Source organism: Scomber japonicus, chromosome 14 (genome assembly GCF_027409825.1).
Source record: "Scomber japonicus isolate fScoJap1 chromosome 14, fScoJap1.pri, whole genome shotgun sequence".
Classification (NCBI taxonomy): domain Eukaryota; kingdom Metazoa; phylum Chordata; class Actinopteri; order Scombriformes; family Scombridae; genus Scomber; species Scomber japonicus.
The window spans coordinates 17,487,266-17,731,753 of NC_070591.1; the positions used below are offsets into that span (position 1 = coordinate 17,487,266).

The 244,488-nt window shown below is 40.0% G+C and overlaps 12 protein-coding genes across 18 annotated transcripts; 7 read left to right on the forward strand and 5 right to left on the reverse strand.

The window, feature by feature from the left end:
* The first annotated feature begins 1,773 nt into the window (after positions 1-1,773).
* Positions 1,774-3,399, forward strand: slc18a3a (solute carrier family 18 member 3a). Its single transcript, XM_053333170.1, has one exon. It carries the CDS (start codon positions 1,774-1,776, stop codon positions 3,337-3,339), a length of 1,566 nt encoding a protein of 521 aa, XP_053189145.1. The 3' UTR covers positions 3,340-3,399.
* Positions 3,400-5,151: 1,752 nt separating this feature from the next.
* On the forward strand, positions 5,152-12,136 carry chata (choline O-acetyltransferase a). The gene is made up of 14 exons (XM_053332617.1): positions 5,152-5,199; positions 5,586-5,777; positions 6,278-6,396; positions 6,997-7,050; positions 7,197-7,377; positions 8,636-8,813; positions 8,924-9,093; positions 9,741-9,841; positions 9,988-10,116; positions 10,202-10,324; positions 10,417-10,558; positions 10,748-10,810; positions 10,903-11,040; positions 11,705-12,136. Exons 1-14 carry the CDS (start codon positions 5,152-5,154, stop codon positions 12,134-12,136), a joined length of 2,070 nt encoding a protein of 689 aa, XP_053188592.1.
* A 1,264-nt stretch (positions 12,137-13,400) lies between these two features.
* Positions 13,401-14,454, forward strand: c14h10orf53 (chromosome 14 C10orf53 homolog). Its single transcript, XM_053333323.1, has 3 exons — positions 13,401-13,494; positions 13,578-13,697; positions 14,362-14,454. The coding sequence occupies exons 1-3, from the start codon at positions 13,401-13,403 to the stop codon at positions 14,424-14,426; spliced, it is 279 nt and encodes a 92-aa protein (XP_053189298.1). The 3' UTR covers positions 14,427-14,454.
* Positions 14,455-16,709: 2,255 nt separating this feature from the next.
* On the reverse strand, positions 16,710-30,108 carry ogdhl (oxoglutarate dehydrogenase L). The gene is made up of 22 exons (XM_053332495.1): positions 29,935-30,108; positions 29,326-29,496; positions 28,437-28,539; positions 26,336-26,451; positions 26,084-26,238; positions 25,427-25,573; positions 25,253-25,343; positions 24,972-25,151; positions 24,747-24,875; positions 24,148-24,327; positions 23,898-24,050; positions 23,131-23,233; positions 22,771-22,899; positions 22,225-22,375; positions 19,560-19,687; positions 19,294-19,472; positions 19,073-19,144; positions 18,437-18,562; positions 17,582-17,654; positions 17,326-17,489; positions 17,090-17,244; positions 16,710-16,949 (listed from the first exon to the last, which is right to left on the reverse strand). Exons 1-22 carry the CDS (start codon positions 29,974-29,976, stop codon positions 16,826-16,828), a joined length of 2,871 nt encoding a protein of 956 aa, XP_053188470.1. The 5' UTR covers positions 29,977-30,108; the 3' UTR covers positions 16,710-16,825.
* Positions 30,109-32,839: 2,731 nt separating this feature from the next.
* Positions 32,840-59,896, reverse strand: parga (poly (ADP-ribose) glycohydrolase a). The gene is made up of 18 exons (XM_053333143.1): positions 59,750-59,896; positions 59,142-59,204; positions 58,305-58,964; positions 58,039-58,141; positions 57,174-57,296; positions 55,808-55,888; positions 54,759-54,833; positions 49,687-49,779; positions 48,365-48,519; positions 43,832-43,911; positions 43,677-43,737; positions 43,093-43,168; positions 41,432-41,579; positions 37,255-37,333; positions 36,986-37,094; positions 36,184-36,289; positions 34,756-34,884; positions 32,840-34,041 (listed from the first exon to the last, which is right to left on the reverse strand). Exons 2-18 carry the CDS (start codon positions 59,168-59,170, stop codon positions 33,860-33,862), a joined length of 2,289 nt encoding a protein of 762 aa, XP_053189118.1. The 5' UTR covers positions 59,171-59,204; positions 59,750-59,896; the 3' UTR covers positions 32,840-33,859.
* Positions 59,897-60,854: 958 nt separating this feature from the next.
* On the reverse strand, positions 60,855-83,665 carry myofl (myoferlin like). The gene is given in 54 exon segments (XM_053332591.1): positions 60,855-61,178; positions 61,314-61,461; positions 61,553-61,662; positions 61,741-61,934; positions 62,087-62,186; positions 62,275-62,416; positions 62,498-62,593; positions 62,672-62,760; positions 62,887-63,026; positions 63,161-63,309; positions 63,403-63,573; positions 63,746-63,837; positions 63,954-64,109; positions 64,997-65,125; positions 66,400-66,498; positions 66,584-66,598; positions 66,698-66,768; positions 66,858-67,023; positions 67,137-67,298; positions 67,508-67,609; positions 67,694-67,852; positions 67,984-68,165; positions 68,333-68,410; positions 68,609-68,696; positions 68,839-69,003; positions 69,102-69,241; positions 69,325-69,427; positions 69,923-70,037; positions 70,448-70,611; positions 70,709-70,840; positions 71,004-71,159; positions 71,295-71,487; positions 71,656-71,765; positions 71,886-72,010; positions 72,372-72,549; positions 72,818-72,931; positions 73,054-73,178; positions 73,845-73,877; positions 73,980-74,062; positions 74,150-74,193; positions 74,276-74,344; positions 74,451-74,554; positions 74,634-74,760; positions 74,998-75,113; positions 75,196-75,226; positions 75,347-75,397; positions 75,493-75,555; positions 75,934-76,062; positions 76,819-76,988; positions 77,596-77,692; positions 77,899-78,007; positions 81,176-81,267; positions 81,394-81,449; positions 83,520-83,665. Coding segments are annotated over 54 exon segments (6,363 nt in total). The 5' UTR covers positions 83,608-83,665; the 3' UTR covers positions 60,855-60,935.
* Positions 83,666-87,204: 3,539 nt separating this feature from the next.
* On the forward strand, positions 87,205-99,474 carry washc2c (WASH complex subunit 2C). Of its 4 annotated transcripts, none has more exons than XM_053332864.1 (31): positions 87,205-87,326; positions 88,365-88,508; positions 88,695-88,859; positions 88,981-89,049; positions 89,199-89,372; positions 89,560-89,653; positions 89,738-89,799; positions 89,904-89,960; positions 90,045-90,143; positions 90,318-90,402; positions 90,614-90,673; positions 90,799-90,926; positions 91,037-91,124; positions 91,263-91,316; positions 91,467-91,646; positions 91,736-91,890; positions 92,108-92,218; positions 92,697-92,783; positions 92,937-93,038; positions 93,136-93,243; positions 93,338-93,507; positions 93,655-93,781; positions 94,282-94,713; positions 94,798-94,926; positions 95,044-95,145; positions 96,270-96,344; positions 96,574-96,633; positions 97,119-97,346; positions 97,452-98,174; positions 98,278-98,449; positions 98,560-99,474. In XM_053332864.1, exons 2-31 carry the CDS (start codon positions 88,365-88,367, stop codon positions 98,703-98,705), a joined length of 4,386 nt encoding a protein of 1,461 aa, XP_053188839.1. In that variant the 5' UTR covers positions 87,205-87,326; the 3' UTR covers positions 98,706-99,474. The 4 variants fall into 4 exon arrangements, with proteins under 4 accessions (XP_053188839.1, XP_053188840.1, XP_053188842.1 ...); XM_053332865.1 differs by having other exon boundaries at positions 90,802-90,926; XM_053332867.1 differs by lacking the exon at positions 96,574-96,633.
* Positions 99,475-100,446: 972 nt separating this feature from the next.
* Positions 100,447-113,775, forward strand: zfand4 (zinc finger, AN1-type domain 4). 2 transcript variants are annotated; one of them, XM_053333384.1, is made up of 10 exons: positions 100,447-100,740; positions 102,652-102,967; positions 104,656-104,731; positions 105,437-105,504; positions 105,671-105,857; positions 106,552-106,708; positions 107,366-108,601; positions 109,467-109,521; positions 112,201-112,318; positions 112,862-113,775. In XM_053333384.1, exons 2-10 carry the CDS (start codon positions 102,784-102,786, stop codon positions 112,995-112,997), a joined length of 2,217 nt encoding a protein of 738 aa, XP_053189359.1. In that variant the 5' UTR covers positions 100,447-100,740; positions 102,652-102,783; the 3' UTR covers positions 112,998-113,775. The 2 variants fall into 2 exon arrangements, with proteins under 2 accessions (XP_053189359.1, XP_053189360.1); XM_053333385.1 differs by having other exon boundaries at positions 100,447-100,631.
* Positions 113,776-119,436: 5,661 nt separating this feature from the next.
* marchf8 (membrane-associated ring finger (C3HC4) 8) lies at positions 119,437-192,922 on the forward strand. Of its 2 annotated transcripts, XM_053333097.1 has the most exons (8): positions 119,437-119,528; positions 138,201-138,398; positions 169,086-169,136; positions 178,075-178,154; positions 178,530-179,471; positions 184,466-184,646; positions 185,693-185,828; positions 189,747-192,922. In XM_053333097.1, exons 2-8 carry the CDS (start codon positions 138,303-138,305, stop codon positions 190,049-190,051), a joined length of 1,791 nt encoding a protein of 596 aa, XP_053189072.1. In that variant the 5' UTR covers positions 119,437-119,528; positions 138,201-138,302; the 3' UTR covers positions 190,052-192,922. The 2 variants fall into 2 exon arrangements, with proteins under 2 accessions (XP_053189072.1, XP_053189073.1); XM_053333098.1 differs by lacking the exon at positions 178,530-179,471.
* A 978-nt stretch (positions 192,923-193,900) lies between these two features.
* alox5a (arachidonate 5-lipoxygenase a) lies at positions 193,901-201,559 on the reverse strand. The gene is made up of 14 exons (XM_053332821.1): positions 201,240-201,559; positions 199,783-199,981; positions 199,566-199,647; positions 199,366-199,488; positions 198,706-198,812; positions 198,426-198,598; positions 198,122-198,268; positions 197,809-198,012; positions 197,648-197,734; positions 196,116-196,294; positions 195,836-195,957; positions 195,378-195,478; positions 194,350-194,520; positions 193,901-194,151 (listed from the first exon to the last, which is right to left on the reverse strand). The coding sequence occupies exons 1-14, from the start codon at positions 201,387-201,389 to the stop codon at positions 193,972-193,974; spliced, it is 2,025 nt and encodes a 674-aa protein (XP_053188796.1). The 5' UTR covers positions 201,390-201,559; the 3' UTR covers positions 193,901-193,971.
* A 733-nt stretch (positions 201,560-202,292) lies between these two features.
* On the reverse strand, positions 202,293-210,086 carry slc25a16 (solute carrier family 25 member 16). Its single transcript, XM_053332830.1, has 10 exons — positions 209,837-210,086; positions 209,211-209,336; positions 208,066-208,158; positions 207,839-207,972; positions 207,549-207,612; positions 207,087-207,208; positions 206,917-206,983; positions 206,629-206,791; positions 206,416-206,484; positions 202,293-205,295 (listed from the first exon to the last, which is right to left on the reverse strand). Exons 2-10 carry the CDS (start codon positions 209,302-209,304, stop codon positions 205,139-205,141), a joined length of 963 nt encoding a protein of 320 aa, XP_053188805.1. The 5' UTR covers positions 209,305-209,336; positions 209,837-210,086; the 3' UTR covers positions 202,293-205,138.
* Positions 210,087-211,647: 1,561 nt separating this feature from the next.
* Positions 211,648-243,209, forward strand: tet1 (tet methylcytosine dioxygenase 1). Of its 2 annotated transcripts, none has more exons than XM_053332818.1 (12): positions 211,648-211,937; positions 212,559-214,932; positions 233,102-235,358; positions 235,829-235,919; positions 236,559-236,652; positions 237,017-237,225; positions 237,318-237,468; positions 237,781-237,870; positions 238,381-238,518; positions 238,698-238,874; positions 239,008-239,152; positions 239,266-243,209. In XM_053332818.1, exons 2-12 carry the CDS (start codon positions 212,728-212,730, stop codon positions 240,333-240,335), a joined length of 6,627 nt encoding a protein of 2,208 aa, XP_053188793.1. In that variant the 5' UTR covers positions 211,648-211,937; positions 212,559-212,727; the 3' UTR covers positions 240,336-243,209. The 2 variants fall into 2 exon arrangements, with proteins under 2 accessions (XP_053188793.1, XP_053188794.1); XM_053332819.1 differs by lacking the exon at positions 211,648-211,937 and adding an exon at positions 212,355-212,400.
* Positions 243,210-244,488: the final 1,279 nt, after the last annotated feature.

Genomic DNA, 244,488 nt, shown 5'->3' on the forward strand with positions numbered 1-244,488 from the left:
TTTCATTTTCCTGTTTTAAAAATATCAATGCAACAAGTGTCAATATCTTTAAAAAGAAAAGCCATGATGAGACAGTTGATTGCGATGAGGAAATTCATTAAGGAAAGTTCTTTCAATGGGCTGATCTGCATTTTTTAACTGAGTTATTTGTCTCCATTAGTAAATTGCTCTGACGCTGATCAGTAAATGCTGTTGTTGCTGGCAGCTGCTGTAGCTGCTCTGCGCCGGTAGATGGCAGGATAGACCTAACTTTCAACTCCCAGTTAACTCTAATCCTTCATGGCGACTGCGAAACAGATGAGATTTCTTTTAAATTTATTTAAACATGAGTCTCTTTATCATACTGAAACCATTTGTGTTCAGTGGAGTCTTTGTGAGATTGTTTTAAAAGCTAAAACAGTTTAAAATCCTAAATAAAAGTAAAAAAAAGGAAATGTTCAAAAGAAGACGTTTTAAGTTATGTGCCGTTTCTTCTGATTACGTTTCGATAATGCGTTCAAATGTAGGATGAAATCAAGTCAGTTGTGCGAATATAACATTTTTTCTCGGATATTTTGAAAGGCTACTGATCGTGAAAAAACAGCTCTGACATTGTTCAGACACAAAGTGATAAGATATTTCGTATCAACCACATATCACACACTGAAGGATGTGAGAGCGCAACATAAACCTTGCTTGATCCTAAACTCACGTCAGCTGTCCAAAAACACAAACAACGCGCTTCAAACAAATGAAGAAGAGGGAGTATAAGAGAGAAATACAGTCAGGGAAAGATTTTGTAGTTGTCATCACTTCCTTTCAAGGACGTCTTATGTGGAACTGTCCACTCCACTGTGGTGCTTAAATCAATGCGTTTTGTTATTTAATAAATGCAGAAATCAGTGTATTTTTTTCTTCTTCTTCGAAGCAGTGTTGTTGCAGAGATCTAGTTTAATAACTACAGATGTTTTTCTTTCTTATAGAGTCCAACTCAAACGCTAAACGTTGCCAGATTTAGCGATTTTATAAAAAGAAAAGAAAAAACAATCTACTTTTAAATTTAAATCAAATTGAGATCATTGTAATTGGAAATTGAGATCGTTCAATAAAACTGAAGGAAAGCATATTCAGTTCCGTGTTGAAGCAACTGGCTGGACAACAGTGTGCACTTGGGATTCTGTTTTTAATTAGCATAAAAGATCTGCTAGAGAGCAGCAGGACTGTGCGTCACAGCCAGTGGCGAAGATGGGAGGGGGGAGAGGGGACACCTATGGGAATCAACAAACTGCAGTGTGTGTGTTCCTTCCACGGCCGACAAAAACCAGTTCGTTTGATGTGAAATGATGACTTAGCTCACAGCGTTACAGGTGACTGGAGACAGCTGGGAGCGTCTTGGAACCGCAGGGGCGCATCAGACGGAACTAAAACAGCGAGTGCGGCTGATGGAGCCGACATTGAATCCCTAACCTGTGAGTGCTGCCCGGGACCAGCACGTCACCTGAATGACGGAATATGAGACAATGAAGCAACTAGGGAAGACAGGAATAAAACGAGTCCAAGTCAGTTTTCCAAGAGTGGAAAAGCGCGTGCGATGACGGACGGCGCAAGGGACAGAGAAGAGGTAAAGCAGGGGAAAGTTATCTAGTTCAAGAAAGGCTCCCGGTGCTAGTTTAGAAAACTCAATTTAAAAAAACTGAACAGATGTGCAAAGCGTGCGTAATACTGTAAACAAATCAACTGGGGGAAGCGATTCTTTTTGGAAAAGACAAGACTTGTGTCGAAAGAAAGAAAATCATGGAGCCGGAGGAAACCACACAGGGACACGCCACTAATTTGGCACAATCTGCCGCCTCCAAACTGTCCCAAATGGGCGAAAGAACTAAACAGCTGGGCAATGTTGTAATCCAAGACCCAGTTCGGAAGAACCGGATTATTCTAGTAATAGTGTGTACAGCACTTTTGTTAGACAACATGCTTTACATGGTTATTGTACCAATTATACCCGATTACCTTGAAGAGCTACAGAAAGCAGCGGATCAAGCTGCCCAAGCCCTTGCACCGCACACCAACTCCACTAACAGCACCGGCCACATAGTACCCAAAGGGAACTTCGACCTACAGATAGGTGTTCTTTTTGCGTCAAAGGCCATCCTACAGCTTCTGGTGAACCCGCTAAGTGGCACGTTTATCGACAGGGTCGGCTATGATATCCCACTCTTCATCGGACTCAATGTCATGTTTCTCTCCACCCTTATATTTGCCTTCGCTGAAAACTACGCGACTTTGTTCCTGGCGCGCAGCATGCAGGGCCTCGGCTCAGCTTTCGCGGACACTTCAGGGATCGCTCTGATCGCAGATACGTACACAGAGGAGGCAGAGAGAAGCAAATCACTGGGTATTGCCTTGGCTTTCATCTCATTTGGAAGTCTTGTGGCGCCCCCCTTTGGAGGGGTTCTATATCAGTTCGCTGGGAAGCGGGTGCCTTTCCTGATTCTGGCCTGTATCTGTCTTATTGATGGCATATTGTGCCTAATTGTGCTAAAGCCCTACGCCAACCGAGAGAGAGAAAACATGCCAGTGGGCACCCCAATATATAAACTGATGATTGATCCCTATATAGCTGTAGTGGCTGGTGCTCTGACAGTTTGTAACATCCCTCTAGCCTTCCTTGAGCCCACTATCGCCAACTGGATGGAGGAAAACATGCACTCCAGTCAGTGGGAGATCGGCATGACGTGGTTCCCTGCCTTTTTTCCTCATGTGTTAGGTGTATTTCTCACTGTCAAGTTAGCAGCCAAATACCCCCACCTCCAGTGGTTTTATGGTGCTATAGGTATGGTATTTATAGGCGCAAGCTCCTGCACAGTGCCAGCCTGTAAAACCTTTGGACAGCTTATGATCCCGCTGTGTGGAATCTGTTTTGGCATCGCCTTCGTGGACACGGCGTTGCTGCCAACACTGGCTTTTCTGGTGGATGTGCGGCACGTGTCAGTGTATGGCAGTGTGTACGCCATCGCAGACATCTCTTACTGCTTGGCCTATGCACTGGGGCCCATAGCGGCTGGACAAATAGTGCACGACCTGGGCTTTGTCCAGCTCAATTTAGGCATGGGCCTCGCCAATGTACTTTACGCACCGGCTCTTCTTCTGCTGAAGAACGTAACGCAGATGAAGCCGTCTTTCTCCGAGAGAAATATGCTCCTGGAGGATGGCCCAACGGGACTGTATGACACAATTAAGATGGAGCAACGAGAGAAGAAGAGAAAGGGTTTGTGTACTACGATAGACGAGAATGGCATTGAGACATTTGCGCAGCGCTCCCATTCAGAGGAGGAATCCTCAGGGGGAGAGTATGCGTAAAAGACGTTTAACTGAGTGTAAAACTATCAAAGTGCCCATGTAGAGTTGTGTGCATCCCGTCTGATCCAATCAATTGCATAACACGATCAGGATTGTGTAGCTACATCAATTATTTACTGCTTCTGGTGACAGTTCCTCCGGGTATTGTCAAATCAAGTAGCTTCAAGCTTGTGCAGTAGAAAGGCGCGCGCTGGCGCTCATTCATTTTAGTGAAAGTATTGTGAACGATTTGTTGAGATAGATGTCTAATCACTAACAGTATTTATCACTGTATCAGAAAATGGATCCATATCGTATTCAGGGATTACGTGTAAATGTATTTTAACAAAAGAACAATTATAATGTAAGAGTGTAATCTGTATTCATTTTTGCCAGAGTTGTGCTGCTATAAACTCAATATGCAATACTGTGTGTCACACAACAGATTGAGAGAGATAAAACAGAAGGAATGGAGCTGATATCTGCGTCTTGTTGTCTGTGTATTTTGGATGATGTACTAATGGAATGCATACTGTATGATCTGCGCCTGTACATACATGTATATTCATGTACATAATAAATCAATATTATGTGAAAGACATTATTAGTCTTAATTATTTCTTTAGACATTTCGTGGAATTATTTTATGCGTTATAATTTTCTGCCAATAAAAATGCTCATGATGCTTTACAAATGCAACAACAATTTTAAGAGTACATTCTTCACTTATATCAAACCTATACCTACATTTCCTTATGAAGGCAATTTCATTAAACTGATTAAGGCCTACAATGAAGTAATTTTGTGATCCTTGAATGAGAAATACAAAACAACTGAAAGTGAATCTGGTCCATTACAAAATAAAAAACTTCTCTGAATAAAAAAAAAGTAGTTTTGCAGGGATCTATAGCGCTGATTTGATGCAGAATCGTGTGGCTTAATGTTATATGTAAAATGAACAAATTTTCAAAAATGCTAACATTTGCATATAATATTAAATACACGATGCCTATTAAATCAGTCACTGAAATTGAAGCAACGTCTGCGCTCAAATGCATCGATGGAAAATGCAAAAAAAAAAAAACATTCAGAGAGCCAAAGCAAGAAGTCCATGCAAAAAGCATCCTAATTGTTCTTCTGCACGGCGTCTGAGCATCTGAGCTGTTCAGTCTGTGTCTAAATAAGGTGGGGTGAAGATATAAAGTGCCAAATAAACTTCTCGGCGAATAGCAGGACTTCAGGGAGGAGCTTGGCTGCCAGGAGAGTGAGGTACCCTCTCAGCATCTCTCCTAAACCAGCGAGGGAGTTGTGCTCTTGCCATGATGGGGGGTTGAAAGATGTTCAAAATGATGAAGATGGTGAAATTCATTAGATATTCTGCCAGAAACGGATTCCGGATAAGATGAACAAACTGAAACTAATTGTTTGAGCCTGAATGGAGAGTTGGATTGCTTGTTTGCTTTTTGCTTTCTGGTGAGTAAACATTTCATTTTTATGTGATAGTTATTCCAAATTCGTAGATGGATTAGTATGATTTATGACAGCATATTAACATCAAACACGCAAGTTTGCGAAAATATTTAATGCTGCATGTGAAATCTTACCAAGTGCGCATTCTTGTATTTTTGTACGGTAATCCATTTGTTAATTGATCAGTATTCAACATTTGTCTCAAATATTCCCACAGGACATTTAAAGATAACTTTTCTCAGTTGTCTGTCAGTGATGGTCTGTTATTTTAAAGAACTTAATACTTGATATCATTTTATTTGTGGACATAGAGTCTGTCTCTTAGGAATCCAACCTGCTTGACTGCCCCTCTGCACCGCCAACATGCCAGTTCTGGAACGGGAGCCCTCCAAAGATTTAGGAGGCGGGGATGTAAATATCTTCTGACTAATATGGATATGGAATATATTTCACTTGAGTGCATTAGAGATGGTTATTAAATAAAACTAAAGAACATTACGACATAAAAATGAATTTAAAAATTGAGCTTTTATGAATAGTTGTGGTTTGTTACAGCATACCTTTTAATTAAATCTTTCATTTGATCAGAATGAGTCCAGTAAGCTGAATCATTTACAGTTTTTAAAAGTTAAGTTAAAAACGTATTGTATTATCTATTTAAAGTATTTTCTTGAAAATGTGATACATGTGTTAGAGCTGGAGACTGAAGATTTGTGTGCTGATGTGTAGACACAAATGTAGTTAAAAAAAAAAAAAAAAGGGGGATGGAAGAGTTTTTCATCCCTCACTCTGTCCAGGGTCTGCCGAAGCTGCCACTCCCCGCCCTGAAAGACACCCTGGACATTTACCTGAAGTGCATGAAGCACCTGCTCACAGATGAGCAGTTCAATAAAACCCAAAACATAGTGAAGCAATTTGGAGCCCCTGGAGGAGTGGGGGAGCAACTGCAGAGCAAGCTGGAGGAGAGGAGGGAGAGCAAGGCCAACTGGGTAAATATGCTCATCTGGTTTAAAACACACAAAAATCCCCAAAATATGCTTTACAATGAGCAGCAATAAAGCATTAGGTTATACTGTGATTTTGCATACTATATTACAAACCAGCATTAATATGACACAAAAGAAGTAAAGTAGTGAGCAAAGTTATTTTCCCCCTCATCATTTTAGATTTTTGTCATAGTTTTTTAGATTGTTTTTGTTGTTGATTGAGCAAAAATATAATGGTACAAATACAACATGATGAAGCTTAAAAGACCCGACTAGTAGTTTTTTTGACCCTGCAGACTTTGAGTACTGTCTTTCTGTACTTACTGTACTTTCATCCAGGCCAGTTTTAACATTTCCAAAATATTAACAATGTAAAAAATGAAACCCCTAAATGTGTCCAAAACATTTCAGATTTAGTGTTTTCTAGTGTTTGGGTATTGAAACACTGGCATTTAGCTCACAGATGGTGCCTATTATGTCTATCCTTCCTTTTCATTTTGCAGGTGTATGACTACTGGCTGAATGACATGTACCTCAACAACAGACTGGCTCTGCCCGTCAACTCCAGTCCTGCGATGGTGTTCCCACAGCAACACTTCAGAGCTCCCATTGACTCATTAAGGTACGAGACACTGAAGACAAAAACAAGTCATGAGAAACCTCAGAGTGATTCAATATAACAGAATATCATTTTGTCTGATGTAGACTTCCTTGTGACCCTTTTACTACAACTAACACTGCAAAAGAAAAACATACATTGTGTGTCACATTGTAAAATGAAAAAAAAACACTTTATCATCACTTTACAGGCAATTTATGATTATTAAGGCATGACAACTTGAGAAATGATAGTCAAACTGTATGAATTACTCCAAGACCAGCTTTGATCAAATAAACCAAATTGAACACTTCCTTGCAACACATTGACAGATGGGGTCATTACCTAGGACGTGTTTAGGGCTGAGAGGCCAGGCCAGGCTACTGGTGTCAAGGACAGTAGACAATGAAGGCTGCTGTTTAGTTAAATGGTATTGATCTAGGGCCAACTCATTAAGCAGAGTATTTACATAAAGCATTTATTTATTTATTAGTTAACTGTAACACGGCTACACAATAAATGAGGACCATTCCCCAACATTGAAGGACTATGTTTAAGGATTGACCAATACAAAATGGGTGTGTTTTGAGAAGTATCTTACAGAGCATGGTGTTTCTTTCCTAGGTTTGCTGCACACCTCATTTCTGGAGTTTTGGAGTACAAGACTCTTCTTGATGCGTAAGTGAATGTATGAGAGCACAAATGAGTCAAAACATTTGAGATTCAATCAAATCAGAAAAAAATCACTTGTGGTTTATGTGTTAGGAAAAAAAGAAGAAGAAGAAAAAAAGGCCTGATAAAGTCACATGTGTGTGTTTGTGTAGACATGCTCTGCCGACAGACTACGCCCGGGGCCAGCTGGCTGGAACCCCTCTGTGTATGGAGCAGTACTATCGCCTGTTCACCTCCTACCGCCTACCAGGGTGTGAGAGGGATACACTCGTGGCTCAAGAGAGTAGCGTGATGCCAGAACCTGAACACATCATTGTGGCTTGTAAAAACCAGGTCAGACACAGCCTAATTCAACTCCACAGTTGTCACAGACTAGTTTGACAAAACAATCCCAACTCAAGGTCCACTTACCAGTTTTTATCATATCATATCATGGTCCTCATCGGTGGATGGGGATTGCTCAGTTGTCATGGAGATGGATCTGTTGAGATAAGACTGCAGCACTTTAAAGACCTCTTGTCTGTGTTACTTTATAAATTAGGCATACAAATTATTCTTGACCTTAAAAAGAGCACTTTGATAATAAAAAAATCCCAACTAAAGGTCCACTTACTAGCTATTTCCAGAGCCTTCAGTAATATCAAGCAGTCTTCATCAGCAGTCAGAGAAGAACTTCGTTCTTATTATCTGATGAGCCAGCATGCATAAAAAGTCCTGCATGAGTGATGGATGAAATCAGAATAGCTACTGAGCTCACATATCAGCAGATCAATCTCCATGACAATCTATAAAGACTATGTGACCAGTTTGTCCCCCCATTTTAAAAACACCATATTATAATTAAAATAATAATTTGAAGCTAGTATTACTCATTAATGATAAGATGTCTGAACACCAAATGGTCCACAGTTGTTTAGTATCACTTCACAGTAAACAAATAAGAGTAAACAAAAAAATACACAAATAAGAATAAGACTGTCACAGTCCATTAACAAGTTATCTCTGTTAATTTAATTAGGCATAGCATGTGTGACATTTGCTAATCAGCACAACCACTGTATTACAATTACAACTTACCACCACCATTAAGTCTTTTAAAGAGAGATAATGGACCAAAAAACTGTGAAATGGTGCCACAGGAAACTTTGGAGTGGAATTTTGATTTATTTAAAGGATAATTGTAATTCTGGGACTTCGAAACACGTAACTTGGCTACAACCAATCCAAACAGGGCAAGCAGTAAGAGTAGTTAGACAATTATACAGCTTTTAAACAAATGGCCAGGTTAGAGGTAACGAAGGCAAACATTAATCCACCTCAAACTGTCTATTGCAAACACCCATCACAGTTTACTGACTGACATCCTGGTTCAACTTTGGCCTATTGTATACCAGCATACACTGATTATCTGTTGAATGAGGGACAGAGATGTTTTCAGATGTTTTCAGCATGAATACTAATCACTAAACTAACCTTTCTGTGTCACTGGCCACACAGCCACTCAGAGGCAGCATTCCCAACTACTAATAAAGTGATACCTGAGAAACAAGTGCATTAAAACAGCTTGTGTCCAATCTGAACCTCTGTCTAGTTTTTTGTGCTGGATGTGGTGATCAATTTCCGCCGACTGAATGAAAGAGACCTGCTGACTCAGCTGGGGAAGATTGTCAAAATGGCTGACAGTGAAGAAGAGCGACTCCCACCTATTGGTCTTCTCACTTCAGATGGAAGGACAGAGTGGGCTGAGTCTCGCAGTGTGCTCATGAGAGGTACATTTCTAATATTAGCCCTATTCTTTCAAATAAAAACTCTCTGGGGTCAGGAGGATACTTTCCAAGTCTGTTTGTCTCACTAAATGGATTTTTTTCCCTTTCTGCAGAGTCAACTAACAGGGACTCCCTGGACATGATCGAGCGCTGTCTGTGTTTGGTCTGCCTGGATGACGGCAATGGGCCTGACCTAAGTGACACCACACGGGCCATGTTGATGCTGCACGGAGGAGGAGGGGCCAAGAATGGGGGCAACCGCTGGTACGACAAGCCCATGCAGGTTAGTGAGCAACCTTAACAAGTAAAGCTACTTTAGTGTTTGCCTCACTTCACTTGTTGCACACTGTGAGCTAGACTCTTAATTATGTTTGAGAATTAATTCTTTGAGAAAAATTCATTACAAGAGGAATGAAATAAGGACGAAAGTGTTAATGAATGATGGATGCTATAGAATAACATGATCATTTGACTGCTTTAATTACTGAGGAAAATGACAGACATGACAGTGAGAAAATTCATGTTCTTCTCTTTCAGTGCCAGAGGATGTAATTAGCCAATCCCTTGCCAAATTAAGAATTTACTTGCGATGGAGAGAGGAATTTACCATTGAATAATAAGCCCCCAGCCTAGGAAATATCATTTGCATGAACTTTGATATATGTGTTTTGATAAAGAATTCAAATTACTTGAATGTATTGCATGAATCAAACTCACTACATAGAGTTCTCTGAATAATTCCTGCACTGTGAAGTAACGTGTGGATGAAATGTATGCTGTATGAGGGAACAAGTAGTTTCAGTGTGTAGCAGAATGCACAAGTACTTTAATGAGATTGCAACGATACATGTATTAAATCTCAGTTAATCTGAGCACTGAAGTTCGGCTACTTTCAAGGAAAACCCACTGAAAGTAGTGTGACTGTTTCAGTTTGTCATAGGAGCTGGCGGCTGCTGCGGAGTAGTGTGCGAACACTCTGCATTTGAAGGAATTGTCCTTGTGCAGTGCACCGAGTATCTGCTCAAATACATGTAAGACTAAATACAATTTTGATTTTAAAAATGCAATATGTTCATATGACATCATTGCTGATATACATTTTGTTTAAAAACCAAAAGTTATTAAAAGGAAAAAAAGGGAAATGCCAAATGATAATGTATTCCCTATGTGACACCAGGATTGGCAGTCCATCAAAGCTGGTGAGAGCTGCGAGTGTGAGCGAGCTGCCTGCACCTCGCAGACTCCGCTGGAAATGTACTCCGGAGATTCACAAGCTCCTCGCTTCATCTGCTGACAAACTCCAGAGGTCTGCATTTACTCTGGTTTCTATTAAATCAAACAAATGAGTAAATGCTTTCTGCTGATAACAAAATGTATTTTTATTCATCCAGGCTAGTGAGAAATCTTGACATGAATGTCCACAAGTTCTACGATTATGGAAAAGAGTTCATCAAAAAACAGAAAATGAGTCCAGATGCCTACATTCAAGTTGCTCTTCAGTTAACCTACTACAGGTAAGAAAAGCGGGAGTTCACAGGACTGATTCTCATATATCACATTAAAACATGACTCAGAGCTACAATACTTTTTCTCTTTGTTACTGAAGATGCCACGGCAGAGTTGTGTCGACCTATGAGAGTGCTTCAATTCGGCGTTTTCAGGAAGGCAGGGTTGACAACATCCGTTCAGCCACGCCAGAAGCCCTGGCCTTTCTCAAAGCAATGACTGATGGGAAACTGAGCACAAGTGTAAGATGCTGAGTGAATGCTGCAGCAGAGTAAAAACTCAGCTTGAATAAAGTAGTGAGACTGTCAGTTGTCTCCGCTTCTAATAGTGTCATTCAATCTTCACCTGCACTCCACTATGAAAGACTATGCTTACTGTAAATAAAGGGCTTTTATAGCCTCATATTGATTCTCAGTTGTTTACTTCTCCAGGATGCAGAAAAGATGGAGTTGTTACGAGGTGCCATAACTGCACAGACAAAGTATACTATTCTGGTAAATATTGATTTAGGCAATATTTGATTTTACATTACAATGTTCATTGCTGTAAAATACAACAATTGTGCATTTTCTTTTTTCCTTTTCAGGCAATTACTGGGATGGGAATAGACAACCATTTACTAGGATTACGTGAAATCGCACATGAACTGAACATGGAGAAGCCAGAGATATTCAAAGATGAGGCCTTTCTCATCAGTAATCAGTTCATTCTCTCTACAAGTCAGGTAAACTCATATGATCCTAATACATCAAATTTAAAACTACACTTAATGAGCACTACAAGCAAATATGTACCTTTCTTGTTTCTATTGTGGAATATAAAACTGGAGAGATGCTTTTTAACCAAATTCCCAAACTGCAGTTTAGGTTGGCTGGGAGTTGATTGTGTGAGGGAATTTTTGTGTCATGAGGGACTCATTGTGTCAGGTGGACTGTAAAAACTGTTAATACCTAAGCCACAGGCCTTTTGTTATACTAGATAAGACATCAACAGCAAACTGACCATCTTTTGACCTAGTAGGGGGTCAGCACATGATATCAGCAGTCTTTGAAGGGTTTCTGTCTTTTGTTACTTTACGACTTCCTTTGTTGTACTTTATTATTTTGTCACCCTGTCTTATTCAAATTCCACTGGGAGGTACTGTATAAAAGCTGAAACTAGTTGTTGCTTGGCAGAACGACTGTGTGTCCTTCTCCATGCTGGCATGTACTGAGTAAAAGAGAAAGATTCATCACTCCATCGTATGTGCTTTTCTTCAGAGAAACTTCTATTACAAAAATTCTATTACAATTGTCGTACTTGTCTTAATCTCTCTACCTACAGTAGTATTTATGCAGATGAGTAATACTGTCAGTAGCTCCGCATTGAAGCATTCACTCTTCTCTCAGGTCCCGACTACTGTTGAGATGTTCTGCTGCTACGGACCTGTGGTTCCAAATGGATATGGCGCGTGTTACAACCCTCAGTCAGACCACATCATCTTCTGCGTATCCAGTTTCCGTGAGAGCTCGCAGACGTGTTCAGCAGAATTTGTCAAGTGTCTGGTGCAGGGACTCTTGGACATGAGGGATTTGTGCAATAACTGCAACTCCAGCTCCAGCCTGACCGAGCAAAGACAGGGTCAAACTCCGGAGACACACAAGCAAACGGAAACAAACTTGCAAAGCAAAACGCAGCAGAGGCCAGCTGACCTGAGCAAGAATCCACAAAGCCTGCCACAGGTTCTGGTGAAGACACCCGACCAGACTAAAGTGGAGGCTCAAACGCAGACCTCAACACAGGGAGAGCCACAAGTTTTGAAGAACGGAAGTAAATCATAGAAAACTGTGATTTTAGGTGTATTCCTCTTAAATCATTCACAAGATATACACACTGATATAAAATGATACAAAATGTTACGTAACAGTTGTAATGTTATATATTGTATTGTAAAAGTGTTGTTGAGAATGTAATTTGCTCATTCTTGGAAAATATTAGTTTTTTGGCTATTATAGAGGACCTTTCTGCTGTTGTCACAAAAACACAGGTTATTAAAATGTGGATTCTGTATGGGGGTAAAAATAAAACATAATCATGTGATTGTTGATTTGCACTAAATTGAGATGAATCAGCCAAAGAAGTAGGATTTATTGTTAAGGGATGATTGGTGGTGCAATTGCAGTTGGTTGTGAGCAAACACTAAAAAAGAAGAACAGAGGTTCAATCTCTCTTTTACACATCTGCATCATTTCCTCCGTGACACCTGTCAGTCAGTGTGATGGACCAAACGTAGTCTGTGAGTTATGATAAATGGCCAACTGTCTCTCTATGTGTCAACCTGCAAATCGCATGATGCTCTATGATGATTTTATGAAGTTATGGTAGGCTATATTGTAAAACTAGAATTTTCTATGCAAATGTCATTTGTGTTGTCATAAATTGTCTATTGTACTGATAGTACACGTGGTATTGCTAAAATGTTTGTTTAAAAATGTATTCTTTTATAAAATCAATAATTATATCTTTAGAAAATTAGTTGTAGGCTACAGTTTCCCATGGTGTAAAAAGGGAAAAAAAACTGACTAGAATTGAAAAGGATACTTTTCAGTATATCAAAGAATGTTACGTGTGATTAAAACTGTGCATTTGTAAATATATGAACAAATTATATCAATTAAGTTATTTATTTTTGTATTATATAGTGTTGCAGGGTATAAATGTATGTTGAAAAGTAAGTATATGAAACTTACTCACCAGAGGTGATCACTGTGACTGTCAGAGTATTGTATTTAAATAAAGAACTGTTAAAGATTAAAATTAAAATAAACCAAATTAAACTGACGACGTTTGTTAATTCTGATGTTTGGATATAGATGCATGTTTTAGATATTTGGACAGTGCTAGTAATACGCTCATGTAGTACTTGGAAACATTTGACTGTATAATTATAAGTTTGACATAATTATGACAATGTGTCACAATTATCAAAACATATCGAAAAAATATATTTAATGATTCTCATTTTTTGGACCCTTCATTTGAACGGAAGTCAAACTAGCAACAGGAGTCGGTGTGTGGTGGTTACCATGGAAACTGCAACAAACAATGCCAGCAAACGCACGGGTGACAGTTTGCTACGGACCTTATGAATCAAATGGAGTCGTAAAGCACAGGACGTCCCGCCTGCAGGGTCTCCAGGGTATGTCCAGTTAAGGTGCGCGTAGGCTGCTTGACGTGTTGTTTCAGGTGAGGTCAAACATTGTCCGTCCATTATGTCTGCAGCAGCGCTCAGAGCGCGCGGGCACCAGTGTGTCTGGGAAGAAACGCGCCAGCGGAACATGGTGGAGCTCGTGGTCAACGGGGAGACCGTCTTCACCTGTAATATCAAGCAGCTGGAGTTCGGTGAGCTTTGTTTGCTTTGACATTTCCACAAAGTAACACGTAGTCACTGCTTGTCTCATGTCTTTCTTCCACCAGTTTTACACTTTAAAGTCGTTGTGAAACAGCTCTGTAAAAAAATGTTTTCCTCTAGAGGGAGTTTCATTAATTGCCTCAAGTGATGTCATTTGAGGCAGTGTCGGTTAAGATGAGATCAGATGCATCTTTATTGGTCCCCTTTGGGAGAAATTCAAAATTGATAGAGCAGTGCAGTGGGGAAAAAGTAGCAGCATAAGAGTGAAAGTGATCAAATAAAAGGAAATAAAATACTAGGCTATATAGGCTACAATCTCTGTGTATAGTTCCTGAGATTATATAACTTGTATGCAATGTCACTTTGATTTACATAGTTCACGATTAAATACTACAAATGTTAAGATAACAAACCCACATCTGTACAGTCCAGTGAATTGAGCAGATAGCATTGTGGGTATTGTAGGTACCAGGATTTGACAAGTAAGAAAAAGGAATGGAATAAAATGTGGGATAGCTCACTGTGTTGCATCAGTGTTAATCCCGTTATTTTCCATTGTGAGTCTGAGAGTGCTATAGAGGAACACTGCTACATCAGTACTGTTTTAAACAGAATCAGACTGACAACCTGTTGTGTTGTGTTTTTCCCCCAAAGGTGGAGATGGTAAACTGGACCCTGTTTGCAAAGAAGCTGTTGCTGCTGTGGAGAATGCCCACTGAAGATAACAGAAAGCCACTCAGCTTTTAAATAAAATATAATACACACAGTACCAGTAAAAGTTTGGATACATCGAATGAGAAAGTGTGTCCAAACGTGACTGGTACTGTATGTGCATTGAAATTGTTTTTTTTCTTATTCATCAAAACAATCTTTACAAGCTACATTAACTTTATTGCAATTTTATTTGTATTGTTAAATTAATTCACAGGTGTACTGGTGAAGGGCTGGAGTTATAGCTAGCTCCTGTGGGCCACTGCCCCGGGGCCCCATACCCACCGGGCCCTCAAGACTTCCCACATTCGCTGTATGGCAGTTGGTGTTGGTAATTTAGTGCAGATTTGTTAGGTTATTTACACCATAAAAGTACAACATCAACATCGTCCTTTAAGATGATTTTGTGGGTCAGTCTTATAGAAATAGCCTGTGTGAAAATGTAATTTGACATTTTTTTAATTTTATTTTGGGCACACATAGTGCATATTCTTAAGTTTTATTCATGTAAAGCGCAATCATATGGGCACCCAGGAAACATAGCACACAGATTAATGAATGAATCTGCAGCATCCAGTCCACTGAAGGATTAATTACAATAACGTTGGTGATCCCTTAACTTTTACAATTTTAATTTATCCAATTCTTTGGTTTATGACCAAACAGAGAAAACAACCCTATCGGCCATCACTGTACTTTGTTAATTAACAAATGTTAGCATGCTAACATGTTGAACTGAGATGGTGAACAGTGGCTAAAACACAGCATGTTCATATTCAGCTCAAAGAGCTGCTCGCATGACTGTAGATTCTTTATAAGGTTTTTTACCACAAATAAACCGTAAATCATCTACAACTAAACATCATGACCAAACCTCATTGTTAAACTTAAACATATTTTATTGCATAATTTATAATTTCCAAGTTAAGTGCAACTCCAACAAGTTGTGCATGTTCCAGTACTTTATTTTCATTAATAAACTAAAATGTAAAAACCTCAAATATGCAAATTTAGGTTTGTGTATGGCTTATAGTTAAATCTCCCAGCTACAAGGTAAGCTACAGTACAGCTGAACAACATACATAATTTAAAACACAATTTCAAAGCACGAAGGTAACTAAAATCAATCCTGTTAAATACCTAGGGATTTAAATGTGACAACCAAGCATCAGTATTGCTCTCAAAGCGTCCAAGATTTTGCTGTGTTTTTGTGTGTGCATCCCTCAGCCTCCAAAGAGGAAGCTAAGCCTTATGTCCTAAGTAGAAAACATGGCTGCAAGTCTCTGTGCCAGCTGGCTCATGTCTCCTGATGAAGTGAAGTGTGACAATAAATACAGACTCCTCCACTAACAGCTAAGGTAGGCCAATCAAAAACAGTCATTAAACCTACTGATGTGTTCAATTTCAGGAAGAGTCTTCATACCTGTGATATGTAATTCCCATTCATTATAAGTGGTGTTTAGTGTGCGTCTTGTAGCTTCAGCTATTCATCTACAAAATCAATACAATACAAATCGATTCTACTAAATCTATTCAGCATAGCAGCAATGGAGGTATCTACTGTGCTAAAGCTACAACAACAGTGATTGTCAGGAATCTGAATTTTAGTATGTAAGTGTTATTAGGGCTACAAAGAGTACACTGTTGCTACTTCATCACTCATCTACAGTACAGTAGGTGTTAAAGAGACAGTTCTGTGACTGAGTGATTGTATTTACTGTCTGTAATGTGTTGTAAGCAACATTTATTTAGAAACAGGTGTTGGAGGTGTAGCAGTCTTTCAAGGATAAAAACTTTGTGGTGACTGTGTTTATTCCCTAAAATACCTCATAAAGGCCCTGTGCTGGGCAGTGTTGTCTGAATAAATGAAGATTATTCTTGTAAAACCAAGATCAAATGGAAAAAGGACAATTCACCAACTGTAACTGCTTATTTTTTGTGGAGGTTTTCCTTATCTGACTCCAGGGTTTAAGGGCTGGTAAAGCCATTTGAGGTAAACTTGTGATTTTTTGTTATATAAATAAAAGTGACTTGACTTCACTTGACACAGGGTATGGCCAGGGAATGAAAATCAGTGCAGGGAACAATAATTTGTCATTCTATCCTGTAAAGTGCGTCACAGTGTAAGATAAATGGTTCTGCATTTAGGAGACCTTGTAAAGCCCTGACAGAGTGAGTGTGAGTTCAACATTTTTTTGTCTTCTCTCATCTAATTTGATAACGTAAATGTAGTGTAGTGTGATCCAGGCAAAATTCAGTTATCTTTCACATGTAAAATAAGCACTAAAAACACTAGACTATACTCCAGATTGTCAAAAATTTGAAAGAGCTGTTCATCTTAATAAATAGCCCATGGTGGTCGGAGATGAAAATGCACCTCCAGTTTGCCTCATGTTCCAGGGATCCATCACATGTCCCTCCCCTGGAAGGCATCCAGGTTGAAAGCTGTGTCCATGAACCTCTTCAGCTCATTGAGGTGGGTGGACTTGTTCCCTGTTGCAGGAGCGGCTGCAGGGTCTCGTCCCACATACCTTAAAGAAACATTAAAGGTTTGTGCCATTGAGATGTTTGAGCTGTCATCACTGACACATGATTTCACCTGATTCTCTCAGTGAATTGTTCCAAAGTGTGTTGTGAAGAAATACGATGACAAGTGAACAAAAACACTTACCAAACTGGTTTCTTGTTGGCCACCACTGTGAGGAAACGTGGCCTGACGTAATCATAGTAACCCATGTTCTTGTGCTCTTCCTGACACCAGATCAGCTCAGCATTGGCATATTTTTCGACCTCTGCTCTGACCAGGTCAAATGGGAATGGAGAGATCTGAGGGGGAAGCTGCAGGTTAAGTGGAGGAGGAAATAATGGAGTGGAATATGAAACAAACTGGAGAAGAATAAAATTCACCTGTTCAAGTCTGATGATGGCAATGTCTTTCTCCAGGTTTTGCAGTTTCCTCTCTTTAGCCAGTTCATAGTAGACTTTACCAGTGCAGAAGATCACCCTTTTCACTTGGCCAGGGCTTTGACTGGCAGCTCCCATGTCTGGAATCAACCTCTTGAATTTAGTACCTGCAAACATTAAATATGATTTCCCATAACTGTAGACCAACATTTGTGGTACATTTTTATGTCAAATTTTGCAAGTGCAAGTAAATCTCTACCATTGGCGAGGTCATCAAAACTGGACCTTGCATCGGGGTGCCTCAGCAGAGATTTGGGAGTGAAAATAATCAACTGTGAACAAAGGGAGAAAGTTTCTGTCAACGACAAACAACAGATTGACTCTGTCATCCATATCTTCATTGTGGGCTTTAAAAAAACTCAAGAGATAAAGTTTTAATCTCTTCACGCTAATTTGTTGCCACCATATAACACGCAACATCAGCACTGGGAAAACAAAACATTTCTTTAACAATCAAATAAATAAAACCTTTCGTGCTCAACCGACCAAGTCCAAAATTTCAGTCCTTTTCATACAACACAAACAATATTATTCCCTATTGGCCTCCTCACAAATTTGCTAAGGAAGTCATTTTTTCATGCTCCGCAAAGCACTGCATTTACGTGCGACAGGGGATCAGTTAAGACAGTCACTGTGGCTGAAAATGGTAAGAAACTGAAAAAAGAGCTCTGCATATACAAATGAGAAAAAGAGTTATTTACAACCAAAAACTTTACTACTTCACCTTTGTACTTCAGAGTACTAATTAAGAACATTCAGTTCCACATTTGTATATAAGGTGGGTAGATTACGAACCCAGTATTGCATTAAAACAGTTCTTTTTAACAGTATGTCAGTCATAATGAACAAAATAAAGATATAACTCCAGTTTGTACCTCTCACATATTCATATTTGAGACTTTGACACTGACACTGTTTACCTCAAAGAAGCACAAAATACTTCTAAATAAGAGGGTTTTAGAAAATGTCTTCCAAACAACGGTTACATGAGAAGCACAAACTGAATCTAAGCACAACAGAGATAAAATATAATGAAGACAATGTTACGCTTTACCGGTTTTCTGAATGGCAGCATAATCTGGCGTCTGAGAACATGACAGTAGTTGGCAGGCGTGGAGCAGTTGACCACGATCCAGTTGCAGTCGTTCAGCTGCTGGACTTCAAAATCTCCAATGAACTCCTTCGTAAAAGAAAAGTCAATTACAAAATACATTTTAAAAGGGTTAGGGTTAAAGGGTTATTGACTCTGAAAAAATAAATGTAGCTTTATGTAGATGCAATTTTAGAATTATAATCTTAGCAATGTTTTTTCTCATAATTCTGCTAGAGATGTACCGTACGACAACCCTCACACACAAACACACACACACACGTTACAGAGCATGTTAATTCCTTACTATGCTCCCAGTAATAGTTTGATCAATATCCCATTTGTAAATGAATCTGCGGGGGCTTGGCTTCTGCTGATATAGCCTCCCTCCCTTAATGTTCCCTCACACCAGCTCACCCTTGGGACCTGAGTTACTGCTGAATACCGAGGCTCTGAAGGCCATAATGAAGATACTTTTCATCACTTGAGCCATCACTGCAGTGGTCATGACATTACAGTATAGCCAATCAAACAGGAAGGTATTGCAGCACACAGTGGAATAAAGCTGTTGATGAAGGTGAATTGTACATGTGAACATACAGGGAAGTGATCAGGGTCATCTTTGCTCATTTGCAGGAAGCGCTCAGGTCTGGCTGATGAATGTTCAGGACCCTGATGACAGAAGAGAACAAGACCAGGACACATAATGACAAAATGGATTCCCATGTAATATATTGCAACAAAATCCAAATTCATCTACAGAATTACAGAATTATTCAACTTTCTAAAGCAGAACAGCCTGGCTGATTTTCACTTCTCACCATTCCTTCCATCCCATGTGGCAGCAGTAGGACAATGCCATTGTTGCGGACCCACTTGGCCTGGCCTGAACTGATGAACTGGTCAATGATACACTGGGCTGTGTTGTGAAAGTCTCCAAACTGGGCCTCCCAGAGGATCAGAGCATTAGGGCTGGCCATGGCAAAGCCAAGTTCAAAACCTGAAGTCACAGTCATCATTACACAGAGCCACAAAATGACTTATTAGAGTACAGCACACTGTACAGCCAGAGAGACCTCAGCCTTACCTAGAACTCCGTACTCTGATAAAGAGCTGTTGCAGACAGTGTAAGGAGCCTGGTTGGGCCACAGATGGTTCATGGGAACACAGATACGTTTGTCCACCTCTTGGTCATGCAGAACGTGATGACGGTGACTATAAACATAAGTGAGGCAAAGACTGAAACAGGCACTTACATTTTTTTTTAAAAATAACGACTGTTGTCCCATGTCATCCATTGTGGTGACACTCCGTGTTGAGAACTTAAAAAGACTGTGGGGCATAACAAAATCAATCAGTGTAATGACATCATCTGTACATTTAGCTGACATTAATGGATGAAGTGGGATCTAACCAAAAACAACCATTTAAGAGGCTGTGACACAACTAATGCAACTGCTATTATGCTAATATTCATTATTGACCTGATTTTTTTTTTTACCATAAACCGATACATTGTTTAGTCTATAAAAGGTCAACAAATATAAATTGCTTGTTTTGTTTGACCCACAGTCCAAAACCCAAAGATATTCCATTTATCATTATGTAAAATTGAGAAAAGCAGTATATTTACACAGTTTTGCTAAATGGTTAATCAATTAATCTACCTTTCACCACAAGTATTTAGAGGACTAAAAGAAAAGGTCTGTATTTACTGAGACAAAAGGATATTGACACAGAAATAAAGATTGTCAGGACTCTAGGCTGATGGAAAACAACAGATTCGCTAATAATTTATGTAAACAATCTTAACCGAGTAGAAGATGCAGGCTAAACACACACATTATAGCCTGTGGTACAGGCACTTCATTAAAAGTACCGCGCTCTCTCCTCATCTTCCATCAGTATGAGGCCCAACCAGGGATGATGGGTGCGAAGAGCCAAACGTTAACATGCTCTGACCGTCCACTCACTACCAGTGTAGGAATCAGCCTTCAAAACCAGCACGATCAGACAATCACTTAAACCCCTTTAACATCACTTTAATGACGTCTACACACACGCAGACACACGCGCGGCGCTGGAGATTATGTAATGTCAGGCAGAAGAACTGCAGGAAATAACCTAAATCTATTTATTATTATCTTGAATGTGATATATTATCCCCTAGAAGACTAGATTATCTTGAGTTGAGTCCTTTGAATAATATCATCCATAATTAGTTTAATGAGGGCACATAATGCATAATTGTTTTGTTTGATCCTTGCTCTACATTTGCAGGATATACACTTTCTCCTCAAGATAACCTTTGATGAAAGAATGAAATGGAGAGAATCCATCATTAACTGAGGTAAACCACATGATTTCCTGTTTAATTTTCTCAATTCGGAGACCGAAAAACCTCATGAGAACGAGGTATTTCTCTGGGATTGCTTCATAAACTGTGTACCCACCTCTTTTGTCTTTCTTTCTTTTAGGTGTACATGCGTGCATACACGTACACACACACACACACACACACACACACACACACACACACTCTGCCTGGGGGCCCCATTAGTCAGAGAAAGGGGTGCGCAGCGCATGCAACCCACCCAAACACGACGACTGAATCCATTAGTCCGCACTGTTACGTACGTCGCAGATACACAAGCAGGCTCACTCGACTGTAACATGCCAATATGCTCAGCTGCTAAGAACTATGGAGGGAAACAGAGTAGTGGGGAATGAGAAAAGTGAAGGTGGGAGGAGGATAGAAGCAATCAAGGGTGGTAGGAGGTAAAGTATAGATGAAGTACAATAAGAATAAAAGGTAACACAAAGGCTAAAACCTGGATTCTTAGATGAAATGGTAAAAGGATTCAAATAAACAACAGGTGATGCAGAGATGAAGTGCTTGACTGATGTCTTTTTTTTAGCCAGGCAAATTAACCTGCTGGAGGGGACGGCAGATGGGTAGAAGTATGTCAGTGGTAAATGCAAGGCAAAAAGAAGAAGCCCCATAGCCTCTGGTTAGTTAGTGTGATGTATGCCGCTGCAAGCTGAGGGGGGTGGGGGGCTGTGTCAGTGAAGATGGGCTGGTAGAGAAATGATAGGGGACAGACCAGACAGGCACAGTGGAAGGGGGAGCTGGTTTTTGTTCATGTGTCACTTGTTCCTTCCATACCATGACAACAGCATGTGGGTTTCTCAGTTCCCAGGAGACTGTGCTGACGTCTTCTGCCTGTCAGACTCCCTGTGCCACCAACCTCACCCTACCAATTACTTAATTCACCATCTTTAGGAGAGTGTTCTTTGGTCAGGCATGCTGACCCTGACATAAAAAACAAATGTGCCAGTTTGATTACAAAATAGTAGATTTAGGGCAATATCAATTTAAGAATCATAGCAGGGTTAGGTGACATGGTGTAAATCACTGTCACAATATCAGATATTTTCCTAAATGATGTAATTCCACAGAAAGTTATTAAATATCACCCAGCCCTTCATCATTGTAAGGAGAGATAAAGCTGTGTGTGAGCTCACTCAGTAAGTGGAGGGTATGACTCTTCAAGGACTCCAAAGCTATAAAAACCTAGATGGGAAAAATCAATATATTTAAAACACTTTATTTCTTCAGTAACTACACTTGAAGATCCTTTAGTACAGCAGCTCATACTGGTGCAGAAGAGACAATGAATGCAACAGGGAAAGAGATAAAAAAATAAAATAAAAAGTCCTTTTAGTTTTGAGTTGTGATGACACAGACTCACCTAAAGGTGCCCCGCTCTACATCCTGCCCACTGAGTCGCACATGGATTCCATCTTTGAGAAGTGTGCCGAAGGCCATGTACTCTCCCAGAGCCCAGTCCATCTGCCGATTCTTCACCAGGTCAGCCCGACCACGCAAGATCCGAGACACACCTGAAGAACACACAGCAAAAGAAAAACCTAAACAGCTGATATTTGAGGAGAGCACTGGGAAAGGGGGGGGTGTAAAATGCAATGGACTGACATACTGTGTTGTAAATAACATTAAAAACCCTCATGGCACTCTGAAAGGCTACAGTGTGAGTCCAATCAGCTGTGCAGGCAAAACACCTGCTGTTAGGAAATGATGTGGTTAATGGTGAACTGCTCTAAAAAAAAGCCTCAATATTATGAGGTAATTGTGGCATTATTCAGGAGCATGAATCCCATACTGTTCCATAGAGACATTTTCTCTGCGTTGATTGCTAGCACAGCTCATCAGTATCATTGATGTTGTGCTTGCCTGTTTCTTTGCTGAATATTCTTCCTCACAGAGCGACTACACTCACCAGGGTGGATCTTAAAATCTTCCAGAGGCACTGAGCTGGCTGTCTGGCCAATGTGCTGCAGGACCTCCTCGTCCAATCCTGTAGGGAGGCAGCTCATGCTCTTGGGTTCTCCCTCAGCTGTGAAGAAATCTGCAGAAAGACACAACGTCACTCCAACAGGAATAGAAAATATTTGCAGAGAAAGTCAAACCAAAAGAAAAAAAAATCTTCCACAAAAAGGTGAACATTATAAGCTTCACAAAGGTAGTATTTGTTTTAGAGTTATTGGAATGCATTACATTGTACAGGTGTTCACGTCACTTCATCTACCGACTTTGTAATCAGGTGTCCCCAAAATGCAGGGATAATAGTTGTTTTTACCTGGCCAGGGGGAGTCTAGCCAGTGTCGGTTGTTTAAGATCTTTTCATCCTTGGAGCTGGTGTATGCTTCCTCACATATCTTGTCATATTTGGCAACTTCTTCCTGCAACCACATTTGATAATGTGTGTTGGGAACTAAGAGAAATAGTGCATATGATCTGATACAAAGTTAGTCTAATTTAATCACAATTTTCTGTAATACAGCCGACCAACCAACACTGTACATAGCTGACACAGACAGCAGGAAACAGAAAATGAGACAGAAAGATGTATTAGAGAAAGAGAAAAAAAAGTCTCCAGCAGCGGTAATGGTTCTGCCTTGCTATATTACAAATGGGCTTTTTGCAAGGGTCCAAATAGCAGGCCACACAACAGAAAACAATGTCCATCAAATGCCAGGAAGTAGTCGAGGTGCAGCAGTATTTCTCTGACATCTGGTATGAAAAAATGTTCAGAATGGATTATACGATCAAAGTTTCTGTTTTGGATGAAGAACCTCAGCGAATGGGGCCAAAATCTGAGGTATACTTTAACTTCATTGAGCAATATATACTCTATGTGAGGGATTGTGAGGCTGGGTGATTGAACTGAGGCAGTAAATTGAAACTCAGTGCTGGCACAACATATTTACTTGGAGGCACTGCAATATCTAAGTGTGATTTAATGCACATAGTCCAGCATATAGTGATACAAAATAAAACAGTATACAGTAACGACTACCAATATACAGTATATTTAACAAGAGCAAACAGCATTAGATCACAAACCTCAAATTCCTGCAGTGTCACCACTCCTTCTGCAATGAGCTTGTCAGAGTACTTTTTCAGCACATGCTCCTGTCGACGGATTTGTTTGTACATCAGTGGCTGGGTGAACATGGGCTCGTCCATTTCATTATGGCCAAACCGTCTGTAAGAAACCTGTAAAAACACACACGCATCTTAAAAACAATATCTCTGTGTGTGTGCTTATAATTGTGTTTTCCTGTTAATCCATTAAGGCTTGGCTGTGACTGACAAGGTCAATGACAACATCCTTGTTGAAGGTGGTCTTCCACTCTGCAGCCACCCGACACACGTACATGACAGCCTCGGGGTCATCGGCATTTACATGGAAGATGGGTGCATTCACAACCCGAGCCACATCAGTGGGGTAAGGAGAGGAGCGGGCCACACGAGGGTCAGTAGTGAAGCCAATCTGAGGGCAACAATCACACTTCAAAATTGATAGCTTGACATTTAAAGCCTAAAATCACAGACAAAATGATCAAAATGACATTCAGTACAATAAAATGTGCTCTACTGTAGATGAATAATGCCAGAGAATCTCTGTACATGTGTAAACTAAAGGTTAACAGCTCATTTTGTTACTACAGAATATGCAAAACAATAAAACAATATAATCATATCATCCAGTCAACAATCGCCAGACAATAGAATACTGATCAATCCCAGTTGTTATTATTTAATGATAGTAGAAGTAACAGTAGCAGTAGTAAAAAATAAAATCAGTAAAATTAGGATTAGCTATAGTATTATTATTACTGCCGCATATAATATTTATTATTCTGGTAAATGTGTGGGATTGTGTTATATTGACAGTAAAACTTCCTATACCTGATTGTTGACCACCACGTGGATCGTACCATGTGTGGTGTAAGAAGGGAGCTCGCTTAGGTGGAAGGTCTCATACACAACTCCTTGTCCAGCAAAAGCAGCGTCACCATGCATCAGGATAGACATTACCTAAAAAAATCACATAACTGACTCAACATCACAAGGTAACACAGTATATAACACCAATGTATCCTCCCACCGTGTACATGTTAGAGTAACTGTTACCTTTTTCCCCTGAGTGTCCCCTCTGTAGAACTGCTCAGCTTTGGCCTTGCCCTGAACCACTGGATCTACTGCCTCCAGGTGGGAGGGGTTCGCCATGAGTGACAGCGTGATGTTCTTGTCTGTCCCACGGTTAATCCTCTCATGGTACATCCCAAGGTGGTATTTGACATCCCCTGAGCCCTACAGGTATAGAAATGGTTATGAAATAAAGCAGCTGAATGCTCTAGACCTATTTTACTCTGATAGTTTTCCATACAATCATGTATCAATAGTTTCCTCACCTCATCAGCAGCCTCCAATTTAGGGTCAAACTGGCAAAAGATCTGATCCAGCTCCTTACGGATAACATTGGCCAAGACATTCAGTCGACCACTGGAAGCAGAGTTTACAAAGTCTTTATCAGATGGAGGGAAAAGAATTACCTGTATGCATACAGAGATTGTAATGCACATTACCGATGTGGCATCCCCATGATCACACTGTCGATGCCTGCAGCGCTCGACGTGTCAATGATAGTTTTAAGAGCAGGGATGAGAACTTCACAGCCCTCCAGACCAAAACGTTTCTCTGATGACCACTTCCTGGCCAGGAAGTCCTCAAACCTAGACATAAAATAGTTCTGTTTATAAAAGTTTGAGGACGTCTGTCTGTACCACCAACCACTAGCTTTACAGAACTGTTGATACTGCTACTGACTGATAATGATGATACTGGAGCTGGAATACAGTAAAGATTTTCTGTAACAATGCTATGGTGGTTTGGAGGATTTATACTCAAGATTTTAGTAAATTCATTTCAGCAAGACTGTGTGTGTGAATAAGAACTCTGAAGTTAAAGATAACACTGCAGCAACATGGAACAAACAAGAATACAGCAAATGAGTATGCATGCTAGCAATAAGATCACCTCCAGGAACCTACTGTGAGTCCTGAGATTGTTCATCAAAGATGAAAATGAGCTCAAATGAAGAATGGGGTGTTTATCTTTCTAAATATATGGGCAACCCAGAGTTTTGTTTATGTAATGTGAGTCCCTGATGTGAGCTATAACTAAACGTGAGTTATCGTCCTGTCAACAAAATGCTAGTCATTAGATCTTTAATCATTGCTGACCGTGTGGATCTGATCAGGCGGGCTAGCAAAGTTCTCTTCTCAGCATTAGTGAACTGCATGATTCCTGGAGTCTCAAATTTCTGACGGATCCATTGACACTGGTCCACATTGTTAATGAACATGAATTCAACTCCTATGTGACCACAGTAGGATATCTGAAAAAAAGAAGGGATTAAAAAGCAAATTGTACAGTGTTAAAGCCTTCTCTCTCCATTACACACATTTGTAGACACAAGCACATAAAGAAAATACCTCTAGTCTGCGTATGATCTCTCTTAGAGGAAGAGTGGTCTCTCCTCCTCCGATGAAGGTGGTGGAGGGCAGCTGAAAGCTCCTGTCCAAGTCAGACTCATCAAGACCGTAGAAACCTTTAATGACATCATGTGGAACAAGTTTGATGAAGAGTTTTAAGGCCAGTCTACTGACATGTATTAACAAAAATACACTAATTTCAAAAATGATCATTAAACCTTTTATTTTTTAAATTCACAAAAAAATCTAGTACTTCACTGTAGAGGGAACAAGCTATTAAATTGCATGGAGCACATTTCTAATGCACTCTAACTGGATTACAGAAAATCACAAATTGTCAGACCAAAGAACACCCAAAACAAATAATTTTCAACACAATAACATTCATAACGCCAAAGATATGCCTTCATCAAAGTTTAATGCAAATGTTTGAGTTATTCCACTTTTTCTGGTGATCATTTGAACAAAACTGAACACACCTGTTAACCGAAATTACTGACCAAACCATTATGATAATAGGTTTATCATTATATCAACGCCAAACATTCATTGGCTCCAGCTTCTCAAAAGTGAGGATTTTCAGATTTTTTTTAATACTGTTAATTTAAGATCTAAACTGTTGATCAGACAGAACAGGTAAGTATTGGAGATATCATTTTGGGCTCTGGGACATTGAAATGGGCAATTTTTTTAGTACACTTTATAGACTAAATGCTTTATACCTTAAGAGACAAAGCACGTATAATTTGCCTCACATTCACTCACTCATACATGCACTCACACAACATTGGCAATGGCGCCATGCAAGGTAGTTTAGAGTTCAGTGTCCTGCTTGAGGACAGTTCAACACATGGATGGGAGGAACTGGGGATCAAACAACCAACCTACATTGCAATTAATGGTCAACCTACAAGGTAAAAAAAAAATTATCCAGGATGTACAGTATTTTTTAGACAGTCCAAAAGCAGGACCTGTAGAGACACAGCATCAGTATCAGTGGCCCCACATAAATTTCCGTGCTGACAAAGCCCACCTGAGGGAGCTGGTCAAGCTCAAGATCACAGACAACATAAGAGGAGACAGGTGCAAATCATATTAGGAACGCAGCAAAGACAAAGGGGGCCAAGAATAGACTCATGTACTATCAGCTGACCAAATAAGGGACCACGGAGGCTGTCATTAGCGTTCATTAGGGAACTATACGCCTGGTGACAATGCATAATGCGACGCTATGTCCTGACACACACTGATCACTGATAACAGCAGCCAGCAGAAACAATGTCTCTTTCTCTCTCTCTCTCTCTCTCTCTTTCCTCTTTACTAGCTATTACTGTAGACTTCGATTGCTTTCTGCGGCCGTCCCACATCCTCCGACCCTCAGTCCACTAAATTAAATGGAGAATGACAAGAGCTATGCCTGAGATTAATGACAGCATTAGGCTGACCAACTCGGACTTGGCAGAGAACGTGATGGGGCTTTTTAGACTGAAATACCACTTACACTCTTGGGTCTGATGAGTTATGCAAACCCAGATCATAAATGTGTGTATAATGCACATGTGTGTACTGTGCAAACCCTCAGAGGGATGCATATTATTGAAATAAAATGCAGGAAAAATCTGATATTTTCATTGTAGGGCGAATTACAGTTTTGAAGTAATTAGAATAAGCTTAAAACAGAAATCCTTCCGCAAGTATCATGAGTTAATTAGAAGCAAGGACTTCTATAGTGGGAATCTCATCAGCATAGAGTAGATATACCGCCTGTGGGTTAACTCCATATGCCTTTAGGTAGGAGAGAGGAATATAAAACAAGAACTCTTTACCTCCACTGTACAAAGTCTGAACCAGAAAAATGTATAATTAGACTTGCAGTATCAACCTTTTACTGTACCTCTCTATCAGCATTTCAAGAATACATGTGGAAAACACCTCCATGTATTTTTGAAACAATATGGCCCGTTTTAAATGGATTTCACAGTTAAGACAATCAACTCAAGACAACAACTTGACAAACATCATCCTCTTGTCTGCATTTAGTCATCATTTGTTTGTAATGTGGGACATGACCAAGCTGAGTGCACGGGGTTGTGAGTCTCACCTAATTTATCGATGGTGGTGATCAAGTCAGAGGGAATAAAGGAGTCGAGGTCAGCATCCAGGATTCCCAAAGGGTCTAACTGGGCAACATGGTGACCACGAATCTACACAGGGAGACAGGCAGAGATGTGGAGATATGGAAAGGCAAGAGTAGAAAAGGTAAAAAGAAAAAGAAAAAAGAAAAGTGACAGGCAAGAGAGATTAAGAAATCTTCATGATGCTGAGTATAAACAGCTTGAGATGCCAACACTCTGTAATAGGTCAACCTCTTTAAGGAAAGAGCCCCGTGGGAGTGCTTTTATGTCTATGTACACACATACTCCCATTCCCACCAGGATTGCAACAAACTGGGAATAAAAGCGGCGTCTTTGCCAAAAGACAGAATTTAATAAATCCCTCGGATAGTTCCTCGAATTAATTTGAGGGCAAGGGGAAATGTTACCACCTGTTTTGTTTAAGTAGTCTCTTTGATATTTCCATTTTCAAAAAGCAGCCAGGGTAAGTAGGTTACAGTTAATCTTGCAATTTGCATAACCTCGTGCAGTGACAAACAAATTGTATATTCCTTTTAATAAAAGGACACCCAGTATAAACATCGCTCATTGCCAGTTGCATCTGTTTTGGCAAGTCAAGTGGATTTTGTCTGATGCATTTTTCAAAACACATCAGAGATACAAATAGTCAGTTGTGGCTCGTGGCAGATGATATCTTAATTCTGTACACAGACACTGCATTAAGATTTAAATGGATGCTCATGAGATGTGTAATCAATCTTTTCATTTGTAAATATCATAAATCCACATTATAAGCTGTGTGTGTGTGTGTATGTGTGTGTGTGTGTGTGTTTGTTTGTTTCTCACAGCTGGGCAGGGTGAGTGAGAAGTAGCTACCTGATAGGCTCTAATGAGAGTGTGCACAGCCAGGTGGTCCTCCACCACTTTCTGTGCCATGTCTGGTGAGTGGGACAGCACTCGGCCCTGGAGCAGAGCAGAGGGGTGTCTCTCTCCCGCCTCGCCAGACGGACTGGAGGCCTGCATGTTACGGAAGAACGTGTCCCAGGACTGGAACACAGATAGTGACAGATCAAAAAGAGGCAAACAGATCCATCAAAAACATGGAACAAAATATCCCTGCTGCTCTTTGATTAAAAATAAATAAATAAATAGTGGAGTGTGTCAATTTTAATATTTTTCTAGCCTTTTAGTTACAATGTAAGCTAGAGAAGAAGGGGAGAGGTCAGGGTAGGGTGAAATGATGGTGAAAGGCTGGACAGAAATCGAGGACGTTGCCGTAAGCATGTCATACATGCCCCAGTGAACATTTATTAAGTGCCCTAAGGTTGGACATAATATGCTGAACTGTATGTAATTTGGCTGCAAAACTAACCCTGGTGCCAGAAGTACTGCACATTTCCCCTTCTACAAATGTACATTCATGGGCAAATAAAAAAATTGATTCAATATTCCCAAATAATATTTTTTTCAGTTTCACACTATTACCTCGTGGACGTTTTTATGATCCTCCAGCCAGGCGAAGTACATCTCCTCCACATAGCTGGAACTACTGGCCACCGCCGAGGGAACAGGCACAGCTGCCCCAGAGGAGCAGCCTCTTTTGGGATCAACCCAGCGCCTGGCCGGGCCTCCTCCACGCCCTCGCAGCCACTGACTCCCTCCAACACGCCCGCCCCTCAGCACACCCACTATCGCCCGAAACTGACTCATGGCTGAGAAAGCAGGGGGACACAGAGAGGAAGTTCAGGGTCAGAAAGAGTTCACACACAGCATCTATTTAAAACTGTGCATATGTGGGGTTTGACGTCATATTTATAAGAAACCATCATATCTGAAAGTGAATATTTTGAATTCCACACTTAGAAACACTGAGGATGCACTTAGAAACAATAATTGTGCTACAATGATTGTAGATTATGCATTTTAGACACGCACTTAAAGAGGACACAATTGCGCACAGGCTGGTTTATGGATGAGATGACCTTTACAAACGGACGCTTTCGATGGTATTTCTGAAGTGGCATCGATTTTACAAAACCTCCGCAGAAGTAAACACGGCTGCGTAACGGCCTATGCCTTTCTGCGCAGCGTCTTTACAGCTGCAAAAAGCGCGTAACCGCGAACAGTCCAAGTATGATGGTCTCCTACTGCAGCATCTACCCCCCCATTACAACTTCCTCACCTTCTCCTGTAGGACGCGTTTACTGGCTCCTTCAAGCTACAGCACCGACATCAATGCCAAAACATTGCCTAGGCTATTTCATTCTGGCTCTGTCCCCTAATCCCTCAACGTCAACATAAATCCTTATAATCTGTCCTCGCCTCTGCCAGTGGACATTTAACGCGTGATATAACGAGAATAAAAGGACAGTACTCTCAAATGTAACCTCTACGATTTATTGTAGGAATTGCATTTACCTTAAAGACTGCACCGCTCTTTGGCTTTATTGTCATCGCCGATGGGTGCATGTGGGACAGGTATCACTGAAGGTGACACAGATCCGAGTGCAGTTTGACACGCCTCCCAGCGGGTCAGGTGGTGCCTCATCTGCACCCATAGGTGCCAAGGTAACAGCCATAAACACCAGCTCAGTAACAACGAAAGGAAAACTATAAAGTTCCGTTATATTTTTAGTGGTGTTTTTTTTTCTTGTTTGAAACCAAATGAATGATTAATAATTATTTATTTATAACAGCAATAAGATCACTTACTTTCATCCTGTCGGCTATGCACACTTCTCATCCAGACAGGTCTTTTTTTTCTTTTCTCCAAGTCACACCACAGATATGTCTTTCCCCTCACTGTTAATTATACAAGCCAATTAAACTTTTATAAAGGCTAAACATGAGTCATTTGAGTAAGTGCTTTCAGATTGATGGGCCTCCACCTTGAGTGGGTTAAACAATAAGATAATTGGCCCTCCCTCCAGCTTCTTTCTTTCTCCTCCCCTACCCCTGCTCTCCTCCTCATCTATGGTTTTCATCATTCATACTCCCTGGCACAGAAGCAACCAGTATTATCAATCATAACAAGCACACCACTGAAAAGGTGAAAATGGAGTGGGCACAAGTTGCTAGAGGCTCTACCAGACAGAACAGTGTAGGTCTAAATATCAGAACATCACATTAATCACAGCATCATTGTGATTAATGTGATGTGACGGGTTATCTTTGTCCAAACTAGTATGTAGTGCAGCATTTCCTTTAAAGAGCACCCCAATGCTAAGACACTGCACACCATGCTGTAGATCACAAAATGTTTTCTCCAATTCCAACATTAAGTTAATAATGTTTTTTTAACTCTAAAACAGTACAATCCATTATAATACTCCATGTTCCCTGAAAAGAGTTCTACCTTTTTCATTATTTGCATCTGTACTGCATTTGTGTTTGCTGCTGCTCTCCAGGTGACCTGGAGAATGTAGGGTCAGGCAATTATGAACTGAAATGCCATTTTGTTGTAGTGACTCTGCTGCCTGACAAAGATGGAGTGAAGACCAGTTGCTTTCTGGCGTTTTATTAATAGTGTTCATCGATGAAAAAGACCTGTGCCGCCGGGGTAACATTACTAGCATAATGTTAAATTACATCCTGTTTAGAATAATTACATCACTGAACGGGACGAAACTGAAGCAGCTGTTCAGTGTTATAAACATTTCTTGTCTGTGTGGAAATGAAACAAGTGACTATTTCACAAGTACTTCTATTTCTGGTGACATGAATTGTTGCTGAAATGTGAAAAACAGTAAAGCATCATTGTTGTTGATTAAAGTTGTTAATTTGTACTGTTCAGTATCCAAATAAACGTTAGATTTAATTCAGGAAGTGCCAGTAACCTAAATAACGTTCATGCCCAGGTGACCCAGTATGACCCCAGCTCACTGCAGCCATCAACAGTTACTGTACTGTAGGTCTGCCAAACCAAATTGACTTTGCACAGGAGTCCACAGCTCATTTGGGCAATGCCAGGTTCAGTGCAGAGGGCGGCGAAGCAGATAATCCACTTACCCTAGCCAAGCCTACAAACCCATTTATGGAAGTCCACGTCATGAGGTTATTTAGAAACCCTAATTCATCTAATAAAGCATGTTTGGAGGCAGAATTGAATTTGTCTTCGAGCCCAAGGTCCGGGAGCTATCACAAAAATCACATTTCAAATAATTAAATAATGTATGATTTCATAAAATTAAGTCACAAATCTGTGGTGCAAAGACACAATTAGAGGAGCCTGCAATAAAATCAGTTATTTCTATATAATCTAAGAATAATTCAATTACCCTGATGTGAAGAAAAAAACTAGTGAGGGTACTGCAGAATGGTCCCTTGACATTATTTTAGTCATTCAGCAATAAAGCACATTTCACTGACTTGAGCAGAGATATACAATTTTAACAGTATATATTTTAATTAAGAAATTATAATAAAAAGAGTACAACTTAAAAACCTAAAGTACATTACTATTCAATACATTTACAGCCTTTAATCTATTTATGAAACCATCCTTAAATAGTACCCATACCATCAATCAAAAATACAGAAAATAATAAAAAACAAAACTGCATCCCCAAAGTAAATATTGTGTAAAAAAAAATTAACAAAAATAATATTTTGCGTGCAATTCTTTCTGTATCTGCTCCCCCTTTATTTGTACATACAGTTTGAATACTGTGCTTAACTTTGAAATTATTCAAAGATGAATAAAGTAAATTATTTATTTTTCATCTGTTATGGACCATTTTATTGATTGTTTTGACTCAAATTAAAATAAACAATAAGGACAATATGAGTGTTTAACCTAGACATCCTAGAGATATAAAAGAGCAGCATATATTTGTAGAGTATTTGATAAATAAATGTTACCCATGCATAGACTACAGTATAGCATCTCAACATCTCTCTGCATACAGGATCCTCTCCACTGCCTGGGTATAAGGTAAATAGAGAACACAACTCATCCAAAAAAAAAAAAAGCAAACACAATAAAAGACAAGATAACCAGGAAGGATTATCATATCCTGGATTATCAAGAGTGAAAAGTGTCCACAACCATGCATATGAAGAATATTTGGCCATATTTGGGTTTCATTAAACATAATTGTGTATGAACAAAAAGAAATCCACATCACATTTAGACTAAAAGAAGGCCTAACACCAACCAGTATTTACTATTGCTATAAGTCTGAAACATTTTACCACGTGTGGTGACATACTACAAGGCTCCTATAATACCACCAGTGAGAAAGGCAAAACTGTGTTTTGGTAGTTTGTGTGTTGGGATCACAAACTTAAAGGGAGTGTGTATAAGAGAAAAAGTGATTGTAAGCACAAGACCAAGGTTTCTAAACCTGGAGTCTCTTTTACACAGAGAGACAGAGAAGGGGAGGGAGGGTAGGTTGCAGCTCTCCCCTTGTTAATGAGAGTCTAGTGTTACAGGGGACATCCCAGGATCCATGGTGGAGTTCGAGGCATCAGCGGTAACGGTGGAGGAGATGTTCTCGAAGATGAAACTGTAGAGACTGATGTCAGGTCGACTCGTGCGGCAGTTCCTGCAAACCAAACTGGAGTACTGGTTCAAAAGGCTGTACAACCTCCCTGGGATGGGAAAGAAGAGTGGGGAGAGAGTGGGATATAGAGAGAGGAAGACAGACAGTGGGAGGGTATGATGTAGGGGTCAAGACAGGGAAGAAATATGGAGGGAGATAAAACAGGATTTGAGAGAAATAGACAAAATGGACAAACAGGTTGAGAGTCAGAGAACAAGCAAGAGAGAACGAAATTGCAACAGAAAAAAGTAAGAAAAATGAAAGCCCGCTCAGGCTCATTTATAAATCAAGCGCACATACACACGCACACAAGCCGTGAGCTTTTTCTCTGTAGCTCCACTTTAGGAAATGGATGGCTGGAGGGGAATTTCTCTGAAAGGCTTCAATAAATGTCAGCGGAAGAAAAATGAAAAGAGGGGGAGGGGAGAAACTGGGGTCAGTCCAGGCAGTAATCCACTCTGCGGCTGAGGCTGAATGGATGAGCTAAGGAACAGAGATGGTCCATAAGGTGGAATAACTTAACATACAGATGGACTGTGTTCTGTTATTTATACGTACTGTCCCCGTAATGACGCCAACAAGGACAACCTCCACCTGCTGTACGAGCCTCAAGAGCCCAGCAATCTCAATCCTATTCATTATGTAATCTACTGTAAGAGCTCAACATATGCAGGCCTGATTTTAACAAGATGATAGCTGCAGCTCAGGCACTCTCCAAAAAAGGAAAAACGAAAAAATGTTTGCTTTTGTGTGTTAGTCTTACCTACGGTGACTTGTCTCTCTGTGAGGAAAGTGTACATGCTATGAACATCTCTCATAAGCTGCGCATCTCCAAAGGTGAAGTATGCCACGTCTCTCCCAGCCTCTGCGGCGGCCATCAACTGAATGAGCGCTAATAAAGAAAGAAAGAGAAAGCTTTTGTGAAAATTCAGGCAACATTAAAACACAGTATAAGCATCATTAGTACCCTTTAATTTCAGAATGAAATAACAAACATGTAATTGACCAAATAAAACTAAGTGGAAACTAAGTAATTGGTCAATAAGCTAAATAAGGTACGGCCTCTGACGGAAAAGAACACGAGTGACGGAGTCGATGTGTATCAGAACAGTAAATAATCCACCACGAGTAGCATTGCCTCATCAACAGCATTCAATCTTTTAGCCCTTGCAAATGAGGTCTTAAGACTTTTAAATATTTAACAGAATGCATATTGATTCCAGATTAATGAACACACACAGCAAACCATCATTTGTAAAAGGTCTATAATCTTCACAACAAAACAGCTCGGCCTTATGTAACTACCGCGTCTCATGTCAGCTCCGGGGACTTTAATGTAACATACAGTTATTGCCTTCTAAAAATACCCGCTATGCTAATTCCAGGGCTAATGGGCGGGGGTCCCCGGAAGCTAATATCATCCTCAGGGACTTTGACGAGTCCAGTGGGTCTATTCATAGAGAGCTGCAGAGGAAAATTAACACCTTCAATTCTAAATGAAACTATACGCACAGATATAACACAGAAATGTAACTCCCATATGAAAACATTCATTTGCATTCGTTATACAGGACATTTATGGGAGAGGTGTTTTTAGCAGTCTCCATGAATTTGCACATAAGAGAGTAGTAACTTGTAGCATTAGTATAAAATAACTTTAAGTTTATGAAAATGTGTCCACAACTGGCTAAAATGTGTAACGTGTGTAGCACTCAAGGGGACAGTAAGGGGGCCCCTGCTTATGAAGAGTGATGTTATGTAAGCCCACAGAGACCTGCATCAGCCTGGATTTATGGTGTCCCTTCCCTGTAATCAATCGCCCTTTTAATGGAAAACATAAATGTGTGTCTGCTGATCAATAAATGCAGGGAAGCAACGGATGAGTGACACCCTGGGAGAGCTACTAATTGACCATACGGGCCTTTGAGATAAACTGGAGTCTGTGACTGTGCTGTGCAGTAGATAAAAAGGAAAGCTGAATGTCTTTCGGCAGGGGCTTACATAAAGTACGGAGAGCCAGACAGTGCAAAAAAAAATGGGTGAATTCTGCCTGACCTACTGCTATTAACCTCCTGCTTGAGAATCCAGAGTCTAAATTCTACATTAATTTTACATACAACAGTTTAGCATGCACAGCCTTTTTCTTCCCTCCTTTATTTTGGAAGCTTATTTTTAATTCAGTCAGTGATACCTTTTAGTCGTGTGTCTCCCCCGAACGCTCCACAGCCCCAGTTGCCTGTGGCTACTGCAGAGAGGTGCTTGCTGTTAGCATTATTTCGGGAGAATCCACAGTACGCCTGGGAGAGCAGGAGGAAGTGAAGGTGAGGAGGAAAAAGACACAAGATAAACTTTAGCAATATTTTTTCATGATGGATTGGAATTTAAAATGAGATAAAGACTGTGCTGTACTACTAAGAACAATAGGGTAGTAATGTTTTCACTTCAGTGGGTTTCATGTGAGCTGGGCATCAAAAAAGCACAAGTGGGTATAGGCACAAGGCTGAACTATTATCTTCTTTTTTTTTTAAAAGGCAAAAAAGGCATGTTTTAAATTAAACAAAGAGTACAGGTGTATAATATACAGCTTTAATGACAGTAATACAACTGTATGTAGTCGTTGTGTAGCACAGTCAGATAAGCTGTTGATAGCCCTGAGCTAAATTTAATGATCTTACAGATCACTGAGCCCTTAATTAACATTGTTGCAGGTGGTATCTGACGATAAGTCAAAGTTCAACACCATGAGCTTAAATTTAAAAAAAAACAGTATAAAATCAAGAATATCTGTCATGTACGGCATTATCTATCATCTACTGACAATAACATCTTTGGGAAGGTACCAAGAATTACAGCTGTATTTTATAGGTTAATTGTGCACTTTCACTAGGGCACATCTGTTTGGAGAATAAGTAACATTGTATGTGAGCGTAAGCACATATTTACTGGATTTTCTCGATCATGGTTTCAAACACGGACTGGGACATCTCTCTCACCTTGTTGAGTTCTCTGCTCATCTTCTCAGGGAGAAACTGTTCTAAGAAGTGCCTGTATTTAAGAGCATCAATAGCCACAATCTCTGTACATCGTCTCTGCCAATCATCCCTGGAAATGAAAGAAAATAAATGAGGGGCAGGATTGACAATGACTTAAAAATCGGTCTCTCCTACAACTTTTTCATATTGGATTCAAGATTTTGGCTTCAAATGATCAGAGAAAAAAAAAAAAAAAAAAAAGATGACATAGTACAATATAAGAAAAATACCTGGGAGTCTCATCGTTGTGGTTGTCTTTCCATTTGTAACTCTCAGCATAGCCAGAATACTTACTGTACTGTTCAGTACCTGCAGAACAAGACAGACAAAAGAAGCCAAAGAAAAAAATGACATTATTAAGTATTCAGCAGTCAGAGCACACAGTGGGCCTAAATCGGTTTCAGCGCCTTATGTCTTAAATCAAATTTAGTGCTTTCTGTGCTCCACATGTGAGTACACAGTATCAGCGTGTATTGGATTGTCATAAGTAAAGACCACTGATTTAATAAGTAATCTGCTTTGGAGTTGGAAATGAAAAGCTTTCAGCCATAACAAGAAGAAATGGTTAGAAGAAAAGGAGCCAACATTGGCTTGCAAAACATGAAACGCCTCAAGATCGTATTCTGCATTCACTGACGAGGTAACACACATCTGTTATAAAAATGATACCTTTAAAAAGCTCCATACATTATATTTTTGTTATGAGGTAGTTACACCATTCTTTAATGAACAGCAGGAGTTAAACATGTGAGTAACACACTGTAGGAGGTTAATGTGTAGAGTTTTATAGTCCATAGTCCATAACTAGAAAAGCTAAAAACATTTCAAGAGTAAAGCTGAATATCATTTTTTGCAAGTAGCACTTGAAATCCAGAAATAAAAAGCGGGTTTTTACTTTCTTTACTTGATTTAATTTCAAGCATGTATCGTCAACCTCCACTTCAACTGTAAAAACAAACTTAAAGTCCAAGTGCTGAACAATGATTTTTTCATTCCTTTTTATGATCAAGCAGGACTCAAGTAAATGGCCTGTACTGGAGCCAGGGTATAAAACACCATAGACAGTACAATTGGGTAAATGAGAAATATGTTTCTATGCAGAGAAAAGCCTTAGCTGAGTTTAATTTTTAATCATAACAATGACATCTCAAGTCCAGCCAGTAAAATGAAGTAATTTCTACAACATGAGCGGCTCCTAACGTCAAAGAACAGGCTGCTCATATCGCTCCCCTCATCAGCAGAGCTGTCCTCTTCTTCCTTCCTCCTTCACCGTGATCCTATTTATCCTGGCAACCGCCCATGACAGCATCCTGGCATACAGGCGTCCATCACTAGATTACATTGGAGCACTCTACCTTCAGATCTGAAAACGCCTATGGACAAAAAACTGATATGACGTTTCAGTTCCAAATGTCTTGAAAGACGTGTCAGGACACCTCTGAAGACAATGAAATGTGATTACGTAAACAGAAGAGGAAAAAGGAAAAGATAGAGTCTAGAAACATTCTTAAAGAGGAAAGACAACGTGCGTCCAAGGAATATTGTGAAAGATTTTAATGAATCTATGCCGTAACTGGCCCATTCCATTAGTGGAGCGATGACCTTAGTTGGGTTATAAATTCCTTTCTGTCCAAATGTAATAAAGTTAAGTGGAGAGGAGGAGGAGGGAAAGAGGGAGGGAGGCAGGATGATGGGAAACAGGGAGGGGGACGCTGAAGGTGACTTAGGCGAGACGACATCAAGACAACATGGCGCCATTGCATGACTTGCTAAGAGGAAGTCGATTTTTTAGTTACTGAACAAAACTGGTTGTGTTTGTTTGTTTGGTGACATTACTGGAGTCAGGGGCTCTTCCTTTGGCTACTCTGCTGTTCACAACAAGCCTAGAAGAAGCAAGAAATGTGCAGTAGTAGACAGCCCTGTCAGCCCGTTATTTGTCCGTGTGCACTCCACAGGTTAAAAGAGGAATCAAGCAAAAAGAATCAATCAAGTGCAGACATCTGGGAACGCTGATGTCTAATGTACATACTATACAGCCAAGTTATAATACATGCCCTTATGTCACGAGGATGGGTTCATCGAACAGGATAATGATGCTTCTTGTGTCATCAAAGGCAAAACAGAAGGCTCATTTTATGTCCCAGTGTTGAATATTAGTTTTAATACAGTATGATAACTAGATAAAGTGGCAATAAAACAAATATGATGTGGTCATAAATCAAAGTGATTAATTCATCAGGACTGTGTCAAGGTACGGTGAGGGCGCAATGAGGTAAAACCCCTCCATGTAATAAAAAAAAACAAAAAAACACTGAAGGTAAATGTGGTCTATGTTTTGTATTTGATTGATTTAAATGATACCAGCCTTTCTATTATGTAAACCCCAACAAAAATGTCCAATTTTGACTGTAAAAATGCACAAAGGCTACCAGTATTTAGTATGCGCCTCCACGATCTTAATCTGTGTTGGTCCTCTCCTGTGACCAATAGTGGGCGGGGTACAGCTAAGAGGAAAGAAAAACGGTAAGCTGGTCAGAGGAAGAGGAGGGAGGGAGGCAGGTGAGAGGGCAGAACATTTAGACAGGTTGACCGAAGCAGAGTGAGTTGGAGGTTGAAAAATAGAGCAATTCTGCTGGAGAGAAATGAAGGATAACTGGACAGTCCCAAGTGAATCAATGCGATGGATTTACCTTCGGACCTGATGGAAGGGGAGGGGGGTTCAATGAGCCCTGTGTGTTTAGCCCGCTGTACTAAGGACCACAGATATAGTCTGTGGAGACTCTAGTTCTACTTGAGCAGACATGTGATACACAGATGTGTAAGGAAGGAGGAAAATACTAAAATATCAAGCAATGCACAGTCCACGGCATACACGGCATGGCAAGAAAATGCATTACATTCAGTGCATTCAAAGTGTGATGGGACTATATATACAGAGTTACTGACTGATTTAGATTAGATTAATAGTTGCTTCTTGCTTGTAATTATATACAATATACTAGTGTGTATAAAGGAACTAACCTATCCTAACAACACAGCACTACTAAAACTAGAAACCCTCTCTCTGATCTTATATGACCAAAATATATACCATATAAGCAATGTGTCTGCTCTACAATGGCTTTACTCCTTGCATCCTGTGGCCAACAAGCACTGTGTCTTAACCAGGTGGAAACACTGCCTGTCTTAATATCTTGTTTTTCATATGTGTGTCTGTGTGTGTTAGTGAGTGGGAGACACCACAAAGATGTTTCTAAGAGTGCCATTTTCTTCTGTGAGCGTGTTACGAGAACTTTAGAACCAAGAACAGAAACAAAGAATTATTGTAAATAATCGTGTATCCATTTTGTGATGCTGATATAAGTCCTAGCTGTAGTGGTGGGGCAAAATACGGAGTTTCCCAGACACTGGTCCCCATCATGTTCTCCAGCAGCTGTTGGATGCCTTAGCACTCTTGGGTCAGGTAAGAAATCTTGTGTGAAATCTGGGTCTGCCCAAACTCTATGAAGGAAAGCCATTTTGTGCATGCAGTGTCTGTTCTTTTAACATTGCCCTGATAGATGAAAGTTGAAATATAGATCTATTGGCTTTTAGACTCTACTACCTCTTCACCACTCCAGTCCAGTAAATGTCTCTACCATTGCAGATCTATCGGTCCATCTTGTACAGCATCAGACTTTAAGTTGATGACTCTCATCCCATGTGTTTCTAAGTCGCAAACAGCTGTGTGTGCAGTGGAAATCCTGGGAGGTAACCAAATCAGACAATTGGTCTAGGAAATCACAAAAAGAATTGGTGACTAAGCTCACTGCACAACTTATTCTCCAAGTCCACAAAATAAAAGCAAAAAAGAAATAGGCTCTCCTGGGTAGCTCACACACAAATGTGACCAGTTCTTCCACACTCATGTATTTTCTTCTGTTACAAAATACCTGCACTCTAGTCCGGCTACCTGATAGCTGTATGCTATTACTATTCCAACCATCTATGCCAATCAAACCTCAAAGAAGTCAGAGCCACCAATTTTTATTTTCTTTTTTTATTTCATATACCATTATATGATTGATCTCATGAATGGTTTTTAATTCCAGACTCACCTTTCATCTGAAGTTATCGATAATGTTTATTTATTGTTCTTAACTGTTTGACTTTTTTATATTGATATTAGACTACTTTAAAATCCAAAGGCAGAACTCCACCTATATAGGCGATACATTTCTGTTAAATCCCATTTTTCAATGTATGATGAAGTGTAGATAGATAGACAGCAAGTGAAGAAGGAACATGTTTACTCAAATGAAAGATTATTGAAACCTCTGAGCTCACAGCAAAACAAAGTAAATGTCTGTTCATGAAGCACAAGAATTAATGGCTGGTAGCCCAACATGTGTGTGTGTGACAACCTACCTGTGATGATTAGGCATTCGTTGTATTCCAAGGCTTCAGTGAAGAGGCGGGAGACAATGAGTTCAGGATTGATAACGAACCTGATTTCTTCCTGTACCAGTCCATGTCCTGTGACTCCACCACCGACAAACCTGTTAGCAAAATCCACCTAGTAAAAAAAATAAAAATAATTATAATAATTAATGGCACGATTCCTCCGTTCTCTACAATTATGTCTTGTCTTTTACGTTCTCCTTTTTAATTTAAGTCTCATTTATTGAAATAAATTTGCACCTGTTGTGCAGTTCATAATGAGACAGACAAAACAAACTCTGATTCCCTGATGTTAATAAATTGCCCTTTGTCCTATACATTAAATGCAGTTGAGATGAACTGTGAGGTTTGACTACTGTCACTTCTATTATTATTCTACTTAACAAATTACTCTATTAGTGTCTCCTCATTATCTTTCACCCACTGTGGTCATTTAATAGAGATAAATGTATAAGGATCATAAAGCTGCTTCCTGCTTGGAAATAATCAAATCAGGAAATCGTAGCAAAGGAAATGAATTCTATAAAAACTAAAGAGATAGTTCAAATACCAATAAAATGTACAACTCAAGGTGAGGAGAGCAGTTATACTAAATCACCCCCAATGGTTACAGACTTCCAGTATTTTAAATAGTGGCTGTCAATGAGTTGGCATTTCTTATAAGGGGTTACTACTAATACAAAGCCAAAATTACTGTTCAGATCACTGGAGATCTATAGCTGCTTGTGGGGACTCTTGTTTAAATGTAGGGAATATTTTGAAGGGATACTGGGGCTTCACTTCTTGTTTTTGTGGCATGGATAAGAGGACAGCCTATTCAATCAGTCAGTGTTGCTATTTAAACAGTCTGTCAGGGGGTGAGGGTTCTGCTCACTGGCCCACAGCAACGTCAATCTGTGACAGCAAGCGTGTTTGTGTGTGCATGTGTGTATGTTTTCTTCATCTCCTTCACTCGTTCACCCCAAACCTCACCCCCTCACCCTTCAATCTCACCTCCTGACAGAATGACAGCCCACTCTGCCCTATCGAAACTCAACACATAACCAGTGCCCGGCCAGCTAAGGGTAGCCATCAATCCGCCTGCAGGACTCCTGGCACACCAGGTCACCCCAGTGAATTGGCTCACCCTCGTCATCTTTCCCTCCATGTGCCTCCTTCTCCCTCATCTCCCACCCTCGGGTCCTCTCCTTCGAACCTTGCCTCTCTGAGCTACTCATGTGTGTACATAAGCTGACAGCCACAGTAAAAAAAATGCACCCTGATACACTGAGGTGCACGAGGAGAGGGTTGAATCAGAGGAGACAGATAGAGAGCCAACAACCTACACAGATACGCACAAAAATCATACACCCAGTTCTGAGCTGAAGGTGTTAGACTCAGACGATCAGTAGAGTCTGTTTGACTTTTGAAAGCTGGACAGAAGGCATGTTTTGGTTCATGTTTGTTAGGTTTGATAATGGGAACAGTTGCCAAACAGGCATGCTACATCAAGTCTGACCAGAAATCCTAACACTGAGTTTGTTGTTCTCACCATGAGTGAGAGACAGACACTAGCAGGGGATCTGATTTTTATTATGCTGCCAAGGTAATAACTAATGTACTTGGGTAAACTGTACAGAAATTCCTACCTGCAGCATCCCATATCCATCATCCTCAATCGTCCCCTCACAAGTGATATGTAGGCGTGTCAGCTGAGTCTGGGATCTAAAAAAAAAAAAAAAGATGGTAAAACTTAAAGTTATGCCCCTTCACCAAAGATTAATTACAAAAATATATGCATTTATTGGTAAAGGGACTACTAAAAGACCTAACCCTTAATTCCCTATGTTGATTTGGTTGTACACAATGGCACATTTCTGCCATCATTTTGTTCTTCAGGCAAGATCTCTCAAGGCAGCAAAACAACTCTAATGTTGGTTGAGGTTGCCAGATTGTACTTTAGTCTGCTTAGAGAACACCAACGCAATTCAAAGTTGTTCAGTCAAGGTTTATGGGGCATCATAGAGGATATTTAGATACAACCTAACTACATTTGGAGTGTCAATAAATATAAAAAGAATATTTTCTGGACCAAAACGTGAGTAAATATTAATATTTGACTAATTTGGACAACATATCTCCCTTAATATGAATAGTTATCTAAGGATTATGACAGAAATAGTAGTAATACATTACATTAAGTAAATCGTTAAATTAAAGCAGAGAGTAATACCTTTCCCAGTTTGGTGGATTGTTCAATACTTGTCTTGTAAATGTCACAAGACCTTTGGGCCCTTAAAAAAAAAACATTCAAAAATGTTCATACACTGAAAAACATATGAGAGAAGCAATAATTGCAACATTTGCAACACATTTTTAAATGCTTACTGGTCTGTGTAATTTTCCTGAAGTAACAGAAAAGGGTTTTCAATTTCTCGATTTTTCTTGTTGAGGAGCCTTCAAACAACCTGAAAAAGAAAGCAAAAAAGAGTTTTGTAGGTTACCGACTTTCTAAAGTAGTACATCTGAAACTCTCTGAGCCAAGAAAATGCCAACTTTTGTCTTAAAAATTATTTTTTATATATTGAATGAAATTATGTGTTACATTTTAGCAGATGAGAGGCTTTCATGTTCCACTCAGGGTCATTATATGTAGCTCGCTGCACAAGCATGCTACAGCAAGTCATGAGTGAGGTCAAGCTTTCAAACTGGCACGATGTCTCTCCCATCTACCTCCATCCTTCATACAATGGCACTGCCTGAGGCACTGTTTCAGTTCTTCAGTTACCATAAAAACTAGGGTGGAGGGAGGAGGGAAAGATAGAGCATTGGGTGGACAGCTTAAATCACCCCATACTGGTGTTCTCTCTCCATTAAAAGCGACCTAATCTGATGACTAATCACAGTTGTGCATTCATCTTTCCCTCCTACCACTTTCTACCCAGAGCAGTGGAGAAATAAAAACATAGGGGGAAAATGAATTTAACAATGTAATGCACTAAAAGCCCTTCTGTTAGACATTATTTAAGGCCACTCTTGCATATCAAACATGTTTTTCCCCATTTTAATTCCTTACTAATGCTCTAAGAAACCCGCCAAGTCCCTTAGTCATTGTGATTTTGTTATAATTTAACCTGGAGGACAACCCACCTGTGAGTGAGTGTAAGTAAAAACACTGCTAGATCTGTCTGAGATTTTCACTATATACCTTGTTGAGAGGAGCAACTAATTAAGAAAGATATACCGGTAGTTACAAAATATAATGAAGCAATACTTATGTTCAATTTATTTTCTTATGCGCTGTAACCTTATCTACCATATAAGGTGAACCAGAAAACAAGGTTTCTAATTACCAACTGGGCTGTTTTCTTGCAAATGAGCTAGGCCACCTAATGGTCACTCTGTTCACAATCAAAAACAAAGGATTTATTTCTTAATAATGGGTTTTCACTGTTGATCAAATTGTTAAAACATTTTTTCCTATGTAATTTTCCTCTCAAGCAGAGGAAAACACAAGCTGAAGAGATAAGTCTCTGCCTTCTTTCCTCCCCCTCGAACCTATCCATCACTTAACGCAGGACAAACCTTGACAGTTCTGCCAAAACAGCAATCAGCAAATTGCTTGCTGCTCTGTCCAAGACAGAGCGCTACTGTAGCCGATAAGCAAAGTGACGGACACTCCCTCAATTACAGGGGAAAAGGGAGGGCCAGTAACGATCCATGGCCCATTTTAGACTGCACTGGTTGTCTTGTCTCATCTTCTCAGAGACACCAAGACTTCCTCTTGCTCCTTCCTGTATTTCACTGCAGGCAGAAATGCTGAAAGTGAAGGCAGACCAGAGCGCCTGCAACCACGTGCTGGCGTGGGTCAGAAAAAGCCAGCCCTACAACTGGAATCAATGCTTACATTATTACAAGGGCCTCTTTACTTAGCCCGCCACTAACATTTGATATGGAGACAGATATCATGCACTCATACAGATGACTGATTGCGAGAGACGAGAGTACGATTAAGGTTCAGATAAAAAAAAGGGAGATAACGACGGGAACGTGAAGCAAATCAGAGATGATCAATATTACCATCACTAGGACTCATAAAATAATACAGCATAACCCCCAAGGGAGAGCAGGTGGCTAATTAGACTGCAAGATAGCAGTTAGGACCGATGCAGATTGCAGGGAATATCAAAATTATACCCTTCATGTCCTGCAAAAGGCATAAGCACTATCATAATGAGGTAAAACTTAACTGACATATCCGAGTATGTTAGGCAACAAGAACAGAAGTTATTTTGCGTCACTAATGAGGAGAAAGTGCCTCACGGAAATGCAGGAAAATTGAGTTGAGTCAAAATCTGGATTATGTCTAGTTTGAGGTGACTACAAGTACAGTAATAGAGCTGGTAACAAAATCTCATTTATTACCAACTCTATTACCAACCTCCACCTCACAAGCAGACATCATCTCCACTTTCTAACCATTATCATCTGTGAGATGACAAAAAAAATCCCACCAGAAGACAGCAGATGTTGTGTACAAAAAGTAAAGACTGTGAGAAGCCAGAGATTCAGTGAGTAGACAGTATACCTTAACACAGTCTCTCAAAACATTAATTTGTTTCAATTAACCATCCAAGACTCTCTCAACAGACCACTGGTTCTGAGTAGGTAGAAACAGAGAACTCCAATTTAATAATCCTACACTCTGTAACTCCCACACAAATAACACAACAAAAACACAGTGTTCATGACTTTCTGCCTGGTCTATAAGGTGACACGGGCACTTACAGTATGCAATATTACCTCACAACTAAAAAAAAAACAAACAAACGTGTGTGCTCTTTGACAAAAACAAAAAGTTTTCAAACATCTCTTAATAACAATAATAATAATTATTATTATAATAATTATAATAATAACTTTATTTGTGTATCTCTTTCCAAGCTAGGAGAAAGACTATAAAAAAACTTTACAAATTTTTTTTTGAAAAGGTAAAGCAAATCAAGCTATTAAACTTGCAATCAGTTAGTTACACAACAAATATGTATTATGTAAACAAATAAGACTACTTAGGTGAAAAGGCAAGTCTGTAAAAATGTCTTAAGACAGGATTTAAAAGCAGAAGTCAGCAGACGGAATACTGACTAGAAGACTGTCGCAAAGCTGAGGTGCCAGATCACTCTTTGACCTTATCCTGACTCTAGAACAGCTGACAGGCCTAACCCAGCAGATCTAAGATGCATATTTAGACAGTAAGGAGTAAAAGTTAACTAATGTACTCCAGCACCTGGCCATGTAAAGCCTTTTAAGTCATGAGTAAGATTTAAAACAGATTCTAAAATAAATTGGTAATCAGTGCAAAGATCTTGTGACTGGAATAATTTGAGCACTGAGGGCAGGTAAACAAGGCATACAATTCCAAGTAAGAGGAAGTAAACCATGAATACGTTTCTCAGTATTGCTATGCTCTTGGAAATATTCCTGAATTGGTAGAAACTTAACTGTACCAATTTTTTGTGTATTGCCCAAAGCTTAGCTCACTGTCCAAGATAGCACCCAGGTTCTTAGCAGTGCCCTTAATATTTGGGATAAGGGGACCAAGCAGTGGCTGGATGCCCCTGGCTGATGATAAGCACTGCACAAGATTTGGTGACATCCAGTCTTTCACATGAACTAAGCACCTCTGTAGTATGGGCAGCTTGTTGCATTTGGAGGGTTAATGGATAGATTTAACTGTGTATCATCTGCATAACAGTGAAAGTAGATGTTTTGGTGACAAATCATATCACCTACTGGCATCATATACAGAGAGAATTGATCCTTGAGGTATGACGCATGTTGTCTGTGCAGTTGAATATATGAATGAATATCAACTGAGATATAACATTTTTCTGAATGACAGATAGGAGGAGAGCGACTCCACGGCCGGCCCACCCAATCCTAAAATTAATTAGCATAGTGTGATCAGTGGTATTAAATGCTGTGCCAAGGTCAAGCAGCATCAGTACAGAGCAGTGTCCAGAGTCCGCAGCCAATAATATGTCGCTGGTAACTCTTGGAAGAGTTGTTTCAGTGCTATGTAGCTTGCAAGATCCAGACTGAAAGTTCTCAAAAATGAGAGCTTGCAGAAGATGTTTTAGAACCAGTTTCTCTACAAACAATAGAATGTCAAAAGTATGGAAATGTGAATAGATCTTGAAAATGTCTGTTAAACCTGCAGTCATTAAAACATTTTTTTTTTAAAACAATATTGTGACTGTGTTGAACAGCCAGATAGACATTAGGTTAACTCCTATGGTCCAACTACATGCAACAGCTAAAGACACTTTAAAGTCCAGTGCTGTATTGGACAGAGCACTTATTAGCTGAGTAAAAACATCAAATGCATCTGTTAGGGGTTTTCAAGGCAGTAGTGCCCCCTTATGGAAATAAGTTTAGTTTCTTCTGAAAGGTAGAATCACTGAAAACAGAGAGGCTGTAACACATAGTTTTAATTAATTGTGAAAATGATAATATACATCCTTAATAGTGTTCAATACTAAAATTACAAAATTAAGAACATTAAGAAAAACACCAATGAAAACTAACCCTGGTAATAATGCCAATAAAGGCTTGGAAACATGTTGTTCCACTGTCACTAAGGACTACAAAAAGTATGAGTCCAATCTGGCTCCTGTCTGACAGCATAGTAAACTTCACTTATTCTTCTTAAAGCATGGAGATTTGGGCTACACCATTAAGTCTATATCAGGAGTCTGCAAAGATCTACTCAGACTCCTGCTTAAGGTAATGTCTTGCAAAGGGACTCAGCAAAGGACTCGAGGGGCAAATCTCACTAACGACTGCAGCCCACTCAATTACTCTAGAGAGCTTACTGATCATTGTTTTGTGTCTATCTGCAAGGGGATAGTGTGCCTTTACCTGTAGAAGTTGATCTCAGGATAATTGCAGTACTCTGACTTGCGTGAGTTGCGTCGGGGGAATGTGCAGAAGAAGGCATTGGCCAGAAGACAGCCTATTTGCTCCTGAGACAGAGTCAGGGAATGGTTAATCCGCGACTTCAGCAGGGGGATTGGCTAGAAGGAGAACAAGAGAGAAAATTGAAAATTAAATCCCAATATAAACATAGGAGAGAGTATAGGTGTGGTGTCAAAGCAGAGAGACAAACACTGAGGGACTGGAGATCAGAATAGGAAATGAGGAGAGATGCTGAAGAAACATGTATGGTTACGTGGGTGCAATACTGTAGGTCTGAGGGCTAATGGGGGTAGATGATTAGCCTCGCAATCTAGCAAGCAGAAGAGACAAAGGGAGTTCCATTAAGTAAATGGGTGGTAGTAATTAAGGTTGTGGTTTTCCTTCTCTCCCCTAGGTTCGCTCAGTCAGACACACAGGCCCCATCTATCTTCACTGATTAGGGCTGAAGAGCCTCCCAAGGCTGCCCAGTTAGCAGATCAATACCAGCGCTAATAACACACACTTAACCGTTAGCCGTGACGCTTAATACAGCAAAAACAAAGCGGAGAGAGACCAGAAGCTTATCCAACTGCTACAAATGATGCTTTTCTGAGAGGAAAACTGTACCAGAAACACCCCACCACCACCTGAGCATCCATGACATTCTGACTGTGGTCTCCTGTTCAGAGAGAGAGCTGAGTCACCTTTATTGAATTGAACTGAGAGCTCTGAAATAGATAACTGAATTAGAAAAATAGCAATCTTGGAATTTGTACATCACGACGAATAGATGCCAGAGAAGGAAAATGAAGACAAATAGAGATGACATTTAAAAGATTTGTGATATGGATGAGCTCCATTTAATGTGAATAAAAAAAAAAGAGGGTCTCTGAGGTTTGATGGGAGTGATATCAAACTCTAGATTCCCAAAATACATTGCTCTCTTTATTTTATCACACTAGAAGTGACTAGATTTTAAATTTCATAACAAGCTTTGGTTTGGTGGAGCACTGAATGCAAAAAGTAAGTTCCTCAAGTGCACAAGCATAACACATCAGATGGATGACAGGATATGAGACAGACTTCTCCTCTCTCTGCCCTCTTTTCTAATGAAGCAGCTCTTGGTATGGATCCAAAAAGGGCCATTTATTATCTGAAAGTTGTAAGTCATGAGCTGCTCCTGCACAAACCTTTTTCTCTCCTCCCTGCTGACTGAACACACGTACATCCACAAACCCCCCCTAAACAGACAGAGTGCATATTAAAAAAGGCAAAACTGCACTTACCATCGTGCAGAGGCTGGGAGCAGTGAGTGCTAGCTCAACCATGGCTGGCAAAACGGCCTCAAAAAGATGCTGAACTTCAGAATGCTCAAGAAACTGGAGAGAAGGAAAAAAAGAGGCAGAAATATTGTTAAATGGGATATACTTTCAGCAGCCAGAGTGACTGATTAGATCTGAATTGACATTGGTGTGTGACACAACTGTTTTTTCCAACACATATGTTAAGTAAAATCAATTCAAGTTGCAACCCAATGACACAGTTATTCATTTTTACCTTGCTAATGGTTTATATCACAACATACATTTAATTAAAACATTTAAAAAGGTGCTTTTATTTTCTAAATAATCTGGTGAGTTCATTCATACGTTATTTTATATACAGTGGATAGTTATGACAAAGCTACAACTATGAACATTTTTAAACAGTCCTATCAACAGTTCATCCCCACATTTACTTTAATAATAATAATGAGAAGAAATGTCAGCACTGATTGAGCCATTTTTGTTTTTTTGTTTTTCCATTAACTGTGTATTTATTTTTTTACGGTTTGGTATATAAAGAAATACATGAGGAGCTGCCAACGACTTCATGAAAACTTGAAATGATATAATAAAGGTTTGGCAGTGAGTCCAAGGTTGTAACCCAATAACAGTAACCAATATCTGAGGAAAAACACTCATTTGTCTCATATCCAACAAGAAGAATCAGTGTCGGTAAAGATAACAGAGGGTTATTGTTGTTATGTGGTTCTCCTCAGATATCAATAATTCCAACCCTGCGCTTCACTTCAGAAGTGAAAGAAGAAGAAGAAGAAATGCTGCAGAGAAATGCTGCTACTCGCTACACAGAACCTGTTTCAGAAGAAACTACCATCAATCTGGCACTGAGCCTGCCACAGCCAGGGCACCCATACTTCAGCCTATAGCTTACCTCAGCATCCATCTGCAGTTCCCTCTAAAATAAACACCCAGTTATTCCATCATAGACCCAGATTTACAACGCAATCACTTATGAGTGTATTGGCTTCGAATGTCACTGTCATCAATCACTTGCCTTATTCTATCAAGGTAAGCAGGGGACCTTGCACTGATTAAATGGACCTTCTGGACCAAATGCAAATGACCAATTGTGGAGAGAGATTGGCAGAGTGGTTTGATTTCCAACAGGAAGTCTTTGCTGGGTGATTTGGTCGGGGGGCATTTATATGGCTGCAGAGCAGGTCTGACTAAATGCTGTCAGAAGTAATGAGCTGGCAGACATCATAAAGCGCTCCTGTGGGACTAATAGATGGTAGTTGGTGATGCGGCAGGATGAGGGTAGAGAGATGATCCCCCCAGCCTTTCCACAGCTACAGCAGCCGGCCGCAAAGGTAACACACAACTTAACCTTCCACATCGATATACTGTGTATGAGTTTGAGCAGGACAGTCCAGATTTACTGCTGCATAAGCTAATGATCGATTACACTCTGATCTTCCATCCATACTGCTCCTAACAAGTTATATTCATTTCCTGGCAGTTCCATCTAAACTACTCTTGGTTTTTACATTTTAATTTAGGGGATCAAGAAAATGTTTTTCAATGCATTAAGTGAACCTTTTTTCATATTTATTATAAGAGCAAGATTAGGATGGATTAGGATTAGGATGAAAAACTGACATTTTAAGATTTTTTTTTAAATTTTAACATAAGGAAAAAAGTGACAAAGCACAGACGTGAAAAGAAGAGTGAAAAGTGTGTTGTTGTCTTGATGCTGAATGTTCATGAACTCCATTGGAACATTAGCCGTACTTTCTCCTGGACGGGATTCCGACTCAGCCCTCAGACATTCATCAGAAAGTGACACAGTGACAGTTTCATTTGGCAGGGGAGAAACACTAAGACAATTTACAGACAAGCCCTAATTTGGATATCTCTTTTTTTCCCCCCCTATGGCTATTACATGTTGAACGGAGTGTCAATCACTGGCCCACGGGCAATGTACCTCTTGACAATTACCACAGTGATGCACAAATGTTGTTCCAGATTTAATTAGGTGTTCTTGATTCAAGAGTAGAACGGTTAGGATTAAACTCACCAAAAGCTACACCAAATTATGAGTTCTTTTTTAAAAGCAGCACAGTGTATTCTGACAATTATTAATAGATTGTGTGGCCCAGCATCAGAGAATAGCTGTAACTTCAGTCCATATGATTCTTCCCTACATTAGACTGTGCGTGACAGATAAATCACTTAGGATGGTGCATGTCTGCTGTGGAATGACAGCTGTTAATCATTCCTGCTCAAGAGTTTGCACGATGGTCTGAATCTTCATCCTGCATCCATCAACTTGTTGCAACCAGTAGGTATTCTGCGTCTATTCATATTATTCAATACATGTATGTGTTGATTAGAAATGTAAATTCACTGATTATGTTTCAAATAAAAACACCCTGTTTCACTTTTATCAATTTGCAATTAGAGCTGCAACTAACAACTTACATTATTTTCATTGTTGATTATTTTCTCAATTAATCAATTTGTTTGAACCATGAAATGTCAGAAAAATGTTGATTATTGCTTCACAATAAAACAATGAAACCGAGGCCCTACTCATCGGCTCCAAAGCCACCCTCACAAAATCACAACACACCCATCATCATCGACGGATTCCCTGTACCATCCTCCCCCCAAGCCAAGAGCCTTGGCGTCACTCTGGACAGCACCCTCTCATTTGCACCTCACATTCAAAGCATCACCCGGACCGCCTTCTTCTCCAGACTCCGCCCATCACTGTCCCAATCCAGCACCAAAATCCTGGTTCACTTATGTGTCACTTAATCGCCTTGACTACTGCAATGCCCCTCCTCACCGGACTCCCCGCCAAACTCATCAACAGACTACAAATTATTCAGAACTCGGCTGCCCGGATCATCACCCCTACTCTCATACAACTTCACTGGCTCCCGATACAATACCGCAACTACTACAAAAATCTCCTCCTCACATACAAAGCCCTCCACCCTTTAGCCCCTCCTGCACCCTCTGCTCAACCTCCGCTGGTCTATTAACCATCCCCACATCACGCCTCAGCACCACTCCCTCCCCCCACACATAAGACAGTCAGACTCCATCACAACATTCAAATCCAAACTCAAAACACACCTGTTCAGACTGGCTTATTCACTCTGACACTGTGCACTACACTTGTTTTTAGGTTTTTAGGCTGATGTCTGGTTTTAATAATGTTTGTAGTTTTTAATTCTCTGTAAGGTGACCTTGGGTGACTTGAAAGGCGCCATCAAATAAAATGTATTATTATTATTACAAAGCCCAAGGTGGTCTCTAATGTCTTCTTTTGTCCTGCCCGACAGTTCACAACTTAAAAGTGTTCAGTTGAGTCTTAAAAGACTAAAGAAATCAGAAAATATTTACATTTCAGAGCTTGAATCAGAGAACTTAAAGATTTTTTTTTAAAGAATGACTCCAAATGATTAATAGATTATCAAAATAGCTGGCAATTAATGTAATAATTGGCAACTAATCAATTAATTGAATAATCCTTGCAGCTCAACATTGACTTTTGTTCACTTTTGATATTCAAACCTTCAGTTGTCCTTCTCTTGTTAGCACAGCCCCTCTTTAAAAAATGCTTTGGCAGCAAATGCGTGAACAATAGGGGGGAATACCTCACTCTGGGCATTGAGTGGACAGCTGGAGCTGCTGACGCACTAGACTCTTGGAAGGGCAACTTTCTTGCTGGCCTTACTTAGCATCCTTACAGATTTAATGGGTCCTTTTAATTAAATTGGATTAAGCTATAAAATGGCTCAGGCAGCTATTGATCTACCAAGTGCACTGCTTTACTCTTAAAAATGATTTCAGAGAGGAGAAGAAAAATAAGCCCATTTTGGAATGGTCTGTGTTTAGCTGAGTAATCAGTGATGAAGAAGGGACAGGCATCAGATATCTGACTGAGCTGTAATATGTATCAAATGCGTCCACTTAATTGTAAGAGCTCCATTAGAATAATTGTCTTGTTCGTGGTAGCTCTAAATAAGACATGAACTTACCCACAAAGAATGACAACAAACTGAGTGCTTTGATTAAATGTAGTTAACTAAAGGCTTCAGACTGAGTTTGATTTGCTATCTATTCAAAGACTCTAGCTTCTCTTTTCTTTGGCCACTTCGGATGGTAATAGAGTAGGGCTGCAACCAACTATTATTTTCCTTACCGATTAATCAACCAGTTATTGTCTTGATTAATTGTTTGGTAAATAAGAGTATGAACAAATAGCAAAAAATGCCCATCACAAGTTCCTATATACAATACATATAATGCATTGTTTTTAATTGAGCAACAGTCCAAAACCCAAATATATACATTTAATCATCATATACCTTTAGGAAGACCAGACAACATTTACATTAATAAGCTTCTTAAAAATTACTTTGACGATTTATAGATTATCAAAGGTGTACAGGCAGAACGAAAACTGCATCTGTGGGTTCTGTGATAAAAAACTGTAGCTGGAAATCCTTAATATAATAAACCATTTATAAAACAAGTTTGGTAACAATGAAAAACAGGTAAATATTCACAAATATTCCCACAGGGGGAAAAAGTTTCTCTAACAACACATATGTAATTATAGTCCCAATTTGTCTGAGCGAGTGTTAAAGAGAGAGGAGATAAAAAGAGAGACATTCCCCTGGTTCACCTGCAACAGCTGCTGCCGCCATGCTCTGCGCTCATCTGTCCTAACTGTATGATATATATTTGTTCCTGTGAGACTTTCAGGTGCTGGGAAGGGACGCTGCACTGTTTACAGGCAAACAGAGAAAAAGCAGGCTACGCTTGCTATAACAACTCTAAATTGGTATCAACTGCTTTATTCTTTATTGTGTTAAATTTGCTCTCCCATTCAAACGATTATATATTCAAAATGAAGATCAACACTAAGGAAATGTTTTGGGAACACATGTTCAGTTGACTTTCAGAAGCCATTTTTGTCTTCCTGCTGTGTTTTGTTTACCAGCCCACCCTTAAAAAAACAAAAAAAAGGTAACAGTCATATGGTTTATGCAGCTTACCTCTGTGCAAAGAAGGTTCAGGGCAGTGAAGTCCCATTTCTTTGCATGGGCTATGTTGTATCTCAGTATTGCATCCTGAAGAGGAGAATTAGGAATTATTTATTCATAGCAATTTTATGAATTTATATAATGTATGATACTGTATGGCAGCAGATTAACAGCAGGTTTAATCCAGAAAAACATGTAGGATCACAAATTCTAAGTCTTCTTGTAATACCTGTTGTAACAAACTATGCAAACTCTGCCATCCTGTGGTTGTTCATGGAATTACTTTGTCTCTTTGAAACTGCTGTGATAGTTCAATTAGAATAATTTATGAGCAGAATTTCTCCAATAAAGAAATGCTGACCAAATGAGCAACATACTAGTTGAGAGGGACATTCTTATTTAATTAGCCACAACCATTAGTTTAATTTGAATAACTTGAAAAGGCATCTTGTCCTCACTGTTTTGGCCTTCCATCCACACTAAGCTGATTAATTTCACATCCAAAAACGATGCTTTCATGAAAACATCTCACAGTTTAGTGTGCATGTGAAAATCAAAGCTTTTGCCAAAATTATGATGTATGCCTACCCAGACATGCACAGTAATGTTAAGAAACTAACTTTATGTCATTAATTCACTGTCTGCTGTCCCTCATTTACAAACTTAATGATGTGTAAAGATCAACTGAAACACAATATAGGTTATCATGGAGAGGGGGAGGAGCCAGAATAGAGGTTTTCAACTACTGAGGGCAAGCAGAGGAAAGTCTCTGTTCTGTCCTCACCAGATGATGCGCAATTTTGTTGTTTGTTAATAAAAAAAAGAAGGGAGAAGTTGACAGTTAGCAGTTTTCTTAGGTCTTGGCATTTTACTGGGGACAGAAAGCGCATGCCATATATGCAGCTGACCCCAGTCCGAATCCCGGTTGGAGGTCCTTTGCTGCATGTCACACCCCCCTCTCTCTCCCATGTTTCCTGTCGGTCTACTGCTAAATAAAGGCGTCTGTGGCAACAAAATCTTCAAAAAAAGAAAACTTCGGCATCCCAGCAAAGCTGTCTTACCCTCACATCCAGAGAACTCTTGAACCCTCCCTGCAGAGCAGTTTCGATTAACTCCCACCGACTTTGGACACCACCTCCATCCTACAAGACAAAACACAATAATAATAATAACTTTATTTGTATAGCACCTTTCATATAAGAAATGCAGCTCAGAGTGCTTTACACCAAAACAAATTAGATGCACCAAGTGTTTCACATGAGAAAGACATAAAAAAGACATAAAAGTAAATGTGAAAAAAGTAAAAACCTTAATGTAAGATAAGTGAATGTGTACTTCCATAGTGCTAATTTGTGATGTAATAAGTAAGAACTCAGAAAGTACTTCACCCTCTGTACACAATCCATAAATCGGCACCTTAGTCTCGGAAGCCAGAAGCAAACAGAACCTCCCTTTTCCAAACAGACTCACCACCGGTTTTGATGAACCGAAATAAGCCTCTTTCAGCTTATACCATGGCGTTTTCCCTCAGGCTTAAACTTACGGTGGGTCTTATCTGTGTCGGGACCCAAGGCTGTCCCAGAAAAAAACACCCTTAAAACACACACCGCAGTCTTTTGCTCAAATGTACCAACTGCTGACCCCACTACCCTTGTAACATGAGATGAGAAAACAAAACTTCATAATAATGATAAAATAAAGTGAGAGAAAACCTCATTTAATAATATTAATGAGAATAAAACATAATATAAAGTATAAGACCCAGTGACACATACAATAGAGTACATCTTGAATAGTAATAATAGTAAAATAAAAACATAGGAGCAGTACTGCGTGAAGCAGACTGAGAGAAAAGCTAGTTAAAAGGCTAAAATGCAGAGTTACAAGTTTTTTTCTTTTAAGAATATTTAGCGAACTGGCTTCACTGATATCTAAAAGGTAGTGTGTTTCATAGTTTGGTGACAAAAAGCTACATTCCCAATTTTCTTTCAGCTGTTGCTGGGAACCTCCAATAAACCAGCAGCAGATTACTTGTTACTTGGTTCTAGCACAGTAAGGGCTTTGAATGTAAGGAGAAGGACCTCAAAGTCCATTCTAAATGTTAGAGGAGGCCAGTGCAGAGCAGCTAAGACTGGACTAATGTGTTGAGCTGCAGAGTTTAGGATGAACTGAACAGTAATCAAGTTTGTTTTGGGGCCCACTAGAAGGATCTCGGTTTTACTCATTTATCTTTAAGGAATTATTGCTCATTTATTTGTTTACTGTCAAAAGACATGTAGCAATAGAGATTATGGTCGCAGCATCATTTGAACTCACAACAAAATTACTTTAAAACAATGTTCCTGCAGTAATTAACCTTGTTGTTAATCAGTATGTTCGGATCGCATGATATCATGCAGTACTAGAACAGGACTACAACTCATATACCTCTGTCTCCATAGGAAACAGATTCTTTTCAGAGCAGGGCATCTTCACAGACACATCATCCCAGGCGTCTTTGAACTTGGTGGGGTATGGGACAGGGACTTCTCCCTCTCTGAGGAGATCTGTCTGTAACAGGGAAAAAATTATGTCTTTACAAATAACTGCTGTTTATGTAGCAGCAATAAATTAAATAAACACTAAACACAAAGTATGGTACTAATGTTATGGAATTCACAATGGCAGCCAGGCTTTAACACCACATACTCCTTTCCTTTTAAAACAATTAATGAGATTGCTTAATTGGCGTGACGCCTTTTGTAAAAGCTGAATACATGGATAAGGGGCATACAAGCTTGTACTTGTCTTACAAAAAGTCAGATAACAAATATATTCTGTCTTTGCTGGCTGACTGAAAAACTTAAAAAAAAGGTTTTTGTGTAAAGGCATGACTGATCAAAAGCAGTAATTAAAAATATCACTCTTGATTTAAGGGGCTGGTTGGGAGAGTCTACTTTGGGTCATATTTATTAAAAAAAAGTGGTGGCTACACAGCAGCACTGACAGTTTCCCTGTGAGACTAGCAGAGGAGGACACAGTCTGATAGGAGCATTACTGACAAGAGGCCTGAAGGGACTCATGGAGGGGGACTTTGATCCGCCCAGCAATGTCTCCCTTTTCCTAATTCCCACTGTCAGTGTCTAAACCAACCCTTTTACATTCTCTCTTCCACTTGTCTTCATCATTGAAATACCATTAAAATGTAATCCCACCATTCAAGGCCCACTCCCATCTGCATGCTCTTTTTTTCAAACTGCAACAATCACATAAAAATAAAGAACACAAACAGATGTAGTGTTTGCTAACTCACCCTGACTGTGACAGTGTGGTTAGGCACTACTTTCAGGTGAGACAGAGGGGGGGCACACTGGGGAATTCTGTTCAGCTCTTCTATGGGTGTCCCGAGCCATCCACTGTCCATGTTATGCAAAGCAAATGACACATTGTACAGAACAAAAACAGAACAGTGTACTACAATATTAAAGGAAGACACTGTGAGCATAGCGAAGCTAACACACAATTTGAAATGTCATTCAACAATCCTAAATGAGAAAAGTGGTGAAAATGTTGCGGTACCTTTCAAAAGTTGTACCTGACTGGCCTCCAATTAAGTCCTGGCTCATATCAGATGAGCCACTGCATTCTGCCATCTCAGCATCTTCAGCTCCCATGGCAAGCTGATTGACTCTTTCTTTGTCCGAACCTCCAGAATCAGAGTCTTTGACAAACTGCTGAGCTTCCTTTACCTGAGCCTTTGTAAAGCCAGAGTCCTCCGCACAAGCACTGCCATCACGATCCCTGTCTGCAGAGTTGTTAACAGGCAGCGTTTTACAGACAGGGCTGTCAGGACTCAGCATCTCCACATCACTGGGTGTGCTTACACCCTTCCCCGGACTGATACTAAGACATAGGGTGAGTTTTGGATTGGGGGAGTGTGCAGCAACACAGGTTGTTTTTACAGGGTGAGGACCAGGTGAACTGGATCTCTTAGATTTCTGCCCATTAGAACAGTGTGTTTGAGCTGTGTGAGCTGTGTTCGAGCCAGATTCATCCAGCCCACCTGCAGACCCACCGTCCACTGAATTCTCAGATACTTTGTCATCATGTGAATCCCCTGTTTTTACACTGTCTTTGTCATGCTTTTGTGGTCCACAAAAGAGTTCGTCCTTTTCATTTGTAAGGTTTGTTTTTGAAACATCGTTCTTCGCACCATCTGGCTTGACATCAGCAGTCACGCTGCAGCAGAACATGAAGAGAACAAAGTTTCATAGTCAAATATTATCCTTTACAAGCTCTTTACATCTGCCCTTTTGCCAAAGTGCACTTTGTAACCCCTCATTATCAAAGTACATTTACATTACTTATTTAAACACTTGAGCACACCATATCCTAATGTTCACTGGTCTGATTTACCTTCTTTGAGAGGCCATTCCTTCATCCATCTTTGACAGGTTAGACAAGATGAATCAACAACAGCTGTTTGAGAAAGGGGAAAAAACATATTTGAAACATATTTTTATACATGCCTGCCAAGATGTTGTTAGCTTCCTATTACTAGAGCCAAATACAACCCTATAATGTGTTTCTGTGCTCGGAGAGAAGCTACATTGAGACCATGGAAAGAACAGCCAGTAAAACTTAAAGAGGTGTCTTTGGGACTTTAAGGGGTCCACTTTCTCGGGTCATGAAGCTGGGCTGCTCGTCAGGAGGATCGTGTACAGAACAAAGTAGTACCAGCTTTCATTTCAGCCTCTTGCCTTCAGTCATTTTGTGTACGCTCAGCAGCCCACGAAGAGAAACTAACCCACAGACGCTACAACGAGCTAGCTAACTAACCGTAACCTATGAAGCTAGGTTACTTTTAACATTACTCTCACATTAACATTAGGTCATCAGCTTTGCGTGGCACTGTACTTTGTCCCGAGTGACATGGTGAGCAGCTCACTGCCATAACGCAGATAACAGCAACGTAATTCAAGCTAGCAGCGCTGACTCAATTAAAACAAAACGACACAACTTACAAGCATGCCCCCTCTTTGTGTGAGGCTTCTGAGTCGGGTGCATTAAATAATTATTTATTTATCTAATTAAACACACAACTATTTCTCTCTCCACACCTAGTATCACTCCAAATGTTATTGTCCGGGTAGTGGTTTACTGCCGCTTCGTTGTTGTTGCAGCTGTTGCTGCGCCTTGACGGCAGGAACACTGGGACCAATCAGAAGCGTTCTTCACTGGAAAAGAGGCGGGATCATGAGATGGTATCGTAGCAACTCAGTCGAAAAAGGAGTTTAGTGTCGTGCACCCGTCGGAGTTTATAATAGACTAAAGTAAAATTACAATATCCATCTTTCTAAAAATTGTAAAAAAAATCATTAAAACTACTTAATTCTTTAATGATATGAGACCCACTGTATAAAAAAATAAATAAATATACTAAACATAATAATAATAAAAATGTTGGAGCTATTTGTTGTTCTTGTTTAATTGAATAATTAAACGTTAATTTATGTATGTTTGTTTGTTTTTGCTGTTTGTTTTGAAGAATATAGCTGAATTAGTTTGATGGTATGATGGTAGCATTGTTTTGGTTAATTTGAGTACTGGTTAATGCTTTTGTTTTGAATTAAGGACAGACTGTCACTAAAAATAATAATAGGCCTACTACTACTGATAAAAATAATAAAATAGTACATTAAAAATAACAATGTATAATCATTTTCCACAAAAAAAATCCTTCTTTATCATTCAAAATTCCATAATCATAAATAAATATATTTCATCTCAAAAGTTTTTTCCTACTTCCCAGTAAAGATCATTTGCAGTGTATGTACGTTTCCACACATCACACTAGTGTAAATTCAATATTATACCATACTATTAGTGATGCCACAAAAAAAAATCATTTTACACAATGAAGGTCAAACATTCAACAAGAACAATTTAGACTTTAAATTATTATCTCTTTTTCAATGTATATATGCACGCAAGTATATGTGTAATTAACGACAAACTTCTCATAGCACTTACTTGTTTTGGCAGCTAAAATGGACATGAAAATTACTTTTTGTTTTGTTACAGCTAACATAATGTTGGTGAAGCACAGAAATTCACACATGCTGAACATAACAATAACAAACTTTATTAAAATATCTTAACATTCTTGATTTTTGCTTTAATTCAAAGATATGAGAAATACATTGATATTCAAGAGATACAAATAATACTGGCAGTGCAAAAAAGAATAAAACTAATAATAAAAGCAGCTCTGATTATGTGAGAGGAAAATGCTGAGTCCCAGTCTGATCTGGTATCAGTAGAGAAATTATTGTATATTTCTGAGGGACAGTAACAGTTAAGAGGACTGTAGATTCTGCAGTAGGAGGACAGACAGCTTCCCTGTAATACTTCTTAGGAGAAAGGCTTCACAATCTTCATTGAGATGTAGTTCTGTGGATATGGAATAGACATTACACATTACATTTCACTCAGACTATGAAATACTGAGAAAATAAATACGAGATTAAAAAAATTTAGTTTAATAATTTTTTAAATCAAGAAATTGAGAAAAGTGAGTGATCTTACGGGTAGAGAGTAGAGCAGGATCCCCAAGAACAACAGAACCAGCAGAAGAACAATCGACAAGATGAAAATCCATTTGAATCTGCGCCAAACTATGAACTTCATGGTCTTGCAAGGGTTTGTAAACCAGAAGAATGATGTGTCTGGGCGGCTGTTGAACAAGAGACAGACAGAAATTTTCACACAATGTAAATTCATGCAAAACAATTCACAATTTAGTTTTTGGAGCCAAATCTTTTTACTTTGGTGGGTCCAGTTTGGGATTCATGTTGGGCTCATCTCTGCCTTTCCCAGCTGGTCTCTCTTCCATCTCCTTCTCCTCCACTATTTCCAGGGTCATCTCCACTTTCCCCTGTGAAATATTGAAATACAGTCACAAACAGGGACTAGGAAAATATAACTAGGATCTGTGCTGTGGATATTAACATACACCAAGCACGTGTTTCCCATCCTGCTCGATGGCACATGGCCACCAGCCTCGTACAGACTTCTGGGAGAAGAGTGAGTTGGGCTGTGGTTTCTTGGAGGAGATTGAGCCCCCCATTCCTGGCAACATCTTCAAGTTGCACTTTTCTGGGGACTTAGCAGGAGGGATCAGATTGAGTAAGTCCAGCTCAACTGAGCCTGCGACAGAGATATGGATAGAAAATAAGTATGTGACTTTCTGGTGCATGTTGTAGATACAATACACACATTATTGTAGTTCTCAGTCTCTGAAAATGTCCCCTTTGCATGCTCAAGGCATAAATTGAGGGAAAATAATGATGATATTTCACCTAAGTAGTCATCCAGAGAGAATTTGTCATTGTCCCATATCTGGACAATCAACTTGGGAGGAATTCGAAATTCAGTTTTGTCCAGATTCCAAAAGTGTTCCTATAAACAGACAGAAAACAAACCAAATGACTATGGTTATAAACAACAACCACTCAGTGTTTTGTTCCTGCTCCATGATTTCACTCACTTTTCTTGAGACAACACACAGCTGTTCTGCAGGCAGGTACTCAAACCCAAAGATGAACCTCCAGTTGAAATTTCCATCACCATCCAGGGACCTGTAATGAACATCAGTTTTCTGCTTGTCCTCCTCCATTCCTGGCATCCACCTAGGACACACGGCACAAATAAGTTTGTTTTAAAAACCCATACCACTTAGAGTTACAGCATATTGATGAATGTAACTGTACCCTTTGACATAGATGTCACTCATGTTTTCTCCAGTGATGCTTGTTTCGTCCAGAATGACGTCAGTTGTGTTCCAAATGATGCCCCTCAAGAAATACCTGTTTAAAAGATTTCATTATATTTCATCCTTCAATGCGTTAAGTTAAAAGCATATTATTTTGTCAAACGTTTCCTACTTCTTGGCTTTGCGTGGAGTGATATCACATGGAGGCCCTGGCAAACCAAGGTTCTTGGGGAAGATGTCCACCCACATTTGAATTTGTCCCTGCATTTGCAGAAAAAAGGATGCCTCATTTAAACAAAACTTATCATGCAGTAACATATGATTGTTTTACAAAGCTTTATATTTGTGTCTTTGCTACAAATAAACTTTTAGTGCTGTTGTTTTAACCTGGGACAAGTTGGGTTGGTGGGAACTGTGCAAAGTTCTGGTCTCAACATGCTCAGATACCAAGCCTTGGTCTCTGAGAACATGCAGGGCCAGTCTCTCTCTCGCTGGTCCCAAGTGTGGGTGGATCACAGTGTTTGCCTCTGCAAATGACACAGCAGTCCATAAAAGACAATGATGAAAGGATATTATGTCACTTTAAGTTAATATAAAAGACACAGCAAACGTGATAATAGAAGTAATAAATTCACAAATAATAAATAGTGACAAGCAGTACCAAAATCTTGCAGGTTGTATAGTTTTCCTGAGAAAGACAGTGAGCTGCCATCTCCTTCTATGTTTGGAGGAGGGATGCCTTTCACCCTGGCCACATTCTGGAGGATCTGAGAGGGCTTCAGCTGGTCTCTCCATTGATTAATTCCTGAGCTGTAAGAAAATGGTACCAATAGAGTCTTGTACATCTCATTTGACTTTAATCAAAGAAAACAGGCATGGTAGGATGTATCAGTTCATGCTTACACGCAGTATGTTTGAGGCAGGCCGCAGCAGGACCTGAAACGGGACAGAAGTCTGTTCTCCAAATCGATGATTGTCTCACCCACTTTTTCATCCCTGCTCAGTAAGTCGTAGTCATACACAGAAATCTTCAGATCCTTGTCATGAGGCAGGAAGCAGGACAGCTCAAACATCCTGGACAAAATTGGAGGACATTACATAATGAGTGTGTTGCTCTTTTATCTCTCTTTTATCTCTCTTTACACATAATAACATCATAAACTCCAAACTGGCTTCAATAATTTGAATGATCAAAAAATTCTAAATCAACAAAAAGTTTTGTGAGCAGGACATATTAGTGTCTCACCTCCCAAACTCTGGATGGAGGGTGTTTGGTTTGTAATTATCTCTGTCATCCACTGTTTTCCTGCCCAGTGTAATCTTGATGTATGGGTCACACTGAAATGATAATGCAAAAAAATATGACATTAGCTTCAATGGTTTCAAGCATCCTTTTAACTGTACATACACATATACAAAGGTGGTTGTTAAGTTGAGCTTAGTGTAAAACTCACCATGCCATTTGTATCCTTAGGCTGCAGGTCAAAACAGCGCACCACATAAAGTCTGACCAGACATTCCTGAGGTCCACTCTCAGGAAGCTCTCTGAACTGGCGTGGTGGAGTCGACACCCCTGGGTCATCAGACAGTGGGTAAATCTTGAACGAGCCCTGTATACCACCAAAGAGGACGACACCATTAGTTATAACATTAGCTATAACACCTCATCTTTTTGGTTGTAGAATGATTACAAGCTTTAAGCCTTAAAACTCTCACAGACACTTATCCACATTCCTTCCCAGGTAAAAGTAGATTGTGGAGTTAGAGAGGATATATGGGCAACTTTAACCACCACCCAAGGAATAATGTGCCAAAATGAAAGATGCTGCTTGGCTGTACAATACAATAAAAAGTACTGGATCATTTTATTCCAGAATTAAATATTCTTTCATTCTCCTATGTCCATTAAGTATGTATCCTAAAATCAGTTTATTGATATTGTGCCTACATATACACATTAAAATGCAACATTATTGCCCATTCAAAGTGGAAATGTCTTTAATATACCAATGATACATAAAACATATACAGTGTTTGATTGGAGTAAACCCTAAAAATAAAAAAAATCTATCCTATCCTGAAAATACAAATCAGCTGGGCAGAAATAATCTTGCTGCCTTTAATTACATGAAATATGCTTTTTACAATACAACAAATAATCCATATTTTTCAAAGTGAACTACACTGCAGTGCAAGATATAACTAGACTGAATAAAAGAAGGATTTCAATTTCAGAATTATCTTAAACTGTAGCAAACTATGCCTTCACAGATGTATCAATCCCAATCTGCAGGTTTTATACATTTTGCCAGTGTCTCAAAGTTTACAGAAAATTCTGTACACCTGCCAAAACTATTCATTGAGTTTAGTTGAAATTGTCCACCAGGGGGCGGGAAAAGGCTATGAAAAGTAGCTGTGCAAGTAGAGACAGCTCACATTGCCATAGTTCAGTAATAGAGGAAGGCTGTAATATTTTCTCAGTGTTCAGCTTCTTTACCTTGAACTCTCCCACCACCGAAGGATCATCTTCTCCATCATCAGTCTTTCCTCGCTGTAGTTTGAAAGTGCTGCAGAAGTCAGTGAGTCCTTTGAATTGGCCAACCTCTTCTAGTTCGCTGTTAAAAACCTGAAAACCACAAAACACAGTAATGCACAAAAAAGGTCAGCAAGCCACAAGCCACATTACAGTTTCCGATGCAACCAACCACAGACCTAAAAACACAGATTAGATCTACGTATACCAGTGTGTTATATTGCACAAAACACAGTCAAACTTTATTTTGAGCTATACCTTATCCTCAAGGTTTCAGATGGCTCCTAATTTTAGAACCAAATTCTATGTTTGGCTAACGTCTGACCGTTTATGTCAGTATCTGAGGATATACAATTGTATGCAAAAGTTTGGGCACCCCTTGACAAAAAACATCAAAACAACTGAAAAAATGTAAACTCAGCCTCTCTAGGAATTGGGAAAAAAACATGCATAGATATTTTTTAAAGTACATTTTAAACAGCCTTTAATGACAAGAAATTAATTTCTCCCTTTTATGGAAATCAATCTCTTGTAACTCTGTTAATGCTAATAGAACTAGAGAGCCATGGGTAAAGGACTTGGAAATGCAGAGTTGTGGTCAGATGCTTTTGTGGCTGCTAAGAAAATATTTACATGCAAATTTACATCCAGGAGAGTCAATATCAATTCTTCTGAGTATACCTACAGGTCAGCTCTCTTTATCCACTGGACAATTGACTTTAATGTGTAAACTTTTGCTTCTAGTAAGGCGATGTATTCTATTCCAGTGGATTCAGGAGAAGTCTCCCTCGATTACACAATGGTACAGGGAAACATTTAAGGTTTTTACTATGGAAAATCTCAGCACTGTTTTAAAAGGTAACAACATTGTCTTTTATAATTTATAGCAGTGCACCACCACTCCTGTGATCTGCTAAATCATCCTGCAGGTTCTATGGACCTCCACAGTTGCCCTAAACTGCTAACTGTATTCATTCCACATTGAAGAGTCAAGAGGTTGAAGAGAGTTTAAAACTGGCACCTGCTGACATTTCTTGTATTACAGTTGTCAACATGCCTCAGGCTTAACAGGCTCGTTAAGAGTCTGAGACATTGTAAAAAGAATGAAATATTGTGGGTGTTGGTTTCAATATCCTAAAGAGACTGTGTTTAAATCTTTTCAATTAAAAACTCACCAAAATATATTATTTGTCAAGGGTGCCCAAACTTGTGCATACAACTTTAAACAACTGCAAAGTGCTGTTGACAAAACAAACTAAAATCCCAGTCCACCACAGTTCACAGGCTCTATCCTTTAACCACCACAAACACAACCACAGATTGAATCATTTTTTGTGTTTTCAAAATGTGTGATGACAAGTTCTCACTTGTAATGTGTCATATCCCTTTTTCAGGTACGGCCCACACTTCTCTTGCTCTCCCACAGAGGCATAGAACTTACTCCACCAGTCTACTGTATCCTCTTCCTACATGATGGAAAGTAACAATTAAATTAGTATTTTTAGAGATGCTATTTATCAGTTGCATATCTTTGAAAAGATAAAGTCTCACCTTTTCAGCTTGAGCCTGCAAAGTGGGATGCAAACAAGACAAAAAATAACATCAATAAAAAGAAGCAGATGGGAAATATTGTCTCCCTACTTTTGTGTGTGCAATACTATTTACCTCAGTTGTCACGATTGGACTCTTCTCAATGTCTATGACAACATCTCCCTGTGCAGCTGTTATCATTGCCACTAGAAAGTTATTGGAAACAGGATGTGATTAATTTCTAGTGCAATGTATGTAGCTGTATGTATGTGTGAAAATCCATGCATGTGTGTACCTCTAGCAGACATGCAGGATTCATCATTAATGCGATACGGGTCACAGCGGAACTCCTCCAGGCAATCGATTGTACATTGACCCACTACAGGTTTCCTACCGAAGGGTCGGTGGTCGATTACTTTCAGAACAATAGGAGGGGTGTACATCTCCTCTTTAGGAAGAAGCTAGGTGAAATAAGTATAAAAAGGACATGCAAAAAGTGTTTAAAATCGACAAATTAACTAGTTATAAGTGTATGAATATTTGGAGTAGGACTAGAAGGTTTGTGGGTTAGTACCACTTTGAGTAGCAGCACAGATCCGGGGAAGTTGGGGTTCTTTTTGAAGTTCTTGATAATGGCAGTTTGAACAATCTCACCACCACATTCCACTATCAAACTGGGAGAGGAAACTGTGGCCAACTGGTAAGTCTTCATGTTCCTCAATCCCCAAGTCAAGACCTGAGATCAAATACAAAGACATCAACACACAAAACAAGACTGGGCAGATTAAAATACTAGGATGGTAGGAGATAAGTTAAAGGAAGGAAGGGAGTTACAGATGAGAAATGCAACAGAAAGGGTTGGGCTGGTCTTGTCTGATCATGTCATGTGTGAGATGGGAATTTATAGTGGCTGGCACAGATAAACTGGATGAGTTGATGATGTACCTCAATCGCAGTAAGCTGCACTACAGGCCTGATTCCCTGGGGAACCATGTAGAGGTTCTCCCCCCGCCGAGGAGGGACCAGGGGCAAATCTCCCTCATTCACCTGGAGAGCAAAGCATCATCTTCTAAGTGTAATGTCATAAACTTATGTTGCAGTACAATTGAAATTCTTTAATGTCTTCTTTACCTTGTCCTTCAGTAGAAGCTCAGCAGCCAGCAGTACTTCTCCTGCATTGCGACCTTTTTTGGTGACTGGGAACCACAGCAGCTTTGGGCTGACAGCCACACTGGGGTTCAGTTTCACTACTGGGGGGCATGTACAGCAACCCATGGGCTCATCTTTACCCTAATGAATAAAGTCCAGCAGCACACAAAAACATCCAAATCCATCATGAACTTCAGTTGTATTTCTAGATTAAAATGTTTGTATGTATCTAATAATTAATAGAAATATGTCACTTAAAGAATATCACGCACCACTTGATCGCTGTCATACAGCTCCAAGACTACATCAGGAGGACTGCGGGCAATGGTCTGTGGGTCTCCATGGATCTCAATGTCCTCAAAGATGAGTGTCTGATCCCATGTAGGGTTCAGAGTCATCCTTATGACTTCTGTGGTCTTACTCATGTACAGGAATGACACGTGGGCATAAGGATCTGGAGAAGACAAAGGTATTATCGTGATTGAAATATGAGATCATTTGTATGAAATTTGGTTATTTTTACTCGCAAAATTGTACATCACCAGTAGATTTGGTTTATTCCTCTTGATCAGGGTTTTGCTTTCTCTGGTTATTCTGAGATACAAGTTTTATTTTTTTTACCTGAGAAACTGTCTTTGTCCATGGCACAGAGATTTCTCGCCTGATACACGTACACTCTCAGATGGTAAATGTAAGACCCTGAAGGGAGATCATGTTTATCAGTGTTTAGAAATTCATCACCACCTAACCTGATTAGGCATGTGCACATATTGGTTCAGATTTTACTAGCTTCTTGATTCAAAGTTGTATTTCATTAGGACCAGTCAGGAAGTAGCAATTAAGGATAGATGAAAGCTTTAATCAGCATTAGTGACTTTATGTAACCCATATACTTACGGTTAAAGTGGCAGGAAACAGTGGGTGTGTTGGCACCAAATCGCTTGGCTGCACCAGTTTTACTGGCCTTTTCGTCAACATCAACCCCCTGTTAAGAAAACACAGAGTAGGGTACTTATCAAGGAGTGCTTCACGACAAAAAATAAACTTCCTGCGTTATATGTCCACATCTAACAGGAACTGGCACATGCAGGAGAATAATGAGAGGATATGACTCAGATGACACTCACTAATGCTCCTTCCAGTCTGAAAATGGCAGAGGCCCCGATGCAGTCAGATGGGACCATCTTTCTTCTCCAACGGCGACGGCGGAATGTGTCAGAGGTGCGTTCCTTCCTGTGGAACTTCCAGCCAATCAGGGAAGAGAATTCCCAGCCTTCCCCTGCATCTCGCCTCTGTTGAAGAGATGAGGACAAGAAAAGATTGAGTAACTTCACTCACAACAATCTTTCAAATAAACATCTTCTCAAATTCTCATCTATTTCGTCCTCACCTCAACAGCAACCATTTTATCAGATGTCTTCTTCCTCGGTCTTATGAGCCTCCTCCTGCGGTGGACATGGTACATCTTTTCTGCTGCAACCCAGGATTTGGGCTTATCATCCGGAGGAATGGTAACCCCATATTCCCAACCTATTCCCAGGAGACACATAGACCTGGTTAGACGTGCAGTATTTCAACCGTCATACTTTTTATTTAAATAAAGTGTTCATTACCATTCTCATCTACAGCTCTGTTGCTGTCAAAACTCCATTCATCCTCCCAGGCCCATCCTGATGGAGTCTCAAAGTCTCCTGGGCTTTGTGCCTGTTCTCCATTCTAAACAACATAGACACTCATTTATTTATTTGATATAGTATAGCTGTAGTATTTGGTGCTTAAAAATTCTTAATTTTGTTTGCCTCAACGATAATTATGAACACTAATACAAACAATACTGATTAGGATTTAATTGTTCAGATATATGGATAAATATATACAAATGCAGACCACAGCTTTACAAATGCAAAGAGTTTCTTACTTTTCATTTTACTTTAAATAATTATAATCCTTAAAGCTGCTTGAACTCATTTTTGGGGGGCCTGATGACATCCAGTACTCACTCTCTTTTGTTTTGCTCTCGACCAGTTCCTGAGGGTAACATCTGGCTTTTACACAACTAAATGTTCCACTATGCTCTCCAACTAGTTGGTAACGTTCCCCTAATAAAATCTACACATCAAAACCAAAACACACTTCGTCACATCCATGAAGAGCCATGCGTGTGTGCGTGTGTGTGTGTGTGTGTGTGTGGGCAAGAATATTATGTCGTACCACATCCGTGTATTGCTCTTCAGCAGGCTTCCAATCCCCACCAGGGAAACGTGTTTCATTCTGAAAAACTTCATCTGTGAACTCGGTGTGGCCCGCATCTGCTTCTGTCAACAGGCTGTAGAAAACACCAGAACATCACACAGGTTAATGGCTGGGTTCTGTGACTCAGACAGTAGCTATGCAGTACTATGATAAACAGAGAGGAACAGGTCAGGAAGACATGCTTCAGAGAGCTAAAATTATTTACATGAACCTTGGTGGGTAAGCACTTAAGAAGTAGGAGGCCCTCAGAGAGGGAGATCTCCTTATGCCGAAACGCTGACGGGCTCCAAAAATTTCCTGTGATTGTGTTCGTAATAAGATATTTTATTGTGGCTGGTACAAGCAGAAATGATTACTGTGATTACTGCCACTTAATAGAAGATAAAGCTGAACTATGAACAGGGCTGTTAAAATAACAGCAGGATGTTTATCCTTGAAACTGTGCAAGCCATTAATCACAGTAGACAATGTTTGTTAACATACCATCGCTCAGGGTCCACAAACCAGTCTTCCTCCCACTCCCATCCACGGGGTGGCAGAAAGCGTTCTCGTTTGAGTTTCACTTTCCCAGTCACATCTGAGAACTTGTGGCGGCCAACCAGACCAGTGGTTCCCCACTTCCCAAAAACCTGGGCCTGGTTCTCGTACTGCATAGAGAAAGCAAGAGATGAGTTTTTTTCACAACAGAAATGTTACAGAAACCATAAGAAAAAAATAAAAATGCATTCTAAAAAGCTACTGCACCATTTCAGCATATACACTGAAGTTTCCCTCTGAGAAGCTGTTGAACTTCTTCTCATAGGTAGAGAGACCAAGCCACATGCTGACCCGCAGCTGAACAGGAATCTTCAGACCTTTGTTTTTGTCCATTGGGTACTGAAAAAGCAAAATGTATGAGAGTGTAAGGCTCTTTCTGAAATGTAATAATGAAACACATTAAATGAAATTGGGTTTGTAAGACCTGCTGAACAATAACAATAATAAATAAAACATCTATCACCTTAGAGTGAAAGTGTTATTGTGTCAGCTAGTCTTGTACCTGCATGAAGATGGTTTGAGTCTTTCCACAGTGTTTACCACAGGCTTGTTCACTGAAGTTGGAATACAGAATCTGGTTTGCTGGGACTCGGGCAAAAGCCACACGCTTCTCTCCCCTCAGCATCCAGATGATCACATCTGGCATGCTGTTCTGAGGCTGACAGAGACACAACATTTCATAATGAAGTTTTGTTTATATCTCTTTTATCAATATCATATTTTTGCTTAAGTCAGCAACCTGGACCCCATGCAGTGTAAAGCAACCTTTGCATTGTTTTGTTTTTTTGCTGACCTCCATTGCTAGCTGCTTGATTCTGTCCAACCAGTCTTCAATGTCACTGATGGTATCTCTGACATCTGTAGCCTCTTCTCTCATGCGACTGGCCATCTGGCTGAGACTCTCCAAAGCGGCATCACGCAGGCTTTTTATTTGGAGATCCAGTGCAGTCACGTTGGGCTGCCCCTCCAGCAATGGAAGCTGGAAACTGTCAAAATGTTGTTATTGAAAGTAACAATAGCTGAACTTTATCCACAGCCACCTGCAATTGTATTTGACCTAACACTTCAGATTCCAAATCACATGTTATATTACAGTATTACATAATACAAACAACTCATAGGTCGAGTGACGGATCTGTGTGGTTCTGTCTTACTTGTTAATGTCCTCAATCATGTGGTTGATGAGTTTGAGCCAAATCTCTGCCAGACGTGTGTGAGACAACTTGGCTAAGATGGCTGTTTTTAAAGAGGTGAGATGGGACTCCTAAAATAAATGACAAAGATTAAAGGATATTGTTGAGCCCTGTACTACCTGCAAAGACATGCAATCTTTAAACACACACAAAACATATTGTACAGATGTGTCACTGTGACTCATTCTCACCAGTCTCTCAGTGATACAGAGGAGAACATTGACAGAGTCCAGACGGTAGCTGATGTCTTCCCAGTATGAAGTCAGGATAACTACAGGCTTCGTGTCAGCCCAGGGCAGGTAATAGTAGTGATTACCTATAGGATACAAAATAAATACACCCAATCATGTTAAACACAAGTTGTGGAACTGACCACATATTAAAATTGGCTGTCCATGTGGTTGTTGATCTTGAGGAACTTTTTAATTTGACTGATTTATAGTTTTATAAATATTTATAGTTTGAATATTTTAATCAGAACAGATTTAACTTTTTGAAAAATGACAGTTTATATATAATTCATTTGGAGCTCCCAACATGATCTTACCATTAAGTCAGATAATAAAGATGTTCCATACTCAAAACAGATTTACAAGCCAAAAAAAAGAGAAACCTTTGACTATTACATGTAACAGACATGTAATGAAGACTTTGTCAATGTTTTGTCAGTTTCATACCATCAAACACAGCAAAGCTGTATTGGGTTGTAGATGCCAGTGGCTTGCAGGTGGAGTCCAACTTGTTACCATAGTTACCAATGCTGACCTCGAACTGGATTGGCTCGCCTGGCTCTTGGAGCATGCACGCACTATGGAACACAGTGCAGAGAGAGTACTTCCTCCTCCGCTGGTATTTCTGTACACAATTATAAATGGACATGACGTGACAGTGTTAGAGGTTGTGGCACGAATATTTATTCCTACACTTCCTTTCTCACTTTCAGTTAAAAGTATCCTCTCTGACCAGCTCAGGCCACCTTCACAAGTACAGAGTACAAGACAAACACTGTTATCACAATGTCAAGGAAAAGTTTCATTAAGCAATACGTCAACTTTCAAAATTCCAAACCATTGGTAAAGGTTAAAAAGAAGTCAAAATAACGAGCAGCACACAGGGAATATACCTGTGCCACCAGGATGTCATCACTGGAGATCTCATCTACGTTCTTATCAACCTTCCCATCCAGCTCAGTGGACAGTTCAACAAGGACCCTCCCCCTGTAAGCCACCCCTTCCGCCTGCAATGTATCAAAGTGCAACAATATCATGTACACATGAAATATGATGTGAATAGCACAAATAATAACATAGCAAGCCAAAATTGCTGAACCCTCCATACTGAGGTGATGGGGTCGTATACCTTGCCAAAGTTGAGTTCCTCATATGGATCAAGGAGGCCAGTAAATTCTCTTGGGCTGCCATACAGGTTGACATAGCAAGGCCCAAAAGCTGGGAGAAAACCAACCTGAGACGCTGCACTGCTCGCTGTAACACACAGACACTCCCTTTAAAACCCACCAGCGCATTCTCAAGGCTAAAATAATCAGGAGTTATTTTTAAAATAAATGTATATCAATGTATATCATCATACTATGTAGCTTGCAATGAGAAAAAACATATTTGGGGTTTAAGGGCCCCACTGCTTTCCACCTGAGGAGTCTCTCAGCTACAGAACTACAGTCCCCTCCAAAAGTATTGGGACAGTGAGGCCAATTCCTTTATTTTGGCTTTTATTTCCAGGTAATCACACCTGGATCTGATACACAACTTAGAAGATAGCATTATTTGTAACGGAACACCACATTTTTAGGTAAGCAAAAGTAATGTGTGAGTAATATGAACATGTGACTGACAGGTGTGTTTTGTTGTCCAGTTGTGTCCTATTACATTGATTATTCAAACAATAAATAGCGCTGAATGTATACGCTCAGTTTTAGATTTGGGTTTTGCCTGTGCGGACTTAGTTAGTTATAGTTTGAGTTTCATATTCATATTTTGATATCAAACCCAAATGTTTTCAGTCTACAGCAAAAATAAAGGAATTGGCCTCACTGTTCCAATACTTTTGGAGGGGACTGTATCTGTTAGAGGTTATCTATTTTTGATGTAAAACAATAAAACTGTGATAGCAAGCCATCATTTCTTACGTACTTTCAGACATGTTGCCATTTTCACCCTGTGTGTCTGTTTCAAATGAAAAAAACAAAATATACATATTGAACATTATATTGTAACATCCAAATTTAAAACACTAAGTGACAACAATCCCAAAAATTGCACCATTACCATCAATCTCTCCTCCAGGAGAGGATATTTTGCTCAGATCTAAAAAAGTTGTTCCTATGGCATCATTCTTGGTTAGACGATCCCTGCCAAGAGGAAATTCACATGTCAACTGTGGCTTGTGATATTATTGTCAATTATGCAGATGACTATGAATGAATTTTAGCCCTTACCAGTCATACATAGTCAACTTGATGCGGTCACACATTGAAGGGAACTACAGAGGCAGACAGTGTGTTAATTAGTGCTGATGGTCAAAGTGTAAATTTGAAATTTGAAACAAGCCTGTAAGATTGTACCTTGACTTGGAGATTGACGACTTGATTCCACTCTGGATTTGCATTTCTCTCAATGATTTTGGTGCACAGCTAAAAGAAACAAACCAAAAATACGTATCAACAATATGCATAAATCAAGAACATACAAAAACATAAAAAATAAAAGATTTTGTCCTTTTACTCAATCATGAAATACCTTTTTCCCAGCAAAACTGATTTCCAAATATGGATCCACCAAGTTTTTCCTGTCTCCATCCCCTCCAAAGACCTGTTTTACTGTCTGAACAAAGGCATCGTCCACTGCAATAGAAGATACTTTCTCAGTCGAGGTTCCTCAGTGGGGTTAATGCAAGCTTTACAGGAATTTACAGGAACTTACTTTGTGGCATATCCTCAGCACGGTAGACTTTGATGCTGAGTGTGGCCCCCCGCATTGTGATACCAGCTGGCACCAAAAGGTTACTCTCTATGTCGTCCTGCTCCTCACTTATCTCTCTCCTTTCACTCTGCATCCAGGAGAGGAGAGGAGAGGAGAGGAGAGGAGAGGAGAGGAGAGGAGAGGAGAGGAGAGGAGAGGAGAGGAAAGGAGAGGAGAGGAGAGGAGAGGAGAGGAGAGGAGAGGAGAGGAGAGGAGAGGAGAGGAGAGGAGAGGAGAGGAGAGGAGATCATGCTGCTATTTAATACTGATCTATACTTGGATTTGAGAATGTTACGATTTTGATTATAAGTAAAGGCACTCGCACCGGTGGGTCATCCCCAGTTGCCACAACAATTATGGTGACTTTAAGGTAACCTCGGGCTCCTGAGGTAGAGTCATCGGGATCACTCAGGAGGAGCCACTTCCTCATTATGGCGTGACCTGTACACAGTATAATATTTAACACATTCAGATATTGACATACATTATCTATATAGTATGTATTTCAAATGCAAATACTGACCAGGTTCATCATAGATATAGCCAACATCCAACTGGGTAAGCAAGAAAAAAATATGAGGTTAATGCAACAATTCTGAAATCTGTCAGCCTGCTGGTGATAAAAGTGAGTGAGTGATAAATCTTCTATTGGTCAAAAACAAAGCAGTACATACCTTGAACTCGCCTATCAGACTGTCTGCTCTGAGGGAGAAGGAGTCATAAACCTGTCAAGAAAAACAAAGCAGCTAATCTTCACATATGCAGAAAGCACATAATGTCCTTTTATATTAAAAACTGCATTACAGGTATCAGTACTCACCCTAAGACTAATGCTCTCATCAAACAGCTCTGATGGGAGCATGTTAACGTTGTAGAAAAACATCTGAGGGACAGAAAAAAGTCATGCTGTATATGAAGGAGTATAAGCTACATTTTGTTATCTTTGATTATGACAAATACTACTCACTTAAAATTTAATAGCCGATATTTCTATGCTTTGGCAAAAACTGAGACAAAGGAAAGTGCATAGAAGAAGAATCAGACATAAGAGAAAGCTGAAGATGTTGCGTTCAAGATCCAAGCTGTCATATCACCACTGCCGATAAAGAGAGGAATACCTCAGCAGGTTATTAAAACTGGCAGAGATTATAAAGCAAAAAGAAGATCAGACGATGTTAAAATAGACAAGCAAGGTAAAAGCAAGACTTCTTTTATGTATTTGTATTTTTTATGTATTTTTGTGTGATAATGAACTCATTACCTCATCAAAGAATGGGTTATTTCCTCTTCTGATTCTAGTCCTGTGGGTCTGTCCACAAACATTCACTTTCACCACTGGTTTGATGTTGTTGCCAGGCAGCTGTCGACCCTCGATAACACGAACACGAATCTGGAACAGTGAGGCAGTTTATCTAGATTGTTTATGAAAAGCCACCACTGACTATTTAAACATGACTCACTAAGACCAAGAAAGTACATCATATCACTCCAGTTCTAAGATCTTTAAACTATTTCCTGTTTGTCAAATAATAGACTTTAAAACTGCAGTTGGTTTAATAAGTCACGGAATGGAAAAATACACTTCTTATCAGTTTTCTTCAGTTTTTATGCTCTTCATATCTGGAATAAACTGCAGGTCCTCTGCAAATCTCAGTTGTTTTAAACAGTTTTTTGTTAAATCCAAATTTTAGGGTTAATACCCCACTGTACTTTAGATGGTAATTTCCTGTTTTATCTTTCTTATTCTATTTTAGCTTAATTTATTTCATTTTTGATGCATTTTATGTTTTATGTAAACTTTGAATTGCCTTGTTGTTGAAATGTGCTGTACAAATAAAATTGTTGTGCCTTGCCAAATGAGAACTACCTAATCAGACACATATCTGGGCTTTTCATGGGAGCATAAACAAGCTCCCAAAGAAAATCATTTATGAATGATTTTGGCCTGATGCAAGACCAAAAGGACGATCACATGTCTGAAATGAAAGATAATTGTTATAATTCTCTTCCTATTGGCTGGTCCAGTCGCCAATGTATATTTACACTGGTGACGCCTGCTGTCATTCACAACTAGCATTAAGACTTCCATCCTAAATTGACATTTGTGATTATCCAGTAATTAGAGTGATCGAAACTTAAACAATACCTGGAAGTCCTGGGGCTTATTAGCCAGGGCTCTATGCCTCTTACGGCTAAGACGGATTGGCTTGTGGCTGGGTTTCCCAGGGTGGTTTGGTGAGGCAGCTGCTCCTGGACTTCCATCCTGACCCCCTGCATCCACTTCTGCCTCCCCCTCCTCACCCTCCTCATTGTCTCCTGTAATCACAAACATTCTTGAATCAATATTCTGTATACACTTAATACTGTTTTTTTACAGCTTGATTTACTACCATCATAAAATAGACAGCAAAATGTGATTGAAAGCAACAATAATCAATGAGCCATCTTTTCCCCTGTAGGAGAATGTCCCAAAACCAATAATATTAAAACAGTTAAATGAATAGCAGCACTTAATCAGTGTATTGTACTTCGTTGGCAAGATAATAATCCGCCATTTGTATACATTATTTTTTTATCCAGTCTTCCATATTAAAAAGTTGTGTATAATCTGATGAAAACTCTGAATGAGTTTTTAATGTTTGGGCTAGGCAAGTTGCTAAAATGGCATGGATTTTTAGTAAACTAATTGTTTTTTAAATTCCTTTTCAGTATGTGCATTAATTAATACATTGCATTAATGTTCATCCTTGTGTCTTGCTGATCATTGTGAATCTCAGGAAAAAATTATATATGGATTATTGTAGGGGGGTGTTTTTCATTTAGTTTTGTTCTTTTGAGAGGGAAATCCAACATCACCATCTGTTTTCATTATGAGGGAAAGAGGATTTTATCATGTGTCTTAAGTGAATTGGTGCATACTTACCAGCGTCCACCTGAGTCATGTCTCCATTAGGCTGATTATTTAAGTTTGGAGTGCTGCTGGCTGGTGGCTCATACCCAATGATCAAATTAATGGTTGCCTGAAAAAAGTATGTTTTCTCTATTAATATTATTAGCTCTAATGTATTATTAGGTTTAATAGCAAATGATATGTCATGAACATTCATCATATTCAGCAACGTGTTGTCTTTACAGATCCCAGTGATTCAAGGTTAAATCTGATAATCAAAAAGTGAAATGTGCATGTAACCTGTCAGGAATCATGTTATTAACTTAAGATATTTACCCCAATGGCCTGTTGTTTCTCATTAATCAAGGGCACATTCTTGAATGGGAGGGACCTCGCGTTACCACTGGCCAGGTCTCTCAGAAAGATTTTTGCTGAGCCTATGAACCTGAAAAGCAATTGCAGAATTATTAATTTTCGTGAAAAACATCTGAGACTTTATTTAGACTTATGTCAAGGACGATAAATTTGCAGCTGGAGAGAAACAATTGCTTTTGTTTAAAGAGGAAGCCAGGATGAATAGCTAAAACAACTTCTGTATAAGGAAATGGTAAATGGACTGTACTTATATAGCGCTTTTCTAGTCATTATGACCACTCAAAGCGCTTTTACATTACGTCTCATTCACCCATTTACACACTGATGGCAGAGGATACCACGGCTGCTCATCAGACGGAAACTAATCATTCATACACATTCATACACCGTTGGCACAGCGACAGCAGCAATTTGGGGTTAAGTGTCTTGCCCAAGGACACATTGACATATGGACTAGAGGAGCTAGGAATCGAATCACCAATCTTCCAATTGGTGGACAACTGCTCTACCTCCTGATCCACAGCCGCTTCAGTACCACAAACTTCATGAGGGAATTATACATAATATCTATGACTCTAATTACTTTTTAAAGAACAATGACAGTTTCCACTTCCCAATTTCACTTCTCTTCACTACTCTTTGTCTACCAAACAGATATGTGGAAACAGTGATTAATACCACCCATGACAGAATGTGCGCTGATAGAATGCTCCTGTGTACTACCGCATTCAGCCTGTTGCTAAATAGGCCTGTTCCATAGGCAACCATACATGCCCAAGCCATAACAAAAGCACCACCATATTTAACAGATCAGGTGCCGTGTTTTAGTTATGAGTCTTTTTTTCTCCAAATGTTCCTCTTTCCATCATTTTGTTTCAGACTTTCTGTTTTTGCGTCATGTGGTGAGTCTTCTGAGGTTATGGTCACGTAGTCTTCTCTTTAACAAGAAAACATATACGCCCACATCCTAAAGAGAATTTTTTGCTTACTATGCAGCCATAAGGGTTTTTTTGTTGTCACTATGAAAATTATTTTCCAGTCATCCACATGTTGTTTGTCATTTTCTAGTTTTTCTGTGCAACAGCTTTTTAGAACATACTCAGTTATTGATTTTGGCAAACCAACTCTCTTTGATATCTCTGTTTTTTTTTCAGCCTCACTATTATCTTCATCGCTTGCATAGCAACCATTTTATTCATATTGACAGACAACTCCACCTCAGTCTCAACTTTCAACTCTCAATCTGCACGTGAGCTTTTTATGCATGAACATTGAAACAACACACAGCTGCCCAATAAATGTTTTAACCAAGTGTCCAATTATTTTAGAACCCTTAAACTTTGGGCGATATATGTTAAAAGAGCTATATTTGTATATATATTGCTGTAACACAGAGCCTGGAGAAACAAAATATTCGCAGCCATTCAAATACTCTCTGACTGAACTGCATATAAGAAGTCCTCCCTGTGACAAACATCCTGGCTAACCCTTGCAACAGTCATTTGGGAGTTGCAGTAGTGTCTTTCTAGAGAACGAATGGGATACTTTGCTCAATGACAAGGACCATCTGGTTACACAGGCAAGACCGTAGGATGAAGAAAAAGTGCACGAAAAAAACAAAAAAGACAGAAACAATTCACATGCACCACAGGCATGTGCTGGGAGTTCTGTGCCCAGTTTAAGGCTGGGCAAATTTAGAGGCAGGGAGGTTGGTCTTAAGCAGACAGAACAGGCACACTCACAATATTCAGGATTATGTCGCTCAGGCTCTCTTTTTCTTCTCACTTGTTCTCAGCTCTAATTTTTCATCCAATCTTTAAAAAACTGTCCTTGAAAAGCAGGGTCAGTGGTGGAGGATTAGACTGAGAGATAATCTAATATAAGACTTTTCACTATTCCTGCCGTTGTAGAAGCCACACACAGTGATTGGTTTATACATATTTATGTTTGTATATACAACTCTACTCCTACTAGAAACCAAAACTTTGACCTCTAGTCTAAAGTGTTTGGAACTTCCCCATTGAATACAAAGAAACAGATTTTTTAACCACAGTGGAAGAGCCAGGTGATGACTTTTATGGAATATTGATATATTTTCTTCAACTACTTGCCACTGCCTTTTAGCAAAGCAACAAAAAAATCTTTGCCATACAAACTGAGCAGTCAAAAGTGACTGGCTGGAGATGGCTTATGTTGATGGTACAACAGATTAGACAGAAGGCTTTCTGAGTCACATTGCTCTTCTAGATTTTCTGAGATTGTAGGCATAGTGGAGAATGCATTACCAATCTGGTGTGTTTCCCTACTGAATCAGCTGTGTATAAAGTTCATTTTGCAAATCATACAGGCAGAGCTAGTCATCACAGATGTGCCAATGACAAGCCAGCGCAAGCTTTCTTGCTCAGCACCCCACCACTCCCACTGCATGAGTGTCAGGCAGTGATCATGGAAAAATATCCAAGTGCATTCGTGGCTTCGTGGCTGAGGCAGACAACACTCCACCACTACCCCCACCTCTTGAGCCTGCCTCCCAAAATAATTTATATTCTACACAATCAGTCACCAGAGTGACTCAGAGGAATTGTTGTTACTTGGATCTACCAGACAAAATGCCATATCTTGAAGAAACATAATTTCCTTTTAAGGCAAGGTTCCCAGAAAGAGCTTGAGTGCTATTGTGAGGAAGACAAAGCACCTTCTTATTAAAACTGCAAGTCTAAACATGGTTGAAGCACATCTTGTGTTTATACAGCTAAGTAAAGTAATAACATGCTACTCTGCACTATAGGAAAGGATCACAATAACTATATATATAATATATAAAAAATATATATATATAATATTCAGCCATACTGTTGGAATAAGCAGGTTGTAATATTGGGAATCTAGATATAAATGCTAAAATGTGAATACTTTCACAGATTATAATCACACGCCTACATTCTCAAAAGGTAAACCTTTGAGGAGGGGTGTGGTTTTCCCTTTCAGTCAAAACATAACATGGGTGTTCGTTTTTTGAGGGAGGGGGGTTTCTTTGTTAACTGTCTGCAGTCACTCATGAGGAGAAGTGGTTTTCACTCAGAAGCAGAAGGATGTTTCTGTAAGCGGTACTTTGTCACACATTATGTAAGTTTGAGGTTGATTCACTCCAAAAGGCAAAAATGTGGTTGGCATTCCTGTTTGGTTTAGGACAACACAGGTATGAATTAAGCTTTAATTTGGTGAAAAGTCCACATACTTGTGTTTGCCAATTGTTTCATAGTCTTTCACCACAACATCGATGAATGAGGATGCATCCAAGGGAGAGCCTTTCAGGTCAAATTCAAGCACCTGTAATTGGAAAGAAGTGACTGTTACAAACCATTTTAACCCTGGCAATAGCAGCTCTCAGAAGATTTATCATGTCCCAGTTAACAAGTTCACATACTGTAACTCACACATTCCAGTCAAACTTACTTCATTCCATACAGGATTCAGTTCATTGTCAATTGTTTTGGTTTTCTTCTTTTCACCTGTAAGCACAATCAATCATTACATGTATTGGCAAAAACTCAAATACACAAAAAAGAGATTTCTGATGTTACAATATTATGTCAACAGCTGTGTAGAAACACTGTGTACACAAACAAGCTTCAAATGAGATTCTTCCATGAAATAAATGACAGAAATGACATTTTAATGTAGGATGGGTGATCTAGTTTTGCATAAAAATGAAGAAATTTAGAGGAATTGTCCGAAACGGAATTGAATACAAATTATCAGTATATGCTGATGATTTGTTATTGTATGTAACTGATCCTACAATTTCTATCCCTGCTGTTTTAAGTATTCTGGAGAACTTCAGTTCCTTTTCAGGTTACAAATCAAATCTGGAGAAAAGTGCATGTTTTCCCGTTAACACTGCAGCATATTGTCTCCAACAGTCAGAATTGCACATTTGCGCAACAATCAGTTATTGTTGTGCAAATGTGCAATTCTGTTATGTATTATTGTTGCGCAAATGTGCAACTTTACTTTTACTTTTATTTTATTTCTTTGTTCTTTTAACTATGGCGGCAGTGGTCTCAGCACTTAGAGCCCAAGACAAATCAGTCAGACGTACCTTTTCAATTTAGTATATAACTATATCTAACCTTGCCTCAGCTAATTTCACTCCCCTTATCTCAAGGAGTACATCAGATATTCAAAGGTGGGGTAACCTCCCCCTTTCATTAATCGGCAGGATCAATGTTGTCAAAATTAATATTTTACCAAAATTTATTTCTATCAAGTTCTACACAGGGTCCATTTTTCTAAGTCAAGACTTTCTGAAATATATCCGGAAGTGGAAGACAAATATGATAAATGTCATGGCTCTCCCTGTCACCTTAGCCACATGTCTTTTCTTTGCACTGATCTGAATGGTTTTTGGACTGGCTACTTCACCATTATGTCCACTGTTCTTGGAGTAAATCTGCAGGCTTGCCCATTGATTGATATATTTGGCATTCCTGACGCTTCACTTGCACTAAATTCTATACAAAAGAATATTATAGCTTAGACATCCTTACTAGCAAGACATTCTTTATTATTGCATTGGAAGTCTGCTAAATATCCTTCCAGCTCCTGGTGGCTTAAAGACACCCTGTTTTTTCTAAAACTTGGGAAAATTAAATAATAATAATAATAATAATAATAATAATAATAACAGGTGTGATTTATATAGCGCCTTTCACAAACCCAAGGACGCTTCAATACATGTTGAGAGGATGTACTGACAAGTTTTTTCACAAATGGCAACCCTTTATTTCTTATTTCACAAAGAGGTACTTCCCAATTGAATGTGTGCCTGTTGTTGTTGTTGTTGTTGTTGTTGTACTTAATAATGCATAAGTAACCAATATTATGTATTGGTCAGGATGAGCCGAGTCAGGGTGGGGGGGAGTTTGTTCATTTCATCATCATTGAATTATTTCCATTCCTGCCACACTCTAATCAGTGTTCTTCTATTTGAAGTTTTCATATTTATGTATACTATACTATGTATATGTGTAGACTGTATGTATGTATGCATATTTGTATATATTGAACAAAAAAAACTAAATGTAAATTATAATTCTGTGACTGGAAGTATCTTATGTTCTTTTTCAATAAAAATATTTTGGGAAAAAAAGAAGAAGAAAAATCCAGTAGTGGCCAAAACTGTTTATATTCTCTGAGTACAGAGGGTTACTCTTAACCTTATAAGGATGTTCTCCGTTTTGTATGTGAGTCACTGCCAAAATATTCTTTATACTGAAAGTGGAGCCTGGGAACCCAGGTCCTACAGGGAGTTCCAGGGGGTCCCCAGCAATAACGGGATTTATTTTCACTATAATTTCATCCATAAGTAACACAATCACACAATATATAAATATTTTGCTTATGGGTTTCATACTACACACTGTAGCATCTAAAAGTAAAAATTATTTCTATTTGGAAGTAAATGTGGAGTCAGAAAATGTTACACTTTTATAAGCGGCTTGATGAAGCTGTCTGAGCAACAAACAAAAAACAGTTACCCGAGCACGCAGACAAAGTTAGAATAATAATCACTGACTCACCTCTGAAGATAATAGAAGTTATTGGATCAGGGTTTCCAAGTTTCTTTTTGGGGATCCCACTGGCGGACTCAACATTGACCCGCAGCATCTTGATGAAAACCAAATTTATTTATTGAAGTGAACCATAATCCTTGGGGAATGAGACAGACCCTGCATAGGGAACTGAAATGAACAGATGTGAGCACGATAGGGGAGTGGATATGGGGCCGTTACGCATGACTCATACAGAGGCATGAAAAAACACCAGCCAGCCCGAGCCCGGGCACACCGACTTACCTGAAGAGGATAGTCTACTTCATTACTTCTTCAAAATATCTTATAGCTTTAACTCAAAGTTGTGTTACTCATCACTGTGCAGTACTGTAGGTTCATTCAAAATCTTTGCACACAAGCCACAAGCGGAGTTTATCCACTTGTCTTCTCTTGTACTGCAGCGCCCCCCAGTGGATCATAGTAATAGTTTGTATTAAAATTCAAAAACTCTAGCTACTTGTCATGAGCATGAAGACATAAAGGTTAAGCTGCTTTATAACTACTTAGTATGATATGTAGGCCTATCACTATACCTGATAAGGCACACACACACACACACACACACACACACACAAAGAAAGACAGAAATCACGCTAGAAGAGAGCATCCGTACCAAGCAAGAGATCAGATAGAGGGTATGGTGTGTGCACCTCTCCACACACCAGCAGCGGACCATTTCATACGGAAACGTATTGTTGCTGCCACACCAGAAAAAGAAAAAAGCATTGTATCACATTAACTTATAACGTGTATCACATTGTAACGTTATAATAGATCAGTCATAGGGTTTGTCTGTATTTATTTATTTTACCATTTTTGATTCATGCCAGTTCATTATGCATCTTCCTGGTGGTTTGAGCATGTTTTGTGTTTGTTTGTTGTTGATTTTTTTTACTGAATATGTTCTTAACTTTTGTATTTAAACGAGCATGGTGCAGTGCAGGGGAAGACTAATACAACATGTTCTCCTTAACTGTTAAAAATATATTCAGAACTCTTTCACACAATAATATGTTACAAACTTAATCTGCATTTAAATAGATATCACTGAAAATGTTAATGTTAGGAACAAACAGCCGCCATGCCCAAAATAACAAATAGACAAATGTTCAACAAACTTATTTGGACTCGAACAGACTACTTTAGTTTCAGATTTAGTTAGGCTTTGGATGAAAATATTTTCAAATACAATGATGCATAGCTCTGCGTAATGATCTCTCCTTTCATCCAGCTGTTCTGCACTGTCCTTTCATTATTAGGATTATTCTTCTAAGTGTACTGTGAGAGATGGTTTTACATGGTTCTTTTAAGTCTTGGAGCAAAACTCGCCTTCTGAGTTGTGCATTAAGATAGTCCTTGGTTTGAGATAATACGGGTTGAAATATGCTTTTGCACATTTTCTTGCATTCATCTGAGTATTTTGTCAAAAGAAACAACTGCCTCTAAATAAATAGTAGAGTTGTATAGGTGAATAGTGAAATATAATTCTGACAGGCCATAAATCATTTGTATGAAATCATTATTGAGTAATTGTACTCCTTATAACCACCTTATGGTTTAAGTTGATATAAAAATTCTCCAGGTCAGTGTTCAGACACAAGAACATGAATCCAAGGAAATGTAAAATATTATTTTTGGACTTGGGTTTGTATCAAGTGCATGTCAGTTACTTATAAGTTACCTGTCATTTTGACCTACGGCATGTGTATGTGGTTCTCCAGCTGCAGAGCTGCAGAGAGGATAGCGCTCCAGAGGGTCATCACCACAGCCCAGAAGATTATTGACTGCCCCTTCCCCTCCCTGAAAGATCTGTACAGTTCCCGCTGTTTCAGGAAAGCTCACCATATCCTCAGGGACCCATCTCACCCAGGACACTCACTCTTTGAGCTGGTGGCTTCAGGCATTAAGAGTACAAACAAATAGATTACACAACAGCTTTTACACTAAAGCCATAAATGCACTTAACTGCATTAAATAATGGTAATTATTTATTTACTTTTGTTTCTGCACTTTAAAGATGGCATCTCAATTTTGTTGTGCTTTGTACAATGACAATAAAGACTTTCTATTCTATATTCTATTCTATTCTACTAACAAGCCTTAAAAATGACATTTGAGTTTTGAGTTAAATGACTAAAGTTTAAGGATCTGGTTGACTTCAAAACTATTCAAATTCAACAACAGACTGTATTCAGGGGCTGTTCCAATTGAGGGAAGGTAAATACAACCTGAGAGGAATATCTATGTTCAAAAAACAATTAATGAGGACAAATGTCAAATATCATTGCATCACAACAAAATGAGTTAATCTGTGGAACAACTGTACTGAAGAAATGAAAACATGCAGAACATTACACAATTTTAAACAGATATTTAAAATAACACTTTTGACCAATATAAACAGGATGAACAAAGAGGTGGACTGGGATAATGTGACTTGTGCTTTTGTTTGTTTGTCTGCTTGTTTGTTTTGTTATTATTGTTATTCACTCGTATTGGTTTGAATGATTGGATGGTTTTGTGTTGTTGTTTAGCTTGGAAGTGACTGAGTCTAAAAATTAAAAAAAAATAAATAAAATAAAATAAAATAAAAGGGTAAAAAAGGGGTAGGACTAGAAAAGCTCATTGCTTCATCCTACACCCATTCGAACAGATATGTATTGTTTATTGTTTGTTGTATGTCTGAAAGAGGAAAGTAAGAAATGGGAAGAAGAGGAGAAAGGGAAAAGAAGAGGGAAAAGGAGGAAGGAAGGAAAAGAATGGAATGAAAATATATGTTTATGTATGTGTATGTATGTATGTATGTATATGTGTGTGTGTATATATGTGAATGTGTTTATATGTATATATATATGTATATATGTATGTGTAGGCTATATATGTTGTTTTTTCTCCTATAATTTCTATTTTGCCGCAAACCACTGCCTATTTGTTTGGTTTCGCTATTTTAACATGTTCGAAATAAAGTAAAATTTAAAAAAAATTAAATTCTTATTCATTTAAGACTTTATTGTGTCAGAGGGATAGGCCTATTTGGACACAATCCTAAAACCTCCTCTAGAGATTGCACTCACAATATTCAGAAGTCTTAAATCTAACAGGCCTACTGTACATACTCTGAGCACTCTTGTGTGATACAACCCACATCAGTGTAATAAAGTAGGCTAACTAATTAAGGGCAAAAGTGTGATGATAAAAATGAGCTTATGATGAAAATGTGGTTGATAGAATGAGAACCTACGGCATTACTAAACAAACAAAACTCGTACATTTTGAAGAAGTCAGAGATGTAACAAGAGAAGAAGAAGGAGTGAATGGGTCATGAAAACCCATAATGTTGGGACGTCCAATATGAACGTCCAATGTTGCTGAATAGTCTACGTTAGTAACACATTTGGTTTTAAATGAATCAAATATATAAAAATGGATGTTAAATTGCCTATATGAGTATGTGGGATAGTTACAGGTAATCACTGATCAAATCTGAGATGAACTCGACTGTTTTCACGGCAGCGGCAGTTTATAGTGAGCGTAATAGAGGAAAAGAGTCGTTTCGCCTCTTTGCATTAATTGTTGGTTTGTTCCACTCCGCCCCACTTTCCCCGGGGTTGCTAGGCAACGGTAGTCAGGTGACTGTCTGCAGACAGAACATGGCTGACCTGTCAGAAGACCAATGAGGGAAAGGCCAAAATTTAGCATAATTGATCTTATTTTTTTACGTCGTTTCTGACCACAGTTGTCCGTCGCGGACTGCAATTGACGGAGGTGTTCAAGGTAAGCACGAGGGCGCTTAAATTTGGGTGGCTGTATGTGACTTGCGTCGCTTGGCACTACTGTAGCTGACGTTGATGTTGGCTAGCTAACTTGAGCTAGCTGCTAGCCAAACAGTCCCCGATTTCTCCTCCAGCAGCAAGTCTGATTGAATGTGAAAGCTAGTAAGAGGAAATTTAGGCAACTTTGTGTGGACTCAACAAGTTGTCTTCCGCAAATGCGTAACGTTATTGCCATAGTCCAAACTAGCTTGTTGTAACGCGAGTATAGCAGTAACTCTACACTAGTTAAAATAAAGATACACCAGTTAACATGGATTTGATTATGTGGTAATTGTTTTAATCACTCTGGAAAGCTAGATAATTAGTTTTTAGCAGTAATAATGTGTTCATCTGTGCATCATTTTAGTCAGAGGCAATCAAATTCACAAACATCACACCGACATCACATGAGCTCCTCAAACAAGCGTTTGGATAAATGATCAGTGATCACATCGCTTGGGTTTGTTTTTACAGGGGAGTGTTTTAAACCTTTGACCAGAGGGCAGCAGTTCATTCAGCCTGTTCAGTTGGTGGAAGTCATCAAGTATGATTTATTTGGCCCTGATTCTGTGTAGGTTTACCACAGTCCTGCTGCCACTCATCTTATGTTTCCAGTTTCTACTTGTATTAGATTTGGATGCAAGTTGTTGTTTTTTTAAAGTTTTTGGAGGAGATAAATGTAGAGCATCAAGCAGATATTGCAACTATATCCTAGTAATATCTCTTTAAATACAGGCACAACATCTAGAGAGTTGCTGCATTACCTTTTAATGAAAAAGCATGTCCTAACTTTTGATTGTCACTGTATGCATGAAGCAGCTCCAGGATTTGTCATCATCAAATACAACTTAAAACAGATATGTGGGCTATATTGTTACAAAAGCATAATAATTATTATTTTTTAGGTTGAAATATTTTCCCCTCTTGATTAATGTCAGGTGATCAGAAGCCTGTCTGAATTAATAAATTGCATAAATGACAACAAGCTATCCGATTGCAGATGAGTGGGTTGCCGGATGGAATGGCAAATGGCCCAAGCAGGAGTGAACACTTGGAGAAAGATGCTCAGATTTGGGAGAGACCATGGAGTCTTGAAGAGATGCGGCAGAGCAGTGCCAGTTGGTCTTTGGCAGCTGACTCAGGGGTAAGTCAGAAACAAAAACAGTAACTCATCATCACCTTTACTCAAATAGTTAGACAAATGTTGCAGAAATGATTTAGAAGTCAGAGGTGAAGACAGTGATTGTGAAACACGTTCTGCTTTGTAATGAACATGACCTTGCTACTGTAGCTGTGTTCCTGACTGTGTTTTTTTTTGCTTACTTCACAGCTCTTTCTGTTCCTCCAAGACTTTTCTCAGAAGATGCTGTCAAAGACACATGAGATTGAAAAGCAGCTGGACAGTCTAATTCGTGACACCAAAGCCACAGACAGCTGCTTGCACACTGTCTTTAATGACTTCCTCATGCTTTCCAATACACAGTTTATAGAAAATGTAATGAATATCAATTCAACTTTCATGTGGCTTTACTTGTTTCCTATAACTGTTGCATTTCAGTCTACTTGTTTGTGTACTTTGGAGGTAAAAATATTGTTTACTTTGTGTCCTGTCACAGAGAGTGTATGATGAAGAGGTAGAAGACACTGTTCCTAAGGCTGACGCCTTGGAGAAGCAGCCTGAGCAGGTGACTGTTGCTCCCAACATACAGGATAATGCTTTTTGTTATTATTAAATCAAGGATCGTGTGGCCACAGTACTTGACAAACATCTCTTTCTCTTGTTGTATTGCCTATGTGACATACAACCTATGTGTCATCAATGTTTTCCCTCAAGGAGAAGACTCGTGAGCAGAAAGAGGCAGAGTTGATCCCTAAGATGCAGGAAGCAGTGAATTATGGTTTGAGAGTACTGGAGTCGGCCTTTGAGCAACTGGACATCAAAGCAGGAAACTCTGACTCAGAGGACGAGGAGGTCACAGACAGAGTGGAGGCAATCCTGGAGCCTAAGGTGTGCTCTTAATCTTAAGACACTCACTGAGATATGCTTATGTGTATTTATTTATATATTATCAACATTTTTATCTATTTTAATGTACTTGCTTAATAAAGCAATTGTTTTAGAAATGCATGTCTATGACATGCAGCATCTGTCATCAGAAATAGTGTGCGTTAACCATTCTGTCTTTGGCTTTTAGGATCTTTATGTGGACAGGCCTCTTCCGTATCTGATTGGTTCCCAGGCCTTCATGGAACAAGATGATGTTGGACTTGGTGACCTCTCTAGTGATGGTAATATACTCATGGTAGTCTCTTAAGGCACCATACATGCCTCATTAGTGCTCTTATTTTACAGCTTTTTAATTCTTCTTGCAGAAATGTCAGTCGACAGTGACCGAGACAGTGTCATCGAGAGTGAAGACGACCAAGACGCAGTTGTAAGACTTTTTTTTTTCTTAAAGTGTATTTTTCCTGCTTTTTAATTGTGCGTGTTGCACACGAAAAATTGAAACCTCATTCTATTAAATTATTCACATAACAGCATTCAGATGACGACTTCAACCAGGAGGATGATGAAGGGCACAACAATATCAAGAAGGTTAGCTGACTGCCAGACATATCAAAGATTACATTTAAACTGAATAACTTTATAATTTTGGATCCTCCTCCCCTCCTCTCCTAGAAATCATCAATGTTGAGTTATGACGAAGATGAAGAAGAGGAAGATGAGGATTCTGACATATTCGGAGATTCAGACAAGGACGATGATGATGACACACAGGTACGCTTGTAGAAAAGGAATAGATAAGTAGTTTCGAGATAACTTTTGTCAGTGGCTTATATGTGATTTGAGTCTTACATCATTCAGATCTGGTTCTCGGCTACCTCGGGGAAAACTGATGTAATGTGTGTGTATGACGTATGTCCTCTCTGGTTGTTTTCATGTCACATTCAGAACACAGGGCCATCGTCCTTTGCTGATGAGCTTGCAGCCCGAATCAAAGGTGAACCTGTTAACAAACCAGAGGGAGATCGAGCATGTAAGTCACTTTCATCACCAGCCAGCTATCATCATCACTTTGAATTTTCGTACAATCTTTTGTGCCTGCCACTCTTCATATTTAATTTTAATAAAAGTCAGCATCAAAGTCTATACTTGACTTTTACATTGAAAGCATTTCAGCGATGAGTGCCATCACCGCATGTGCATGCTTATGCATATTTTCTTTCTACTGTGTCATGTCTTGAAAGCATTGGCATCTAAGAAGAAAAGTAAAGGCAGAAAAGAATCAAAGCCTGCAAAGCCAGAGGGTATGACATTCATTCATCATCACTACAATGGTTTTGTTTTTGTTTGCATTTTGCATTTGTGATTTTTTCCATAGCACAGCCATTATTTCCACAATGTTGCTTGATTCTGTTTATGTTTATTGTAGCAGCAGCTGAAGATGACAGCGATGACATGTTTAAGCCACCACCTATGGATGATGACGAGTTCTCCCCGTTTGGAAGAAAAAGTGGCCTCTTCAGTGGAGGGAAAGGCCTGTTTGACGACGACGAGGAGGTATATTAAACTAAATGATTTTCCTTCTGAATCCAGTCCAGTGTCACATGAGAGAAACTGTGGACTGTAGCCAGAATTTGATTTGTGCTGTATGATGTTTTGCCTTTCAGGGGGATCTTTTCTCTGAGGCACCAAAACCCCCTGTGTCTGAAGAGAAGTCTGTGAATGAAAGCGTGAAAAGCACAGCTCAAACTGCAGGTAAGACTCTCTTTGGAGACAAATAGGATAGGTACAGGTAGGTACATATTAAAATAATTTGGATTTGTTTTCTAATTTGCCTCTAGTAGTATTTTAATGTATGGGGTTGTTGTTTTTTTCTTTTCTTTTCCTTCAAAGAACCTGGCAAGCCTGGAAAGAAAATTCCACCGGGTGCCGTTTCAATATTCCCAGGTAGTAGCAGTTTACTTGTTGTTGTTGTTATTGTTATTATTAGTATTAGTATTAGTATTATTATTATTATTATTATTATTATGCCACTTTGTATCACTTCTTTTTGTGCTACATCATCCTCAATCAAACCAAGTCACTGTCTTCCAACAGATAACAGCCTGTTCAGTTCAGGGAATGAGTCCGACTCAGTGGAGAGCAAAGAAAACGGAGCTCCGGCTACCAAAACCCCTGCCTCCTCCAAACAGGTCGCAATAGGAGGTGGGCTGTTTGATGATGAGGAAGATGAGGATGACTTCTTCAGTGGTAAAAGCCTGAAGAAATCAGATTCTGGTAAGGGTATGGGAATGGGTGTTTCTGTGCTTCAGTTCAAGTTCAGATGGGGATGATCACCTTTAAACCATGTTGGGGTTTTTTTGCAGCTGGACAGGAGAAACCCAAACCCAAGAATGCTATTGACCTTTTCGATGATGACGATGATGATGGTGACATATTCAGTGAAAAGTACAGTGCACCAACTCCAGCTCAGAGCAAGAAGGAGGTGGTGGAAGAGCAGGTCAAACCACCTGAGAAAAAGGTAAAGATCAACATACAAGTTTCTGACTGTGTTTAAACATAGATGGCTTCACAAACACTTCCCCTCAAAAAAAGTTTGAATAAGCTCTTCTGATTTGGTTGTGTGAATCAAATTATGTTGTTATGGCTGCATTGTGCTTTGTAGTTGTCTGAGAGTTCCTATGCTAATGATCATTCATTCATTCATTCATTCATTCATTCATTCATTCGTTGCTTAGATGCCAGCTGGGGCCATCTCCATGTTTGGTCCTGGGACTAAAAGCTTACTCACTGAGGGCCTGAAAAAACGTCAACCATCAACCAGCGAGGAATCAGAGAAATCTGAGGAGGTCTGAATAGATCATTGTCTAACAATATACTCCAACCACTGACCAAATTAAATTTGGTTTGTTTTCGCAAGCAAAATGGCATATTTTCAACAAAACAGGGCTGTATTGAGCTTCAGTCACCACAATGTTTGCTGCCTAAATTGTCAAAAGATATTCACATTTCGCAGCATCCTATTAATTTTTTGTTTTGAGGTCATGCTTGTTCTTACCATGACTCCCAACAGCATTTATCTGGCATGGATGCCATTTAATTAACAGAACTGGAGTCCTTCATTAAATGAATGTATGCTCAGAGTGCCATATTTCAGTGTAGCTTGTGAAAAAGTCTAACTTCACTGCTTTCATTCACTCTGTTCAGTTCTCTTTCCTTCGCTTTACCAGTATTTTCTTTCAGGACAAAAATATCACTCATTCAAAAAGGAAGTTACAGTTTTAAAATATATTTATATTAATTTATTATCTTTTTTGTGCATTTTAGAATGGACCTGCTGTAGATGTGGGGAAAGTCAAACAGGCTCCAAAGCCACAGACCAGAGGCCTCTTCTCAGATGATGAAGACACACAAGTAAGGATCTCGAGGTTCACTGGAAATAAAGTAAACAATAATAATACAGTCCAAGTCAAACGTTGGACGCACTGTCTCATTCAAGTGAATGGGAAGTTTTGACTGGTCCTGTAGATATTTCTATTACACTATATATGTATTTACCTTCTACAGGTATTCCCAACTATCCCTAAGAGCCAGTCTAAGCCTGAACCCACAAGCCAAGGCAAAATGGGCGGGGCTTCTTCAATATTATTTGATGATGAGGAAGAAGAGGTGAAAAAAAATCTTTTCACATGCATGGCAAAAAAGATTCAGCTTAAGCCTACTTTACTGTGAGTACATTTCAATAATCTTGTCCATCGTCTTGCAGGACCTGTTTGCATCTGCAGCTAAATCAAAACCAAAACCTAATCAAGCTCAAGTCTCCACCCCGAAGCCCAGTAAGACTGTGTCCAGCTCCCTCTTCAGCGATGATGAGGTATGTGAAAAGAAAAACAAATATTTTACTTGTGCTTGTCAGTACTAATGAAAGTACAATATGATGCATTATTTTTGTGACTGTGTGAAAACAGGACCAGTGGTTAAGTTCCAAAAGTAGTACAGCAAAGCAGGAGACCAAGACAGGGGGGATGAAGCCCAGTGCCAGCGCCCCCTCCAGTCTCCCAAGTGCCAAAACATCTCAAAAAAGCAGCCTTTTTGATGATGACGGTGATGACCTGTTTGCTCCAACAAAAGAGTCAAGGTATTAAAAGTGTTTGGCATTTGTTCCTATTAATACATTAGGAATTATTTTACTCATACTTAAATTGTTAAACATACTTTTTAGGTTTAAAACACTTTAAAAGTGCCAAGGATTCTTATCTAACACTACCATTCTGTCTTCACACAGTAATAAGAAGCCTCAGAGAGTTGCTCTTCTGTTTGAAGATGAAGGTGATGATGATGATGAAGATAGAGGATCCCTCTTTGCCATCAAACCTGCTGTCAGCACAAACACTGCAGCCCCAGCTGCTAAAGTGAGTGTGCTAACTTATTTTTTAAGTTAAAAATAGATATTGCTCCTGGGTAAAAAGCTTTTGCCAAGAAAAACAATCTTGTTTTAAACTTCTTTTCAGTGGCCTTATTGAAAGGCTTAAGGGATAAGAAAGTGCTCTCAGCTTTGGAGCGTCCTTTTAGCCTACTAAAGACGCATGCCACATGGTCACAATGTAGTTAAATTCCAGCAGCAGATATTTGTTGCATGTCATTCCCTGTGTCTATCTCCCGTCACTTCCGGTCACCTCTCAGATATTGTTATCTAATACTGTAAAATGCCCAAAAAATATACTTACAAAAAAAGGACAATGTTCTCAGCCCTTAGAGAGCCGCTCTCAAGTAGAGAGAAAGCAAACTGTAAAATCAAGTTGGCCCTATGAGTTTGTGACATAACTGATATTTTGTTATGAGATTCTGTTATAATTAATTTATTGCACTATTTGCTCACTGGGATTAAATTCAAATGCCCTTTTTTCTTCAGACACCTGCTGTGGATTCTCAACCCTCCTTGCTCTCAGAGAAATCAGAAGCGGTTGCAGATACTAAGAGAGCAGCAGAGGATAAGCTTTCAGAGGTGGAGAAACCAGCAGTAAAGACCCCCGAGACACTCCCGTCATCGCCAGAGAACAGTGAGAGTAAAAAGAAGCCTGCCGGAGCTGTCAGTCTTTTTGGAGGCATTGACATTCTTGCCAGCAAGCAGACCAAGAGCCCATTGGATGAAGATGACAGCGACGACGATGGCTTCCTCTCTAAAGACAGCCCACCACCAAATGTTAATAAGGAGGAGAAGAAGAAGGAAGAGAAAGTCAAAACAAACACAGTGAGTCTGTTTGATGACGAGGAGGAAGACGAGTCAGATTGGAATGATCCAATATTCACGCCCAGTAAACCCACGGCCAAAAACACACTAAAGGTTTGTATGATTTTATTTTCAATTTGACAACATTTCTCCTGCAGTCAAAATATTAAAATATGCGTTTCTGTGTTGTGTTTACAGCCCACAGAGGAGCGGCCACAGGCAAAGAGCACAGGTGTGTTCCAGGATGAGGAGTTGTTGTTCAGTCAGACACAGCAGAAGGACAATGACCCAGACGTTGACCTCTTTGCCACCTCAGGGAAAGCTACAGTCAGTATAAAAGATGCTTTTATCTGTTTGTATATTTATCTCTTATAAACAATGTACTTTGTCCAATGCAGATGTCTCTCACTAGATGATAATGATACATGACCGTTTACTTTCTAGAGCTCCAAGCTCAGCTCAGCGAAACCAGCAGCACCTAGTCTGTTTGCAGATGACGATGAGGATGACCTCTTCAGCTCCACCAAACCCAAAACGCTTCCTCCGGTAATAATTATTGTGTTAATGATCAGAATAAAAACCTGGTTCACCCTAAACTTCCTTAAATTAAACGGTAACAAAACCGAGGTTCTCCTCATTGGCACCAAATCCACTCTATCCAAAACCAACAGCTTTTCTCTCACCATTGATAATTTGTCCGTTTCACCCTCCCCCCAGGTTAAGAGTGTGGGTGTCATCCTTGATAGCACACTGTCCTTTCAATCTCACATCAATAACATTACCCAGTTTGCCTACTTCCACCTACGAAACATCAATCGCCTTTGCCCCTCCCTTACCCCCCACACTGCCGCCATCCTTGTCCACAGCCTCATCACTTCCCATCTGGATTACTGCAACTCTCTCCTCTTCTGCCTCCCTCACAAATCCCTCCATAGACTTCAACTGGTCCAGAACTCAGCTGCCCGTATAATACTTGAACCCTCTCCATCCACCACATCACACCTGTCCTCCCAACAGCTCCACTGGCTCCCGGTTCACTTCCGTACTCAATTCAAAGTCCTTCTGTTAACATTCAAGGCCACCCACAACCTCGCCCCCCATATCTGTCCGATCTTCTCCATATTCCTACTCCCTCCCGCTCCCTCAGATCCTCTTCCTCCATACACCTGTCTGTCCCATCGATTCATTTCCCCACTTCAAATCACAACTCAAAACACATCTGTTTAAAACCTCCCATACCATTTCATGTCAATTGCTCTGTCACTTTTATATTGTCTTTATTTTTATATTTTATTTGTATTGTTGCTTCTTTTTAATGTGTTTTTTAATTTCACAAATTCTGTACGGTGTCCTTGAGTGCCAAGAAAGGTGCCTTTTTAAATAAAAATGAAAAAGAATCAAATTTATTATAGAATTAGGCTGTAATGTAATCTGTTGCCATCGGATATATTAGGGATTTCACGGGGCGGGCGTATAGGGCTTCCGGGTTACAGGCTGGGGGTTGTCATGTATACCCTGCCAGTTGTAAAGTTTTTAGTACAACAGATTATTTTTTCCTAAGCATTGTATATTTAGTTGTGTGTAAATAAGAATTTAAAATTAGTCTTGCATTTTTCTAACAGTGGGAGATGTTTGATCTTGTTTTATTCTCTGTTGATTTACATTCACAGAAAGTAGCAGAGAAGCCTAGTATACCTAATGACAAGGCACCACTAGCAAGTCCAGAGTCTGTATCAGAGATTCAGGTGAGTCTGCTGTAAACTATACTGCAGCTGCAGTAATACCATGAAGTGCTTTTTTCTTTGAGACATGAAAACACATACCTATGTGGCCTTGTGGTTATAATTCAGGAATAAGTTTTGTTAGTTTGAGCTGCCTTTATACTGCAAATCATTTACAGTCCGTAGTACAGTAAAGTATATAGATGGTTTTTATTGAATTAAATATTAAACCTGCTGTAATCTGACCACACAGAAACCTGCACCAAGCCCTGTAAAACCTAAAGATCCCTCATCAAGGATTGGGAAACTTCAAGTAATTTTTTTTTTGCTTTTATTTAATCAAAAGCCTTCATTCCTGATATTTCATTCTTTTTACTACTGGAAAGACTTTCCTATTCTAACTTACATGTTTTCTCTTTCAAAATTTCTTCTGTCTGGACATTTTACATTCCAGGTTAAAAGCTTGGCTACGATACAGTAGCATGACTATCAAAATGAGGAACTGTCTGTTTTGATTTCGGAAGAATTCTCTGACTCTTTATTTCAGTTTCACAAGACATGCATCTTGTTCTTGCTTCATTCCCATCCACAGAGCTGGTTTCTCATTTTCCTCTAAATGATCTGCTGCTTGAAATGCTGAGAAACTTCATGAATAGTTTATTCTACAGCTGTAAATGTGTAGCTGAAGCATGGAAACAAATGTAATATGTTATAAATAGTCTCTGGTCTTAGCATCCGTGATATCTTTCCACTTCGATAAGTGTCTCTTATGGTGCATCTCTTCTTTCTCATATTCAGGCCAATCTGATGATCAACCCTGCTGCATTGCTCCCTGGCGCTGCCCCCAGTATGCCAGGGGCTATAAGTGTACTGCCTGGTATGGCTCCCAGTTCTTCTTCTGGGGTGTCCAGCTCCAGCCTGAGCCCAAGCCCTGCCACAACTCCTGTAGGAGCCCAGACAGACAGTGAAGCTGGAGTGAGCTTCGACACCCCGGTCCAGGTCTTAACATTGCAGAGTGCACACAAGGTGGGGTTTAATTTCTGGAGTATTATGTCAGTTATCCTTTTATGTGCTTTTTTATAGGTTGGATTTCTGGAACATTATTGTGAGTGAACGTTTTCTATCTTTCAGGGTCGTGCTAAAGGTTCTGCACAACGAAGACCCCAGTCCAGAGCGGCAAGGCAGCAATCAGCCCAAAGATCTGTGGAGAATAAAGAAGTAACTCCGGGTGTTGATGTCCCTGTGTCCAAGCCCAGTGTTTCTGGTTTAGTCTTACCTCCATCAGACATGTCTAGCCAGAAACAGGCCAGTCCGACACCACCGAACTCAAGTGCAACCACCGCCTCGCCCACCTCATCTGCCTCGTCGGCCTCGTCACCTTCTCAACCGTCACTTACTGAAATCTCTACCAGACCATCTGTACTGACACTGCCGGTATCCACAAACGCTGGAAAGAAAGACTCAAATAAGGACAGCAGCAGTACCAAAGTGCTGCCATCTTCTGATGAGGATGACCTTTTTGGCTCTGACTCTCTGTTTGGGGCTGCCTCAGTCACAAATACACCCTCCACCAAGAAAACTACGAAGACTTCACAACATCAAGATGGTAGCGGGGCGACATTAAAGAAAGACAAAGATAAAAGCACACTCCCATCCATTTTTGATGACAACAGCGTTGACCTTTTCCAAAAGGTCAAGCCAAAGTCAACCACAAAGAAAGCCAAGGCCTCGTCCTTTTTGGAAGACGATGATGATGAGGACATCTTTGGCGTGAGCAACACTTCGACCCCCACATCCACAAGTAGTCAAGAAATCAAGAGTAGCAGTAATTTTTCAAAGCAGGACATCTTCAAGGTAACTGAATTTTACATCAATGGTAATACTGTCATGTTTTAACTGTGCCATTATAATAACTTTCTATAACTAATTTCTTCCCTTATTGGCTGACTCTCCCCAGGATGAAGTAGCCACTGTGCCTAAAGTTCAGAAGAAGAACAAAGAAAAGCCCATTGATGCCAGCTTGTTTGATGACAACATAGACATTTTTGCTGATCTGACAGACACTTTTAAACCAAAACAGAAGTCCAAGGCAAAGGGAGAGACCAAGTCAATATTCGACGATGACATGGGTAAGTAACAATAAAACGGCAGCTCTTTTAATAACATCTGTCCTGTGGTCAATCCTGTTGTAAGATTGTCATATTTAATTAAATACTGTGTCACCTCTCTTCTTTTAAAGATGACATCTTCTCACCAAGCACAGTAAAACCAGTGACTAAGCCTCCCTCAAAATCAAAGAAAACAACACCATCCCAGGAGACCAGTGCAACAACAGATTCAGGCGACATATTTGATGATCCACTTAATGCTCTTGGTGGGAACTGAACTGTTTTTTAGTAGCCAGATTTGTACAATTCTTTTGTCATTTGGATTGCTGAAAGACTGGAGATCGGATACACTGTTGATAGAGTATTTATTCATATAAATTCATATAAATACTGTGGCTTATTTTTTTCCATATAAAGATTCCAGTCATCATTCAAAAGCATTTCCGAAAATCATCTCGGCATCAGATTATATTATGTAACACTTAAATACTGTTAATCGTTATTATACATGATAGCACTTTATAAGCATACCATATGCTTAGCCTCAAAGCCTGCAGAAATTAGCAGTAAATTGTTTTGTTTGTTTTGACTATGTTTATCATTTGGCTTTGCCATATTGAGATTTCATGTCTTTGGGTTTGTGCCATATCATGGTTATGAGAAATCAATGTGTTTACTTACTGTCTTAGGCATTTTGACAATGTTTTTATTAATAAGAAATTCATCCATTTCTTAACTTTGGCTGTGATGAAAATGAAATTCATTTTTAATAACTAAAAGGAAACATATTTTATGCTATCTGAAATGTGTGTTTATTTCCAGCTCATTTGTTTTCATGTGTTTTTGTGTCTGACAGAATTTTAGAACTGTTAACAACATTTAAATTTGAGTTTTTGATGATTATGGGTTAGTGTTTTTTTCCAAAATCAGTATTAAACTAAAAAAGGAGGAACTGAAGCTGCTCCCTTATTAGAATCTGAAGAGAATGCAGAACTTGCCTGTCTGCTTTATGTCGCCTTTTTATAAGTGACGATGATGTTGGTAAAAGCGCCATGAACCTTTGGTTATGGGATGTAAATCCTGTCGTACTTTCAACATGTGATATGTACAACGGAGTACTGCATAAGACTGCAACTAACAATTATTTTCATTATCAATTAATCTGGTCCATAAAATATCACAAACAAATTGTGAAAAGTTTTTATCACTGTTTGTCAAACCTTGAGATGATGTCCTCAAATGTCTTATTAATAACCTTAATCTTAACCCACAACCCAAATATATTCAGTTTTCTATCTAAAAAGACTAAAGAAATCAAATAATATTCAAAAAGCTGGAATCAGGTTTTTTTCTTAAAGAAAAAACTTAAAACAATTAATAGATTATCAAAATAGTTGGCTAATTGATAAATCAGCTGTAGATATGCAAATAAGATATTTGTGGGTCATTTTTCACTTAATGTGAACGTGTTAGAAACTATGCAACTCTGAGATATGTTTCCTTAGTTAATTTTTACATTCATTGTTCATTTTTAAGAGATTAAGTCCTAATATGTAATATTTGATACTAGATATATGGCGTTTATATCAATGATAAAACTACACATTTTATGGATTACTGCCATAATTGCGATATAATTTCCTCACAATATGTTTGATGCCAGTTTGGGAGAATGTGAAAGACAGCCTTTGACCTTAGGTGTTGACAATGGACCGTTAATGTTGTCTCGCCCACGGTATTTATCTTACCACCCGCATTCAGTGAAGAACCGCCCCTGCTCTGCCTATGATTGGCTCTGGTCCTGATTTTATTTTATTTTTTACCCTAACCCAGAGCCCAACTAATCCAACCCATATCCAACCAACGGAGGCAACACGTATTAGCCAATCAGGGACAGAGTAGGGCGGGTGTTTGTGGAATGCGGGTGGGAAATGAAATAGCCCTTCTTGACGCCCATTGGTTCGTATTCCTGTCAATCATGTGAAGTAACAAAGGTGTTGTTTCAGCCGCCTGTGACAGGTATGATGCCGCCGACCAAAGGACCACGGCGACCGAAAAAGGTCGAGAGCCAGTCCTGTGTATAGTTTTCATCGTTTAACGTGATGCAATGCGGCTTGGTTAGCGCTACCGTCGACAGCTACACCGGACAGGACAGGACTGGAGCCCATGGATGGATGTAGCCTAGCAGCCTGCTAGCCAAATAGTAAGAACGGTAGCCATTGTTTGAGTTGTTGGCTAACATGGCAACGAAAGCTTAGGTTAGCAGCGTCGGCTTGACGGCCTTCACTGCCGTGTTATTGAAGAAGATATCGGTAAGCAGATCTCAACAATGAAACGCTACTGTTAAACTACGTTTTAAACGTCTTTGTTAAAATTAGGCGAATTAAATAGTGTGTGTGTGTGTGTGTGTGAGAGAGAGAGAGCTCTTTATCAGCTAGTGTTAGCCGCTGAAATTGTATTGAGACGACTGGCAACTCCATTCATCTCCGTTAGTTCACATCTTGCAACCTGGTCTGTGGCTTCTGCTGTGGTGGAGCTTCCAATCCCTGTTGTAACTATAAATAAATGTAACTAACTCAGAGGTAATCCACACATACCTTCACATGTAACTTGACAACCTAATAGTTTTCCTTTAGAGAGTGGCCTGTTATGACAACCCTTCAGTAATACACCTCAGGCCTCGTATACTAACATTACAGATCCAACAATCAGCGCTCATCCTCAGTGTTTTCTACCTCCTTTGTGAGCTCCTGTCTGCCCCCGATGAAGTCGAATAACTCAATTTGTAGGGTCATTTAAAGGATTTTATGTGCCACGGACAGCAAGCAGCTTGTGGACAACTGTATTTCAAAACACACATATAGAGAAGATAATACCATATATTAAAGGAGTTTGCAATTTAACAATACTTGCAGCTAATATGAAGCTTCAGATGTCCAAATTGTCAAGTCAAGAAGAAGATATCTTTAAACAGTCTTTGTAGGGCCAAGATCCCATTTGTTACTATGTATCCACCTCAGCTCAACATGGAAACACAAAGAGGGGATTTAATGCTAAAAGGATTTTAAATGTGCCAGATATCCACTTGTTATGACTTACTCAGACTGCTGAAGCCTCATAGAAGCTTCATATAAACATTTAAATGCATTTTTGTACGAAATGACTGTGTGGACACATCCACTGTTTGGATTTTGGCCCCGATCGCTTACAAGTGCACTTGAAGATTTTTTAATAGCCAGTATGATCAGGAGGAATGATTACAGTGAGGAAAACTTCTTTCAGTGTTCATATTGACACCTAACTGTTGTTTTACAGAAGACTTGAAAAATCAGTCCCACACCAGGAAAATGTAGAATGTTTCCTCAAAATGTCCGGGGTTATAGGACCACTATTTTCCCAAATCTTGAATTGAGCTCATCTTTATATTCAATGTAAATAAAAGCATGACTGGATGAAGCTGCCCTCTCACACAGCATCTATTTTACATTTTTGGCGAGTGCAGACACACCAGAGATGACCTGTCAGAGGCACTGGTCTGGCAGCGGACACCTTACTCCACTGGATGGGTTTATGTAACACACCTGATCTTCTTGAATTTTGGCCAGGGCCCTAAATGCTGCACTGAATGTTTTATGAAGGGGTTACACATGTCTGCTTCCACTGAGATGAGCCCTCCTTCTGAAACTAATTGAAACATTTGAAACGTACTAGAAGTCAAAGCTTCATTTTTGGGGACAGCTTTTACGCACATTAGCATATTGTAACTTTGTGTGTTACTACTGGTCCATCCTTTTTGTGTCATATACAAAATTACCTCCTCAGGTGATTAACTCGACTTTTATTTGATTAATCCTGTGAATACTCACCAGAGTTATGTTGTATTTACTTTGTATATAATTTGTTGCCTACCCAAAAAGATCTTTGTGTTTATATCTGCCTTTTATACATCTGCACAAAAATGCAGTTGAATGCATGACTTGATTGAAACGTGTCAAAATCGTTCACATGTGATCTAAAATGACGATATCAGAGGTTAATTGAGAATGATAGATAACCTCATGTACACGTGTCTGATTTCAGAGCTCAGATGATCACAAATTATCAACATGGGAAGCACGTAGAGTGTATTGAAGTCATTGGATTGGAGGGGCTGAGAGTGGTTAAACTAATCAAACATCTTAAATAGTTAAGGTGATCATGTGATGTTTGTTTTCTGCTCACAGCTGTGGTCATGCTGCATGATGTGTGACGGTTCTGAGGCCAGTGAGCCATACCTGTCCCCCTCTCCCTTGTCTTGGGCCAACCCTCCAATTTGGCTTTTTCCCTAAAAAGTCCTTCTCTCCAACCCTGCCAAGATGACCGACAAGAAGGAGCCCCCCTTCTTCAACGATGACAGCGTGGGAACTTTTCGCTATAAGCTTCCTCTCTATGACACTATGGAGCTCTTCATAGAGACCCTGACTGGGACCTGCTTCGAGCTGCGCGTGTTGCCCTTTGAGGCTGTCATCTCAGTCAAGGCAAAGATCCAGAGGCTGGAAGGTAAAAAGCTCACTAATGTGTAGTAGTAGTAGTAGTTGTTTGTTGTGGTCTGCAATTAGAGGACGGTGCACTGTCACAGCAAGCTGTATCAATTATTTGTTAGAGCGAGAAGAGGAGGGTTATAAGATCGCCTCCTCTGGAAAACTGCACATTTAAAGCCTTTCATAGTGTTTGTTGGTCCATGTTGTACAATCTAATCATTCTCATGAGATTTACTTTTCTCTTATAAAAGCTCCAAATATCCCCATCAGTGCTACTGTAGATTTTGCACCAGTAGATTAAAGTTTTTATGTTGCTTGTGCTGTAGACTCTCATTAAAGCTACTTACCACGTTTAATGTAATTTTGAGGAAAAAAAGGATGCCAAAAAAGTGTTTGACAGTGTCAAGTTTAAAAAAATTTGAACTACTGTTTGTTGTTGAAAAATAAACCTTCATATTCGGAAAATTAAACATGTGCAATGATTTATCCTAATTCATAATTCTGTGTAGAAGCATTACATGCCTCTACCTGTGGGTGTTGGTAAAATGTACGGCCACTCTGCCTTAGTGCCCTGCCTTTGTATATTAGGCTAATATCGTTCTCGTCATTAATGTAACACGGAGGAAACCAGAGAGCTGTGCTGATATAATGTGTGGAAGCATTTTGGATTCAACACAACAGATGGCAAAATTGTTGATTAAAGATCAGGCTGTTTGTTGACTTTGTAAAAATGCAGCTGCCTTATTTCATTACCACAATAGCATTTCTTTGGAGTCACCTCTTTGGCTTGTCAGCCGAGTGAGGCGGTGGAGGCACCACGAATAAACTCAACATCTGTTTTGCAGCTCCAACTCTAGTTTGTGATTAGCCAATGTGGGTTGTGTTGGAATTAACTTGACTAAATTACCTTTCATTTATTCAAATTTGATTTATTTCCCCCAAAAAAATTTGACCTTGGTTGCGCTCTAAGGTTGCTTTGTTTCGGATCAAGATGACATTTTGTATCTACATTCTTTGCTGCTGTTTCCCATTTTGGTCAGAAAGGCCTCTCTGTGTTCTGTGTGTGTGTGTGTGTGTGTGTGTGTGTGTGTGGAGGTGTGTGTTTAACCAAGCCTGTGTGTTTGTGATGGAGCACACCGCTCTGCAATGAAGGCACCAGCGCTCACCCTCAAACACTGGCTCACCTCCAGCACCGGGTCAGCAAGTTCACTCATTGAGAGCACAGAGAGCTGCCTGACCACGCATACACTTCATCTCATTCCAAGGAGGAGCTCTACAGAGGCTTTGTGTTTGATCAGGCTTTCATCCCTTTACCAGAGTTTTATTATTTCGGGCTGATATTCAACAATATTGGATATAATAGAGACGCATAGTAGTCCAAACCACCCTCAGTGAGTCTTGGCTGTAAGATAAGTGACTTGATGTGAGGTATCGTATCACTGTAACATATCAACAGGTTTTTTAATTGGTCTTATTTTAGCTGAGAATGCATCTGTTGTGTGACTTTTTTTCCCTTGTTGAAGCAATTACATAGTTCTTTCTGTAGGGGGCAGACATGAATCATCATTAATTGTGTGGATGCTTCTGTGTATAGCATTCACATCTACCCTGTCTGTCAAATTAGTGAATTTAGCATATGAAATATGAACAGGTCCATATCAACATTGGTTGTTTTCTCTCCTACCCTCTCCCCATCTGTCTGTAAAGGTATCCCTGTTGCCCAGCAACACCTTATCTGGAACAATCTGGAGCTGGATGATGAACATTGTCTACACGACTATGGGTAAATCTATTCCTCCTGACCCTTTCTATCCTTCAGGGCTCCGACACGGAGGCAAGCTCACATAGACAACAAGCCCTGTTAGAGCAATTAAAGGAAATATGCTTGAAAGCACTCTGTGTAGATTAAGAATAATTTGCATATGCACTCTAAAATCCTTCCTGCTTTGATGGTGAGTCAGTCGTAATGTAATTCAACATGTTGTAAATGAGCCAGAGATGCAGACAAGTGACACACTGGCCGTGTTTAAAGAGCTCGCCCCTCGACTCTTGTCAGTTTATGAGATGCAGACCTTCCCCTCCAGTGCTCTGCTGGCTGCAGATGGTGGTATTGTTGTGAATGCTTGTCACTTAATTTTCCACATGAACAGCCTCTGGTGACATCGCTAGGCTGGTCTATCACACTGCAGCATGCTTTTTGAGGTTTTCAAAGCAGAGGAGTTTGAGTAGGCAATGAAACATCTGCTCATAAACAAATGTTCCAATGGTATTCCCAGTCGTGCTCTTAAGTTCATCTGGAAATCATCCTGACCCTTGCAAGTGCTGTTTACTTTAGATCTTTCTCCTTTGCCTCAGAAGTAAAGCATGTTACCCCAAATGTGAATGTGTTTCCTGTTATTTGCTTCTCTGCCATTAGATTTTTTTACACAAAGGAATGGGTTACAATAATTTTTTTGTTATGCATATTCTGCTGTGTTTGTGTTTGCAGCATTGCAGAGGGCTGCACTTTGAAGTTGGTCTTAGCTATGAGGGGAGGCCCAATTAACACCAGGAGAGGTAAGGAAAAGACAAAAAAACGGCACTATATTCACATGAAGGCAGGACATCTGTAAATTTACATCATGTCAAAAAGAACTTAAAATAAACTCCCTAATGCACAAGGTAACAAAGATATAGTGTTTAACTGTTTTAACCATTGAACTTCCTCTCTTTTTATTATCAGTAACCATGGAGGATCCTATCAAAGAGGTGACTGACCTGATGGAGGGCACAAAGGAGGAGGGTTGGGAGAAAAGCCTGGCCAACAAGCAGGTCACGTTTGTGGTGTACCGCGAGGGTGACCAGCTTAACTTCTTCCGTGTAGTCGACAGAGGAGATGGCTCCTTGACGCTTCTGTCTGAATCTCTGAGGTCAGCAAATTGCCACAGAGTCTATTTTGTCACATTTTTTGTCACAACCCGATTCAAGACTGGACAAAGGATGGGAAACCACACATGAGTTCTAACTGAAAATAGATTTATTGTACATAATTAAAAGGTTAATGAAGCTAAACACAACCTAAACCAAACTCTGGTGGAAGCCAGAGGAGAGAGGGCAAGTCCAGGTGAGCTGAATCCCCGACGACCCAACTCCATCCACTAGGGTCCTGCATTTAGAAGACAAGGAGTCTGTCCAGAGAGGGTTGTCACAGTTTTTAGTGCAATTATTATGTCATTATATTATTGTCTATCCAAATACTGTGAGTGCACTTAGTGTAAAAGACTTCCAGTTATTGTTAAACAACATTGTCTAAAATAGTAAACATAAATCTAGAAGATGGGTATTTTTTAACCTGTATGATTTTAACCATTTGGAATGATGGGCAGACATTTGCATTCTGAGTGTTAAGGAGAACGTGCACAAAAAAGAGGCGTAAATAATGTTCAAGTAAGATTTATTAGATGATGCAGCCAGTGTAGAGTTCAGGTGTAGTCATGCGCTGCTGCAGCTCAGTGCACGTCTGTTGTGGTGGTAGAGGTTAGAGTGAGCAGGCTGTCTGTGTTTTGTGCTGCTTTTATAGATCACTAACAGGAAGCGTGTTTCTTTGCCTGTCATGTTTTCCAGCGGTGGCTCGGTGTACAATGTGTACGCTGAGGAGGAGGAGGAGGAGGAGGATGGAGAGAGTTCTGCAGCTGCACAGCAGAGCCTTGAGAACTCCATAACCATGAACAAAATGAAGCTGCTCAAAGCCAAGATGGAGGACATGAACCTCAACAAGAAGGTAGGAAGATAGTGGAATCACAGAAACCCATTAAAATGTTATCGCAGATGCGGTTTCCAAAGCTGTATTAATTTTCACGTTTTTAAATTGACATGTATCGCACCCTGTATGTGAAAGATATTCTTCAGTTTATTCATCTTGAATCTTGGAAAAAAAAGATTGTACACTTGTGGCTCCAGCGGAAGTTAAGTAGGACAAACTCTTTAGAGCAAATATCCCCATGAGACTTATATGTGCAGAACCTTTCTTTCTCAAGTTTGTTTCTTGCCACCTTGCACTTTATTATTATATTGAGATCGCAGTGATCATTAATTTTATAAATAAAAGCTAAAACCAAATTCTGTCTAATGTCGTCATAACATTGCTTTTTATCACATTCATAGACTTGATATGGTACCCCGCAACCATTTTGTGTAATGCAGATGTACTGCACCAAACACTAATTTGCATGTATTTGTAAGCAGATAGAGCCAAGTGTTTCATTAAACTGTGCCAACTCTATAATTCATGCTCATAATAGATTTATGCAAGCTGTTTAAATCAACTGATGAGTTAACCGCTACAATTGAATAATTTTACACTTTGGGGAAAATACTGAAAATGCACAGCATATTTGAGAGGGTTCTGTGGTATAATCTGACTGTCTCTGTCCTTCAGCCGAAGAAATCGACTAAAGTAAAACCACGGCCCCCCGTCAGCCTCCATCCCTGCAGTGGCTCCCTAGGACCTTCCAGCACTCGACACCATCATCGCCTCTTTCGCTCGTTCCCCCAGATTAACCAGCATCGGGGAAATGCACAACTACCTCCAATTGCAGACCAAGAACCCACAGACTCCCCCCTGCCCTCTGCTGCTGCATCCTCTGCCCATTTCTCCATTCCCAGACGCCCCCCTCCCTCTTTCTCCTCGCCTTCTTGTTATATGCTTCAGGAAGAGGAACCATGGGAGACATGCCCACCATTTGCAAAAATCCGACCCCCTCCCAAAGTATCCCGGCTGGACATTGGCAGTACCAGGTTGATGAGGGACTGTGTGTACCCTCAGCTCCCTCCACTGTGCACCAGAGGGCCACCTGAAGCCACATTTGATCCAGCTGAGCCTATTGGGGAGGCAGTCGGGCTGAGTTTGTTAGAGGAAGCTGCTGGACTGGTGGCACAAACACAACCTGGAGCTCCATTTGGGGAACTGCCAGACCCTCTGACTCTGGATGTGTCCAACCAGCCAGACGGAGGGCGTCTGTCCTTCGAGGTTGCGGCTCAGCACCAGCTGCCGCTCTCCCAATCCCCACTCAGTACCTTGACACTTGGGACAAGTGATACCGTTACAAGCAGAGCAGATGGGACACAGCTTGGCACATCGTTTCATATCAACGCCCCCTCTCCATTACCCACCTCCACCTCCCCATCCTCTTCTACCAGACCGCTGCCTCAGCCTTTTGACTCCCCTGTCTCCTGTTTACAGTCCAACCTTCAAGCACATTCCTCAACGCAAGTTTGGCCAGGCAGCACATCCCCTCACCCCTCCACAATGTCATCAGCTCATGCACCACGCCTTCGTGGGGTCAAAGTGGAATCGCCTGGCAAGAGGCCCGAGCTTATCTCCAAGAGGGAAGCAAGAAGCATCACTAAGATGCCCAACCAAGCTTGTAAGGAGCCACTGGGGTCACTGAACAGCTCTGAGCTCTTGGCCTCTCTCTCCACAAGGGCTCCAGATGGCAGCAGCAGGGACAGCCTTGGAGAGAGTATGGGACTTGCTCTGTCTTTGCCTCCTGCCACTGCCTCAGGACGGGGCAGCCTTGGCTCCAGGCTGCCACCCATCTCAACTAATAGGCTCCTTCAGGATGATCTCATCAGACAAATGTCACCGTTGCACCGAACAGCAGCCTCTTACATGGTGAGCACAGACAGGCATCGATGTTTGCGCCTAAGATTGGATGTGTGGAAATGTTTTTGCTTTTCAATGAATGTAATTTTAAAAGTATTTGTCAGTCATCAAATCCTATATTCTATTTCTTTAATTGTCACAAAAAAAGAATAAGTCAAAACTACAGAAGATCCCCAAAAGGCAAATTGCTATTTTGTGTTTTTAGTACAGCGTCGTGGCTTTTCAAAAGCTGCACTGCAGTTTCTAGTACTGTATATAAAACTGTGACTTATTTCATGATGATTCAAACCGCAGTCAGGATATCACATGACTTTTGTCAGGAGATCGAAACACACATTATGCAGATTTATTTTTTTTTCTTCAAACAAAAAAGGAGCCTTTTAATAAAATGCAGTAGTTGGACTTCATCAGGCTTTACTGATATCCAGTGAATTTCATATAGCAACATGTATCATATTCACAACATACACTTCACAAATAAGCAAAAGTCAGTGTCCTGTAAATAATGTGGCTACACAGGTAGAAATGCAAATATTAGTCTTGAGCCAGAAGCAGGTTCTGTTAAAATCATCTTTCAGTCTTGGAGCTATGTCGCAATAGCTTTGAGTCTTTGGTAACTGATGTTTTGCCGTGCCTCTGTACTTTAACACCTGTGTAACATAGTTGAGTGTATACTTCACTCTCTTAATATATAGTTCATATTCAAGACCCTGTGCATATTTTTCTTACTTCACCAGTAAAGGTAACTACCATTACATCTTTTCTATTCATTCTAAATTCCGCTTAAAAATCAAAATGTTCTCATGATTGATCTTGTCACTGTTGTTTTATTGTTTTCCTCAGAAATATTTCATGTTGCTGTTGTTTTTCTCAGGCCACCAACAGTCTTGCGTCAGGTGGGGGAGTCATGACTTCCTTTGGGAGAATAGGTAAGAGAAACACAAACACTTTCATGTATTCATCAAGTACTCGCAAATAAACAATTGTTACATAGAAGTGGCTGAAATGGACACTTGAGTTGTGGACTTTACAGCCATCATTTAAGAGATGCCATCACATACATAGAGGATATTGTTATGACAAAGCTTTCGGTCCATGTTGTATGAGCACAACAACAAAGCACCCCAAGGGTTTTAAATATTCATCATTGCTACAACTGCAGAAGAGAGCACACGCAGCAGAAGGCGGCAGGCTCACACACCAGCACACTCACTTATTTATGTCGGCCACTGATATGCTCACAGAATATGGGTGAGTACACATGGATCAGTACACCAAGTGGTGAGTTCATTTTCTTTTATCACTGGACGGTTCATTGATCAGTTTCAGTGTTTTCCTCACAGGAGAATTTATTGGTGGAGATCAAACTCAAAAGTCATGACGGTCTTGACTTTGTACTTCAAGTTTTGCTGAAAAATGAATCATCACTCCGCTACAAGATCTCTTTCTTTCAAGGGCCTGTCTGGTATTTGACATCATTCCTGGCTCACAGTAATTTTCTACTTTCAGACTCATTAGAAACTTTTTCATTGCATGATACTCCTCCTCCGTGCTTTACTGTAGTCATGTGTTAGTCAGTTGTCAGCAGTGGGTGTAACAGTTGCCATTCAGGTCAAAGAGTTCAGTTTTGGCGGCCAATAACACAAAGCATGAGAGATAAGACACTTTTCCAAACTGTTTTTAGGATTACTCAAAGATAGAAAAGGAGATGGATAACAAGATATCAGAATGCATGCGGTTTACAGTAGAACGAAAGAAAATGTCTGAGTAAAGCTTGTAGAGGCCAACCCACAAACTGAGTGATGTTCTGAAACACTCTGAATAATCTGCATCAAAACCAATCAGAACAGATTTTATTTTTGATTTATTTTACAAGGTCATAATTTCCTAGAGGTTTTTGGAAAGAACTCTGTGATTTGGTATAAATTATAGGAAAAATACACACTGTGTTCAGTTGGATAAAGTTTCCAATAATAAGTAAATGATATATGAGTATTTACCTTTGTTGGAAATGGAGCCATTTTTTCTATAATTACTACCAAATAGTTATTTCCAGGAAACTTCCTTGGAAATTGTTTGGACATTATAGAACTGTAAAATAAAATGTTAACCATATTTTAATTGCTATGTAACTACAATATTAAGTCCAGTGTAATTCAGTTCTATTGTTAGTAGAAAGGTACACAAGCTTTCCAAACATCCCCTTGTGCTTCAATAAAGCAAACAACTGTCAGCAGTTTGAATGAAGATACCAACAGTAACTGCAAGTGAAACAAGCTGAGACACTTCAAGTTACCAAAAAAAAGTACTTTTGACTCTATGTTGGTGCACCTAGTCTCTACAGCACTGATGTAAAGCTGTTATGTATCCGATCCTCTATTAAACAAGTCGGATTGAGGAGAAAAGTTGATAGGTACAGCCCAGAATTAAATGTTATTAAATTCCACTCTGCTACTCGACGGAGGAGAAGTGGAAAATGTGCAGAGGTCTGAATATATTCTAACCTGATGTATGTCTGTTTTGTGGCAGATTAAAGTGTACAAAACAAATAAAAATCCAATCCCACGCCCAGCTGCTTGGCAGGTTTATCTGTTCCTCTATCCCCACGGCTCACAAACCTAACCGCGCTGCATGCTTCCACAGACACGCTTCTAACTGGTACAAGCTGACATAAACTGCTGTTTCCTGACTTAGGAAATGAACACCCTTTTATGACTTTTTTTCTACAATTACAGGCGTTAATATGGAAAAGGTGTTTCCTCAAACCTTTTTCAAATGGAAACATTGATGATTGACAACTATTTCACTATTGAAAAATATTTATCACAAATGTACCTCCATTTAGTTTGATTTAATGAACAATTATTGACACTGAACACTGTTTGTAATTAGATATAACGTGATGGTTTACTGTCAAAAGAAAAAAAAAATTAAACCAAGCTTGAAATGAACTGTCATGGCTAACAAAGAAACACTAAATATGAAGACATGAAAGTGACATTTTGTATGCTGTAGTTTTTTAGAGTTTCTTCTTGTGGGTAAGCAGACATATTGCACAACATGACAACACTCACTGAAATAACAATATAACAGAAACAAAAGAAAGTAAAATGGTGAAAACTGAACAATGGGATTGAGAAAATAGTTTCTGCACTGCTTTCTTAGGGTGGAAACTTTTTAGCAGTTAAATGTCAGTGTTGTTTTTGACTTCAGTTCTTGAGAAAAATGCTCAGGATGTAATAAGCAGGAAGCAGGTCAATATTCTTCCCGTACAGGTCAGCACTCTGTTCCTCTATCCTTTTATGGTTTCATGATTACTGTAATGGATTGAGGAAATGTTAAACAATCAGAAAAGAAGTCACCGGGCTTGTTAGAAAGTAGAAAACGTTGTAAAACTTACCTAATGTCTCCAGTTACGCTGTGTGCAGACACCAGGAATACTTGGTAAATTGTATAATTTTTAAAGCAGAGGTCCAGGCTAAAATATTTAGATTCATCCTAGATTTAAATACTGATATTTACTGATAGAAAACCTTCACACTGCCACATTCCGATATTCCAAACTGGTTCCCATAAAGTAAAGAAAAAAATGTTTCCTCTACTTTCAGGCACTCCAGCGTACCACTTACCTCCAGTCAAGCCTCCCACAGGCATCAAGAAGAAGAGCTCTAAGCACTGCTTCCTTTGTGGCAAGAAGACTGGCCTGGCCACCAGTTACGAGTGCAGGTACAAGTGCCTCAGCTTTTCTACCTACGTTGCCACACACACACACACACACTGCCTGACTCTAAATGAAAACCCTCCCTATTGTCAGTCCTGTCCTTGAAGCACCCTTTTAGTAGAAGTGGTCCTTTCCCGCTTCATCATTTTGCCTCTGAGCCACTTCTCCAGTGAAAACATTTATCTGTTTGCAGTTTGTTGTGCCACAAGTTATTAGCCTTATCAAAGTTTCTCCCAACGCCATGAGCAGCGACCACTTGAAATTGTGGAGCCATAATAGAGTCAAGCTCCCCACTGTGTTCAGAAAAGGTTTACAGTTTAATCAAGCTGAACTTGTCAAGTCACGTAATGTTTACTCAACATTACAGTGCACCAAATGAAATAAGTAATAGGGTGTTGCTCTCACATATGGGCTGATTTGAATAGAATGGTTAAAATGCATCGAGATGGCATTTAGTCTAAAACACTAGTGTGACTTGCAGATGAAGTTTACAAAGGGAGAAACTGTTTTTTGCATATATATATATCCTCTTTTTAAACCTTTTTTAGATGCGGTCACAACTTCTGTGCCACCCACCGCTATGCAGAGACGCATGACTGCACTTACGACTACAAGAGTGCTGGAAGACGATTTCTGCAAGAGACCAACCCTCTTATCAGTGCTCCCAAGCTGCCTAAGATCTAAACCCTACAACCCTCACCTCGCATACGGGACGTATTAAAGACCTGGAGGTTAAAAAACTGACTGAAAGGGAAACAAGTCTGCAGAGTCATTTCTTGCAGGAAGAAGGAATTTTATTCACCACTGTGTGCTTTTTTATTTTTAAATCAGCCAAGTTTGCTTAAAATTGAAATAATATTCTGTGAAGCCAAGTGTAAACAGACAAGAGTGGATTGAAATGGCACAGAAGTAATTATCACCTCTTGACAAATGTGAAGATGTTCATCCTGTTTATCTGTTACCTTGTTCTTTTTTCCATCGTGTATACACAAAACAAAACACAAAAAAAACCTGTGCATGTATGTAGGTAGTTTTTGCAAAATATATCTGCTGCACGTTCAGACTTTTCTTTTTTTTTCTTTCTTTTTTTTAATAGGACCGCTGATGACTTTTCATTCGACAAGTCTTTGACAGATGCACTTTAGAACTATCATATTTATACATTTAACTTTTCCTTATTGTGTGGGGAAGGATCTTTTACCTTTTTTTTGTGTGTTTGTCTTATGAAGTGTTTATGATGTTGTCGAGATTTTTATATTCCACATCTCTAAAAGTCTTTTCTTACGCAGGCACATATAGACTGACATCACTAATTAAATCTTTCTTAAAAGAGAACAGTACACCCACTTATTGATGAAATACTTAATATTTATTAATGAAATAGTACTTATTTAAATTCAAGGTTGGTTTTAATAGCAAGTATGCAATTTGTGTAGGTGTGAATGTCAGTTGTAATCCGTAATGCCTATTGAGTAAAGTGTATTAGGATGGGGGGGTGGGGGGGTTATGGTATTTATGATGTGTCTACAGTAAGGTGGTTGCCATAAAAAAAAAAAAAACTTTTGTAAGTCTTTTTTTATTGCTCAGCTGTTGCAAAAATGATGTTACAGTATCTACAGGGGTTTGATCTAATAAAGTTTCTTTCTGTACATACTGTGTGTCACTGACTCGTGTACACATTTAGATTTTTCAAGTCAGACTTAAAACAACAGTCAGATGTACATATGAACACTGAGAGAGGTTTTCCTGACTGTAATCATTCCACCTCTTCATATTGGGTATTAAAATATCTCCTTCAAATGCACTTTCAGTGTAAGTGATGGAGGGCCAAAATCCACTGTGTGTCATTTTACACAAAAGTGCATTAAAAAGCTTATCTGATGCTTCAGCAGACTGAATTTGGCACATCAAGTCATCAACATCTGCCACATTTACAGTCTTTGTGTTTCCTCGGACAGTGTTTCCCTGTTGGACTGCAGTGGAAGTAAAGAGAGGGACTTGTCGCCCACCACTTACATTGTAATTGCATTATGAAGAGATCTTCTAATGGTCAGTATGAACGGGGAGAATTATTAAGGTCAGAAAAACAGTTTCAATGTTAATTTGGGTACATGACTTGTTTTAAGACATACTTGGAAAACTGTGAAACTGTCTCGTTATGTTATTTTTGAGTTAAAGTGGAACAAAAATTCCGCATACAGAGAGTCCTGCTATAATTTCCCATCACTTGCACTTTGCAGTTTCTCAGAGTCTGCTGTTCCTGTTCCTCATTACTTGCACATTGAATGTTTGACCTTTCCCGATACTCTTATCTCAATAGTTCAACACTCAACTAGTCCTCACATTTCTGTGAACTGAACTTCTTCCTGTTTTATCACTGACTCATCCTCGTCATATTTACTGTCCTGTCTACCTGACTCAGATGCTCCACTAGTTCCTTAGCAACAAAAAGCTGGACTTTTTTTTAAAACTGTGACCGATAAGACCTTCACTTCTCCTAATTTCTAGTCAAAATGGCACGTATATTGCTGAAGGCGACATCTTGTTAGTCCGGCTGCATTGTGTTTCTTCATTACTTCTGCGTCACCATCTAATGGTGAACTTGTGATCTTATTTGTTACTCAGAGGGTTCAACTGTACAAGTGTCGAGACAGGTTAACACCCTTAATTTAAAAAACAAAGCAACAACTCTGACAAACTAGAACACAAGTGACAAAGTGAGAATTGTTCATTTGTGCTAGAAGGTTTTTGTTGAATCTGAGATAGCACTTATGGGAAACAAAAAGCTCCTATCATTAAATATAACCTTAGAGAGTAGAGTATTGATAATGATGAATACAAGAACAAAATGTGTCATTTAAAGCATAAATATGTTTTTCTTTTCGGTGAGTCACTGAGTAGAAAGGTTCTACTGAGAAATGGGAGCTGCTTCTTATTTACTTTGCTCTCACTTTGGATGCAGTCCTCGTGCAACAAGTAGAACCTGACCTGGGTTATCCTCACTTCATGTTGTCTGGCTTTGATGCAAGATAATTGAGCTGCACACTTTATAGTGCTGAAACACTGCTTAGTCTCTTGGCAGATGAACGCATCTCAACATGTAGAGGGTCTTTTTTTTAAAAAAAGATTGAGTTCAGAGGCAGCGCATCTTTATCTGGTGTTTCCAGATAAACATCAGTGAAAGACATACTGATTTGATTTCACTACAGTAGCGGGGAGTTTGTTATTGTACAGAGTCTCTGTTATTTTCTGCCAATTTGAATTATTTTTGACTGAATTGGTTGTGCAGTCTGCTGAAAGTGGGGAATGCAATATACAAAAAAATGTAATTGCTCTAGAAAGTTACCATTATGGCATACTGTACGTAAAGAGACACTCTTGCACACGAATTTTAAACCTCAGAGTCAATTTACTAGCCAGACTAAAGCTTGTCGTCTCCATTGGCCACACATACAAACACACACATACACACACACCTCCATCTTTCACTTCCGTTTGGTCAATATTGCTATTTATGACCAAATACCTGCAAAACTCATTCAGCTGTGCTTTGTGGTTCATGGTACCAAATGCTGGTATACTAACTTGCTTAAATAAGATGGTGAACATTATAATTGCCAAAAATCAACATGTCTGTGCTTTTGTCTGTGTGTTAAGCACCAGTACACAGCCTCACTTTCATACTTTGATGGGTGTAGTATTTTTCTCTCGCTTTCTACTCAAAGTTCTGTTTGATCAATTCAAATTCAAATATAGACACTTATTTTATTATTATTTCTGACCACAAGATTATAGAGGGTTATTTTAGATAACCAACCCAATTTTTCCTATAAGTAAAGATCTTCTAACCTGATGGGTGACTTCAATAGTAGTTTCAGATGTTGTTAAATGCTGGTTGCTGGATATTTGGCTATTTGGCACACAGACAAACACTGAAGATTTTCTTTGCCAGCCCAAAGTGACATGACATCACAATGATACATTTTCAACAAAGCCTACATTACAATCTGAGGAGGAGAGCTTGAAAGATATAGGCATTTACCAGTTTGGGAGGGGTATTATGGGTAGTGTAGGATCCAGTGTTTTTGGAGCAAAAAGTCAGTGCTTCAGGTAGTGCAAGACTAAATCACTTTAAAGAGTGGATTCTTTTTTTTCTCATTACAGATTGTACTTGTGGGACACATACAGGTTTTTCTGAGTATTTGATTTGGTTTCCTTCAGTTGTTTCTTGAGTGAAACAGTCTTTCACTGTTCCTGCACTGTGACACACAAACACACCAACAAAATGTCTGTTTTCTGTTTCAGGATTGTTCAGCTCGCTTCTTGCAACTCTGCCAAGTGCTGAGAGCCTATATTTTGCACGGACCAAAAAAACAAAGCTTTTGGGAGTTTTTTTTTTTTCCTAAATATGGCTCATAGAAGAAGAAATCCAGTTCAGTGAGTGTGGAAATTTACATATTCAAAGAGTGTAGGAGTCTGAAAAGGATCCTTTGAAAATACAAAAAACATTGCTAGTTACTGATCACCAGTTTAATAGTAATGTATTAGAATACTTGAACTGTGCAATTAACCTTTTGTGCAATTTTTTCCCTCTAAAACCTAAAAATTCTGCATTGATCCACATTTTCAGTTTGAATATACAGACTGTGGTTTATAATGTAATGTTGTAATATGACAGCTTTATAAAGTACAGAGGATTAGGTCATCTCATAATTGACAGTAAATGTAACAGAATTCTTTTTCCATCAAGTATTTACAATATTCATAGGTCATGTGTTAGTGCTTTGAATCAAAACAATATAATGAATATGCTCCACCTTAAGTGTTGATCTAAAAAACATATCAGTACCTGTATGAAATGTGAGTGTCAACTCTGCTGAGTCATATGTGCACGGGGACGGAAAGATCAAAACATGAGACGATCGAGCACCACCAGTCTGACAGGTTCACTGCTGCAAATAAAAAATCAGGAAGGACACACTGACAAAATCTTTAAGAAACATCGGGCAGTCTTTTACCATCTCACCCCCCCACTATTTCAATCCCATCTACACTATATTATACTGATATAAGCCCAGTGACCTCCTAGGACTAACTCATCTGCCTCTACATGTGTCCTTACTCCCTTTTTGTCTTTCACCCAGCACCTCTGTCTTCCACTCAGCAGTCCTTTTTTCTTATGAACCCTGTCTTGAACATTTTGCAAGACGATTTGGCAAGTCAAACTCTTACACCAGACCCAATTAACACACACCCTGTTCTGATTTAATCTGTTCCAGATATTTGCTTTCCTGGTTGGGAGGTTAAGGTACACCAGTCAAACTGTTTATTGGGGAAAAAAGTTTGTGCTGGAAGATCTGGATTTCCAAAGTCCCATAAATGTGGTGAAAAGGATTTTTTAGTATCAGCATGACAGTTGTGTTTCACTTCCCTGCCTCACATCCTAATCCCTCCGTACCATGCAGCAAGACAGCCTGTATCTCTTTGACGCAAAGACACATGCATGACAATTTGGCAGACTCACTTCTGAGGTGCCCACTTTGTCCAGACAGAGCACAGAGGCTCCGTTGTCCCACCCCACGGACAGAGTGGCGGACTGTGCATCAGTAATAAGCCCATTGAACACAATGACAGGTTTCATAGAGATAGAGCCGAGCCTTTGAGTCTACAGAGGATACATTCCCTCGTTTAACAAGTGAGCCTCTCCCAACATACTGCTGGGAGTGAGGCGCTCTCTTGGTGTGGAATTACAGTAGTATGATTCACTTGAGTTAGTATAGTCTTTCAGTACACTGTAGGCTATTCATCATCAGAAATAATGACCATACCAGAATATATTAACACAGACTCACAGATTGGAGCTATTTTCTGGAGGAAATCTATTATGTAATACTCATTCAATCTAATGTAATAAGAAATGTATTTAAAGACAAAAGAGAAATTATGTTTAACATGTTGATCTTTTTATCATTGTCTTTAAAGGAATAGTTTGACATTTTAAGAAATGTGCTTATACACTTTGTGTCAGAGTTATATAATAAGATTGATTCCACTATTGTGTCCACTATAGGCTCTCAAGTCTGTTCAAATATACATGTTTTAAATAATGTGGCTCAGCAGGTGGAGCAGGTTGTCCACTTATCAGATGGTCTGTGGTTTGATCCCCAACTCCACCTGGCATTTGAGGTTCAAAATACTGAACCTCAAATTACTCCTGATCTTGTGTGTGTGTGTGTGTGTGTGTGTGTGTGTGTGTGTGTGTGTGTGTGTGTGTGTGTGTGTGTGTGTGTGAATGTGAGTTTAAATGAAACTTTGAATATGTAAAAGTAAATATACCAGCACCTCTCACTAATTAACATACATAACCTGTTTGTTTACTGTGATCTGTACAGGAACTTAAAGTCCCCTTCCACTTAAAATGTGTTTTCTTCTTGTTCCTACACATGTTCCTACATGTTTGAGTATGTTTGGGTACTTTCTGTGTGTGCAGAGTTTGACATCAGAAGGCTGTTTTGACATTCATCTGGTCAAAGTATAAAGTTTTTCAGTGCTAATTGAAAATCTGATTTTCAGAGGTGGGCCTGCCAGTACGGATTTGTGACATCACAACTACTTAGAAGCCAACACTGGTCCAATAAATATGCAAATATATTTCATTTCTACAATTGGCTTAAAAACTAGTTGTGATGTCATAAATCATGCTCATGCCCAGCGCTTAAATCTGATTTCCACTGAACACAGAGAAACTTTTCATTTTCAGCAAATGAATGTGAAAGCAGCTTTCTTACTGACAAACTCTGCATATACATCATTCTGCACAGTGGAGAATGATGAACATCCAACTGAATGAACAAGAAGAAAAACACAGTTATGAGAGGAGGAGGGGCCGCTTTATATTTTATTTTCTATCATCACCATCATCATTCTCATCCTAAACCAATATTCTCCCACCCAGCACTAACATCATCGTCACCTCCTTCATCATCCTCATCTCTTCAGTAGTGCACAGCCCTCGTGCGCCCGCGTGCGCCGCCTGTCCTTTAAATCTATTATTTCCTTTGCGTATTATTCTCCCCCCCCACCCCCCACCCCACCTCTCCATCTTAACGCGGAAGTCAGTGACGCACCACTACACACAGCTGCTCAGCGGGGGCAATGAAAATAACAAAAAAATAAAAACAACCACGTCGTCGTCGTTCGGTGCCAAACATAGCGGTGAGTGTCTTCTTTGTCTTCTATGTCAGTAAGAATTATGGAGCGACATTTGGTCCAATGCAGATATGCGTTCGTCCACACTGAGGCTCCTCTGTCTCCGCTGCGCCTATCGCTTTATTAAAACCCAACCGGAGGCAGCTGACTGTCGGTCGGTCGGACGTGCGTCTGGACTGTGCTGGGATGTAATTGTGTGAGAATTTGCTTTAAAAAAAACACTGTAGAAGCCGACAGTCGGTCCCCGGCGACGGTCACCGCAGCCTGTTGTGATTAAAAGGTATGAACATTCAGTTTAATGGGAGCTGCAGCAAAATTCAACAACGCGCTTTTGTCAGCTGCTGTTTTCAATGAATTAATTGATCAGATTTGTCCATTCTGCATGTGCTAGTGACGCTGGATGACACGTAGTGTGGACAGGGTCCGAGCAAGCCTTTTGTTAGTTTCACCCTTAGCCGTTTGATGCTCACTTTGTGCTGGAATAAGATGGAACAGCAGGTCATGAAGATGTAATTTATTGCATTCCGACATGATCAAGCATCCGGCTGTTCTATGACCGTCTGTGTGTTCCTGGGATGCTGCTTTCTTGTATTTTAATAGAAAAAAAAAATCTAAGCTTGCGGTGCAGCGGGTCTGTCCTCCCTAGTTAACCACAGTGGATCGATATTGATTTTATTGCTGATGGTCAGATTTGCATGACGGGCCAGAGATATAATCAGCAAGGCTTGTTTTGTCTCTCTGTGCATTTGTAAGTGTATTTTCATATTTGCAATTGCAGGACGCTTCTGGTCTAACGCGCACTGTCCCTTTTTATTATGAGCCATAATAAAGCCGGGAGGAGCGCCCTGCATAGCCGCACTGCTTCTACAGGCTACGGTTCCCTCAAAACAATATTAACAGCAGCAATGCCAGTTTTTAGCTCAACATCAACCGTACAGTACTTCCACACTTACACCAAGCTGTAAAATGTATCTTTGCCTAAGCAATAGTCAGGGTTGTACCCATTCTGTCATTGCAGCCAACAGTCAGACTTCATTGTCACACTGGCTCTCACATTACACTCTGTCTTCTCATTGGCTACAGGATCAGCTTTCCTTGGTTTGTTCCTTCTTACACTTCTACCCTGCTGTGTGCTATGATACGTTGTAATCAGTGCATGTGTATTGCACTTGCAGCTTTGTAAATCCTTTTAAAGGTGTAGCAAAGCACTGCCGTGTACTTCAAAGGTTTTGGTTGTCACTTCTACTGTATGGGTGCCATTATTTACACTAGTAGGGCAATCCTCCCAGTCATCTTCATTCCAAGGTCTTGGCTTCTTCAGCATTATACAGGCTTCAACTGAGGAATAACCAGCTGCGTCTGTCTGTGTGCGTTACATCACTGTAGCCTGTGGTTACGTCTTTTGCTAGTATTGAGAAATACTTGTTGTGATAGGAAGCCTCATTGTCCTGGTGGTATATGTGGCGTGTGCATGCATAAACTTGCAGATAACACAATGCTTATTCTCTCTGTTGTGCTGCCGTGTAACTAATCCTGCCTCCTCACATGGGATTACCGCATATAGATTGGCTTCTTTCCTGCACAAACTCTGCTTAAGTTTCTGACACAGTGGAGTGTTTGAAGAATGACGGCGGACGGTGGCCTTTTTGTAGACGAGCAGTTGGAGCTCTAATCTTGGTTTTGTACTTGAGCTGAACAAAAGAATGATCTTGGCTTTGAAAACAGAGTTATTGGGGGTGCTTTTTATATTTACAGTGGCAGTCTGTGAAAGTCAAAGGCAAATAAAAATAGAGAAGTCAGTCTTTTTATTTATTATGTGCTTTCAACTCATCAAAGCTTGGGTGTTGAGTGCTCAGATATTTTATATTATTAGATGAATTACAGTAATGACATCAAATATTCAGGGTTGGATTTTTTTGCTCATTGACAATAATAAGCAGGCAACCATATCACAACAGGAAGTAGAGGAAGTTTAACCTGGTACCTTTTTTCTCTCTAAATTTGACTCTATGACATGGACTGCTTTTGCACCAACTTGTTCTTTGCATCTTAAAATTGACTGTGTGCCCTCTGACAACAAGGATTTTGCTGCCATCAACAAGCATTTTGCTTTTTATGAGAAATCTCATCTCTTACCGAGCTGCCTGAGCTGTCAACAGACTCTGAAGTCATCAGCCGCCCTTGCAGAACCAACTACTGGGAGAAAGGAAAGTAAAGCCATAATTATGATTCCAAACAGAAGGAAAGGGTGGGGGGGGGGGGCAACTGAGACTGCGTTTGTTAAGCTGCTAAAACTGAGCACGAAGGAGCCGGCAGTCTTAATGGACTGTGCCATTGTGTGCTTGCAAATTAACTCACACTTTCAGTCTTCAGAGATACGTTCTGAAGAAAGTAATTGGAGGGCAGAAAGAATGCAATCAAAAGTATCTGAAGGCTCCGTTAGTAGCTTTCTGCCAATTAACTGCCGTCATTGTTTGACACAATTGGTTGTGATTGTGAAATGCACCTCCCACAGTATTTTACTATACGAAACAGGGGATGGTTTTGACAGCCCCTATTGTCCTATTCTGTAGCCGTTTCAATCAAATTCAGTTTAACAACACTCAAAAGCATTTTCACTTGCCAAAGAGTTTTTCTGGTTTATGCACTGCATCTTTGTTTTGGCAAAATAATTTGATACAACTGTAGAACAATTGTTCTTAATAAACTCATACACAAGAAGCTAAAACCAGTTAATATTCCACATTTGAAGAATGCCTTAATGGATTGATTGATTATCATTGTTGCATGATATTTTTCTGTTGATCTGCTCTATCCTTTTAATCATTGTGTAATGTTTAATGATGCACAGATTTAGGAGAAAGGGTTGATCTAAAAATTCATGGATTGTTCATTGATTGTTGTACTGTAAGTATGTAAAGCATGTCTCTTTTCGGAGTCACACACCCTTCCCCTTTTTTGCTGCATTTCCTGCACACAGCATGTGATGTTTACCACAACACTTAGCAGATAGCAGATAGATAGATTATGACCGAAGCCAATCAACAGCTGTTTTCTTCAGTCTTTTCTATTTTTAATGTCAACCCATTTCAAAATGGCACCTACAGACACAGTTCTCTGACTCACACTGTTTCTACGTCAGCTGCTTACCCCTTCTGTCATCACTCTGGTGGTTAATCTGTAAAATAATATTGATTGCATTCTGTGAAGAGACAGGAAATGGACCCAGCCAAAAAAATCGGTACTCATATGTATCCTGTTCCCTGTTTACAGGAGCATGTGGGTGTATTAGTCAGGATGTGGGTTTTCCTGGACTCCTGCAACTGTAACGAAAGCCATGATAGTTTCAGTCATAATGACTATTTAGTAGACTTCCACTTTAGCGAGTTTATCTTTTTTAAATACAATTCAACTGAACTATTTAAAAGTGTATTAATGATATTACCACCATATGGCAGCTGCAAATGTACCAGTGCTGTGTGGACTTTGCACAGCTGTCTCATACTGCTTTTGTTATCTGATCCTGGACTATAATCATATGAAAACATCCCCTGCTAGTCTTGTTGTATCAGCGCCTGGCTGGGCTGTAATGAAATAACATAATAAAGGTATCATACTGTGTCGTTTCTCTTTGGCTCCAGCGCACTAACTCAATCCCGGCTGCCCTGCTACTGGGTCCTACCACGGCCGACCTGTCTTCATCTGTAGGGAATAGACTATTGATCCAATCTAATGACTTCCTCCTATGGATGATGTCATACACCCTTGTGAATTAAACGTCACTGGAGTAATGATAATTGCAGTAGTTAAAATGTGTAGGTAATGGGGCAACAGGACACTGTTTATATTGATATTTCTTACAAATCTTAAGTAGCCTACCTCACTCAGACCTACAACATGTGTGTACAGTGGCATATGTGTGTGTTACATGGGTGCAATGAAATTATAATGTATGGCATGCAGGAGGGGAAGTGCTGGACAGCTGCTATAGATCAGCTGTGCAGAGGTGCTGGCTCAGCTGAATGGACCGTAGGATGGCACCGCTGCAGGTTTCGGTCTGTTGTTGATGATATCATTACAGCTTTCATGGTCTCCCTTAAATTTCTGGCTTCTGGTGGCAGTGGACCAAGAAGAGGGCAAGAGGGAGGAGAAACGTCTCAGTAGTGCTATATTACAATACGGTGTGTGTACAGCTCACACTTCAGCAAATGCAATGACTCATGTTTAACTCTGATTTATAGATTTGAGCCTGTATCAATAATCCACATCTTCAAAATTATATTTCACTGTTTTGAGCTCATATGCTGCTCTGCTGAACTAAAGTAGCAGAACTGGAAATGTCTCTTGTGTGTAGTATATGTTTGGCGGACTGACTTCAGACTTGATACATTACCTTTGAATCAACAGTGCTGACAGCTGGCATCTTGAAAAAGGAGCAACTGATGAGACTGATGTGACAGTCTGGAAATAGGGATGAAAATTGGCTTTAGGTTCTGCATTAAGAACAGAGTCTCTGTGTAATTCATGTATATGGATGTCTTTGTACATAACTGTCGACAGTCTATCCATCTGCAATGTGACTGCAGTATATTTGGCTGACTGTAAATAGTGACATCTGTGCAGACTGTTTGCACAGCGAAACATCAAACAATATTTGATGTATTTTTCTGAAAGCTGTGTGACTATAATGAATCCATCAAAACAAACGTAATGAACATGTAGCCGCTTTAATATGATGAAATGTATGATGAAAAAAAAACACTTCTATTATCTCAGGTTTTACTAATGGAGATTGTATCAGGCCAGGCATATTTTCATGAACTTTGATTCGTAAGAGTGCTGCTTATTGAAGCTGTAGTTCCGTTTAATTCAACACTCTTCAATGCATGCTGCTTTACATCCCTATCAACTATTTTCTACAGCATATCATATTTGATCTGAAAGCCGGTTAGCCCTCCCTATTCATTAGTTTTGCTGGGAAAAAAATCATCTTGCAGAAACTTGCTTGATAGGTAATCCATTATAGTTTGACAATCCATCATAGTGAACATGCTTCAGATTTCAAAATGTTTTTTCATCTGGTGCATTCATGTTGTGGCAATGGTCTGACAAATGTTCACATTAAGTGTCAAAACTTTTTTTTTAGCAAGATAGTTTGCATTCCGGGTAAACAGCACTTCAGTGAAAGACAGTTAAATAATCAAGTTGGAAGTTGTGGATGAATGATTTTCTGCCTGCATCACATCACACTTAAATCCAGACTTCTGAAGTCAACATTCATGTATAGCAATTAAGTTTGTACTTTCGACAGATCACCCAGAATGTGAACTGTGCAGGAAAGTGTCTAGTCTGCGCAGGTTGATTTCCATACCGTAATGAAATATATGGAAATGAATGGCTGTTGAAATAAAGAAAAAGGCAAAGTGTGGTATGCTCAAGTCATCGTCCATGACCTTTCCTTTCTGAATTCATTTCTTGTTTTGCCTCTGTCTGATCTCACTTACATTATGCAGCAGTGATTTGTCTTTCCATGGAAGTTTCTATATTTTCCTCTAAACACACAGCATCAGCAGCAGTGTTTTGTTTGGACTAACTGGAGGAAAAACCGGCTAATTGGCATGAGCAGTAGTCATTGCGGCAGGGCAGACAAAGAAAAGAGTTTTAGATGTCATAGTATTTTAAACACCGATTGTCATGCGACGTCTGGGAAGTGCCATGCAACTGGCGGAACATTTTTGGGCCTTTTTTTCTTTGGAACATTATCAATCCACCATTCGTGTATAATTTACTTGAGTGCTTGTAAACAGTAGAGATATAATCAGCTGCTTTTAATGTGGCCTTCAATAAACTAACAAGAAAAAATCCCAACAGCAGAATGAGCCCCTACTGTCATCTCATCGTAAATATGAAATTAGTTTTTGTTGCTATTTGTTTCTATTGTTCCCCCATCAATTGTTTCTGGCTCTTGCTGGTGGTGTTTTAATTGCCAGAGAAGGTTTGTTGCTTGTAATTTTTTACGTAAGCGCCTTCATGACTAATATCTCAAGTACATCCATGACAGCAACAAAAATAATTCCAGCCCTAAATCCCTACCGCACTTAAGAATATCCCTCAATTCTTTGATCATTTTAATTCAATCCTGAATGTGCTGCAGTTATTAATAGTGATTTGAATAATTAATTAATCTTGCTATTGTACAAATGACTTTTGTAGATGTAGCTTTTGAGTTAGTTAAGCTGTCTAATTGGGCAAATACAACTTGCTGTGTGCATACAGCTGTTGAGACTGGAGTGATCTTATGGAGTGCTGTGGTCCAAACATCTGGATGAACAGCTGTAATGATAGGTAAGATGGGTGAACTGCCTTTTCTTGACAAGGTTAAGCATAATGTAAGCTGTTCAGGGAGGGATTAAGATAGCTGCTCTCACAAGCCTTGGGTAATGAGACTGACATGACATTTCCTGTTCAATATGACATTAAGACTTGACATAGACGAATGTGTTGATTAAGTCTCTGTAACCACTATCCTTTTTAGCCTCAAGACTCTAAGATGTTCAGAGGTAAAATGTTCCTGAAGCTGCCCAAGGGGCTGTTCGAACCTTTTGTATTTGTATGCACAGTGTTACATGTGACTTGTGCACACTGAGTGACATAAAAATGTGTTTTTTTTGTCACTGTTTTGTTTATTATGCCAATTACAAAGTGATAAGGGTGCCTGTGCCCATGGAGGATGCTTGGTCCCTTTGTCAAACCAGCCAGTCATCTTAATTTTTTCCCGTTACCTTTGATATGTCTGCTGCAAGGAGGATGTGGATCTAAGTCTAGACTCCTCTTGATGTGTCAAATGAATAACAGCCCACGCTCACGTCTCATCACCTCAGACATTAGTGTCTATCTCTAGAAACACTAAAAATGTATATATTCTTCTTTTCCCCCATAGCTAGTAGCCGTGCAGAATGGTCTGGTTTTATTTATTTGCTGAGGTTTCCAGGTGTATCTGTTGCCACCCAACATCAGCGAAAGTAGAGCTGAAACATTTAGACGATTAATCTATTGACAGGAAAGTAATCAACAACTATTTTGATAACCATAGAAATGCCAAACATTCTCTGGTTTCAGCGTATCACTGAAACCAGAATTTGATACTTTGTTTTGTCATATAGTGAACTGATTATCTTTACTTTCTGGATTGTTGTGTGGGTAGACAGTAAACAAGGCCATTTCAATATGCCTCTGGTAAATACTAATGGCACTTTTTCACTGTTTTCTGACATTAATCTAGTAATTGAGAAAATGGTCAGCAGACAATTTTGTAATGAAAACAACTGTTAGTTGCAGGCCCAAATAGAAATGAGCTGCTTTTTGGATTGTGGCACAGCGTTAAAGAACACTCAGAAGCAGTTTGTCTTCCCAGAAACCATGTTTCAGTGACTCAGATCTTACTGTAAACAGTGTTGACTTTTAAAAAAGTACTTTTGGGGGCATTTTATGCCTTTATTAGATAGAGAACAGGAAATGAGAGGAGAGAGGAGGGGTGGGGGTCTCCAGCTGGACTCTAATCAGGACTGTCTGTTCACTAGGCCATCAAACCACCCCTGAAACTATGGACTAATGAAGAAATAGCCCCTAAAACGGAATAAATACCACAAGGAATACATGAGAAAATACAGTTTTTTGTGGTGACCTGGCCTTTGAAGATGAAAGCTGATTTTCTTTCCATTAAATGCAGTATTAGGTTTTCCTGAATCTAATGTAGTATCTGCAGTTGTCTGTTACATCTCACTGTATATTTGCTGGTTAACTGCTTTGTAAATGACTGCTTGAGGTCAGAGTGACACCGTCATATACTCTTTCTGCTGCCCGCGAGTCAGCCACCATCCAAAGCAGCTCTCTCAAGCTGTCTCTCACTGTGTGGTTTCCTGAGCTTACACTCACTAAACACGTACACACACACTCACACACATTTCATGTCTGCTGGTTCATGGAGCGCTGTGGTGGTCTGTTACTGCCTGCTGGTCCATAACTCCTCCAAACAGAGTTGGGTTATTCTGCGAATAGAGGGAAGATAAACACTAGGCAGAGAAATGGAGTGGTCATTGTGTTGAGAAGCACACACACTTACCAGCAACAGGGCTGTGTTTACTGGTAATATCAAGACAGTGGTCACAATGAAAATGCTTTCAGTTTCTCTTCTGGTGGCGAGCTGTTTTTTTTTTTCATTTCCTCATCCTTAAACTGAACTGACCTCCTTTCCCTGAATGCTAGCATGAATATTGATAACATATCGAGGGATACTGCATAGCCATATAGCAATTTGTACATGTTGTCAGTAGCTTTGTGGCCTGCTCTGACTTCTTAAATAGAGTTTCCTGTAGAAACACAGGCTGTATCCTGTTTAACTGACGCAGTTGATCAGTCAGTGTTGTGTAATATTCAGTGGAACTAAGTATTACCGGTGGTATTAGTTATAAGGAAGCAGGGGGTCAATTCATTATTACTCTTCAGTTAAGTGATGACATTATTCAAGTATGGGCCTCCCTTGACTCATGGATCAAACTTTATCATCTCATATGACTGCACATACAAGGAAAGCTGGAAACCTTTTTTTTATGCAGTTAAATAAAGTAAGTAGCTTGACTGGTTTCAGAACATTTCCAGGCAAGTAATTTCCTGCTATTACAGGGACAGTTTTGGTATGATACATTTTGATCCAGTCTTTGTGCTTTGAAGTTAAGATTGGGAGTGAGTAAGGGTACCTACAGTAGATGCTGCGCTACATGTCTATTCCATCTCGTCATCCCAATTCATGAGGGTAAGTGCCTTCTTAAGTCTTATTGCAATCCTAAATGTTCTGTATGGACAGTGTTTATGAGCATGGCACTAAATCCTCTCAGATAGTTTCATAATATCTCACTGTGTCACTGTGTGTCATTAATGTCGTTTCCTTAATTTATTGTAAGTTGATTTGAAGAGAAAGGAAAATGATAAAGTGTTAATTGCGGATGAACATTTCAGCTGCACATGAAATGTAATACAATTATTTTTGAATTAAGAAAGAAATAAGCTGCTTAAGTTTCCATGATTACATTGTTGTGGTGGCCACACCACTAACACAGGATTAGGGGCATGACTGCTTGTGTCACCCTGTCAGAATGTATTTGATTTAATGTTATAAATTAAAGCAGTTCTTTTGTGGTGAACCGTCTTGTAACAGAGCAGTAGGTCATCTTTTAAATGATAAAGGAGAAAGATGTCTTTATATTAATGAGGAGAACTCACTTCACATCTTCTGTTCACTAGTAGTCTGTCTTTAAAACTAATACACCATGTTGTCTGAGTACCAAAACATTGTGCCTTGTTGATTTGTACAGCAGAAAAGCAACATACTGTAAAACAAAAATTCTGGAAATGGTTGGAGAGGCTCTCAGAACTCCACCTTTCCAGAATGAACAATTCAGAGATGCAACGATGACTTAATTAATCAGCCAACTGGCAGAAAACCAATTAGCTAACTTTTGAATAATCAAGAAATCATTTAAATCATTTTTCAAGCAGTTTCTGAGATGGGAAAATTTGTTGCATTTCCTCACCAATTAGTGTGTAGTGAATATCTTCAAGTTTTTGCACTACAAGACATTTGATGACATCAGCATGCAGTCCTATATATGATTGGTGTGTGTTTGTTGTGTTTGAAAGTCACACAGTCACATTTTAACAGTACTGGTGTGCCGGAAGAGATATATTTAACTGTCATTTTGATAGTTTCACACATTATAACACACATAGTGCTGTTAATCCAGTTGTGTCTCACCTCCTCTCTTGCTGCATCTTTAAGTTTTGTCTGTGCCTCATTAAAATGAACAACAGGTTTCCTCACAACTATCCACAACTTCATCACCAGTCCCATCTTGACCCAAAGCACATGGCAGAACCGACAAGCTGTTATTTAGCGCAGTCTAGACATCAATAATGCTGTGAATATATTGGAAATGGAGGCTGCTTGGTCTTACTTTAATTTGTGTGTGTGTAGTTATGTGATATTTTATCAGTGATGGAAAGCTAAACGTTTACTGGCATGATTCCTCAACAGCCAGCATTCATCAGCATGCAGAGACTGCACCTGCTCACTAACCATATCTCAATCAGTTTAGGCTAAATTCCCAAAATGTAAATGTGACTCTCCACTTGTGGGTTCATGTTTGCATCTGTTACCTGCTGGTGTTCATTTATGCAAACAGGTTGCAAAGTTTAACAGTGCCTCATGATTGCATAAATATCTTCCAACTGCAGGCTAATTGGGATTAGATATGACTTTGATTTGGACACGGGCAGAAATCATAATCTCTTGAAATAGTGTTTTGTATCTATCAGCTAAAGGAATGAATCTGTGTGTGTGTGTGTGTGTGTGTGTGTGTGTGTGTGTGTGTGTGTGTGTGTGTGTGTGTGTGTGTGTGTGTGTGTGTGTGTGTGTGTGTGTGTGTGTGTGTGTGTGTGTGTGTGTGTGTGTGTGTGTGTGTGTGTGTGTGTGTGTGTGTGTGTGTGTGTGTGTGTGTGTGTGTGTGTGTGTGTGTGTGTGTGTGTGTGTGTGTGTGTCCTTTGCATATCTCTTGAGCCATTTATCCAATTGACTCCACACTTGGCAGGTGCATTTCTGGGGAACAAAGGTAGTGCCGTGTGGAGTGTTAGTTATTATTAAGTTATTTGGACACATTACATGCTTAACAGACTTTGAGTAAACAAGTGAAAAAACCGATAGGAAGTCAGATATGCTTGATTGGCAGCAGAGTCAACCAGTGGAAGGCCATACACTTCTACTACTCTGTCTTAAAACACTTCAAATTAATTAAAACCAATTGATACATATGTGGTTCTAATAAGCAATTGGCCTGTTTTGAACAAGCACTGCACTAGTGAGGTTAATATATGTGCATGCATTTGATAAAGTTAAGAACTTTGGCTTCCTCTGCTATGTTCTACTTCCCTTTTACAGTATCTACTGTGACAGAGAGATTACAAAAGCTGCATACTCAGAGTGTGTTTGGTGAAGTGTATCTACAGTGTGAGCGACTCTAACAATTTCAGTTCCCGTCTCTACATTCTGGATTTTCTGATGTGTTTGCGCTTTCCTCCCTGCCTCTGCTCTCCAGATATTTCATTCTGCTCCTCCAGCAAAATCAGTACTCATTGCGCTTCTGCTGTATCCACCCTCTGTTTATGCTTTCTTATCTTCCAATCTCACACACACAGACATATACATACACACACACACACACACACACACACACACACACACACACACACACACACACACACACACAGAAAGTTAAACAGCATCCTGTCAAAACTCTTATCAAGTTCTCTTTGAGGCAGCCATGTATTGATATGACGTTATTTCCCCCCTTTATTTACTGGCATTTAGATTTTTTTCTCTGCCTCATCATTGCGCTTTGTGAGGTTGTCAAAGACAGATAGAAGGGAATGGATGGGGAGCTCTATAGTGATAAATCTGAGGAAATTGTTCCTCTGGACAGAAATGGAAGATTTTATTTTTTTGGTGCAGAGCAATCACAGAAAGATAGAAAGAGCCCTCACCTTTCATGTTTGTTGTGCAGGTTGTTTGGCTTTACTTTGCTCATACTACTACAATCTTCTGTCAGTAATGTGTTTTAAAACGTGATGTGTCTGTAATGGTTGTAATTAGCAGTTTTCTGAATCTGATTCCTATATCTCAACCATGTTTCTCAAGTATTCATTTAAGATCTATAATCAGCTGTGGATGAGAGGGGAGGTTCATATTCAAAATGATGAACAATAACCACAATTTCAGTTGGGCTTTTGAGTTAGGCCTAACCATGTAGGAAATTAACATTACTTTGCTACAGGGTATGTCTGATAAAAGTTGCTGCTGGCAATGTAATTTTAACAGGTTAAACTGTCATTGCCAGTACAAATGAAAAGAATGGAGAGTGTTAAAAGATTCATTGGAGGCCTTGGAGCTGAGAAAATGCTTCTTTTTTTCTCAACCTGAAACTAGAAAGGCAACCACTGTGGTACAATTTAAATCTGTCCTATCTTACATTTTATTGGCACAGTATATGCACTACAAGATGTAAGTCACAAGTAAATGGCATTTAATTGAAGTCTTGGATCCAGATGTTTTAAAGGGTTTTTGGGAAAATACATCCACTTGCGGTTTTGTCAAGGATTGATGCCTCTCTCATATCTGTACAATAGATGTAAGTTTATCTAGCTTATCTATAGCTGTAAAATTTTTATGAGTTGTTATTGTAAGGGGAGGTTTCATACTGAAACTATTTCTTGGATCGGCCGTGACTCCCTTTTGTTGCCTGGCATGCTCACAGTGATGTCAAGAGTCCAGGAAGTTGCTGTCGAACTTTTCCTCACAGATAGGGAAGGATCATTAAAAAGTCTTCAACATGTTTTTGCGTGTAATGAGCTGTCACCAAGTTTGGTCTCTTTTTAGATACATTTCTCACCATTAAGATACAACTGTGGTGTACCCAGACTATCACCTTGTTGTGGTCATAGGGTTCTCATATCATTCTGAAAGTGTTACAGTTTTTTATGTGTGTGTATAAGAAAAGATACAAGAAGGTTTAGAAACTACAGTCATGCTAGCTAAAAGTTGTTGAAATACTATACTTCATTCAGAGCCATAAGTCACAAAAGTCTTTAGCATTCATCCTCTGGGAGCAATAAATATCTGCTCTAACCTTTGTGCCAGTCCATCAGAGGTGTTGAGGTATTTCATTAAAAAAGTGAAGACTTTGACCTCCTGGTGGCACTGGAGAAGAAGACAGACAATCACTAAATGATTTGAATATCTGTTGCAAATTTCATGGTGATAATCCAGCAGTTGTCAAGATAATTCAGTCAGACTGGCCTTGGCATCCCTAGAGCCTCCTGCTAGCTAAGAAAAGTATTTCTTTTTTTTAACATGATGAATTTGGCAACAAAGTGAGAGTCATTTCATGTCATTCTGACTTGAAACGGGATGAATGGAACAGCTCTTCTCTGGGCCTGTTGGGAAATCGATGGTGAGGGCAGTTCAATGATTTCTTGATTTGTTTGACATTTCAGTGATCACAGTCACTGCACAGAGCTGGATATTCAACAAGGACTCATTGAAACCATCAGGCCAAAATGAGACATTTAACTGTACTTTGAATTGCGTACTGGTGCATATCCCTGACGTGGTCACTGTGTCATTTGAAATGAGGCATTTACTGTAAATTAACACATCCTCTTTTCTTTACTTCATCCACTGAGATTTACGGGAGAGGAAGTTTCACAATGCAAATATTGAAGTATGTCTGTGTGTTCGCATGTGAATATATGCATATGTACAACCTTCATACCTCTTTGGCAGTTGAGAAAGGTAGTGTAAAAAGTGAAGGTCATTTGAGGAAATGCTGGTAAATATTTGGTGTGTGTAAGTTTTCTATTTTCATGACTAATGAGACTGTTCTTCCTAGATGTCTGTTGAGAGCTCACTATACCTACTAGACTATTAATCACATTGTAACTGGGACTCATTAGCATATAATCAAATGGGACAGCTTACAGAGGCACCATGAATGCAGCAAACTTAAATATCATACATTCTTTTGATCAATTCTGCATATAGGCTAAATAGGCACAGAGACATTTAGGAGGCAGCAGAAGTCACAATAACATCCACATTGCACTGCTGCTGATAAATAATGCAGCTACATTTGAAATGACAATGAGCTAAAAACATTATGATAATTTATTCCCACTACATTATGACAAAGTGTAATCACTAGTCTTCGAGTTTGGCGCAGCACAGGCCTGTGTGCTTGTGTGTGCTTGCTTATAAAATTATACAGTGTCACAAATTTCACAGTTAAATTTGTTTAAGTGTGTGTGTGTGTGTGTGTGTGTGTGTGTGTGTGTGTGTGAGTGACAGAAGTCCATCAGGTTTTACTGATGCTCTGTTAATCTGTGTTCAGTCTGGAGAGTGTGTGAGTTCTGACAGGGCATTAAGTCTAATCATTGCTGCCAACACAACTAGCATCTGTGCTGTGATGAAATTAAAGCCAGTTTTCAAATTGCAGCTGAAATATCAGCATAAAATTACAGAAGTGGATGAAGAGACAGCTTTTTCCCTGTTAATGGAGACTTCCATTATTGCATATAAATGTAGAGTGCTCGCTTGGGTGTACAAAATGCATAAAATTAACTTGGAATCCAAAATACAGGTTTAATATCTTTAAACCAGCATTTTCTGACCCTATATAACCTGATTTGTTTTCTGGGCCTTACTCGAAGCCCGTCTATCCCCAAGGGAAGACACCTCTTAAAATATAGGCTATAGCTGTAGTACAATAATGTTAGGATTGATTGATACACAGCAGAGTTTTTCTGCCCGGTTGCACATCAGAATCAGAGAACGGGCTGTCAGCCATATCTCAGGTCTGATCTGACAGCAGGGACACAGAGGGGTCTCTTGGCAAACTGGATAACAGCACAGCTCAGCTGAGCAGAACGTAGAGGAGACAGGACTGTGATTTACCTGGCGGAGGAATAGAGAGGGGAAGAGCTGGAGAGATGGACAGGATTGTCTCTTTTTTTACAATAAATAGTCTTGAGTGGGATAATAAGAGCGAGGGAAATATTTTAGTGGAGCTCTTGCAGTCAGGACTCTTCTCTGGGCAATAAAAGAGGCCTTAAATTTCAATAACAAGATATTTATATGATGATTTAATGTATATAAAATGAAAGTAACCCCTTTAAACATTCAATGTTTGCCTTTAATTTCCCCCTCAGTACAGAAGCTTTAAACACACATTTATGAGCTAAAACACTCTATAAAGCTGAGAGGAACTACACAGTCAGGTAATAATTATCTGTGGGTTCGTCACTTTCACACCAAATCAGCCATTTCATTTGTTTTTAGTATAAAAAGTTTATTGGAGCAGGTTTAATGGCAACAACAGTATCAGATACATAATATATAAGTGTATCTATATGTTACAACTCTTAACATAAGCTGTAAAATGTTTACAGTGAAGGAATCATTAAAACTAACAACTCTGGGATCTCCCACCTAAATGACATAGCCTGGTTCCAGATCTCTGAAGGTCCGTCCGCCGCTAGTTTGTTCGATTTGGTGTTGTTCCCATCGACTGCTATGAATAGTGTCATCTTGGAATATGTGAAAAATGTGGACAGAAAAATGTGTGAATGAGAGACACAGCTGTACAAGTTGTGCAGTTATAAAAGTTGTGTGTGCACTGTTCTGATACAACCAACACTGTAGCGTTCCAATCTGTTGAAAAAGGACATCAGTGCAATACCGTGCACTTTATTGTGTTTTCTGAAGTGTAGGCAGGAATGTGCAGTCTGGATTTTACTGTCCTTACTGTGTTTGTGTATCTGTATTTATTGTGTTTTGCACTGTGTATTATTGTGGTTATTTATTTAGGGCAGCAGGTGGAAATTAGCATCTGGCTAAATCTAGTGCAATCAACTTTTTATTTCTCATAATGATTAATGTCCATGCACTCCGTCCTTTTCTAAACTAAACTAGACCCAACCAAGAAATTGATTAACATGGCTGGCCGAATGAAAGAAATGAGAAGAAATGTCAATAGATACTAAAACGTTGTGCAAAGGTGTCAAAAAGTCTGACTGTTCCACTTTTTACATTAAACATGTAAAACAAATGTCAGTATGTCATTCTGTTGGTTTTTAGTTACAGTTTGCTTAAAATCATTGGTAGACAGACAACAGACAATAAATGTGAGCATATCAGCATATCATATAATAGACAAGCCCAGGTGCTTACTTGGACAGGATCCTCACTCTCAGTTTGACAGTGTCATATAACCCATCTGAAGCGCACCCATTTATCCAAATCTGTCGCCCCTTTAACAGACTGACCCCCAGAGCGGCTGCCATGGCAACGGGTCACTGTCAAATTGAAACCACAGGAGGGCTGTGATCGGCTAGAGTGCTGCTGAATTTGTAGCTTCTAGTATTGTCGCAGTGAACTCTTTGACTGGCACCCAGCCTGGAGGATGGAGACAGACACACACACACACACACACACACACACACACACACACACACACACACACACACACACACAGAGGAAATGCTCAGATCTCACATCCAAGGGACCCTCTGACAGCTTGACTGGCAGATTGAGTTTAGCTTTATTAATCCTAAAAATATTCACAGTATAGCGCTGAACTGAACTGAATGTTTACATCTACATGGAGAAAGTGTAATCTCAGCTGTCCATCCTGCACATCCCTCGCCCCATTAGAGCAACATCTCCGTCCACCAAAGAAACACATCGCCAATTAAGAGTGGGTTTTACCAGTTGTTATTCTTTGCATTTGCAGTAACGAGCGTGACGATGCAACAGCAGTGTGTGTGTTGTGGCTTCAGCAATGGTTGCCGTTGTTTGTATCATTTCAAAAACATGTCAGCTCTGCAAATGTAATTTCGCGAATCCATGACACAGAGCATCTTGATTTATTTAGTTCATCCGTCTTATTTACATCACATTATGGCTCAGGAAATGACCGGCTTTGTAATTAATCCGGACGTTTGTGACTGAGATGCAGTAGGAGCTTTAATGATACTACCATGTGATGATGCCCTCAGGTAGCTAATTTTGTCCCCTGACCACGTTGAGTTCCTGTAACTCATTAGCCTCACACAGACACGCACGCAGTATGACTGGGTGCTCTTTGCCCATCAAAGTGACCTGTGTTCATCAGCCATAACTCACAAACTCAAAGTGAGTTCATATACTGTAATGGCTGATGAGACAGATTACATTTCCAAAGGGATTAAATTAGGAAGGAAGGAAGCAAGATGCAGATGCAAATTTGCCACTAGCTAAATCTGGTAGAATATGTCTCTTCACTTTATGTGAGATTAATGTTTTTTGTACATGTTCCTTCACAAATAAATTTAATAAATTAAATCTGTCTGTGTATTGGCTTTGAGAGTCTTTACAATTCAACTCTCCAAATGAGTGGAGCTTTCATTAAATAGTTTTATGTCATTGATCATCTGCATCTGTAATGGATTGAATTGGATATTTACACTGACTGTATTATCATTTTTTGTTCCTTTTTAACACATTACAAATCATCAGTTTAATGTCTTACAATAGGATATTTCTTGATAACCAAAGGCATCAGCGAGTGGTTGTTAACAACAGACTTTTACAACAGACTATAAAATGGTTAAAATGTCTCGCTGTGGCGTGAGCGAAACATTACCTAATGTTCTAAACAAACAATAATTATGCTGTTTGTTTTAAGTTTGTTTTTCCTTTTAGTGAGGTTGTTGCCTCAACTGTGTCCCTGACTCTTTCTCCCTGGTTGTTCAGTCTGTTGAACTAATGTATGAACGGGTGCTGAGGTGCTTTTTTTAATTGGTCTTCTCTAAAAAATGCCTCCTCCTCCTCAACCTCTCCCTACCATATATTGGCACCGACCTGACACTACCAGCTGTTGCACAAGAAGCTGATATGGCCGCTGACGGTGTGTTAGTGAGCTCACATGAGCATAATCACCCTTCCATCTTGATAAATACTTATCAGAGACAGTGTGGTGATGAACTGAAGTGGCAGTTCTGGCAGTGCTGGTCTGTTTCTGAAGTGCTTCTCCTCAGTGAACCCTTGTGGCATTCTCAGTCCAAACCCTGCACCACCACCAACCCCCACCCACCATCAATGTTGGTTTCTGATTACTGCCATTTCACTGACCTACCATCTGTCTGCTTGCTTTTTGGTTTCTTAATCCTGTCATTTTCATACTGCCGGGCTTGAGGGTTTGCTTGGCAGACGGGTCTGCATGTGCACACACACACACACACACACACACACACAGACAGACATACACAGCCTATGGTGAGAAGGAGCTAAAGCTTAATTGCTGTCAGTGGCAGTACAGATGGCTGCATTAACTGAAGTTAAAACGACCCATTTGTAAAACCTCTTGTGTAACACCCCAGGACAGCCGCATACTGACTGCTGCTGCCTTCATGACTCTGGCTGTCTGAATCTATCTAAGAATGACAGGAACCACACGCACTGCTGCTCTCTCTTATCATGCTCCTGAATTTCCAGGTCTTTGGGAAAAAAAAACCTGAATTCCTATGCACATGTGATCACCTCTGTAGTGATTTATTACACGCTTCGGGGATCGCCTCTGTGATCATTTATTACACCCTGTGCTCATGCTATTCTGAGACAAACTCCTGTGGAAAATCCCAAGAGGTGACTGTGCCTTTTTGTGGTTTTAAAACAAACCAAAGTTTCTTACACTGTTGGTCAGCATCAAGAAAAGTTAATTGGAATGTATTGTAGGGTTTTAGTATGGTTTATTAAAAACTTCTCACTTTCTCACTTCTCTTTCTCACCAAGTCTGAATTTAATCAGTTTGGGTTCTGAAGCGAAAGAAACTGAAGAACCCTATCCGCAGAAAAGGTCGGTCAAGTGATCAACGGTCCACATAAACACATTTGAGTGCTCAAAACACAACTGTGTCACTTCAGGACTTTCATTTCTCATTTCTTATTGGAGACTTTCATTTCAGCCCTCCAGCTGCAATTACATGTATTGTTTAGGTTTATTTCAATATGATTCTATCCTCTTGTTTCTCTCTGCAGGCCAGTGCGGGCGAGGCGTCGTTGTTCAGACCATCATGCCCATTGCTCTTGCATCAGCACAGGAAGTGTGTGTGTGAGTTGTCCCTGGTTGGCTCTGCTGGGATGAACATGCCACTGCACCAAATCTCTGTCATCCCCCGTGATGTCACCTCATCACGGGTGTCAGGCAGCGGGAAAGCAAAGGACAAAGACAAGCAGGTGCGTGAAGAGTTAAAGGCTACACTAGGTCATGCACTCTGAGGTTTATGGGCTGCTTTTATCCCATAAAATGTGTTATTTATCTTTATGTGGAATTCCTCCTTGCAATGGCAGCTGCAGCGAGGTCAATCAGTAATATAAAAAAGTTGTGAATAATGAAGAGACGCTATTAGGTTTTTTATTATTCAGATAAAGTTCATTGACTTCTGTTTTTATTTTTGACATTTTCTGAAGCATCCTCATTGTTATCATAGTAAGCAAGGCCTCACTTTGGTTTTGTCACAGTTCTCATTTTACTATTGTTTCAAGTGCCTGAGTTGAATGTTTTAATCACATCTCCATACTGACTTATGCTTTGCTCAGTGTCAGTCACACACCAACAAGGAGAGATGTGTCCTGGAGTCATTCATGAGAGAACAATTTGAAAGTTCATTTTTTAATGCCAGGGGTGTCAATCCCAACACAGCTACAGAAATTCAGTGTTATTGCGTTTTTCTTATAAACAAATTATTCCTGTGCTGCCTGTGGGTTGAGTGAAGGTTCTGCATCTCATTTAGCAATTTAGAAGTTGACCTTATCAAGGTGCACATGCAGGATTTATTCATGGTGTTTTGTGGATGTTTTGGCGACTACAAAGTTCTCATTAAAATCCTCAACTCAACCCTCAGAGGTCTTTTATTTATCATCTCTGCATTGTTTGACACTTTTTGGACTAGTCAAGATAGTAAACAAAACAATAATCTGTCAAAAATAAAAGCCTCAACAAATCTACCCAGCTACCACTTACTCAGAAGAGGATAAGTACCGCATCTGAAAAGTTCGTCTGAGCCTGTCACATTTCTGATTTGAGGATTTTGACTTCATCCTCCCAATTCAGACTTTTCTCTGAATTGAAAGATTGCTCTAAATGAACCTTTCTCAGGCAGATGTCATTATAAATGATCAGGATTGCTTGATGACTGAGGTTGTTATCACATCTGACTTGTCAATAATAATAGAGAAAGTCATCATCATGACAAACATCAATCTCTTACCCCCCCCCAATCTGGGTCATTAATCCAGCACTGTCAAACACCACAATGAAGAGCTCTCAGTTGCTTTTTTGAGCACTGGAACAATGTGAGGTGCTAAGACAATATGTCTGTGGTCGGCCCTCTCTCCTGGGCCTCATCAGATCACAATATAGCCCAGGCACCAAGTGCACCACAGGTGTTCTTAAGAGGCCTCTCACATGCTGCATATGACGCCGTGTTTCAGCCTCCTGTGTCACACAATTGATAGTATACACAAGCTGTAAACTGGCACTGACATATTTATTTTTACTTTACACACATACCTCACTGATTATTAATTTGCCAGTTCAAAGCCTAATCTGAGTTCTCATTGAAGCTCAGAAACATGCCTTGTCACTACAGAAGTGAAAGTGATGTGGGCTTTCATTCTAAAACAGCTTTCATTTTATGCCATTTTTTCGGTTATAAGCAGGTGTGAGGTTGTGTAGCTTGGATTTCTTTTTGTATAAAGCATGGTTAACAGGATTAAGGGGTTTAAACTTGGAGCGCAGTTGCAGCAAGGTTACCTGTAGTCTTTTGGGGAGTAAAAGTGAAACAGTAAGCTTAATAACTCCTGAGGGAGTGTTTGGTCTCTCTGCTATCATGTTTGTTCTCAGTTAAAGATCCAGCCGCCTCTCTCTCTCTGCTCAGTATCATTCTCCTTTTGTCTGTTTGTTGCTGACGGAGACTCCTTTTCCCCCCTGAGGAGTAAGTAGATAAATGGCAGCAATTCTTGTCCTCCCTGTGGAACCATCAGAAGAATGAAGAAAGGAGAACCAGAGTGTTGGAAAAAGAGGAGAGGGAAACGGCGAATGTTTACTCTGAATGTTGATCAGCTTGAGGGTCCTGGAAGTGTGTGTGTGTGTGTGTGTGTGTGTGTGTGTGTCTGTGTGTGTCTGTGTGTGTGTGTGTGGTTTACTCACAGAGCACAGGCCCATCTGGCCCTCTTAGACAACACAACTGGTCTTTTAGAAAGAAAAAAAGCACAACTTTCCTCTACTTAGAATTCTGAGTTAGTCAGCTGCTCCTTTAGAGAGCAACACATCTTTTAACTGTTGCTGGCCCCCCTGGCCTCCCTCCTGCAGCTCCACTCAAGTTCATTTGTCTCCTTCCAAATCCTCTTTGGATATGTGCTTGTGGGTGCTTTTGTCCGGGGACTGTGGTTTTCCACTTGAGAACTCATGTTTGAGTAGATAAATAGAGGTTTAAAAAATATTTAAAAACACAGCGTCAAAAGACTTAGAGAGCACAGTTCCCTGACAGTTTTCAGCCTTTGCAAATAATGCGGCCAGATTTATTTGAGGCTGAGGTTTTTGATAAGGCCCGCAGTGAATGGATTATGCATTAGTTGACAATAAAGTAAGCTCTGACACAGGTTTTCAGGTAGGGAAGGAAAACAACAACTTACTAATTGAGATTTTTACGTCTTGGAGTGCTTCTGGTAAATGCATGCTAATCTGTCAGTGTTTGTTTATAGACTATTAGATATGCTTAACCCCATCTGCAGTGTCACTTAAAGTTACTGTTTACTGTAAGCGTAGTCATTTGCACAAGCAACATGTGATTGCCTTCCAGTGAACCGAAAAATATAGCAAAGCTTCAGTAAATGCAGCTGCAGCGTTCATTTTCATAGTCACACATGTATTCACACCTACATCCAGCTAACTGGCATTGGTATTTATATTTAGCAGTATATCTCTGTGATTGCGCACATTCACTCACACATACTGATACTCAATACTTGCCCTTTTGATGTTGCATATATCTTTTATGAAAGCACAGAGAGCGCTGGAAGCTTTGTCCTTCAATAAACACGTGTCAGAGTCAAGGACAGAGAAGACTCCCTGTCTCTCCTCTGATGTGTGGCGGGTTGATAACAGCCAGTGCTGAGCTCCTGGGCACTGATGGAGCAGCGCTGGGCTTTGTAGTGACGAAGATCAAACACTGACCGACAGCAAAAACTTTCAACACAGCCTCCAGGCTAGACAGGGACTATTTTATGTATCTGTCTTTGCTGGTTTAACCAAGCACCTCTAATATATATGTATCTACATAACTTGTTTTTGTTCCTAAAATGTCATATTTGCTTCCCAATTGAAAGAGCACTTTTGTGCTTTGGAGATACTGGAGTATTATGGCAGAGAGGGTCAGGGTTAACAGAGTAGCCTGTTTACACCGAGTAAATTCTACAAATGTGTATTAAAACTATTTGAAAATATGTTGCTTAGCCCTGAGGCAGGGAAACATTGGCCAAACATTTGGATCTAACTATCCAAATCAGTCCCCTCCAGATTGCTGTGCCCAGGGGCTTGCAAACGGAAATGCCATGATAATTACCCAGAAAGCCTTGGGGCTGGGTAAACTAGGCATGAAATGCTGAATTATCAAGAAAAGGAGTGTTTACATGTTTTGTGATTTGGGTATATATGGAGTGAACTCAAAGTGCGTAAGCAGATTTGGATAAAAAGAGGATGTGATCGGTTTACTGGAAACTAGTAGTGCAAGTGCAAAAAATTCACTGCAGTCACCAGACGATGTTCTGCCCCCTGAAACACATACAGTATGTACACCTGTACAGCACAAATGTGTTAATCCAGTTGATATCCGGGTTACACAAAGTCAGACATGTGTGTATGTTTCCTCTCTTTCACACGCAAACACATGAGCAGACACACACATGAGCATACACACCCATGCGTTCATCCTGGCATAGATGTTCTTTTGCCAAATGGCTGCCCCGGCCTGTGTGTAAAGCAGAAGCTGGAGAGAGAAGATAACACAGGCGTAATGGGATTCTCTGGCAGCAGTTTTTCAAAGAGGTATGAATGTGTCAGCAAACTAACCTACTTTACATATGCCAATCCACCTTTCCTCCAGCCTCATGGACTTCAGAAAAAAACAGTTCACAAACTCTGTAAGCACTGTTTTTTAAGCTGCTGATTTCCAGCTAAATAGAACATCATTATTGACTGTGATCTCTTGAAGTGTTTCTGTGGTGCTTCTTTGCACAGGCAGCAGGGTTGTAAGAAATATTTTTATCATTGATCTGTTTAATTGACTGTAAGACGCAAAATAGTAAAATCACAAGGGGACATCTTTTCATTACTTGTTTTGTGCAACCAGCTGTCCAAAACATCAATGTATTCAATTGAAAATTACATGAAATTAAGAAAATCTGAACACAATTATTTCTAAAAAGCTGGAGTATTTGGTCTTTTTGAGATAAAAAACTTGACCTGCAGGCCGAATTGATCAAACTTCTCTGATTTAATCAACTCATAGTTTCAGCACTATTTGGCAGGATCCACAGCTGCTGCTATTATTCTTGTCTCTATTGTCTCTCTACATCTCACTATATCTTTCCCTCTCTGGAAATACACGTGCAAGTTGGTACTCCTGCATTTATACACACAGACACACACCAGCAGCTGGTGTTGTTAGACAGCCCGTCTGTGCAGGACTTGTGTGAGTCTCCCGCAGGGCCCGGCTGGGCTGAGCCACTTGAGGTTGAAGAGCTAAAAAACATAATTAAATGTGGAAGAGTCGACATGACGGCCGGGCCTTTGAGGACTTAGCTTCTTCACCTTGTTAAAGATTTCATTTCATTAGCCCCTGCGATGGCTCAATGGGTTATTTTAGTTTCTTTTGGTAGCTCAATATTGATTGTAGAATTAAGTTGCATATATTCGATTTACAGTTGACCCATGATAGCAGGAATTGGACTTTGAGAGACATGTAAAGAAATAATTACAGTCCCCTTAGCTGCTCTATGTGCAAGTAGACATGGCATAATGTTGTATGATATGTTTGCTTTTATCCAGTGTGAGGGGGCATGTTCCTTTCTAATAATTGCTCCTCTAAGACCAAGAGCTGAAACATATTGCAGAGACACATATTCTAATTAACCCCTGCCCCACTGCCATCCACCATCACCACCCACACCCACACCCACATATAGACACACTTTCACAGCTTCAATTTAACACTTTACTGTTCAAAAATAAGTAGATTCAGCAAGTTAACATCACAATATTTTAAGATGTTCTCCTTGGAAAAACACATGATGATCTCACAATTTGCATATTACGTGGGCTGTAATCCAACAGATGTACAGCTATTGATCTAATAACCTATAGAAATGGGAACCGAAAGTGCACCTAAACTCAAAAAAGCCCTCAGCTGTAAAAGCCACCAATTTTGCAGAATTTAATTTATGAGAACCAATTTAATTTTTGTAGTTACCGAGGCTCAGTGTTTGAGTTTCTCTGTTATTGATTGACTGCAGTCATAGTGTACAGAGACATAAATGAAGAAGCAGCAGATAACCATAGACAGTAATGCAGACAGACGGCAACAAACAAAAAAACAAGATGAAGTTATTTACAGGATGAAATCGCCACATGAAATGCTGAACCTGTTGGTCCTCTCTGATATGCTGCTGCCTCCGTCTTCTCTCTGTTCTCCATCTACAGCTTTCTGTCACTCTTCTGTTCACTGGAAGGTGTTTTCATGGGGCGCCTGAGGACACTTGTTAATTGCCTGTGACATGCTGACTTGACTCCTATGACTCACATGGCTCCAAACATGCAGGCACTGCTGGCCAGATCAATGCTGGCGAGCTTTCCCACATCGCCCAAATTTATCTTCCTGAGGAGATACTGCATGTTTTTTTCCCTCACTGTGGCCAGTCGCTTGGTATTGCAGAGTCCGAAACACAATGGCTGCTTGATGTATGCTATTCATATGGAGCCTTGAACCCAAGATGTATAATGGAAGTCTGATAAGACTCACTGCTCTGTCATACTCCATTGTGGTGGCCAGTGTGCGTGTGTGGGGAGCACAATAAGTCCCTTATGCATGAATAAAAGATACTGGACAGTCAGACACACGCTAATATATTCCCAGTAAGATATGGTAATGAGATTCCCAGTTGTCGGTCATTTGAAGGTGAAGTTTATTTCATGAACCCCTGTAAGCTTACTGCCTCTGCTCACAACACACTCCAGTCTCTTCCATGAGGCTGCATTTTATTTCCTTTTTACATCCTATTCTCCCTAAATGTCTTAATCTGTCTTACTCCACCCCCCTCTTTCCTCCTCCCACCACTACCACCTCTTTTTCATCCTCCTCTGTCATCCTCTCATGGTGTTATCCAGTGAAAGATTAGCGTAGTTAATCTCTCTGCCTATGGATTCACTTCTGTGACCACACTGTGAACTCCTCCTTGTTGCTGTCTGGCTGTCTGGTAAGGTAGATGCCTCACAGCTGCAGATTTTCACTCAACTGTTGACTTTTTTTTACTTGCTTGTATAAATTTGAATTGTAATTTTACTGCCAAGGTTGATAGTGCATTGTAGAGCAGGATCATTTTAGGCCAAGACACCTTACCTGTATATAAGAAAAAACTTCAAACTGGATAATTCTGGTTTGTTCTAACTTGGATTTAATATGTATGGTTTTAACCGTCTCTTTCTCTCTTTTGGTAACACTAAAAATATACTCACTAAGCTAACTCCTGAGATCTTGGAACATGGCCATGTTGCTTCAATGACAAGAAAATTAGCGGATAATGATGATGCCCAGATGAGTAAAACATTTTTACCATTCACCATTGTTTACCTTTACCTAATATGGATAACCTGAGAGTTTGTTGGAAGTCTCTAATATCTGACTGTTTGTGATTCTTGGCGTCTGGATCCTTTTTACAATGTCGGCATGTTTCCAGCTCTCAGCAATTAAATGATGATGACTGATGACCAAACCTTCATAATAATTATAAGAAACCATTTTTATATGCAATGAGAAAACTGCTTCTTCTTTGGTTGTGTGAACCATTATTACTGCTTGATTTTATTTTTTGAGGACTTCTCAGAATGGATTAATCCAGGTTTTTTTATATAGTAGACAGGAGAACCGAAGATTTGACTTGATCTAGAAATATTTTGATATCGGCTATATCTAACCCAGTCTAATTCTCCAATTACATTACAACATTGCATTGTGTAGTTTTCCACATTGGTGTCATAAGTGGACATTAATCACCACTTACATAAGCAGCACACATGTTTTTATCAGTTAAGGTGCAGTTAACTGGAACTACTGTAAAATGGAAAATGAAAGCGGTCCAACAGCCACTTCTTCTATTTGCACAACTAGTGTTTAGACTGGTGCTACTTTCAACAAAACCAGTAAGATAAGGTACCTGAGAGAAAGAATCGCTATTGCAAAAACATTGCTGTAGGAGGGAAAACATATTTATGGTTTATGCTGTTTCAAAAAATGTAAAAAATAAACACTGAAAAGCATATTTTTTTAATAATACAGAGCTATTCATTAATAAACTGACTTAGTTTCACACAAATGTTTACAATGCAGCTGAAATTATATCTCAGAGCAGAACATGGTATTGGCAGATAATATCAAATGATCTGGATCAGGATTGAGGAAGCCTTTCACTATAACTCTATATGTAAACAATACATAACTTACAACTTGAATCAATTATAAAAACAGTTTTTCTCTTCAAATGATGATCCTTAGGAATATACTGTATGTTATCTACCTTTGCTGGTCTGATCATCATCTGTGTTGATTTGTAACTTCAGTTGGATAATGTTGTCACAGAAGCCAAATTAGCTTTCATCACACATCATGTTTCCTTCATTGATGCATCTATGACTCAAAATATGGACAGATCAGTAGAAATCTGCCTTGTTTATCAAAATCAAAGATGAGGAGCTGCAGTACATCAAGATCACTTTATCAGACGGCAATTATGGACAATTCTGCTACTTGCTTCCCAAATTTGCCTTACTGATGGGAGAATATGTTCTTGTCATCTTTTAAGAGACAACATTCACAAAGAGCTCCCATAGACAGAGTGTCTAGCAGCTTGAAGCCCAGAGCATCTGAAAACACTGCAATCCATCTTCAGCAGGCTCACAGGAAATGTCTTGACAAAACAAATATACATAAATGTAAAAAAAAAACTGTATCCGCAGGTCACTTCTTTCAATTTTCATGCACATAAATGGCTATTACAGTTATAGTTTGAGACAAATGTGGCCTCTCAACCCCACAAAGCGAATGTACTATTTTTCCAGTTATGCACTACTGGACCAAAGAACAGAGAGTCACCAATGACGATAATAGGCAGCAAGAGTTGGGATGACATTCAACATAGGTCGTAAACCACTGTTAAACCCATGAAATCCTCATCCTATCCCCCCTTAGCTTGTTGATGGTACAACTTTATGAATGCTTTAACACCTGGTCTTCTGATGAGGTGTTCACTGAGCACTACAGAGTGGTGGACTGGGGCCCAGCATTCACATTCACCTTCATCTATCTAGAGGAGAAACTGAGCGTAGGTAGAGCACCCTAAAGAAGCATGCAGAGAGAGGAGTCAGGTGAGAGAATAAAAAAGGCAAGGTGGAAGAAAGCACAATTAAGGTTCCTTTGTAAACAACATGAAGGAAGCGAGAGCCTGTTGTTGCCGTAGAAACAGAGCAAAGTCTCTGAATAAGAGCACTAGTGGCGGGGCTGAAGCAGCAGAGGCAGAATGTGGAGAACCAGTCTCCTGTTCACCACAGACAAGCCACAGCTTTGCTTGTGTCAGCTGTCAAATGCAGTATGTGCCAGGAGAGCTGTGATTCCTTGCTTTCCTGCTTCAATGTGTATTCGAGTAATATGACTGTCCGTGGACTGATACCATTCACGACCTAAACCAATGTTCCATGTTACAGATCTCAAGCCTATGCAAGAGCAACTTGAGTCAGAAAATTGTCTTCTCTGTTGAATCGAAGTGAAGCCCATTTTGTAAGATCTGCGGCTGTGGACAGTCGCTTTTGGTCCTCCGTCATTTTGATTGATGTGTTTATTTGAACCCACAGCACCTTCCACACGAGCCCAAGGAGGCTGATAGCTGCTTCATTATCCATCGCCTTGGGTCACCCCGCCAGGGGTGACAGCAATCCGGCTGTGTCTTTTGAATGCTTGTTTGCACAAACACACACTTTTTTTCCCTGCCCCAAATCTCTTTCAGGGTTGCGGCGTCCCTCGGGCTTGTTAATAGATTACAATGGTGCTATATGTGAAACCTGAAAATATCAGGCCTGAGACAGGATGAGCACAGGGAACAAGCAGACAAAGAATGTGTCATCACCATGGAAACTGTCTCACAAGGATGTTGTTGAGTCACTACCTAAACCAGGGTTGTCTTTTACCTTTTTCAATTCACAAGGTCTCCTCTGATACCTTTTCAAGGAACAAAAGGAACAAACAAGGAACTTCCAATATCTAGTTTAAAGTTAAAGAACTCCAGTTGACTATAATTGCTGTTTTGGCACTCTCTCTCACACTCTCTCTCTCTCTCACACACACACACACACACACACACACACACACACACACACACACACACACACTGCTTATATTAGCACTAATGTTTGGGAATGCTTTGTACAGAATTGTTTATGTGCCAGTTGTTTGTTTCGTGTTGACTACCAAACAAGTTGAGGCCTGTTGCTCAGTGTCTTAGTCAAAAAAAAAAAAGTTTGGATGTTGATGTGAGAGAACCTATTGGTCTCTTTGCTCTGAGTTGCTGGCACAGTGTGAATCTGTTAAAGCAATTCATATTGAGCAATTTCTTCGAAGCACATGTGCAATCAAATGTGACACAAACTGCTGCCTGTCAAGTGTGCAATTGAGACTTTTATTTGCTTGTCTTAAATTGCATGCTTATGTGATTTAACGCAGATGCACACAGGAAGTGCACTGATCTGGAAGAGCAAGAAGGGTTTTCTCTTGTATTAGCAGCTGACCTGTTGAGTATCGCATCCAACTTGCACACATAGAAAGCCAGCCACATGATTGAAAGCTGAAACCGGAAAAAATAAATTATAGGCAAAGATCTGTGAGAAATAATTGAGTGTGGACAACAGTGTATCAATGGCTTATGGAAAGTGATCTGTTGTGTTCCTCCTTTATTGACCACTGGGAGTATTCTGACTGAAAACAAAACTTATGGACTGCTGCTGACATCCAAGGGTGTTTGATTTACTCGGCTGAACAAACATCTTAAACTCCAGCTGCAGAAAAATGGACACTTAGTATGAATAAAAATGCAAAATATGTAGTTTATATGAAAAATGACTCTTCTTTCTTAAGGACATTGCATATCTTTGTTGGATAATGTCTTTCACCCCTAGAAATCTAAATTCCTAAATAGACACTCATGTCTCTGAAATGTGCAATACAGTCATTTGTGTTCAATTGCAATGAATATGTGCTCATCACTAAGTGATTTACAGCCGAATGGGAATAATAAATTTGTGTTTTTTTAGTTTGGAGCAGCACAGCACCCAGTCAGAGGGATTCCTGTGTGTATAGGCAGTTGCCTGTGACCATGTTACCACTTCTGAGTGAGCAGCTCCTGAGTAGCTCACAAGGCTGTAAACTTCACAAAAAGGCAGTTGATCTTGTAGGGCCTCAAGCGTGATGCAAGAGGGAGAGATGGAACTAGCAGTGGAGAATTGCTGTAAAAGCCAAAAGATGTCATCAGGAAAGTATCACCATCTGCTCCTTCTTGGAGAGCTGATTTCCATCCTATTTCATGTGGAAACAGTTTTTTAATGAAATTTATTTAAAGATGGAGAGAGGATCAGGCGATTATTGACAGGATTGAGCAAGATTGGAGCAGCGATTGGTGGGAGGTTTGACTTAATGGAGGGTGGGTGAAAAATGTGGATGAAGATGAAATGCAGTGAGGAAAAGCAGGCTGAGGACAGGGAGTAGCAGACTGTTTTTCAGATAGCAGCAGTGGGAGATGGAAATTGAGAAAAAGTGAAGGTTGGAGTGCAGGCCGACTGGGAGCGATGGGATTCTGACTTCACGGTTATCACTTCAAAAGGCCAGCTGTAAAATGCAGTCGGCTCCTCTGCACACCTTTGCTCCATCTTTCTCTCTGTCTCTCTCCACCTAACCCGAGGTGAAGTGGATCATTTCTGAGAATGTGAGGCCTAATAGTTACAGTTTGATTTGCTGTGCAGTTTTCATTCACGGAGACAACCTCTATATCCTGGGGAATCAGCTCATTCAACACTGCATGTAAGCCACAACACTCCCTTCTACTTAATGTAAGCAGCGGCAGTCATAGTGCACAGCGTTTTTGGAGTGTAACATCGTTGCTGTAACAGTTGAAACAACCCTCCAGGGAGGAGTTTGGAGTCATTCAAAATGTTTGGCATGTAAATATGGCATTCTGGCTTCAAATGTGGCTCTGTTTTATTTCTCGCCATGATGTGCAACTCATTTTTTGTGCTGTCTAGTAGTGTCATAAAATGATCTGAAGCAAGTCACAGCAGCTTGCTGCAGCCTGACTGTGAGCCCTTCACATCTGTGTCATGTGGCGCCAAACAGTCCTGAGCGATGCTGTAGGAGCTTCAGCCATATGGAGACAAATTGCCTGAAACATGTTGATGAGTGGCGGGCTAGTTAGTATGTAGGAGCCAACATCATGTCGTCCGTCAATCAGGGAACACAGCGGAGGTGACAAGCGCGATAACAAGGCGGAGGGATGTGAATGAAGCGTCAGTTGAGATGTCAGTGGGGGTGTGATGCTGAAAATGTAATGAGTGATGAGTCCTGTTACCTTGAGATGGAGGTCTCTGATGTCACATTATTGTACAGGGCCTTAAATTCCTAATCATTTCTGGAGAGAACTACATAATGTGGAAGTAAGTATAAGTAAAATAGATACAGACTTAAAATGGCATTCTTCCAGTCAGTTAATTCAAATTAAATACAAAGATAGGATAAATTTAGACTTGTTGAATATTCAAGAAACAATGCAACATATGTGAAGAGTGTAGTTTCCAATACTATATAAAGGATAAGTAAATATTGATTTTAAATGTAGTGGTTCTTTTAATGAAATTCCTCTGAAATGAAACCACTTACACAACTAAATAAACTGACCAAAATAACAGCCTCAGAACTGAGTTTCTATTTTTTGTATCATTAATACAGAATTACATTGTTCTCTCCTGGAAAGCTTCAGAAATAGTTAGGAAGACCAAAAGAAAAAAAGCTTTACTCTTGCTTCAAATGTGCTTTGACCCCAAGTATTAATTTTTTTTTAAGTTAAGGGCATGTGCAGGACCATGTCAGCAGGGGGCAGTGGAGCAAGCTGTGTATCTGAGCTGCGATCTCTAGAGGATTTCAAGCTGGAACTGCCTTTTGATGAATCACAACACTCAAATTTCATTCATCTTTCTGATGTTGGGTAAAACCAGATTGCAACCTGCCTCCAAATCTGTGTTATTTAAAGTCTGCAGTACATTCCCAAGATAGATTTTTCCTCAAAGTGTCTAGTTACCTCCTCAAACTTTGTGAGCTTGAATATATGTTGTAATTTCTTCTAATTACTAGCAAATGATTGAATCTCCATCTCATTAAATCTAAAATATTTTCCTTTTTATAAAATGGAATTTTGAGCTTTTGGGTTTGAGCATTTTCAGGCATTCAAAATGCAAATGCACCTTTCAGTGATTTGCAGGCATGAGGCATGTAAGATGAACAGCTTTTAAATGCAAATTGCTGCTGCTGCTGTGGACCATATTTACCTGGAAACCAAATGAGGCAGACCTTTTCTTTTCTTTTTAAAAAAAATGGTGATTGCAGTGGGTGGGTGGAGGACAGATTCATTGCTCCATCCTTCATCAATCATCAGTGCATAGTGGTGGGAGGGTGTAAATCCAAGGTTACTTGCCTCAGGTGGCTGTAGTATAGAGGAGTGGGTAGAGTTGCATCCCACTGGTATACAGATCATAAAAACATCTAATGCTACAAACATGCTGTTGAAAGGAAAAAGACAACAGTTTCAAGGAAAGAAAAGTGTCTGAGGAGCTTCTGTTTACTGTAGTCTTTTGTTCATTGGCAAAACAACATATTTCTGAAGATGCTGTCTTCTGATGGTAGGACATAGAGGAATTATTTATACTTCCTCTTTGTGTAGTTTGCTTTTGGTTATGTGTGTAGATGCATGCTGGTTTGTGCTGAGCTACATCAGAGATAAAGCTGTTCAACCTTGTCCCATTTCAACAAAGTATCAGCGCTGTCTGCATACTCTCATTAAATGTGGTCTTATCATATGTGAAAAGGTTTCCACTCAGGGTTTCTTTGAGCTGTTTGGTCAGCCGTGAAGACTGTGATGGAAGGTTGGATGCAGAACAGGTAACTTTGTAACCCCAGGTGTGTTTGTCTGCCTCCTGCTGAGAGTTTGCATCCTGCAGGGAAGCTGCGTGCAACCCAGAAATCCTGATCAGAGCTTTGAAGGAGGAAAAGGTAAAGGCACAGCTGAGGTTGAAGGAGGATATCATGCATTCTGAGTGTGTGAATGTGTTTTTAAAATGCCCTAATCAGTATATTTGCAATGCAGACTTCTCCACCTGTCCAGGGTCAGTGATGGGGCGCCATCTGTTTACCAGCGGGTAATGACTGGTGATGTCATAGCCAGTGGACAAGGGCCAAACAGGAATCAAGAGCATACCAGGGGGAGGGGGATGTATTAGAGTTTTATATATAAATATATTTAGTTACTGAGGTCATTCCTGCAGTGGTGCACATGGAAAAAGAAAGTTCAGCACAGATAAAAATATATAGAGGTTTCTGGAGAGGTGGCTGTATTAAGTCTATCAATCGTATTCACACATCCTTTGAAAAGTCCTTCATTCTCCTTTCCTGCAAAGGCTGAAAAAGGCCTGGGAAAACAAAAAGCAAGCAGCTTGCCTTTTAAAACTGTTTTTCTACCCTCTTATTTGAGACAGACATGATAGCAATCTTAATTACTTTCATCAGGCAGCTGATGTTTATAGGAGATGGAGCTAAAGCTTGAGTCAGCCTGCCCATTGATTTTACTTCAAAGAATACAGCTACTGTAATTACTGGTACTTCTGTCAGTAAGGGGAATTTGTAAACCATGCGGTCATTTGGTTTTAACTGTGGGTCTCTCTATGTTGATGTTGAAGAGATGTTGCAGACATTTTCAGGATGTTTGTGCTGGCGTTTTTAGCTCATTTCTGTTCATCTAAGTAGTGGCCAGACAAGTTGTGTGATGCCAGAGACATCAGGTCATCCAGGTCAAGAGTTAAAAAGCACAATGAGCCCTGGCGTGGTAACTCTGTGCTGCTGTCTGCATCTCAATAGCTTTGATGACTTCTCTCATCAGGCGCACGCATGCATACTGTGGAGGTTTAATTAAGTGAGGGAGATTTTCATCATACTTATAAGCACTTCTCTGCAACTTGAAGTATTTAGGATTCATTGATCCAGCCTGATGAAAGTATTACGCAGGATCTATGTCTGTTGCCGGCTCCTGCTGTGGTCCTATGTTCCTTCTACACTCTACAAGAACCGGTTCCTGAAATCCTTCTATTAGTGCTAAAATGCTTAGATGTACACAGTAAAAGCTGTAGTTATGTTTTTTCTTTTTTCTGATAGATATTTAACCTTGACGCTGGCAGAATTCAAGAGAGGGCTGTGTGGCTACTGGCTTTAATGTCATGTGTATGTGTTCAGAGTGTGTATATGTGTGTGGGTGGTTGTGAATGTTAAAATAACAAACATGAGCTATAGCACCTGCACTCTCTGTGAGAAAATTATTAAAGAGCCCTAGATCATTGTTTTGCGCTTTGACCATCAGGCTGTGATGCTTTAACCTCCACCTGTACTATAATATTATATACAACAGGCTTCTCTAAACCCTTTTGGTAGGGAAAATAAAAGAGCATTTGCTGCTCAATCATTACTACCGTTGACATTCCTTTTGAGCAAGGCTATGGGCCTGCTAATTTTTACTTTCACCAGCTCCGTTAAAGAGATTAAGAGTAATGAGGACTCACTTAAAATGAACTTCCTACGGCATTTTGCCAATTTCTATGCCTTTTCAAAAGTCAATTTAACTGTGAACACCAAGAAAATACTCACTACAAAGCTCTTGCACTCTAGAAATGAATCAATCAATTTAATCTGGAAAAAAATCATGAATTCCCCAAATATTACTGGTTGTGTAGAAACTAAGAGACACATGGCTCCATTTAAAGTGATTTCCAGCCAGTTGTGTGCAACTTTAAACAACCTGTCACAACATACAGCATTAAGGATTCCAGGAGCTGTGATGATTATCGTGATAATACCATTTTCTGTGATATTTCTACTCACAATAATCACAGCATGAAAATTTGATATGGACACATCCCGTGTGTGTGTGCGCGTGTGTGTGTATTATCTGGTGATGAGATCCAAAGCTGTTTGTGCTTTTGAATGTTGTAGCAATTTACTAAATAATGACTGTGAATATTTGGATAAATGTATTATTCTAGTATACTCTAGTTTAAATTGGCCTGGGACTGTAGCTTTTAAATTAGATAATTCAGTAGCTATTGTCTTTTTGCTCATTTAGTTCTCATTAACAGACCATTGTAGCACAGACACATGCAGTCTCTGCTCTGTTGTACTGTGATAAGTCAACCCAGTCTATCACCATATTTCTTAGTACAGGGTGTTCTGCTTTATTCCATAACAGTGAGTCACTCATTAGTGATACAGAGCTTTCCTTCTCTGTACTGAAGTCTGCAGCTGGGAAAACACCAGGAGACCATGACAAGGCTCGGCATCATGGCTGATGTTTACAGATTACGTGCTCAGAGAAGAACAGTGTGTTCATATTTCCATCAGAGGAGACAGATTGGTTTGGTGAATGGAACATGTCTGACGTCAATGTGGCAGCTCAGACTTTAAATCCCAATACAAAATATGAAGACTCAAATATTTTATGCCTTGAAACAAAGCTCAAACATGCACAAAAAGCAGACAACAGTAATGTCGATGCCTGGATGATGAAACTGATTTCAGACCCTTTTTATGGAACACATATTTTAACACAGAACATTTCATACATTTCTTTTTTCACCTTGGCTGGATCCATTTGTTAGAGGATGGGGGAAAAAACTTGCTGACCCCTCACCTAATGTCCTCTCTGTAATATGTGTGTACCTGGTGCTTCCAAGTTCCCATTACGTCCAGTACGAGTCAATATTTAAATGGATTAAACACATTTTTTTAGGAATAAGCATCATGGAAGCACACAAACTAAAGCTCTTAAAACTAAAATTTTGATGCAGGGTCCCTCTAATACCAACAAACTGTCTGGAGATGATCCACTATTCAGTCTACTGTTCCATTTGGCATTTGTTCAGTTGGTATTACGTCTCATATAAATGTTGCATTTTTCCCAGTTCTTATTAAATGCATTCTCTTTGACTCTCAAAAGGTATGTCCATTTTTCCATAACAAGGATTTCCTGGACAATTTCCAACCACTGTTCCTGTTTTGGGATATTTACATTGAGCCAGTTTCTTGTGACCACTTTCTCACTTGCTGCGAGTAATACTTTAGTCGAGTACAGATCTTCTTTCATTACAACCTTGTCAATATTCCAAAGATACATCACTGGACAAGTATTTGGGATTTCATATCCCAAAACATTTTTTACAACTAAATTAACATTTTGCCAACCTTGTTTTTCATACATAATAGAGTACATATGGGGGACTTTTGGGCTGATAAACTTTGATTGCTTTTGTACATTTTTAAATATATTGTTGTCAGTTGTGAAGATTCTCAGTCATTCAGGTCATTGCATATCAAGAAGGGCTAAGTCAAGGATATCTTTTCCAGAATCGAAAGGAAGTTTTCTATCAATGTTTTGATTTGGGAGTTTGCTGTCATGCCACCCATTTCACCCACCTGTTCATTTCAAGTCAATTCAATTACATTTACAAATCCTAAAATCACAAATTTGCCTCAGAGATCATTGAAATCTGGGTGGCATACCACACACTATCCTTTTGATTTGGAAACACTCCTAAAAATACTTGAATGGGGGGAAAAAGGAAGAAAACTCTGGACAGACATGAAATAGATGTCTTATGAATAAGTCATGTAACTTCAAAGGGCTTTTTATTATTACATCCACATTACATTTGTTCCTATAGCATGAGTGCCTGAAATCTGCTTTTTTGTAAATGGTTGAAGATTTCAACCTTTTTTTTTTTCATCACGAGCACCAGTGTTATGTACCCCGTTCATTGCACCTCTGTATTTTTGGATTTGGAATAATTACTAATATGATAATGAATGCAGTCTGCCATCATATTAATTAAACTCATATTATTAACTTTGATTGCTCAATTCATGGTCATTACCTCCCGTAATTTGAGTTACTGTTTACTGTTTGCGTCTTTTTGTCACTAGTGTGAACGTTTGTTTGTTGAATGCCGTTATCACGTGCAAACTGACACACTCCACAGTTATGTCACCAGCCTCACAACCCAGCCATAAATAGCTTTTGATAGCGTGGCACCCAGAAAGAGGTCACTTTAGTGTTTGGCCTTCCCCTCACCTGACCACGGTGCTGACGGTTACGTGCGCACGCAGCTGCAACCGTTTTTCTGCAAATCTCCATCGGCTTTCACAGGTAGGGATGGTTATGCTCCATTGGGTGTCAAAATTGAGAAGATGGTGAGATGCAGGGCAAGAGAACAGTGGGGAAGGCGGAGAGCTGCAAATCAATAAAGCTGCTACAGTCAGCCACTAGATATTTTGGGACGTTGAATAAATGGCATTGTGCAGTGGTCGTGCCGCAGCACTGACGGCCCAGTTAATGTCTGTGCTTGTGTATTTTGGTCTGAAGATTATGTCTCATGAATGCACAAGGCTCAGAAACCATCCTCCGCTGCATTACACACAGATATGTAAATGAAAGGCAAAGCTCCAGATCAAAGCATTGCATACTGTTACAGAAGATAAGTAGCAAAAGAGTCCTGTGCAGTTATTCAACATTTTACAGAATATTAAACAAGAAAAAAAACCTAGAAATAATTTCTGAAGAGTTTTTCTCATGAACCATCTCCCCTTTCTTCATTTCTGTCCCTACCCTTGTGTCTTTCTCCTAATTTGAGGTAGATTTGACTGAAACATACATCAGGCAGACAAGCTGTAGTGTTGTAGTTATTGGTATGCATGACTGTATTTGAATATGAACTTAAAAGGCTATTACAGCTCAATTTCATACCCAGTGGGATATCTGATGTGTTTCTCGCTCAGTGGAAATCAAACTGTCAAGAGTTATCTTTCCTCTTTCTGTTTCCCTATGTCCCTTCCCATTTTGCCTTAAATTTCCATCTTCAGCTTTCCATCCAACTCTCCAATTTTTCATCTCCTCTCCTCTTGTGTCCCTGACTTACACTTGCATGTCCTCGCTTTCCTGCCTTATTTTCTATCAGGCTTTTAAACATCTCACCTTAGCTATGATGTATATTTTTTGACAGGGCCTATAATCAGTCCAACCACTGTTCTATACTCCTCACTCAACTCAATTGAACCCGTCTTTTTACTTACACATTTACATTTGAAAGCTGCCAGCCTGTGCTGAAAGATCACCTGCTTGTAATGTTTTGATGATGTGATAGGACTGACGATTGAAAAGCTACACTTGCATCATCTGTAGCGGTAGCCTTTTCTCACCTTTGCTTAACAGTCTTTTCAAATTTTTCTTGCTTTCTTCCCCATAGGTTTTTCAGGTCAGTCATATCCACTTGTCTTGAAAACATGCAAGTGTTTGTGTTACTTAAATGACAGGATTGTAGACATTGTTTTGATGTGCTGTAAATTAGATACATCATCCTCACTTATAGAAAACGTCTTCCAAATATTGGATAATTTGGCACCTTATAAATTTACTTCCAATGGCAACATTTGGTGGCAGTGCAGGAGTGTGAATGTGGAGGTCACGGTGGTAGATGTCATGTCAAAGCACTTAGTTTGCCTTTTCAGCTATGCTAGCATCATCAGGCAGTAGGGGTGGAAATGTCTGTCAGATTCAACACTTGGTCCAGAGTCTGAAATATCTTACCAACCACTGAATGTATTGAAATGTTCCCCAAAGGATGAATTTTAATTACTTTTATCCTCATTTCATTTAGTGCCATCATTAGAACAAACTTTTAGCATGTCAAATACTTTGGGTTATGACCCAAATAACTGCAAAACTGATTACATTTCCATCAGACTCAACTGTACTGTGTATCTAATGCTGATTAGCTAATGTTTGCATGCTTACATTAGCATTTTGCTCAGTAAAAAAACAAAAACAAAACAGCAGCACTGAATGAATGTTCAGAATTGAACAATAATGAAGTTCTTGTATGTGTAGATTGTTGTGTTGAAATGTAAAATATGTTTCTTGTATTTTTAGACCAAAGTCCACAGGCTGTGCCAGTGGACCTGTTGAAAGACTGTACTTAGAGACCAAAGCCATTTAAGCCATTTTAACTGTTACTCAATGGATGTGCTGCTCAGCTCATTATCCAATGGAAAGGGCCTGATCTGTCCACCGTGTGTAGACAGAGAGCAGATGTACTGCTCCATCTCTGTCTTTGTCTGTTAAACCCTTGCTCTGTGTCTGTCATGGAAACAAATTGTATAAACAATTGTGCTGAAAAGATACTCACTTATGAATCTATTCAGCACTAACCCACAGTTGAGTCTAATGGGATTCTTTAAATGCTTGTGCAGGTGTGAGGATATGTGCATGGAATCGTGCATACATGTCTAACCTGGGGCGCGCAGGTGGTCAAGTGGTTAGAGTGCATGCTACATACGCAGCCGACCCCGGTTTCGAATCCCGGCTGGAGGTCCTTTGCTGCATGTCACACCCCCCTCTGTCTCCCATGTTTCCTGTCTGTCTGCTGCTAAATAACGGCGTCTATGCTGGAAAAAATCTTTAAAAAACAAATGCATACATAAAGTTTTGTGTTTAACACCGTAGCCAACTTCCCCATCTATCACAAAGTTGCCAGCATCTTACTTTTTATTGGCTTTTTTTTTCAACAAACCAGCATCATCATGGTAAGTGAATCCGGTTTCATTGGTTTGTGTTTATTAGTCAGCCTTGGTCTGTTCAGCATTTGCATGATTGTGCTGTGCTCCAGCTTTGCCCTTGAATACAGCTGCGAGGATGTGTGTAATAAATTACCCTATGTCATCTTTGCTCCACATTGCATCCCTCTGTGCCTGCTGGGGATTGGTGGAGCCGGGAGTAAAAGCTTTTCTGATTGGTGGACAATGATGGTGGTTTAGAAGAGATTTTGGTGGCAGACTGTTTGTCTTAAAACAGTTAGGGATTCAGAGGCAGGACAGGCTGTGTGTGTCTGTCTGTTTGTGTTCATGCGTGTGATGGTGTGAAGCGGACAGGCTTAAGTAGGGTTAGGGGGAGGTACATTAAGGTTAAGCCTAGTGTGCAGAGCAGTGGAGTCTATTTAAAGGACACCACCTCCCTCTCATGAATGATTCAACAACAGTTTGCCCCTCCCCCACCTCTCATCAGGATCAGCTGGAGGAAGTGGTAGCTCGGCCAATGGGATTACAGTACCGGATTGGCTCTGTGTGTGTATTTGTGTGTTTGTGTGTGTTCAGCTGAGAGCGAAAGCAAGCCCGGACGAGCAGCAGCAGCTCTGCCTCTGTGTTTGTATGCATGTGTGTATGTGTGTGTGCAGAAAATGTAGGGCAGCCGCTTGTTCTCCCTCCCTCTGCCATCTCTCACCCTCCCTATCTTTTCCTCTGTCTGTCTTTGTTTTCCGCACTGTGCTGCCGTAGCTGCAGTCGCCACGGCGACGGATGACATTGTTGCTGCGGCTCCACTTCCGTATTTGCCTTGGCTCTCTACATCTCTCTCTCTTTCTCTCTCTCTCTCCCTCTCTCTCTCTCCGTCTTGGTTCACCCCGAGGATTTGCAGAGGGGGCATGTAACCTCCCCAAGGAAACATTGTCTACGTGAGGGTGTGTGTGGGTGAACGTGTGCATGATTGAGTGTGTGTGTGTGTGAAGGAGAGGTGAGGTGGCTTCAGGATCCAGTCATGAATTCCTGTTGGAAAATGAAGATTCAGGTACAGACCCTTGTTCTCGATGTGTTGCTGTTGTGGTTGTCTGTCCCTGTGTTGTTTGTATTGATGGTGCTGACGTTGATGTTGTCATTGTTGTGGTCATTTTCACTGCTGCAGCCTCCCCTCAGGGGTGTTATATGTGATCTAAAAAACCTAGCTTTACAGCACATCTAGATGTTAAGTAGATCCCACTATGCAGAGAAAGCACTACAATAATAAAAGGAAAGAGGGCTCATCGTAGTTTCCATTCAGTGGTTGTTATGGTGAGGCCCTCTGTCTCCGTGGTGATGGCAGAGCGCTTCTGCTGCAGTAGCAGAGAGATGAAAGAGTTGCCAGGAATGTGTGGTTTTGTCTATTTATGTGTGTGTGAGAGAAAGGAGTGGATAAATGAATAGCAAAATGAACAGAGACAGTCGGAAATGTCCGTCTTCACATCCTGTCAGGCAGAAGTGGCCGTGTTAGAGTAATGGCGGGGTGGTGTTTATGTGTGTGGGTGCATTATGTTTGCTTTGCTCATCTTTGTATCAGTGTGCATTTTAGTGTCACCAGCGTTATCTCTCAAGGACTCAAGGACTCTGCACCCTGTATGTAGTTTTATAGTCAGATCATTAGTCTGGGCGTGCATGCATGATGGTACTGTACATGTTTGTTTTTGTGTTGTTCAGAGGAACATCTGCAACCTCAACAGTGTTGAGGTTGAGTGTTGACCCACTTTCTCCTGTGCCCCTGCCCTTTGTTCAGGATGAGTGGGGGTGTACAACATACTGTATAGTATAAACCGCTAATGTGCACCTGAACTTCCCATAAGCATTGTTATCTTAAATCTACTTTGGTCTACATTGTTGTATGTTTTCTTCTTTTTTTAATAACCATTGTTTTGTGCAGTAATCTCTTCCAGCAATGTGTGTGCTGCCAATGTGTTTGGTAACAAATTTTATTTCAAAGTACAAGGCACTGAATCAGAGATGGTCTGATTCAGTAACATGAACCCACTCACCCCTCTGCTCTGCTGTCTTGAGCTTGAATTTTCTCCTCTTTCTTCTGCTCTGGCAGCTAACTGCACTTTTAGTGCGAAAGTGCAAAGAGAAGCAGCAGCTCCTGCAGTGTGCTGCTGCTGTGCTCATGTGGGGAGTGTGATTGTTTGCTAATAGACACATGCCAAACCTCCAGACCAACATACAGCTTCTGTGACAGAGTGATCTGATATAGATATATTTTTCCCATCTCGGTCCACGGCTTAGCATATCACATCATCGACTGATGCACCAAATCATAGAGCTTTGTGTCAAATCTGAAGCTGGGGGGGATGGGGATGGGGGGGGGATTAATGCAGTCACATGTCATGGCAGGGCTTAAAACCTGTTGGAGAGACAAGGAAGGTATGGTAAGAGAAATGAGGAAGAAGAGGGAAGAAAGAATGTGATGAGACAGCGACAGAGGGCACCGTGCGCACAGTAGTTTGGAGTTCATGGTTTGGTTTTCCTGCAACACTAAGATGGTTGCAATCATGAGTTGAGTACTTTGCAGCAGTCGTCATTGCTGCTTTTTTAAAAGCCCCTGAGTGTGGTCTTAACATTTGACAGTGCTGAGAGTGCTCAGTAAATATTCAGCATGCTGGATGCTGAAATGAAATTTTTTTAAAAAGAGAAAGAAACTTGTTTCAAACGCTCCTACACTTCAGATAGTGTTTTCATATTCCCAGTGGGGGTCAGAGCTAATGCTTCTCTAAGCAGCTGCTTAGTTGTGGTGGCTATAAAGAAACTGTTTGGTGGCCTCAAGTTGATATCGGACGCTGTTTTTAGAGACAGCGATAGAGTCAGCAGAGAGTCCCCTTTTCAACTGAAGTTTGACAGAATTTGCAGGTTTATACATGTTCCTTTACTATGAGTTGTGGTCAATATCTCACACATTCCTCTCTGTTCTATGCTGAGGCGAGCCCTTGGTTTCTGTTAGCATTTCTTTGTTTCTGCAAGCATGTTATTGAGGGATTATATCACAAGGGGACTGAGGCTTCACACACTAACACAACTAATTAGGAGGCACTGCACTGAACTAATTATCTGTAGCATGACTTCTTCACACAAGTCATAAATAATGACTCATGTCTTTTGGAGGAGTACAACCTGCAGCACAGCTAATGAGGAAATGCGGCTTTGCTGCAGAGTCACAAAAAACTTGAATCCCTAACTCTCTTCGTAGAGCAATCACCCCCTGCTGCTACTCCGTCATGTTTCACTTTTACTTCATCTTACTCCTCCTAGGACCGATCTCTGGTACTTGTGATCTTTGTGAGATCTACTTCTCACTGTAGTTCTCATGACTGTGGATGGGACTATACTGCCATATAACCTTGTTGGATCATTGCGCTTTGTAATATATTGGTCACTGTCTCTCCTCTACCGTATCCTGTTTGGACATACATATGTAATTATTCCCAAGATGAAGACAGATGAGCAACAGATAGAGCAAGAGGAGGATGTGGATGAGGACGAGAAACCACAAGCTCACATCCTGCTGATGAGAGCACAGACAGAAATGCTTGTTGATTCAGAAACAAATGCAAAAGCAGAAACACACAGAGTCAGGGGGGAGGGGTGTCCTCTCCTGTCCTCTCCTGTCCTCTCCTGTAGTCTCACTTTATAGGCTACATCCTTTGATGTGGTTCTATGATACACTGACACACAGATGCCACAGGTTGACACTGTGAGGCAGTATTTTTGCTGAGCTAAGGTCTCATCCTGTTTAGCCTCTCATGTGCAAATGAAAGAATATTGCCTCGTAAGACAAATGATTAAATTACTTTGTAGAAAACTGGAATGTCAAATGGGTGGTTTGTCTGTTTTTCCTTCTAAATTGCATGACCTCTCTGTATAGCATAATGTCCATCTCCTTTTTTCCAGCAGACACAGTGATCCCAGCTCTGGTTTGACGTCTGTGGTCAGCCGAGCTCTCCACTGATTGTTGTTACTGTGCATAGTTGAGATTTCTCATCTGGTTCTGCTCTCCTGCCCAGCTGGCTGCTCTGCATTTCCTCCTTAAGTGGCTGCTGGACACTGACAGGGACAGGAAACCACATGAAGGCCAACTTCCTTTCCTGATGGCACTGTTTGTCGTCAATATTACTTTTGCTTCAGGGATGCAACTAGGGAGGGGCTAGTCAATACATTGTTTACTCAAATAAATGTAATAGTGTGCATGTTTGTGCATGTCACCTGTATTTCCAGGCTGTGAGTGTGTGTTTATAATAGCCTATTTGACATTGCTGGTATTTGATTTATGTGATTTGAGAGAGATGTCTCTTTAGGAGCTGAGGCTATACAGAGGAATCTCATTTATCTCTGTCTGGGAAGGAAATCTTACATCAGCTTATCTGCAGCAACTTGTGCGTTTTTTTTGTGTGTTTTTTTTTAAACACAAGCAAAAAAACCTAGGGTGGCCTCATTTTAGATCTACATTTGGCAGAATGATCAGCCCTAAGCAGATCATATTATACTTCTGGCGTTTATGTCAGGGAAAGCTATTCAGATGTGAACACTGGCCTGTGCAGCCTGCCACAGGCTAAACCTACCGTCTCTGTTGTCATACCTGCAAATCCATAAGCTTTCCCGTTTCACCTGTCAATCTAATGTTTGTTTGTTTTTAAGCTTTATGTGTATTTAACTGGAAACAATGTGGGTTATAGTGGTGTGCTTTAGTGTGCTATTGTTGGCTTAAAAGTCATTTTCATAACCGTTTTTATCACGGTTCTCATTGAAAAGCGACACTGACGTCCTGCATTAAAGATGCGTGCGGGCGAGCATGAGCTGAGTGCAACCATGCATATGTCTGTGTTTTACTGACACCAGATCACAGAAGATGCTGCAAGCGGTCTGAAAGTGAAATCTGCCGTGCAGTGTAAAGCCTTTTAATGGTTTCATGCCAAGTGAAAGCTGACATGATTTTGACTCTTCCCTCATCTGCTTAATCATTTTCGAACGCACATTTCTCTCACTGGCGGACAGCATCAAAAGTATTCAGTATAAAGTTCTCTATACCATATAAATTGCTTCATAACATGATAATGTTTTGAAGATGTGACAGACAGGAGACCTCAGTCTCAGCTGTTCATACAAAATATGTAAAGTTTTGGGTTTTGTCCAACAAATGTTAAAACAAATAGATTTTGTGATTAATGATGGGTCAGTGATTTATCACAATGTTCACTGCCAGGCTGCTTTTAAAGCAGGAAGACTTTGCATTGCATCTGGATAATTTTTATAACAAAGTGTTATTTTAGAAAATTACCACACTGACTGATACATGCATTGAACTTTCATATTTATATAACAGTTCCAGTACTAGTAGTCCCTGAATGTTGTACTGTGTGTTTGCCTCAGTGGTAAAATTTTAACATAGTATACGTAATAAAAAGATAAACACACTGATGGATTCTTGTAGTTGTTTAAACTGTCAGAAACAGAGGTGAAGGTAAACTGCTTATCATTGACCTGTGTTGACTAAGAAATCATACAGCTTTTGTGGAAAGGAAATGTTCAACAGCTTGCAGAGGTCACTTGTAATTAATTTACAGGGAAAGAATAAGAGATATGGAAAGCTGATTCCAATAAACCTCCTACACACACACACACACACACACACACACACAGATATCCCTCTCTGTTCATTAATTGAACTGATTTAATTCCTTTGACGCTCACCTCTTTACGGTTGTCTGATAGCTATCATTCATTTGGCTTCTCTGTCACTTACTTTATGTTTCACCCTCTGTCTCTTTTTGTTACCATCTCCGGGTCGCTCCCTCCTCACCTTGTTACGATGTCAGCAGTTGGTAACAGGAGATGATGGACTGTATTCTTTGGCCCTTTTTCAACAGAGTACTGCCACATACAGTAAAACAAACCTCCTTCAGTGTTCAGCGACACACAGTTGCTGATTACTGTAGGAATATATCAGAAAGGGGTGAACTAATCTCTCTGTTTTATAGCTTATTAGACATTGATTTTGCATTTACTGTATGTACACTAGGTGTCATTTCTAAAGGCTAGCAAATTATTCATTTATGTTTGAGGTCATTTGCCAAGGTATTTGTTAATGTACCTTTCATAGCCCTGAATCAATATTCATGTTTCAAACTGTCCTTGGCTGAGCTCTTCCTACATCCTGGCATGCTGAATTAAGATGCTTTCATATATTTCAGCAATAATCGGTCCCATTAACTCCTGAAAACAGGTTGTTTCTTATTGCATTGGATTGTGGAGGTAGAAAGGCTCGGAGGCAGAGGTGCATGGCTTAAGGTGTTTAATTATGTTTCCTCTGTGACTTTTAAAAACACATACAGTAAAATACTACAGTGATCAGAGTAGTGAAAGAAATGTTCTGTTGCTGCTTCGCGTTGCCTCCAAGAATAAAATCTGATAATCTGTTGATTTTACACTGGTAATTCTTTTCAGCCACAAGACTTGGGGAGTTGTGGCTGAGGAACCCTGCTGCTGCTTATGCACAGATGGAAAAACAAAACTGTCTTCTGCCGTTACTATTTCTATTAGTGTCACAATGACTATCACTCTCTCGACTGGAGAGCAGATGCAGCGAGTCCAGGCAAGTTTTCAGAGGGATGTTGAAAAATATTCTGGGAATAGTCAAAATGGATTAAGGGTGTTGGGGGAAATAGATTCATCAAAAATATTTCCAAAACAAGTACAAAAGTGTCTTGAATTTGTACATGCATATGTAACAGACTAATAATCAAACATAAAAGTAAAGTCCAGGTCATATTAAACTTTACACACCTGTCCACCGATTCCTCATGATAAAAAAAAAGGGTGAAAGGTTACGAGCATGACACTCACTCCTCATTTGAGACCTTGACCTACGTATCATGTGCAATCCCATTTGAGTCTCATTTCATTTCTGTGTCTGGATTGTTGCTGGTTGGCTTGCACAGATGGTGCTGTAACTGGCCTGTCTGACTGTAGGTTTCAGGTTTGTATTCAGAAAAGCTGCTGACCTCAAACACAAGCCTATCTTTATACTCTGCTGTGAGGCTGGTGTGAAATGGTGCAGAAACCTGGTGGAAGCATCTGGTAGCAAGATGTAACTGTGATACGGAATCTGTCTACAACATAACAAACCTTTACCTTTTGCTTGTTATAGCTCTGTTCACAGTTAAACCAGAAATACAACGTTATTTCATTAAAATATCATATTTTACTTGCATGCATGCATTCACATTATTGCCGTTGGTATTTGCATTTATAATCTGATATAATCTAAATTATATAAATGGTTATTTAGACAGTTGCCTGTCCAAAGAGAGTACCAACTATCCTATAGGTTTGATTGACATGTCTAAAGCTACAACGATTAGTCGATCAATCGAATAGTCAATTCAGAAAATCAATTGGCATCCATCTATCGTCATTTTCTCAGAAAAAAAGCCAGAAATTAGCTGGTGTATACTTCTCAGATGGGATGATTGTTTTCACCTTGGGCTGTAAAAAACTGTAATGGATATTTCCTGACATTTAAAGCCAAAACAATTAATTGAGAAAGAATCAGTTAATTATTTGATAATGAAAATAATCAGTCAGCCCTACGACTTTCTTTTCAATTCATTAATTTATGCTAAATGTATTTGTTTAGTCCATGAAAAGTGTAATTAATGCGGTATAAAAGTAGCACTTCTTCACATTTAAGCTAGGACCAGCAGGCATTTGTAATTTTGCTTGCTTAAATGATAAAAAGCGATTTATCGATTTATTAAAATTGAAAACAATAATGAGGAATGACGTGCAACAGCGTCTCTCCAGCTGAATGAGAGCTTTGGACATTGCAGTTCATGGTCAGCTTTAATTTCTAGACCACCAGGATGCCCTGCAATCATCTTCCTCAAAGAGAGCATAGATGGTGGATTCAACTAATATTGAAAAAGTTCTGTTGAGCATAGAAACTTGGTTAGAAATACACATTTCAAAGAGGCAGGGTTAAATTCAACACGGTTTTATCTTTTGAGATTCTTGCATAAATGAGAACTGAGCCCTCCTCCCTGTGGGCCCAGAACAGAGCGACAGCTCTGAAAGACACAGCAATCCCTCTGAATATGACCTCTCCTCCTCTGCCATACTCTCCTAAGCCTCCTTTCTTACAAGCTCGAGTCTTCAGAGTCTGGTCTGAAAGTTGTGTTATCAAAGGCTGGGGCTGCTAACAGACCCTCAGAGGAGGTGGGGAGAGGCAGACACAGCGAACTGTGAAACCTGATCCCTTCTTTATCAGAATTATGCATGAGCCCAGAGAATAAGGCCTTTTATAGTTCTGCAGTCATGGTGGCAGTGAAGGTGACTCACAGACCTTGTAGGTAACAGTTTGGGGGAGTAGAATTTGGGTTAGAAAGACAGAGGCAACAAGGTCTTGATCCACTTCCCTTCTCATTGTTTGTCATCTGTCTGTAGCCTCTCTTTCTGCTCAATCTCTGCTGTCTATAGAAGTCATCGGCCCATTTTCAACCTTGTTATTCTCCAGAAAGTTAGTCCAGGCATATTCACTTGTTACTGCATATTTGGCTGAGAAAGAAGGATTAAGGACAAGGTTCATCAATGTGTTCTGTTTTTTTTTTACTACCTATTATCCCTGTGTAAAAACTGAATATGTATCCTTGTCGAGAATCTGACAATTAATTTACTGCCCAAATTGCACCCACTGAGAGCTCTATTTGTTATTCATTGTATAGAGACACTTAGGGCTTGGTTTACTAAAGGTTTGCGTGTGTAAAAACGTGTGCAAACTTGACATCACCCGCAAAAACTGTGCAAGTTGATCTACTAACGCAGCACACTTTTTTGCGAGGTATGCACTGTCCATTTAGTACATTTGCCATAATGAATATGTAATATGGGGTGTTTCAACCCCAGTGTGCAAAATACAGGGAGGAGAAAATGCAAATATGTTATTTAGCACGCGCATTGTGATTTACCAAACCTGAAGGTAATTTTTCTGACGCTAACTGCGTCCATAATTAATACCTTTTTGAAGGGCAGGTATTAACCAGCTGGAGGTGTTTTTCCGCCTGTGTTATAATTTTGGAGTGGAATATTTTTGGTTTTACTAACAGCATCGACTTTGTCACAAAGAGTCTCCCATATGTCGGTTTTTCTGGTAATATTTGTTTTTGTTATAACTCAACATATTTGTTAACCTCTTCCACTAGAACCTGATCACATTTCATTTTGTGCTTGCAGCTTTCTGCTCGTCCAAACTCTCCATTCAGACACGCAAAACCCTCATTTAAATACTGCTGTCTCCACCCTGTCGCACCTGTTTTCATTTACGCAGTTATTCTTAGTAGATCACCCACAAAACGCACACAAACGAAATGCGCAATCTATTGCACTGTGCACGCAATTTAGTACCCACTATTTGGGATCTTAGTCAATCAGGCCCAGAGTTAACGACAGGGGGAGAGAGGAGGAGAAGTGCTTCATTGCAATCCACTGGTACAGTTTTAGATTTAGATCTTGCCTCTGTTTGCAGTTATATCTGCAAAAATATTGGGCGGGGGAGAGTATTTATGTTATCCTTCTATAAATGGATGAATTTCCAACCAGGAAAAGCTAGCAGCCACATTCGGTAATCCTACCAGAGGCCTCAAAAGTCTCAGCTTCACTGTAATCATCTCCCTATTTTAATACATTCTGTTATTAAGGACAAAACAAAAAACATATTTTGTTAAAACAAGTGTAAAAATCTAGTGCAGAAGAATATTTCAAGCTCATCCCAATAGAAAATTATTTGTTTTAGCTACTGTATTTTTAGTCACACCAGGGGCACAGCAGTGTTGGTCACTCTCCCAAAAGAGCTGACTTCTCTTTGCACATTTGTGCATGTCCACAGCACCCCAGCACTGTCAAAACCTGTGTGAACTCAGCATTATGTAACTATGATTGATTATTCATTAAGGAACCATGCATGGCTTCAATAGCAATACTGAATGCAGTGCAACACCCCAGTGGCTGTTTATCTGAGTCTCTGCTGCAAGCAGAGAACACTGAGTGAGAATCAAGGATCATTACAGCCTCAAAACAGAACTTGACTGTGCTGAGCGCTGGAAGTGTCTGCCTCCTTCGCGCCCAGAGTAATGATACAAATATTGTGACACCATTTGATTTGGAGTTTGGACGGATGTGTTATGTAATCAGCTTGTTCTCCTTTCGTCTTGCGCCAGAAGAAGTTGATTTACCAGTTTAAGATGTTGAACAGCTGATGCTCAGGGGCCCTTGAGCTGCTGAGAAATGTAGCTTTGCTGCGCTCATTAGAAGGACACAAACTGTTACCAGTCTTTCCTGTGTCCTCTATATCTGTGTTTATATTGTATTATACGACCACTTTATTCCTTTAACCCTATCTGGTTGCGTTCTCATTCTTACGGTACATTTCCTGAAGATGGCTTTTATGTTTCAAAAGGACAAATGTGAATTACGTGTTTACGTCAAGCAGCTAGTTCTTTCACAGCACTATTCATTGGAAGTGTGACACATGGTAATTAAGGGATATGTGGCAGTTCTCAGTTTGCAGTTTGCGTGTGCAGACTGAAGAAAATGTATTTTTCTTTTTCTAAATGTTGTTTTCCTTCTTTTACAGAATGAAAAGCCTCTGGGTCATTCAGCGAGCAGATCCAGCAATATCTCAAAGGTGAGCAAAGCACACACCCACAAATAGGAAGATTATAAATGAATGATGTATGGCCTTCTTCTGCCACAAAGACAGGAAAGAGAGGAAATAAAGACAAGAAAGAATGAACGAGGTGAGCTTTGAACGAAGTCAGAGATTGACAGGATGTATAGTCATGCAGTGGGTTAGGGTTAGGTGATAGATAACCTGCCTCTCTCACATTGCATCGTCCCAATCAGGGCTGCCTCTCTGATCAACCTGTCTTTAAACCTCAGCTCCTCTACTCAGTGTGACTTGCCCTAACAGTGCCTGCACACACTTCTCCTGTCTATGACTTTCATCTTTCTATTTCCTCCCTCTCTTCTCCATCGCTCCTTCAGGCGAAGCTATGGCCTGCATCGAAACAGGCTCAATCCTTGTTCTCCTGAGCCTCTTAGTGGATAAACCCTTTACTTGTGCTAATATATGTCAGGGTCACTTCATCACCACGGGGCTGCTCTAGCAGTAATGTTTGATCCACAAGGCAGCCGCTCTTTAAAGGTGAGCAGGATGGGTGTTATTGCACCCAAATGACAAATATACCAATAATTATTTTCAGGACTAGTTACCTAAATAGTTAAACATAAATATTATATTCTAAGACAACATGCTTAATAAAACATATACCAACCGCATTACATGAAGCAACACTGGCTGTTTATGGCATTGATTTATTGAATTGAATTTCTGATGGAGACAGCTGTTTCAATTAGATAACAGATGATGACTAATTGAATTGAAAATTGAGGCTTGTTCTTGTATGCACATTGTAGACTTATGTAGCTAATTGTGATGTTTTTTTGCACCTGATCATGATTAAAATCATCATAATAATAATATATAGTATTCAATTCAATATTTAATATATTCGATATAATATGGAGACTCTAGACACAAAATGATGTTTTACACAGCAAAACTAACAGACATTATTGTGGTTTTGCACCTGAGATCTTGTTTTTATTGGTACTTTTGCACATAGTTCTTCTTATTGGTTATAATGAAATTTCACCAGTTGTGTGTGAGCTCTAAATCACAACTCTATTGGAGCAAGCAACATGAGCAGCCTTTAGATAACCTTTCGTCTACACCACTCATGTAATACTGAAACCAAAAGAGCGCAGACCAAACATTTCCATTACAGTCCATTGTGTTGTAAAACTGTGTTTGTGCACTGTTAAAGTAAGCACAGTCTGTAAAAGTTGATTCACGTTTTCCAAAAGTCAGATTGGGTAATAATGTAAAGTACCCTTACCTAAAAAAATAAAATAAAAAAGTCACACAATAATCTCTAAAATGGAAGCTTGTGTGGTTACCTGTGTGGTAAATCTGTCTATTGTTTTATATAGATCTTTGCAACTGAGGTCTTGTTTATTTTGGTGCTTTTGGCCATTGTTCTTATTAATGGATATGATGAAAATAATTTTGTAAGATCTAAACTGATTTAAATCGGAGTCTGTTTGAGCAGCCCAACAAACAGACAGCCAAACAAATCCTTTATCTTTTATGTAACAGTGAAACCAAAAGTACACGGATCTGAATTATTCATTACAGTCCTTTTGTGTTGTCTGCCTGTGAAAGTCGAATGAGGAATTACACTTGCAAAATCAAATGTTCTCAACGGTCATAGTGGATAATAATTTTAAAGTACTCTGAGATATTAATCTGTGAACTTGAGCTCATGTGGTTGTCCTGTGAGGTAAATCCAAGTCTGTTGCCCTCAGATCAAATACATTTGGTAACTGATAGAAATCATGGCTGAAATGATGAAACAGAGACTCCTTTTAAGTAGGATCTGCTTCTCAACTCAAGAGCCCTGCCTGAATAACAAGTACAATTCCTCACTGTTTTCCTTTAATGGTTTCCAACTGTATTCTGTTTAGTGTCTGTGGAGAAGGCAGTGAGTCTGCAGCTGCTGTGATAGGAGAGTTCGATAGCTTGACGGCTTAAAATAGATGAAACTGATCAATTAAAATATACCCTTTGATATCACAGATATCAATATTGCAGGTAGATGCAAGAGATTTAGTCTAGCTTGAACAGCAAATGTGTGGTGTGTGGTCTGTAACTGAATTTTCTTTTCTTCTTGTTGCACTTCCTCACACACAGTCACACACACACATATATATACTTGAGATGGCCAAGAGATCTAAGTGCCAGGTTTCTCATCTGTAAATTGAGGGGTGGATTTAATTAGCTAGCTGTTTCTGGATACCATGCATTGTCATTGAATGTCCTAGCTAGACCTCCATTCATCTACAAATGCTCGTACTGGAGTGACAGACAAAGTGTGAACAAGGCTCTTAAGTTTGACACCTTTAATTAATAATCAGGAGGTCTGCCTGGCAGCTGGTGTTCCCTGCTCCTTCCTAGAGGGAAATGCAACTGCCTGGCACATTTTAAATTGGCATTAATTGTTCTCTGGATGAATGAGGTTGATAGATGGAGTCTCAATGCTTAAAGAGAGGGAGTCTGCATATGCCTGGAAAGGTCACCAGACCACTTTGGAAGACCTGAGCAAGGAGTTCTCTCTAAACTTTTGACAGATATTGTCAAAGACTGGAGACACAATATTTTACTGTTGATTATTTTATGCAGACAATATATTTTTGGTAAAACACAATCTTCCCGAAACTTTCCTTAGAAACGAATAAGACTATGATCTGTCAGACTACAGAGGATGATTTTATGCATATGTGCAGTGCATTTATAAGTTCCCCCGCTCTCTGCAGTGTTGGCAGTACGAGATGGAAGATTTCCATATTTCCAGCACTGAGTCAAATGTTCCTTTTTTTGCTGAAAGAATATAAAATGTAGGTCAAGTTCATGTTGTAAAGCTTCAGACAATGAAGGATAAAGGCACTTAGTCGATCATAATAAAATGTTAAGAACTGTGGTTAATTTACGTATGTGCCTTTTCTGTATGAGCTTCTGGTGACAAAAGTGTTTACTGTAATTTCCATGTGACATCCAGCCAGACTGGAAATAAGTACACAGAAACACACCTTGCATTGCCTCACATGGCATAGATTCAACCTGAATCATATCAACTTGTGTCAGATCAAAATTTAAAGGAATGCACTCGTATCCAATTGTTGACCCACTTGAAAGCTATCTCTCTAGTTAAATAACTTCCACATAGGTCAGAGAGGAAGATTTTATAACCTCTCCAGCTTGGCAGTTGGGATAATTTGTATGTGAAAGCTTAACCATCCGAAGAATTAGTTCATTCTGTAGAGTACCTGTGCCAGTTTTTATACTGATAACCTGGCAGATTACTTTTGTTTTTGCTTTTTAGATTTTGCTGGTGTTTTCTTATATCAAATCATTTTCTTCTTTGTGAAGATGACTCAGAAAAACATCAACTTTCTATGTATCCATTTCTATGTTACATGTTATACCCCCCCTGGAGTACCTGTCATGTGACACACACACCAGGAGTGAGAGTTTTATATAATAACAGGAAAATAAGCTACAGCATTTAGCCGAGGGACAAATTGTTTCATAAAGATGATATTGCCTCCAACAGAGAGCTTGTCACTGATCTTGCATATAAATGCATATGTGTATCCAAAGCCAAAAATGTATTATCTTTTGTCTGGTCTATATTTGTCTTTCATCGAGCTGTTTATAAAGAAGTGGTCTGAATGGTGATATTGAGGGCAAATAAGCATTTTTCAGTAAATGCCAGACTGGTCAGTGTTGAATATACAAAAGCAGCTCTGAAAACTTTATCTGAGCACTGAGTGTGGGCTGAGGATTGCCCGTTGATTTGGCATGAGTAGAGTTTCCACTCTGCAGGGTCAGGAGGCTTAGCTGTAGCCGTTTCTCTCTTTAACACTGTGCCAGGGAGTTGTGCGATGCCTCCTACACTGTTTGGGAAGGAATTAAAGTATTACAGTCCTCATAAAGACACAAAGCAGCGACTCACCACTCAATGGGCCGCCGCTGATAGCCAGCCAAACATCTGGCGGTGCTCTAAAATTCAAGCTGCTTCAGTTTTGCAGCATTTGAAGCTCTTTTGCTGCACTGCACAACCCAGGTCTGTCCTCCAGCTCTCTACCAGTTCTGCTGCTCTGTACTGCATGACATACTACTGCTGCCGAAACAAGGCACTGAGCCAGGCCCCTATTTTGAGGAAAGTGAAGTTAGCAGTAAATTTCTTGGACCATGATACAGTTTGTATTGTTTTCTTTGTTGAATTCCTCAGTCTTGCAGTATTGCTCATTTTTATGGGTTTCTGCTGAAACTGGTGTCGGCCAGACTTGAATGGTTTTTATTGCAATATGCTTTGTGTTTGTTTTGGTGGAGAATATCATTATTGCATTGTTGCTGATTTGCCTGCAAAGCTGTAAAGTTACATCTATGGAGAATATGCAAAAAATAGTAGCAATGATGCACTTTTATCTCTGAAACAGCCTTATATTATATTTATAAGCACTGCTACAAAGGTATATATATCACTTTGATCGATCAGTCAGTCAATTAATCGACTTATCATGTCAGCACCGCTATTAAAGTTTCCAGAATAACATGAAACAATAATAGGAGTTCTAAAAAAAAAAAAACATCATCACTGCTCGAAGAGAAGATGTACTGGTAAGGAAATTATTGAGCTAGCTGTGTATCCGTGTTTACCACTATCAGTCAATCCATTGTGAATTCCAACTGTGAATTTCAGATTTTTCACATCATTTTCTATATCTTGTCATCTCTATAGGTTATCTGTAATGTAATTTTCCTGTCATGTGAGAGTGTTTTTGCCAAAAAAAACTATTATTGTATATGAAGCAACAACTTAGTGATCTTAAAGTGATTTTTTCTAAATCAAGTGCTGCCACCCTGAAGCCTGTCCAAGAGCTGATGCTACAGCACTGACTGCCAGTTTCTACAAGCTGACATGAGGTCACATTGAAGCAGATGGATAGGCATGATTTAAGATAAATGATTGGCCAATCAAATCAACGAGCTTTCCTTCAGACTCCTGCTCAAACTGCTGCCAACAAATCACACATATCACGGCTCAAAACGTGTAGTTTCTCAACAACAATTTTAGTATTTGACTTCCGTACCTGAGAGTACCTCATGAAAAATTACATTTTAGTTCAGTGGACCTGATGTCAGCAGGTCTGTGATTGAATTTTGCACAGTTTTGGTCCCGCTTCCTACTTATAGTGATTATACACTGTGCTGTAGTATAATCATTGTAACTAGCCTTTCCTCTTGAGCCATCTACTCCCTCCATCTGCTATATTTGGGAAAAGTCTAGTCTCTTGCAGCTGGCAGTGGAGTTAAAATAACCTATAGCCATGATGCAGTTGTGTTGAGATGCTATTTCTAGTTTCAAGTTTATTTGTCATCTACATGTTTGCACATGAAACAAAATTTGTACAAGCTTGCTGCAGCATGCTGCTCAAATGTAGTGTGGAAAGAGTTATCATGAGATATACATTATCAGCACTTAATCAGTCACAACTCATCAGTAGTTAGTTTGGTTGTATCAGTGTACTTAGCATATAACAGCATGGCAGTACGTTAGTGGTGTTTTAAAATGCAGCTCACTTTTGATTAGTTGTGTGACCTTGTGAGAGTCTGGCAGAAGCTTTCAATGAAAGAATGAGGGCTAAAAATAATATCAATTGCAATAGTAATAAAATGAAATTTTCTGATATAAAAAAAATTAATTTATTGAAAGTTTGCGGTTGTATAATGTTAAAGAAAGTAGTAATATCCTTTCGCTCTGTGATTAACATGCTCCAAGGTTATAGAGAGACATTGTTCTCAGGAGAATGAAAACAGGCTACACAAACATCAGTTAAATCCCCAGGCAGACTGTCAGACCACCAGACCTTGTTATGTATAGTAACTTCAAATCCTCACCAACAGCACTTTGATGCCATATTTAAAATCTGACGCACTTTTTGAAATCTTTTTATGTTTGACAAAACAACCCCAGCTCAAGGTCCACTTACTAGCTATCACGTGGTTAGATTCGTCATCATCAAGGCATTTCAGTCAGTTGTCATACCGATAGCTCTGCTAACATGTGAACTCAAGTAGCTGTTACAATGTCATTCATAGTACTTTGAGGACTCCTTGTCCATGCAAGCTTAAATGTGAAGTGTTTAAAGGAACAGTGTGACTTTTTGGAAAGTATACTTAACATATAACATGTCATACCTGTCTTTCTACCCATATTTTCTGTGTCTCTGCACTTTCAGCTGTCAAATAAATAAATAAATTCCCCCAAAAAATAACCTTTAAGAAAAGTAGTTCATGTTTAACCTTGGAAACAGTAGTCTGATCAAACAACCATCACTCAGTTTAGGTCAGTTTAATTCAGATTTGAGAAATTGATATTGATTGTTAGGAATAAGTGGACCTTGCACAGTTGTGATGGGTTTTGTACTATTTGCAGTGCGAATAATGATCTCACTGGGATAAACTGATTTGTTGGTCCTGCTAGATTTTAAGTTGTTTTTTTTACTTGAGGAAAGGACAATGAATAAAAAAGAGAGTTGTATTTTTCTCCAGGTATATTTTGCTATGGTAATTGCAGTGGTGAGAAAATAGATCTTCAAGGAATGAAACAGGGAAGAAACGGTAAATCAAGTGCAGAAGAGGATAATTGTGTGTGTGTGTGTGTGTGTGTGTGTGTGTGTGTGTGTGTGTGTGTGTTATATTATACAGACATCTAATATAGCCAAAAGAAGAGAGTCATACAGGGCATTATGAAGTTAATCATTACTATCTCGATTATTTTATCACCTTGTTGTTAAACTCTTAGTTGCTTATTCACCGACAAATGCACATGAGATCACAAAATGAATGATTAATAGATTCAGTGCAGCACTGGAACATAATGTTTACACAGCTAGAATAAAATAAGGAATAAAGATACCATTTCGTTTTTTTTATCAGATGGCATTTAGATTTCAGTCACATAATTTTCCAGCAAGACATGAAGTGCTGTGGAAAAGCTGTAGATGTTGAGATTCTTATCCATCATGAGAATCCATCAGGGAGGTGTCTGATGGGTCCCAAATTTATTCTGCAGCATGACAACGAGCACAAATATGCAGACAGAGTCACAAATTGCTATCTTCAGCTACAAGAAGAACAAGGAGTTCTGCAACAGATGGTTTGGCCCCCACAGAGCCCTGATTTTAAAATCATGGACTCAGTCTGAGATTACATGAAGAGATTGAAGAAGCTGATATACATAAATTCACCAAATAATTTAGGCAATTTGTGGCAAAGATGTGGTTTTTAGTCACTGTTAAAGTGTAGAGCTGAAGCAGCATGTTCCACCTATGTAGTTAAATATAGCTACATCAGCTGCATAATAATCATGCTCTACTGCTTTTTTTGTCTCTCACTCACTTCTCAAAGCTGTGTTCATTTTTACTTTTAGTCCAGACTCCTGAAGAAGCCCCTAACAGAATATTTTAACGTGAGCTTTTTCAGAACAAGAAAGAAAATAAATAAAATATTAAAGAGAAATAAAAAATATTTGGTGAAACCTTGGATGAACTAGTCTATCTGAAGAGAAGGAAGAAAAACAGCATGTTTGTCTCTTAGTGTGAAAGTGAAAATAAAAAGCCGTTAAAGAGAAGCTACAGTACTGTATGCAGTTCATGGACAGACAGAAAAACAGGCTGAAGGGTGTAGCTGGACATTGAATTCTGTATTGATTGGTGTCAGGCCATGAGCTATAAATTCTCCCTTAGTTAGAAATTAAATCAATAGATAATTAGCTTCATGTTGAAATTACCAGGCCCCCTTGTCTTTATGTTAGTAACCCAAACATTATCGGATCCCATTCTGTACTGTCCCTACCCAATCTTTATGCTGTCTGAGACACTGGATGACTCGTCGAACGGCTGTAAATACACTTAAAATCTGTTTTTTATCTTCAAACTTGGCCCTTAGCTTAGCTTAGCATAAAGACTGAAAGCAGGTGAAAATAGCTAGCCTGGCTTGTCCAAATGTCTGTCAAGAACTTCCCGGATGCTTGTGGTCACTAAATGAGTTTACAGTTTTTGCATTGATTAAACAAACAAGATTTAACATGTTAAGCTTTAGATGTCTTGGTGTTCTACTTTTGCACAAGTTAGCTGTTTCCTGCTCTTTCCAGTCTATATGCTAAGCTAAAATAATAGGCTGTAGCCTCATAATTAGCTGAGTAAAATATGTGGTTTAGATAATCAAGCTAATTCAACTAAACTGTTTGCTTGTCTACAGTTTGTCTGATTATCTGACTGCTTGGGTTTCTTGCCACATCAGACTTTTTTGTGTCAATTTGTCATGTTCCCAGATTTTCAAAACAACCCATGCTATAATAAACAAGACCATTTTAAGTTATTCCCCCCCAATGTTTGTGTAAAATAAACACTGCTGAAAGCTGAGGAAGATAATAAAAAAAATTGTATTATTATATCAGCCCCCGCAGGAGCATCTGTTTTAAAAATTTTCTGAGGTGGCTGAATACGTCTGCAGCCCTGGGTCCTCCAGCTGTGCCTCTCACTGCGCGTCATTCTTTATAACTCTGTCTCACAGTCTGTCTCTTCTGTTCTTCGCTATTCGTAGCCTTGTGTGTTGCCTGCTCTGTGACGCACCAAGACTGATTTTTGGCACTCCTTTAATCAGATAGATTAACTGCCAGTATTGTGTTTTCCCTTTGTATTATGCCGCGCATCAGTGTGTGACAGGCTTTCGTTCTTTTTCTGTAAAGATCTGATTCAGAGGCTGACAGTGGCAAGAGTCTGATAATTCTGACTACAGCACAAGCAACACAGGAAATAAGATTTTGGTTCTGGTTGTTGAATAATACAGTAGTTGTTTTACCTTTAGGGTTCAAGATGTTTCATGATTGTATTTTCATTCCTAAGCTGCTTTTTTTTTCCTTTTTTCTTCTCAGGCAGGGAGCCCGACTTCAGTCAACGCTCCATGCAGCTTCTCGAGGACGTCCGTGTCTCCTTCCAGCCAGGACATCTGCAGGTACACACCTCAAGCTCTTTTCATTCTTATCTATGTACATTTATGTGAACAGTGATATGAAGATCTGTTTATGAACCCCTTACTGGTGAACCCTAGTCAGTAAGCAATGCTGGGTTACACATTGCAGTGTGCAATATACTGTCATTTTGTGGTGTAGTGCTGGAAAATGGGTTTTATAGTAACATGGGTCATTCAGTGTTGCACATTTTCAGGCACATTTTCCTCTTTTAAAATTTCCTTTGTTTTCAGAAGCATGATGTCTTTTCCATTTCTCTTTTTTGTCCTCTTCCATTCCTTCCTCTCGCTGTCCTGCGCCATCGTCTATCGCATGTTCCTCCTTCATTAAACACACGTACGCAAACACTTTCACACCAGCAGTCAGGATCAGGACTGTCAGAAGCAGACGGCTGTGGTGCTTTTGAATTCTAACAGTAAAACTTGCCATGGTTCAGGAGGTATTTCAGTGACCACCCTGTGTACAGACGCCCTACCAGCCTCCAAACACACCAAACAACGAGACTGGCTCTCTCTGCTACGCCCCTCTTCTGTCAACATCCACCCCAACAGCTCACTCAGGTTTTCGATGTCTCTGAACGATGTGGGCCAGCGTGTGGACAGTCTATGTCGTGGTCTGCACTTTATAGATCGCACCTGCTCCGAGGGAGAGCTGGAGCTGAAGCCCGAGCCCGCTCAGCCACCCAGCTCAGATGGAAGGGCACACACGCTAAACGGCAAGCTGGCTTTAGCACCTGCACACCAGAATCCAAATCCAGCCTTTTCAACACAAGCCCACCCCCACCTCGTACCCTCTTTCACCAACAACTACAAATACATGTTGGGCGTTCCTCCCAGTAATTTTCTTCCCTCTGATTCTGCTGTTACCGCCCCTCCTCCTCCTCTTTCCAACAGCCACCTCCACCATCATCCCAACCATCATCCCCCAAGCTCCAACTACCTCCGTCTCCTCCTCCCCTTTTCCCGGTCTTCTACCTCGGCCAGCCTGCAGTGCTCTGAGATGGGCAGTTATGCCTCCCACCTCCACATCGCCAAGTCCTCCAGCGCCCTGCTGGAAGGCAATGAGTCAGGGTTTGCCCCTGAGGACCTAGTGGGAGATGATGATGTGTTTGAGGAGGACCGGCCCAGTACAGCTAAAAAGGGAACAAGCCAGCTGGCAACAGATACAAGAACAGTGGCAGGCGTTCTTCTAGCCCCTCTGTGCTATATGGATGAGGACAGCGACTTGGACTGCTGCCCGACCCCTTTGTCAGAGAAAACTGAGCCACTGTCACCCTATTCTCTATCTGGCGACTTCTGCAGGTGGGTGACTGTCTGGATGGTGAGATCCACACCCTTCCTGTGACATTGTAGAGCCCAGACCACCCCTGTACAATGACGTGGCAGTGAACCCCAGAGCCCTGTGAAGTAGTGGAGAGCTTCTCACCCCGTAGTGTAACTACCCAGCAAATATCTTAACAACCCAGCAGTATTTGTCTTCAAAACACCTGCTTGGGGAGCGCCCCTGTAGCCAAATAGTTACTGTGCATGCCACATGACCACAGCGTTCCTGGTTTGATTCCAGCAAGGAATCGATGGTGCGTTGCATGTCATACCCATCTCTCTCTCCCCTTGTTTCCTGTCTGCCTCTTTGCTGCCACCCACCATCCAATAAAGGCAAAAATGGCAGCAACAAAAAAAAATCGAATTGGAGTGGAGCTATTAGCCACAGGAACCTAACACACACAGTAGATGCTTTAGTCTATAGCATACACACTGGAACACTGTACACTTGCCCCCCGCCCCCCCCATGTGTCTTCATTTAATTTCATACCATTTCATTTCACTTCACTGTTATCTAGGTGCTCTGCCATGTTTTTCATTGTGTAGTCAGGCTGGGTTTTTTGTGATATTTCAGTGTTACCAGATCGATGAGGCATTAAAGTGTCTAGCATGGACTGTGAAAATTTGTGATTGATTTTGCCCATAAGCTTTAAGCTTTGCAGTAAAAGCAGGAATAACAGGGATGGCAATGATAAGGAAAAGATAGGGGTCAGAGGTTAGGTTACATATTTTAATAGAATTGAGGAGTGGAGTGTGTTTCTGTCTGAGAAATAGTGGAACAGAGAAAGATGGGACAAAAATGGTGTTGAACCGATGGAGTCTGTGTGATTGGTGAACAGGACCTTCATCAGTCTGTTTCACGTGACCATCAATGTGCAATCTGATTGGCAGAGCAAGGCAATGTTAGGCAGGACAGATTGTAATATTTGATTACAGACCAGGTCGTTGCTATGTGGCTGAATGAAGCTTGCTAGCAGTAGATCTGACTAAGCTGCCAAGAAAAGGAATTTTGAGCCCCTCATACGTGTAGATGGAATTGAGCCTGTCTGGGTTATAGTATCTGTCTGTCAATGCCTCACCTGGCAGCAGTTCAGGGGACTGATAAGGGTTAAGTCCTAAACACAACACATGTCAATTATGTATACGTCTCTTTTTTCCCACTCAGCTGCGCATGCACTATAGTCCAGATTATACATCTTATACGTCAGCGGTGAGCTGATAAAGAAACATGAGAGCTCAGAATTGACAAGGTGAAAGCCAGAGATCAGCAGGCAGATTATTGGCTTCAAATAGCCTCCGCAATGTCTGCACACACACTCTCACACTCACACTCACACACAAACAGAAACAAACACATCGTGCCAGCTTCTGTCAGGTGGCTTGAAGCGTGAGCTGACAGCCAAGCCTGTCCTCACCTGTGAGAGTGTGTGTGGGTGTGGACGGTTGTTTTTCACAGAGGAATGACATGTTAATTATTAGCCAGCCCTTTTATTGACAAAATTTCAGAAAGTAGATAAATGATCTGGTAAGAGGTCACAGAAACTTAAACATTTACAAGGGGAATTTTTAAAAATATTTTTGAACCTGGCATCATTAACATCCATGTAAACATTAGCTGGTAGTCATCTTTTTCCCTGCTTTTCACTGGTGCATTGCTAAGTTTCTTGGCGCACTACTGCCACCAGTTGTTGATGAGACTAACGGCATGAAACCTGGTGTTTTTTCAACCCTTTTCATCTGATACATACCACCAATCTTGCTTCGGCTGTTGGTTGTCTTCTTGGTATTTTATATACCACACATTAAACATGTTGGGTCCTCATGCATGTACTAGCAGAGCATCAGATACAAACAAAACAGGACAGAATCATTACCCCATTGCACCGAACTCCACAGGGTACCTTTTAAGCTTTTATGTCTCTGTATAAACCAGTGAGAGTGATTCCTTAACCTTCATCCTAAAGATAAGTTTCTTCTTAGCTAATTTAATATTCTCTTGCTCTAAGCCAGCTCGGCCACACAAAGATAATTGAGTAACCTCTTAAGACATGTAGAGAGAGGCGAAAGAAGGAAAAAGGGGGAGATGGCTTCCAGTGGAGCTGCCGCTAATTAAATTGTGTTTTTCGCTGATCAGCGTGTCTCTGGCAGGGTGTAGAGTTTAAACTGTTCAGACTGAAAACCAACTGAGGACAGAGGAGAACAAAAAGCCTCAGTCATCACACTGTGTTCCATATATAACCTATAAATATCTGTTTAGCACAGTCGTTAAAAAAAACAAAAATTGATTGGCGCTGAAAATTTTATTTGAAAACAAATACACAAACACTTAAGGGCAGTACAAGGAATAACTGGAAGGAGGGGGATCTTTAGAGCGACACACTGAGAGAGCAAGGAGTGCCCAGATTGCCTGAATGCCACAAGAGAGAAGTACGAGGAAACAGACAAGAGAGAACAGGAAGAAAGTGGATGCCTCGCCTGGGCTGTAATGTCGCAGAGCTTGTTTCACTCTCAGCTTGAGGTGCTTGTGATTTCCCGACTGTTTTGCCTCTCACATTTTCATGTTGACACACTCTAACGGCGCCTCTGCCATCTTAGAATTACTGGTAAACAGGGTGTGTTTTGGCTGCTCGAGCGATGCAAATTAAATTTTAACTTCCCTCCCAAGCCTGACAGTTCTTGGAATGCGCTGCGGTTGACAGAGATATGGTTCATTTAGCTGCATATTTACAGCAGGGTTGTGTATGATTCTGTTAATCTGTTCAATATTTGGGATGTACAGGTTCAAATGAAAGACATTTCTGAGATTTATATCTATAAGTGTTTTTTAAGCCGATTTGATATAATCTTGGCTGTTTCTAGCAGATGAAACTCCATGAAATTTAGGAAGATCCTGAATTTCTGAGCAGAAGCAGAAGTCTCCTCCACTCATGTAGTTTACGGATCACTTAGGGCTGCTTGTGGGGATGTAGAGATTTTTTTTTTGTCATCCCCTCCTACGAATTGAATTTAAAAAATCCACATTAGAATAACTTGGTAAATCTGTCCATTTTAGCAGGTGCCAAGGGTTTTTTTCATTTTTTTTGAAAGAGGAGTACATTACAGTATGTGTGGGTTGAGAAACTGCAGTTCATCATCTTGTGATCCATGCAAACAAAAACAAAGCAGCCCAGCTATAACCAATAGAAAAAAAAACCCTTGTCTAGAGATGTTAATTGTGCCTCCTCTTTCCTTTAATCCCTCAGTCCTCTTTCAACTCTTCCATCTCCTCCTCTGTTTTGGGAACCCGTAGAAATGACTTTCTCTCTTAATCTTGTAATACTGTGGCCAGATCAGTCAAGTCTGGAAATAGTCTTTATCCATCCTGCTTGCTCACTTTCCAACATGTGTGGGTGCATGTGGTTGCGTCCTCATGCATTCTTATCCTCTGCTGAACTGGGATAAAGACAATCCCATTTGAACACTGCTCTCTCCTTCTCCCTCCTTCTTTTTCTGTACCTTTGTTTATTTGTTTCTTCTTACCTGGAGAGACATGCCACTGCTCTCTGTGTCTCACTCAGGGGAAAATATAGTATACAAACCCTTCCTGGTTTATGCATCTGCTTGTAGAAATCGGTAGTAAGTATTAAGTGAAGAATAGGTTAAAATTATGAAAGTATATGCCCTTCAGTTGTGTACAGTTGCTTTTTACTGGTTTATCTATGAAACCTCTGCAGGGAAATCATGTGCACTTTATGCTACACTGGAAAGGATTTTCCTTACTTTCCACTGGCTCAATTAGTCGAACTGTTTCAACCTTTAATTAAAATTGTGTTGAGGTAGAAACAAGCAGTCGCTGATTTTAGGCTCATTGCTCATTCACTGAGAACTCTGAGCCCATGAGAATGACTTTATCGTGTGTGTGTGTGTGTGTGTGTGTCTGTGTGTGTCTGTGTGTGTCTGTCTGTGTGTGTGTGTGTGTCTGTGTCTGTGTCTCGACTTGGAGATAATAAGCCTTTCCAACTGTTTTCAAACCTCCATTTTATCCCTCACCACTGACTCAGACTAACTGGTGGAAGTATGTACATATCTGGATTCTCGCACTGAACAGACACAGACAAATACACTCTCCCTTAGTGTGGGTGACTAATAGCTGCTCTCCTCCAAACTGCCAGACGAAGTCGAATATGTCATCTTGAGGAGGAGAGGGGGACCGCTTCGGTCTAATATTAAAAGTGTGTTTGGGTCCACTCACTGAGAAAAGCCTGTCCAGTAGTCCTCTGAAGTAGCAGACAGCTAATCGAATGTTCCAGTTGTGTCTTTGCCCAGAATAGCTGCCTTACAGACTTTGCAAGCATCTACAAGGGCTGGACACAATATCATAAACAACTCATCAAATTGAATGCAATTGCATGTGGTAGCCTTGCAACAAATACTAGATTTCTAAAGTGTAAAAAAAAAACAAAAAATAAAAAACTCTGTGGACATTTATGAGGTCTTAATTTGCTTCCTGTCTGTTAACACGGTCTTCACTTAATTTTCATCACAGGCAACATGATTGCTGCCGCTACAACTGCAGGGTATCTGACATTAAATTAGCTGCGTTCAATTTTGTGTCCCGCTGCTGCAAGAACACAGAGGATTATTTTCAGAAAATATCATTTTGATTTGAAAATGAAGTGCTTTGTCTTGATTGAGTTTTTTCACCTAGGACATTTGCTGTTGATTACTTTCAGGGTGTTAATATGCTATTATATTTGAGAAATTATATTCCCGCTGCCATGCTCACCTGTATCTGTTTCTAGTATAGAGTTAACACATATTTTATGTTATACTTACTATCAGACAGTTGCTGACACTTATCATCAAAAACTTGAGGTTGACTTTGGTAAGATATCTGTCAACATTTCCCTTTTTTATCTTTTCTCTGCTCTGTCATCCTGTTACACTAGTTTTGCCTCCAGCTGAGTGTTGACTGTATTCTTTGGCTCCTGTAGGATTTGTCACTGTGAAGGGGATGACGAGAGTCCTCTGATCACACCGTGCCACTGCACGGGGAGCCTGCGCTTCGTCCACCAGGCCTGTCTACAGCAGTGGATCAAGAGCTCCGACACTCGCTGCTGTGAGCTCTGTAAATATGAGTTTATCATGGAGACTAAGCTCAAGCCACTGCGCAAGGTAAGACAGGGTTTGCATGTGCATTTGTGTTAATATGTTGGGAATTGCACGTGTTCGTTGAAGAGTAATTAACACTCATGTTGATTAATTCCTTCTCAGTTAATAAAATCAGTCTGTTGTTGGAGCACAGCTTCCCAGAGTCACAACTAAACTCACATCGTTCCTTTTGTTATGAAGCTGAAAATGCCAAAAGCTGTCTCCTATCTGTCATGCAGATAACACAAGCATGACACTGCGCTTTGAAGCTGATTTTATAAGCAGAACTTATGGGTGGGGGGGTGGAGAGGGGGGGCTTGTGATTCATTTCAAATGGTTTAGGGGCAGTATTCCTCCATTAAATGCTCTTATCAATCGGTGTGGCCTGAAGATAGTAAGACACTCTAATTAAAATTCCTCCACCCTTCATTAGCTGCACAACAGGCCTTAAACAAATGCCCCGCTGTTAATAGCTTCTGAATTTCACTGGTGATTCGAGATGATAGGAGGATCCCCGGTATTACTAAGAAATGTTTATCAATGGATGCTTGGTTTCATGTCTTAATGAAACGCACACGTCGTCTCGTCAAACTGACCCCACAATCATGGCATGAACACCCAAACTCTTCCATTTCTTTTGTGTTCTTTTATATGTTCGATGATCCTAAACTGCCTATTTGCAGAGTCTGAGCTAATCTGATGGTGCTGGCATTGTGTTTTCTTTTTTTTTGTCTTTGTATCCATGGGCACGTTTCCTGATGATATATTGTGCAGCCTGTGACATACAAGATGCTGAAATGTGTGAGCTGTGCAGGCTGGTAGGCAGCAGGGTACCTAGCCTCTCTGTCCAGGGTGCTGTGTGCTCGCTCTGCCAAGAAGTGTAATGTAGCATTGCATCGAGATCATACTCGAACTGAATGCCCTCCATCAAATATTTAGCTCACACTCTGAGGTGCTCCAGAAAACTGCTACTAGAGCCAACAGTTTATCAGCCTTAAGTGTTGTTTGACATCATGCTTTCTACATCCTCTCATGTCATTCCTTTGTCCTCCTCTTGCTCTCGGTGGCAGTGGGAGAAGCTACAGATGACGGCAAGCGAGAGAAGGAAGATCATGTGTTCGGTCACCTTCCACGTCATCGCCATCACCTGCGTGGTGTGGTCTCTCTACGTTCTCATCGACAGAACAGCAGATGAAATCAGACAAGGTCAGCTCAGACTCCGACACACACACACACACACACACACACACACACACACAAGCGTAATGTGATTGTCTCTGTTGGATGCAGTGTTGTTATATGTGTCATCAGTTATATCATCTGTTCACCCACTTTCTCTAAGTCATTCATGTGATGTGTTTAATTGCAAATCTGTATCACTGTGCTGTTTCAGTGGTGTGAGTACTGAGTGTGAAATGTTCTCTAAGATTGAGATATAAGTGGGCGTAATTTGCTTGGCCTCATTCTTGCGGTAGCTCAGTGGGCATCAAAGTTGCCGCTGAGACCGAACAAATGTGTAGAGGAGTTTGCGGGTTTGCTTTAGAGATGATTTTCTGTCTGCAGGCTTTTGGTTCAATCCAGTTCACTTTGATTTCAGACCTATAGTACATAAAAGAGAAAGATAAAAGAAGATGAAAAGGAAAGAGATTTTAAAAAATAGATATTTATATCTATCATTCTGAGATCCACTTTGAGACTTTCAGAGTGAGGCCATTATTGCAAAGTGAGGTGATTTTTGGTTTGTTCTCCTTTCTTTGATGGGGGTTAGATCAGGTTCAGTTTGTGTGTCTGGTGTGAATTAAAATGAAAAGATGACATTTATTGTTAAAGGAACAAATGTCATTAACAAAAGTTGCTCACAAGGGTATAAAAAAGTTTATGTAGTTACACTGACCACAAGAACTGACAAATGTAGTTAAAGTTTAATGCTTACGTATTTGTTGCAAGAACTGAACTCGACAGCTGAGAGGTAATGATCCAAAAACATGATCTTATTAATTCTGTGAAAAAATTCAAGGAATTTGTGGCGTCTTCTGGCTGACCCCACCGCCCATGTTTTGTTTATTTTTTTTTCTCTTTGGAGGTTTAGATGGATGCTTGAGTGCATGATTAGACAATTTTGTGTTTAAATGGTAAACAGACAGACCAGTTTTTGTTGGGTTGTTTTCATCTTAAAGCATAAGTTCACATTTTTCCAAGTCTGTCTTAAAACAACTTTCAAGTGGCCATATGATCTCAATGTAATCATTCTTCCTGTTCATACTGGCTATTAAAAGTGTGTCTACGCTGTAATTTTGTTAACAAATGCATTTAAAAGTTCATCTGGGGCTTCAGCAGGCTGAGTCAGTCATATCAAGTGAATGTCTGCCACATTTACAGTCTTTTTAGCATCAAATTCCTTCTTTGTGTTTCATCAGTCATCAAAAAGAGGGACTCTGGCACTTAAAATACTGTCACATTGAAATAGATCTACTTGATTTGATTTATTTGAGCAGCTGAAGCTTCATTTTAACTTCAAATAAACTTTTAAATACATTTTTTGCACAGAAGGAGGACTGTGGTTTTTGTTCTCCATCACCTACATTGTAAGTGTATTAAGAAGGGATCTTCTAATAGTCAGTATGAACAGGAGGAATGATTACAGCAAGAAAAAACAATCTCAGTGTTAATTTAACTTAACTTAAGACAGACTTGTAAAACTGTGAACCCATCCTTTAAGTGTAGGCCAAAGACCATTGAAGCTATACACATACAGCAAGTGGTCAGCAGGGCACAATGACCTTTTTAGAAACCCTACATAAGAAGAAAACAGCACTAAGAGTTTAAAAGCCCATTTAGCATGTCTTAGAGCGAGTGCTGCTCCGTATATTTACCCTGACCAAAGTGCTCAGCAGCTCTGGGTAACAGAAAGACTGACACTTGTTAGCAGGGCTTAAAATGGAGGAGGCTGCTTTAATGATGAGCTGTTGGAGCATTCACTGGCACTGTGTCTGCTGCCACTCATTCCTCTCCGGCGTATTTGGCGTTTCTGAGACAGTGTGCAGATGGAAGAGCCGGCTGTGCCTGTTTAGCCCAACCTGATGATTCAGACTTGTTGGAGTCCCTGAGGGCTATCAAGTTCAATCACCACAGCGATGCCAAACACTCTCTCACCAGTCCTGTTTGTCCTCTGCCAAGTCAACACAACTATAATAGTTTTTTCTCAGTTTGCTTGCAAAGATAATAGCAGAATTAGATCTAATACACACTGAAATGTACATTTTCTTCTTACTTTTTGAATTAGAATAAATGTTTATGATTGCATGCTGTATTTCAATTTGAAGTGTGCGACTGTGATATCTGACTGCACTTTGTGCGTTTTGCCTTCTCTATCACTTTGTGTGTTTTTGGTAATACATGATACTTACACTCTCTTTACCCATGCAGCCGGAAGAATCCCAGGTAAACTTTTCACCTTTGAACTTTTGACTTTCAAGCTGTGTTTTCCCCATCAGCCTTTCTGTCAGCTGTATCCAGTTCCTTTCCAACACCCCTTTCCTTCCCTTTCTGCCTTGATTTCAGGATAAAAATAATACTTCTTTACCCTTAAAGGCTGGTTATATTCACATCAATTCACTAAATGTTCCGACCTAGTGAACGCAATCAGACACAGAATCAAGGAACATGCTGTGATTCATCTCCATGTTACACTTTGCGACAGCAGGATTTGATTAAAACAAACCTCACTGACAGCTTTGCCCATAACAAACATCTCTTCTCATAAAATGAGTTGCAAAGCGCCTGATCCTGCAACTGAAAGTGTGATGCTTGCCTTGTTTGAGTTTGTTTACTTCCCATCATGTGAGGCATTTTTGTATTTCAGACCTAATATAATTAGGTATGAATTAGGTATATTTCATCCAGAATACAATTTACTAACCCTCAAATGTGGACCTTTCTGAAATATATTAGCCAACATGAAACAACTGATGAGTTAAAGGTCAGAAGTGTATTTTCAAAAGAAGATAGATGTGATTTTTTTTATTTTAAATTCCCTTTTGTGGTTCTTAGTTTTGGATGGCTGCCGTTTGTTAAAAGGTTTACACTTCCTAAATGTGCTCAATTTTACCTCTTAGAACCTCATGTTTCAGGGATTTTGCAGTTTGCAGAAATACTGCAGCTGCCTCAAGGGCCATACAAATGTTTTTGCACAGTTTAGCACATTAACTACAAATTTGCTGCACATTACTGCTACCCATTTTATAACGCTTGCTGCAGGGTTTTAGATTATTGTGCTGGTGCTCGATATGCAGACTCAGAACTCAGAAAATGTAATGAAAGGTTATTAAACAAGTGAAAAAACCTCAATACATCAACAAGTTAGTTAGATCATTAAGATTTACTAAAAATATGGTTTTCTTTAAACTCCAACTTTAACTTCCCACCTTCCATAAAATAAGTTGTTTCTATTCATGTCACTTCAGTATGAAAGCACTTTGAATCTGATTTAAAACCTACCAGATTCAGATAATTACACATTAAACAACATGTTTGGTCTTTATTGTTGTTGTTTTAATTCAGTGACAAATGCAGATTGATTGGCAAGTCTGCACTGCATTAATATTAACTCTGACAAAATAATGCAGACCCAATGTTCACTGTGATGGATGAACTGTCTCAAACAAGTGTCACACTGCAGCATGCCTGAAAATCCTCAGCAGAGATATGAACAGATACATGATTTTGAGATAAATGTGTTACAACTTGCAACAACATACATTCTAGCATTAGCCTGCTTCTTAGGAGGCTATATAGCACACTGCATACAATGTAATGATATCCTGTCCATCAGTATATTGCATTGTATGATAGCTTCCCTAACCACGCGTCTTCCTTGTTAAATTATGTAGTAGATCAAGGTTGAATATGAGTAATTGGGGAAAAACACAACTAAAATCTGCAGCAGTTCCTTGAGCCTTCGTCCTTCTTCCTGTGTATATGCGCTTGTGCATTTTGACCTCCTGAATATTAGATAAAGTACATGTATTAGTGTAAATATTTTTATTTTGCAGTAATTGTCAGGGCTGCTGTATTTGACATGTGCATGTTTTCTTTTTTGTCTGTCCTCCCTCTCTCACCCCTCAGGGATCCTGGAATGGCCTTTCTGGACCAAACTGGTGGTGGTGGCCATCGGCTTCACAGGTGGACTGGTGTTCATGTACGTCCAGTGCAAAGTCTATATCCATCTATGGAGGAGACTCAAGGCTTACAACCGGGTCATATACGTCCAGAACCGGCCAGACACGTGTAAAAAGCTGGTGTTGGAGAAGCCGCCGCTTATGGAGCCGAGTCTGGAGAACAAGGAGACTCTGGCCCCCACCCAGTCGGACACAAACTCCTCCCAGTACACAGAGACAGAGGACTACAGTATGGAGGTGCTCCATGTCTGACGGCCAACCTCCTCTCAGTCCATGCCACTGGTGGTCCTACTCCATAGTGCACACACAAACAGGCCCACAGTGAGGAGTAGCAGTTATGGAAATGTTTGGTGAGGAACAACCAGGCACTCCCCTCCCTCTGAACCCAGATTAGCCCTTTTGTCCTTCTCTGGTCTTCTTAATCTCAATCCACAGACAGAGCAAGACTTCCTTCTATTCACATTCCTCCTATCAAACCTTGTTTGTCTCTCCACCTTCAATCCACGCTTTTGCCTCTTTCCTTTTCCAGGACTGGACTCTTTTTACTGACTTCTGTAAATGTCTGAAGAGGCCTGGATTACACCACTCTATACACACACACACACACACACACACACACACACACACACACACACACACACACACACACACACACACACACACTCTCACTCATGCGAGTACACCTCTGGGAGAGCAGGACTGAGACAAATAGACTCACAAACGGCTCCAGAGGTCTACGTGTCTCTGACGTGTGGTTTGTTTGTTGTGGGTTTGTTTGATTTGGTTGTTTTTACCTCCAGTGAGTCTTGGGCTAACCTGCCATGGATCAGTATGTAGCGCTGCACATCAGATCCCTGGAACGTTCCAGCTACTGCCCTCTTTGTGGTCTGAGAGTCTGCACGCATTCCCCACCCAACAGATCCATCGGTTCCACACGGGCCTGGGTCCCACCAGGCCTTGATCTGGACATGCATTGAAGCACTTTTGTTTTTTAGTTCCCACAAATTCTCCCCTTTCTTCTATCTTATCATTTTTCCCTCTTTAATATGAATTAAGTCTTACATGTTGTACACGGAGGAGAGCACACACAAACAAACTTGGAAATGTTGGTTTCCTGTTCTGCTTTTTGTTTTTGACATTGCATTTCCTTATGCGCACATATACGTGTATATATATATAAATATATACACCCTCCCATGGATGACAAAAAAGGAATTTTGAGGAAAAAGTGGAATACTGCTGAAAGAAACATTTAGTCGAAACAGAAAAAGTGAGTTTTAAATATAACACGTCAACGCCAAATTCTGTTTCGGCTCAGGCTCGTAGCTCTAATGGAAATAATGGAAAATCCAGCCACAAGACTTCTCTACCCCAACATGAACTTTCTGAAGGCTTTGAGAATGTAAACTTTTTAAAAAATGATAAAACTAAATAAATAAAATATTCCAAAAAAGACAACAACAACAAAAAAAGCAACATTTTTTTTACTGGTCACAGGAAATTGCGAGATAATTTCCATGTCTTGAGATCATAACAAGAGCCTTTGGGCATAAATGGCGTTGCTCATGTTTTTCTATCATGCGGATGACACAGTATTTACAGTGTGATATTCCATGTGCAGTTTTTAATATGTTGATTTGTTTGCTTAGTCATGGGATATGCCTTGAGAAATCCACCGCTGTCTGCTCTCAGTCTGTCCTCCCGTTACTCCGACCTCACTGATTTAAAGAAAAAAAAACTGCCTTTTAAATTTGACTGCTTAAAAGGAATAAGCTGTAGGCTAATTTTTGCTCTGCAGGTCAGGACCTGCACTTTCACAGTCAATCTCTTCAGTTATGTGAGCACACTTCAGCAGATACTTCAGGGTGCTGAACAGACATCTGAAGTGTGGACGTGACATATGGGATCATTAACGAGCATTTTAGTCACACAAAAGTCCTCCGTTTCAGTGAAAGTGTCTTGTTTCCTACGAGACTCTCATCACATGATGAAGGATGTCTATTTTAGTATTTAATCACAAGACAGCCAGCATGTTGAATCTTCTGTTTGATTGAAAAATGTTTCTCACATCTGGCTGTATGTTGCTCTGATGAGACAAATTGTCCCAACACACATTTCTGAAAAGAAGCACAGACTGAATACTGTCAACACAATTATTTCAGCATTTCTATCAGGGTAACATTTTCACTCCTCATTCATCACTAAACGGATCATTTATCCGAGCAAGGCATCCATATGTATGCATCATCACTGACTGAGGAGCTGACTGCAGCGCCATCTGCTGGTGCAGTCTGAGATGGGCAGTAGTTGACTTCTCAGGGCGATATGTTTCGGGCCTTCAGCCATTGTAAGTGCTTTTGTGTATGTGGGAGCACAGCAATGCCAGGCTCATGTTGAGCCTCACAGCCATTCCAGCAACACACACATTTAAAAAAAAACAAAAAAAAAACTGTCTTTGATACCAGTATACTGTCTGTGAACAACGATGGTCCAACAACATACCTGATGATTACTGCTCAGCAGCAGCAGCAATAACTGAAATCAATGCTTTGTTATTTGCAGCAATGCATACTGTATTTGTGTATATGCCCCTTGGTGACTTGAGATCTGGAGTCTAATATAATTTTAATACATAATATGAGCCGAGGGAGTTGTCGTGCATCAAGTCGGATTAAGACCTAGTAACGAGAAGCTTTTCTGAAACTTCAGTACCCACAAGGCTCTGTGCAATTAGACAGATAAAAAGTGCAATTACCCTTTTGTTGTTGTTCTATTCTATAGTTATGTACTGGTGTTTAATGTCCAGGGTGTCCTCTGGGTATAAAATGATTTTCTTTATTTTGTGTTGTATTTATTTTTAAAAGAAAACAGAGTACAATTTGTTCATTTAAAATCCCTTTCATTGGTAATTTTATGCAACTTACACTTAGTTTTTTTTCCCAGGCATTAATACTAGACAAATCATTTTCACTCTTTGTTTTGCACTTACCTCTTTTACCATTTAGATATTAGTGTTAAAAAAAGAAAAAGAAAAAAAAGTGGTTGTGGATCCTTAATGTGATCATCTGCTCTTCCTTCTCATTTTTAAATTGCTTGTCTAATTTTGTTTTAAACATGCATTATCTGGACATTAACTTTCACAATCAAATTATTAAGTATTTCATTTTAACACATATGTCTGATATTAAGATGATTAAAGCTGGATAGTAGATTGTGTTTATTTACTTTCTACTGATAGGAGCTGGCTCCTTTCATAAAGTCTGAGACAGAAGTTATGAGTATTGAGGCCACATTAAGATGGTTTTTTCCCCACACTGGCATGTTTCTCTCTGAGAGAAGCTTTGTCTTTCTTTTTCTTATTGTCTGTATCACTCTGAGCTAATTTCTTCACGTTTAGTATCCATTTGATCAGGACGTCGACTGAGAAGGAAAGCCACTTTTCTCAGCGACACTGTCCCAGTATTGTAGGTTGAAGTCTAGATTCTTCTGTTTCTGTCTCCGCCCTGTTGCTTAAACCCTTCATGTCTGGGAAAAGTGTAACTTGCATAAAGCTACATTTGTTTACTACTGACTGGACTTGAACATATATGACTGTTCCCCTGTCTTATGATATCATTCCACAAGTTTGTCTGTGAATTTTCTTTGGAATAGTAACTGTAAAAACTTTGGTAAAAGTACTTATGTTTTTAAAAGAAATATTGATGTGTTTTCAGTTTAATTTCCCATGTTTGAACAAAGTATGTAGAAATAAAAAGAACAACCAAATAAAAATTAAGTTACTTTTAAAGCTGTGTGATTTGGCTCATTTCTTTATTGCATATTGAGTGAATCATGGGGTCTAACATTAAACATTATGCCGGCCGAATTTGTTGGTGACAGAAACATTACAGCATATTTGACAAGGTTCATGTACATATTATATTTATCAGATGTACTGCAATCAAACATTTATTCAACTACACTCTATAGAGGAAAATAGATTTAAATTGGCAGCTCTATGTAATAATTATAATATAACAATTTGGTCCAAATAACTGCCAAAAAACTACTTTAAAAGCAAAGTTAAGGTTTGTATCAAAATCATATATCATAGGGTTTTATAACATGTTTAGACCATGAGCAGAACTTCACTGTGCGTTTTGCAAAATAAAGTAGAGACATGATTATATTCCTCAAACTGCAACACTGTTTGGGATTTTGTCGGGGGACATGTTGTAGTACGGCAGCTTCTTTCCCTCATTCCTCCTCTTGATGGTGCTGCTTATCTCAGCCAGCTGCTTCCTGAACTTTTCCATGGCTGCCTTCACTGGCTTCTCAATGAAGTGCTCATCAGGATACATGCCCAGGTACAGCTGCAGGGAGAGAGGGAGGAGATGGGTCACCGCAAGAAGGAAAGCAAATAAAGCAAAAGGAAGCTTTGCGGGAAATCAGAAACAGTTTATGTCAAAGTCATGATTGTATTGTCTGGCCCTTAAAACAACCCAGTCTGTGGGACAGGTGTGTGTGAAAGTGCGCGATTGATTGCTGCTGTGTTTGGACACTTTCCATACCTCATTCTCTTGGTACTGGCTGAGGGCCCAGACGGCCCCCAGGTGCCAGCTGGAGCGTCCGCGATCAGGGAGACTCTCAATAATCAAGTTCACATCTGCCAAGCCCTTCTTGTTGGGTGGGGGCCTCCGCATGGTAGATGGGGCATTGGGAATCCAAGAGCACCAGTCATACTACACAGTGTGCACAAATATACAGTTTGAGCATACAGTCATGGCAAGTAAGTAAATAAATGTACTGAAGTTCATCTGATAATATTAAATTTAAAGATCCCTTCCAGACATGGTTTAAAATACGTTCTTGGAATAATAATTTCTACCTGATGAGGTTTTTCCACAAAAAAACAATTACCTCCTTAAAGTCTACTCCTCACTCAAAAATCATCTTCATGTTCACTGTGTCCATTCTCTGTGTTTGTGCACTGGAGGCTTCAATCTATGATAAATATCTATAAAACGCATCTATGAGTTTAGTCTATGAGTAGAGTACAAGGTCTAAAAAGATCAAATTATCCAATATTTCATTTAAAAAGGAAAATACACATATGTGTTGCAGGTTTCATTGTTTCTTCTTTCTTTATTGTGACCCAGTGGACAGAGACTGACATAAAGCAGTTCAAAGTAGCTCCATCCTGTCAACAGTCAATGCTACTTTTGACAATCTAATGATGTCATACTGTATAATAGCACCTCACACTCAGGGACTGTTTTTCTAAAGAACGAATACTTTTATCTTTGATACTTAGTTGTTGATATTAGGATTATGTACAGGATCATTTTATATTGTTGTGGTGGTACTTTTACTTAAGCCAGGATGGAGGATATGAATACTTCTTTCATCACTGTGTGCATGTGTGCAGACCCACTGACAGTAACTGTGAATAATGCATGTCAACTAATCTTCAAGAATTCATCCACAATGGCAGAGCTGACATGTAATTTATCTTCTTTTTTCTTAAAAAAAAAAAAGTAAATCAGTCTTACATAAATTGAAATATTGGATGTCAGGTTGCTGATTATCTGTTACTCACCTGTCCAAAGTTGACAGCTGCATGTTGGGCTGAAGCAGTGAACACAACGACAGTCAGGTACTCTGTCAGCTCCTCGCGTGTTTTCAGAGACTTAGGAAACTCTGTGCACAAATTGTGGCCAGATAGAATTGACAAATTAAGCCTAAATCTTTCTTACACATTCTTTGGTAATGCTTGCAATGTGGAAGCTCTTGTGGTGAAATGCAGGAAGCTTATAGCAACACAATGACACTGTCAGACTCCTGAGGCAACCTGTCTTCCTCCTCAAACATCTGTCTATGATAGAGCAGATATGAATTTGTAATGCTCTCTGTTCCCTGTTGTACCTGTCTTCACCTAGACTAATGAAATATCGAAGGTGTGTGAGTTGTTTCTCTCCTTGGAAAAAGAAACGTAATGTATTGTTTAGTCGCTGCGTTTTGATTGTTATTGCAATGCTAAAGAGGAATTCTACCTACCACAGTAATCGGTGTCCTGCATACCAAAGCTGCACACATCTTTAATGAAGGCCTGGATTTCTTCGTCTCCCTGAAATGTCTCATCGCTGGTGTAGTAAATATGCACCACATCTGACACAAAGCTGACAAAGAGCAAACAGCACAGCAGTCACGTACAGAGGCAATAAAAATGCTGTTACTTCTCTCCATTTGAAAATCTGTCACTCCCACACAAGAGTAGAAATGTCCCCACACCTCTCACTATTTTCCCTTTGTTATGACTGTCTTTCCTTCACCTCACCTCTTTGTAGCCTCCCACACCTTGAGTCCATCGTCTCTGAAGAAATAGGTCGGTAGCTCCTCCTGTTTGTCCACACCGCGGGCTTTGATCATATCAGGGAAGCACAGAGACCTGAAGGTCAAACTCTTCACGGCCTTCTGAATGAGCTGGACATGACCGCCTCCACCTGTTGCGTTTGCCTTGATGAGAAATTTTTAAAAGACACAATTCTTATCCTTGCAGCTGAATTCTGTGCTTGTTACAGCACAGAAGATTTCACAAAACACATCATACAGTACATGCAACAGAACAATATAGTTAACCTGTAAATGGCTGTAACTCACCCAAAGCCTTTAATTCATGTCTTAAAATTAAATTATTGTGTCAGTAGATGAGTCATTGCCACCAAAATGATTCATTCCTCTGACCTTAGATGTTTTGTCAGAAAGACAGAGGACTCCTCATTAGTGTGTTCCTCATCTCCTAATTTCCAAACATTCTTGTCCATCATGCTTTCACTGACGCTGAATGCCTATTGCACCAGATTTGTTTAGGCTAACTGACTTCTATTGTGTTTCAAAGTCAATACTATTCAGATGCTGATTTCAAATGTACAAGATTTTACATTCCACTTTGTAAAGCAAGACATTAGACTTAGATTTGCATGAAACGTGAGCAGTGGTCTCTACTATATGCAGGAGTATAGTAAGACAATAGAATTATAGTGAAGGGAATCACTGGACATCCTGTGGCTCTGCATGTGATGACTTATGCAATGAAAGACTCATACAACCAAAAATTGTTCAAGAGTTCGAGAGTTGAGCCAAAAAGCTGTAGTTCCCCTCCAGTCAATTTTTTTTTTCTTCTTGTTCCCCTCGCTCTGCAAAATGATGTATGTGCAGAGTTTAGCACAAGAAGTCTGTTTTCATATTCATCTGCTGGAGGTGGAAAGTTTCTCTGTGCTCACCTCAAATCTAAATTCTAGGTGTGGACCCACGAGCATGATTTGTGATATCACCACATTTTTTTAACCCAACTATGGTCCAATATTCAACTTACACAAGTGTGATATGGAAACCTGAAGCCTCCAGTGCACACATACTGGCAATGGACTTTAGAGTGAAGGATTTTTAAGGAGTTAATTGAATTGAATAAATTACTTTTTCATATCAGATGCAAATTATTATTAAAAGAAGAATACTTTTTATTTATTTATGTCTGGAAGGAATCTCTAAACAGAGATAATGAATATGCCTTTTGGGGTCTTTTTCTCTCCATCTCGCATTATTTTGTATGTTCTTTTGTTGGATTTTTGTTTGGTTTTAACTCAAAAATAATATCCTCTATGAACTATAAACCAGAAAACAATAAAGACTGATTATGAGATGTCATGTTGTGACTAAAGTGACATTATACATTATAATAGTCACGCAGATTTGATGCTTTTTCTTTTCCTGTTTCTCTTTCATCTCGTAACGGAAACAATCAACTTCCCTTTTCTTGTTCTCCTTTTCATCTCTCTTTACTGCTTTAGTATACAGTCACACACTCACCTTGTCAAAGATCCCACACTCACAGATGAGCTGCTCCCTGGCCTTGGTGTTTATAGCGATGGTGAAGCGCACGTGTGGGATGAGTAGCTGTGGGAAGGTGCATCAATCAGAGTTAATCACTCAAACTAGAAGTCAATTCAATCAATCTGAGTTTCTACTACCTTATACACAGGGTGGACAGCGGGCAGCTGTCTGAACATGGCGATAGCAAACATCTCTGTGATCAGATGTGTCCTGAGCAGATGTGTGATGGTTTGGTGGTGCTGGAAGTCAGCTGAGCGGACCCAGATCTTCGCCAGCAGCCAGTCATATTGATCATCAGTGGGCAGGTAGATCGGGTTGTCCTCCCCTGGAGTCTGCCCCAACTGAGAAAGACATTGGACGGGGGAGGAAGATGAGGAATGGGTCTATACTAAAAGAAATGAAATAACAGTGCAACCCCCCTCCCAATATTGATGCTAAACATCACTTTACCTGTATGGCTATAGGCAAGATCTTGTTCTGAGCGTTCTTGTACAAAAGACAGATGGGAGCTGCCAGGTACTGCAGGGTGCATGGGTCTGTACAGTTAGGTTTGATGCCGTCTATCACCTCATAGTCCACTATGTAGATGTTACCTGCCTGGAGCCAGAGCATTGAGCTTTAAGATGGCATAGTAACCGCGAACTGCTGTCATCTGATATGACTGAAAATATATGAATGAATGAAACTTTGGAAAAGAATGCAAAGAAAGAGATTAAAAGAAAGCAAAATTAAGCCATGATAATTGTGTGTCTACCTCTATTTCCTGCTCCAGAGTCAGTTCTCTCTCCAGGCTGACAGAAACCATCTCATTTGTGACAGGAAACTTGTCGGGGAGTTTAGTGCATTTTTCAATCACTACAGGGTTGCAGCCATTCAGGAATTGGTACCCAAACATGAAATCCTCCTTCCAGTGTTGCATCACATACTCTGGATAAAACATAACATATGACACAAGACATAATATATATAACATAATGTAATGTAATGTAATATAATATAATACAATATAACATAATATACTGTTTGAAGCTGACCTGAGATTGTGTTTTTGATTCTCACAAAGATCTTCTCAAAATCAGCAAAGTCATTCCAGGAGGACTGGAACATGTGCATGAACTGGTTCACAAACAGGTTCTCAATTCTGGAAATTCATAGTTATCATAATTATTATCATCATCGATCTCTTATTTGTCCCTGTGTTCACATCAGCAAGGTAAAAATATAGATTCTTCAGACAAAAACTGCAATTAAAAGCAAATTAGGAAAAGGAGAAGAGCATTAAATGGAAAGCTTTTTTTTTATTATCTGAGCTACTTCTCCAGTTAAATATTTAAAAATGATATGTAATTTTCGAAGCTTTGTCATTTTTAGCTTTGCTCAAAACTACATGGAGGCTACTGCACATAGGATATAGATATAATTTGAATCTTTTTCATGTTGTTTATGTGCAAGATTACATGTTTGCATGAGTCACAATGCAAATGTCCCTGCTGATAAATACACAATGGTGCCTCTGTTTTGCAGGTAATCCTGAATAGAGAAAATAGTGGTATGTTATCAGGCTGCAGATCTCATCAGGAATGTTTTGCATTGAAAAAGACCTCTGAGGCTGATGCTCCACTGACAGCTTCAGCCTTCTCAGATACTGCAAACCTGATAAAGCTTTCAGACATGCTGTTAGAGGAAGCACGTACGCCTTACTGTAGTTCAGTACAAAGTCCACTCCCTTCTCACTGTCAAACTGGATGTCCCGGGGCAGATCCTTGTGTCTGTTAGCATCTATGCTCATAGGAAATCCTGGCTGCCACTCTCTCCATCTATACAGGACAGCAGGGTATTATTGACTCACATTCAATAACAGACATGTTATTGTGCATGTGCAAAGTAAACCTGCCTGAAGTTTTTGCGCCTCATGTCAAGCTCTGCCTGTCTGTGTTGCTTGACCAGACTGGTCTTATCATGCTGAGGCAGGCGTGCTGAAATAGACACAAGACAAAGTTAAGAAGATGGAGTCGATCATGCTTGTTTCACTTGTGTTTTCAGGCTCTGACTGATGAAAAGAAGGACACAGGTAGTCTGTTAGGCAAACAAACAAATAAGCTTCAGAATACCTAGTCCATCCCGCAGCACCACTTCCTTGTCACCCACCAGCCAGCGGAAGCATGGGAACTCCACATAGTCTCCATTTGGGGTCTTGACTGTGATGTACCTGCAGTACCAGTCATCCTGCATCCAGTACTTCTTTTTCTCAATCTTCACCAGCACAATCTCACCCAGGTCTTCCCCAACCCTCACATCATAGGAGTCCACCTGCAATTCAGTCAGCAGCTAAACAAACAGCAGGTGCTGGAAATACAGTTCCTTAGTTTTTTGGTTTGTTTTTTTTTACTTCTTTCCTCATCTGTGTTTTGGATATTCTATGTGTCTCTGTCCTCATTTATATGTTGTTGCTGTCATATTAACTTGTCAGCCCTGCACTGTTTGTTTTCACTGCTATTTTTAATAGTGTGTTTTTCATTATGTAAAGCACTTTGTGATTTTATGTGTGTAAGGTGTTATACAAATAAACTTTACTTCCTTACTATTAAACTAGGTGTTAATCATTTGTTTTGTGGCTTGTATGTAAAAAGATCTATTTTACATGTGTGTTTAGTAAGGGCCTAAAATGTAATCGGTCTGTTTTTATATCTCATGAACAAAATGCACATATAAAAATTTAATGTAAAAACACTGATGTGAGTTCTCCTGATGAGAATAAAAAAAACATCTTTGACATGAGCAATGCTGAGAGAGAAGCTAACATACTGTGTAACTGTAACATTTTACAACATGTTGTAATTTTATTTCACTCAATGACTAGTTCTTTCTTTCCCACTTACATTTTAGGTTATTTTGGGATGGAGGATTAACTCAAATCTCCTACATTTTATTATATATACATTATACATTTTATTTTAATCTCAATGGCAAAATAGGCCTTAATTATTGCCTTAATTAAAAAAAATTGTATAAAGCATGACAACTTGATGCTAAAATATATGTTGGAACCTTCAAAAAACCTGTTTACATTCACTTTTGCTTGGTTATCTGTGAACTCTTGTCATTCTTGTTCTTATCTGTGTGTTTGTCTTTTTTATTATTTTTATGACTGATGCAAACCGAATTCCCCCTCTTGGGGACAATAAAGATTGATTATTAATATGTGCAGTCTGATAAGTTAACTTACAGTACACCCCCATCTTCAGGTAATATTTGTCATTTGAAATCAAACAAATGTTGTTGTCTGACATATACATGTGTTGTACATAGAAGCATAACAAACCCACCATCTGAACTGATACTTTTCATTGGAATTAAAAGTGCTCCTTATGTCCAATACAGTACTGTGTTTGTTTTATCACCAAAGCTGAATGTAAATGAACTAAATTAATTTCAGGTATTTTCATCTCTGTTGTAACTTCCTCTTTTTCCAATAACATGCAGGACCCTGATCATTCATAAGAAGATAAAACTGGGAGTATATGTCATCTTCATCCTCACAGCTCTGCAGCAGTGTAACGTCACTTACCGCTCCCCTCTCAAAATCATTGTACAGAGCCTTGTCCAGCAGTGTTCTCTCGCTGCATCGCTCCGTTCCAACCAGTGTAATGTAGATGTAGTCATCTGTTCCCGCAAACCACTGGCTCCCTGTGGCAACAGTCACAGTGTAAGTAGGCATGACAGTCACACAGGATCAAGACGACTCCAAAAACGTCCAAACAGCAGGTCCCAAGATGAAAGAAATTTAGCAGAAAAGCAATTTCTACAACCACTCACAAATGGTTTGCCTCAATATTTTAGCAGTCAAAACTGTCTTTCACTGCACTGTGCACTTCACTACTTGCAGGTGTCCCAACTTCCTACAAACCCTGTGAAAATGTGTAATCAGGCAAAAGAGGGAAGTGCGGGAAACCAATATGCTCTCCCCACCTCTTCTATGGCAAATGAGGTCAGTTTTGTTCCTCATTCTCCTGCATTCTCCTGGCTAGATGTGTTATCACTGGCGATGTGTACAGACAAGGAAAGGTGTTCACCCCCCCACCCCCCACACACACACACACCCGGAAGTTGATACCAAATTCATTTTCCTTGCAAATTTTATTTGCAAATAAAAAAAATTATAAAATCATAATAGATTTAATTTCTGCATGAAAAATGGAATAATTTAGTTTTTTGAGCTGTCTAACTGTATTTATCATCAGTGAAGTGTGGACATGAAAGACATAACACAACACATTTACCAGTCAAATCAGTATGTGACACTGGACAACAACTGGTAGTGTATTCCAGCTTCAGTGAAATAAATGCAAATAATGCAAATTTATGTGGCCTTGTGGGGTTTTCATAGGCCTCGCATCAACATGATTTGTGTGTGAGAAATGATAGTAAACAGTTTCTACTTCACAAGTTTGATTCCAAAACATTAAAAAGGAATGGAAAGCCCCTTTTTTTCTTTTCTTTTTTTTGAAGGGAGCAAAAGGAGGACTCATGCTCCTCCTGTAATGATACATCAGTCTGACAGTAAGGGATAAGATCATTCACACATTCAAAAAACCAATATCAAAGGCTTGGTGCTGAGGGTGGCATTTAATGTAACTGCTTAAAAAAAGAATAGCAGGCAAGGAGAAAAAATTAAATACATACAGTATGACAAAAGAAAATGCATTTCGTTTGTTCAGTCATTCTCAAAACTACATTACCTATGTCAGTCACAACAAACATAGCATGATGAAGTAGTACAGCACACTATTGTATACAGCCTTGTTACTACTTCATTTATGTTGTGTGTTGTATGTATATTGGAGCACTTTGATTTTCAATATGAATGAAATGCCATACAAATGAAATGTATTCATTTACGATAATTACATTTACATATATAAATATCTAAATATTTAATGTTTTACATAATTATCAGTTGCATTGAGCAGCAGGACCAGAGCTAGTCTGTTCTTGAAGGATTGATACAAATAAAAAAGAAAAAGCACAGCAATAACAGTAATGAGTGAAAGACCAAAGGAGGAAATCAACAGAACAGTTACATGAAAGTTTCTGCGGTACTGTAGATGAATAAGCAGAAAAACAATATTGTTTCATAAACGACAAAGAGTTATGAAACTTGTATTAATTTGCACCTTTTGGGGTATTTTGGGAGAATTATATGTTCCAAAATATTTAGACTTTTGTTCAAAATGCATTCACACACACAAGACATCAAGCTGTTTCAACTGGCTGGGCAATTTCACAACAGTCACAACAGAAACTGAAGTTAACACTTTGGTTATGATAAGTCATTCCACCAATGCCAAGTGTATCAAGATATAAATATCTGCAGTAGTTTTCACTGCTTGATATTTTTGCTCGTTATGTATCTTCAGTTGAATGTTGGGATTTGAGGTTTGAGGCTTTACGGTTTTAATGTGGTGACAACCACCCAACTGAAGAGTTGCCAAGAGGTGACCGAAGCCTTTCTTAACACTTCACTTCCTCTGTAGTAAATGACTTTCAGATCATTCATTAGTTTATTGGAAATTCAAGGTATTTTTCAGTGTTCTGCAGTGTTCCCAACATGGAAGTCAAGACCTCTCCGATGGGTTGCATGGTCAATGTGATCAAAAGAAAGGGAATTCTGTTGCATAAATTTGTGTCTGTGTGTTTGGACTTTTCTGTAATTCCTGCTATTTTGTAAAATATGGGGTAGTATTAAGCCTCTAGCTATTATTCAAATGTAATGAGAGGTTTAGAAGGGGGACAGGGTTAGGGGTTGCGCTTAAGTTTCAGGTCGCAAGACTAAAAGGTCGGAAGCCACTGTTTTGTGATTTCTGCCCATTCAAATACAGTGATCTAAAAAACCGGAGGCATCACCTGCAACGTGTGGTGTGAAAGTCCAAATAAAACACATGAATCACTGGTGATATAAGACATCAAAAGTAGAAGAAGGCAAGAGACTGAAAAGATGCTTGTACAACAATCAAATATGACTAACTAAGACACACAGGCACTCATCTCAAGGCCTGCAGCGCACTTTTCTCCATTCAGTATTTAATGTTCAGCCTTCCTGGAGCAGTAAAGGCAATCAGCCATATAATAGCTCCAGTTAAAAACTGCATATATTACTGCAAGTCTAACAACTTGCTTTTGTTAAGCAAAAGAGGACAAAATCATAATTTGACTCGTATTTGATAAAGAGATTTGTGAAATCTGTATGACTGTGAAGTCCAGCTCTGATGGTAAACAATATCATTTTTGTTAAATGCTGCCACCCAGTGGCAACAGGCAGCTAAATCAATAAATAAAAAAAAGACAAAGCTACAGTTACAGTATGAAGTGCAAATTTCTCCTGAGTCCCCTCTACCAAGTGTGTCTGTCTGGAGGTGTCAGAAATACATCCATGATACAATCCACATGCTGACATCTCAAGAAGTCACAATAACTCAGTATCTCTCTGATTACAGCAGAGCATTAATGTACATAATTCAGTACCAAAAAGTACAGACTATGTGCACGCATTAAAGAACCAGTAATTCAAAAAGCGAACCATAATTGCTCCATTCAAGGTTTGGCAAAAAAACAAAAAAAACAAACTGAAATAATGTGTAAACCAGGTCTTTTTTAATAAAGACCTGCTGTATACAAAAAAATGTTAATAATTGATTTTAAATTAATGTAGAAGACAAAGGCAACTATGCACAAACAAATGACTGCATCCCAAAGCTGCAAGAACCACAGTACCTACAGACACACTACACCCTAAATAAACATTAGAAATCATCCGATTCATTTTAAAATACCTTTCAACAATAACCTAAGAAGCAATGACACACAACTATCAAACCGGGTACCAGTTAAACCATAAAGAAGTGTTTAAGAGTGATGTAACTGCACATCACCAAGTTTTCTTCTTTATAATGAATTTTCTCATTTTCGTCTGATTTTAAAATCTCTTCGGCAGGTCATGAAAGAGGCAGAAACAGACGAGTGGGTGTGTGAACGAGAGGGCTTTTACAATATTAGTGGGTTGCTGCATTGTTGCCAACAACATAAAAGAGCACACACATGTTGGAATGAGCCATCCGACCAAGCCACACCAACGGTGCTGCTGTCTGCTGTATCCATGGAGACACTGATGAGGGAGTTGCTCAAAGTCAAGCCACATGTCGTGAGAGGTTGAGTAAATCATCTCTCAAGAGGTGGCAAGTCAAAAAAGCAGGAAGTAAGAGGGGACGAAATAGCACAGAGACGGAGTGCCTTTCTGTCCGAGATCCAGTTTCCTCTTTCAGCATTAACTGACTTCCCTGCAACCTTCAGTGAAGTCAGGGCAAAACAAAAAAAGGCGATGCCCACACTGAAGGGTTTAAGACGAAGTGAGTAAGCCTCAGATCACTCTATGAGGTCTGCTTAATGACTTGGAAGGTAGAAAAACAACAGCTAGTTCAGGTGGAGGACCTGCTTCATGAACTCGTAGGTAGTAAAGGCCACAGCCTGGGAGGGGATGCAACGGATGTAGTTGAGAGAAAGGCCTCGGTACAATCCCTTCTTGATCCCATACTCGTTGTACACATACGACAGGGTCTTGCTCAGTGATCTGTTCGGGTGCAAGAAATAACACACTTTTTAGAACAATAGAGAGAAAAAAATAGAAAACTGCTGTGGATAAAATAACATGTCTCTAAATAAAATCAATTCTTCATGCACATGGGCCTTTTTAAGCAGGTTTTTGACATTTTTATCATGTGTATTATCATTCATGTTGTGTCCTGGGGTTTCTTGTTTTGTTTTTTATATGAGTTCACCAAAGCAAAACCCTCTCATGCTGAAATGGTAGTTAAGTAGTAAGTCTTATATCACTTTTACAGTTTTGTGACTGATATTCTTGATGTGATAAATCTAATGTAGTTGTTGTAAGGTCTGCCTGTAAGCAACAGGAAACTAGCAGCCATATTAAGAGAGAAAACTTCTCTTGAGCTGCAGACAAACAAGTCCACTGATATACTGCCTGAATGCTTTGTCCTTTAAAAATCTTAAATATGAATGGAAAGCAGATAACACAACAACAATGAGCAGAGTCTGAACAGGCATTACATGAACTTACACAGGAATGAACGGTATGTTGCAGTAGTTTTGCAGCTCCACTGCTACTCTACTCCTCAATGTTTTTTTGTGCTTTAACATTTTATCTACTGTAAACAGCCTCCCAACCACAGGAATTTTCCTCTCCAGTTTTCAGCATTGAGTAATCCTCTACATATAAAACCAAATGTGGAATCAGCTATTTCAAAAGCAAACTCTTCATTTAGCGTCCAACATACCTGTACGCTAACTTGGAGAGCATAAGCTTCATGTGCTTTTTTTTTTTGAACTGTATTTCCTTTATTTAGGAGACTGCAGAGAAACCTGCCTGAGACTACTGCCAACAGGTTCATTTTTAAAACAACTCCACCAATTACAGACGCACTAACAACTTCAGAATAGACGAGTGCCAATTGATTCTTTAGCAGCTATTTTGTTTTTTGTCACTTTGAGCATTGAAATGCATCATGACAAAATTCTTCAGTGATACATTGAAGAGGAACTCTGAAGGCCAGAAATAGCTGAAACCACAACTAAACCTTTCCAAGAGGACTGCACATTCTGACAAGTGTGATGAACATCGGAGCATCATGGTTTAACAGTATATGGAGAGTAGGAACACTGGTGGTACTTACACACACTTGTCAGAGTCAGGAAGCACAGCTCCTAACTGCATTCTTCTCCTCGCCACATCCAAGGGGTACCTAGTAAGAAGAAACACAATATGATAGATCAAGCATCAATATATCAGTGTAATCAATGACACACCCACAGGCAGCCACGCTATTGGTTCATCATTTATGAATCTTAAGCGAGAAGCCTGTCAGCTGTCTGCACACACTGCTTACGATATTGTCTGAGCGATGGCACCGGCAACCCCTCCACAGAGCAGGTTGACGTAGGTTTTCAGGATGAGGACATCTGGGTTGTCTGAGGAGGGACGTCCCAGCATCTCCGGGAAATGTTTCAAGCCGAGGCTTTTCAGGGTACCAAAGGTAAAGAATGAAAAACCTGCAAGAGCAGCAAAACAATGAACAAAGGTCATAAGTGGGAAGGAGGACATCTGTTCATAATAATAATAAAGCTAGTTATCATTCAATTTGGATTAATCTATGCAGAATAATGCCAATAATCACCTGCATAAGGGGCCATTCCAATAAGTGTTGGAGTGAGTCCCCTGTAGAAGCCCAAGAAGCCCCCTTCCTTTACGAAAAAAATATTCAGATCATTTTGTATAAGGTAAAAATGTTGACAAAAAAATTATAATGGAAGTCAAACTAAGCGTTCAATTTTTTTGTACACTCACCTTAAGGTAGATGGTGTGGAAGGCGTTGGCAATTCCAGTGTAGCGATGCTCTCCTTTCACCTGGAAGGCCAGCCTGGCTCGAACCATGTCCAGGGGGTAGGTGCATATCACTGCAGACATCCCTGATGACACACATGAAACAGTTCATGACTATGTACGCGATTGACTTTCCCTTCTTTGTCTCTCCATGTTTTGACACTGCCTGCACACAGATTGTAGCTGGGAGTGTGGCCATTTCAATATATTGTATTTTTGATTGAATACAATTGAATTGAATTGTAATTAAAGAGTATTTTTGTGCACCCATCACAACACAACATGAGATGCTTTGAGGTGAGAATTGCAAAGACTGCTTGCCACCAATAATAAATGAAATTACATTAGAAATGTAATTTATGCCAGTTTTCATTCCTTCATAATGCTTGAGCTCTAGTTGCATTACCAGTGAAAAATATAGATTACCTGCCAAAGATCCTGCCATGAGTCGGTGAATGTGTCCAGAGATCCCGAGTTGTTTGCTTAGCAGCTGTAAAGAGAAGGTAAATATTAGCAGTTTTATATCAGTTTCACCAATAAAAAAACGCACCAGTCAGAAATGTTTCTAACTGCATCAAGCTGTCATTTATTAAGCAAAAAACACAATATAAAAACATGTATCACTCCTCTAAACACTTTAAACAGTTTTACTAACACTCAGTTTTTATGACATTGCCCTTTGAAAGGGTTAGTCCACAATAAAAGATGCACTGTACCTTTTTATAATTGTCAAAGGCCATGAACTGGATGGCTCCATACGGAAATATCCTAACCATCATTGCTCCATTACCCTTGTACAGGCCAAGGTAGCCTTCTTTCTTTGGCACAGCTTTGAGAGTGGAAATCACTCCTGCAAAGAAAGATCAGAAGTTTCAAAAATGTGGCAGGGAAGTGTGAAAACAAACACTTCTTGCCTTTGCATGTTTGGCTGCTGATGTTTTACCCAGATGTTTGTAGTGCGGGTTCTGGGCCTGAAGCAGAATCTTGACTCTGTCCAGAGGAGCAATGGTCGTCTTGGCACAGCATCCTGCTAAGCCTAAACAAAATCAGAGAAACAGCAATCATGTTTTTATCATTAAATATTTAGCAGTGAATGTGAATGATTGATGATGTGATGAGGTTTTAAATTCATCTGGGGCAAAGCTGGCAATGAAACAGGTCTGCCATCCAGAGAAAAGATTGGTCACTGTCGGCCAAAATCTGACTGAATGCAGGTAGGGCTCATTGGGATCATTTTTATTTGAAGTGACATGAAGCCTGAGGTTATGGTACTAAAACTGATACTAATGGAAAGTAAGTAAGTAAGTAAGTCTACAGTGTTTTTTACTATGTGAGATCCCTTCATGATTGACTGTGCTATTTTTTCGGCATCATGTGTCAGGTACCTTTATTGTTCTTAGAAGGGAAACTCTATTTTTGCTCGCTGCCTAATATAGTGAGTTCAGATCAGGGTCAGGAGACAAAAAGTGCAGACTCCCAAAACCACTAGAGATTACTAGAGAGATTAGCTACTAGAGTAGCTGGCTTAAGTGCACTTCAATCACCAGTAATATAAAAAAATATACTGTATATTGAACCATAAGGACATGTGATGAAATGTGTACAGACAATCACAGGGCCCAACAATGCCTGGTCAACGTTATACTATGACAGTGAATATATTAAACTCACTACAACATATTTTAATGTATGCTGACTGTAGTTTACAGACATGTCAGGGATATTTAAGCTTAACAAACTTTTAGTATTTAACACCAGAGTACCTGCTGGTAAATAATTGTGTCCATTGTCCAAACTGTGCATGTGATCAGAAGCACTGCATGTGAAAACACTTCCCAAAGGGATACCTATGTCTTTCTTTCAACATACCTACTATAGAGGCTTTGGTGAAGACACCTATTTAGTAAAGGTCTGAGCGGTGGCTGTGCAGACATCAGTTTTTAAGTCAGATAAGAGAGCAAGAGACAGTAAAGCAAAGCAGAAAACATTTTTATGGTAAAAGATTGGAGTCTTGGATGCAGACACAGAGGCTTGAACTGGAATCATATCAATACGGTTGAGACTATAAACTGATGTGTCAGATCATACCTCCAGCTACGAAGGAGCGAATCCAGTAGTAGTCTCTCTTGGCCGAGGTATTGCTTATGGCAGTGGGTGTGGAGGCTGCAGCCTCCGTAGTCATTGTGTCTGCTCAGGAATCTGTTGCATCCATGACTGTGAAAGTTGGCAAAAATACTGTAAATGCACATGTGACATGAGTATTAAGACATTATGAAATATACCATTATTATCTTGGCAAATATTTCACGTGTAGGAGCAAATCAGACCATTTATTTGTACTGATATGAGGTAGGAAAGTCAAGATTTGCTATTAGTATTTGCAACCACAACCTGAAGGTAGATTTAGCATAAAGAACAGGTTGACAAGCCTGTCTGACAACAGTCAAATGCCCAAATGAAGATGCGATTTCTTGCCACAATCATTCCTCCTGTTCATATTGACCATTAGAAGATCCCTTCATAATAATGTATTTAAAAGTTTATCTGAAGCCTCAGCCATGCAAAACCTCCTCCAGTGTTCATGGGCTCATGATTGTTGTTTTATGACACACCAGAAAAAAAATGCCAACCTGTCCTATGACTCAGCTCTGAGAATGAAATAATCTTGGCCAGCACAGATAACATTAGTAACTGTTAAAAAAGCAGATACTCACAAGATAATCAAACCCGTCTGAAGCACACAAACAGCAACGGGAAAGGTCGGCTGGATGAATTCATCTGTTTCTCCTCCTGCTTCCCGTTTCCTTATTTAATCCTTGCCGGTAAAGTCTCGCGTTACCATGTGAAATCAGACAAGTGTCGCACTGCTGAGGTCGTCCTGCACTGTTTCAATTGCAAAAACATGCAGAAAAAAATGTAGTTGTGATTAACCGGGGGGACATTTAAAGCTCATGAAGCCACATCTGTGCCCTTCGCCCGGAGACAACTGCGCTGCTGGCCAAAAGCAGGCGCCTGAAAATGACGTATGGTGACGTTGACGAGAGAGTTGGAGAGGAGGAGAATGACTTATTATTAGTGGAGTAGTTTTGAATATCATTTATCATTTTAATATTATTATCACATTTCTGACAACGAACACAACTGGAGAGACAAGATATAAATGAACAGCGTAGAAAGTGTTATTATACCTGAGGGCAGCAGAGAGTGTTGATATTTTCAAAAGCACCTTTAAGTAATCTGGCTTTATTTTGACTCTGTCGTTTAGTTTATGTTTTTGCCTGTTTTTACCACTTGGACTATTCTTTTTATTTCTATTTTCTGATTGCTTTCCTCTTCATAAGCCAACTTTTATGCCTGTTTTTGCTTCATCACGTTTACTCCTAGTTGTTTTTTTTCAATTTATTTTCCTCTTATCTTTTTTCCTTTGAATTCCCCTCCTAACGTTTATTATTTCTTCATTACATATATTTTTATATTTTTGTTCATCTTTTATTGCCTTTTATTTTATTTGGGTATTCTTCATTTTTACACTTTTATCTTACATCTGGTGTTTCCTCACTGCAGGTTCATGAGAGTTATCCTAGCGTTTCCTCAGTTCCTGTTTTTATTGTTTTTTTCTGTTTGTTTGTTTGGTTTTTGTTTGTTTGTTTGTTTGTTTTAACTAGGCTATGTAAAGCACTTGTGTGTAATGTGTTACATTACCATTTATGAAAAGTGCTATACACATTTTTGATTGATTGATTTCAGACTGCATATTCCAATTATCCTCTTCTTACCAGCAGTTAGGTAGCTTGCTGACACTAAGGTACAATAAATCCTTATTTAACGTGACCAACTATTAGTTTGATATGTTACAATCATATTGATTTAGCGCACTCATGCGTCCACTTGTTTAAACACACCTATATGGAAGGCAATTTCCGCCAATGTGATGAAAAAAATATGTAGCCTGTCATTATAATGAGAAACTTTCTGAAAAAATGACTTAGTAACTCAAAATAATGACAAACTCTCTCAAAATAATCTAAAATAAAAAATAAAATAATGTAAAATAAAAATAAAAATGACTTATTAGTATCTCATTATTTTGAGATAGTGTCTCGTTATTTTGAGATGCTAAGTCATTATTTTGAGATAAGTCATCATTTTGAAATAGTATCTCATTATTTTGGGTTATTATTATTCGAGGTTGTTATTTTGACATAGCCTAAGTCTATATAGTATTCCATTATTTGGGTTACTAAGTCGTTATTATTGGTGTAATATGTCATTATTTTGGGTGACTATGTCATTATTTTGCAATAAGGCATTATTTTGAGATTCTGAGTCATTATTTTGAGAAAGTTCCTCATTATATTGACGTACATGATCTTTTTATTTTTTCATAATATTGGCGGAAATGTTCAGTGTGATCCTGGACTGAACGACAGCTTGAAGTCCACTCCTGGTTTTCGTGTCCACCTTTTTCCTCCAGAGCCGACGACGAGTTTTTTGGGCCAGCGGAGCCAGTAGGTTGCGTCTGGCGGAGGCAGAGAGGCTGGGGGCTGAATGGATTGGCATAAGAGGGATTTACATTTTAACTGGTGCTGTGCTCCGTGAAGACTACACGGTGCTGCACGCTGAAAAGCAACTATACCGACGCGCTCGACATATGTTCACGTCGGTGCTTGTATCATGTCCATGTGTCACCGTCGAGAAAGGATTGAACTTGCCAGCAGTCTATATTTGCCGAGGAGGGAAACCAATACAAGGTCTCGCTGTCTCGCTGGAGCGGAGTATTATTAGCAGTTCAGACAGTGCAACTGTCTCTCTCTGGTATGTAAAGCATTTCAGCCAGTAAACGACGTGTAAATAAAAAAAAACCTCACGGACAACTAAACAAGCCGTACCAAAGTGAGGTTTGTGGCCGTGTTAGGGGGTTTATGGGTCGGCGGCGCTTTAAATGACAGCGGTCAAGTGCAAAAATAATAATAAACAGCGACGTTGAGGGCGTTTTTACACGGTAATAACCTCCTCTTCCGCCAGCCAGAAAGACGAAAACAGGATCCGACCTCCGGCCAAAGCCCACTCCTCAACGTGTTTGCCCTTTAAACTGTTAAAGCCACGTTAACCAGTCAGGAAGCCGTACTATTTGTTTTTATGTACTTATTATCTTTGTGCAAAAATATCCTACTCAGCAGTGGTGCATTAAATTGTCTTTATTGACGTCAACCTTAAAGCACTTGATCGTCCAGTAGATGTTTCAGGCGTGGCAAAAGTGTCATTTAAAGCAGACAAAGTAAGGAAACATGGATTCATATTTGTACAACTTGTTTATGATGTTTGTACGTTACTGCAACAAGCGTTTTATTTACATTGTTACACTGTAAATACATTTAAAGGTGTTGACATGATTTGTATTTTCATTTTTTTTTTCTGTTTACTTTTCCTTTATAGGTCATGCACTGCAATTACACAATAACTACAGCATCATAGTTTACAGTTCAAGAAAAAAATACACAAGAAGAAGATTTTTGAAAGTTAAAATTGTTTACTGATTAAGAGTTAAACATTCATCTGGCTCCCATGCTGGCTTTCAGAAATCCTCCCCTCCATACCCTCAGCCATGCCTGCTACTACCAAACCCACCAGGAGACAGACACCTGCTCAGAGAAAAAATGGCCAGAAAGTGATCAACAGCAGGAGGCAAACTTGTAACTCAAATAAACCCAGGGGTAGAGCCACAGAGAGGTTCCAGAAAACACCACCAGCACCAAAAAGGTCGACAGCCAGGGCTCAGGCGCAGTCGGGTCAAAGCCCCCGTGGGAGAGGGGTTTGCGGACCTGCTGGTCAAGGCCCTGGGAGGTCGCCTGGCAGAGTTAACCATGCCCTTAATGTAACAGGATCTGCGAGGCTTAGAAGGCTGAGTAATCCACCTGACCACTGTGGCGAGTTAGAAGACTCCCTAGGGCGGAGGAAGTCCCTGCGTGGAGCATTGGTGTCTACTACTCCCTGCCAGCCTCCTAAACCTAGTAGAGGAGGGAGAAACAGCAGGGGGAGCGGAGGGAGAGGACCAGCATCAGATAGCTTAAGAAACCAGTCTACAAGCACCACAATCAAGGAATCAACTCCTGATGATAGAAATAAGAAACTGGACACCTGTGATGCTGAAGAGATCCTTCCGGTTTCTCTGAAAACTGATTTTGAAGTCCCAGCTAAGATAAAAGATCAGGGTCTAACAGTCAGTAATGCTAAAGAGGGCAGCCCTCTTAAAGCTGATTCACCACCGTGTAATGACACACTGGAGGACTGTATGCAGTGCAGCTGTGACAGTACCATAACAGAGCTGGACAAAAAGACTGTCAGCCATAACAGTGAAGAAGTTCTGAGGTGTGTGACTGGGGCTTCTGTGTGTGATGATGTTGATGGACAGCTCAAACTCTGCAGTGACAGAAGTGAGAATGGCCCCTCTGAGTTCACTACGGTAACGAGTAGTGGCTCACCACTGGTGCACGGCCACAGCAAGGGTAACGACACTTCACCTATCGTAGGAAAGAAGCTTGACCATCTTATCAGTGATCGTAAGCAAGATGATGTGCTCACTCTCCACGAAGAGGAGGGCAACATGCGGGACTTAAAAGAGAATGGGACAGGAGAACAAGTGATTGTTGACACTGAGAGGAAAGATGAGAAAATCGTAAATCATGAGAGAAGGGAGAGTTTAGAGGCAGAGAGAGCTGCTGAAAGAATAGACAAGACTGAGGAAGAGATGGAGGAGATTGTTAAGAGGCTGGGTAATTGTGAGGGAGAAGAGGGAGGACACAAAGAAAAGAAGAATTATGTTTTCATCAATCCTGCTGACGCCCACCCCAGCACTTCTGCCTGTCAACCCTCAGATGAACCTCCCTCTAATGATGTTCTGACAGCACAGTCAGAATCACTTGTAAGGGTGCTACCTGTCTCCAACACAGCTACCTCAAATCCCACCAAAGCCCCCACCACCTCAGAGTTACCTGAACTAGAGGTTCTGAGCCAGGGTAAGACAGACATGCAACCTACCATTCAAGGTGCTAAACCTCAATTCCCAGGGTGCTATGCTGTCCCTGACACTGCCCTGTTGTCACAGACTGATCTATTGACACGGAGTACGCCGGTTATTATCCGTAGTGACTCCCTCAAACCTTGGAGCTCGAGGGATACAATACAGAAAAAAGCACAACAACTGCAAAGCCTTGAGAGTCCTTCTCAGGTGGAAAGACAAGCTTGCACACCAGCAGAGACGCAGACCAAAGATAGTGAATCTAATCGAGAGCCATCTGAGCACCACAACCAGAAAGAGACTTCTTTGCTGCCAGTGTCACTAGTTCCTCAGTCGAGCACAGATGCCCTGACAGCTGAGCGTGACCCAAACCTCAGCGAGGACAGTGTTGTGGTAGCAGTGCCAGAGCAGGACTTGGTGCCAAAGATCTCGACTCCCTCTGTGGACAGTAGCTCCACATTCTCCTGCAGCTCGGAAAGTACTCGCTCCTCTTTTTCTTTTGACACTGAATCAGAAGCAGGGTACGGAGAGCCCAGCCCCTCTGTTATGCCAGGATCCTGGGGGCCGGAGGGGGCCTGTTTGCCCTCCTGGACCACTCCGAAATCACAGAAGAAGGAGAGGAAGAAGCGGAGCAGGTGTGGGACGTGCGAGCCATGCCTGAGGAAGATCAGCTGTGGCCAGTGCAGCTGTTGCCTCAACCGCAGGACTGGCCACCAGATCTGTAAGCTGAGAAAGTGTGTGGAGCTAAAGAGAAGAAGAGTTTCATCCCCACTCACTCTGTCTGCTGCACAGGTGAGGCTTCCATTATGCTGCATGAGTGCATTTTAATAACATGTAGTGGCAGCACATTGTATTGCAATCAGGAGTTCAGTTCATTCCCACAAGGAGGTTTATTGAGGCTGACAACAATTCGAGTGGGAATTTATTGGAGCCTCTTTTTGTTTCTACAAATAGGTGACTTAAAGAAACTGATAAACGAGTGGTAGTTACAGTCTGACAGCGGTGCTTTTGATTTCTGAGGTTTCCCAGCCGCCCACTAGTATTAGCGGTGATCGAGAGTTGAATGAGCCAAATAGTTGAAACAGTGGGTTTCACTTTCACACTGAGAATTTCCTCTGTTGGGAGTAACTGATGGTGTGCGCTCCGCTTCGCAGTGCCTTCCTGTTAAATGTAAAACATTGAAAGATAAAAAGGGGAAGTGTCCGTGTGTACACATGAAGAGATAATACAACAGAGATCAGGTGTTAATGCATGTGTATGCTTCATTATGTCCTGCTTTAGAGGGGAAACCGCTATCACATGACCAGCAACAGCTCTGCACGTGGTTGGAGTATGTGTCGTGTTTTTGTTTGTTGGTGTGTGTGTGTGTGTGTGCGCGCCTCTGTGTGAGTTTGTGCGTGTGTGTGTGTGTGAGTCATCCAAGGCACAAGCAAGAGAAAAAGCTATTTTATGAGTTTCATGTGGTGACTGTGTATACGTGGATGCTTGTGTGTGTGTGTGGATGGGCACGGGTATATCATTAACACCAATCTGAGTCGGATGTTATAGCACAGCAGCATTGAATGGCATTGCGTATTTTAGAAGGGAACCCAATAAGACTATAAACACCTAGCACACTGGTTAAGAGGGGAATAGTTGTGGTACTGTTTCCTCTGTGTCGCTGTTAACTTTATTAAAGCTTCATTAGTCAAATAAGAAAGTATAGCAGCATAAAGGCTCAGATATTTTCTCAGCAGTTGAGAGCAAAACAGAGTTGAAATGCGTGTGAATATTGGACTTTTATTTGTTGTGTGTACAGAAACACAACTTCAATGAGATGATGATGTTTCTCTATGTATGCAAGAACCTGTTTGCCAATATAATAACAACTGTATGAACCTAAAATTATGTCAGGAGTGTGTGTTTGCAGCATGAAATGTTTGAAATTTTTAAAGTACAGTTAATATTATTTAGATTTTGCCTTTAAAAAATGTATAAATGAATGTTTGTGACATTGCATGTACCATCTGTGATTATGGTGCATGTTTAGAGACAACAGGCTAACAGATACCTCATTCATTCTGGCAAGTGGGAATAACAGTTCCTTACAGCAGCTGGCGGTTAGAGCTACTATATAACTATGTACATAGTTTAGTGGTGTCCATGTGGCTGGGGGAGGGCTCTGCGTGAACAACTGTGAGTGAGGGTCCATGTGGCTGTGTAGTCTTGCGTGTGCAAGCGTGCATGCATACACTGACTACACTGACAGCGCCCTCAGAGTCAGAGCATTGGCAGTAGAAGATTAGGACCGATTATATAACACCTGCAGAATTAGTACTGGAGACCTTTGTGCATTATTTCTGATTATAAGAGGGGGTGAGGAGGAAAAGATTAGGACAGGCAGAGATTTACGAACATATTATTTGTAATGCCCAGAAATATGGGTCAATGTGTGTGTGTGGCGCAGAGGGGAAGACTCATTTAGTGTAGTAGTCAGCTGTGGCTCAGGAGGTAGAGCGGGTCGTCCTCTGATTGGAAGATGAGTGGCGCGATCCCCCAACTCTTCCAGTCCACATGTGTGTGTGGCAGCTTGCATGGCAGCCTCTACCATCAGTGTATGAATATGTGTGTGCAAATTAATGTTGGTATGTTGTGTAAAGCACTTTAAGTGGTTAGAAGACTAGAGAGGCGCGGTATAAATGCAGTTTGTGTGGTGTCTCATTTAGCAGCCAGGGTGACACTAACGTTGATCAATCAATCAATGTATTTTTTTATTTTTTTTAATATAGCACCAAATCACAACTAAATTTATCTCAAGGCACTTTTCACAGAGAGCAGGTGTAGACCGTACTCTTTCATTTAATTAAAGTAAGATGACAAAAATGTAGATTCACTCTCATTCAAACAACAGAGCTGCATGTTGTTTTCCCCATTTATCTTAACTGACTACTACAGTATACGCCTGTGTTTGTAGTTTGAAAACAGGTTTTTGTTTGATCGTGTGCGCTCGCAGGGGTGGAGCCTGCTCTAGGTGCTTCACTGTCAAGACACTGTGATGGGCTGTGGGTCAAATACCTTTATCCTTTATTTAATTCTACATGCAAAGCAGGTAGAGCTTGATTATTGGAGTATATTACTCAGGGAAACACACTGTGAGTGTATGTATGTGTTGTATTGTGTACTTTTAGTGTGAGTAATATGTTAATATATGCTGGCCAGTCTTGAAGATCAAGCTCACACACCCTTCCAACTAACAAACATTTCTAACTCCTCAAGATTGTGAAAGAAAGGGCAGAGGCCAAGGAGAGCTGTTCATGTAGTGGCATGTGAATTATGTTCCTGTTTTTGCCATACTGGCTATGGTTGATTTGGCTATGGCTTAGTTTGGTTTAGTCACACAACATACAACACAGATTCAACAGCGTAAAAGTGACATGTATGAAGGCAAAATGCAAAAAAAAAAACCATTAGCCATGAGCGTCTGTGGTTTGTGTGTGAGTATGCAGCAAGCACAGTGAGAGAGGAGGTTTCTTTTTAAAAATGTCTGGTTTCACTCAGGCTTGATGGCCCCCTCGTGGCCTTGTCTCGTATTGGGCACAGGGGGCAATGCTGAGACCTGGCACTGAATGCACACAAACACTAGCACATACACAGTGGAAACAAAATATTTCAGTTCATAGAGTGCAAAAGCTCCTGTATTTGTATAGTGAATTTCACTGAAACAGTCCTGACATGTTTAAAGCTGTAGGCTGCATAGCTGACTCACTTTTTTATGGAGATGTCAACACTCATAGATAATGTTATTAATATAACAAAATAGGACCAATTGCTCCACATAGCCATCATCCCCATGTGAACAAAGAGGAAGTGAGCTGTTGTACAAACAGTTGGACAACAGTTGGTCATTTCTGGCCATTGATTTGACTTCCAGCACAAACCCTTCCTGACTGAAGCACTGACTGAAGAAATTAAAGATGCAAGCCATTTTTTCAAATAACACATTTCCATTTGTTCATTTTTCCTCATTATAATGTAGCTATGATATGCAAACACATCCTTCATTTACCAGTATAGTGTTTACAGGTGTTTGTGGGAGAAGAGCAAATATTACTTTAATGCAAAACGCATGAAATTATATTGGCATAAAAGTTTCAAACACTTTTTCTTGCATTTTGTTTAAGTGGAGCTACACATTATAATATGTGTGTTGATTCTTTGACCAATGCAAATGACACAGCTCTCACAGATAGCATTGCACATGTGAGTGTCTTCTTTTTTCAAGGCCGTGTACCTGGTGAGGTGTAATTTAGGTCAGTTTTAGGTGCACCATAATGACATATTCACAGTACAATACAGCTGCAGACACTATACTTTTACAAATAGTAACCTGCATGCTTCCAGTCAGCCAGCTCAGCTCAGTCCATCTCCTCCTGCAAACTTATTTATCTCCAGCGCTTCTTCCACTCCTCTGTTTTCTGCTGCAGTGCATTTGCCAGAAGAGTAGCCCAGCTGAGATAACACCTGTATCAGGAAAACACTTGCCAATCCCTCAGACAGTGCTCTGTTATGGAGGACGGGCAGCCTGCAGCACCCGAGGGTGACTGTCTGGAATTATAACAGATATTCAAAGCTGAGCCTGTGTTAATTTGAATGATTATTTCCTGTATGTTTGTCTGAATGTGGACGTTTAAGGCTGATTTATGCTTCTATGTAACCTCCACGCCTTAACTACACTGGTGCTCCGATGCTGTGGTGCACCTTTCGAAGTCCTGCGTCTCTCCATCGCATTGTGTTTTGTCGCGGTGCAATTCACTGCCAGAGCGGTGTCTCTAGTCCCTTCCCAGGTATGACAAAGACAATTTCACACTTTAATTTCTGTGTAATGGCCACTTCTTATTTTTAAAAACTTGCTCCACAGCAGATTGAGCTACTTATTTCAAGTGAAAATGTGCTTGAAACAAGTGAAAGTTTTAAGTGTAATGAGATTTATTTTGACTCGAAGATTTTGAGTTTCTGCAATGTTTTGTTGGAATGCACATGATTGTCACACAACATAGTTCTATTTATTAATTATTACTCTTTTTGCTACCAAGCAAACCAATCACAGCCCGCACGGTCTGCGTTGCCTCAACGCGTAGTTACATTTCTGGGGAGATGCACGTCAGGGGATGGCATGGGGGTTCACGGCGACGCAGAGGGCTCTGCTTAAGTACGCCGTTGGCTTGACGTTGACCCAACGTAGAATCATAAATCAGCCTTTAGTCATATGGCTGGGTGTGTGTGTGTGTGTACTTAGATATATTTCAGCTTCACGTCATCATGCAGCAAAACACCCTCATTGTCCTCAAAGGGAAGCAGCTTAATGTAAAGTGAGGGTGATTTCTCCAAGCAGATGCGCCTGTCAGGTCTGAACCCCACTCCCCCCTCTCTCGCACACAGCACTGGAGGTCTTCAGCGCAGACGGTTGCCATGGGGACCTCATTGTCTGTTGCTGACCTTTGACCTGCCACGGTTGTCTGATGGAGTATTCTCAGTGTCGCAATGAGGATTAGTGACGATAACCAGTAGACACACACTACGATGGGTTTAAAGCTTTGAACCCGGTAACCTACATCCAGGTAATTAGGTTAAACTACGCAGGTTATCCTGCTTATGGAGGGTCAGCAGCAAGCAACTAGGGCTATCTACAAGAGACGAACACCTCAAACATGGTAAAAATACCTGCATTATCTCTGTGCAATGTCAATCAACACATTCAGTGAGATAATTCTACTTGTTTATGTTGCTGATCAACTCGTGGCAGCAGTGTAATAATACTCTGTATAAGCTCTTCTTTATATCAGTAGGATTGAAAAATATGAGCCACATTCTGCTTTAGATACATTTCTTTAATTGCAATAAATCACCATATATTGTAGTACTGTGCCGTTATACTGTTATGCAAACAATCTCATCCTATTCAACATGGTAGAAAATTAGTTGATTTAGGACACGCGAGTGGTTAGAGTACATGCCACGTACATAGCCGTCCCCGGTTCAAATCCCAGCCGTAGGTCCTTTGCTGCATGTCACACACCCCTCTCTCTCCCATGTTTCCTGTCTACTGTTGAATAAAGGTATCTATTCCGAAAAGAATTTTTAAAAAAGAAAATGAGTTGATTTATTTACTATCTGCCACATGTACAAAGGCTATTAAGAATACTGAGCACTGCTAATGATTAAGTAAATCTTAATTTTTTCAAGATACTGTAAAATATTCTCAAACAAGCATAAATCTGACTGCATACATACAAATGCTCTTATTTTATTCAGATGTATTGATTGATCTCTGCCCAACAAAACACTCTTTATAGAAATATATAAACACACAATATAGTATATTTAACCATATAAATATAAATATAATATTATCCTAAAATAGAATTAAATTAATTAGATATCAAACTTTTCTACATTTGACTGCTTGAACCTTTGTTAATGTTGAGTGCTGTGCAGAGATGATCGCTACATTTGTACACCTGTCTCTGATAAAAGCAGTCTTAGCTAGTCTAGTTTATTGTCAATGGACTTGATGAGAGAGCTGGTCAGCTGATGTTAGCCTTTAACCTAACTTGGATGCCAGGTCACTTGCCGCGCTTACACTTTTTGACATCCCCCTGGGCGATGCCACAGTTTTTGCAGGTCCAAGGTCTTGCAGCGTGGTGTCTGGAGCAAGCCAAGGCAACACAGATTCTCCAAATTATCACCATCTGGTTGTGTTTGGCAATTAAAACATTTTGCAGTGATGACGTTAATGAGCTCCACGGTTGGCATCACATGACTGCAGTAATGAGGTTATCATCGCAGCCCTATGCACTGCGTTACCAAACTGTAATAACGTGCTGTAACATAGCCAATTCTGTTCACTGTGGTGCATTACCTATCTCAAACTAGTTATAAGTCTCTTCAAATTGATTGTCACGCTGTACTGAGGTGCAATACAACAACTAGCTGCCTGTAAGGTAGGAAACCTTGTAAAAAAATTGTCAGCAGAAATGTAAAATGTGCATTATTTAAACATGCCAAAATATTCAATGAAACACGAATGGTCCTTTAACAGATGGCACAAACAAATTCTCTGAGCCATGATAGAGTTTGATGTGTCACTTTAAATTCTCCATTCGTCACTGAAAGCAAAATCATCTCCTTTCACAAAAATGAGCACAGATTCTTCCACATACGCATGTGGGCACTCTGGCAGTGAGCTGAAGGCAGATGCACCTCCACGCTCTCTTTTTTTTTTTTTCCTCTTCATTACGTAAATGTGTGGGACAGAAGGGGGCCGAGGTAGCGAGGAGGGTGCAAGATTCGTGAAATGTCAGAGGCACTGCCAACATTTTAACAGAGCCAACTTGTTATGACCAAGCATAGTGCGCTGTGCTTTAGCCTACTCGCTCTCCGCAGACTTCTCCTCCTCCTCGGCACAGACACGCATTTTATTACACGGGCTTGCCTCTGATTAGGGCTGCTTTGTTTTTTCTGTTAACCTGGTCCAAGCCAATTAAATTTAAAACAACCCTGTGAGGTAGTTATCTGTAATAGCTGCAGGGCTTGGGTAGTGGCCCAGAAAAAAGGCTCTGTGAAAGAGGGGGAAATGTCTGTTTTATTTGATTTGGGGCTCTGTCATTTGGCCAGAGCACGCAATACATCCGCAGATGTATGGCCAAGAGTGTACCAGGTTGAAGGCTTACATCCAACCAGAGACATTGATTTAATGATGGGGGACTCCACTCAGATGCAGTCTGTTTGCTTTAATTCACATTAAGCTGCCAACCATTTCTAATACCGTTTCTTCAAAAAACAGTAAAGCTGAAAGTCGTATAAACACATGGCAGCAAGATATTTGTAGAGTTAAACTTTGTACCACTAATGCTCCACTCCTGAGCCCTCTTAGGTTCTCTGCATCTGTGAGTTTGTGCCGTGTCCTGACTGTTGTGAGGCTCTAAGTCCCTGGATAAGCTTTGAAGTCGTGCCACTTGGTTTCTCTGGGTGAAAAGAAATCCTCACTTTGCCCCCCAAAAGAAATGCCACTCAAATCTTACCAAGGGCACACAATGGCCTCCTTCTAGAGAAACCAGAGCTTATTCATGCATTGGCCCACCTCATTTAGAATATAGCTCATACACCTGAAGCCGATAAAAACTGCCTCTTACCTATTTGGCCAGAATGCCATCCACTCATTGTAATGAATGGCTTGTTGATCATTTTGCTTTGTCCGTTTTTCTCTTTGTTCATCACTCTTTATTTTTGTCTGATGCTGAACAGTGTGTGCAATAAATCATAAATGCACCACTGTACATGCATCTATCTGCACACTTGTGCATATTTGTGTCTGTAAATGTGTGTGAGTGCATGCATACACACGTGCAGTCATATGGCCAACATGCCCACTCAGCATGTTGTACTAGCACAAACTTAAGTAAGCCTTTTCCTGTCTCATTGTGAACAGCTTTGGGGCCCCCGGGCTGCTCTGCCTGCATAGTGTGTGTTTGTGTGTGCATTCAGGTCAGCGTGTGTGTGTGTGTGAGCGTGAGTGTGTCAGTGTTTACATAAACTGACAGACCCACTCACCTTTTACTGTCCTTCCCAAGGTGAAAACACTTATTTCTATATTTACCCAGAGCAAATTCAAAAGTCAACACCACATCTAAAGGAAGAATTTATAATTGTTTGTAATGTCTGTATATATGTTTGTTTTATATATCTACTGACAAAACACTAGAGGTAAAGTTTATAGGAAACATAAAATAAAAGGTTTTAAAGTTCAGGTTTTAAAATTCATCCCTCCTCTCCTCGATAGACTGTAGGTGTGACAGTTGGAGGGATCCACTGTCCCTTTGTGTCCAGCAGCCGCTGTCCTCCCCTAAATTGAATCCATGTGGGTTTAGGGTGTGGTCTTGCATGGTGCACATTTCCTTCCAAGAGTGAGGTTGTAGTATGTTACATAACCCACTCTGTGTTTGTGTGTATTTGAATGTGCATTGCATCCTTAAATTAGGCTCACCCGTGGGTTACAAACTATTCATACAGGAAGTGTGAAGGCTACGAACATGTTTGTATGACTGTGTGTTTGCTGAGGGGGCAGAGATCATGTAGGAGAGAGGGCAGGAAGCAGTTGTTTTCAAGTCCACTTTTTGGAAGAGAGATAGATGAGAAAAGGAATACCACTCTCTTATCTGTCTAGGGCTGCAACAACTAATGATTGTTTTCTATATCTCTTGATTCTTGATTCTTGACTAATCAATTAGTCTTTAAAAAATCATAAAGTAGTGAAAAATATCTCTTAATAATAATAATTGTAATATAGCTATCAGAGTCCAAAGTGACATTTTTATATGTCTTGTTGTTTTTGACCAGTCCAAAAACCAAAAATGTTCAGTTTACTATAATTTTTGACAAAGAAAAGCATTAAATGGTCACTTATGAGAAGCTGAAACCAGCTAACTTTTGGCATTTTTCTGTAAAAATTACTCATTTGATTATTCAGTTATCAAACAGTTGCTTGATTTGTTTTTGTCAGTTGACTAATTGATAAACCGACTAATTGAGACAGCTCCGTTAAATAAAAGACTACATAGAGCGAGCAGTTGGTTAGCCTAGCTTAGCACAAGGACAAGAAACATAGAATCAGCTAGCTTGTTTCTTGCCCATCCGATCTGCCTCAGTGCATGTAAAGCTCACTACTGTACACTTTATAACTTGTTTGTCTAATTCATACAAAAATGTAAGTGTTAAAATAATTCACTATTTTTTGGGACCAGACTTTTTCTTGGCTCTGAGCAGTTGCCAGGCAACCAGGAAGTTACTGGTCCTGGCCAAGAATTAGTCCAACCCATATGGACAGAGCAAGAATAGCTTTTCCCCTACTTTCCTATTGTCTTTTTGCTACGCTAAGCTAATCAACTGCTGGTATCAATCCTCATCAAGCTCTCCGCCAGAGAACGAATAAACAGATTTCCCAAAATGTCAAAGTAATCCTTTAATAGAAGTTAAAGAGTCCACATATTCTTTTGGAAAAGTTAGTAGTGTGATGGGTGATTGGTCTCTCGGGGGTGCTGAATATGGGCCATACTGCTGCTTTTTCTCGGGTTACACAGACTTTATGGTTTCAAGGTTCCCTTCAAGGAAAACCAGTTTTCATACTTCCTTAATCTGGCTTCGCAGGACCCAAATGCTAATATGAGTTTTGGTTTATTAGTCTCATACATTTGTGTGTCAGGTCTTTGGGCTTTGACCTGAACAAGATATATCGGAGTGTGTGAGACAGTGTGCTTGCGTGGACTAGATGAGCTGTATGGGGACAGATCCAAGCATGGAGTCACCTTTTTCCCCCATGGTTGTCACCACTCACTTCAGCACTTCCAACACATCTCTTCCATGAATTGTCCAACCTGCTGTTTCCTCTTCTGACTCTTTCACTGTGCTCACCACCTTTCACTTAACATTATAACTGTAGCTACAGAGCAACAACTTTAAAGAGAGAAGAAAGAAGAAGGGAAATTCTCTCAAACTGCTCCACTTCTCCAAAGACCTGCAGCTTTTCCATGCAAATGAGAGACAAGTTTACATTAGAGTCAGCAGTAATAGCATTAATGACAAATATTGGCAACATTCGCATTTGGCACAGCTCCATCACTGGGCCGGTCTCCAGTGGGTCAGCCTCCAGATGTGTCGGAGACAGTTTACGACTGTGCCACGGAACGACTTTCTTTACCTCGCTTGCATGCTCATGTACTGTAGTTTAGGGTGATTAATGTCCAGACTGCTTGCTCCTAATGAGAGCTGGGCAGCTTGTTAAAGGGGAAGAAAAACATGCAAGACACTTAAAGGGCTGCAAATTAAGGGTGCGGTGGAATATTGTTGGTAGTTGTGGGGTATTTTTGGATGAGGAAATGGAATGACTGCAGGAGGAGCAATGGCTCAAAGGCTGAGACGCACAGTACAGTCAATGCACTAAATTATATTAGGCATACTCTGTAATGTTTTAAAAACTGTGTGTGTTGACAAATTTCACAAGTAGTGAGGAATAAAGTTTATCATGGTGGAACAATATAATAGATTTTCAGAGAATCAGCTGTTTCTTTAAAACAGTCAGAGGAAAACTGCAAATTGTTTGTTTACTTTTCTTCACACACACACCATATCAACAGGAAGTGATGATGCCATTTCTATTTCTATGTGATTACATTTCATCATTGAATTATATAGTTTTAGAAAGCCCGTACTATTACATTAAACACTGTAGAGTAGGTAACATCCTCATCTTCAGGAACACATGGCAGTTGGTAATCACATGAAAGCAGCTGTTAGTTGTATCACAAGCTTGAGTTATTGTTTGACTTGGTATAACCTGTTCAACAGTTTAGTTTGTAGACTTTGACATGATTGTCAAACCTGTCAGACTACCTATGACAGCTCCCATTCAGAGCTCAACTATAACTGCCACAATGAATATGACCATTAACATTTTGGTAAATGTTTGGTTTTTGTGTGTGTGGCACCAACTGCAGTAAATCAATTTCGGTTTCTATCATAACTTATAATACAGTTTGCTAATAGTTTATTAATAGTGAGAACCTTTTGTTTAACACCTAATCAGAGTGTTTAAAACCCTTTCAAAACATCAATCAGTTTAGATAACTGCTTTGCTCCTTTTACAATATAATATTAACACATTACTGCAATAAAATGTAATGTATTATAAATTGAGTGCCGTGCATCCTGCAGGTCAGGACATGACTCTTTATTTATGGGAGTGAAATATTTCAGCAGATCTAAATGGCAATGAAACTGTACACACACTGATATTGCAGGTGTTCATACAAGTTTATTTTGTTCATCTTGGGATCAAACACTGAAAATCTACCATGCACACATGAGTAGGCAACATGGAGTCTAAATCTGGAGTCAGTAATCCGCGTTGTGATTAAACAGCAGAGTACATGTTGTTGTAATGTGGCTTTCTGTTTCTGACAGTGTGTGGAGAAATATTGTTTTGTGGGAATAAAGTTTGCTTCAGCACACCGCACACATGCATGTGTGTATTTCAAGTGTTTAGTCTACATCTGTGTTTGTTTTAAAGCGTGTGTTAGGGAAGTTGTGATTATTGCTGTCAGGGGGAAAATGACTTATGCTGAATATTAGTCATTTTTATGCTGATTGCGCAGTCACATATATACAATAATCATTCTTTTTACAAAACAAATCAAATGAATGGAAGAAAACAATTGCACTCAGCAGTCACCACCATAACAAAATCCATCCATAAAGTCTAGTTTGTAGTGTGGCGTTTACCCAAACCACTGGTTTTTGGAAATGTTTGAAAAAGTCTACCTACACTGAAAGCCACACCGTGCAGGAGTTTGACCATGATAAGTCTTCAGCATCTAACTGACTAACCGACTGTTGAACTCTGTAGTGTGATAAACAACCGTGTGGCCACCATGAGACTAACAGTGTACATCTTTATTATACTTGCAGTAAAACATAGTAGTTAAATCTTAATATTGAGTGAAAATGTCAGTGTTTATAAATGAACTGGGTAAGTTTTGTTGGCTTTCTCTGAACGGCTCTTATCCTTTATCCCGCATTTGATCATGTGCCGTATTGGCTATAATTCAGGCCTATTGGATTGTAACATGCTTATGAATACCTTTTGAGGTTTTGACATGGCTTACAGCTTGATCCTCCAATAATGACTGGATCTTCCACCATATGATGTGCTGGAACATTTGTGTCATGCTGATGTTTGCATGTTTTCATGTTTACATAGTTTTCATTGTTGTGTCTGGATTAATATGCACACTCTCTGCCTCCACAATCAAACACACGGCTGAGGTTGGTGAGTTGAGTGTAACAGACAGGCACTGGCTCAAGCTGCCTTCATGTTGTCCTCGTGTGACCTCAGCGTCTTGGCCACATGGTTGCCTTAAAAAAAAAAAGAGGAGGGGGCGTACTTTACTCTCTCATAACATTTTTCTCTCTTTGTCTTTTGCTCTCTTTCTCCTTGTTTATTCTCTAACCACAGCTTTTCCTCAGGGAATCGTTTAGAAAGAAAGAAAGAAATATGAGAGAGATGAGAGGAATAACAGTAGAGACAGAGAGGAATGACAGTATGGATGCTGTGAACATCCTCCTCCTCGCTTGCAACACAAACTTCCCAATATTTCTAGATGATGCGATCAGAGGTGCTGCAGAAAATCATACTGTAACTGTTTAAAGAGCATAGCATGACATCACAGGCTACACACTGTGACTGATGGGACACACAACAGCACCTCATACTAAACATAATAAACCATGTCTTAAGTCTGTAGGGGTGTAGTTTCAAATGTAAACACACACTCGCTGAGTAGTCACCAGTGTCACTGTCACAGTGATGTTGGTTTCTTCTTAAAGGTACCATGTGTAGGATTTAGTGGCATCTAGTGTTGAGGTTGCACATTGCAACCAAATGAATACCCCTTCCCTCAGACGCTGCCTTTCAATCCGCCACAAAACTTGTGAAAAACACGAAAGTCCTTCTCTAGAGCCAATGTTTGGTTTGTCCATTCTGGGCTACTGTAGAAACATGGAGGGTTACAATGTAAAGGGTTCATTCTAAGCTAACGAAAACACAATGATTCATATTTTCAGGTGATTAAACACTAATTAAAACATACTTATGAATATTATATATAATTTCTGTCTAGTCTGTTCCACTACATGCCACTAAATCTTGTACACTGTGCCTTTAAGAGAAGAAGTGTTTTGCTTATGAGCATTGTTTATTTTCATAGCCCAGCTTTTCTCTGTTGGCTTGAAGAGTCAAACCGATCACACTTCAGCTATAAATTTAAGTACAATTATAAGTAGTTACACGTTTTGATTAATTGATGTGTTGTTTTGTTTATAAATTGTGAGACTATAGTAAAATATATTTTACACTTTCCCAGAGGCAAGCTGACATCTTTGAATTGCTTGTTTTGTTCAACTAACTGCCTAAACCCAAAAATGTGTCATTTACACTGATAAAAAAAATGGAGAAGAAACATTTCTTGAGCTGGGAGTAGCAAATATTTTGCTTTTTCTTGCTTTTTTTTTTTGCTTGATATGAGATTGAAGCTGTTAATCAATTTGCTCTGGCTGAAGATTAGATTTTTCTGATTTTCTAATAGCTTAACGGACTAAAACTTACAGCACTATTGATTCAGTCTAACACACGAGTCCCAGTAGGAGTGTTGGTGTGCTGTTTCATGGGTTCATATTTCAGAGGCAATGGAGTTGTTTTCCTGTAATCCAGATCCAGCATGTGTGCGGTGTCCATTCCACAGCTTCCCTCCAATCCATGTGCGTAGGGCTGGAGTAAAAAGCCCACATAGGGGATCCTTTGTTTAGGAGAGTCTAGGCATGGAAGATAATTTACAAGCTGCTAAGGTCCTCACGCCATTGGCTGTTGAGACTCTGTCTGCTCCTGCGAAAGGCATCCCATATGTGTGTGTGTCTATACGTCTGTGTGTGTGCAGCGAGTGTGTTCGCGTCTGCTGTAGCAGCATTTTGCTACAGAGGCTCACAGTCGCCCTAGTCATGACACCCAGGAGCTTGCCCTGCACGCGGCTACTGTAGCCAGCGTTTCTTTTGAGGCTGAAGGAGGCAAAGCAAGATGGCCACCAATACCTTTTAGGGATATGCTGCCTAAACTGGAGGGGCTTCCTCCAAGGACAGACAAGGTAAACGCAGCCGGAGTGTTTGCCCCGGGGTCTATTGTCTCGCTGCAGATGGGTCAGCTACAGTGGAGCTCACCTAGAGGTTGTCTCTCTCTCTGCCACCCTGGATTTAGCTGATTGGAGCGCTTTATTTGGAAGCTGATATATTGTTATTGTTTCTGCTGAAGCACTGAGGACCCGGGCTTCTGTGTTTGAGTGTTTGGCTTGTCTTTTCCAGGTGGGTTTAAAGGATGTGACAACAAAGTCAGCAACAAAGAGGTCAGTTTCCATGGTAACAAACACCCCTCTTCTTTTTGCCCCCATCGCATGTCTTTTTTAGCCGCTGTAGTTTTATAAAGAGCCCCTTTGCTTCCCCTTTTTTTCTTTCTTGCAGTGTTTTGAACAGCCATATTTCTGCACCTGCTGTTTCCTGACGGTGCTCAGCAGAGAAGTGGAGTGCTTGTAAGCCCTGGGTCGTAATTTGTAATTTGGCAGGCTTTACTCGTTTGGCTGCAGTAGTAATGGTATTATTATTGTGCGGTTTTGTAGAAAAGGTCCTCCTGTTACTGATGCAGTCTTAATCTGTATCATTTTATAGTTGATTAGGCTGAGATTCCTGCTGATCTGCTGTGAGCCAGTTCTTTCAAGTTTCTTTTGTCACCATTTTTTTGCTTTTTAAGCAGTGTGTTGACTCTCGTGATGTTGAGACAGGAAACGCTCAACTCTATGAATGAGGGAAATTCTCACATGCTCAGAGAAACACGCATAAACCACTGCTTATACTCTAAGCCAGGAAGGAAGCATGCTTTTTTCAGCATCTCTTTGTAAGAGCATTAGACCCCCCCTCAACAACGTGTGATTTCTGCACAGCCACAAAGTGAACAAGCTCAACACAGATGAAAGTAATGCAGAATTCATTTCAGGAAAGTGTAGCAACACTCTTTTCTGTCAGAGTAGTTCAGCCCATGTGTTTGAATTCAGGTGTGTGTGTGTGATGTGTACTTGTTTATAAGTACATGTGAGTGTGTTTGTGTGTTGAATCAAGATCGACTACAAACTCAGAACCTCCTCAGAGACCCTACTCTCTCTGGAGACAGAGGATTGTTAGGATTCAAGCGACGGTCACACTTCTGTTGCCAGGGTAGGTCTCTGAACGTGTGTTTGTTTATCAAGCACTCACCCTTAGATACTCCAGTGAATGTTTTGTTGATCTAGCTTCCAACAGTCATTAGGAGAAGTTGGGTACATGTGTGTATCAGAAAAAAGAACTGCACTGAAAGCAGTACAGTACCGTGTGAGTGACTTTGGGCGCCCCAAGGCAGACACAACAGACACAGCACAAAGACATAGCCCTAACTCATCACAGACCCTGCTCTCTCCAGAGACCCAGTGACTAAATGAGAGCACATGACTCCACATTTACATCCTGCATTAAGCTTTTTTGTTATCACAAGGTTAAATGTAACATAATTAAAAACAGGGCTTGTACTTTGATGTCAGCTTTGGATCATGAACACTCGGATGCACAAATGGATGAACAATCAGCCACACGCATACACACGCACAGAGACACGCGTGTGACTGGTGCAGTGCTGGAAGCCAGCCAGCGTCGCTTTGTCATTCAAAGCAGTTTATTGTGACAGACACACCGCCTTTTAACCCTCTCTCTCTCTCTCCCTCTCTCTTGTTTCCCAATCTTTTTTCACTCTTTTCCTCACTCTCCTATTTGAATGTGGCGGTCACCCATTTCCACATGATGTGTAGAGCGAGTATCTCACTCTGTTGCATTGGCAGCTTCAGTATTGCCTCAGTCTTTGCTCCAACTATCTGTTGCATCAGCAGCGTTTCTAATGGCACCGTCCCAACTGCTGTGGAGAGTGCAGTGGACTGGAGAGAAAGCGTGATGGATCAGAAAAGGATCAGGGAAAACCACATCAGTTAAAAGATATGGTCATGAATTGGCTCCACCATGTTAATCATGTCTGGTCTCAACATGTTATGTCCACTTGTTCTCTTCTTGCATATTCAAACAACATCTACTTAAAGGAAAAATCCACCACAAAACACCTTAACAGAGTTTAATAAACAGCCTTTGGCAATGTATTCCTGCAGATAACCTGCCATTAATGTAAACAAAGTGCAGTTGAAATATTTCCAGCACAGCTACAATTGAGTTAAATATGAAAAAAAATTCAATAATCTCAACCATCAGTGGGACAGTCAGACAGAAGAGGTAGAGACAGAAACTGTAATGTATGATTATTCTTGTGCTTTAAAAGTCTCAGAAACAGCTACAGACCCCAAACTCTGTTCATAAATGATCACAGTTAAACATACATCTGATTGAATGTTTATACTAATGTTAATAATGTAATACACAAACATAATAATAGAATATATAGTAATATAAGCACTAGCAAATTATAATTAAACGCAATATTGTTATGAGTGCAATAGAGTAGTGGTGAGGCTGTTTCACACCTCACCTTTCAAAGCCTTTTTCATCAAGAATGACAGTTTATGCTTCTGCTCAGCAGCCTTCACATGTGCAATGTCATGTTTTTACTCTACTAGCTGCTTTGTACCAAACTCAAACCCACTGTTTTCATCTCATCAAGTCCAGGATGTCTCTGTGCTTTTTAATGTGGACCAAACCCAACACAAGTTTTTGATTGATTTTCAGCAGCAGTCTGGCTTTGAGATTATTTTGAGAAAAGCAGAGAGGAGAACTTAGAGTTTTTCATATTGTGTCCATTAGACTGTTATTGCCCTACCTCACTCAAAGATGGTCTACTTATTTTTGTCCTTTGTTTCAGTTTCTTAATACTGTAAAACTACATATTCTATTTATTTGAATTTTTTGTGACTAATGTCTATGTAAAGTGCTACATAAATAAACTTTACTTTGATGGAAATAGAAAGAATAAAGTTGAACACGTGTAACTGATGAACTCAAGTGTTTTGTGTTTAGTCTGTGGGTTCATAGGAATCTGGTTTATATTGAAGTGTTGATGTTGCTGACTTTTGATATGTCAGTTTGGGGTGCACATGCTGCTGTTAAGTGCATTAAAACAGTGGCGGTGGTCGAGTTTTTATGCCAGATAAACAGTGATAAAGTACATATCTCCAGATCCCCTGCAGTTGTGTTCCGTCATTAAAGGGAAAGTGGGATGTCTCTCTCTTTCTCTCTCACACACACAAATACACACATTTACAGTACACATATCCTCCAGCTCCTGCACACGAGTTTGAGATCTTTTTGTCAGCTGAGTCTTGGCACATGATGCAGTGTTTTTTATCTTTGTCACGCTGCAACATTTTTAATCAGACTTCCACTGCTGAAGGCTTTAGCTCTGAATGAGACGCAGGGTTAAATCCTAAAATAAGAAGCAGCTTGACATGACTTCAATTGATCATATGCTCACTCAAGATGATGAAGAACACTTACATACATAGAGACTGTATATTGACTAGATTTAGTATATCAAACGGGCTTTACTTTACTCTTATTTTTTGTTGCTTATGACTGTCTGTATTTAGTTTACAATAGAGTAGACAGTGTGGTAGTGTGTAATCAGCATGGCTGGAACTAATAAATATATCAATACTGTGGACCTTTGGATGGTTATAGCTCTGCTGGCAGTTAGCTGAGGGGCCAAGCAGTGCTGCAACTCCATTGGGTCTGGATGGGATCCTGTTTAATTACTCACTTGACAATGCACAAGGGTTAACATGGCAGGGCAGCTGCATGAATAATCACATGTGCTTGCACACGCATGCATGCTCAGGAACACACCCACAAAACCGAGTACAAACACAACCAGTATGTGCATATTGTCTACATGCCCTCAGTGACCCACCGGCAGTGACGCAATCATGAACTGTGCGTGACTCCAAATGTTTACTTGTTGGCTCTCGGCTACCTGGGGGTCTGTGGCTCTAAAAACTCCACATCTCAGGGAGGAATATAGTCCTGATTGAAGCCTCAGCCGTGAACTAACGCAGTTTAACTTTTTATGAGCTTTGTTTAGAGATCCGTTTCTGCAAGATTTATAGAGAGCATATTCTTTGTTTTCACATGCCATAATATTTTCCACAGCCTTGATAGTGGCTGCAACAGATGCTCACGACATGCTGGGAGGCAATCTGTTGTGCTGTGTGCCATGACTGTTTAGAACAAGCTGAATCACTGTTTACTGCCAGAGCTTGTTGAGTCACCTCTCTCTCCTTGTTTTTTTCCCTCTGTCTCTCCATCTCAGGTGGTTACAGAAAGTGGGTCGGTAAATGGCAAAGGCAAGGCACAGATGGATGATACCCACATGGCAGCAGAGGAGGATGAGGGGGAGGAAGGCCACATACCTCATACAGAAGCGCCCCCCGTTACCCACTTGTTCAATCACAACCTGGCCTCGGACCAAGGCGGACGGCCGGCACTTATTAAAAGAGAGTCCGAGCTGGAGCTGACCAGCATTGCACTTCACCAACACATATGCTCTTCTGTGACTTTTCAGAATGGTTCTGCTGAGAACCTGACAAAACCCAACGGTGCTAAAATGACTACCGGGTCGCACTCTGATCCAAAGTCGGCATATCAAAGGACTATGATGGTATCAGAGTCTCAAAGGACTATAATAGCTGCCATCCCTAAAGACTGCTCTGAGGATGGACCCAAGACTCCTCCAGATGACACGTCAGTTCCACTAAAGAAGATCAAACTGGAGGAGCCGTGGGTGTGGATCACTGAACAGGCCACCACACAGCTGAGTGATGAGGATGAGGTCTGCGAAGACTCGCTGTCCACGCTGGCAGCTGTGGTGTGTCTGTCTGTCACAGAGAGGAAGGGACTGGAGGAGAAACTTTTCAGCTCACGTTCTTCCATTCTTCGCTCCATCAAAACTGAACCACCAGATTTGCACTTTGTTAAAAAAGAGCCAGAGGACTTGAAGAGTGACTTGTGTCAGAAAAGCACTCCTGTTAACCTGCAAAAAACTCCCCAGATTATCAAAAATGAACCTCCTCCAAATGACTTGCTACCAAGCGTGCAGTCTTTGGCAGAGAGGAGAAATCTTAGTTTTGATCAGGCTATTGCTATTGAGGCCTTGACTCAACTGGCAGCTATACCTCAAAGAACCCCCGGGTCCAATAAAACTGAAAGTAAGTGTGAACATCCCATTTCTGCGGCTGCCCCACTAACAACCTCCAATACAAATACACTTCTGCAAGAAGCCAAACCCACAGCAGCTATCCGCTATAATAAAGTCTCGGTCATCAGCTCACCACTTCACCAGACATCAGTTATACGCCCTCCTGTGGCCAGACAAGGGAATGTCATCCAGTGCTCCCAGGGGCCAAGCTCCAACACAACGCTGTCTCTGCAGGACCTCTTAGAGGCCAGCTCAGACAGTGATAAAAGACCCTGCAGCAGGATAGAGCAGGGCTACGGCTCTCATGTCATCAAGTCAGAATGCAGCTATAAAGATCCCAGTGACATAAGGTTCAGTAAAGATCATGAGAGGCTGTTTGGGGAGGACAGAGAGAGGGTTGTTAAAATGAGAAACAGAGATGAGGAGGAGGTGGCAGCTCAGCTGGCTGACTTGGCCTTCATCATCCAGTCCCGACACAACCTGCAGTCAGAGAACAGTCCTCCAAAAGGAATGCCTGTGTCAGCCATCAAATACAACTTCAACTCACAGCTACCACCCAGTCAGAAAAAGACCCTCACAAAGAAAACAAAAGCTACACCTTCCAAGCCCAGGAAGAAGAAGATAAATGATGGGCTACAAGAGGGAATTAACCGCAGGACCCCCCTCTCAAAACGCATGCCAAACGGTGAGACGCCCAACAGGAGCAGAGGCCAGAAGACTCTTCCACAGGGGAAATCAGGTCTTTCCCACAAGAGGAACCTGTTTCTGCCTCAGGCTCAAATTGACCTGAAGAGATACTTAGCTGAAGCTCAGGAGGTAGAGAGGCAACTTATCCATCACAGTAATGCAAACAATACAGGCCTCTTAAGGCCACAGACTCAGAACTACAGCACTCTCACAAGGATGAACCACACTCTTGGTCAAGAGAACCAGCCATGGTCCCTTTCAAATGGTCCACTCCACCACCATAATCCATGTAATGGTTATATTGCAGGACCGGGGCAGGAGTGTGAAAGGCGTTTGTTTACTCAGGTAGCGCAGCACGGTGCTGATCCTAACCCCAGCCCAGCCAATACTGCTTCCCTCAGCCACAACACTGGGTACAGTGGACTGGCTAATGGTTTCTCAGGGGCTCGGCAGTCCCCTCCACCAAGTCAGCAGGGCTACTACAAGCTGGAGAGGTCTGGACCCATCACTGTCCTGTCCACGTCTGCTGATACAGATCTGGGCCACTCTGCGGAGTCTACTCCATCCAAGAACAGCGTCAACAGCTTTCTGGAGTCTCCAATGAGTTATCTGGACACCCCCACCAAGAACCTGCTCAATACACCTTCCAAAAAACTGTCTGATCTTCCTTCTTGTCAATGCATGGGTGAGTTGGCGCTGCTTAAGATTTTTGTAAAATAAGTAAAGTCTGTATTTCTGACCTTGGTATCAGATTCGTTATTACTCTGTGACTAAATCTGACCTAAAAAATTGCTTTCAAGTAATATTACAGTTCTTTGACCTCAAACTAACTCTATTTCTCTGTGTCTCTCTTATTCACACACGTAAACACACAAACACATACACACACACACGCATATGAATGATTAAAGGGCCAGTTCAGGCAAAAAGATGCATTTCTCTGCTATGTTTGGAACAGCCTTTGTGTTGCTTTCTTGACCCATTACTCTGTACATTGCAGCCCCTCTTCCAGAAACATCAGGTCAATCAAACCTGTGGCTTTCTAGTTATGAAAATAGCCTCTGAAATGATGTGGCCAATGGGCAATTTTAAGGACAATTCTACAATAAGTAAAGTTGCTGCGATATCCAACAGATGTTGACTTTTTTTTCACAGACCAAATCATTGAAAAGGAGGAAGGCCCTTACTATACTCACCTTGGGGCAGGACCTAGTGTTGCTGCAGTGAGGGAGCTGATGGAGAACAGGTAGACTGACCTCTCTGTTTTTGCTAGCCAACCACAGGCTTGGTGAAATGGGGCGAGGTTACAGCCAAAGAGTCTGTCATTAAAATTAAGCATTGCTGAGCTAGCGCAACACGTGTGCACCCTCTGTCTCAGCTACATACATTTACACACAACACACACTTAGCATGTTGAAACAGGAAACACCCCCAGAGCTGAGACTGGGGGCCCATAAACCAAGATGACAGTCAGTTTAAAACAACTGTAGGTTCACAGTCCATCTTATAGCCACACTGAGAACTGAAAAAAGAAGTCAGTGACTTTTTCAATAACAAGTTAATCTTTTAATCTAAGGAATTCAGTATTTGTTGTAATTACAACTGTTAGGAATATAAACAAGTCAATTTTCTGAGTGTATCTGCACTTGTTGCTGTACTTCAATGTTGAACTGATTACTGCAGTCTGTATTTTATTGGTTGCATGTGTGAGTACAAGTGTTTATGTAGTATTTATCAATGCAGGAGGATTTGTGTCTTGTCAGTCGTCCTCAAGCTTGAGTAGTACTGTATGTTACCGAATATGTATTGTAAGTGATATGAGTGCTGTGGTGTATAATACACATTTCTGATAAAAGTTGCTCTTACGTGTGTTTGTGTGTCACAGGTATGGTGCCAAAGGAAATGCAGTAAGGTTGGAAGTTGTTGTTTACACTGGGAAGGAAGGAAAGAGCTCCCAGGGCTGTCCAATAGCTAAATGGGTATGTGGCTGGTGTTTGTGTCCATGTTAGTATTCCTTGATGTCTTGAATATGTCTGCTCACTTAATGCTTAATGCATTCCTCATGTGGATTCCACTATAGTGTTTGTAGGGGCAGAGCCTGAAGTCTGTCTCAGACTCTAATCCTAACTTCAACCCTTACCTAACTCCAGTCCTCTATAAGTTAAATTTAACTTCATCCCTAAACTTAGACATTAGGTACCTTAACATAACCATTTTTAAACAATTGCCCTACATCCAATATTGTAGTTTTTGTTGGCTCATCACAACACTAATCATAACCCCAGTGGGATCCATAATTTTGTGATATCAGTGGGTATGTGTGTGCGCACCATTATCTGACAGGTGATCCGGCGCAGTAGTGAAGAGGAAAAGCTGCTGTGTTTGGTCCGCCAGAGGCCAGGGCACCACTGTGACTCTGCCGTGTTGGTCATCCTCATCCTGGCGTGGGAGGGAATCCATCGACCGGTGGCAGACCATCTCTACCGGGAGCTCACAGATACACTCTTTAAATACGGCTCCCCCACCAGCCGCCGCTGCGCGCTCAACGAAGAGTGAGTGTTTCTTTTTATATTTTTGCAATGATGCTACTTCTTATTAGCTTTGTCCATTTCTTTATCTTCCTTCCTCCACTCCGTGTCTACAGTCGTACGTGCGCATGCCAGGGTTTAGACCCGGACACCTGTGGAGCTTCATTTTCCTTTGGCTGCTCCTGGAGTATGTACTTCAATGGCTGTAAGTTTGCTCGTAGCAAAGTGCCCCGCAAGTTCCGTCTGATTGGAGACTACCGGCAGGAGGTGAGGGAGTGGTCATCTTCCAGAAATCCTAGTGGAAATCATCAATCTCGATTTGTCCTATGTTTTATATTTCCTGCTGTTATAGAGATGTGAGATAATATTTGGTCAATAATCAGAGTGCTAGATTCTTGTTATCATGTTTGGTTTCTCTGTATTTTGTATGGCATAATTTCTGTGGCTTCTTTACATTTTACCTTTACGCCCTACATTTGCCTCCTAGTGGCAGATGTTGGACATGACAATCATACCTGTAGAAGGACTACAAATTAACTGTTAATCATCAATCATCTTCATTCTGACTCTCGCTTTAAGGAGGAGAAGGTAGAGAACAATCTTCAGAATCTTGCTTCTGACATCGCACCACTCTACAAGAGACTGGCTCCTGAAGCCTTTCAAAACCAGGTATGAGAAATTAAACAGCTGCCATACTTATTGCTCATAGTTCGGGGCTCTCTTAGGCTAATATTCATAGAATTGATTTTAAGTAGCTTTTTTACTGCACACCCTTGCTTCATATTTGACATTGATGACTTTCTCACAGTTTATGATCTCTGCATTTCACTCTATCTCTAACATTCGTTGTCTCTCCATCACTGAAGTCTATGGCTATACTTTATTTAGTTCTCACACTATTTATTAGTATTGTAGTTTGATTTTTAAATATCTTTTTTTCTTGATTTGCATATTCTTTTTTCTTATTTTTATTTAACATCTATCTCAATTTTTTTTTATCTTTTGTGAAGCACAGTATATTAAATCTGTTTGTATGTTTAAATCATTTATCATGATAATTTGACAGTTTTTGTTGCCTGTCTCTCTCCGTCCATTGCTTCATTCTTCTGTTAATTTCTGAATCCAGTGTTTGTCATCACCACAAACCAAACTCCTCTCATGTCTTTTCATCCCTGCTAGGTGGAAAATGAGAGTTCAGGGGCAGATTGCCGACTGGGCTGGAGGGAAGGACGTCCATTTTCAGGAGTCACAGCCTGTGTGGATTTCTGTGCTCACGCTCACAAGGACACTCAAAACATGAATAATGGCAGCACTGTAGTAAGCAAGCTATGAGTGACACTATGCTACCTAATTCTATATTGTATGACTTGACACTTACCCAACCTCTTTCAAATGTAATTGGTTCTAGTTTTGGTTCAATCTCTTGAAGTATTGATTGGATATGGCCCACTGTTTGGTTAAACAGTTTGCCTTTTGTTTAATGTCCTTTTTTCCAGGTTTGCACTTTAACCAAGGAAGATAACCGTGCAGTCCGTAACATACCAGAAGATGAGCAGCTCCACGTTCTGCCACTATACAAGATCTCTGACAGGGATGAGTTTGGTCATGTTGAAGGACAGTGGGCCAAGATGCAAAGTGGTGCTCTGCAAGTTCTATCTTCCTTTCCCCGAGAGGTGAGCGACAGCAAAGCAACTTTTGCTATTTTTTCTGATGTCAGGTTTCTGCTTTTCAAACTCAAACGTAAATACAAAAAAATATGCACCAAATATTTGTCTTTAAATCATTTATTTTTTTTGTATTTATCAGGTGCGTCTCCTGGCTGAGCCAGTGAAATCAGCCCGTAAGATAAGACAAGAAGCTCGTCTGAAAGCTCAAGCAGAGCGGATGGAGAAGAAGCTCGGGCTAACCCCTCTCACTCCTGCGAAAGTGAAAAGTGAAACCCCCAACAAAGGTTGTAAATCCAAGTCTCTGCTCATGTGTTTTAATAAGAAATTAATTGAGGTCGGAAAGCTTCTTTTTTTTTTTTTGCTCATCCTATACATGTATATTCTACTTTCGAAACAGACCCACAGGCCTATTACAGCTCTTACAAACTACCACCCAGACCTGCCAGCGTTGGAAGGTACCTACCAGAGAGGAATCAACCCAGCACTTATAGCCAGAGCACCAGCAGCTATCCTACTCCGGGTACAGGGGTCACCCCACAGAGGGAGGTCATCTCCCCCAACCATCACGGCCTGCCTGGCCTCCAGTTTGGACAGAATGGTTTAGCTCTCACTTATAAGACAATGAATGAAGCAGTTAATGGTAATTCTTCTACATGTGGTGACCAGAATGCTCCCAAAAACCAGTTTGGGCACCCATCAGAACATATACCTCCACATCATGCCCTTAATGACTACCCCCATTCTTTTAAAACTGAGCCCAACGAGGTGCACTGCTCTCCTCTGCGGAGACCTTCCCCCACTGGGAGTGCTCCTCCTCCCTCCTCCTTCTCCCCCAGACCTACCTCTGAGGGCCTCTTCAGCAGGCTCAATGGACTCCACAGGGCTGCAGGAGATGTCGGCGCAGAGGTCAGGGGCCACGGCCTCACTCCGCTCTCATCTCTCCCCCTTCCCCCACAAACGACCCCCCTTGAACCAGAGGAAGTTAAGCAGGAAGAGGTGTGGTCAGACAGCGAGCACAACTTCCTGGACCACGATATAGGCGGAGTAGCCGTGGCACCATCACATGGCTCCATCTTGATCGAGTGCGCACGGCGGGAGCTCCACGCCACCACTCCTATCCTCAGGCCAAACCGGAGCCACCCCACACGCATCTCCCTGGTCTTCTACCAGCACAAGTCCTTGAATGAGCCAGGCCACGGAATGGCTATGTGGGATGCTAAAATGGCCAAGCGGGAACGGGACAGGGAGGAGGAGGCAGAGAGATTAAGGATGGAGGAGGTGGGGAAGAATGGCAATGGAGCCGGAGGTGCGGAGCGAGAGGAGGAGGCGGGGGAGGAGGCAGAAGAGATGAGGAGGAGGATGAATGTTCCCACACGTCAAGCATGGACTCTTCCGAGGGATGGTGTCATCACCGTATCCCCTTATGCTCTTACCCAAGTGACGGGCCCCTACAATCGCTGGACTTAGTCAACATATTTTACACAAACACACACACACACACACACACACACAGAAAACTCCTACACCCTGTGCTTCTGCCTTACCTCAGTCAACTTCAAACTGCTACTCTCATTTTTACGTCGTTTTCATTGTGCTTTTCTAATCTTTTTGTTCACTTTGTCCTCCTTTGTCTCTGCCTTCGAAGTGATGAGGAAGACCAAAGTTTGTTGGCTTTTTAACTGTGAGTTTTCGGTGTTGGTTTTTATTGTAAAGAGATGGTGCTTTGAAGCATTTTAAAGATGTTGTTAAACTGGTTTTATATACATGATTAAGAACAAAAAAGATGTGATTATTTATTGTGATCATAACTATTTCTATTTAATTCCTGGTGTAAGCCTGTTTACTGCAAGATTTCTATGATAACCTGCATTATGTGTTGACGCTCAGAATTTATGTTGTACAGTAGGACTATGCTTTTTATTTCAGCCAGTAGTTCTCTTTCCACAAGATGAATCTTACTGGCTTTTACATTGGTGCCATTCTCACTGTAACCTTTTGTTAAGCAAACGCATACATTACATAATGTAGAAAATAAGACTAATATCATGCATATATTTACTACAGATTGTCACATGTAGCATTGTGCTTTTCCTTCTGCTGCCTCTAACGTCTGCTGGCAGTTAATGAAAGAAATGTACTTCTTTGGTTTGTTGTTTTGTTTGTTTTCTCCACATCTGGATGGTTTGTCTTTTATTCACAGAATATGTATGGCATATTAAGAAGCACTTTTTTATTTTCCGAAACTTAACTTGAAAAAAGGTCCCAATTCATAGGCCTAAATATGTATGTACAAATAGAGATATATAAAGCCTCTTTCACACATAGTTCCCGGTAAAACTGGGATAACCTTTCAGGCACCGCAAGTGATTTTCACTATTTACTCATGCAGCTAAATTCAGGAACATTTCCGTCTTGCACCTTTTTACACATGCAATGGCAATGCCAGAATAGATGGGGCAAGGTGCTGTCCAGCAGATGGCGGTAATGCAACACTTTTGATTGCCAACTTTCATAAAACCCGATTGAGGTAAATAAGACGGGGCAAGGCCGTATGTACATGTACACATCGAAAACATTGGCATGGCAACCATTAACATGTAATATGATAATAATGCGTCATCATTGGAGTCTAGTGATTGATTTGCTCGCTCCATGTGAAAGCTTCTTCTGTCCCTGCAATATTACTGCTTTCATTCACACCACAGCTGTACCAGCATTTTCAAGTTGGGAAACTGACAGTACAGATTTTCCAGAATTTCGGTCTCTGCTCCCATTCACGCGTATAACCCCATGCAGGAAATGTTCCTGAATATTTCAGGGATAGACTGCATGTGTGAAAGGGGCTTAACCAGTTTAGCATGAACCTTGTTTTTATTTCACAGTGTTTCTGCATTTTTATTTTGATTGAAATGGCATACATATCTAAGGAAAGTATCTCTCTAAAAACTTAGAATAATGAGGAATCAGAATGAGAAATCATAAAATGCTGCAACAGTAAAGTCTTCATCATTGTTAGCACTTACTTTATGTCGGAAAGGTGCTTCAGTGGGAACAAACACTTGATCATAGGATTACACAAATTCTGACTTACTGTACATTTTAATGGTGCTAATGAGACCTCTCTTTTCTTCACAGAAATCACATGTCAGAGGTGTCAACTGAATATTGCCAGTTTTTATGTCCATACTCTGAGTACAAAACTGTGTTAGTTAATGCTAAATCATCCAAATATTTCTTCTCTTTCATCCTCTCTGCTTTTGTTGGAAAACCACTCATAAACAGTCATCGGATCCCACTCAAACTTTTGCCTAAGACAATTTCGGGTGCTTGACCCTTGTGAAGACTTTGTTTACAGATAGCTTTTCTTACAGGGTCTGAATAAGGGGGTTGTTGTCAACTCCTGGTGAATCAGGATTTTATTTTTTATTACCCACGAATGAGAAGCTCTTCAGTTTAATAACTCGCCAGTGAAATTTCAGCACAAAGACATTTACTGATATTCACACTAACACTGGTGGCATAGCATTTTCTTTGAGAAAGGTATTGGTTATTTTTACACTTAAACTTCCTTTTGGTGCTAATAGGACAAGATGTCAAGATTCATCCATTGACTCAACCAGGTTTTATACTGAACAGTGATGGCATGGTGCTCTTTGGAAACTCAGCACACACTGATCTTGTATATACGTGAACACAAAGGTAGTTTTATTATTGCTTTGGATGATAACTGACTTGACAACAGACTGAGATGCTGCAGGATCTCACCCCTGATCACGATGTTTTTTAAGTACCAGTAAAATGCAAAATTATTGTCCATTCAGAGTTCAAAAGTCTTCCACAGATAACCAAACTCTCCGACAATTCTCAAAAGGTCAGTTGAGAAAATCACAACCTTCAAACAAAATGAAATGAATGTAAACCGTTTTAAATCAGTTGATTTAGAAAGAACATTTTTGAACATCACAAAACAAAGTTACAGTTGTAAGTGTGTCTTTTGATTTTCTGTGGATACATTTTCAGTCCACATTAAGCAAGTACATTGAAAGTCTTTTTTTATCAACGAGGAACTAACAACTAGCACCAGCATTCAAAAATCTGAAAAAAAAAAACTTTTATTAGTAGAAAATGTGTAAATATGTATGTGAACCATATTGTTTTACTGTACTGTTAATGGTGTTTAGACAATGGATGATCTTGCTTATTTTGAAACTGAATTACTGTACGTTGCTGAAAATATATCCAGTTTAGACTTGAGAAGAGACTAAATTTAGCATTCCTTTTATGGATGGCTGATCTCTTTCGGGATTGTGAAATAAAGTCATATTTATATTTTGGACCTGATCATGATATGTTCCGTTCTGTTTTGTTGTGTGTGTGTGTGTGTGTGTGTGTGTGAGAGAGAGAGAGAGAGAGAGAGTCTGTGTGTCTGTGTGTGTGTATAATAAGGTGAATGTGAACACAACACTTAAAAATGCCACCTATGACAGTAGCATTTTCTTCCTTTAAATGTACTGTTCAGTACAGTTTCAGTGGGCTTTTTAAAGTATTTACTGTCTTTAGTTCAGCATGAAGCTGGCTCATCAATTCTGAAACAAAGAGAAAACATTTCATGGGTTAGTTTTTGGTTCTCTGAATTTCCCACACTAGCAGCTGACTCACTGCTGTGGAATTTAGATTTAGTAACTTAGACTTTGTCCTCTTAATGTCTGGTGATGACTCACTGCATGTTTTGGCATTGTTTGTCTCCAGAGCTAAGAATATGTTGTTGTTTTTTTCTCAAATTACATGAAAAACAAACTTACTCAGTGACATGATGAACTGAATAACTTCTAACTTCAACAAAGTCAGCAGTGATTTTGGAGTGTGGTCAAGTGTAAATAAAATCCACATAACCACCAAAACTTGATTGGGCATGTACAATCAATAATCTATGTTTTGGAGTGCGGTGACATTTGTCTTGCACAAGTCTGGTATTTTAAAATGAACAACAACATTTTAAAAGTTAAATATGTCATATTTTGAAAAGGGCTTTATTCTGTCACACAGGATAAAAAAAACATGCCGTAAAACTATTTCTGATATTATTCTTAGCCCTTTTCCTTAAACAGTGCTGTGGCTGTTATGTGGAAACCAGAAAACCAGCTCTGTAATTGGACAGTATGATAAAGTCACTTCCGCAATGGAAATTTTGAAATGAAATTTGACAGATTTAAATGACACTTGGAGTAGTGACATTGAAGTGATTACACCGTGGACACAAAGAATATCTTACCGTACTCGGTGATAAATTCCTCGAAAGTTTGAAGTTCTAAGAACAGTAGAAAAACAAAAAAGTCATAGCGAGGTTTCAGGAAATAGAACATCACACATCGTCTCAGTCAACATGATTAAGTTTAGGACATCAGAGGTGCTTGTGGCTTTTTTCAACCTTTCCAACACCTTAAAACTGTCAGATTTGATCATGTGGAAGACCAGCTGCATGGTATGATTGAGGTGTAAGAAGCCATTAACTGTGCTCTTGTGGCTCTGACACAAAAGAGCTGTAGTCAACATCAACAGATTTGGCCTTCATTCAACATGCCTGTCTTACACAAATGAGATGCAGTTTACTTCTTATTCA

Excerpts from the sequence above, each read along its gene's own strand:
- slc18a3a (XM_053333170.1), top strand. The coding sequence starts at position 1,774 with ATGGAGCCGGAGGAAACCACACAGGGACACGCCACTAATTTGGCACAA.
- chata (XM_053332617.1), top strand. The coding sequence starts at position 5,152 with ATGCCAGTTCTGGAACGGGAGCCCTCCAAAGATTTAGGAGGCGGGGAT. Across the intron at positions 7,378-8,635 it reads TTGTGGCTTGTAAAAACCAG|TTTTTTGTGCTGGATGTGGT; the intron begins GTCAGACACAGC and ends ACCTCTGTCTAG. Across the intron at positions 10,811-10,902 it reads AGACAAAGTATACTATTCTG|GCAATTACTGGGATGGGAAT; the intron begins GTAAATATTGAT and ends TTTCCTTTTCAG.
- c14h10orf53 (XM_053333323.1), top strand. The coding sequence starts at position 13,401 with ATGCCAGCAAACGCACGGGTGACAGTTTGCTACGGACCTTATGAATCA. Across the intron at positions 13,495-13,577 it reads CCGCCTGCAGGGTCTCCAGG|CAGCGCTCAGAGCGCGCGGG; the intron begins GTATGTCCAGTT and ends TTATGTCTGCAG. Across the intron at positions 13,698-14,361 it reads TATCAAGCAGCTGGAGTTCG|GTGGAGATGGTAAACTGGAC; the intron begins GTGAGCTTTGTT and ends TTTCCCCCAAAG.
- ogdhl (XM_053332495.1), bottom strand. The coding sequence starts at position 29,976 with ATGTACTTCGCCTGGCTGGAGGATCATAAAAACGTCCACGAG. Across the intron at positions 24,876-24,971 it reads GGGACACTCAGGGGAAAAAG|GTAATGTCTATCCTGATGCA; the intron begins GTAACAGTTACT and ends TGATTTTTTTAG. Across the intron at positions 17,490-17,581 it reads TTTTGATGACCTCGCCAATG|GTACTAAATTCAAGAGGTTG; the intron begins GTAGAGATTTAC and ends TAATGTTTGCAG.
- parga (XM_053333143.1), bottom strand. The coding sequence starts at position 59,170 with ATGGATGAAGGAATGGCCTCTCAAAGAAG. Across the intron at positions 37,334-41,431 it reads CGAATGCCTAATCATCACAG|GTACTGAACAGTACAGTAAG; the intron begins GTAGGTTGTCAC and ends CTTGTTCTGCAG. Across the intron at positions 36,290-36,985 it reads TGAGCAGAGAACTCAACAAG|GCGTACTGTGGATTCTCCCG; the intron begins GTGAGAGAGATG and ends CTGCTCTCCCAG.
- washc2c (XM_053332864.1), top strand. The coding sequence starts at position 88,365 with ATGAGTGGGTTGCCGGATGGAATGGCAAATGGCCCAAGCAGGAGTGAA. Across the intron at positions 92,784-92,936 it reads CAGATGATGAAGACACACAA|GTATTCCCAACTATCCCTAA; the intron begins GTAAGGATCTCG and ends TACCTTCTACAG. Across the intron at positions 93,039-93,135 it reads TTGATGATGAGGAAGAAGAG|GACCTGTTTGCATCTGCAGC; the intron begins GTGAAAAAAAAT and ends ATCGTCTTGCAG.
- zfand4 (XM_053333384.1), top strand. The coding sequence starts at position 102,784 with ATGACCGACAAGAAGGAGCCCCCCTTCTTCAACGATGACAGCGTGGGA. Across the intron at positions 106,709-107,365 it reads ACATGAACCTCAACAAGAAG|CCGAAGAAATCGACTAAAGT; the intron begins GTAGGAAGATAG and ends TCTGTCCTTCAG. Across the intron at positions 112,319-112,861 it reads GCCACCAGTTACGAGTGCAG|ATGCGGTCACAACTTCTGTG; the intron begins GTACAAGTGCCT and ends AACCTTTTTTAG.
- marchf8 (XM_053333097.1), top strand. The coding sequence starts at position 138,303 with ATGAACATGCCACTGCACCAAATCTCTGTCATCCCCCGTGATGTCACC. Across the intron at positions 169,137-178,074 it reads GATCCAGCAATATCTCAAAG|GCAGGGAGCCCGACTTCAGT; the intron begins GTGAGCAAAGCA and ends TTTTCTTCTCAG. Across the intron at positions 185,829-189,746 it reads AGCAGATGAAATCAGACAAG|GGATCCTGGAATGGCCTTTC; the intron begins GTCAGCTCAGAC and ends CTCACCCCTCAG.
- alox5a (XM_053332821.1), bottom strand. The coding sequence starts at position 201,389 with ATGCCTACTTACACTGTGACTGTTGCCACAGGGAGCCAGTGGTTTGCG. Across the intron at positions 198,599-198,705 it reads AATCAAAAACACAATCTCAG|AGTATGTGATGCAACACTGG; the intron begins GTCAGCTTCAAA and ends TGTTTTATCCAG. Across the intron at positions 194,152-194,349 it reads GCCAGTACCAAGAGAATGAG|CTGTACCTGGGCATGTATCC; the intron begins GTATGGAAAGTG and ends CTCTCCCTGCAG.
- slc25a16 (XM_053332830.1), bottom strand. The coding sequence starts at position 209,304 with ATGACTACGGAGGCTGCAGCCTCCACACCCACTGCCATAAGCAATACC. Across the intron at positions 207,973-208,065 it reads CCCGCACTACAAACATCTGG|GAGTGATTTCCACTCTCAAA; the intron begins GTAAAACATCAG and ends CTTTCTTTGCAG. Across the intron at positions 207,209-207,548 it reads CATGGCAGGATCTTTGGCAG|GGATGTCTGCAGTGATATGC; the intron begins GTAATCTATATT and ends GTGTGTCATCAG.
- tet1 (XM_053332818.1), top strand. The coding sequence starts at position 212,728 with ATGCCTGCTACTACCAAACCCACCAGGAGACAGACACCTGCTCAGAGA. Across the intron at positions 237,226-237,317 it reads CGCTGCGCGCTCAACGAAGA|TCGTACGTGCGCATGCCAGG; the intron begins GTGAGTGTTTCT and ends CCGTGTCTACAG. Across the intron at positions 237,469-237,780 it reads TTGGAGACTACCGGCAGGAG|GAGGAGAAGGTAGAGAACAA; the intron begins GTGAGGGAGTGG and ends TCTCGCTTTAAG.